General features: G+C 38.9%; 8 protein-coding genes and 1 long non-coding RNA gene across 17 annotated transcripts; 5 read left to right on the top strand and 4 right to left on the bottom strand.

Annotated features, from left to right (window-relative positions):
* Window positions 1-16,636: 16,636 nt before the first annotated feature.
* Window positions 16,637-29,035, bottom strand: LOC101746030 (snRNA-activating protein complex subunit 3). Of its 3 annotated transcripts, none has more exons than XM_038018401.2 (7): window positions 28,904-29,035; window positions 27,334-27,976; window positions 26,264-26,477; window positions 25,864-25,974; window positions 24,924-25,079; window positions 24,516-24,701; window positions 16,637-17,488 (listed from the first exon to the last, which is right to left on the bottom strand). In XM_038018401.2, exons 2-7 carry the CDS (start codon window positions 27,933-27,935, stop codon window positions 17,168-17,170), a joined length of 1,590 nt encoding a protein of 529 aa, XP_037874329.1. In that variant the 5' UTR covers window positions 27,936-27,976; window positions 28,904-29,035; the 3' UTR covers window positions 16,637-17,167. The 3 variants fall into 3 exon arrangements, with proteins under 3 accessions (XP_037874329.1, XP_062530579.1, XP_062530578.1); XM_062674595.1 differs by lacking the exon at window positions 28,904-29,035 and adding an exon at window positions 28,527-28,774; XM_062674594.1 differs by lacking the exon at window positions 28,904-29,035 and having other exon boundaries at window positions 27,334-28,708.
* A 3,121-nt stretch (window positions 29,036-32,156) lies between these two features.
* LOC101745892 (immediate early response 3-interacting protein 1) lies at window positions 32,157-34,281 on the top strand. The gene is made up of 4 exons (XM_038018402.2): window positions 32,157-32,317; window positions 32,609-32,757; window positions 33,367-33,468; window positions 34,126-34,281. The coding sequence occupies exons 2-4, from the start codon at window positions 32,670-32,672 to the stop codon at window positions 34,179-34,181; spliced, it is 246 nt and encodes an 81-aa protein (XP_037874330.1). The 5' UTR covers window positions 32,157-32,317; window positions 32,609-32,669; the 3' UTR covers window positions 34,182-34,281.
* A 4,880-nt stretch (window positions 34,282-39,161) lies between these two features.
* Window positions 39,162-56,918, top strand: LOC101746099 (zinc finger RNA-binding protein). 4 transcript variants are annotated; one of them, XM_021347506.3, is made up of 21 exons: window positions 39,162-39,344; window positions 39,541-39,680; window positions 40,850-41,031; window positions 41,598-41,736; window positions 42,532-42,585; window positions 45,883-45,976; window positions 47,320-47,437; window positions 47,587-47,854; window positions 49,525-49,871; window positions 50,114-50,233; window positions 50,548-50,643; window positions 50,982-51,161; window positions 51,683-51,762; window positions 52,337-52,559; window positions 52,632-52,755; window positions 53,335-53,429; window positions 53,903-53,998; window positions 54,090-54,242; window positions 55,000-55,095; window positions 55,206-55,314; window positions 55,800-56,918. In XM_021347506.3, exons 1-21 carry the CDS (start codon window positions 39,292-39,294, stop codon window positions 55,859-55,861), a joined length of 2,829 nt encoding a protein of 942 aa, XP_021203181.2. In that variant the 5' UTR covers window positions 39,162-39,291; the 3' UTR covers window positions 55,862-56,918. The 4 variants fall into 4 exon arrangements, with proteins under 4 accessions (XP_021203181.2, XP_004925435.2, XP_021203182.2 ...); XM_004925378.4 differs by having other exon boundaries at window positions 49,666-49,871; XM_021347507.3 differs by lacking the exon at window positions 42,532-42,585.
* A 1,232-nt stretch (window positions 56,919-58,150) lies between these two features.
* On the top strand, window positions 58,151-65,877 carry LOC134200830 (uncharacterized). Its single transcript, XR_009975892.1, has 2 exons — window positions 58,151-61,486; window positions 65,619-65,877. It is a non-coding gene; the product is annotated as an uncharacterized LOC134200830 (long non-coding RNA).
* Window positions 65,878-70,500: 4,623 nt separating this feature from the next.
* On the bottom strand, window positions 70,501-90,639 carry LOC101736706 (poly(A) RNA polymerase gld-2 homolog A). Of its 2 annotated transcripts, none has more exons than XM_012689789.4 (10): window positions 90,281-90,639; window positions 89,943-90,213; window positions 83,673-83,858; window positions 83,043-83,149; window positions 81,957-82,134; window positions 81,735-81,866; window positions 81,520-81,648; window positions 75,979-76,123; window positions 75,187-75,302; window positions 70,501-75,110 (listed from the first exon to the last, which is right to left on the bottom strand). In XM_012689789.4, the coding sequence occupies exons 2-10, from the start codon at window positions 90,202-90,204 to the stop codon at window positions 74,974-74,976; spliced, it is 1,392 nt and encodes a 463-aa protein (XP_012545243.1). In that variant the 5' UTR covers window positions 90,205-90,213; window positions 90,281-90,639; the 3' UTR covers window positions 70,501-74,973. The 2 variants fall into 2 exon arrangements, with proteins under 2 accessions (XP_012545243.1, XP_004925449.2); XM_004925392.5 differs by having other exon boundaries at window positions 83,031-83,149.
* Window positions 90,640-91,470: 831 nt separating this feature from the next.
* LOC101746332 (uncharacterized) lies at window positions 91,471-100,251 on the top strand. Of its 2 annotated transcripts, none has more exons than XM_004925380.4 (2): window positions 91,471-93,285; window positions 100,043-100,251. In XM_004925380.4, the coding sequence occupies exons 1-2, from the start codon at window positions 91,822-91,824 to the stop codon at window positions 100,166-100,168; spliced, it is 1,590 nt and encodes a 529-aa protein (XP_004925437.2). In that variant the 5' UTR covers window positions 91,471-91,821; the 3' UTR covers window positions 100,169-100,251. The 2 variants fall into 2 exon arrangements, 1 of the variants encoding a protein (XP_004925437.2); XR_009976015.1 differs by having other exon boundaries at window positions 91,550-93,888; window positions 99,380-100,251.
* Window positions 100,252-110,209: 9,958 nt separating this feature from the next.
* LOC101736840 (chondroitin sulfate synthase 1) lies at window positions 110,210-194,065 on the top strand. Its single transcript, XM_012689781.4, has 6 exons — window positions 110,210-112,668; window positions 168,852-168,992; window positions 177,673-177,853; window positions 178,324-178,481; window positions 187,522-187,723; window positions 187,856-194,065. The coding sequence occupies exons 1-6, from the start codon at window positions 111,901-111,903 to the stop codon at window positions 189,064-189,066; spliced, it is 2,661 nt and encodes an 886-aa protein (XP_012545235.1). The 5' UTR covers window positions 110,210-111,900; the 3' UTR covers window positions 189,067-194,065.
* A 3,042-nt stretch (window positions 194,066-197,107) lies between these two features.
* CPG20 (cuticular protein glycine-rich 20) lies at window positions 197,108-207,038 on the bottom strand. The gene is made up of 2 exons (NM_001173313.1): window positions 206,979-207,038; window positions 197,108-198,082 (listed from the first exon to the last, which is right to left on the bottom strand). Exons 1-2 carry the CDS (start codon window positions 206,994-206,996, stop codon window positions 197,621-197,623), a joined length of 480 nt encoding a protein of 159 aa, NP_001166784.1. The 5' UTR covers window positions 206,997-207,038; the 3' UTR covers window positions 197,108-197,620.
* Window positions 207,039-233,919: 26,881 nt separating this feature from the next.
* LOC101746471 (uncharacterized) lies at window positions 233,920-242,259 on the bottom strand. Of its 2 annotated transcripts, XR_009975893.1 has the most exons (4): window positions 242,002-242,259; window positions 240,781-240,928; window positions 235,979-240,678; window positions 233,920-234,704 (listed from the first exon to the last, which is right to left on the bottom strand). XR_009975893.1 is itself a non-coding variant. In XM_004925381.5 (3 exons), the coding sequence occupies exons 1-3, from the start codon at window positions 236,148-236,150 to the stop codon at window positions 234,081-234,083; spliced, it is 717 nt and encodes a 238-aa protein (XP_004925438.1). In that variant the 5' UTR covers window positions 236,151-236,257; the 3' UTR covers window positions 233,920-234,080. The 2 variants fall into 2 exon arrangements, 1 of the variants encoding a protein (XP_004925438.1); XM_004925381.5 differs by lacking the exons at window positions 240,781-240,928; window positions 242,002-242,259 and having other exon boundaries at window positions 233,920-234,477; window positions 234,557-234,704; window positions 235,979-236,257.
* Window positions 242,260-260,207: the final 17,948 nt, after the last annotated feature.

A 260,207-nucleotide genomic window follows, 5' to 3' on the forward strand; every position in this document is an offset into this window, starting at 1 on the left:
GTGGTAGGACCACTTGTGAGTCCGCCGACTTGCCTATTTTCTGCCGTGAAGCAGTAATGCGTTTCAGTTCGAAGAGTGGGGCAGCCATTGTAACTATACTGAGACCTTAGAACTTATATGGGGGCGGGTGGTGCGGTGGTAGATGGGTGGCGCGTTTACGTTGTAGATGTCTATGGTTTCCAGTAACCACTTTACACCAGGTGGGCTGTGAGCTCGTCCACCCATATAAGGAAAAAAAGAGCGTTTCGGTTTTCTTCCATCTAGTGTTAGAGTTGCTCATTTCCTCTACCCGTCCGACTTTGGACCGTACAGTATTGACATTAGTTATTTTGTTTGTAGTTGTACCTTCATCTGCTGATGATAACGTTCGCGACACGTACCCATAACTTTAATATAAATTACAGAGATATTCAGCTAAGGAGACTTAACGAATGAATTTTCTTGAAAAGAATAATTAGGTCAGTCGCCGTCGTAAGGAGGCTGCGGCAAACACAAAGATAAGATATCAGATAGTGTACAGCAAACACGAAATGTTGATATAGCCAGCCGCGTGCGAGATGCACCTGCTCCACGTTCTTACTATCAACAATATAATATGTTACTTCATTAATTTTATAATAAAACTATTACGTGTTACGCTCGCTCATGGGCATCACTAATGTTAGAGCCAAGTCACAGCTTAATGCAATCTCTTTTTAGGTAAAATGTAATTCATAATATCGACGTCTATTTATTTACTTAATTTTTACACTTCGTTGAAAATTTACATTGGCGGACTTATTGCCTAAGGCATTCTTTACCAGTCAACCAAAGGTAGTGCAAGGTAAATAGTGGTAGATGTAATGAAATTTATATTAAGTTACAAATACATACATGAAAAAGTATATATACACAATCACATATACATATAAATACATACATATAATAGTTTATACAGTATTAGTATTAGTATCTATTCAATGTAAATTCAAACCTTCATATTATATCACTAATATTTAAACCTCAAAGCCAATGAAAAATGATTCATTACAAAAATATTATAAAGGAACTTAATACTTAAAATTTTGCCGAATGTAGCAATTTTAAAAAGAACACTGCTATTATGAGAATTACGACTGATTATAAAAATTCAAGCGATATTAAAGCCTTATTTAGACAAGAATCAAAGAAAGAAGCGTGAACTGGAATTCTCTGTGTAAACTGTACAATTCGTATTTTAACATGAAGTCACTTCTGAAGTATTTATGTATGTGTTTTGCAATATACGACAATAGCTTTCTTCATTACCTAAAACGATCAAAATATATTTCTAGTAGGTAAACGCATCGTACTGGTGGTAGGACCTCTTGTGAGTCCGCGCGGGTGGGTACCACCACCTTGCCTATTTCTTTCGTGAAGCAGTAATGCGTTTCGGTTTGAAGGGCGGGGCAGCCGTTGTTAGTTACACTTGAGACCTTAGAACTTATATCTCAAGGTGGGTGGCGCATTTGCGCGATGTCTATGGGCTCCAGTAACCACTTAACACCAGGTGGGCTGTGACCTCGTCCACCCATCTAAGCAATAAAAAAAAGGCAATAGATCTTTTCTAAACAACCAACAAAAAAATTGGATAAAATGAAATGAAATAATCTATATAAATAATATAAGAGACTATAAAAGAATATAAGAGTATAAATATTTTAGAACCATTCTCCCTCTGTTTGTCAAACTTTTGTTTAGTAAACTAAACTACTAAAGTAGCAATTGACGAGGTTCGTATTATCAACTTAATATACGTAAAAACTATATTTTTTTGTTTCGAAATTATAATAACATAACAGTAAAAGGTTTTTTTTTATTGCCCTTGTAGGCAGACGAGCATACGGCCCACCTGATGGTGAGTGGTTACCGTCGCCCATGGACTTCAGCAATGCTAGGGGCAGAGCTAAGCCGCTGCCTAGCGAAAAATAAAATGAATCTGAATCTTAAGGAGTGGAATTTGGTCGGATTTCAACCATTGGACGAACACGCATGACATGACACTATTATATCTAGTAACTAGTACTAACTACACGATCATAAAGTTCAGATAGTGGATGCATTTCGTTTGATATTCATCATCATAGTTAAAGTTTTTTTTATTGCCCTTATAGGCAGACGAACATACGGGCCACCTGATGGTGAGTGGTTACCGTCGCCCATGGACTTCAGCAATGCCAGGGGCAGAGCCAGACCGCTGGCCAGGCTCATTTTTTTCTTTATTGCTTAGATAGGTGGACGAGCTCACAGCCCACCTGGTGTTAAGTGGAACTGGAACCCATAGACATCTTTAACTTACATGCGCTACCCACCTTGAGATCTAAGGTCTCAAGTATAGTTACAACGGCTGCCCCACCCTTCAAACCGAAACGCATTACTGTTTCACAGCAGAAATAGGCACGGTGGTGGTAACTACCCGCGCAGACTCACAAGAGGTCCTACCACCAGTAATTACGCAAATTATAATTTTGCGGGTTTGATTTTTATTACACGATGTTATTCCTTCACCGTAGAAGTCAATCAAGATATAATCAAGAAACTACTGTTTTTTTTTATTAGAAGCTTGTCAAAACTGTGCAAGATGCTCTGGCCCGTCAGGTCCCTGGTGCCATATGAAGGTGAAACTGTATATAAACACAATCTAACTGTGTCCCTGAAATTGTCGATATCCGTGAGCTAGCAATTCGCTTCTATCTAAACTTTTATTCGAATTTAATACAATCCGTGAAGTTAATTGCGTTATCTACCAACCTTGAGGAATTTAGCTATTTCTGCGCTACTTTATCTGTTTCGTTAATAGATTCATTTATCTTGTACAGAAACTATGAAACATTATTAACTGATAACTTTTTTGTGTGAATGAGCAAACGAACTACTGACAAACTTGTTTATCACAAAACTTATTATCATTTAGGTATTTCTGAGTATTTTTTCACATGATCTCGTATTCTTCGTTTTATCATTTCTCAGATCACCTTTGGAGCATAATTCGTCCCCACTACTTGTGTCCTCAGCGCGAGTTTTTTGCCTTCTCGATCGCGTAAAAGCTAACTCAAATTTGTATGGAGTTGGAAGAGCTTCCTTACGTTTGCCGCTAGGGGCGCTGTTCCAACTCCATACATACAAATTTGGATTAACTTTTACGCGATCGAGAAGTTAAAAAAGTCGCGCTAAGTACACTTGATTTTTTTTTATTGCTTAGATGGGTGGACGAACTCACAGCCCACCTGATTTTAAATGGTTACTGGAGCCCATAGAAATCTATAACGTAAATGCGCCTACCACCTTGAGATATAAGTTCTAAGGTTTTAGTTTATTTTACAGTACAACATTGATGGCATGCATTGCTATGCGGATGACAGCAGTATAGTTACAACGGCTGCCCCACCCTTCAAACCGAAACGCATTACTGCTTCACGGCAGAAATAGGAGGGACGGTGGTACCTACCCATGCGGACTCACAAGAGGTCCTACCACCAGTTAGAAATTGAATCTGTACGCTTAGTCCATAGCTCGTTGCCAGAGATCATTTTTTGTCCACAACTCGCGCTATCACATCAATTTCGCCACTAACTAGATGACAGTGACCATTCACTATCTGATGCGCCATAGATCGTTTCGGCTTATAATTAATAAGAAGCTATAAATAAAAATTCCCTACCGCATTCATTCTACTTGTGCTTTGCGTGAATGATTGCGGCGACAGTGCCCCGATCACAGCACTACCAACGCTTACAGAACAACGATACAGAAATACAAAAAAAATAAAACGAATTTATTTTTATTTAACAAAACATTCCACACTAAGATAGCTGACGTGATCGGTGAATAATGAATTCGATCTGAACAAATTTATTTTGCACGTACTGGCTACATATTGGCTACCTAATGCCGACGTTACAACAGAATGATATCACCGCCGTGCATCGGGTATGTAACGTATGATTAATACAAAACAAATATTATCTCATTATAAAACGGTTCCATATATTATAGCATGCATAATTATGTAATTCTTTTCAAGTACATACATAATATATATTTTTTATTATAAATTTTGTCAAAGGTCAAACTTAGGTACCTAATAGCTGAGTTCGTAATAAGATTAATTTAGCATTTTAGCAATTTAGATAATTCATTTTGACTTCGTTTCGCTAAATGCTGTTAACTAAAGAAGAACTGACGTAGAATATGCAAGCAAGCAATGTTCCACAAGGACTACTCTGATAAATTATTGTTCGACATGGTCACGAGTAGTTTTGTACACTTACATTCTGCCTTGTTATACCGCGAACCAGTCGTGCCTTTCAGTTATGTTCCTGAAGCAATCATGTCCAGGGTATGGTGGCCGTTGTACAAAACCTACAATTGACTTTTTTTTCTTTTACCTATGGTGATAGCCTTGAGAGGATATTCAGCTTTCACCTTAACATGTGGGGACCCACTGAGAAGATCCGGCGAGAAACTCAGTGGGTTGTGTCTATGGGTTAATTCGCTCGTAGGTCCCTTCGTCGCAAGCGACGGGTTCGACGAGGACGGTGACCGGTGCTTGTGGTACCTAAAAGAACCGTTTATGGATCGGGAGGATCCGTAATGACGTTTTTTGGGCGACGTCGACTATTTACCGTTCGGTCTACAGGATCGGGTATATAATTCCCAGCGGTCACGACAGAAGGGTTTTCATGTAGTGCCGCCTTCTCAAAGTGACGCAATGATGCCGACTGTAGATACTTATTGATGGAGTCAAGCTTCAGGTCAGCATAGAGATCACATTCCATAGGAACCATGGTGCTCCGACGGCTATCCTGCAAACACAGGATTGAATAACTTGAAGGGGTTTCAAGTTGGTGCGGGCCGCGTGAGCGAACACTACACTTGCATAGGCCATGACGAGGTGTAAGCAAGTTTTGTAGAGTGTTACCTTATTTCGAAGGGACAATTCGCTTCGCTTGCGAATTCATGGGGTAAAGACGTTCTAATATGAAGGCGACACGGTCGCGTACCGTTTTGATGTGGGGACGGAATGTCATCCCTCTGTCGAGGGTGACGCCTAGATATTTGACCTTCGAGGCCCACCGTATGGGCTGGCCAAAGAGAGTGATGGGACTAACGGTGGAGGTGTTAACACGCCTATTAAGGAGTGGGCCGCTCGAAGTGGTATTCGGAGGGCGACCTTTTTTGAAGAGCACCGATGTGCTTTTCGTGGGGTTGATGTCAATGCGCCCCTTTCGGAACCACTATCCCATGGTGGTTACTGCGATCTGGAGTTACAATTGACACTTGTGCAACAAAGACACCCACGTTGTCATGATTATATGTTCCTGTATCCAACACCAGGTTGGTTGGTCCATCGGTGACGGCGACGGGGCCGAAACATGTCTTGTCACTCTCGGTCGTTTTAGGCTTTCCAAGCAGAGGTCACCGTTCGAAGTGACCCATAGACGTAACACAGTGAGTTTCTCGTCGGATCTTCTCAGTGGGTCGTGATTCCGATCCGCTGGTAGATTCTGAGAAGCAATGCTCTTGCTAGGGCTAGTCTTAGCAAATACTTTCAGGTTGTGCCCGTGAGCCCTTAGCTTTAGCCCTTAGGTTAGGAGTGAATAGCTAAAGAAGATAATAATAATAATGAAAAAACGTTTAAGGAGTATAGAATCAAGACTAGAGTAGAAGCTTCATGGTGGAAGTCAATCATTTTTGAAAAAAATGGTACTCGCCCCGGATAGGCACTGACGTAAGACGATTCGATTTTCCAAATATTTTACTTGTTGGGTCTGAACTACAGATGTAGTATGGGATTTTGTGACACTTAGATTTAGCCGCAATAAGCAAAATGATTGCACTATTATACTATACTAATACGATGGTATAAAAGACCCTAATTGATGTCATCCCGGCAGTTTCGAACCAGTAACCTGGTCACGTCTTGTTATCCGGGTCATGTTTGATCTGGCGACGTGTGGCATAACTTTTTTATCTGCTTGCTTTATAATTACGCACCACGGGTTATCATTTTAACTATTTTTAAATCCGCTTCGGATGGCGCTATAGAAGATTGTTTTATGTAGATTACTTTTAATTAAATGTGAATTATCACTTCATTTTATTTATTAAAATAAAACAAACTGCTTCCGGCTTAATAAGTTAATTTGTGTTATTAACTTTAATATTTACCTATACGATTTTTTTATTTAAATTTTTAATTGGTTTGTACTCAGATCATCCTATCCCCTGGTCCCCATTAACCATAGTCACACAGCCTTTGGAAATATTCTAATATATCGTCGGCTTATTGCAAGAACTCATTAACTGCAAAAAATCACTAAATGCGTTTTTATCTATAATGGGCTCATTTTTGCATATTCTACAAAATGCAAAAACACGCTAATTTCTAGCTAGCCAATTTTAGCCGTTACGTCTTTGGTAGAAAATTGATAATTGCAACTTTGGAAGTCAGGCATTTACAAAGATTCACTAAGCAGCACTAGTTATTTTTATTAAATGGATAATTATTTGAAAACAGCATACATTACATTACAGAACTCATTTTCAGCATCTAATTAATTTTATCAAAACAATGTAGTATAATATAACTTAAAATTGTATTTCGATAAAATTCATTATTTACATTTAGTTAGTTTCTGTAATGAATCATTTCATCAGAAATGCACAATAAGTAATCTTAATGATTTTTATCGATATTAATATAATATAAATCATAATATTAAGATTTCCATAAAATCATTTATTCTTTTTCATTATTTTTTCCATTTTGTTGATGGCATGATTTTAATAAGTTAACATCGATTAAAAGAACATAGTAACTTCTTGCAGGCAAAGTGGTACCTCGGTTGTAGTTTAGTGAGTTATAATTTAGGGTTTGGTGAAATGCGACAAAACAGCTAGTCTAGGGAACACGGGGCATAAGACGAACCCGACGAACGCGGGTGAGGGTGGGTTTGCGCGGGACGAAAGAGTACTGCCTCGCTCGCTCAGTTTGCGGCGAGATACGTTGATTACCACGCCTGTTATAGAAGTTAATGATTTCTGACAAAATGCAACGAAATAAATGTTTCAAACAAGGACGAGGAAGCAAGATGGTGGAGCAATTGAAGTTCCGAACAACCTATTACTGGTGGTAGGACCTCTTGTGAGTCCGCACGGGTAGGTACCACCGCCCCGCCTATTTCTGCCGTGAAGCAGTAATGCGTTTCGGTTTGAAGGGTGGGGCAGCCGTTGTGACTATACTGAGACCTTAGAACTTGTATCTCAAGGTGTGTGGCGCATTTACGTTGTAGATGTCTATGGGCTCCAGTAACCACTTAACACCAGGTGGGCTGCAAGGCCATCCACACATCTAAGCAATAAATAAAAAACCTAGCAAGCAAACACCTGACCTACAATAGCATCATTCTTTCCACGAGTGTAGAAGACGTTAAATGATACACTGGAGAACGGGCAACATCGTTATCTGAGAATCATATCAGTGGACTACGATTGCCAACTTGTATTTACTGATAGGATGGTTGGTATGGCGTATGGAAAGCCCGTACAAGTTGGTACCACCATCGAAGCGAAGCAGCATACGGAACAATTTAGATTTAGATTTCGGGTCTCAATATGGGTGGTGGCATTCACGTTGAGATCTCTATGAGCTGCAGTCATCACTGTAACACCAGACAGGCTTTTTTATATTTTTTTAGGATTGAAGGATTACTGGTGGCCCGGAGGCCTTTTCAGATTCACCAGGACATGTGGGCTATCAAAGGCCCAGCCAAGAGGGGTGGGATTTGCTAACAGCTGTCCGTGCGCCTCCGAAAAAGACCTAACAACTCAAGAACAGCTGCTTCGCGAATGAATCTACTTCCGGATCGGAATCGCGACCCGCTGAGAAGATCCGGCGAGAAACTCAGCGAGCTGATGCAAAAACGTAATCAGTTTCTGTTATGCTTAATGCTATACTTAGTTCAAGTTACCCACCTTGAGGTGATTGAACATAAGTGTGATTGAACATAAGTATTTAGAATTGGGCCATACACAGAATAATAATATGGAGGTCGATAATATGCATAGTTCTATCGAGAATCAAATGCGTCTTATGCCAATTTTTTCTATGATAGACCTCTGTAATGTTTTAAGATTGACTAGATCGAACAGAAAGCTAAACAAGAAAAAAACAGCAAAGAAGCCGTATGAACCAATGAGCCACTCTGATATCTTGAACCTAAAAGAGTTGAGAAACAAATTAATGTATAATAAGTCAAATCGGCCTAACATTGTTCTATATAGGTATGACTACGTTTCCAATTTTAAGGACCTAGCCTGCAGAGCTACAGCATTGGTATAATAATATACCTGATAAAGAAGGTCCAAATTATCTTAATAAAGAAGAAACCTCTGATACAGTTTTTTTAACCTAGCTCTTTTTTTACTTGTTTTATGTTTTTGTATGGTGTTTAAGCTCAGTTCCTAATTTTCATTAAAAAATACATGATTGAATGAATACATGAGTGATTGACTAACAGGGAGAAGAAAATAATTTTTAGTTTATTATTGAAGTCATCCTGGCCTAAAAGATAAGACGTCCGATGCATTCGTATCTAGCGATGCATCGGTGTTCGAATCCAGCAGGCGGGTACCAGTTTTTCTGATGAAATACGTACTTAACAAAATATGTTTACGATCTACTTCCACGGTGAAGGAATAATATTATCGTGTAATAAAAATCAAACTCGCATAATTATAATTTGCGTAATTACTGGTGGTAACACCTCTAGTGAGTCCGTACGGGTGGGTACCACAACCCCGCCTATTTCGGCCGAGAAGCAGTAATACGTTTCGGCTTCAAGGGTGGGGCAGCCGTTGTGACCATACTGATACCTTAGAACTTATATCTCAAGGTGGGTGGCGCATTTACGTTGTAGATGTCTATGGGCTCCAGTGACCACTTAACACCAGGTGGGCTGTGAACTCGAACACCCATCTGAGCAATAAAATAAAAATATTATCATGAAAAACTTTTGAGACTGCGAAGTTGTCGTGAGTACTTGGCAATATTAGCTATTGCAAGTTCTTACGTCAACTGTTATGAAAAAGATGTTTTTGATTATTATGTTATTATTCGTTTTTGTTTATTTCAATAAGGTTTGATAAGTATTTTGTTGTTTTATTTTAATTTAAGAAATAATTAATTCACATATAAAACTGACTTACAGTAGCAAGAAGTCATTAACTTTTAGTTTTAGTTTATAAATAATATATAATGTTATATAACTACCGACTCTCACTTGTTTTAATTAATATACATATTAAGCAATCCAAAACATTCAATTTTTCTCACAGTAATTATGTATGAAGGATAATATGGGCTCATCAACATAACCACTAACTAATTCCAACTAAAATGCCGTTTTCCCAAAATATTGAATATGTCACATAATGACTTCTTGCAATAAGCCGACGATATTATTATGCTAACATAATTGATGATAAACTGTATTAACCAAAACTAGATTTTAAATAAACGTTTAGACTAGAGCAATTTTCTTATGACAGATTTGCAATTGACTGTAATAAGGCACCATTGATTATTAAAATATTACAACGCCAACGGCAGGAATGAGCAGTTTTAAAAAATCACGAAGCATTTCATAACAAAAAATATAGTTGACGCTTTAGGTTACTGATATACCTAGTATCTGCCTAGCTCCTGATATAACTAGCTCTCGTGACCTTTCTTATCAAATTTTCAATGTAACTTTACCGATATTTTTTCTCAAATGTGTGTTCTGAAAATGTCATTGCATTTTTGAATGCCACTACTGACATTTTTAATACGTGATACAAACATTTTGCCGTATTATTGCCATCCTGACGAAGTGATCAGCGCAATAAATGTGCAGGTTAATACTGCTGATGATGGACCATCAAAATTCAGCGTGATTTCGTTCCACGTTTTTTTTTTATTGCTTTGATGAGTGGACGGGCTCACAGGCAACCTGGTGTTAAGTGGTTACTGGAGCCCATAGACATCTACAACGTAAATGCGCCACTCACCTTGAGATATAAGTTCTAAGGTCTCAGTATAGTTACAACGGCTGCCCCACCCTTCAAACCGAAACGCATTACTGCTTCACGGCAAAAATAGGCAGGGTGGTGGTACCTACCCGCGCGGACTCACAAGAGGTCCTACCACCAGTGCACCTCTGAAGTATCTACAACTGCTGCTCACCACCCCACTCTAGTAAACTTATTTAATTATTGTACTAGTTAGACGTTAAGTGATTACCGGAGTTCTTGAACTTACCAACATGGTGTCGCCATGCACCTCGAGACGTGAAGCTTAATATCAATTTTTGATGCACAACGATTATTGCACTCTTCAAACTGGATCGCGATGGAAATATACAGGGGTTAGTGTTACAGCGAAGGCTGATAATACGTCGTACTATGAGTACCTAAAACCTATTTATTACTTTCGCTCATCACATACCAACCTAACCATCATACTTACAGAAGATTAAGACCCTTGCAAGCTTAGAAGATCTTTACAAGCGATAATTTGTCAACTGAACATAGGTCCCCCTAACATAGATCGCCTTCTCGCATTAAAACTGTATAATCTCAAAACTTACTAATTTTACAGGAGAATGTTTTATAGGTTTAATATGTGATATTTTTAATATTAATCATCTTTGCAAACATTTTTTTTTTTTTTACCACTTACATTATCTGTCTCAGTCTAAACTAAACTCCGCTCTTTTGACAGTATTTATGAGAAAAATACTGGTGACACCAAATGATACCGCATGTTAACTCAATTTCGAATATTTTCGGAAATTGTATACTTTTAATGCGAAAAGACGAGATATGCAGTGACTGCTTCGAAGAGACCGCGAATCCACTCGATTAAGTACCTTCACGCGTTCCTTTTTTACGGGCGGGATAAATTCTAAAATGTAATTACTTTCACCTCATATCTGAATATGGGCAGCTGTTCATGGACCCCGGTTAACATTGATCTGTAGCTCGTCCTCATCAACATTAAAATTAATCGGACACCTTCTGCAATATTCATAGCCTGTTTATCTAATAGGCAATTAAGCATTTAGCAATAGACATTTATTGGTACCACCACACTGCCTATTTCTACCGTGAAGAAGTAATGGGTTTCGGTTTGAAGGGTGGGGCAGCCGTTGTACCTACTATAAAAAAAACGGAGACCTTAGAACTCATGTCTCAAGATAGGTGGCGGCATTTACGTTGTAGATGTCTATGTGCTCCGGTAACCACATAACATCAGGTGGGCCGTGAGCTCGTCCATACAACTAAGAAGTACAAAAAAAAGGCAAGAACTATATATACCACATAACTAGGTACATATATGCGAATTTGTATGCTGCCTTTTCCCTACTGTTCGGTCACCAAAGAAATCAGCTCGTTTAAAATCGCCATTTATATCATCATCTATTCAATTCTGTAAAATGCATCCTAGACCCTAATACAGTCGGCCAGCATTAACGATGATGGAACGATTGCACCGGCCGCCGGGGTCGTGGGCGGACCGTAAATACAGGCTTGTCGATTGGCATCCTTGACCACTGGGTACTCTCACGAACGGAGACGCTGTGCCATATAAAAGAGATATAAACATGTATTCAGTACGTGAGCCATTTAAATTTACAAAAAAAAGAAAAAATAGAATATAAGTACACAATGATGAGCAGACCTGATGTTAAGCAGTTATCAAGGCCCGTGTATTCTACGATTTTGTTAAACTATATTATGCATTTTTAAATTAGAATTTCAAATTAGAGCTTATTTAAAATTACGAAAAAACCATTTTCCTTCAGCTGATTGTTCTTTTTCGCTTTTATCATAGCCGTTATGGCTTATATAGATGCTGTGGGAAGGGTCATGATCGTCACGGGAGTGCGCAACACGATGCATATCGCCAAGAGTTAGGAAGATGCGACATTATAATGAGACAACAGAAAATTCACGCAAAAATCCCATCTGTGTGCTTAGTGCGAGTTTTTTAACGTTCTCGATAACGTAAAAGTTAGCTCATATTTGTATGGAATGGGATCGTTTGCGTACGTTTGCCGCTAGGGGCGCTGTTCCAACTATATACAAAATTGGGTAAACTTTTACGCTATCGAGAACATTAAGAAACTCGCACTAAGCATACTGGTGACTGAAGACGCACTGTGGGGCCCTAAAGTTAGTCGATATACGGCACCCCAGCCAGATTAGATCGATTGCCCAGACATTCCAAATATTAGATTTAAAAAAAATTAAATTTTGAATTTAAGAACTGAAAAAAATACAATCTGTTAATAGTTCTCGCTGTAACCACATAAATATAATCGAATATATTAATGAAACAAACTTACATTAAAATCTAATCGAAAGCGTATATCATAAAGTGGCAGAATCTTCGAAACAGCAAATTTATCTCATACACAGTTCTGTAGAATGTACTCTTTATAATGTAATTGGTTATAACTAGTCCGAGAATGGCTAGTTGCCGGAGCGGTTCCAATCAACCGCAGATCAGAGATAAATGTATCAATCACGCGAGGATTGCTTCGTTAAAGCTGACATCATTGGCTTTGTTGTTCCTACTGTATCCATCGTTGGTGAAGCTGTGGTTATATTTACGGTATATTGTAACAACCCTCACGCCCGCCGTTTTCAGTGGACCAGAGTTAACCGATTAATAATACCAGATTTTTCAAACCGTATATAACACTATTTCAATTCATTTATGTAAGAAAGTACGCGCGTAACCTGCAGATAAATATAAAATTGAACTTTAGCACCTACGGTTAATCAAATGATCAGTTGTTGGTAACGAGGTCAAAACCGTAAAGATAACCTTGTTTACAATAAAAATGATATTTTATCTGCTGTTCAATGTAATGATGTGCTGCAGTAATTATGCATTTATAAAAGTTTTTCGTTTTTAGCATACCCTTCAGCCATACTCGCAGTGCGCATTCGCTCGCTCTCTGGCCCCATCTTATGGCGAGTATTAAAAAGCCATTTGTCTTAACTGTCAGGGTCAAAAGATCCAGTAATATTTTTTTTATTGCTTAGATGTATGGACGGGCTAACAGCCCACCTTGTGTTAAGTGGTTACTGTAGCCCATACACAACTACAACGTAAATGCCGCCACCCACCTTGAGATATGAGTTCTAAGGTCTCAGTATAGTTACAACGGCTACCTCACCCTTCAAACTGAAACGCATTACTGCTCCAGGGCAGAAATAGGCAGGGCGGTGGTACCTACCCCTGCGGACTCACAAGAGGTCCTACCACTACTAATTACGCAAATTATAATTTTGCGGGTTTTATTTTTATTACACGACGTTATTCCTTCACCGTGAAAGACAATCAATCGCGAACATTTGATAAATACGTATTTCATTAGAAATTTTGGTACCCGCCTGCGGGATTCGAACCGGTGCATTGCTAGATACGAATGCTCCGGACTTCTTATCCTTTAGGCCACGACGACTTCCGGCTATTGCTTAAAATCGTTCAGCTCACTACGTTCACAACTATTATTACCCCACCTTGAAAGTTTAGAAAGAACCCCCTTCGCGTACTCTATAAGCGTAACACGACTAAAATGCGCATTATGAGCTGTTTCAAATACGAGAAGTCAGTTCAGTGCTCGGCTGTGCCTCTCGTATCGCATGCGATGTACCTAACAGTTTGCTTAGTGTGAGTTTTTGACATTCTCGATATCGTAAAAGTTAACACAAATTTGAAGTTGAAAAAGTTGCCTAAGTTTTCCGCCAGGGGCGCTGTTCCAACTGCATACTAAGCATTGCACTAAGCACACTGATGCTTGTACGGATATAAGGTACGGTGAGGTCCCTGTATGGTGTCAGTCAGTTCGGAGATTACTTTTTTCAAAGATAGAATTTCAGGATGATTTCAGGAATGAAGTCGTCGTGGCCTAAAAGATAAGACGTCCGGTGCACTCGTGTTGAAGCGATGCACCGGTGTTCGAATCTCACAGGCGGGTACCAATTTTTCTATTGAAATACGTACTCAACAAATGTTCACGATTGACTTCCACGGTGAAGGAATAACATCGTGTAGTAAAAGTGAAACCCGCAAAATTATAATTTGCGTAATTACTGGTGGTAGGACCTGTTGTGAGTCCGCGCGGGTAGGTACCACCGCCCTGCCTATTTCTGCCGTGAAGCAGTAATGCGTTTCGGTTTGAAGGGTGGGGCAGCCGTTGTAACTATACTGAGACCTTAGAACTTATATCTCAAGGTGGGTGGCGCATTTACGTTGTAGATGTCTATGGGCTCCAGTAACCACTTAACACCAGGTGGGCTGTGAGCTCGTCCAACCATCTAAGCAATAAAAAAAAAAAAAAAGGATCCTTGAGTCGTAGATAACCAGTATTGCACATGTCACTACTCCGTGAAGCGGCACCGGGTGGACAATGAGCTCGTCTAACCATATAATGCACTAAATTTAAAATTAAATTGGATGATAATTTTATTTTAACAAATCTATAAACTATTGCAAGTTTTCATTATGTGTTTTGTTTGATGTGTTTATAACGATAGGCAGCGGCTTGGTTCTGCCCCTGGAATTGCAGAGGTCCATGGACGACGGTAACCTCTCACCATCAGGTGGGCTGTACGCTGGTCTGCCCACATGGGCAATAAATTTTTTTATTAATTTTACCACACACAACAGTAAAATAAATCCGTTTTTGAATCGATATTTCATATTTATTTTTTAGTTTCGTTATTACTATTCAATCATGTACATCAATTCGTTTCAGTTCAATGTATCTATTAAAAGAAACATCTGACCTGCCATTCTTTGTCCTCCCCGATACCTGCATCGCGATCTGTGACAAATAGTCGGGGGGACGGGTGTGTGTCGCCGGCCCCCGCGTCACCCTCACGTTAACCCCGCGCCACCCCCGCGGCCCCCCTGCGCCACTCCCGTCTACAACACAACACGTCCGGTGGCGAGTGTCCGAGCCTACGTGCAGGGCCTAGGCTTAATATATCCTATCCATTTTATTACATACGCTATGCTTATATGTTATTAGAAGAATTGAATTGAGAAGCTCTTTCTTTTTTACTTAATGTCGATTAATGAAAGGTGTACGGCATGTTGTACACGTTTAACCCATAGACACAGCCCACTGAGTTTCTCGCCGGATCTTCTCAGTGGGTCGCGTTTCCGATCCGGCGGTAGATTCTGCGAAGCACTGCTCTTGCTAGGGTCAGTGTTAGCATCACTCCGGCTGGAGCCCCGTGAGCTCACCTACTAGTTAAAGTTACGCTGAAATAGCTTCTGAAGGCGTATCTATCAGCTTAGGTGGGAACAAAAAAATATATGCACGAATTAATTAAAAAAACCAAAATACTCGGCCGACAATTATTTCTAAATGTCAACTCTTGTAAATCTTGATCATTATACTATTTCCATTTCTTTATTTTCTCGATGACAGTTCTAATTTGATAGTTGTAGTGTTGTGACCAAATAAATAATGATATCGATCGCATATATTTCTTATGTTTTGAACCAAGACAAATACAACAAAAACATTCAAATATATTTTTTCAAGCTGGGAACACTCAAATGCCGACGCAGGCCAGTAAAAAACAAGAGATAATTGACTGGCTCCAACGTCATGGCGGAAATGTTGATAATACTTTATTAAAATAAAGTACAATTAGTGAATAGTTAGAAATCGAAAAAAAGCCTCCCTAAAAGATATATTACCGACGAAATACCTGCAAGTACAATGCTATAGAATTAATATGGGCACAAATCAAAGGACACACCGCTAGAAACAATACCCATCCTCCCTTTACGGCAAATAAGATGTTAGATTTATTAAAAAGTGCATGTGCGGTAGTAACCGTCGAATAATTTGAAAAAATTGTGAGAAGAACCCAAAACATTATAACGTCGGATTGAGAAATTCATGTGGCATTCAATAATATAGAAGTACAGGAACTTATAGTAAATGTTAGAGAGAGCTCATCGAGTGACAGCGATGAGTCATCAGATTTTGATTAAAATAAATAAATACAGAATCAACATAATATAAAATAGTGTAAGAAAAAATGATTTAATTGTAAAAAGCGTGAGGTGCTTTTCAGGATATTATCAAAATAACCCTTCTACTCATATCTGTTTATAAAATATTTATAACTACTGATACCATGCACCCCACGCTTTTTTTACAATAAAATCATTTTATTTTATTATTAATTCAAATTTATTAAAATTTATTTTCTATTTTTTAATTGGATTTTCTATAAAAGCGTATTTTGTTAGTTTTTTTAAACTATTATATATTTTTCATTTTTAGTTGAATTTCAAATTTTTTTAAATATTGAAGTGTCATCGGTCCTTAATAAGTATACCAAATTTCGAGTTAATCCTACGTTTTGAAGGGGGTCAAAATCATGTTCAAAGATTCCGTTAGAAACATACATACGTCTGAAGCTTATAAAATCGTTTTAAAAAAAGACGCTCGTTCAAGTTTCCACAGGAGCTGTCATCGAGAATAATGAAATGGAAATAGTATAGGTGAGCACTAGTTAAAATAAACGACCAACATTTCTTCTTAAAACTACTTTATTGATAATAATAACACAAGGTTCATTTTACATGTCCGTGTACGGTGTAAGGAGACTAAAACGAAGATATTTCACAAACGCTCCCGACAAGTGTACGCTAGTAAAAAACTCAATATTCATACATTTGAAGTATATGTATTGTTTTTAAATAAAATCACGCGTGGGGTCAACGGCCTCGCACGTGCCGTTAAGCGTCTGCAGGCTGACAGGGAGGACGTTCGTCACCGTACGCTTTACATCACAAGTTTACAACACGCGGAAATACTAAACACATTCTTTCCGTCGATTTAGATTTGTAGTAAGCAACACTAAACACATTTATTCTTAAATTGGCAACACCGTAGTCATCTGGTCACGCGGGCCTCTGATGTCTCTCCCACTTACATTATTGAATACATTTTTCGGTTCTTAAATTACTCAAAGCTATAATATCAGTCACAAAATACATTAAGAAAATTGGAACTTTATGGTCACTGACTCGGTATGTTGATTGTTTTTTCACTTGACGAAATCAGCCAAAGGGCTTCAAGGGATTGAGTTCGTTCCCTATATAGGCGTACGCTTTAAACTCTCCTATCTTGGTCCCGTCCTTGTACAGGTACTGCCTGAAGCAGGTGTCGCAGAAGAAGGCGGGGTCGAAGGGCACGCGCCGACAGCCGGACACGATCCACTTGGCGCCGAACTCCGCGCACGTGGTGCAGTAGATGGTCTGGTTGTGCGTGACGGCGGAGTGGCACGGGTAGTGCCGGCGCCGCAGCGGGTCCCGCACCGTCACGCAGCGCACCTCCGAGAACGTGAACACGTGCTCGCACGCGCCCTGGTGCACGTACACCTGCCCGCACCCACCCACGTACATGTGTGGCGACCCTACTGACCTCGGGGTGACCGGGCTTAAGCGCGATCACTCCGTCCCTACGTACGTACAGCCGCGGCGCGACTTGTCTAGTGTGGTGAACCTACTGACCTCGGCGTGACCGGGCTTAAGCGCGATCACTCCGTCCCTACGTACAGCCGCGGCGCGACTTGTCTAGTGTGGTGAACCTACTGACCTCGGGGTGACCGGGCTTAAGCGCGATCACTCCGTCCCTACGTACAGCCGCGGCGCGACTTGTCTAGTGTGGTGAACCTACTGACCTCGGGGTGACCGGGCTTAAGCGCGATCACTCCGTCCCTACGTACAGCCGCGGCGCGACTTGTCTAGTGTGGTGAACCTATTGACCTCGGGGTGACCGGGCTTAAGCGCGATCACTCCGTCCCTACGTACAGCCGCGGCGCGACTTGTCTAGTGTGGTGAACCTACTGACCTCGGGGTGACCGGGCTTAAGCGCGATCACTCCGTCCCTACGTACAGCCGCGGCGCGACTTGTCTAGTGTGGTGAACCTAGTGACCTCGGGGTGACCGGGCTTAAGCGCGATCACTCCGTCCCTACGTACAGCCGCGGCGCGACTTGTCTAGTGTGGCGACCCTACTGACCTCGGGGTGACCGGGCTTAAGCGCGATCACTCCGTCCCTACGTACAGCCGCGGCGCGACTTGTCTAGTGTGGTGAACCTAGTGACCTCGGGGTGACCGGGCTTAAGCGCGATCACTCCGTCCCTACGTACAGCCGCGGCGCGACTTGTCTAGTGTGGTGAACCTACTGACCTCGGGGTGACCGGGCTTAAGAGCGATCACTCCGTCCCTACGTACAGCCGCGGCGCGACTTGTCTAGTGTGGTGAACCTAGTGACCTCGGGGTGACCGGGCTTAACACGTTAACAGTCCCTTTACAAGCGTTCCGAAACACGCCATATGTCCAAGTGTGACTATATATTTTTTGGCCACTATTCCATGTCCACTTATCGACTGATACATTAAAAGTTACAAAATATAGTCGTTGACCCCGGATATACCCGTGTACACCGGACGGTACACGGACTTATAAATTAAATTACCGTGTACCCTTAAAGTGTACCACAGACTCATGAGTGTTCCAGTAGACGTATTTACGATTAATTTATTACCATATCGATGGTTCACTTCCGCGGCAGACTACTTTTCTGCCAATACATACCCTCGAACACATAAATATAAGATGAAGATCTATAAGCTATGGTCTGCAGAAGGTTACACTTGGGGATACCAAATTTACAGTGGGCAAAGTGTGCAAGTTTTTAGTTTGGATACCTCCGGAAGTATAGTAGTAATATTGGCAGAAGGTCTACTTGATGAAGGTCGCTGCATGATAACTGACAACTACTACACGAGCGTCCCTTTGACAGAATTTATGTTTTCTCGCAATACAGACCTCTGTGGCACAGTCAATAAAAAGAGAAGAGGTTTACCGAAAGAGAGAAGGGAGAAAAAAGCTGAGCATTCTAGCAGCACATGAAACCGTTGTATAAAAACTTACAGCACGAACTTGCACACCAACCTAGTGAAATACACTTCTTCAGCACGGGAAGAACACCGCAATTATATGCAAGGTCATCAAGACCATTAGAATTATCAGGACCATCAGGATTACCCGGACCATCAGGAAGACCGTTTTCTTCTAGTTCAAGTACGCCGCTGAGAAACACACATTTTTTGGAGTTTTTGGGCAAGAAAGAATCTCGATTCATCCGAAGACGATGCGTGAGATGCTGCCAAAACCTCCTTGATGAAGGTCGACTGCCTCCACATGCACAGGCCAAAGCCAAAAGGGTATCAACGTAATGTAAAATTTGCAAAAAAGCATATTACGTTGTTTGTTTTTCAAAGCTTTTAGTTCACCAATTAAAATTTGTATCTTTTTTTTAAGTTTTTTTATGTCGTGTTGCTATACCAAGAATTAAAAAAAAATATGAAATGTTTTCGACTTTTTCGATTTATTAGATCCTTGGCCACAAGTCCACAAAGAAAACATTAACTAATTTGACGAGTCCGTGGATCTAGGACCCGTAGAGAAACACATCGGCTCGTGTACCTAATAGGGTACACGAACTCGGCGAAACCGATCACCGTGTACCACATACGTAGCACCGGACTGTTAACGTGTTAAGCGCGATCACTCCGTCCCTACGTACAGCCGCGGCGCGACTTGTCTAGTGTGGTGAACCTACTGACCTCGGGGTGACCGGGCTTAAGCGCGATCACTCCGTCCCTACGTACGTACAGCCGCGGCGCGACTTATCTAGTGTGGTGAACCTACTGACCTCGGGGTGACCGGGCTTAAGCGCGATCACTCCGTCCCTACGTACAGCCGCGGCGCGACTTGTCTAGTGTGGGAACCTACTGACCTCGGGGTGACCGGGCTTAAGCGCGATCACTCCGTCCCTACGTACAGCCGCGGCGCGACTTGTCTAGTGTGGCGACCCTACTGACCTCGGGGTGACCGGGCTTAAGCGCGATCACTCCGTCCCTACGTACAGCCGCGGCGCGACTTGTCTAGTGTGGCGACCCTACTGACCTCGGGGTGACCGGGCTTAAGCGCGATCACTCCGTCCCTACGTACAGCCGCGGCGCGACTTGTCTAGTGTGGCGACCCTACTGACCTCGGGGTGACCGGGCTTAAGCGCGATCACTCCGTCCCTACGTACAGCCGCGGCGCGACTTGTCTAGTGTGGCGACCCTACTGACCTCGGGGTGACCGGGCTTAAGCGCGATCACTCCGTCCCTACGTACGTACAGCCGCGGCGCGACTTGTCTAGTGTGGTGAACCTACTGACCTCGGCGTGACCGGGCTTAAGCGCGATCACTCCGTCCCTACGTACAGCCGCGGCGCGACTTGTCTAGTGTGGCGACCCTACTGACCTCGGGGTGACCGGGCTTAAGCGCGATCACTCCGTCCCTACGTACAGCCGCGGCGCGACTTGTCTAGTGTGGCGACCCTACTGACCTCGGGGTGACCGGGCTTAAGCGCGATCACTCCGTCCCTACGTACGTACAGCCGCGGCGCGACTTATCTAGTGTGGTGAACCTACTGACCTCGGCGTGACCGGGCTTAAGCGCGATCACTCCGTCCCTACGTACAGCCGCGGCGCGACTTGTCTAGTGTGGCGACCCTACTGACCTCGGGGTGACCGGGCTTAAGCGCGATCACTCCGTCCCTACGTACAGCCGCGGCGCGACTTGTCTAGTGTGGCGACCCTACTGACCTCGGGGTGACCGGGCTTAAGCGCGATCACTCCGTCCCTACGTACGTACAGCCGCGGCGCGACTTGTCTAGTGTGGTGAACCTACTGACCTCGGCGTGACCGGGCTTAAGCGCGATCACTCCGTCCCTACGTACAGCCGCGGCGCGACTTGTCTAGTGTGGCGACCCTACTGACCTCGGGGTGACCGGGCTTAAGCGCGATCACTCCGTCCCTACGTACAGCCGCGGCGCGACTTGTCTAGTGTGGCGACCCTACTGACCTCGGGGTGACCGGGCTTAAGCGCGATCACTCCGTCCCTACGTACGTACAGCCGCGGCGCGACTTGTCTAGTGTGGTGAACCTACTGACCTCGGCGTGACCGGGCTTAAGCGCGATCACTCCGTCCCTACGTACAGCCGCGGCGCGACTTGTCTAGTGTGGCGACCCTACTGACCTCGGGGTGACCGGGCTTAAGCGCGATCACTCCGTCCCTACGTACAGCCGCGGCGCGACTTGTCTAGTGTGGCGACCCTACTGACCTCGGGGTGACCGGGCTTAAGCGCGATCACTCCGTCCCTACGTACGTACAGCCGCGGCGCGACTTGTCTAGTGTGGTGAACCTACTGACCTCGGCGTGACCGGGCTTAAGCGCGATCACTCCGTCTCTACGTACAGCCGCGGCGCGACTTGTCTAGTGTGGCGACCCTACTGACCTCGGGGTGACCGGGCTTAAGCGCGATCACTCCGTCCCTACGTACAGCCGCGGCGCGACTTGTCTAGTGTGGCGACCCTACTGACCTCGGGGTGACCGGGCTTAAGCGCGATCACTCCGTCCCTACGTACGTACAGCCGCGGCGCGACTTGTCTAGTGTGGTGAACCTACTGACCTCGGCGTGACCGGGCTTAAGCGCGATCACTCCGTCTCTACGTACAGCCGCGGCGCGACTTGTCTAGTGTGGCGACCCTACTGACCTCGGGGTGACCGGGCTTAAGCGCGATCACTCCGTCCCTACGTACAGCCGCGGCGCGACTTGTCTAGTGTGGCGACCCTACTGACCTCGGGGTGACCGGGCTTAAGCGCGATCACTCCGTCCCTACGTACAGCCGCGGCGCGACTTGTCTAGTGTGGCGACCCTACTGACCTCGGGGTGACCGGGCTTAAGCGCGATCACTCCGTCCCTACGTACAGCCGCGGCGCGACTTGTCTAGTGTGGCGACCCTACTGACCTCGGGGTGACCGGGCTTAAGCGCGATCACTCCGTCCCTACGTACGTACAGCCGCGGCGCGACTTGTCTAGTGTGGTGAACCTACTGACCTCGGCGTGACCGGGCTTAAGCGCGATCACTCCGTCTCTACGTACAGCCGCGGCGCGACTTGTCTAGTGTGGCGACCCTACTGACCTCGGGGTGACCGGGCTTAAGCGCGATCACTCCGTCCCTACGTACAGCCGCGGCGCGACTTGTCTAGTGTGGCGACCCTACTGACCTCGGGGTGACCGGGCTTAAGCGCGATCACTCCGTCCCTACGTACGTACAGCCGCGGCGCGACTTGTCTAGTGTGGTGAACCTACTGACCTCGGCGTGACCGGGCTTAAGCGCGATCACTCCGTCTCTACGTACAGCCGCGGCGCGACTTGTCTAGTGTGGCGACCCTACTGACCTCGGGGTGACCGGGCTTAAGCGCGATCACTCCGTCCCTACGTACAGCCGCGGCGCGACTTGTCTAGTGTGGCGACCCTACTGACCTCGGGGTGACCGGGCTTAAGCGCGATCACTCCGTCCCTACGTACGTACAGCCGCGGCGCGACTTATCTAGTGTGGTGAACCTACTGACCTCGGCGTGACCGGGCTTAAGCGCGATCACTCCGTCCCTACGTACAGCCGCGGCGCGACTTGTCTAGTGTGGCGACCCTACTGACCTCGGGGTGACCGGGCTTAAGCGCGATCACTCCGTCCCTACGTACAGCCGCGGCGCGACTTGTCTAGTGTGGCGACCCTACTGACCTCGGGGTGACCGGGCTTAAGCGCGATCACTCCGTCCCTACGTACGTACAGCCGCGGCGCGACTTGTCTAGTGTGGTGAACCTACTGACCTCGGCGTGACCGGGCTTAAGCGCGATCACTCCGTCCCTACGTACAGCCGCGGCGCGACTTGTCTAGTGTGGCGACCCTACTGACCTCGGGGTGACCGGGCTTAAGCGCGATCACTCCGTCCCTACGTACAGCCGCGGCGCGACTTGTCTAGTGTGGCGACCCTACTGACCTCGGGGTGACCGGGCTTAAGCGCGATCACTCCGTCCCTACGTACGTACAGCCGCGGCGCGACTTGTCTAGTGTGGTGAACCTACTGACCTCGGCGTGACCGGGCTTAAGCGCGATCACTCCGTCCCTACGTACAGCCGCGGCGCGACTTGTCTAGTGTGGCGACCCTACTGACCTCGGGGTGACCGGGCTTAAGCGCGATCACTCCGTCCCTACGTACAGCCGCGGCGCGACTTGTCTAGTGTGGCGACCCTACTGACCTCGGGGTGACCGGGCTTAAGCGCGATCACTCCGTCCCTACGTACGTACAGCCGCGGCGCGACTTGTCTAGTGTGGTGAACCTACTGACCTCGGCGTGACCGGGCTTAAGCGCGATCACTCCGTCTCTACGTACAGCCGCGGCGCGACTTGTCTAGTGTGGCGACCCTACTGACCTCGGGGTGACCGGGCTTAAGCGCGATCACTCCGTCCCTACGTACAGCCGCGGCGCGACTTGTCTAGTGTGGCGACCCTACTGACCTCGGGGTGACCGGGCTTAAGCGCGATCACTCCGTCCCTACGTACGTACAGCCGCGGCGCGACTTGTCTAGTGTGGTGAACCTACTGACCTCGGCGTGACCGGGCTTAAGCGCGATCACTCCGTCTCTACGTACAGCCGCGGCGCGACTTGTCTAGTGTGGCGACCCTACTGACCTCGGGGTGACCGGGCTTAAGCGCGATCACTCCGTCCCTACGTACAGCCGCGGCGCGACTTGTCTAGTGTGGCGACCCTACTGACCTCGGGGTGACCGGGCTTAAGCGCGATCACTCCGTCCCTACGTACGTACAGCCGCGGCGCGACTTATCTAGTGTGGTGAACCTACTGACCTCGGCGTGACCGGGCTTAAGCGCGATCACTCCGTCCCTACGTACAGCCGCGGCGCGACTTGTCTAGTGTGGCGACCCTACTGACCTCGGGGTGACCGGGCTTAAGCGCGATCACTCCGTCCCTACGTACAGCCGCGGCGCGACTTGTCTAGTGTGGCGACCCTACTGACCTCGGGGTGACCGGGCTTAAGCCCGATCACTCCGTCCCTACGTACAGCCGCGGCGCGACTTGTCTAGTGTGGCGACCCTACTGACCTCGGGGTGACCGGGCTTAAGCCCGATCACTCCGTCCCTACGTACAGCCGCGGCGCGACTTGTCTAGTGTGACCGAGCTTAAGCGCGATCACTCCGTCCCTACGTACAGCCGCGGCGCGACTTGTCTAGTGTGGCGACCCTACTGACCTCGGGGTGACCGGGCTTAAGCCCGATCACTCCGTCCCTACGTACAGCCGCGGCGCGACTTGTCTAGTGTGGCGACCCTACTGACCTCGGGGTGACCGGGCTTAAGCCCGATCACTCCGTCCCTACGTACAGCCGCGGCGCGACTTGTCTAGTGTGACCGAGCTTAAGCGCGATCACTCCGTCCCTACGTACAGCCGCGGCGCGACTTGTCTAGTGTGGTGACCCTACTGACCTCGGGGTGACCAAGTTTGATCACGATGTCCTCTAGGTTGACGGAGCACATGTCTTGGACCGGAAAATCTCCAATCCCCTTCCGTCGCGCCCACGTGCGTATGACTGCGCTGTTGTCCACGCACCCTTCCCTTGTGTCCACGTAAAACGTGTTGTTTATGAACAAGAAACCGGATGGGAACACTTCCTGTAATGTATGATCGAATCGATTAGAGTTCACTTAGCCTTTGTTCTACAGCACGGACCTCGGACGCCACGAGCGCCGCTACAAGAAGAACACGTGTATCTGTGGACTGTTACAATGGTCATCGCGTCGTTGGCCTCATAGGTATGAACCTAAACTGCTGTACTCGGATTTCGGTGCGATCTAAATTGGATAAGTAGGTTAAGCAACCGATCGACAAGGTACCTTGGCGGCGGCGGCGGGCGGCGCGTCGGGCGCGTGCGACACGTCCACGCGCATGTCGTGGTCGTTGTTGCAGGCGATGCGGTCGCGCAGGTCGCTGAGCGGGCGGCGGCCCAGCAGCACCACGTCGCAGCTGAACACCGTGCTGCGGCTGCGCGTCTGCAACACCGCCGCATCGTCACGCCAAGCGGTACCAGACCACGATCGGTGGATTAGTGGTAAAACTTAGCCCACTGAATTTCTCGCCGGATCTTCTCAGTGGTTCGCGTTTCCGATCCGGTGGTAGATTCTGCGAAGCACTGCTCTTGCTAGGGTCAGTGTTAGCATCACTCCGGTTTGAGCCCCGTGAGCTCACCTACTAGTCAAGATTACGCTAAAATAGACTCTCAAGACTATCAGCTTAGGTAAGGAAAAAAAGGTAAAACTTTGAATCGTAAAGGCCAAAAAGCGTATGCTATTTAATCAGTTACTGCGCGATTTAAATACCGTCCAATTACAATTTACACGGGCGAAATTCGCCGGGCCAGCACATCCATTGGAGTGAGGGCCGTGCGTAGAGCTTCGACACATCGTTTGTCGCCACCCTACAACGTCATTGCAGATCCACTCAATCTACTCTAGGTTTTTATGCATTCTGCAGCGGTCGCCGTTTTCGTCAAGCCTGTCGAATACGAAGGATTCGTGGTGCAACTTAGCCCACAGAGAGCACATTGAGTTTCTCGCCGGATCTGCTCAGTAGGTCGCGATACCGATCCGGTGGTTGATTCAGTGAAGCACTGCTCTGGCTGGAGCAGATGTTCGCAAAGTCAGCAAGAGTAAGCCCTGTGAGCTTGCTGCAAGCTACACATTTGGTGAAGCTAAAATAATCCCCTGAGGTTACTAGCAATAGGTACCTAGACAAAAAAGGCTATACTACAGACATAATAAGCGACCTGACACTTACGTTTCGGTCCTTGTGTAAGTGATCTATGAAGGGCCTGTAGACTCGCACCCGGAATATGAGATCCTTCCCTGGTTCCAACTCACAAGGTAATGTAGGGTCTTCATTGCTGCCCTTGTAATTATTAATACATACAAGTTTAGAGACACGAAATAGACCTTTTATTATCTTGTGAGTGTTTGATTTAATCAATTATAATAGTAATGAAATCTATCATTATTCTTTAAAAACCACAAATAATAATACCAAACACGTGATTTGTATTTATAAATTTGTTTAAGTTAATAACCAATAGCCTATTTCAACCACAAATTAGTCATACGTTCCCATTTGACAGGTTGAAATACCACAGTACAATTTAGATTGCAACCTCATGTTCGAATTAAAAAACAATCATAATCACCTCTTGTGACAAAGGCAGCATTCTTAGGCCTCTGTACTTTAGTCTCATTAAATATGGATTCAAATTAATTTTGTTCCTCATCTTGTACTTTCTTGTTGTACACAATTTAGTGGAATTGAGGTCTATGTCTGGAATATCCGTTGATGATAGTATCGAAAGTGATGGCGTGTCCCATTTTAAATTTAGCTCTTTACCTGTTTTCAGGTGCTCTATGCTGAAACAGAATTTATTACCGTGTATGATTATAATCTTTTAAAGATTTCTTTTAAATTTATATTGTAAACTGTAACAAATAGCAGGATAGGAAAAAATACAAAAGTTAAGAAGTTCAATTTATTAAATACTTGGGTGATGTTTAAATTTAAAGCTATGTCATAGAAATCAAATTTTAAAGACGTCACAGCATCTCAGGCGTTTGGAAAAGCTCATAACCTATTAAATCCACAGTGATTGATGAATGATGCAGTGTAGTATACCAAAAATACCATTGCTTGGTCTCAAAATACTTCTATTTGAATGCACAAGAGGAAATTATCTTCACACTTTACTGGAATACTAATCCTGTTTCTTTCATAGCTGATCAGATTGGAAATAGCGGTTATGTATAGCGGAAATGCAGTCTAGGGGCGGAGGTATTCCCCAAATGTTCAAAACTAAAACTACTGCTCATCGTGAAGAAATACACACTTTCATAACAATAAAGAACATAAACAACAGATATGATTGATAAGTTCTTCATAACAACTACAGATATTATATAAATATTTTCAGTATGCTGCAATATATTTTAGAAAGCCAAAAAAAGTAAGATACATAATTTTGTGAGCAGTGGTAACAAAAAACAAGTTCTGCAAATATAATAACATTTCTGAAAAATTAGTATTCCGAGTGCGAAACAATTGAACGTTAACTAAACACCTTGCCCCTAATACACACAAAGTTTAGCTTATAATAAACATTCTGGATGATACACAAATCTGTACAAATGCATTCATCTTAAAACTTACCTTAAAAATTAACACACAGCTGTTATTAATGTATTTGTTACTGCTAATGTATTTGTTGCTTACCTGCAATATTTACCTAACTCCTTAAACTCCTCATCATCAAGATCACATCCAATAAAATTTCTTATTTCATCATCATAGAACTTATCCAGATGACCTTTAGTTTTTGGCTTACCAAATATAGGAAGAGCTTCAAAAACTCTTGGTAGATTCTTTGTTATTATTGGGGGTGTAACCATCTCATTGGCAATGCTGTACCACTTTGGACCTTTATCTACAGTGAAAAGCTCAGGCTTTGGCTTCTTGGCAGGAAATTCTACAAGCAAATCTGCATTGATTCTTTTTAATGTTTCACCAATACTAGTAGCACCAACATCTCTGTCCCCACTAGTACTTGGTGAAGGAGTCTCCTGATCGTTACTATGACTTGCTGGAATTTCTCCAATGCTTTCCATGTCATTTAAAGAATCTCCCTCATTTTGATTCCGTTTCGATGCAACTTCTTCGGCGCTAGCCTTATCACTTAGAGGTTCTTCCTCACCTTGACTGTCATTTTTGGGAAAATTTTCTTCATCAACTTCTTCAATTTCAAATAATACAGAAAACTTGTATTCTTTCTTGATTTCAGTCTCTTCTGTTTTCGATGATGTAGTTTCTTTATCCATAATGGGGTTGATTTGCAGAGTATGCTCCTTATTTATTCGTTCTGGAATATTTAGACCTGATCTTATTTTTTGTGACCCAGAGCTTTTGGTGTTGTACTTAATTTTTTTGTTTATGTTCAGAATATGGTGATCAAAGGTGATGAAATAATACTGTTGATTAACTATCAGTAATTTTCAATTCTCCATGGTTAGTAAGTGTTCTCTTTAGGTAGTTATTTTTTACATTTTGTAAAACGTATGTAATTATTAAAATATAACGGTAACTTGAATATTTTTTTTAGTCTAATTGATTATACTTTTTTTGAGAATAAATTTTCTTTCTAAATCTTAAATAAATTCCACAAGACTAAGTAGGTAGGTATCAATTGTTGACATTTTTCTGTTTTTATGGGTAATGGGCAGTGATCTCGAACGTCATAGAGCGAGATCGGTAGACTTGGCAGCTAAAATCGGCATATTTGTACTATTTTATACCCAAAATCGGTATTTGGCAAAAAATATACAATATTCAATCAAATTCGTTTCATTATTGAAAAAAAAAACTTAGACTAATTTATAACAATCATATTTAAGAATAATTATTTTTTATACCAATATTGTTTGGCCATAGCTGCAGTCATCGTCGAATTAATTTCAAAATCATAACAATTAGCTGTATTAGAGTCGTTTTGCATGTAATAGACCAGTGATTGATTCAGTAGACAGCCTGTTTCGCTGTTTTGTTTTCAAAAGATTAATATGTGAAAATATGCGTTCAACGTTAGCAGATGAATAGGGAAGTGATAAAATATTAAGGACTAGCTGACCCGGCAGACTTCGTAGTGCCTCAATCGATAAATAAAAGACCTAAACTTTTGTATAAAATAAACTTAAAACAAACAAAAGGAATCCGTCCGATGGGGGACATATCAAAGGAAAAACAAAATTGTTATTTCTATTTAATTCCGAGCATTTTCATATTTATCTACCTTTTAAACCTTCTCTGGACTTCCACAAATAATTCAAGATCAAAATTAGCCAAATCGGTCCAGCCGTTCTCGAGTTTTAGCGAGACTAACGAACAGCAATTCATTTCTATATATATAGATAGAAGATAGATAGATAGATAGATAGATGAAAAGATGAAATTAGACAACAAAGGAAACATTTGAGTTTCATCGCCACAGTTTATAGGCTTATTACACTTGGCTGAATTCAGACGACTGAATTCAGTCGCTACTGAATTCAGTCAAGTGTAATAGGATTAAGTAAGTTAATCTACTGAATTCAGTAGCAAGGATGGTTTCTGACTGACTGAACATTTAGAAGCCTAATTAGAAACGCATTTAGGAAGATGTAATCGCATTTAGTTACAGAATGGTTTCATTCAGTCGTCCCATAGCTCTCCGTGCGTAAGGAAGTTTTAGTTTGTTTTTTGCTTCCGAATAAAAAGTATTAATTTCGGTGGCCTTTATTTAATGTGCCAGACATTTATAAATAGACCGACATGTTTCAGGGATAGTTTTTGTCATCAGGGGTTGGGATATTGAAGAACTAAATTTTAAATCTTGATACGAATTTCCTGTTGCAAGAAATCTTAATGTTACAACCAATCTTTCTTTTGGACTTATACTATCATAGGATTATATATGTAATAGTTATATAATAGAAATATAATAAACTATCGTAGGATAGTATCCTGCTTTTGAATAAACGGTGTCACAAGGTTTAATATTAGGTCAAACGAGATCGAATCCATCTATAGATAATTTTTGAAATCTGCTGGTTCTAAATCACTCATAATGTTCATATTTGCACACAACAATAAGTATTTTTTCACCGATATTCTTGTTTTTATTTTTTTTTATTTTGAGAAATTGAAACAAAAAAAAAAACAAAAAAATCTTGTTGTTTAACAATACTGGGACCATCCTCTTACGCACACGACACGTCTTACTTCGTCGCGTTTAAACTGACAATTGATTCAGTAACTGAATTTAGAACAGTGTAATCAGAAGCTTCTAATTTGCTTCTGAATTCAGTCGACTAAATTCAGCCAAATGTAATAAGCCTTTTAGTAAAGTTACTTCATCCCAAAATAGTTCTACATCATTAGGAAATGTTTTGATTTGTTCACATTAAAATGCGCCACTCTATATATCAATTTCCTGGAAATCATTGCTCTGAACAATATTGGGAAAGGGCCTACTCTTAAGAAGTATCGAAGTAGTTTTGCCAATTTTAACATTTTTTGGATCATTATTGTCTAAAAGTGTCAAATCGGTAGAAAAATCAGGAGAATTTCCATGTTTACTCTGAAATCGTAGAAAAATCGTTGTTTTGGTAGAACAGACCCCATATTGGTAGAAATACCGAAAAATCGATAGGTTCGGTAATGGGTATTATGAGTAGAGTTTAGGGACTCACTGAATTTGGCCCCCCTTTTTTTGATTTTCGGATTTATTTTATTTTTAATTATTTGTCCGTTAATGATCGAATGTAAAAATTGTTTATTCGTCTTTTATTTATTTATAATTAATTAAACAAATGATCACCCTTAAGTTGGGCCTCCTTACTAGATATATCTATTTTTATCGCTCAGATTAATTAATTTTGATCAATTATCGTTTGTTCGACGACTATTGGTGATTGTTCGATCATAAAAACAATTAAATTCCCAATTATTATTATTTTTATATCTAATAAGCAAACCATCACCTCACGCCTACATTGCGCATGCGCCGGTTTTGTCAGTCAGCTGGCAATCAGTGGCGTAGCTACCTAGGGGCTAGGCGAGGCAGTTCCCCGGGGCCCTCATGCTCAGGGGGCCCTCGAATCCTTACCAGAAGTCTCGATCGAACTGAACTTTTGGAAGTTTCTCCTATTTTCAAAATAAATATGACAGGCTGCAACCCCACTTTAATCATGACAATTGATGACAACTCAGTTGAGAGAAATGCAAATGTTATGCTTAGGGAATTCCCCTAAATTATTTCTGTAGGTTGGCAGTGTTGTCAATTTGACGGATAGTGATATGTGCGTTTTATTATAAATTATTCATCGAGGTGTGTTTTAATGTGAATTCGAGTTAAGATTTTTTTTTCTAGAACGGTTAAAAAATTAATACCGTATCAGGAATAAGTAAGCTCGTAGAGGCCGCGCGACGCGCTATCAGCACTCTAGCACGCCGCCAAGGAGATACGATACACCGAGTATCGCGTCCCGACCTGGCAGGCTGGTTCTGGTCTAGCAGGGTATTCCAGGACACCAGCGGCACCGTCTGGGCGGCCTGACGGGCTGCCGTACCGAGACGGCCGACGTTTCAGAGCCTTCGATTCGCCTCGAAGGCTTCGTCAGCCGGGTGTTCTTGGGCTGAGCTGCGCCGTCTGGTTGTAGAGTTGACCGTGGTAACCCCGTTACCTCCTCCGGGTTCTGACCTCGGAGGGGATCGGACACTTGGGCGAAGAGTGCAGGGGAGTCGTTTAGTGGGTAAGGCCCTGAAAGCGTCCTTGGGCCGGCGGTCTCGCATTCGCGGACTAGTCCCACATATCGCGCGCGCCCCCTAGGCTCGAGGGCCTCGTAGGAGGTTCGGCCCCGAGCCCAAAAAAAAAGGCCCGACCATTATATAATAAACCCTTGAATCTTCTCTATTTCGTTTTATTAGCCAAACCCACACCAAGTATTAATTGTAATTAATGTGGTTACTGTTTAATATTTTTATTACCTGCCCTGCAGTGCACAAAAAAAGAGCTTAAGTAGTTTAGAATTTTTAAAGTATTGGTATTAAAAAAATGGTATTAAAAAAATATTTCATATTTTTATTAGCTAAAACCTAATCAGCTTACATAGCAGTGGGGCCCCATTTTTTAATTTGCCCCAGGGCCCTTGGTTACCCAGCTACGCCACTGGCGAGGAGTAAAGTTGTGTGATTTGTTTTATTTTGTCTTTAGTGCTTACTATTTAGTATCTGTAAAAGTGCACAAATGTGGGACAATAAAACAAAGCCGCTGGACTACCTAGCTTCTTCGGATCCTACAAAAGTCCACTGAAGAAGTCTCAGTACCTAAATGATCACCATTTTACTGTGATTATATTTCATCCCATATCAACTAATCTCATTTCATTTAATTTCACTTCATAATATCATTTTTCATAAAAATAAGAATTGTGAATTAAAATAAGACTTGACCTAAAAGTCTTAGTTACAAGGTCATAAATTCCCTTCTTAACTATTTACATTTACCTACTTTTAATTTTCCCATTTCTAAGATGCTTTAGGTATTTTAATAACCACTCAGACAAAGCTGTGTTAACTAAATACCGATCGATCAAGAGATCAAATACCGCAAATGAAGCTGGATTAGAGAAAGAACACGTGGTGAATTGCACTATTTTACCGACAGGTTATTTATTATTTCATCTCATCGAATATATGTTTGGAGTTGTTTTATTTCATGTTATTTATTTTAAATTTATTTCATCCTAAACTTTAATTTCAATTACCTATGTGGTTTGGTTAAAAAAATTAAGCTGTATAGTCTCTTTATCCGTTCTGTGGGTGATAAAAAAAAAGACTGACACCTTCCAATTTCAAGTCAACAAAGCATTGACTTGTTTGTTGGATGTGTGTTTTTCAGCAAGTTATCGTTAAGCTGTAGTATCCTTAATTAATATAGGTACTTCATATATTTAAGGTAGTAACTACACTTGTTTTTACATCAACTTGGTCAACTAAGATCATAATCGGAAAGAAATATGCTCACTTTATGGAATTTATTTGAAGCAACATTGTTATGTCTCAACGCAGTATGTGTATTACACGAAGAAAGATTCATGCAGAAAAGTGAGTTTTCGAACAGTTTTTTTTTGTATATTGTAACCATATGTCGTCTAATTAGTTACGGCCACACGTCATTTCGGATCCTCCCAATCCACTAACCGTGCTTTTAGGCTCTTCAAGCACCGGTCACCGTTCACATCGAACTTGTCGATTAAGACGAAGAGTTCGACGAGCGAACTTACACACAGATACAGGGCACTGAGTTTCTCGCCGGATCTTCTCAATGAGTCACGTTTCCGATCCGGTGGAAGGTTCTGTGAAGCACTGCTCTTGCTAGTGTTAGCCTCGTCCTCAGGTTTGGCCCCCTGAGCTCATCTACTTGTTAGGGTCACGCTGAAATGATCTCTCAAGGCTATCAGCTTAGGAAAAAAAAAAGCAGCTTAATTAATTAAAGTACATTTTTTATATTCATTTAACTAAACATGTTGAGTTAGGCACTAGAAATATTTGCTAGCTTCAGCATTTCTTTTATCAATTGCGTATTTCATAGGGCCTATAATCCATTCAACACGGCTACACTCTTAAATGTACATCGAAGCTCAAATTAAATTATATTACAAGTTTTAATGATATAACTAAGATAGACTAATAGAATTTAAATTATGCTTACAGTTGGCTGGGGAGCAAATACCCAAACCCAGGGCTTTGAAGATCAATCTTCGATGAAATTCCAAATTCTTAACTTGGTGAGGTCAATTAGAACAGTTACAAAGAGTAAGTAACTCAATGAAGTTTATTCACAGTTGAGAAATAAATTATGATTGATGTTGTAATGTTGAATCATCTTAATGGAGTAATAATATTAATAAAAAGTAATCACATTATGTGATTAGTGGTAACTATGTTGTAATAAAAATATCAATTCAAAAAACACTTATTTCAAAAATCACTGTTACTTTTTAAATATAAAAGAAATATTTTTTTAATTTTTGTCATTATAATTAATGAGAATGATATTATTGACTTTTGGCAAGTTAAATTTTATTCAAAATACATAATAATATAATTGTATCAATTGTATCGAACAACTGATAAATTTCCCATCCTAGATTAATTGGATATGACAGCCGAAAAGACATCACAATGTCAATTCTACCAGCCACCTAACATCAGATATAGCAACGCATGATTTAAAAAAAAAAACAATCACAAGTAGCCAAAAATCTATGTATGGGTTTGTGTTCATGCAGGGTTGCTCAGGTAGCATGTGGTAAACTGTCAATACACTAGTGGCTCCCAGTGTGTCATTCCTTTTATTTTTTATATGATACATAGGGCAGCAATGTAATTTAGTGCTGATAAATTAGTGCTCTTCTCGTGTTGCTTTATGTTTAATAATATTAATCTAAACTATTTGGCTTTATGTTTCAGTTCCTCTCATCATACTCAATATCCTGACAATAATGTTCAAACTGTTACTGGGATAATGAACATTGATATAGAAATATCAATAGAAAATATAAAAATCTTAATAGTGTTATTATAAGATATTTTAATTTTGTAAATCAAATAAAAGTTAAATTTGTATGTTTGTAAACTTTTTCAACCATCCATACATGCTCAGAACAATTTTTACTTATTGCCCCATTGTCTATTTTCTGCAAGACACTAAATATAACCAACCAGCATGGATTCAATAATTCTACCCAAAAGCACTTGACACAGGGTGGTTTTCGTACAGGCATTTTTGTCACATACTGTCTGGTGCTTCCTCAATTTTTTCTGAGTACTTTAATAATAAGTATAACATTCTTGAAGAGGGTTGAATATGCATCGAAGCTTAGCTTTGCTAATATCCATTCCTAAATATCCACTGTAGTAATTTTTTAAAGATTACATATTGAAAAATAACACTGAAAATCATCAGTGGCATAAATTGAAGGTGTTGCCTAAAAAATCTTAACCTGTGACATCACAGAACACTTACTTCCTTTCATCAATGTCGCCCTTACATAATTTTTTTTTTTCCCAAGAAATAGGTACGTATAATATTTCTGAAAATGTTTGGATTATTAGAAACCGCATTGGTAAATCATACTACAAGATTTCCAAGCCTTTGAGCCATGACTATATATTAGGAGTGGGTAATATCGGTTTTGCCGCGTATCGAATCGTATCTATATATCGAGGATCAATATCGGATATTGAATCTATATATTTTCTGAATCTATATATTGATGGATGCTAGTAGATTTTCTCGATTCATGATATTTGAGATTTGAAACGATACGCTGATATAATATCGTAGTAGATATAGATTTAAGTCAACGTTATACGGTTGGTTTTCTGATATCAATTTATAATATGATCTTAAAGTAATAAAAAGAACATGAAAATAAAAATATCAAAAAAACTTTTCTTCATGCTTTTACCAGGCTTAGGACTGGCTACATTATTTTCAGTTTTTAGTATTTTGTGTCTTAATTTAAAATTACAAAATATACAAAAAGAGTGTAGATTTCAAAAGTTTAATACAAACACAAGAAATAAACTCAATTATTTGGATTCAACTAAAAATAGAAAAATGTGTACTTTAAAAATCAAACACAAAAAACTTTTAAGTATTTATAAACACTTGTCCAAAAATTCTAGTTCAAGGACAAAGCGCGTGAAATTAAATTCAACGATGCAAATAGGCTATACTGCATTCAAATTAGGGTCGACAGTTGAAACTTCTTTCCTTAATTGTATCCTGCTGATACGCTAAGAATAATCTACAGACATATGGACTTAAATATAAGGTTTACAATTGTATGGATAATGCCTGTTTCTGTTTCATTCATCACATGATATCCCTATCGTGCGCTCACTCACTCTGGCCGATTCGATACAAAAAACGAATATTGCTGATATTAACGAATCGGTACGATATGCCGATGCGCATCACATCGAGCAATATCGTGTATCGGCTGATATCGAAATATAGATTTCGATTCACGAATCGGTACGATATGGCGATGCGCATCACATCGAGCAATATCGTGTATCGGCTGATATCGGTATATAGATTTCGTGCGGGGCGATATCGGATTCAACGATATTGCTGCGATATATAGATATTGAATCTATATACGATTTATATCACCCACTCCTACTAAATATAGTCCCCGGTACGTAACTTGGCAAGAGTCCTTAGATGCGCAGAAGTCGTTTTTAGGTCTCTTTGGTTGTCAAGCGGGACGCGGGGAAAGACGTAGCACCGTTCCGAGCGCGTGATTGGTGAGTCAGTCGACGCTCACCTCCCGCACCGCGTCCACGTTCCGTTTGCTCCCGGCTACACATGCGCCTACTGTGTTGTAGGATACCCTTTTTTATATTAAGTTTTTGTTAGGAGTTGTTATTATTGTTTAAATTTAGTTTTTGTTACGAGTGTTATTGTTTTAAATTTGTTTGCAATGCCAGGACCAAATACCATATATTACCAATGACCATATAGTAGATTCAGTCACTGAGCGTTTTATAATTTATGCCAGTGACGACAGCGACTCTTCGTTACGTCGACGATGAGGAGCCAACTCCTTCCACCAGCTCAGGTGCTACCATAAATTTAATCCAAGGCGTAGCACTATTAGAAAATGATAGTGACGACGGCGACGCATAATTTTTAATATTAAGTATATTTTTTAAAATAAACTTCTTAACTTTTAATTGTATTTTATTTATAACACCTAATACACTTCACGACTTCCTCTCTTTTCTTTAACTTTCTTCAAAACACAGGCTTAAAAATAAGTTATGGCAAATACACAATTAAATTAAATTAAATTATATGCGGGCAATAAAAGTAACCATTTTTTTGTTGCAATGTGGATTATGCGCGACATTACCCCCACTACACCAAAACCTTGCCAACTTACGTGCCGCTTACTATACCTACTATGAGTTTAAAATAAATTATATCTCAAGGTGGGTGGCGCGTTTACGTTGTAGATGTCCATGGGCTCCAGTAACCACTTAACAACAGGTGAGCTGTGAACTCGTCCACCCAACTATTCAATAAAAAAAATTAAAACTCTACACGCAGAAGAGCCATTTGTATTGTTAATTCCCTTATCATTCATCATTTGGAGTCTCTGGGTCTACGAAGGAGCTCCGGTTCTTCCTGTTTTGTACTTAGTTACATGAGGAGGCGTATGTACTTTGAGGATTTTTGATGAAAGTATTTTTTCCATTGCCTTACTAGTTAGACAAACATATGGTCGGCCTGACGTGGAGTAATTATGTCGGTACTTTCCTTTCGTACCTCGGAAATTATTTATTTTAATGCAAAAGATTCTCATAATTAAATATTTTACATTAGAAAATCATAAAAATAAAAATGTGTGCGTGTACTAGTGTACACACGTAAGAAGTGAAACTTGTTTATGGCCTTATTTTTCGAAAAATGATCTACATGCAACTTTCTAGAAATTGGTTAAATAAAGTTAAATTAGATAAAGTTTAAACAAAAGGATTTTATTATCATAGACATGAATACAAATAATACAATTATTTCACTTTACCTTTTTGCTACTAAGATTATTACAGCATTTTAATAATACATCTCTTTGATATCATAATACCCTGGTACTTTTCTTCCTATAAATTAATAATAATAGCACGGTCCACGTGGTGTTAAATGGGGTTCCTGAGGTTCGTGAAGTTTGACCCACCTTGAGAGATGAGGTCGATTTCTCAAATCCGAAACCATGCTTCAGAACATACCGCCGTTAATTATTAATAAATCTCTTTGCTATCATAATACCCTGGTACTTTTCTTCCTATTATTTTACGTAATAACAGTAATAAATAGCACGGTCCACGTGATATTATTAAGTGGGCTCCCTGATATTATTGGAATTACAAAATGATTTCCGTAATCCACCTGGAGACATGAGGTCAATTTCTCAAATCGGAATCCATACTTCAGAACATACAGCCGTTAATTAATAAAGAAGGCTGTACGTCAGAGTAAAGTTATAATAATACATCTCTTTGATATCATAATACCCTGGTACTTTTCTTCCTATTATTTTACGTAATAACAATAATAGCACGGTCCACGTGATATTAAGTGGGTTACCTGGGATTATTGCAATTACAAAATGTATTCCGTGACCCACCTTGAGACATGAGGTCGGTTTCTCAAATGCGCATCCATACTTCAGAACATACAGCCGTTAATTAAAAGATGGCGCGTAACGGAAAAATGTGACGCGTAACCGAAAAATGTGACGGTAAATTTTTTTCCAACGCCGATAAGGAAGTTTCACTTCAAAAAGTTGGTTGGTTTGAATGAGAATACCAAGAAACAAAGAGTATTTAATCACTACGGGAAACTGAAAGAAAATATATATATATTTTTTAAGGGATTTTATGACCTTGTAACTAAACTGGTCAAGTCTTATTATTTACATTCATATTTTTATGAAAAAATAGAGTGAAATGAAATAAAATGAAGATGATTAAATTGAGACATTAATCAACTGGGATGAAATAAAATAAGATGAGATGATATGGGATGAAATATAATCTCAGTAAAATGGTGGTCATTTACTGAGATTTTTTCAGTGGACTTTTTGGAGGATCCCAAGAAGTTGCATCCAGCGGCTTTACTTAATTTTCCCACATTTGTGCACTTTCACAGATATTAAACAGTTAATAAACCACCGTTTGCAATTGCATTATTTTGCATTTTTGCAAAAAATAAAACAAATCACACAACTTCACTCCTCGCGTTCCCGCCAAAAGTCACCAAGAATTATAATTTTTTAAGGGATTTAATGACCTGGTAACGAAGACTTTTAGGTCATGTCTTATTTTAATTTACATTCTTATTTTTATGAAAAATGATAAAATGGAGTAAAATGAAATAAAGATGATTAATTTGAGACACTAATCAACTGGGATGAAATTAAATGAAATGAATTGAGATGATATGGGATGAAATATAATATTAGTAAAATGGTGGTCATTTACTAAGATTTTTTCAGTGGACTTTTTGGAGGATCCCGGGAAGTTACGTCCAACGGCTTTGTTTCATTTTCCCACATTTGTGCACTTTCACAGATATTAAACAGTTAATAAACCACCGTTATTTCACATTTAAACCTGAAGAAAGACTAAATGCACAAAATAAAACAAATCGCACAACTTCACTCCTCGCCTTCCCGCCAAAAAGTCCCCAAAACCGGTTTAATTGTACATAGTTATGGCCATAGATTATTAAAATAGTTACTACGAAGCCAATTGTCTTACTTAAAAAAGGAGAAGTATACTATCTCCACGTCTGCGAAATTACTTTCCTGAGAATGTTTTTTTAACCATAATTATTATGATTACATACATATCACATAGTACATACCTACATGTGGGAACTGTATAATTTTTTTAAAGATTTTATGACTGTGAAGTAAATACAGTATTATCTGTGTCCTTTATAGATTATACGTGAGCTGTTTCTTATGGCGACTTTTACCTCCATCATGGGGCATAGACAAACAAAACGCCGGCCTTTCCGCTGAAGCGTCTTGTTGTTTCAACGCGGAATATTGGTAAATGATGGCTGCAAATAATTATTTTGGGTTCACTCACGGAGGAACCCAATACGGGTGAGTTGTTTTACGATGTAGATAAATCTTAAATTGAATTAGTTGTAGCTAAATCAGTGTTGGATTAGTGGGTGCTACTGCGACCACGAGACGTGTTAGTTGTTAAATCAAAATGGCGTCTGGATTGTATTGATCGCGGTAATTCAATAAACGTTCGATCATTTTAGCGTTTCAACTACGTTATGTTTCATTATAGCGCGGCTACAGCTAGTGCTGCATATGGTGGTCAAACCGGGTACGCCGTAGCGCCCGCTGCCACTGCCGCCACTTACGGCACCCAACGAGCCGCTGCCACTGGCTATGATACAGCATATCAAGCTGCGGCTGCCACACAAGGTAATTACTCACAATTAAAATAATAAAAACCTAGTTTGTTATATACTTTAAAATCATAAACATTGACTACCTACCTATTTGTTAAGTTAATTTGTTGTCGATTTTAATGATGCCACTACGAACCCAACATGAGAGAGACAGTTTTTCTTATTTTTAACAAGCACGTGACATTTACAAAAAAAATAAAACAAAATTTTGTATAACATAACATATACTAATATGATACACCAACAGCAAAATTGTACACCCCATAGAAATGACAGTCTTAATAAAAGAGACATTTAGTGCGTTATATGCAGAAGTGATACTTTTCATGTCACTGTTTCATCAATTAAATAATAACTTACTTGCTTACTTAATTCTCAAAATAATTTACTTTAGATGTTTAGATACTAGGTGTTTACTGCAGTCCCACTTGTTTCATTAGAATACAAATTTGTATGATGTAGATAATAGAAATCACAGTTAATAGCCCATTGTTAAAAGTAACAAAAATTACCAAAAATATTAAGCATCAATTAAAACATGTTTAAAGTATCACAAAACTATCAAAGAAATAATATTATATCGAAAATACTATCCTTTTATGATTATAGTCCATATTATAATCTATTGACCTTCATATATTTCCTACAACTAACAAGAAATTCAATGATATTTTTACGGTTGAATCTTCTATTTCAACTTTTATATTGTTTTACAATGAGCAAAGTGTGGTTGTGCTCCATTATGGCTAAATCTAAATGTAAGAAGTATGTATGGCTTAGGAATGCAGTGAGGATGAACAATATTTTTAAAGAAATTTAATAGTTGTTTTACTGAAATTGTTAAAAAGTTAAATCGTTGTCTCAGTGAAAATGTCTTACTCATCATTTTTTATTCTAGTGTAAGAATGACTATGTAGTCTTAGGACTTTGAGGACAAATTGAAACTTATTAACGTTTATATAATCAAGAGCAAAATAAGGTATTTTTTTAATATTTTTTATTGCTTAGATGGTTTGACGAGCTCACAGCCCACCTGGAGTTAAGTGGTTACTGGAGCCCATAGCATCTACAACGTAAATGCGCCTGATATTGAGATATAAGTTCTAAGTTCTCAGTAAAAGTTTTCAAGTTCAGGTTCAGGTTTCTACTTGTTGTTAGTGATTTCATTTTTAAACTTATCAGCTGCTGCACATGCCCACGCCCACGCAGCAGTAGCAGCGGCCTCAGCATATGACGCCAGCAAGAGTGCGTATTACCAACAGGCAGCTGCTGCCTACCCGACAGCGGCACCCCCACAACCACAACCTACATATGATGCATCTGCAGCTAAACCTGCATACTCCACACCTGCGTCATATGCACAGGTTGGTGTAACGTTGTTGTTTTCATAGCAAACACTATTGGTTGTTACCATCCCTTAAAGGTATATGTCAGCCACCATGTAACAAGAAGGTAAGGGTTTTCATGCTGAGTTTGATTGTAGTGGCTTAATAGTAAAATGGAAGTAATAAGAAAATCTCAACTAATTGTTTGGAGTACTGTATGAAATATTTACAGTAATTGCACGAAACTGGAAAAACTGAAGTCTTCTCACTTATTGGAATCTGAGTGGTTTCAAATAATTACTAATTATTGCTAATATAAACCTAGAACTCTTAAATAATGTTTTTAGACTTTCAAAGTAGGGTTATTGACAGTAAAAACCAAAGGTTTCATATATAATTGATACTGTGAAGTTAAATTTAAGTAAATTATGTAGAAGTCATTGGTTTTTCTTTATTTGATATTTATTTATCTACCATAATATAGTAAATTTTATACTTTGATATATTAAAAAAGTATTAATTCTTAAACAATGGTATGAAATGAAATTTTTATTGTAATTATTTTAGATGCTTTGTTGAAATCTCTTGTTCTATGCAATACACAGGGCACATACAGCCAGGGTGCAGCCCAAAGGGGAGCGGCTGCAGCAAAACCTGCTTACGGAGCAGTGTACAGTGCCACCACTGCCACTGCTTCCTACCCCACACAGGCATACACTGCCACCCCGGCACAGACACAGAAACGTAAGTTTATTTGTGCAACTAAATGCAAATGCAGTCAAACCTGGATAAGCGAGAGTTCAAGGGAGCACAATCTCATTCTCGCTTATAGAGGTTTCTCACTAACCTGAGTTTCTCGCTAATGCTCCCTCTGAATTTCATTTCGCGATTTTCCGGATTCAACACATTCACTATTTTAAGTTTATCACTTAATGACAGTACTTTAATTTTACGTTTTGACATGAAGCAGAACAGAACTTTCTTTCGCAATTCATTAACAATAAGCTGAGTAAGTCCCACAAACAGGATAGTACGTGTCCATCCGAATAGACTGATAAAATAACGTTATTTAGTTCCACGAAATACAATAGGTTCAATATTGACGAGAAAACAATCCAAAAACAATGGTAGGAAGTTCCAGGAAATTTAAGAATGAGTCATAAAATAGCAGATGTTAAATTTGTAATTTGTTTTGTCATTTGTTCCTCCTAAATAATATAAATAAATAAAGCTCCACTGTCGCTTATAGAAGTATAGATAAGTAGCAGTCTCACTTACGGAGGTCCATGAGGGGAAAACGACTCTCTCTTACAGAGGTCTCTGTTTCTCGCTAATAGAGGTTTTGGGTGCTTAAAATGATGGGTCCTGGCGATTACTCTCACTTATAGAGTTTTCTCACTTATCCAGTTCTCACTTACCCAGGTTTGACTGTAATTCAAATGTTGTATTGCTATAATTGATTATTATGTTATGTTTCTTGCATCGGAATAACGGCTTTCCCTGCCCTCGAAATCGGAAAACACAATTGTTTCGAGGCAGAAATAGGCAGGATGGTGTTGCCAACTCGTACGGGATCAGCACTCTCAACTGCCAGTAATTATGCAAATTTTTTGCAGTATTTATAAAGGAGAATGCCCAAATTTTAATCACTGCAAATAATCTAGATGACCTAAGATTTTTCATAATTTTTGTTAGTTAAATTGATACAAATCGCGATTTTGATAATATACTATTTACTTTTGAGAAAGTAAATAAGTTGCACCAATATCAAAGGAATTTCAATTCTCAAACAATATTTGTCTATTAAGATGTAGAGAAAATAAAACTTGCATTTTCCTAGCACTGCACCATTTAGCACCACATTTCTCTACTAATGATTTTATTCATTGAATAGTATAGAAATAATCTTTCAGTTCTCTTCAAGAAATAATTAAGAAACTAATAAATGCACCATGGTGGCATTTTGATAAAAGCATAATTTTCATTAACTTCAAATAATAAACTGGGTTAATTTTAGAAACTAAAACATCCTTCCTATATTTCATTAAAAATCCTATATTCATACAATCATAAACAAATGCAACCAACATCCATACACTTATGGGCATTCTCCTTTTGCAAGTTTAATAACTATTAAACAATGGAATCTCAACGCATAGCGTAAAGAAAATTGGTACTTGTCCTGGAATTTAAATTTAACTATTATTAAATAATAAGAATTTCATGTAGACCATAAATTATAACAGATTATAGGGAAATGTATATGTAATTTTTCCATCAAGAACTAGTCAAAATGTGTCTCAGACTTGGTACACACAACTTTCATGATATGTAGATAAAATTTGTGAACAAACAAACACAATGCTTATGAAAAACTACAACACATTAATACAGACAATGGAGTCTGAAATATCAGGCCAAATTTAAATCATGGAATGGTTTTAAAAGTGAACACAAATATGAAATGAATATGCAAAATATGTAATTAAACAGCTTCGATCAACAATAGTAACTAGATAAAGGGATACGTACAAAATTAAAGCAAAAACTGTCCGCGTGAATATATACTTATATAGCTACATTCGTTTACTAACAAACGGAGAAAAAAGTTTTGAAACACTTTTACGTTCAAACTAATAACAACTATGGCACCTAGTAATAAAGTCACAAATCTTCAAAACATTATCTAATACTTACGATCATTCGTCACATAAAACGAGCAAAGCAATAAATTACTCCTGTCACTTACCAATAAAAAGACATATTTTAAACAACTTTTAATGTTAAATCAATCTTAAATTGCAACAAATAAAGTAACTTTTCCCTTAATTGCTCTGAGAACTAACATCGTTTTGCTTTATTTATTTTTGCTTCTTGAAATGCCGATTTGTATTTACTACAGGAGGTAAGGGAGTCGCGCTTAACACTAAAATAATTTATTAATGAATTAAAGTAAAAGTTTAGTTGTTTACTTTTTATGTTTTGGAAATGTATGTTTGTTAGTATCTATACATTACTTATTATTTTATTAGCGTTACGTTTTTGTGTAATATATATTTTTAAGTTTTCGCGACCAGTGCACATAATAAAACAACGTTTAAACGGTTTCAAGCGTGGTATTTTTATTACAATGTTTCGGCCACGTTTCAGTAGCCGTGAGCACGGAAGGCAAAGATGTCCAGTGTCAGTAAGCGGAGATCTTAGCTGGCTTATAAAAGTCATCTCTTGTTTCTCTGGCGACAATCGAGATCCATTCTGCACACGTGATTGCTAGGAAAGCTAAAATAAAAATGGAAAGCTAAGTATCTAATGAGAGTCTAACAAACAGACACAAAAGCAGCATTAACCAATTTTAACCAACTAATTTTGAAGTGCTGCTAACAAATGTTAAAAAATTATTACAACACAAATCTACTCCATGCATTTACTGTTCTGTTAAGCAAAAGTTTGTCCATGTGTTGGCCGAGCCTTGGCCAACATTTGTAGCGGTGGTTAAAAATCGGTAATTTTGTTCAAAATTTAATATTATTTATAAGTTTAAAGCTTACAATATAGTTTATACTTCATGTACTTACCGAAAATAAGATATTCCGGCCGTTAAATTGCTTTTTCGGGCCTTATTTTTGCAACTTTTGAATACACACTGCGGTATTGTGAGACGGGTTGACATTGGCTGTGTTTGAAGTGAACTAAACAAAATAAGAGCTCACATTTCAAGTGCGCTGTTATTTGACGAGACGGATTTTATGCACTGACCCGAAATCTAGTTACTATTGTTGATCGAAGTTAAACAGTTATAAAATCTGTTTAATTCCCTATAACTAATAGAATGAGAAAACTTGAAAATAGATAAAATATATAAAGAACAATTGATTAGTATTAAGAAATTTACTAAACTTCTAGCCCTTATAGGATTTAGAGTGCTCCAATATCTCATTATCAGTAACGCTATCAAAAACTGACTAAAACAAGTTTAAAAAACCTAATGGATACGTTTTTGTTAAGGTTATTAATTAAACCAAAATAAGTATTCAGTTATTTTTTTAAAAGCATATATTCCACATACAAAATGTGCATACAATGGTATGTGCATAGAATGAATTACATTTAATTTCATGAACCCTTTTTCCATATTCGTTCCATATATAGTTGCTACATAGACGTCACTTATCCATTATGAGTACTCGCGTCCAGCAGTGCTTTAGAAGCAATAGGGTATGTTCAGACTTGTTCAACCTCCATATCGTGCGGAACCTAGCTCTAGGGTTCTGTGCCCTTGGAACAAGTGATGTAGTTTCTTGATATTAAATATAAAAAAAAGGCTTGTGATTTTACTGAGTATGCAGACTCCAGAAATAATATTTCAGTCACTTGAAAATGCTCTTTTTTAACTCCGAAAATTTTTGACTTAAGACTTATATTATAGTATTGTTTTGGGTTTTTGGGAGAACGTATAAGATTTACTGAAAGTACGCATGTGAAGTGTCTGGGTGAATGAATTTTGATGATACAACATTAATAGACACAATGTAACAAAATTTTGCAATGTTGTTGTGATTGACTAACCCTCTCATGTGGCTGCATCAACTAGTCTGGTATCATGGTATCATTTTGTTTTTGGTCAAGATCTTTTACTCAACTTTGATGAAATTTAAATGAAAATGGCAACGAGTCACGATTAATTAACATAGCATAAGGCTCGAACACAATAATAATAACAATTATCACATAGAAATGTTATTATGCCAAGAGAGAAGTAAATCAGCCCCAGTAAAGTGTGTTGTAGTTTTTCTGCATAATGAACAAATGAATAATGAAAACATGTAGTTGTCTATGTAAAGTTGTGAAGTTAAACAATTAATTAAATAGAAACAATGAATTAAATTGTAGAAACGACGAACAGAGGGAATACCGCCTACGACACCGCGCTCTATAACGCGGCCTCCATGTACGTCGCGCAGCAGAGCAAGGCCGCGCCCGGCACGTACGTACTGCCTTGTCCCACTCATTCACTGTGTTAAACTACACGAAGATTTATTTTAATACAAATTAATGAGACCCAGGTAGTAGGTAGATACTGCACTCAAGATTATTTTGTTTACAGTACGATTATCGAAAATATATATGTTTGAAGTCGTGGCCTAAACGATAAGGCGCCCGGTGCTTTCGTATCGAGCGATGCGTCTGTCGGTGTTCGAATCCCGCAAACAGGTACCTGCCAATTGTTCTGATGAAATATGTACTTGACAAATGTTCACGAATAACTTCCACGGTGAAGGAATAACATCGTGTAATTAAAATCATACCGACAAGAAATATTGTTTGCGTAATTATGCAATTGCATAATTGCATAATTACGCAAACAATATTCCTCCAATTGCGAATGCATGCAATATTGGAGGAAGCTAGTGCAAAAATGACCAAGGTGGTCACAACCCTCAGTAATGAAGAAGCGACAAAGAAGAAGAAGAATTATGGTGGTAGGCACCACCACCCTGCCTATTTCTGAAACAGTAATGCGTTTAGTTTGGAAGGATACTGCCTTTGTACTAGAAAACTGAGAAACTGAGACTTACACCTTATGCCTCGAGGTGGGTGGGTGGACCTTTACGTTGATGTTTATAGGCTTCTGTAACCATTTAACAACACTGGGTGCGCCGTCAGCTCGCTTATTCATATAGGTGATAATTTTTTTATTGTTAAAAAGTCTAGATAGAATATTTATTCATAATAATTTCACAAGGACTCGTAATTAGAACACTTTTATAATTGCTTGGATTCTAATTTCAGCCAATGCGTGATTTATATACAGATTTTGCCATTTAAACTATAACGAAAATGGTATGAAATCATCTGAAATTTGATTATAGCGGGATGAATTGAAAAAATAAATAACATCCTTATAATTTTATGAGGTTTCAATGATTTTTCAGAATATCTGTAAAAGTCAAGTCCAATGGTTTTTTTTTATATTTTTCACTCTTGAGTGCTCGCTTGTGCTAAACGGTCAATAAGCCACCATTACACACCCACATTTAAACCTCAAGAAACACTAAGTTAACAGAGATGTAACAGATATGATTATTCATCTTTAGTATCATAAGCCACATTATCCTTACTTTTGTTATAGTCTCCTTACACCCTGAATGACATATCATTAAGATGAGTGAAGGTCGATAATTGTAATTTAAATGAAGCTGCACTGTCTTGTGGAGTGCTTAAGCAAGATTTTAATCCCTAATTAAAATTTAATTTATATCGTGCGGGAATATAAAAATATTTCATTCTAAGAGAAAACAAAAGTAAAAAATGTAAATTTTGTCGCAGTGGCTGGAAGAACTATAAAACGCCGGGAACGGGTCAGCCTCGCCGCGCCAAGCCTCCGCCCAAAGCGCAACAGTTGCATTACTGTGACGTGTGCCGCATCTCCTGCGCCGGACCCCAGGTGGGCTGCTTTATATATGACTCACTGTCTTCACTGTCACTTTTCGCATTAACAAATACAAAAAGAAAAAGAAATTAACAACGGCTATGAAGCTATTCAAGTATCATTAGGGTAGAAAAAATAATTAAAACGACATGTTGTTGTGACAGACATACAAGGAGCACCTGGAGGGCCAGAAGCACAAGAAGAAGGAGGCGGCCGTGAAGCTGGCGGCGGCGGGCGGCGGCGCCAGCGCGGCGGGGGGCGCGCGCGGGGCGGCGGGCGGCGCGCTGCGCTGCGAGCTGTGTGACGTCACGTGCACGGGCGCCGACGCGTACGCCGCCCACGTGCGCGGCATCAAGCATCAGAAGGTCGTCAAGCTGCACACCATGCTCGGGAAACCCATCCCCTCCACGGAACCCACTAAAGTCGGCGGAGGTCGGTTTCTTTGCTCATTACACTCACTAAGAAATCGATTTATTGAACAATGTGCTTATCGATATGCAACCATAATACATTTTCAGTTAAAGATATTGTAGACAATTATTAGAGGCTTATACTTCGTAAACTAGTAAAATAAATATTTCCATAATTAATTTCATTCTAAATTTGTCTCAGTGCTGCCATACAGCTATAATATAGCATATAGCTGCTATATGATAATATGATTCGTATTAAAACTACTTTCACTGTTTTATCTTCTGTATGTCATTTTTATTTTATAGTTTTCGACTAAAGTATAATAAATAACAAACTTTAGAATTTCCTGTAAACATTACATTTATTATCAAATAAAACTTAATGATGGTCAGCACAATGGTAACTACACTACTGGGATATTCTAGGTACTTTATAGTATTTACTTATTAAATACATTGGTACCTCGACATACAAGTTTAATTAGTTTCGTAACCTTGCTCGTATGTCAAAGCAATGTTCCCCGTTGAAATTAACTGAAATACCATTAATCCTTTCCAGGTCCACAAAATCCATCTCAGTCATTATTTCTAAGTGTTTTTCAACAAGACAAATGTATTTGCACGCAGAAACATTTATTTATAAAGGACAAATTTTACTGGTGGTAGAACCTCTTGTGAGTCCGCGCGGGTAGGTACCACGCTGCCTATTTCTGCCGTGAAGCAGTAATGCGTTTCGGTTTGAAGGGTTAACACCAGGTGGGCTGTGAGCTCATCCACCCATCTAAGCAATAAAAAAAATACATAATCAATAAAAACATAATAAAAGAAAAGTGAAGGGAAGACATCATCATAGGAATGGTTATAAAAATAAACGTGTTAATGTTTTGTAAATGTACAAAAAGCAAAAAACGCGAACCTAATTTATCAAAAATGCTTCGATATCAGGCAAAAATGCTTCGAGGCAAACAAGCATACATATGAGGTGTAGTCTGAGGTGAGAGTGTGTGATTCCTTATATCTCAAAACAGTCATCTGTTAGGGCACTTTGTATATCGAGGTACCACTGTACTGCTCTTTGTCTCCAAAAAACCAAATATATTCTAGTCGAAATGTTGAAAATAAACATGAGATGAAACTGTAAAATTAACTTTATATTATAAACTGTAAAATTAGTTTCATTTACACGAGTCTTAGACCCCAAAGAAAACATTATATGATAATTAAATCTTATTATCCTAGAAACTATGAGTAACATTGAATTGAACATGATTTATCATATATTCAGATGTGACCTCTGTCCATGATGGAGATCATATTTGTAATGATGTGTAGCCCATATGGAGTCCCCCAGCCTGACACAATATCATATTTGTATCCGGACGCGATCTTGGCTAAAGCATGAAGTCAAATTTTCTCTCTGTTACATTCACTGCCACTGTTCAAATACCATGACACGTGGTACAGATTGTGAGTCTTGGTGTGTTGGGTCTTTCCCATATGAATTTGATGTTTTGTCGGGAATGACTGTACTTTCCATCTCAGTAAATGTTGAATGTATGCGCAATTGAGTAGATTTTATTGATTATTTAATTTGCAAAAGGATCTCATCAAACTTGAATCTCGTTAATGATCATAAAAGTTTTACACTAATGAATGAACAGTTGAGAAAATTTGACTTGGATGTATCAGCCAAAAAGAAAGTGGCGGGCGCGCCGAAGATCGCGTTCGTGTCGTCCGGAGGACTCCGCACTGTCGCCACCGACCCCGCCTCACCCTCCGCGCCCTCCACCGCGCCCTCCACCGCACACTCGACCCCACACTCGCCCCCAGACAAGGAAAAGGACGAGGAGAAGGAGGACGACGATGCCGAGCCCGAGGTGCAGCCCGTGGGACAGGACTACATCGAGGAGATCCGGGCAGACGACGGCAAGGCGCTCTCCTTCAACTGCAAGCTCTGCGATTGCAAGTTCAATGACCCCAATGCTAAGGAAATGCACATGAAGGGCAGAAGGCACCGACTACAGTACAAGAAGAAGGTGAGCCACCTGCTGACTTGTCTTGGGCCTTAGAGTGTTATATAGTTATAATGTTCATCCAATGATTACTTAGTAAAAGGTTTGAGATGCGCGTCGAGCCTGGTGTCTTCGGGACGCCAAGAGATCCGTGTGTCAAATGATTAATGGCATCATATGAGGAGGAACAATACTTATTTTCAATTTTTTTACTCTTTCCAATCTCATAAATTTACTCTCATACCAATTTTATTTTAATGAATCAGGTGCAACCAGATCTAGAGGTTAAGGTCAAACCCTCTATGCACCAGCGTAAGTTGGCGGAGGCTAAAGCTCAACGTATGATGGTGAGAGATGAACTCTGGGCCAGAAGACGCATGCATGATGTATGTATTTTACATTTGTAATTATTAAATTTATTTAGTGTGTTTTTATTCTTCTTTAGCCTAAGGTTGTATAATGATTACAAAAAACTATATCGATGGGCCCAAGATCTTTGCAGTGGTTTAATATGACTGCCAAAATGTTGATAGGCAATATTCAGCATATTGTAGTTACACAATGATTTTGTGAATGATTCTTGCTAATGCATATCGTAATGGTTCTGGACTGAAGTTAAAATTTTAGCTATTACTATATAATTATGCAGGTAATAATGTTGTATGTAGTAATAATTTCATGTTTTAATTTGAATATCAAGGTATATGGCCAGGGTATTGAGGAAGACGAGCGCATGTATTGGGAGGGGGGAATCGAACCGTGGTGGAGAGGTCCTCATCACCATCATCATCATCATGTAAGTACATACATCATTATTTTTAATCTACATGCACAACAATATTATAAAAGTAAATGTTTTGCTAAAATTGTGCATTTTTTGGCAAATTTAGATGAAATTTGGAAAAAATATAGTTTATTAACTTAATAACACAGGATACTTAATTAACTTAATTACATTAAAACACTAATGACTGTAGGCTTGTTTAGTTCATAGTTAAAGAGTTACTGAAACTGAAAATCCTCAATTTTTTTATTGCTGATGATCAATAATTGGCGTATGGTCTATCTGGTTTTAAGTAATTACTGAAGACTTCTGTTGAATCAGATCAACTAAAAGTTTGTCTATGGTCGCAGGGCATGGGTATGGGCTACGGTCGCCGGCCGGAGACATCTGACGACCGGCACGTGCTCACCAAGCACGCCGAGATCTATCCGGGAGACGCGCAGCTGCAGCACATCCACCGCGCCGTCGCGCACACCGAGCGCGCCCTCAAGTCGCTCTCCGACGCGCTCGCTGACTCCGCCAGGCAAAAGGTTCCTGCTCCGTACGGCCTAGCCACAAGCAACAGACTAACATTCAAATACACTCACGGACAAATTTAGAGGAACGAAAAAAGTTTCTATAAAATAATTACCTACTTAATACCTATATAATACCTGTTAGTTTTACCTACATTCTGAATATTTGGAACTTTGAAGAATAAATACTCCAAATATAAAAAAAAAACTTCCAAATTTTGTTATAACTAGGATTTACAAATGTTTGCGGTCGGTACGCACGATAATTAGAAAAGGAGAAAGTAAACGTTACTTTTAAATAACTTAAAATTTCTCCATGAGTGTATTAATGAATATGTGGGAAGACAGTTTGTTGATAAAAAAATATTAATTACATACATGCTCCCTGTGCTCTATGATATTGTTGTATCAAAGATCTGTTACATTAATAGTTCAATGAAAGTAATCAAGCTTTGCAAATGTAAGATACTAATGATTAAAAAGAAACTAATGAAAACCATTTTAATTAATAACATGTAATTTGTTGAAAATTTTAGACTGTGCCGGCTAAAACTAAAGTTGATGACAAGAAAGATGACAAGGCTGATGGCAAAGAAGATGGTCGTGATAATCAGTTGTGAGTAATATTAATTAACATATTGGTATTAAATTTAAACTCGATTTGTTACTATGATTAATACTGTTGTCACTGAAATTATTAAAAGTTTCTAAATGTTGTTAACATAAAAATGAATTGAGTTACACATTATCATGAAATTACATCCCAATTTACTAAAAACATTGCAAGACTGGGAATGAACTAGGATTCAATCACAATACGGTTTACAATCTATCTGATTTATTGCGTTGTTTTTTAAATCAATAATAATTATGTATTGACCCTGCTGAACACTCTGATAACCATTAGATTGATTTTGTGTCTTATTGAGTGGGAGCACTCATGTTGCAGTGACTTGTGATCAAACTTGTTCATAACAAGACAGATATAGAACTAACAACTATTTGCAACATTTTAGAATGATAAATGAATAATGTTTTTGTTTTTGTCTAGTAGATTTTTTCTCTTTTAGTTCAACTGTAAATGTAAATTTCTGTTTATCTGTGGATAATTTTTACTATTATACTTGCATCTAAATGTAGATCATAATGTGGGCTTGGTAACTTTTATATTGTTGTTACCTATGTTATAGGTTCTCATTCCTGGCGGAAGGCGAGCAGGCGGGTTCCACCAGCACGGCCGGCGACGCGCCCCGCGCTCTGAAGGGCGTGATGCGCGTGGGGCTGCTCGCCAAGGGCCTGCTGCTGAAGGGCGACCGCGACGTGCAGCTGGTGGTGCTGTGTCACGACCGCCCCACCGTCACCCTGCTCAAGCGCGTCGCCGCCGACCTGCCCCACCACCTCGCCAAAGTCAAGGTGGGAGTGCACGCGCTCGGGGACGTGTCGCCTGCGCCGACCCCGCGGAACTAACTGGCGGTCGCGTTGCAGGGCCCCGGCGACGAGCCCAAGTACAAGGTGGAGCTGCTGCCGGCCGAGGGCGCCGTGCAGGTGTCGGACGCGCACGTGGGCGTGCTCGTCAGCCTCACCTCCGCCGTGGTGCGCGAGCCCGCCGGTCAGTAGCCGCGCCCCGCGCTCTCTCTCGCGCTCAGAACAAACTATCTATCTATAAGATGTAACGCTGCCATTCCACAAAAAGTCTTATCATTTTATTTAATCTGATATTCTGTGTGAAAAAAAAAGATAATTTGTTCAAGTTGATCGCCCCACTGGGCCATGTGTTGGTGCTTATTTTTAGGTGTTATTAGCGTAAGGCGGCGAGAAGGAAAGGATTTTTGATCATCACAATATATCGCTCTACTGAAACGGAGCAAACATCCTGTTTAGTCACCCACTACGTTTATTTTCTCATTTACAATTTTCTTATTTTATCTGTTCCTATTATAAATTTTAATACTATTATTTACCCCAATTTTCTTTGAACATGCGTTTCAGGATTAATGTTAAGTAGAAATTGATTTAAAAAATTGTTAAGTTGAAATAAAAACGCATGGTCAAGTGAGAGCGCGTTGTCGGAATGCGATTAGCGCCAGCGCACAAAACCGCATTCCGAGTGCCCCGCCGCGGCCGGGGTCGCGTTTGCCCCGTTTTCGTCGATGTGTTGATGGTCAAACACCCTTTGTGTTGTCGCTAGACGGGGGCGACATAAAGCGAGACGACAAGGATGTTCTACCGCGGCAGAAGTGTTTGGACGCGTTGGCCGCCCTTCGGCACGCCAAGTGGTTCCAGGTACATTCGCCATATTACATACAGTGCGCGCTCCGCGGCCTCACGCTTGCACGATCTGTCCGATTACTTGTGACCTTACCTTTGTTACCTTCGCTGATATTCATTTAGTCGGAGTGCGCACGTCGTTTTAGTCACATGTTTATTTTATTTTTTTCATTTTTCTTAACAATCTTGAGTAGTTTTGCAGTAAATAAAGCTTCATGTGCCCTTTAAACTCGACTCCCGTGAACATGTGGCTACGAGTGCTATAAGACTGCGTTTCCTAGCACTGTGTCAGCCGGCAGCGGGAGAGACGGAAACGCAGTTTGTGATGTGTTCACAATTATTGCTCCGCTTATCGTTTCATTGATTTGCTTTAAATTTATAAAAAATAATAATACATAAAACAAAAAGTGGAGCAATACATTGTGCAGCGGGCGGGTCCCGCCGCGAGCGAGCCGCGCTCACGTGCCCCGTGTGTGTGTGTGTGACAGGCTAGGGCGGCCACGCTGCAGTCCTGCGTCATCATCATCCGCATCCTGCGCGACCTCTGCAGGCGCATCCCGAACTGGACGCCGCTCAACTCATACGTGAGTATAAAACTCAAATAGGCCCTGCTCGGGACCCAGACGGCAATAATAGATATTCAATCATCTACAAGCACCGTAATTACTTCTTCAGGCAATGGAACTGCTGACGGCCGGCGTGGTGCAGTCCGCGGGCGCCGCTCTGTCGCCCGGCGAGGCGCTGCGGAGGCTCATGGAGGCCGTCGCCGGCGGCCTGTTGCTCGAACACGGGCCCGGCCTGCGGGACCCCTGCGAGAAGGAACTCGTTGTAAGGACACCCCTCCGCTGGCTACGCCCCGACCACACCCAGACGGATATGTATAAAACGACACAGAAGAATGCCCTGGTCTCTCAATACGAACAACTTCTACGATCAAGTAATCTTATCTGTCCAGGCGACGGGGCAACGTAAAGCCGACGTCGGCTGGAACATATCTCGTTCCTTCTCCCAGATCCACTCTCAGTGCTTTTAGGCTCTTCAAGCACCAGTCACAGTCCTCGTCGAACTTTTCGATTACGAGCGAACTAACCCACAGGCACCCACTGAGTTTCTCGCCGGATCTTCTCAGTTGGTCACGATTCCGATCTGGTGGTAGATTCTGTGAAGCACTGCTCTTGCTAAGGCTAGTGTTAGCAAATTCTCTCAGATTGAGGTATTGAACTAACTCACTTACTCGCCCGCGCGTAGCTGGAATAGCCACCTAGAGTATCAGCGAGTAGGTAGGAAAAAAAATTTAAGTAATAAGTTATAAACTTGTTCATACTATCCAGTCCATACTGGTAAAAGGTGTCTTTGCGTTGCCTATAATAGACAGGACAGCAATTATTACAATAGAATGGTTACTCTGATGACTAGCAGCGTATCTGCTTCTATCACCATTCCATTAAGTACTGCTAGCACTGGCCGTTCGCTTCAGTGTTTCCCATCCACAACTTGCCATTCCCAAAAAATAATATAATCATTGATAAGCTACGTGCCCGCCGCGTACCGTGCGACCATGTATACAGGGCAGTTTCTGTACCAGGACGCGCTGGGCAACATGCCGCCGCAGAAACGGGAAGATCTGACGGCCTCAGCGCAACAGTTCTTAAGACAGATTGCTTTCAGGCAAATTCATAAGGTACGTGAGCACAGTGATTTACATGCAGCTAATTCTAAACTGCACTAGTTGCTTGAGTTCATGAGAAATGTTTGGTTGGTAGAGCAGATGTAATAATGTAATCTGTGCAGGTGCTCGACATGGAGCCGCTCCCCAAGGCGAAGCATGCGACGGGCGCCTGGAAGTTCCCGCGCAAGCGCAGGCGCTCCAACACTGACAACGAGCACGACGCGCCCAACGGTAACTGCTTTTATTTTTCCTACCTAAGCTGATACATAGCCTTGAGAGGCTATTTCAGCGTTACCTTAACTAGTAAGTGACGGGGCTCAAACCTGACGACGTCGCTAACACGAACCCTAGCAAGAGCCGTGCTTCGCAGAATCTACCACCGGATCAGAAACGCGACCCACTGAGAAGATCCGGCGAGAAACTCAGTGGGCTGTCGGTGGGTTAATTTACTCGTCGAGAGAACGATGATCGAATCTCCCGGACAGTGCGCGGCGCCGGACATGATGAGACCTGATGACGAGTCGTAGATTATGCAGATGACTGGTAACGCTCAGAAGCGTCGAGTTATTCGGTGCTCCGATGTGTTCCCTCTCTCTCTGTGTATTCCTTGACGACATGGCACTCTGATCCGCACCACAATACCGACATCTACCGATCTACTTCCAAAATGTTACGCACGTTTTATGGTTATATTTAAAAAAATGTTAAATTTTCAGGTGAGGGGAAAATAGTGAAGACAGAGGAAAAATCAGACTGTTCGGACACCAACAAAAAGTAATCGATATTGAGAAGACACGACCCACACGCTAGCAATAACCCTTATGTATAGATAGCCACACGGCACCGATATCGTTGGAATCTGGTCATGTATATGCCAGATATACATGTAATTTTCAATATTGAATTCATTTCCTTTTTATATTTTTTATATTATCCAAATTGATGGAACACACAAGGAGCAGACTAGAGAGCTCTGAAGTGGGAGCGCTCTAATGAGATGATTAAGACAGATTTCAATGCTATCTCTGTCGCGACAACAGTAGGAAGTATGAAAGTATTTGATTTCCTTGAGAAAGTAAAGATGTGAAGTTGCACATGCCTGCCCGAGGCAACATGTGTGAAGTTTTATTTACGTTCTCGTTGAGTTGTGTGATCTGGTTGGGCACCGGCCTTGTTGTCTCATTTACTAATGTTTCAATCCCGTTCACCAAGACGAGCTGTCCAAAAACTTCACTCAGTGTTGGGCGTCCGGTCCGTCAATGATTTGTGGTCTTAATTAAGTATTAGAATCTTATTCAATATAATATATTGTAGAATTAGTGTATGTGAATGTGAGACAGGGATACGTAGGGCGGGGCGCCGGCGAATGTAATGGAATTGTATAGTTTGGACGAGTAGGGCTCTCGAGTTAACTTTAGTACAGTATTCTGACCAAGTTTAGTTCCTCACGGCGGGGCCCGCGGGCCGCAGCAGTGATTTGTTTTTGTCTTATTTAGCTTAAGGTGTGCGAATACAGCTTGTATTCGACTATTTGAAGATTGTCCTCAATAGAAAACTTTGTCTTTGGCATGAGTGTCGTTATTGTGCAGTGCGAGCTGCAAGTTTGTACTCGCTGACAGTCGCCAGTCGCTTCTGGTGCAGCAGAAACTCAAAAAATTGATGAGACTTTAATTTCACAAATTAATTGGTTTTGTAGAAGTTTGTCGAGCGGCAAATGTTCTGCCGAGGACGGAGAGGTCGGCACATTGTCACGGAGTAATGTGAACTATTTCATGTTTCTTACGTTTTCTTTTGTATAGAATAATCTATTCAGAGATAATAAAGATAAATGACTATATTGTAGTTTTATTTGTTCAGTAGCGTAAATAGTTTGAAATGGTTTTAATGGAATAACTAACTTGACTGACGCTTATGTCATGTTTCTGGTATTCTGCAGCATTTTATAATAAGTTAACTCTTATTAAAATAAAGGTATACCTGCCTAATACTTACTACTTTATTGTTTAAGAAAGTATTTTTCTTGCACCATTTGTTTTTGCAACATTTGAATTTGATATACTATGTAAAACGTCTTTTTTTAACTCGCAACTACTGGAAACATTTTATTCATCAATGTCACCCGTCCATTTAAGTTACCGTAAAATGGGGCGATTAGGGATCGAGAGGTGATCGGGGAAAAAAACAAGAATATCTTTCGACGCGCAATACTAGTTTTTTAATCGATGCAAAATCTTCCATTTTTTGTAGTGTAGTAGTAGAATGTTGAAGGTTCACACACAAAACAACTAAATATGCATGATAATAGCTGGTAACTTATAAAAAATCGCGTTTCAAATTAACTTCTTGTGGTGGTAATTATTGGAACGAAGTTCCTTACGGCAGGCTTGGAGGGGATAGGGATTTTGCTGCGCGACCGAACTGAAAAAAATGTGATAGTAAAACCGTAAGAAAAAATCCGTGGAAAAAAGTGCGTGGAATAAAACCGTTAAATGAGACGTGCGCAGGCGCGACAGTCGCATACACAAGCGAGTAGTGTATAATACCTTTCTCTTTCTCCCACTTTCTTTTCGTTCTCTCATCCATTCTCTTTCTATTATTATTTCTATTTTTCTATTTCTATGTAATTTTATGTTGTCAAACAAAAATAAAGAGACATATTTTGTTATTTTAGTTGATAATTTGAATTACGATGTTTTTTTATTTTAAGTAATTTATTATTTCCTAAAATACTGAATCTCCTAAATACTTTCTTGTACTTAAATAAAAACTAATCAGCAAAATTTAAGAGAAAAATCAAGAAAACCTACATAAAATTGAGCACGATTTTTTTTGCAATTTGTGTCGATTCTACATTAGCCGAAGGAACTTCGTTCCTACCTGGTGTCCCACGACACCACATTTACTTTTAGTGCTAGAAACTTTGCTCTCTTTTATTTATTTTATAATAATAGAAGACGACTGTGATTTATAAACGCAATTTAGTGTTTGAACCATCATATACATTAAAGGTAAGTGTTCACCCTGTTTCTTCTAACTCCTAAAACCGTCACTAGAGCGCGCTGTAATACGCAAATCCGTTGTCATGATACCCTTGTCATAAGTGACACTGTATATCCTAGATTATTGATTTTTTATTGAATATACAAGTTTTTTCTAATCCAAGTTTATTTTCATAATCATCCCTCGGAAAGTCGAACATGGTCCAATACGAGCCGGATTGGAAAACAACTAATGATAAACAATAATTTGTTAGTGCAAAAGAACGTTACAAACCGTAATTAACACAAAACTATTTCGTTGCTAAGTACTAGTGAATGTGAAGAATGGGCCCGGACAGTTATATTAAATTACAAACCGATGTTCAAAATAAGATATTTAAGGCACAGATTAATTTCAAAAAGTCACCTGCATCTAGAATAACAAGGGAATATATCGAAACGAGATTGCAATTATTGGAACAACACTGGTTAGTTTGAAGAAAATCACCAGAATGTTATATTGGGATGCGAAAATAACGATTATAGCTATTAAACAAAAGGTACAATAACAAACGTTACATCGCGAACAGCATTCTGGCCAGGCTGGTGGGCCAAAGGGCTTTATCTTCAGAGTCATCCAACGGTGTTAAACAAATACTCGATACGACAAATGATTGCTTGCACGCTTTATCTAACCTTGGTATACCTGTATCGACATGGGACATCCTGATTATATATCTCATCACAATAAAATTGGATAATGAATCCCGGAAACAATGGGAACAAAAACTAAGCAAACAGGCTGATCGATTGCCTACACTAAGCGAGTTCCAATCATTCCTGGAATCAAGATATCGAGCACTCGAGTTTTTTGTACAAGAAGCCATCGAGAATCGCCGGGAGTTCATCCAGAAGAGAAAACTGTGTTTCAATTGCTTCGGAGCTAACCATTCGGTAACACAGTGCAAACGATGCACGGCTTGTTGGATCAGGACTCTCAAGCCTCGTTTATTAGTGAACACGCAGTTCAACTTTTGCAGCTTTGAAGGTTGCCAGTTCGAAGTACCATATCTGGTTTAGGAGGAGACAAATCTAGTATTTCAGTAAAACATATGGTTCAATTTAAAGTACAGTCCACATATAACTCTTTTAGCTATCCCGTTCAAGCTTATGTTTTAAACTGCCTAACATCCACTCTTCCTTCACAGCAAATTCAATTTCAGGATTGGCCGGAATTGTTGCAATTGCAGATGGCTGATCCAGGATATGGTACACCAAGCAATATAGATCTTCTACTAGGCGCTGATGTGTATGGTCAGGTTTTGTCAGAAGGCATATTGAGAAATCCACCTGGAACCTTGACAGCTCAAAACACACAGCTGGGATGGATCCTGTCGGGACGAGTTTAGGTTAGTGGGGATACTCCTTGCATTATTAGCGCACATACCCATGACAACTCAATCAAAGATTTGCTGCGTCAGTTCTGGGAGATTGAAACTGACCAGCCTCATCCACTTTTATCCAAGGAAGAAGAATCCTGTGAAAGATACTTTGAATCCACTACAACTAGGGACAGTTTGGGTCGTTATGTTGTAGGTCTTCCTTTTCGCGACAACAATCCACTTGCTCAAGAAGAAACTTGAAAATAATCCATTCTTGAAGCAAGAATAATCCAAGGTAATAAATGTAGCCACCTGGCTATGAATCATATAGAAGTAATTAATGACAAACAAGAAGCTGCTAAGCCAGGATGCGTTTATCTACCTCATCATGCAGTTGGTTGTTCGCGAGGACAAAAGTACAATGAAGGTCGGCGTTGTTTTCGACGCTTCGTGTAAGGGTACCAGCGGCAAGTCATTGAACAATGATTTATTGGTAGGTCCAAGGCTTCAACCAGAGTTACGACACATAATTATGAAATGGCGTACTTATCCTATATGTTTCGCAGCGGACATAGCTAAGATGTATCGAATGGTCAAGGGCGTACCAGAGCATACTGACTTCCAGCGAGTACTGTGGAGAGAGAATCCTAGTGAAGAAGTCAAGGACTGCAGGCTGTTAAGAGTTACCTTTGGTGTTTCGTCGGCCCCATATCTAGCAGTTAAGAGTTTGCAACAAGTGGCAAAGGACTGAACCCACCATCGCTCTGGTTTGGCTGAAGGGACAGCCAAATCGATGGAAGACCTTCGTCGCAAATCGAGTGACTGAAATCCTGACAGTTTTTAAACAACGACCAATGGTCGCTTGTGGAGTCATGCCAGAATCCAGCCGATTGTGCATCCCGGGGGCTGGCTCCACAAGAATTTATCCACTGTGAACTCTGGTTCCATGGCCCTACGTTTTTAAGAGAATCCACGTATGTATCGCCAACGGTAAACATATCGACTGATTTAGAAGTCAAGCCGTTGAAGTCTCATCACCTAACTATTTCCGAAGTAGCTAGGTCAGATCTCCAGACATGGACGAAGTATTTATTTTTATAAAAAATGGTTAGAGTGGTCGCGTTTTGCATTCCATTTATTAATAAATTAAGGTCAAAGCGATATCCTTCTTACTTGATGGCTTCCGAATGAGATCATGCATTAAAGATAGGAATTAAGGTTTGTCAGACTCAGGCGTTTTCTAAAGATATTGAGCAAATAAATAATACAAAAAATGACTCAGCAGTTCTGGCGTAAGTGGTTTGCCGAGTACCTCACGACTCTAAATCAGAGATATCAGCGGACTAAAACTACACCAGAACCCCAAATAGGTGACGTTGTTCTTGTTAAGGAAGGTGGTCTCCCTCCTTCAAGATGGTTATTCGGTTTGATAGAGGAGAAGCACACTGATCCAGATAATGTCACAAGGGTACTATCAAATGTAAGAAATCTAAAATTGTAAGACCAGTCTCCAAACTTTGCATTTTGCCTATCGCTTTTTAACATTACTTACCTGAATAACTGTAGATATTTCATGCAATGTATGTAACTTAAATGTATCTTTGGATGCATCAGCTATTAAGTATTTTATTATTGTTTAGTTGTAAGTAAGTACGAACTGTTTAAAAGCAACCCTTGACTGAACTTTGTCGTTATTATGGTTTCTTTAATGTGTAAGTTTATATTTAGTTCATGTTGAGCAGTTCTTTATTGATTACTATTAGGTTAAGATGTTACGGTTTCATGGAGATGTTAATTGTACATGTAAAATTTGATGGCCTCATTGTTGGCTATGAACTTTTGTAGTTCATGGTGGGCGGAATGTTCACCCTGTTTCTTCTAACTCCTAAAACCGTCACTAGAGCGCGCTGTAATACGCAAATCCGTTGTCATGATACCCTTGTCATAAGTGACACTGTATACGTAGATTATTGATTTTTATTGAATATACAAGTTTTTCTAATCCAAGTTAATTTTCATAATCATCCCTCGGAAAGTCGAACAGTAAGTCTCAGTTGTTATTGGTTTTAATGTATTGATAAAATAAAAATACATGTAAAAATCTGTTGTTTTTGGGGATATTGGGGACGTCTCAGGTACAAATAACAACGAAAAGGGGGTCATTTGGGATGAGAATACGTGAAATGGAAACGATCTAAGTATAAATAGGCACAGGTTTCTAGGGTTGTCTATGTAGCTATAACAATATTTTTTAAATTTGTTGGTAAGAATCTGGTTTATTCAAGTTGTTCAAGTTTTGTTCAAGGTTTATTCAAGTTGTAGACAAAACATCATGTTTTTGTCTACAACTTTTATTCAAAATTATCAATGCAGTGTTATTTTATTGTTTGGCAAATATTTATATTATCAGTTACGCGTTTTCTATTTTTAGATAAGCCTCGCGTGTACGTATCAAAGAGTGCAAATCCTTATAAAAGAGATGATCCCTTAATATTAAAAACAGTAATAGAAACCTATGAAATTAGGAATAAGTCTTTAGTTGAAATAGCTAAGCGATTTAACATAAGTAAGTCGGTTTTGCACAGACATATGACAAGAACAATGAAATCTCAAGGTGGACAAAAATGTCTAAGTAATACATTGTATTATTATTATATCCTCATAATAATAATAAAATGAAATGAAAATCCGGAAGCCGGCAACGATATTGTTGTTGTTGTTTTTAAATTCACCAATAAGCAGGCAAAGAGCGTAGCCTATACAGCCTAGTCTGTCGAAGTTATATATTTTTTATGTCAATAAAAAGCCGGTGTATCTCTTTTTATTGCTTTTTGGGAGTTTTGACGTCAACTCGACGAATACCACATTGACTGAGCATGAAATTACGCAGACCTTTTATACACAATATTACAAATACAAATAATACAAATTACACAAAAAAACTATTAAAAAAACATTAAAATAAAAATTTAAGTGACGCTTCGGGTTGCTGCCAAGACTCTCTGATCGTATATAATAATAATAGAGTAATGGTAGGCCATTGATATTTTTACTAATGGAATCATTAATATCTAAAAATATTAAATAATTCATGGTTTTAAGAAATAATTATTATCTAATATATAAAATTCTCGTATCACAATGTTCGTTCCCATACTCCTCCGGAACCGCTTGACCGATTCTCATGAAATTTTTTATGCTTCAGTAAGCCTGAGAATCGGCTACTATCTATTTTTCATACCCCTAAGTGATTAGGGCTGTCCACCCCTAACATTTTTTTTGTGTTATAATGAGGTATTATGTAGTTGAATGAGGTTTTGTTATTTTTATTATATATTCCCTCATCGTTCACAGCACTACATACCTCATTCACTCATTTACCACATCCTTACACACTTACAATAAGTTAGATTTTTTTCTACACTAGAAATTCCCTAGAAATCTTATATATGGCAAAACAATGTTTGCCGGGTCAGCTAGTTACAATATATAAATATTGAATTGAACAAAAATAAACTAAGAAGCCTGTGAATTATAAGCATTAGCTATTTTTTTTAATTTGTTGTTCAAGTCACAAACAACTCTTTCATTTGACAGCATATAGGTTTGCTATAAGGCTGTATGGGCTAAGCCCTTTGCCTATTGGCGAATTTAAAACTATGGCATGGATAGTTTTGGGATGATATCAAATAAGTAATTTATTTTTTTGGAAAACAATGCCAGGTTGAAAGAAATGTTGATACATAAACTAAACAACGTGAAAAAATAAGGCATAGTTTTTCAAGTACGAATAGTTTTGACATAAAGTTGGCCCACTTTTGGGCATTGTCCTTTCTCTATGAACACTAATTTCGTCCCCAATAACCGCAAAGGGGATGGCCCATTTTAGGCCCAAAGCGGACAATAGATTATAGAAAAAATACTTAGTGCATTAATTTTGTCATAAATAAATATGCATTTACTTTCTTGCAAATAAGCGCCACTATAGTTTACAATAAGTAATTTAAAAAAAGTAACTCTATTGAAAAAACAAGGATTTTTATTTTTGCGGGAAAAATATTGCCAGCTTCAAATCCTTTTACGTATGAAGTAAATATTTTGAGTATATAAATAAAACATATAAATAAATCATTTTAAGTATTATCATTAATCAAACGATTTTAATGGATTTTATGCACATAAAATAACATCGAAGACATACCCATTGGACTTTAACTTGTAACTATACTTGAGACCTTAGAACTTATATCTCAAGGTGGGTGGCGCATTTACGTTGTAGATGTATGTGGGCTCGAGTAACCACTTAGCAACACCAGGGTGGCTGTGAGCTCGCCCACCCATCTAAGCAATAAAAAAAACTTTACTAGTATTGTTATTTAAATATGTACAACTAAAACAAAAACGTAAAAAATAATGTGTACTCGTAAAAAAAAGATTAAGATATAAATCAATAATCGGTTATTTAAAAAAATAATCGATATATGAATTTCATGTAATTATTTTTCTTTATACTGACAACACTGAATTTAATCTGACTGACTGATACTTCGCTTGCTGCTTGTGGTGTTGTGCTTGCGTACAAAATGGATGTGTTTTGATTTTTCTTCGATTTATTTTGCTTTTATCAATAACGTTTCATACTACGACTAAAAACATTGTGTGAATTGTGGTTTTACCCTGACCGAGATTTAAAACCGTGTATATGCTCTCCTTTGCTATTTTTAGATGATACTAATTGTGTATGAAGATGAAGAAAATATAGATATTTAAAGAATTAAGTGTGTTTTTATACCCTATTGGATAAAAATACATTAGGAACATCTTAAACATTAAGAAAAGAAAAGTTCTTGAAGTATCTCACAATCCGACACTTATTTATATACAAAATTAACCTCAAAACGAGTTTTTATTTTTATTATATTTTTTATAATAGTGGCGTCAATTTCAATATATTTTTTAGATATCCAATACATTTAAGAATTTGAATCAGTACATTTTTATAGTAATATTTGATGTCCATCTTGGGCCTAGCACACTATGGAGAGTGGGCAATCCCCTTTCTGGGTAAATAGCGATAACACCTATTTTTGCTTTTTTTGCTTAAACTGGAATGCAGATTGCATAGCTTTAAATTGGATAACAAAGATACCCTCAAGACTCAATCATTTTGATCCTGATATAGCATTTTAATCATCAACAACTACCTTAAAATTGTTCATCAAGTTGGGATTTGTCTCTAATCGCCCCATTTTACCGGTACCTAATTAGTGTTACATTGAGCCAGTTGTGAGTCGGCAGCTTGCTGAAAAAAATTTGAAATTTTGACGTTGTGAATTGTGACATGTGAAATTTTTTGTATAACTCGACCTAGCTAAGTTTGCACCTCGCTGGAATGCGGCGGTCCGCCCGCTTCCCCGCTCACCTTCCCGCGATCGCCCTGTCGTGTCAGTACGGTTAGCATCTTTGTCGCCGACACGCGTCATACGAGTTTGCGTCTCCCTATACGTTGAATTTTAAATTTTTTAACTGTTCTTGTTAGGTTTTTGTAGAAGTTTAGTTATATTATTGGACTATTTTTGTTAAGTTTTTTTTGAACTGTTGTTACTGAACGCTTAACGTTCATTTTTTTTCATTTCGAGAGGATTGTTGTGGCAACAAAATGAAAGGAAAGGTGATACACAGTGAAGGGAGATACATAATCCTGAAAAAGAAACAAAGGAAAATTATTACTGAGAAATTGGAATACAAATTCAAAAAGTGCAAGAACGCCCGGGTGGTATTAATACAAAAACCCGATATCGCTATATTCTAATGTACCTATGTATAATATATTGTTAAAAACAATAAATGCAAAGTAAAATCTAACAAACATTTGTTTACATTTTTAAAGTCATAGCGAATCCTTTTTTCAGACCGTACCTAAGCGGCAGTGTGACGTAATCGATGCGGGGTGCAAACTTAGCTTGGTCGAGTTGTAAAATTGTTACGGTTGTTGTTACACTTACTTTATAAGTAAGTGTTTTTTGCGTTCAGATTCATAAACTATTTAAATTCTTGTAGTTTTGCATCTAAAAATCCGGTAATATATTATTATCATGTATAGTGGATTTACTAATATGAAAATAATATGTATTTTTTTGGGTTGTGAATGATGCATATTTTTGAATTTTTTTAGCTTTGCTTATTTCGCTTATTCAACATGGCGGAAAAGAAGAAAAGACGTTTAACGTATACCAGTGAAGAAAGTGACACATAGAAGCGGTGCAGATTTTGCAGCACCAAAAATTGCAAAAGAGATCAAAAATATGTTGTTCTATGTGGAAAGTGACTCTATGTGCCAAGTCATGTTTCAGACTTTTTCACACTCCGGAGGAAACTCAAGCAGAATAATAATTTACTTTTCACAATTAATAAAACTCTCTACTTATTATGAACAGGACTATATTTTATTTACTTACTAAAAATAGTCCTTACATTCATATCTACATTCGAAAAAATGTTAATACCTTTATTTTTGAAGTTATACTTTAGGCGCGTTGTGAAAAATTGATGAGAGTGAAATTTTACGATGCGCGCGCACCGTGAAACAAAATTAACAGAAATGAAGTTGCCCGCTAAATCGCTCATTACAATACGACCGACGTAACTTGACGAGTCTGAATATAGGCGCTGGTGAACTTTCGCGCATGTACACTCGTAAAAAAATGTGTTATTAGCATTCATTTTTAGTAATATTAATGACAAAATTATTATTTAATACAATTAATACTAAATATTATTAAATTATTAACGTTAAATATTTATTATTAATTATTTAATATATTAAAAAAATAAATAAATTTAATAAAAATAAACTTCTTACTAGGCTGCACTAAAAGTATCGGGAATGGAATATTTCCACTGTTCCTGTCATATTAAAATCTTTTTAATTGAAAACTCCTTGGTTTTAAAAATCGAATACCATTTATTTATTTAAAATAAGATTCTCGGTCTTGTCACGAGGTTTTGTCAAACTTGTTTAGTCGTTGAGAAAATGGAATTGACTCGAGAAAATTCAAGAGCGATGATTTATTATGACTTTCGAAGTGGTTTAACACAAAAACAGTGTGTTGACCGGATGATTTCTGCATTTGGTGATGAAGCCCCATCCAAAACCACAATTTATCGCTGGTTTGCTGAGTTTCAACGTGGACGTGTCAAGCTCAGTGATGATCCCCGTCAAGGTCGTCCAAAAACTGCAGTCACCCAAGAAAACGTTGATGCTGTGCGTAAGCTGATTGAGGAAGATCGACATGTGACATACCGCGAAATTCAGGCAACTTTAGACATTGGCATGAGTCAAATACAAATAATCTTGCATGAACAATTAGGTGTAAAAAAGTTGTTTTCCCGATGGATACCGCATTCGCTCTGTGAAGAGCAAAAAGCGGCTCGCGTTACTTGGTGCGTCAGAACTCTCGAAAGATTCCACGCAGGATCCTCAAATGCTGTATACAACATTGTATCAGGTGACGAATCCTGGATATACGCGTACGAACCCGAAACAAAAACCAGTCACGAGTTTGGGTGTTCGAAAATGAGTTAAAGCCAACAAAAATTGTTCGTTCACGGAGTGTTGCAAAAAAAATGGTGGCCACGTTTGTCTCCAAAACCGGTCATGTTACGACTATTCCTCTTGAGGGACAAAGAACGGTTAATGCAGAATGGTATGCTAGCATTTGTTTGCCACAGGTCGTTTCTGAACTCCGTAAAGAGAACTGCAACCGCCGCATCATCCTCCATCACGACAATGCGAGTTCTCACACCGCGCACAGAACAAAAATGTTTTTAGAGCAAGAAAACATAATTATTAGACCATCAGCCGTACAGCCCTGACCTAAGCCCTAATGATTTCTATACTTTCCCTAAAATAAAGAATAAATTGCGTGGACAGAGATTTTCATCACCTGAACAAGCTGTGGACGCCTACAAAACGGCCATTTTGGAGACCCCAACTTCCGAATGGAATGGTTGCTTCAATGATTGGTTCCATCGTATGGAAAAATGTGTCAAATTTCGCGGAGAATACTTCGAAAAGCAATAAATACATTTTTAAATAGTAATGTTGTGTCACTTCGTTAATTCCCGAAATTTTCAGTGCCGCCCTCGTACGCGCGTACATAAGTACACGCACCTTTTTTTTTGTATTAGGTACCTAAATTACACAAGCAAATCCAGGGAAAACAACTAGTATAGGAATATGTTCAAATAGTATTGGATAATGGTAACTATTATCCCACCATCGTAATATTTTAGAAGTTGGTAATGAATAATGTTAAGATATTTACCACCCCAAAAACCCCTCTTTCCCTCACCTTTTTTTTGTTTTTTTTCCATGAAAAATGAAATCAGCGGCCCCTAATTACCTAGAGACAAACTTAGTTTTATTCTAAATATCCACAGGGGCTCGTGTTTGTTTAAGGTTAAAAGTAATGTGCTTTCTGTCGACTCTTCTTCATTAGACTGATCCACACAGCGAGCGGTCGCGAGGCATTTGTTCGTTCGTGCAGTAGAGTAGAGAGATGAGAAATCGTGGCGCCTCACGGACGAGTTGCGGTGGCAGCCGATTGCTTTTATCCTTATAAATAGGATTACAAAAAGGGGTTTTCGAAACACTGATCTATAACATATACATATAAGCTATAACATTACGCTTGAGCGAGGCACGAAACAAAACACTTACGCGTGTGTGCACAGTGCGCGAGGCTAACGACAGTCGACGGACGCCTTTTAGCAAAACAAATAGCGGCCACTTTGATGCTCGACTGAGGCACGTCGACGTAGATTTCATTTATTACATGTCGCTTCATTGTCCGGTTGCTTCGCGTGCGCGCGTGCTAAGTTCCGAATAATAATGTGTAGATATATGTATAGGTTCGCGTGCATGAAATTTGTGATTTTATGTAGTTACTGGTGGAAGGGCCTATTGTGCAGGTTCGCCTGGGTGGTGTGTACCGCCAACGCCTGACCGCCTCCCTGGGATCTGGAGGCGGGGGATTTCATGGCCACGCGGATTACGCGTGGCCATGCGATCTCCGCTCCAAAACGGGCCGCCTTCCGACTAAGAGGAAGCTCCAATCTCGGCGGGCCGTGCTCGATTTGGGGAGATATACAACAAAGGGAAGATCTTCCACCGAGCGGGTGATATTGCTCGGTAGACCGACGGTCCGAATGTTGTTGTTCGGAACTTGTATATATGCGCTTTATCTTGAAAATGTCGTAAGCGAGATTCAGGCATCTGTCAATTATCTTGCGTTGCATGATGGCTACCCGCCACATCACTCCCCTCCGAGACTGGAGGTCGTGTCATTTTTAGTTATCGTTGTCCGTGCTGAGATTAGCTTGCAAGTGCCAGTGCTGCTCGAAGTTTGCGGTGTCGAAACTGAGCTTGAATGCTGCGTGATTGTCGCCAGTGCTGCTCGAAGTCTACGGTGAGTCGAGACTGAGCTTGAATGCTGCGTGATGAGGCAGTGTAGGTGCGTGCCGTAGGACCAGGAAGCGCGGTGAGTCGGCTGCGATGGTCCTGTTGAGGCTGCGATGCTGGCTTGCTGTGGGACGACTGTCAATGACGTGCTTTTATCTGCGAGAATGCGGGGGGATTGTGGTAGCCGGAGTTCTTGATGCGCTGAAGATGAATCAGAAGGTTGCGTGTTCACATCACGTCGGGGTCACCAGTTTGGTAGTGGTTGTTGGTGGTGGTAAGGTCACCAGTGCCGGGCGGCACAATAACGAGTCCGTAATTGGATGGACAGTTTATTTCCAATCACAGATAGTATAGCAATATTAAGAAGGAGAAATTACGGAGTACAGAAGGCACAGATAAAGCGGTAGTAAGTTCAAACACAAGAATACAAAATAGACGAAAGCAATAATTCGTAACGAAGCAAAAGAGTACGCGTAAGTCGAGGAGTGACACAGTCTTAGCGTAGCGTTGATCAAACCCGACTGGCCGCGAGCGGCGGCCGAGTCGTGGCGCAGGCGACGACCAGTACGTACGCAGTTATACATAGTCGGGGTCTTTGCCGCATACTAGCGGTTGCGCCCGACTATGCTTGTGTAAATAATATAATTATGAGTAGTGTTGTGAATGTATGATTGTTTAGCGTATTTGTGTACTGTATGAGAGTGTGTTATAGAATACGTAATTAAATATGATATAATATTAAATATTGCGTAGGTGTACAATGTAAATTAATAAATAATATGAACTAATATACATAAATATAGTAGAAACACCTACACTCGAGGCGTGGTCTCGCCTCCTGGTGGACTCCGACTACGGGCCACGGACCGTCGAGATGATCCACACGGTCCTCTCGGACTGTTTGAATCGCGACCGAGGAGGTCTCTCTTTCCGGGCGATGCGACTCCGGCCGAGACTTGTCGCGGGAGGGAGGAAGTTCCATCGACTCGATACTGAAACGAACGGCGGAAAAGTCTCGTACGATGAGCACGAGACTGTGGAACAGGGCGACCCCTTTTGCACACCAACAGCACGGCTTTTCGTGTCGTCGCCGCGCCACATGCTTATTAATTAGGACTATTACCTTATTACTATTTAGAACTTATACACGTAGTTGTTACTGTACTCGTTTTGTTTTATTCATGTGACGCATTAAATTTGTTTTATCGGGTCGAATTCGCTTTATTGGTATCTCTCAATATCTACTGGATTTTTATATCCGGTTCTAAATTGGTGTAATCTAAAATCGAGATCGAATCAGGCATTTAATGCCGCTAGGGTCTCTAATTATCGGTACTTTTTAGTATGCTTTAATTACTACACGAATTACTGGGCGTCTTATAGACCCGCACGGGTAGACACCACCATCAACCTGCATATTTGTCATGAAGCAGTAACGCGCTTGTTTGAAGGGTGGGGCAGCACCAGTACTGTAAAAATCGAGATTTTGAACTAGGCCTCAAGGCCATTCACGTTTTTGTCTATGGGCTTTGTTAACCACAACACCAGGTGGGGTGAAATCACCCATCCAGTTAATCAATTAAAAACGACAACAGTTGTGTATATTTTTATTTAATATCAGTTCCAAATATCCACTTTACAATTCATTTTGTCCAACGATAGATACAATGTGTTCATCAAAATATAATGCAACAACAAGGCGGACTTCTGGTAGAACTTGGCCACCATTCCGTTACTAATTTATGAGCGATTGAAGGAGGCGCAATTAATTTCTACGAGAGAGTTCGAAACAATTGGATTGTTATAACACAATTTAACCAGTTTTATTAACTGCAATAGGATAAGTAAACTGTAATTTAAAAAGTTCAAAATAACAGCCTGCTAGAATTGTTTTGCATTTCATTTTAATGAACTATATTAGTGGACATGTTACATAATATTTAGACAAAGCAATAGAAGTTACTTAGGTCTTCAAAAATCTAATGCTTAAAACTTATGGACACAACATTTTATTGCTTTCAGTATCTATAAACGCACTTTGAACTTTAGGCCAAAACATATTACAGTAGAATAAATACAATTAAATAGCTTCCCAATTACCATCCCCAATTTTAATTTTTTTGGCAGTGATTGTTATATGTTTGTCCCCCCAAAACAACCAACTTAATGTCACCCAGACTGCAAACTTTTTTAGTATTACATATTATAATTTATCAATTTGGGCGTATTTTTAAGCACCATTTATTTTGGAAATGTGACAGTTACACCTCTACTACAACACACACACACACACATAATGGTGCTTGCATTGTACTGTGTGCTAAGTGAGAGTTTTTTAACTTCTCTATCGCATAAAAGTTAACTCAATTTGTATCGAGCTGTAACAGCGTCCCTAGCGGCAAACGTAGTGGAGTTGTTCTAACTCAATACAAATAGCTCGCACTAAGCACACTGGTGAGCTTCAATATAACAAGTTTTGCTAGCACGCCCAAAACAACACTTTTGGTTACTGTTAAAGACTAAACTTACCAAGATATATATATTTGGTAGGTAGGTAACATTTTAATTACAAATGATTTTTTTAAATCGAAGTCATGATTCCTTTACTGAAATTATATGTATATTGAAGGATATGCACGGATCAATTTGAAACCAAATTCTACAAAACGAGAATGAATTTGACTTTGCAAACAAATATAATTATTGTATTGATTAAAATGCATTTTATATTATAGGTTTATAATTAATATTTTGGTTTCAAATCTACTTGATTTTCAAGATTAATGAACGTTTTTCAAGCTCTTGAAAATATTTGAGCCAAGTTTATGGGAAGATATTTTAGTTTTTAGATCTTATTAAAGTTTTACCACTTTATGTCTGGTTGATAAGTGCAAATATTCGAACAAGTCGCGGGTCTGGGACGCGCGGGGGCTCTGCAAGTCACCAGACCAAAATAATGGAATCATAGAAAAAATATCATCTTTTGTCCCATAAAGATTATCGCATAGATATTATATATATATATATGTTTAAGTGTCTTCAAAAATATTAATGCCTACCAATTTGAACTATACATAAGAGAACAACAGATGTTGGTGTCGCAACACTTCGATCCAGAGTCAGAGTGAGATGATATTTTTCCTATGATCTAAAATAAATACACAGCCATTAAGTTACGGGACAGATGAAAGATTAATTGAACAATTAATTCATAAGCGAATGATTTAATGAGGCATTTCAGGTATTTTTTAAAGTAAATATTGACATAATTTTTTAAAACAATTTTAAACAAATCTATAAAACTTATTTGTAGATAGCGATTTATGAACAAATTTTTATATAAAAGTGAAGAGCATGCGACTAAAATCTGACTCTGGACTGTCAATTATTTTTGTAATTTTTTTTTATATTTTTTTATTTTTTTTATATTTTTATTTTTTTTATTTTATTTTCACATTTTTATATGTTTCTTCGAATTTTATGTTTTTTATTATTTTAGAATCGTGTTTTTGAGACTTTTTTTTTCTAACCTTACCGTTTTTCTTACAAATAACACGTTTTTTAAATTAAAAATCATTATTTATTGTACTCTCGGTATTATTCGAGGGCGCGGCGCCGCTCGTGTAAAATCTTTATAAAACTTACGCAATAACATTATTATTATATAAAACAGCCGGCTTCGGACAACAACATTAGCTGCGGGACAACGTTAAGATGGTGATTTTAAATCATTCATTATAACTTCTAACATTACCATAGATTTATCTTAATTTTAACTAACTCCGATAACACATTCAAAATTAAAAACAAACAAGTACTAAACAGCTAAATAATAAAATTCCGAGTAACAATGTGAGTGCGTGTGCCGCGGCGCCCGGCGTCGCGCATCGCGGGAACATATCGGTTCGATGGCGCGCGCCGCGGGACCCCCGGGGGGAACGCCGCGGGGGGGCGCCACGGGGGGATCGCCCCGGGGGTCCCACCGCGTGGAGACCGTCCCGGGGGGACCGCCGCGGGGATCACGCGAGTTTCACTACTAGCACCCATACATTAGGAAGAATAAATAAATGCAACTTTTAAAGTTGACAATTGTTAATGACACGTGCCATTGTACGGCGTACCGATGTACTACAATTTGCATTGACGACTGCCGGTTTTCCTCTTCCCTTTCAAACATAATTTTCGTGAAGGCTCCCGCGGACCCTCCGCGCCGAGCCGTCGACGGGTACATTCCAATATAATCATATTTATATATTTATTTTTGTCATTTACTCTGTACACATATTTACAAAACGCACACGATACTAAAAATGTTTTTTTTTATCTTAACTATGTACATAAAAACATATATATATATATTAAAATAACTTATAAAGAACGAAAAAATAAATAAATATTAAACGTATTGGGACGCAACATGTCGCCACGTCTGCGGACCTCTAGTGATGGGTCGACGTCGATACTAGTGAGGCGAATATATTATGATACAATTCAGTCTTAGGTCGGAGCCGGACCCCGGCGACTACCGCGACGTTTCTAATATTTTTCTCTACCGATTTACTTGATATTATGTGACTTTTTTTTAATTGCCATATTATTCTTTTCATCTTTTTCATCTCTTAAAATATCCTATAACAATTATGTTGTTACGCTATTCGACTAGGTCGAAACTAGACTATAGTTCTCATTTATAAGTAGATAATTAAATACTATTCTGTGAACGTTAACCACACGTATGTAAGCAGGTCGGTATATTTAGTCGGTCGGAGCGCCGAGCCGACGAGAGTTTGTCCTGCATACAACACTGTAGCGTCGGTACTGATGTAAGCAGACTCTTGTGCCGATACCTAAGTGTAAGTAAATGTAGTTGACACGAGGCACGTGCCGGCGCGTATCAACATTGCGATCGTGTCGCCGAGTGCACACTGAACATTTCTTCCTTAGCTCATCGAGTTGGTATCGCCGTTAGCGAGCGGTTGGCCGGCCATTGCTAACGTCAGTTAGCTGCTAGGCCCCGCTGCGCTGAGCCTGTCTTCAGTTCCAAAGTAAGAGAGAAATGGTTCACTGTTCTCAATGTACTTAATGTGTCTATTCAAAGTTTGGATGAAACTATCTCATTTTAATTTAAGACACACTCGTACAATTGAATGCGTTTCCTGCACAGGAGCGCGCCGGCGGGACGCGCGGGGAGGGGCGGGGGCGGGGCGGGGTGCGTGTCCCCCCGGCCCGCCCCGCAGTCCCCGGCGCGCACACAATGTCGATCACGCCCCCCGTTCCTTTGTATAGTTCCGCTAGCAGCCGACCCGGCGCGGAGCACCCGGTGCTCCAGTTTCATTTAAAGAGACTAAATAACAAAACACAATCCCTCGACATCGGCCCGTCGTTATTTGACTGAACAATTAATCTCCGAGTACACGTGACTTTTCCACAACCTGAGTAAAATTCTCCGGGAGAGCGGGGCCCTCCCGCCCGCCGCACGCGGGACCTACTTACATTTCTTTAATAAACAATTCCATTTGTAATTAAATAACTTTATTTAAAAGTGAGGTACTTGATCTAGTAAATCTATTAAAGTTTAATTGGGGGTCGCGGGGATGGAGCGGCGGGGGGCGGGGGCGGGGGCGGGGTTGCCACGCGACTCTAGTTACACTAAGCTCAGAGGCGGGTCCCGGCGCCGAGCTGCACACTTGTCCCTCCGATTGGGAAACTCCATCAAGATTTTATTACCATCCTTTAAAGTACCGCACGGCAAATATAAAAAAAACGTGCACATAAAATATATACATAATAATTTAGTATTTAGTGGAGCTGTGAGTGCTAGGAGCTATGTTTGTAAGCTATTTTCTGCAATAACCTAGTACGTCGTGGCACCGGGGGGACGCATTCGGGGCGGCGCCCCCCGCTAGCCCTCCCGGGTACACTCGCAGACGGGTCGACCTCGAAGTGACGGAGTCACGGTCTAAGCCATGGATACAATCGCCGCACCTTGTTAGAATGTGCTACACGTTTAGTTATTCTTTATATGTATTGTTCATTGGCGGCTGTGCGGGCGGGGCGGGGGCCGGTATCATCGCTGCGGCCAGGCGTCGCCGAGGCGCAGGCCGGCGGACAGGCGCCTGTAGCTGTCCCGGAACGTGCTCACGATGCGCTCGAACGTGTCCGGGTCGTACACGGAGCGCGCCGCGTTGGTCAGGTCGAAGGGCTCTGCAACACGCAAGCGGCGCGGTGTAGTGGCGGGGGCGGCGGGGGGCGCGCGGGGACGCAGGGGGGCGGGGCGTACCTTCGACGCAGAGCAGCTTCCACTGGTGCGGGTCGTTCTTGCAGGCGCGGGCGGCGCGGCACTCCGACACGCACACGCGCGCGCCCGCCCGGACCGACACCGCCATGCGCGAGTACCTGCGCCAAGACACCCGCACATACATTGTTTAGTTGGGTTTCCAGTTAGTCTTAAGAATATGCTGCACTAAGGACTAGATTGTCTGGAATCTGACAGCAGCACCACCTGCCGGACCCAGTCCTGCATTTAAGTGATGAAATACTCATAAAAAAACATGTGTGCAATTCACGCGTGGTAGAAGTGAAACCTTCAAAAATTAAAATACAATTATCCTAAATGTCTAAGTAGGCATAATAATATGTAAAATTTTGTCATTAGTAAATCATCTTTTATAGTATGAGGTAGCGCCCTCTGTGAATTGATATGTTAACTTCGCGTATAATCCTTAATTAAAATTCACTATAAGAGGTTTCATACACACGTTAGTAGTATTAAAAATTCTCATAGATGGCGCTGTATTAAAAAAAACACTAAACTGAGAACGTCTAATGTGTTCTATCTCGTTCTCTCGCCGGCTGGATCCTATACATTTATATGTTTGTGTCTCTGTGGACTAATTTTTTCGTTTCATCGAGTTTGAAATCACAACGATTCTAAAGAAGTTTCACATCAACAATAAAAATCGGTTAAGTTGCTCAGGATTTTAGTTGCAAACAAACATACCAAATAATGAATTCACAAACATATACAAATCATTAGGCATTAATTAGTTAAGTTAGTTGTTATTGTACATACGGGAAGGTGGCGTAGTAGCGCAGCATGTTGAGGAACAGCTCCCCCAGCGTGGCGCGGCTGTGCGGGGGGGCCGCGGCGGGGGGCCCGCGGGGGGGCGCGCGCAGCACGTCGCAGGCGCGCGGCAGGATGGGGGGGCTCGTGCCGCCTGCAACACCGGGACACGCACTGCTCTCCAGCTGTTCAACTCAAACTATGTTGAAGTCAATGGTCGATGTTGTTATAAAATATCTGGTTTTGAGTTTACTAGTGGTCCCCGCAGTAGTCGAAATTCGACTATAATTAATTGGAATTGTAAGTTTGTACACTTACATGATTCTATTTTATACTTCTTTAATAACAAATTTCGCCAAGGTAGTACTATAAAAAAATATTAATAAAGACAAACAATATTTAATCTATTCTCAATTTGACAACAGACGTCAACAACAAAAGTTAGACAATAAATAGTATGCATGCGTGTGTGCGTCAAATACATGGTATGTAGTGTGTGTGTAACGTTTTCTTTATTGATTTAATATTACGGTTTTACATAACAATAAAACCGATATTATGTGCCGAGAAGGAAAACATACAGCATTGTATTATGAAGAAGCAGTGTGTACTTAGCTTAGATTCCTTGTCTATGTCCAACCATAGACAGTCAATTTAGTTCCATCTTTAGCCGCTAGGTGCTGCCAGCAAGTATAAAGGGAGCGCAGCCATCTTTGATCTTCATAGTCTTCACCAGGAAGAACTTCCTGCAATGCTGTATGTTTTCCTTCTCGGCACATAATATCGGTTTTATTGTTATGTAAAACCGTAATATTGATGTGCCTTTGGAAAACATACAGCATTGTATTATGAAGACGTGTTTGTTATCTGCTGGTGAAATTATTAAGCACAACGCTATGATGACATAGGTAAAGCCATAATAAAATTATGAAGCGCAATGATAATGTTCATAATTTATATAATTATTAAATCGAAAAAACAGTTGTTAACTTCCATGTTAATTCAATAATTAAAAAATATTTATAAGTTTGTAATAAACATTTTATCTTGTATGTACAAGAAAATGTATAAATTGTATAAATGATGTATATACATCATGTAGAAGTAAATGTGTTGAAAAAAAGAATCGTGAGGATCTTTACGAAGCTCTATTATTCGGCAATAATTATTGTAAACGTTTGGATGATTTGCAATTGCCTCTAGAAAGTATTTCGTCCATTGGTTCATTATCAATCCATCTCAGAGGCTACTGCTGATCTACAACTTCTTAGAGATGCGTTGATGCCATTACCTCGTAAGGTTGAACGAAGACCAGTTTCCAATTACAGTACGGGATGCCGCTTTTGTGACAACACACATAGTTAGAAAAAAGTCCTTACGAATCTTACCGGGCATGTCTTTAGTTTCATGTTTAGAAAGCACTTATGCAGATTATTGACGAAAATGGATTTCAATTTTAGACCCAAAGACTGGTATCAGAAAGATGTTTTTCTCTGTTATCAAAGAAACTGTCTTTAGAAATGTTGAGCAAAGTAAGGTAATTAACTCTGCGTCCAGTAGCCAGCAACATGGTTGTTGGTGTCCTTCAAGCTACATTGAGGCGTGATCTGGTGGCTGGGTTTGAAGAAAACCAATTTAGAACTATTCTCGGATCTCATGTGAATGGGACTACACTTAGTAAAATTGTAATAAGTAGTTGAATTTTGTTTAGCTATTCCGATGGCTTTTTTAAAATAGCAATTTTTATTAGAGAGCTTGAGAATGTTTGCTGTCCTACATGTATTTCGCCCACAGAAAGTCGACAGCGCTGCTTTATGATGCAGAAGGATTGTTTTATAGGCAAAATTTTCTTTTTGGAAAAGAAGAAAGAATTTGGCAACATCTGCAGACTTAGGATCAATTTTAAAACTGTAGCACCATATGCACCATCTTCTAGTTGCTGGTAAGTATGCTGACAAAGTGGATTGACACCAGCTAATTTTCAATAAATCTTCTCCTGTTTAGACCAGTCTATTATTTGTACAACCTCCCCCCCCCCCCTTTTCTAAGCTTTCAGGGTTAATGTTTAACCTGTGGAGGAGACAGGTTTTGGATTTCGTGCGAGTTATCTAGCGTTCGGGATCTGAGGGCTTGGAAACCCAAATTTTTTCGCTCAGTCTGGGAACACTACCAGGTAGGTTCCCTAGACACTGTTGAAGTGAGTCAGTACTTTGGGGAGAAGGTTGAGAGGAGGAATTCTCCATGCTAGTTGCATCCTCTACGGTCTGCTGAAGGTATCCAATCTTGGTCGGCGAATGGGTTTATATCCGGATGACCCCACTTTCGAAAAACTTTTGTGGTCACTTGTGGTAAAAAGTGCCATTTCGCAGGTTGATTTCCTCGTGATAGCCTGTCGGCTATGATGTTGTATCTCCCCGAGAGATAAGCTGACAGTTATCTTGAACTTATCGCTTAGGTTTAAAAATCGAAAGGTCAACGTTAGTGAAATACTTTCAGATTCATTTTGATTGTCACTACCATTGCAAATAGCTCTTTTGTGGGTGAGCCGTTTCTGTTGTTGAGCTGACCATAGACAGGACGTTAATATTTTGTCTAATTGTAACCCCTACCCATGTCCGAAGCTTCCGTTGCCAGGAAATGGTTGGTTTTGGGTCTCGGCAATGTTTGACATGTGGCTCCGCGTCAGCACTGCATTTGTAACCCCTACACATGTCCGAAGCTTCCGTTGCCAGGAAATGGTTGGTTTTGTGTATCGGCAATGTCTAACATGTGGCTCCGCGTCAGCACTGCATTTAATTGTTAACACATGCAGGATGGCCTGTTTTTTACCCCTTTTCTTGAAACTTCGCAAGAAAATTTGCAAGTTAGCATAGATTGATGTAATTCCGTCAGAGTTTGAGCTAGGATGTTGTTGAGTGGCCACTTCATTTCTCGCAATTTTCCATCGAATCCCTAGACATGTCATCTCTTGAACCAGTGTACTAATTGATTTTTTGTAAGGCTGACTTGGCAGCCCAAATAATCCAAGAGCTTTACAGCTTATGTGGCCTGAAGACTCAACTTGGACTTCTTTTGATGGACCTGGTGGGATTTGCGTAGGTGGGATAACACTCAACATCCCTTTGCACGCAATGTTTCCGCGACCGAGCATGCTATGCAAGCAAAAAAGGTGTATTTGTCTTCATGGACCAAGAAAAAGTCGCGTAGGTAGGTTAACATTTGACTTCCCTATGTACGTAAGGTCTTCGCGACCGAGCATGCTATGGGAGCAAAAACGTTTATTTGTCTTGGTGAAACAAGATCATGTCGTGTAAGTAAGCTAGCACTTCGATTTTGCACGCAATGCCTCCGCGACCGAGCATGCTGTGGAAGCAAAAAGGTGTATTTGTCTTCAAGGACCAAGAGAAAGTCGCGTAGGTACGTTAACATTTGACTTCCCTATGTACGCAAGGTCTCCGCGACCGAGCATGCTATGGGAACAAAAACGTTTATTTGTCTTGGTGAAACAAGATTAAGTCGTGTAGGTAAGCTAGCACTCGACTTTGCACGCAATATCTCCGCGACCGAGCGACCGAGCACCCTATATAATGGAAATTGACATGCCAGCCCAGATAATCCAAAACCTTCACAGCTTCTGCAGCCTGAAGTTTCAACTTGGATTTGTTTTGGTCGACCAAAAGGAAGTCGTCTAGGTAGACTAGCACTCGAGTTCCTTTTGCACGCAAGGTCTCTGCGACCTAGCATGTTATGTAAGCAAAAAAGGTTAATCCAAAAGCTTCAAAGCTTCTGCAGCCTGAAGTTTCAACTTGGATTTGTCTTGGTCGACCAAAAAGGAAGTCGTCTAGTAGACACTAGCACTCGAGTTCCCTTTGCACGCAAGGTCTCTGCGACCCGCATGTTATAGAAGCAAAAAGGTGTGGCTCTGAAGCCAGACCGAAGGGTAGGCATGTCATTTCATACTAATTCATAAGAAGGTACCGATTCCTTCCTGGAGGTACTGATACTGGTACCTTGGTACTGATCCTCAAGAAGTATCGACGAAATTTTGCGACTGATACTAGAAAAATATTCCTGAGAAATGTTCAATTCTATCATCCAGTCCCCTGGGTGGAGAAAGTTTGGTACCGAGGTGTCCGAAAACAGGTGTTTTATCTTTACGACCTTGTTCAACTCTCGAAGATCGAAAATTGGACGCATTGATCCGTCGCTTTTCTTCCGCAGAAAAAGGTATTTTTTTTTTTTTTTTTTTTTTTACGGTATTTGGTAACCATACATGGTTTACAAATTATTACAATTTTGGTGGCACTCAGTGCCTCCCGTCGGTGTCTTCAATTGCCCCCCTCTGGATTGTGCCAGATGTTACGAACTATGATTGTTTATAATGTTTGGCTTACCTTTTGTACGAGATCGTGACAAATAGGATTTTAGCCCTCCGAGGGACTGAATAGATTTCAATTTACTATTATCAAACAAAAATTCCTCAATGAGTGGTGCGTTGGCAACAGGATACTTTGTTAGAGACCACGGAAATTAAACTTTGACGTCTTATTTCTATACATACGGCCCTTTTTTCCGTATACAATTTAAAACGCTTTTTACGGGTAACTTGTACGACGGAGACGATTTGTCAAAGTTTTCAGTAATTATGTTACAAAGATTATTAGTTTAAATCTGTTGTGTTTTTGTCAAAATTTCCGTATTGACGAGATCAATTTGTTTACAACAATTTTCGTTACATTCAATTGTTACACAGTTGATGCATTATTAGATTTACAACGTCACTGACCTGGTGGGATAACGAGCCGATTCGAAGACCGACCGTTACCTTTGAATCCCGTCGTTTCTTACGCAGAGACTCCTTTTGTTCTTTTTCGCTTGACGAGCTGTTCGAACGCGAGGCGTCTCCATCGCGTCTCGCCTGGACATCTTCCCTCTCGGAAATTATGGAGCTTGACTCAACATCACCTCCAACAGATGACGCGTGATTCATGGCGTCCGATGATAGGATTGGTAAATAATACTCGTAATGATTGCAAAATAACACTCATAGAAACACAAAATAAATATTTTTTGCAATTAATAAGAAGTCGAATAAATATTTGTGGACTTGCGACTTCAGAGTACGAAAGTACACAACGCTATGAAGATCAAAGATGGCTGCGCTCCCTTTATACTTGCTGGCAGCACCTAGCGGCTAAAGATGGAACTAAATTGACTGTCTATGGTTGGACATAGACAAGGAATCTAAGCTAAGTACACACTGCTTCTTCATAATACAATGCTGTATGTTTTCCAAAGGCACATCAATGTATCTTTTATGCAGTATTTAAAAAAAAATTATTATTGTGCACTATCTTCTCTATATTATGTATAAGTGTGGAAAATTTCATACTTCTCCGTCCGCGCAATTTTCGTAAAAAGGGATACAAAGTTTTTGCTTCACGTATTAATATATAGATAGGCAATTTTAGGTAATTTTAAAGGCAATAAAGGAAAAGTACCTTTACAATAATTAGGTGGGATCATCTGTAGCACACAGATAGTACTCACACTGCAGGAAGTGGATGACCATGAGCGTGAGCGCGTAGGAGGAGAGCGTCCGCTGGCGCGCGTCGTTGATGGCGTGCGCGCGCGCCCACAGCTTGGCCAGCGCCACCAGCGGCCGCACGCGCCAGTCCACTGCACACAACGCGGCAACTCGATACGTGCACTACCTCACCACTCCCTCATCACTCCCTCATACGTAGCGTTCGCGAGTGACTCACTTCTGGAGAAGCAGTGCAGCAGGTCGGTGTTCCTGATGCCGACCACGTTGTTGCAGTTGAGGTCCACCTGGAGCCCGTTGCGGACGTCGCGGAACTTCAGGATCGGAACCTTGGCCTGGATCAGCTCCGCACCTGTCAGGGTCGTAAATAAACGGACCGGTTGAAGACCAACAACAAACTGGTTAAAACTTTTCAAATGGCATCATGAATGAAAGCTCTGACCGGGGTCGAAGCTCCGGATGTAGCCGAGGATGTAGTTGAGGTGCAGCAGCGCGTGCGGGCGCGGCTCCACGTGCTGGTGCGCGCGCACGTGCAGGCACAGGTCCATGTCCGACGACTCCAGCCCGAAGCCCGACATGGTGGAGCCCACCACGTACAGCCCGTAGCGGGGGAATATCGTCTGCGGCACACGCACCACCACTCACTGACGCGCTCCCGACAACACGTTAACAAATATTGACACTGGCAATAGGCTACTAGCTCGCTGGGCTTGAGACGGCAAAATTCAAATGAATTGGTGGACTGGTGGTAGGACCTCTTGAGAGTCCGCGCGGGTAGGTACCACCGCTCTGCCTATTTCTGTCGTGAAGCAGTAATGCGTTTCGGTCTGAAGGGTACTTAACTTATATCTCAAGGTGGGTGGCGCATTTACGTCGTAGATGTCTATGGGCTCCGGTAACCACTTAACACCAGGTGGGCTGTGAGGTCGTCCACCCATAAACAATTAAAAAAAAACGAAGCAATTCGTGTCAAATTACTAAGCCGTGCACTCGACAGTAAGGGCCAAGCCTCATTGGTGCATTGCGTTACGTCGTCCCAACGGATCAATGGGTTGTATCCCAAACTTGCGTTACGTCGACGCACGACATCGAAAAAATGTGACACACGTCTAGTTTACCCCTCAACCAATGAAACCCTCTCCGTCGTGGCGTCGTCGCACCAGAGCTCCGCCAGCGCAGCGCGTCACCCTCCCTCCCGCTTCGTCTCTTGTCCGTTAATCCGATGAAACGTCGCAACGCAACGCACTAATGGGGTTTGGCCCTAACACGACCGAATTACTCTGTTCTTTTTCGATGTCTTAAATGGACCAACCACCCCCCTCCGCCAAACTGGGGACGCAAGCGAAAGTTTAGCTTGCATCGTAACATGTTCCCAAGCACAACGAGTGCGGCCTCTGTCCCCCACCGTGGACACCTGTCCACTATTCCGGACACCTGTCCCCCACCGCGGATACAGACAGCTCGGCACAAAATTCCAATCGCACAACTTATTGTATAAAAACGTTAGAGTTGTTACTTTGATAGTGACATATAGATATCTCCAAAGGTTCATCTTCTTCCGGAACGTCTCCTCAGTCTGCTGCGACTTGACGAACTTGTCCCAGATCTCCTGCGACAGGGTGTCGTACTTGGACCCTGCAACCAGACGGTCGGAAGGATTTACGAAAGCGCTTCGTTATTGAAAACAGAGTTGCGGTAGGATTAGGGTTTACGAAAAATTCAATTTCGCAGCCTTGCAATTTAAATTGAAAACAAAGTTCTGAGGGAGTCCGCTCGAATTGGTGCTACCGGCTTAATAAGGGTAGGATAGTTTCCTTCATTGAAATTCTAGTTCACGCGACGTCTGTCTGTCGACGACTGTCTACACGTAAGTACATACATAAGTCTAATGGAACCATAATTTACCTCGGAGGAAAAAATATTATTTATTACACGTGATTAAAATAATAATTTTTTTTTTTATTAATGTACATTTTCGTTTTAATTTGAACCTATCTCTGTACATTTCAATGTGTTTCAAGAATACAAAAAATTCAAGTCTAAATTTTAAAATTACGAAACTGCAGAGTGTGGCCTCGCGGACATCAACGAACCGTTTGGACAAAGATGTTTTTCAACCTGTAAACATCTAAGAAAGCAAAACTCAAGCTCGACTCACCATTTAAAAGGTCATCCGGTGTGAACTTAACTTGAAAGGGATAGGTGGCCTTAAAGAACCGCTCCGGTGCGAGTCGGCGCTGCGGCCTCACGTCCCGCCGCCGGCCGCGCCACTCCCGCGCGTTGTACAGAACCTGGGCCGTGTTCCCCGCTGCCGTGTGATCTGGGTTGCTAGACGTACATTCCCCTGGCCAATCAAATAACACATGTGAAGCTCTGTCTAAAAGCTTCTGTCGCACACTAATCAGCAAGAAAACCCTTGTGTGAAAACGTTGTCTTTTTTTTATTGCTTAGATGGGTGGACGAGCTCACAGCCCGCCTGGTGTTAAGGGTTACTGGAGCCCATAGACATCTATAACGTAAATGCGCCACCCATCTTGAGATATAAGTTCTAGGGTCTCAGTATAGTTACAACGGCTGCCCCACTCTTCAAACCGAAACGCATTTACTGCTTCACGGGAGAAATAGGCGGGGCGGTGGTACCTACCCGCGCGGACTCTCAAGAGGTCCTACCACCAGTAAATGTGTATATGTTAGCGGTAATTATGCCTTGTGGTGCAGGGCATGATTGAGGGTACAAGACCGCGCGGCAGATCACCGTTACGATGGACCGACTAAATAAAAGCAACTCTAAACGGTCCCGTCAACGAGTGCACAAGAAGGGACGCGGTACGCGAGGAAGGCGTCGTCTGGTGAAGCGCACCACCACTCGAAATGATGACCACGACCACTCGGCCAAGAGTGCTGAGAAGAAGAAGACTGAGAAGAAGAATGAACAATTACTTTTGTAGCTTGAATTGACTTGCGCATTGTTTCTATTTATTCAGTTGAGTATTTGAACTGCACAAGTAACAAAGCATTGAGACGACGCCATCATCATTGCGGCGCAGCTCGGGACGCGTATTTCTACGTCTTTTGTTTTACAAAGAAGTTAATGAGTATTGCGAATCGTTCTAGTGCTTGTGGTCGCTGTTACACTTTCGAAAGTTTCGATCAGCAATAGTAACTATATAGTAATAAATAGTACTAATAGTACTATTGCTGATCGAAGTTCGAAAGGCAATGCGTATGGGACGGGTCCGAGAAGCAAGGCGGATATAAAAGCCCAGCAAAAACCGCGTAGCAATAATTTAACCGATTTCTTTATATACTAAATCCTAACAACAATATGTCCGATCCATCGAACGAAGCCTCCGGCTGTTCAGTGAGTGATCCCTTTTCCATTAAAAGTGATTCCAAATCGCACCGGCGCCTCACGAATATAAAAACACCAGCCATTCATAAAAAAAGATCTATCGAGCAAGAGTCGGTCAACTTCAAATCTTATCAATCGCGAAATATATTCAATAGAAGAGTAACATGAGTGAGTCATAACTTCATGACCGACTGTGATTATAAACATAAACAAAAGCTTAGTTTTCAATGTTTACTTGATGAAATTCGATACGCATTATTTATCTACACAGGTCAAACGTAGAAATGAGCAGTAAAGTGGTTGGGAAAAGGCTTCAATCAGAACTAAAAATTGATTAAATTTTAAGTTTAGTATTATAATTCAACTATTCTTTAAATTTGTTCCACATAATGGACAAATGGCATTATCTTTGTTGATTTTTTCACTTCGTCCTTATAAAAAAAACCGGCAAATGTCAGTCTGAATGAATCTAATTAATGTCTGAGAAACTGAGGATAATTGACGGTCCAGTTATTAGTCGTAAGATACCAGGGAACCAGAGTGAGAGATCACTAAGCCTTCTCTGCCACCCTTCAACTCACTGCCACGTGTATCTTCAGTATGAAGGGCATTCTCCTTGAGAGCCACACTGGGATGTTTTTAGTCACCATCTAACACCAGTGTGGTTAGTGCGAGTTTTTTAACGTTCTCGATAGCGTAAAAGTTAACTCAGTTGTTTGCAGTCGGAACGGCACCCCTAGCGACAAACAGGCAAACCTTCCAACGCCATACAAATTTGAGTTAACTTTTACGCTATCGAGAACGTTAAAAAATTCAAACTAAGCACACTGGTAGGACGTGAGCTCGTTTGCCTAAGCAACGTACCAAATAATCATATAAAATAAAAAATACGTAAAGCCAAATTTTAAACAAAATAAATAACTGGGAACAAATCATCCGGCCCCAAACTAGAATTCTCTGTGTCATAGGCACATACTGGGAGCATACTTGTAAACTTATACATACATATATAGATAATAAACATCCAGATAAAAAGCAAACAAATTTGTTCATCACACGAATGTTTGCCTGATATGGGAATCGAACCAATGACACTCAGCGCAACAGTCTGGGGCGCTAAGTACTGCAACACCAATTCAGTCAAAAATATTAAGTTTATGGTTGGTCTTTCAATAGAGACTATAATCAAGAGGATAGAGGTAGAGGAACAGGTAGACTAAGAGAATTGGATGGATTGCGTGAAAGGCGATATGTGTAAGAGGAGAGTGAGTGAAAAATGGCATATGATAAAGGAGTATGGAAGGAGAAAACATGTTGCGCCGACCCTAGGTGACTGGGAGAAGGGCAGGAGAATGATGAATGATAGTTAGTTTTCAATACCATATTTCTTAATTAAAGACACGTACGCACATTAGGCATTCATTTACAAATGTAGTTACGGTAGCAGCTGTGAGCACTTTCAACCATTACGTAAATATGTACTACATATTACCAAATGGCCGATTTCAAATTAGCAGTATGGCGTGAACTTAACACTGTTAAACTTACATGCTGGTTTACCTTATCATACAATTTCCTGAATAGTAACTGCGTAAATTGAGTGTTACGTTTAGATAAATTTTTGATTTTGAGATATACACAAGAATGCGTGATGTCATTCAAACGTGAATCAAAAAGAACTATTATGAGTGCTAGTAATGACGTATTACACTCATGTGGATTCCAAATAAAAATGTGTAATCGCGCCAAATAGGAAGTGTCCATAATAATACACAGTAGACGTGCGCTAATCATGTTCGGAACTGGATTGAACATGACATCGTTCTTTTGAGTGTCGGAACTAGTTCCAGTAAACATGTTCGCGGAACTGTTTAGTTTCACGAACATGTTAAGTCTAGTAGCTGTTTGTAGTTTGTAGCTGTTTAGTTCCGCGGACATATTAAGTCTAGTAGTAGCTGTTTGAAGCTGTTTAGTTCCGCGGACATGTTAAGTCTAGTAGCTGTTTGTAGTGTAGCGAATCACGTATTAAGTTATTATTAATTACACAATATTTTTCAAAAAAGGTATTAAAAATACAACTTTTTAAAAGCACTATATAAAAATAGATTGCTGCTTATGGCAATTATTATTGTAATTATTATTTTGTAAGGTTTTTAGTTTTAGGTTCATTGTTACAGCTGGTTGCATAATTTATTAATGTACTGTAATTACTTTGTCATAATTTCAACTACTCTACTACTTTCATTATTTTTCAATGTAGGTATTGTACGATGCACCGAAAACTATAACCTATCAGTTGTTAATTAAAATACCACGTTATTCTGATATACAACGTAAATTGAGCTCGTTGTAGCCTTACAACCTTTTTCCCATAACCGAGATACCGAATAGCGAAAGTGGTGAATGTTTTAAAATTCTCGAATTTTGAATTATGATTTTCTAAGAAATGGTCTACAAACACTTAAGATTAAGTGCTCGTAGGAATGATGCATGGTCAAGGTCAAAATCCATAGCAAAACATTTTAATTTATTCAACTATCGACTGTAACACGTAGGTCGTAGAGCATAACTTCAATATTAATAAAAATGTAATATGAAAGAGCTCCACACGCAGTTTCATGCACTCGCTCCATCTCACTCTCTCGTATTCGTGCCATATGTCGCCTTATCTCTTTACGTGGACTCGTGTCGGTTCGAGACTCGTTCGGGTGGACTCGCCGCGCCACGCCTCCGCGCCGCGCGGTACCTATGCTCTAATCATGTCCGCATGTCCGTCATGTTCAACGCGTTCGTAGTTCCTGCATAACAGTACACTTGGAATGGAAATGGAACTGTCTGAACATGTTAATTTTGACAACTCGGATTGAATGATATAGTTCCATATGAGGACATAGTTCCAGGAACTATTTAGGTCCGGAACTACGCATGTCTAATACACAGCCATTTGGGTATGAGTAGAGTGTTAGTTAGCACGCTGGGCGTCCACTCTGCTTTGGTGTGAATTTTTTAACTTGTCGATCGCGTAAAAGTTAACTCAAATTTGTATGGAGTTGGAACAGTTCCACTACGTTTGCCGCTAGGGGCGCTCGTCTAACTCCATACAAATTTGAGTTCGCTTTTACGTGATCGAGAAGTTAAAAACTCGCACTAAACACACAGAATGCTTCCTGACGCTCAGAAACAAACGAGACTAGAAGAGACGTTTGAGCTTTATTACAACAAAGTCTTGACTGATTTTTGGCTCACATAAATATACAATATTTTTATTAAAGAATGAACAGGTACTTTTTATTTTATTATCGCACAGAGGTGTGTATGAGATCAGCTACCTACCAAATTTCCTCTTTTCATACCCCATTTGAAGGGGGATATATTTTATGATAACCTTCAGATACATCCTAGTGCTAGGGCATTTATAATACTTCAACAAACAACCTTACTTCCTTCCGTTTTATCAATGAGCATAATAAAACAAGCCTGGTCTGATGTTGCCATCACACTTAATAAAAATAATGGATTGGTGGGAATCAAAGTTGAGGTCTAGATAGATTGAACCTTGCAATGTTTTATTCTCATATCAACACAATTTTAACAGTTTGAAATCATACTAAGATAAGTCATATCTTATCCTAGATTTGGCATCTCAAGCACAGTGTTGTATACAATGGTTATCTATTCAGTTGCACTTAAACCTTTAACACTAATCTTTTGTTTTATGATCACCCTTGTTACCTAGAGTTAATTAGATTTGAAATTAACTATGGTTAACAAATTGTTGTAAAAATTTAAATGCAAATAAATGTACTTACATTTACACAAAAACAGTATGTTTACTGTAATAAAAATAACTATTTTTAAGATAACAATTGTTAATTATCTTCATTATGTTAATTAAGTGCAAAGGATTCGTGACTTCTCCCTTCTCCCTAATGGATCCCCCTTCAAACCTTGACAAATATTACTTTAAGCTGATGTAAATACAAACAGTAAAGTAAATAAAATACACGTGCTGGCAGCACAAGGCACTCCCTATTCGTCGATTTTCGTTAATAAATTTTTCAACATAACAATTATATACCAAAAATAAATCAAACCAAATTATGTTCATCTATATAATTTTAAAGGTGTACAATAATAAGAGCATGTATTCATTGTTTGTCTGTTCTTTCATAGTCACTATTCTTTATCATTTTGAATTATATTTCAGAAGTTATAGTTTTATTTATTTAATACTATTATACATAAGAGAATTCAATGCATGCTGAAGGGAACTTCATAAAGGCTGCTGATGATGATGATGATGATGAATGCATGCCAGGCGTGTCTGAATAAGTTCAGTATTGTCTAGTGTAGTCTAACATTATTTGACTAATTTTGGTAAAATATTCATGCATGTCGTTAAAACTTTGATCATCTTATTTACATAAAAATTGCTTTTCAACATTCAATAAAATCTATTCACTTATCTCTGACATTTTCAGGGCCAAATTTGTTAGATAGTTACATGGTTATCTAAACCCAAGTTAACATAAGAATCCGAACATAGCCAAGTCTTTATTGCATTGTAATAAGGTTAATTTTTAGGTCTGATTTAAAGACATTCCTCTTCATGGTTGTTTTAAAATAAATAAAAATTATCAAACAATAAATATTCTTTACTATTTTTAAGAAAAACATGTATACTCTATTAAATTATAAAATGCAACCATTTCTAAGAAGAGCACACAATGTTTTAAATGGAAATATAATTAATTCTAATTGATTATTGAATTTAGAATAATTTTAAGAAATTAAATAATAATTGTATTGAAAATGTTTTTTCTATGGTTGTATTGCTACAAAATGAGGACTGCTTATTCACAGCCATAATTAAAAGCAATGGGAAATAAGTCATTTATATTTGACATTGTTTTTAGAATTGAAACAAATTAATGTAGATACATGTAATGAGGGTATATTGTATTTTTTCTAATTATATTTTGAATTGTGTATTTATAATTTCAGTACATACTTACTAACTCTTTTGAAGGAAAATTGATCTTTGAAATAATATTAAGATAATTATGAGAAATTTACCTTTTTCACCAGACTTGTTGGAGCTAGAAGCATTGCTAGACAAACTGGAGTCATCTGAATCATATCCAAATGCTGTATCCTTCTGTCGGTCGCGGCGCTGCCAGCGACGTGGAGTACTCGGGGTCGAGGGGGAAGCTGTGCCAGTCACGTTCGTAGGAACCACCTCCAGCCCATACTGCCGAGGCCGTTCCATCGGCATCACGTAAACACCCGGACCGTACCCACCGCCTGCATGGAACATTACAGGCGCACCCTCGTTCATCTTTGATATCTGAAAAATAGCCGTGACTTAAGCACTCGACCGGCGTATCATTTCAGCCCATTTAAGGCATACTAACCTGTATGAAGTGCTAATCTAAAGGCACACTTTTACAGCCTATTGCGTCATAGTAGGCGAAAAAAAATTATTTTAAGAGTCCGTAGCGTCCTATTAAAAATTGGAACGATTTTATTTATCATTAATTCACAGAAATTCGAGACGTTTGTGTTGGGTCGCTTTTTAAATCAAAGTTTCCGTTCTTTTGACTTTGGATTTCACTAATCGCTTACTTGTTGCCGTTAAGAGAATTAAAATTTTTTTCGACGCCGGTAGTAATAAATCTACCCACAAATTACGGCAAATCTATAAAAACTTGTGAAAAAAATCCGCCATGACTTTTGTAGCACTAACTAGTGACATCTGACGGTCATTTCTCAGCTGTCACACGTGATTTAATTTTAAAGATTTTCAAAAATTTGATGATTCTATTTTGAGCCAGAAATTGAAGGTCGACTTAGTTTTATTTTAATTATTAATTTGTTTTGTCAAATGTGACTCTCTATTACAAATTTAATAAAACCATTATGATTTTATAATAATTTAAATTATTAGAGCATAAAGGGAAACAGGATTTTAGGCAGGTCACATGACGTGAGCTCTTTTCTGCTAAGGCAAGAAGTATTCGATCTCATCTCAGAGTAAACACTACCTAGTAATACTATAGTACTTCCTCCACACTTCCTCTGAGGATTTGATCAGGGAGCTGAAATTGACAGATCAATTCTGTAATATATTTGAAGTAGGTAGGTATGTACCAATTGTCATTTCGGAAATTTTGGAATTCTCATTGGAGCATTTTTTGGGGAGGTACTAGTACCTACGAATAGATTTCGAATTTTTTGGCGGGAATGCCAGGAGTAAAATTGTGTAATTTGTTTTATTTTGGCTTTTGGTTTTTTAGCTGTTTAGCATCTGTGAAAGTGCACAAAGGTGGGAAAATGAAACAAAGTCAGTAGAAGTAGCTTGAGACTTTATTTCATCCCATCTAATACCGTTTCATTTAATTTCAATTTAATATATAAAAATGGATCATGTTATCTTCAATATGTGCTGAAGTATGAAACCTTCTATGCATCAAATTAATCCCAGTCTCTTTATCTCATTTCCATGACATTTTAAATTTTTTTTTAAACACGACTCTGGCTGCTATGGCATAACAAGAAGCCAATTGCCACACAAAAAAAATAAGAATAGATTGGATTTCCACTACAGATTAATATATTAATTACGGTACTACATACCCACTGAAGTAAAAGGTCTATAAAACTTCCACAAAATTAAAAAAAAAATTGTGACAGGCTTGACAAATGACAAAACAAGACTGTCAAAATCCTACAAAGTCACAAATAAATTGAGAAATTTAATAAAAACACTACAAAACCATTTTTTATTTAGAAAATATGAAAGAAGTCTTGAAATTGTGATTTATACATCATAAATTTCTGATGTGATAAGTGATGACGTCTGACGGTGGCTACTTAACCTTAAAAGTGATAGTTTTGAAAGAAACAAACATTGCACTATCATTGTTTGATTATCGCTCTGACATACAGCTTTGATATGTCACATTTTGGCGATTTCATGGACGGAGTGCCCGTTAAAATATCGGAAAAATACAAAAAACCTCCAAGTATTGAGCTACCGTACACCTTAATAGAATGCCCAATCAGAGCTCAAAATGTTGTGGACAACGTTAAATATTGTTCTAGTTTCGAGTCGAATGTCCTTATCAAGGTTAAAGAGCTGCGAAGGATTAAGGAGACGAAGAAAAACGAAAGGAAACATCGATTACAGCTGTTGGAAGAAGCAAAACAGAAGAAGTTGGATGCCATAGCTTTGGCAGAGGAAAAAGAAAGGTTGAAACAACTGAATGTGTCTGAAGTGTCTTACCCTAGTACAGACGAGATAAATCCACTGACTTCGGATGAGAAAAATGAAATTAACTGTGATAGTAACATAGGTGATACAAAAGAAACCGCTGAAGTTAGCATAACAGATATTAATATAATACCTGCAACAACTGCAAATGAGTCGCAGAACATTCTTCAACCAACACTTGTTAAGTTTAATTATGAAGGAAGTCTATTAGATGACCCTGATCCATTAGAAACATACAAATTAAATGCTAAAGTGAGCAAAATTCAGTACAATCACAATATAGACACCTTGACGTATAGAGATTTTGAAAATGATACATCCAGCCCTTTTGATAATGTTGAGTTGAAAACTATAAATGATATGGAGTTACTAGCTCAAGTATTACAAAGTCAAAAAGAATCTGTTGTCAGCTGTTCACAACAACCCCATTTAATAGAGCAAGGTTATGGGGTACCTAACTGTGCCTCTCAAGCTCAAATAGGAATTTCTTACTTACCTAATTCATATGTGGAGCAGCCAACACAAGAGCAAGGCTTGGTGTATACACATCATTATCCAAGTAATTACTATGCTCCAGAATTGGATAATGCTAATGTTCCACAGAATTACCAGTACAATGCCTCTCCTAACCTTTACACAGTACCCAATTATTATAGTAATCAAGTGATATCAGCAGATATAAAAGTTTCTAATGATGCACAGTGTTCATCCCAGCCTTACTATTATCAGTATTCACCAGCTCAGTATCAATTAGGCTATAAACCCAATGAAATTGAGGAGCACTCACCACAAAATCCTATAAAAACGGAAACTTGTAAAGTAGAGGAACTGCCCAGTTCTCAGATAGTAAAGTCAAGGTCCCGTAGTGTACCAGATATTGTCAAGGAACTAAACGAAGAGCTTGCCAAATTAAAAATGAATGATAGATCTTACAACGTAAGCCCCGCTCCAGCAAACATTCCACAGCCATCTTCCAGCAAACAGAAGAAGAGTGAAAGAAGAAGAAAGAAGTCTGAGCATTTACCCAATCCCTATGATAAGTTGCCTCCTAAACTTCAAGGCATGTGTCAGAGAATACACGGGATGGGGTTCTCTTTGGACAGGGTTGTGAGAGTATGTACATTAGTAGGTGAAAATGATAAAAAGGTGAGAACAATAAATTATAAATAGATTTAAAGTATGGATTGACAAAGTATCATTGTGTGAGTAATGTCATTTTTTAAAGCAATATTCTTTTGTTATTATTAGTGTGTGAAATACAGAATTTACGCTTATTATGAATGTGAGTAACAAAACTTAGATGAAATTGTTATAGAGGCTTTCATTTTTTCTTCATGTTAATTATTTAAGGTATTCAATCGATTTGTTTTCTGATATTTTTCAACACTGCATCTCTGGATGTGCTAGAGAGACCTGAAGCCGGCTCTAGTAGATCTTTCTTTCTACTTCGTTCTGTTTTAAATTAATTTTTCATTCTTTTCTCATGTGAAGTGTGTTTATTACTGATAACAATAGATAGTGACCGATATTATCAATCACAGTTCCGCTTGAATTTAGTTAGATAAATAAATTTCTTGTAAGCCAACAGCAATAAGCAATTAAAATTCGAGGTTTAAGGTAAAGTTGGCAGAAATTTAATAATTTTTGTGAACTATTGAACTCTATGGGTGGTTCCTTACAATCATAGACTATGTTATGATCCGAATCTTGGTACTGAATAGTATTTTTTCTGAATACATACATGAGAGGGTAGTTGGACATCTGTCAGATCACACGCATTTCGATTATTTTTAGTGTTTTTCCCGTTTTTTCTGTGTTTTTAAGAATTGTGTTGCCCTATTTTTGTTGGTGGTGGATTAGTTTAAGTTTCATTTAACTGGTAAGTGTATTTTTTATGTCAATGTCGTCCTCGGTGGGCGAAAATGTCCCGCCGGACAGAGGGAGGTCTTCTTTAGATTCAGAGATGGACGATCTTTCTCTAATACTTAATTCTCCTGTAAAAGCTTCACAAAAACGCCCTGCGGAAGACGTATTAAGCGTCCCAGAAAAAAGATCAGCTCCACATTTACCGGCAGCTGCCTCTAATCAACATACCTACACCCGGCCAGGTTTTGATAACAATTCAGTTCTTAATTACTCTGAAACTGACTCTGGCCCTTTTGTTGTCCATGTATCTCGTTCAGATGGTGACTTTGCCCCAGTTTCGAACCACACCCGTACCCTTAAAATTGCTCAAATTATTTACAATGGTAAGATCTCAGGGATAGATGAAATTAAAAACATGGGTAGAAATAGGGCTGCTATTATTTTTAAAACATATAACGAAGCGAATTCATTTTTAACAAACCCATTACTTTCATCTAACAAATTGTCAGCAATTATTCCACGCTTTCAAGTTACCAGGATGGGTGTCGTGAGACAAATTCCTGTAGAGTGGTCTCTTGAGGACCTAGTCTCATGGATTGAGTGTCGGTCTGTTTCAACCACCGTCATTAAAGCCAGAAGAATGAATAAGAAAAAGAAAATAGATGGAAAAACAGTATGGGAACCGACGGGTACAGTTGTCCTCTCTTTTCTTGGGCAAGTTCTTCCTAAACATGTATATTGTTGCAGCGTTTCCCTCCCTGTAAACATATATACTCTTCCCACTATTCAGTGTTTAAAGTGTTGTCGTTTTGGGCACATTCGTGATCAATGTCGATCGCAAGCCCGCTGCTCTCGATGCGCAGGCCCCCATGAAGGTAATTCTTGTAGTGTTTCAGAAAATAACATAACCTGCTTGTTCTGCTCTGGTTGTCATCCCGCCTCTGACCCGAAATGCCCCGAACATGCCCGTCAAAGATCAATTAAGATGGTTATGTCTGAAGAAAATATTAGTTATATTGAGGCAGCTCGCAGATTTCCTTCAGTCCGCACCTCCTATGCCGATGTTGCCAATTCTTCTCTTCCCCAAAAACCTATCTTCCTGAGCCGATCAGCTCCATCTTCGAATACCCTCCCGTCTTCCTCCCCCTCATCTTCTCGTCATACTCCGTCAACTTCATACAAAAAAACTGTTTTTATTGAAAAATCGTCTAAACCAATACTTTCCAAGTCTTATGATCGTCATGCTCACAATGATATTATTAGCCCTCCTAACTCTTGTTTACCCAATGGTTGTGCTCTTAGCACTCCCACCCCCTGTGCCCCTGCTACAAATGATAATCTCGCGGAATTAATGTCAATGCTGCTTCTAAATATTTTATCAAAATTCAATGATATACTACCGAACAACGTCTTGATTCAGATTCACGCTTTAATCTCTAGTCTCGTCAACTCTCAACCAAAGCATAATGACGAAGGTCCTACAATGGAACTGTCGTAGTATCAGAAATAAAAAACAAGAAATAATTTATCTATCTAATCAATATAACCCTGTCCTCTTTGCTGTTGCGGAGTCATGGTTGAGACCGGATACTCTGCTTAGGGTGCCCGGGTTCTCGTGTCTCCGCGATGACAGAGACGACGGCTGGGCAGGAACTGCTATCTTGGTCAGAAGAAATATATCTTTTTCTCGCATTACCCTTCCTCCTCATTCCTCAGCAATTAACATTGTGGCAGTTCGCTGCTTTAACATCACAGTGGTCTCAGTGTACATCCCTCACCCTAACAGTAACCTTATTCTAGAATTTTCGACACTCTTAACCTCTCTTCCATGTCCTCTCTTAGTCTTAGGAGATTTTAATATACGCCATACAATGTGGGGTTCTGAGTTATGTGACTCAAATTCCTCATTATTTCTTGATAAACTTGATGAATTAAATTTGTGTCTACTTAATGATGGAACTCCCACCCGTAGAGTATCCCCATCCCAAAGTCCAAGTGCCCCAGACCTGTCCTTGTCCTCTCCCTCTTTAGTTAACTCGATTTCTTGGTCTGTTCTGTCCAACTCCCATGGCAGTGATCATCTTCCAATATTACTAACTCTAGCCGATTCTTCCATCCCATCTTCAATTCCATATGAACCCCTTTTGAAATTCAGACTTAACAAGGCCGACTGGCAAAAGTATTCATCTTTAGTTCAAAATAATCTTGAATCTCTTCCTGATGCAAATGATGAAAATACTCTATTTTTGTACCTAGAATTTTGTTCCATTTTATCCTCCGCTGCCGAACTAACCATTCCCTTAAAGAATTCAGCTTCAAATAAAATTCCCTCACCAGCATGGTGGGATGCTGAATGCTCCCAAATAGTCCAAAAACGCAAGGAGGCTGAGTCTGAATTTTCTAAAATTCTCTCTTTAGAGAATTTCCTAGAATTTCAGAAAATTTCGGCCATCTCTAAAAGATTTTTGCGACAAAAGAAATCTCTTGCTTGGCGTAATTTTTGCGAGTCTCTCTCCCCAAGAACTCCTGCCTCCTTGATATGGAAAAAAATAAAAGCATTTCGTAAATCACAATCTGATAATAATATTAATTCTAATTCCTTGTCTTGGCTTCCTGATTTTATCTCCAAACTCTGCCCACCCTTTGTGCCTTTTAAACCTTGTCCCTTAATTCCCTCCTCCGCCTCTAATGACCCCATGAATTCCAGCTTCTCATTTGCAGAACTATGCTGTGTTCTTGACAACCTCCGAGATTCAGCCCCAGGTATAGATGGCTTCCCGTACTCTTTTATAAAAAAATTATCTGACTCTTCTAAAAAAATCTTTCTAAACCTTTTAAATCATATATTTCTCTCCAGTTCTATTCCAGCCTCATGGAAAACTCAATTGATAATCCCAATTCTAAAACCAGGCAAGGATCCAGCTCAATCTTGTTCATATAGACCTATTGCTCTCTCGAGTGTGCTAGCTAAAATTATGGAACATTTGATAAAAAATCGTCTAGAATGGATAGTTGAAAACAGGTCTATTCTCCCTAATAGTCAGTTTGGCTTTAGACGAGGTTACGGAACATTGGACAGCCTGAGCCTCCTCACTTCAGATATTCGTGTTGCATTCTCTCAAAATCGTCATGTTATAGCAGTTTTTCTAGATATTTCCTCTGCATACGACAATGTCGACCTTCATTTACTTAGACAAAAACTTATTAACCTGAATATGCCTCCTAGAATTGTGAATTTTATCTTCAATTTGTTTTATGACAGATCTATTATAGTTCGCATCTTAGGTGAAAATTCTTCTCATCGAACCTGGAAAGGTCTACCTCAGGGTTCTGTTCTCAGTCCTCTGCTTTATAATATTTACACTGCTATTTTAGATACTACTGTGAACCGTTTTTGCCGTATCCTCCAATATGCTGACGATATTGCCCTCTATACCATATCTAATTCTTTCTCACAAGCTTGTAATTGTCTAAATTCTGCTTTGTTTAACCTGAATTCTTGGTTGAATGATCACTGCTTATCCCTGTCCATCCCTAAATGTTCTGCGGTTGCTTTCTCCCGTAAGAGAGTTATCCCTGAAATAAATATTGAAATTTGTAACCAATCTATTCCAGTCTTGAGTAAAGTTAAGTTTTTGGGCATTCTCTTGGATTCTAAACTCTCCGGTGTTCACCATTTAAACTATATCTGCAATAAAGTTGAGAAGAGCATCAATGTTCTACGCGCACTCTCCGGTGTTAAGTGGGGTTCACATCCTTACAGCCAGAAGCTTCTTTATAATGCTTTAATTAGAAGTCACTTTGACTATGGTTGCTTTGTTTTGGAGCCTTGTAATAAAATGGCACTTACAAAACTAAATCGTATTCAATCAAAATGCCTCAGAATCATCTCTGGCGCCATGAAATCTTCCCCTATAAATGCCCTACAAGTTGAATGTTTTGAACCTCCTTTAGCCTTGCGTAGACAGTTTCTAGCTGATAGATTTTTCTACAAAGTAATTTCTCTCTCAAACCACCCCCTTTTAGCTCTACTTTCCCAACTTGCTCAACTGACCGAAACCTCTAGATACTGGCGTCATAAATCTGTACCTCCTCTTGTCAACTCGTATAAGAAACTGCAAAATTTAGCTTCTCCAATTTTTCAATATGATAAATTCCCCCTCTTTCTTTTCTCTTTTGACTGTCTTTTATTTCGTCCCACTACCTTCTTGAATATTGGGATCCATAAAGACTCCCCAGTAGCAAATTTACAATTTCAGAACATAGTACAACTACAATGGCCTAATCATTATCACCTATTCACTGATGCATCTAAACTATCCCAAAATGGTCCTGTAGGTGCTGCGGTATGGATCCCCAAGTTTAAAATCTCCCTAAAATACAAACTCCCTCAGACTTCCTCTGTGTACTCTGGTGAAGCTGTTGCTCTTTTAGAAGCAGCTCTTTTTATTAAAACCCGCGGTCTAAGTAAATCGGTAATTTTTTCGGACTCCTTAAGTTGTCTTCAAGACATAACTAAATTTCCATCGCATTCAAAAGTCAATTTTGAAATTATATTAAAAATTAAAGAAACTCTTTTTCAATGTCACTGCTCCGGACTTGATGTCACTCTCGTCTGGATCCCAAGTCATAGCAGAATTTGTGGGAATGAGCTTGCTGACTCCTGTGCCAAGGAGGCTGTTGTTATGGGCTGTAACAAGTATAACAAAATTTTTACTCGAGATTTACATTCTCTGGCAAAATCTGATATGCTTCAATCTTGGAATGAAAGCTGGCAGATTTCTCGTCAGTCAGTAGGTAAGCATTATGGTAACTTGCAACCGACCCTGCCCTCTAAGCCTTGGTTTTCCTCCCACTGCCATCTTCCTAAAAAAATTGTCTCAGCTATAATCCGTCTTAGACTTGGCCATGTTTGCTCCCCTGTTTTTCTTGCCAAAATTAGAGTCCGTGACCATTCTCTTTGTGAGTGTGGATTAGATGAGGGTACCCTGGATCACATTTTCTTCGACTGCCCCAATATCGTATCCCCTCTTTATGATATCCTTCCCAATGACATTCCCCGACCTATTAATATTAATTGTTTATTAACTTTAGTCTATTCTAAACATGTAAATATTCTGTGTAAATTTTTATCTGCTAATAATATTTATCTCTAAAGTAGTTAGTCTAACATATATTTGTTTGTGCTGTTCTTAAAACCACAGATTCGCGTATGGAAAAACCGACCAAATTTACTTGTATTTAGATTTAGTAATTTTTTCCCTCTCTAAGCACCTGTTATTTTTGTAAATACTTTGACATTGGCAAAATCAATGCCAAAGGCGTTGGAGCCAAATTATCTAAAAGAAGAAGAAGAAGAAGAATACATACATAGCTGACACATGCTCAAGTTTGGTGAACGTTTATAATTATATAACAAAAGTTTTACTTTACTTACATGACTGATTTCAGACATTTCTCTATCTGTAGGAAAACAACAAATTTTTTGATGAAAAATTATTCACAAAACCATTTTTCGTAGTTAATAAGTTCTTCATCAGCCCATTTTTTTCGTTTTTAAGTTTCAACAACTCAATTCGCCTTGGTAAACTTATAATAGTAATGCTTCTTTTATCCCACACAGCTGGTTAATTTAAACCAATTATTTAAACATTTATTTCGACATGAAGTCCCCAATTCTGTCATTCATATTCATATATAGATATCATATTTGGCTGACAAATGTGTATTGACTCATAATGGTGTGATTTATTTTCATTATCTAAATAGGTGCATGAGTTCATTGTCCTCCTGGTTTATAGCGGTTAGTCAAATTGGTTAAGTTTAAGGGCAGTTAAAACCAACTATGCTGTGTGCTAACTATATAGCCAGAAACCAAGTTTTCAACTAGCTGTTAGTGATTTTGTATATTACTAATGTTAAATAATTTTAGGATGGATCCGGTAACTAGATATCCGTAGCCTACAATCAATAAAACAAAGTTATTTAGTTATTAAACGATCACGATGAAAGTGTATGTTGTCTTTATTAATTTCAGGTGATAGAATGCCTTCTGGTCGTGGGTGAGATGATGGATCTAGGCTTTTCGGAGGCGAGTGTGTTATCAGCACTCGCTAAGCACGACTTCAACAGGGATAAAGCGATTGATGAACTAGTAACGTAAATTGTTAAGAGTGAGGTAATTTAATAATGTATGTAAATGTGAAAGAATAATCTATATTACAGAGAATATAATATTATGTAATATGTTTCTTTTATTTATTTCAATTACTGAATAGATAGGGATGCTTCGTGTCTTAGGATAATGGTTGATCTGGAACCACGCGCGTTATCCACAAAACGCTTCTTTTTTCACGTGGAATGAGTTCTCTGGTTTTTGGTATTGGACCTGAAGTTTTGGGCAGAGTCCTACATCCTTTGGGAGACACGGGGTCTGGGAGTCAGGCGCGCTCAACCGAGCATCCGACACCTGCCGAGACGGAACTCTGAAAACGACGTGTACTGCAATAGAACCATAATCATCTGGCCACTTTGGTCATGGTGGAGTTAGGATCGGAGATTCAAGAGACTAACCGCAGGGTGGATAAAAAAGGGGAAAGATACGAAAACGATTTTCTAATGAAATAATGTACTTAACAAATGTTCGCGATTAACTTCCATGGTGAAGGAATAACATCGTGTAATAAAAATCAAACCCGCAATATTATAATTTGCGTAATTACCGGTGGTAGGACGTCTTGTGAATCCACGCGGGTGGGTACCACCACCCCGCCTATTTCGGCCGTGAAGCAGTAATGCGTTTCGGTTTAAAGGGTGGGGCAGAAGTTGCAACTATACTGAGACCTTAGAACTCATATCTCAACGGCATTTACGTTGTAGATGTCTATCCAGTAACCACTTAACTTGATTGTCGTCTCACATTTTGCACTTACGTCACGAAGTACTGTGGACAAAGACAGCAAACATATTACAAGCACTAGAGATTAGATATGAAAACAAAAAGTTTCGGAGAACAAAGTAGTATTAACATACTTTAATTGAATACTGTTAACCTATTACCACAGTATTCTTCAAGAGCTCTGGCCCAAAACACGTCATTACGGATCCTCCCGATTCATTAACGGTGCTTTTATGAACCACAAGCACCGGTCACCGTCCTCGTCGTATCCGTCGCTTGCGACGAAGGGTTCGACGAGCGAATTAACCCATAGACACAGCCCACTGAGTTTCTTCTGAGTACATTCTGCGAAGCACTGCTCTTGCTAGGGTCAGTGTTAGCATCACTCCGGTGTGAGCCCGGTGAGCTCACCTCGTAGTTAAGGTTACGCTGAAATAGCCTCTCAAGGCTATCAGCTTAGGTAAGAATAAAAAAGAGCTCTGCTTAAGCAGCTTCTTTCGGCGCTCGTGCATGGGCGCATATTATCATTTTTTGGACATATAATATCTCCCCGCGAGGAAATGACTCCATAGAGCTCCTTGTCGTTCAAAGCAAAGTAGAAGGCACTAGACCGCGTGGAAGGTTGCCCATGTGATGGACCGACCGAGTCAAGTCGACAGTTGGCGGCTGTTTGCATGAGTGTACCAGGCTCACCACAAACTGGGAGAAGTGGCGATTGCTAGTGAGCCGCATAACAACTTCCCACAACAATGATACTGAATGACAATTACGACCGCTCTGACAAGAATGATACGGCAGCGGAAAGATTACTATAATACCATTATACATATATACTATATTCTATATTATATATACTATATAAATAAATACTCTCAATGTTGCTAGACTGCGTATTTTAGGTTCTTTGTATTTTAGGCTTTCAATGTCTTAGACGTGATTACGAACAGTTTTGCGGTTTCATCACGTACCTACTTATCGTATTAGTAGCCTCTGTAACCTAATTTGAAGCGTTTCCTAATAAACGAGACGGTGCATATTTTTTGGGGCTAGTAACAGTAGTAGTTGTGTATAGTAGTACCTATTTATTAATTGTGAGTTGGTTTTTATCATAATTTTTTTTTTCATTTTAATACCGAGTCTCGTAATTAGATGGTGGAAGATACAAATTTTAAATGGCCTTTACTTACGAAATTGCCGTTTAGTGAACAGAAAGATATTAATTTTTTGATAAATATTTGTTTATTAATAAACCAAAATCACCACAAAATCAACCTCCTATAAAAACGGAAACTTGTAAAGTGGAGGAACTAACTAGTTCTCATCCACCCATCGTATCGATTAATCTCTGACAGTGGTAGTGCCGCCGGGGTGAATTTTCAATGCCCTTCTTTAAGAAGTCAGGTGTTCGGGACCTAACAAACTTCAAAGGCATTTTATACTGTCTCTCGAGTATTGATTTTCCCCACAGACACAGCTCACTGAGTTTCTCGCCGGATCTTCTCAGGGGGTGGGGTTTCGGATCCGGTGGTAGATTCTGCGAAGCAATGCTCTAGCTAGGGCCAGTGTTAGCAACACTCCAGCTTGAGCCCCGTGAGCTCACCTACACGTTAGGGCGAAGCTGAAATAGCCTCTCAAGGCTATCAGCATAGGTAGGAAAAAAATGATTTTATTTCTCCCGAGAATTTGTCCAAATTATGAACTTAACACCGGATGAGCCCACTTAGCAATAAATAAAAATAACTTCCAAACTTTAGAAAGCTTCATGACGAGGTCTGGTGAGTACGGCGGATGACGGAAAAACTTCCAACCCAATCTTTTGTAGCTTAGAGACCGTCTGTTGTGCTGTATGAGGTCGAGCGTTGTCGTGTGGGAGCAGCTCCATATCCGAATCAGGCGACGTAAAGCCACCGTCGCGTCGCCGCATCGCCAGAAACACCCTCAGACACAGCCCACTGAGTTTCTCACCAGATCTTCTCAGTGGGTCGCGTTTCCGATCCGGTGGTAGATTCTGCGAAGCACGGCTCTTGCTAGGGTTCATGTTAGCAACGTCATCAGGTTTGAGCCCGTGAGCTCACCTACTAATTAAGGTTACGCTGATATAGCCTCTCAAGTCTCAGATAAGGTAGGAAAAAAAAGCCCGGAACATGTCTTATCGGATACAATCTCGGTGCTTTTAGGTTCTTAAAGTACCGGTCACCGCCTTCGTTGAACTCGACGTGTGAACTAACAACTAACTAAGCCATAAACACAACCCACTGAGTTTCTCGCCAGTTCTTCTGGGTCGCAATTTTTTGAGATAATCACTACATAGTATAAAACAAAGTCGCTTTCTATGTCCCTATATTGGTCTGTCCCTATGTATGCTTAAATCTTTAAAACTACGCAACGGATTATGATGCGGTTTTTTTTAATAGATAGAGGGATTGAAGAGGAAGGTTTATATGTATAATAACATCCATTAAATAGTGGAGAACTCAATAATAAATTACAGTTTCCGAAGCGAAGCGAGGGCGGGTCGCTAGTTATACATAAGATACATGATGCGGTATCTTCAATGCGAAGGGCGCGACGAAAGTGTTAGCAACGTATTTTCTTAGTAGGTAAAATTGATGTCTTTCTGCCGCATTTGAAGGCCGAAATAGTCGCATCTATTGATCTGAGTACACCGGGCCCCTTATCCTCTAGGCCACGACGCGACGACATGTCTATATGCCCATGTCATCAAATACCGATCCGAATTTATTGATTATCTTGCGACGAAATACGCGACACATTTTAATTGCTCAGTAAAGTTCCCCTAACTTAGATACAATCTTTAAACGAACAATTATCATTAAACAGATATAATATTTGTACCAAACAAATGCATTTACGAACATCCTTATTTGATTTAACGACAAATAAAATTTTAATTGCATGTTGTAACTATTATGTTGTATTAGATCCTGATGTATATCGCCAAGATACAATATGCGGACATAGAAAAAACATTTTATGACTGTTTAAATTGTTTTGATTATCTCAAAACAAGTTGATTAGTAATTATAGGATCTGAAGGTATTCTAATACTTAATTTTAAATTATTGATATTTGGGACTAGAAGGAAACTAAGTACGGACCAAAGTAAGTAGTCTTTCTTACTGGTGGTAGGACCTCTTGTGAGTCCGCGCGGGTAGGTACCACCACCCTGCCTATTTCTGCCGTGAAGCAGTAATGCGTTTCGGTTTGAAGGGTGGGGCAGCCGTTGTAACTATACTTGAGACCTTAGAACTTATATCTCAAGGTGGGTGGCGCATTTACTTTGTAGATGTCTATGGGCTCCAGTAACCACTTAACACCAGGTGGGCTGTGAGCTCGTCCACCCATCTAGCAATAAAAAAAAAATCGGCACGAGTCGTGAGCTTTGACCTTGACATGCGCATAAGTGCATTCTTAGGTCTATTTGGTGAAACGAGGCAGGAACCCCGTGGCGTCGGCCATATCGATTATGTGATTGGATCTTCTCGAGTCGCGTCACAAGCCGTCAGTTGCGATTGGTTCCTTGTGTTGTGCACGCGCATCACTGCAACAAACTACACTTTCGTTCATTTTTAAATATTAAATGTATTATCTATATTTACGAGGGCTGCACTAAAAGTATCGGGAATGGAATATTTCCACTGTTCCTGTCATATTAAAATCTTTTTAATTGAAAACTCCTTGGTTTTAAAAATCGAATACCATTTATTTATTTAAAAAAAGATTCTCGGCCTTGTCACGAGGTTTTGCCAAACTTGTTTAGTCGTTGAGAAAATGGAATTGACTCGAGAAAATTCAAGAGCGATGATTTATTATGACTTTCGAGGTGGTTTAACACAAAAACAGTGTGTTGACCGGATGATTTCTGCATTTGGTGATGAAGCCCCATCCAAAACCACAATTTATCGCTGGTTTGCTGAGTTTCAACGTGGACGTGTCAAGCTCAGTGATGATCCCCGTCAAGGTCGTCCAAAAACTGCAGTCACCCAAGAAAACGTTGATGCTGTGCGTAAGCTGATTGAGGAAGATCGACATGTGACATACCGCGAAATTCAGGCAACTTTAGACATTGGCATGAGTCAAATACAAATAATCTTGCATGAACAATTAGGTGTAAAAAAGTTGTTTTCCCGATGAATACCGCATTCGCTCTGTGAAGAGCAAAAAGCGGCTCGCGTTACTTGGTGCGTCAGAACTCTCGAAAGATTCCACGCAGGATCCTCAAATGCTGTATACAACATTGTATCAGGTGACGAATCCTGCATATACGCGTACGAACCCGAAACAAAAAACCAGTCACGAGTTTGGGTGTTCGAAAATGAGTTAAAGCCAACAAAAATTGTTCGTTCACGGAGTGTTGCAAAAAAAATGGTGACCACGTTTGTCTCCAAAACCGGCCATGTTACGACTATTCCTCTTGAGCTTCGATCAACAATAGTAACCTCTTGAGGGACAAAGAACGGTTAATGCAGAATGGTATGCTAGCATTTGTTTGCCACAGCTCGTTTCTGAACTCCGTAAAGAGAACTGCAACCGCCGCATCACCCTCCATCACGACAATGCGAGCTCTCACACCGCGCACAGAACAAAAGAGTTTTTAGGGCAAGAAAACATAGAATTATTAGACCATCTGCCGTACAGCCCCGACCTAAGCCCTAATGATTTCTATACTTTCCCTAAACTAAAGAATAAATTGCGTGGACAGAGATTTTCATCACCTGAAGAAGCAGTGGACGCCTACAAAACGGCCATTTTGGAGACCCCAACTTCCGAATGGAATGGTTGCTTCAATGATTGGTTCCATCGCATGGAAAAATGTGTCAAATTTCGTGGAGAATACTTCGAAAAGCAATAAATACATTTTTAAATAGTAATGTTGTGTCACTTCGCTAATTCCCGAAAGGGGAATGCCCATTTCAGGCCCAAAGCGGACAATAGATTAGAGAAAAAATACTTAGTGCATTAATTTTGTCATAAATAAATATGCATTTACTTTCTTCCAAATAAACGCCACTACAGTTTACAATAAGTAGTTTAAAAAAGTAACTCCATTGAAAAAACAAGGTTTTTGATGTTTGCGGGAAAAATATTGCCAGCATCAAAACTTTTTACGTATTAAGTAAACATTTTAAGTATATAAAACATAAAAATTAATCATTTTAAGTATTATCATTAATCAATCGATTTTAATGGATTATAAGCACATAAAATAACATCAAGGACATACCCATTGGGCTTTAACTTGTAACTATACTTGAGACGTTAGAACTTATATCTCAAGGTGGGTGGCTCATTTACCTTGTAGATGTCTGTGGGCTCCAGTAACCACTTAACACCAGGGTGGCTGTGAGCTCGTCCACCGATATAAGCAATAAAAAAAACTTTACTAGTATTGTTATTTAAATATATACAACTAAAACAAAAGCATAAAAAATAATGTGTACTCGTAAAAAAAAGATTAAGAAATAAATCAATTATCGGTTATTTAAAAAAAAATTCGATATAAGAATTTCATGTAATTATTTTTCTTTATACTGACAACACTGAATTTAATCTGACTGACTGACACTTCGCTTGCTGCTTGTGCTTGCGTTCAAAATGGATGTGTTTTGATTTTTCTTCAATTTATTTTACTTTTATCAATAACGTTTCATACTACGACTGGAAAACATTGTGTGAATTGTGTTTTTAACCTGACCGAGATTTAAAACCGTGTATATATTCATGTGCTATTTTTAGATGATTTACTAATTGTGTATGAAGAAGAAGAAAATATAGATATTTAAAGAAGTATGTGTGTTTTTTATACCCTAATAACTACAATTGGATAAAAATACATTAGGAACATCTTAAACATTAAAAAAAGAAAAGTTCTTGAAGTATTTATATACAACATGTAACATAATTAACGCACACCCTGAAAGTAATTTGTTCAGAATCGGAATCTGGATCGATTTTGATTGTTTTTTATGTACCAATTTTTTTTTCTAAAATTTAGTTAAAACTAAGTAAATTACAGTTACCCTACACAGCTAGCTAAACAGTTCATAGAAACGAAAATGGAACGTAAGTCAGGGTATTAAGACTTTTTAAAATGAAATATCAAATTAGTAAAAAAAAAAAATATTTAATTAAATAAATCTGATACTTATTTCAAGGCTAATAGTCTATTACAAAATAAAATACCTACGCACACAATACCAACAGCGACCGCCGGCACACAGCAACACTACAATACATAAAAGAAAACCACGTAATACAAAAATAATTACTATCCCTTTCTTTCGTCGGCTTAATATTCTTACAATAAACGGCAGGCTAATTCCGATGTTAGCGGCGACGCGGTTGCGTCGGCGGTGATCAAAGAAAAATCTAAACAACGAAGTCAACAAAATATTTTTGACAAGTCAGTCACGCCGCGTCCACCTTATCGATAAGAGGTCAAGTGATAGTGCAAATAAAATATCTCCCGTATTTCGCTGTCTTTTCGGTCAGTGGCCTCCTAGATCAGCTGATTTGACGCCTCTCGACTTTTTTTGGTGGGGGCGAATTAAATCGCTAGTTTATAACACACAGACAATAAGTGCCGAAGAACTAAAGAATAAGATAATAACCGCCTTTGATAAAGTGAAAAGTGACATTGCAGTATTATCTAAAATAAAACAACAAATACGAAAACGGTCATTAAAGTGCATTGAACAAGCGGCGCGGCGAGTAGGTGTCTGTGTGTGCGTGCGCAGCGGAGTGTGAATCGGTGACCATTTTATTTCCACGAAATGGGAATAACTAATTTCACAAATAATCAATGTTAACGCACATATAAATAATATTTGGTGTGTGCATAGCGTTTATACTATTAAAGTCTAATTGGGGTGTTTGAGGGTGTGCGTTAAATATGTTACATGTTGTAGAAAATTAACCTCAAAACGAGTTTTTATTTTTATTATATTTTTTATAATAGTGGCGTCAATTTCAATATATTTTTTAGATATCTAATACATTTAAGAATTTGAATCAGTCCATTTTTATAGTAATATTAGATGTCCACCTTGGGCCCAGCACACTATGGAGAGTGGGCATTCCCCTTTTCAGTGCCGCCTAGGTACCTACTAAGCACACATTTTTTCTCAACCTCATTTAATTCTTTCAGGCACCAACTTATGAATATTGGCATCTTATGAATATTGTACTGTGGATAAATTTACATTTAGTACCACAAGCTTCGATCAACGAAGACCACAAGTGTATATATTTTATGAAACATTTTAGTAAAAATCAATGTTTTGTTTTTTGTCTTAGGCATTGATCAATACTCGTAAAAAAGATTACTTAAGGAATTGTTGTAACGAAGTTCTTTACGGCAGGCTTGGAGGAGATAGGGATTTTGCTGCGCGACCGAACTAAAAAAAATGTGATAGTAAAACCGTAAGAAAAAGTCCATGGAATAAAACCGTTAAATGAGACGTGCGCAGGCGCGACAGTCGTATACACAAGCGAGTAGTGTATAATACCTTTCTCTTTCTCCTTCTTTCTTTTCGTTCTCTCATCCCTTCTCTCTCTATTTTGTGATCATTTCTATTTCTATTAATTTTATGTTGTCAAACAAAAATAAAGAGACATATTTTGTTATTTTAATTGATAATTTGAATTACGATCTTTTTTATTTTTCGTAATTTATTTTTTCCTAAAATACTGAATTTCCTAAATACTTTCCTGTACTTAAATAAAAACTAATCAGCAAAATTTAAGAGAAAAATCAAGAAAACCAACATAAAATTGAGCACGTTTTTTTTTTGCAAATTGTGTCGATTCTACATTAGCCGAAGGAACTTCGTTCCTACCTGGTGTCCCACGACACCACATCTTTTTTATAAGTCCCATAGTTCTTGTATAAAGTAGCTGTAAGATTCTCTTATAAGCTTATCAATTAGAAATAGCTTAAGGTATATTATTCAAATGGTTTCCCTGGCACTTTTGAAGTCGTTGTGGTCTAAAGGATAAGACGTCCGGTGCATTCGTGTGTAGCGATGCACCGGTGTTCGAATCCCGCAGGTGGGTACCAATTTTTCTAATGAAATACGTACTCAACAAATGTTCACGATTGACTTCCACGGTGAAGGAATAACATCGTGTAATGAAAATCAAACCCGCAAAATTATAATTTGCGTAATCACTGGTGGTAGGACCTCTTGGGAGTCCGCACGGGTAGGTACCACCACCCCGCCTATTTCCGCCGTGAAGCAGTAATGCGTTTCGGTTCGAAGGGTGGGGCAGCCGTTGTAACTATACTGAGACCTTAGAACTTATATCTCAAGGTGGGTAGCGCATTTACATTGTAGATGTCTATGGGCTCTAGTAACCACTTAACACCAGGTGGGCTGTGAGATCGTCCACACATCTAAGCAATAAAAAAAAAACCAGAGAAATCAATGAAAATCGTCTAAAACCTAAAGCTTAATAATATAAATTCGTGTATTTCTTCCATATCCGTCAACACATGGGAAAAGTCAATTAGCGGTAAAACTTCGACACTATACATGTTGAATAGAAAAAAAGGGATGAATTGGTAACCTATTGAAAGCCGGTTAAAAATAGGATTATTTCTGACTATAATTATATTCGAGCGAAACCCCGGGCACTATTATAACATTATAATACTAACACATTTCTAAATCCCAAATTGAACGAAGTTAATTTAATTATAAAAAAGGTACAAAACTAAAGAGTAATTATCTATTTAATTTTAGCTTAAGTGTACGATGCGCAGATGGTCCCCCTCTTTTTTGTCGAGAGCTCACGACTCGTGCCGATTACTATACTAGTAGGTATTGTGAGTGCTCAGGAAACACCGTTCAGGGTACAAATACCTAAGCCGCATGATAAATAAGATATCTGGAAGCGCATAGTGGATTATAGCAATGCTTTTATGTAGGTAGTATGGATGGACTCTGCAGGCGCTGCGATGGTAACAATTACACGAAGGCATCACCTTGATTCGTAAATGCACTTTACATCACTGGTTATAGGGGAGAAGGAGAGCCCACACGAGTAAGTATCTCGGTCCTGTCTATTTTTGCCGCGTGGCACATATGCGTTCTGCCGCAGATATGCGATATGCGTTTTAAAGGGTGGTGCCTACATGCAATATTATTCAATGCGATCAAGACTTGGATCTCATCTCACAAGGTTGATGTCGACATTAACATCAGGTGGTTCGTTTACCCGTGTATGCAATAAAAAAAAGTGAGGATGAAGATTAAAATTTTACATTAAATAGGCAGTGTCCGAATTGAGAATTCCTTTATTTTGAAGTTTGTTAAAATTATTTACTTTTTACTTTTGGACAATTATTATTATGAACATGAAGTCAGTTCCAAATTGAAATTGTTTACAGAAAGCAAGTTTGTTTACAATTATATAGTTATAAAATACTAATAGCATTATAATAAATATGTTTAAATATTGACATGCTAACAATACAAAACCCGTTACAAATGCAATATGAGGTCTTCTGTTTTCAATTGAAGTCGCTTAGAAATTACGTATTTTCAATTTACCGTCAGTTTGCGTGGACTGACCAGAGATTGATATAAAACCAATAAATTAATTGGACCATCGATTTATTCAATAAAATATCAATGATTTATCGCCGTAGATCTTCATTTTCAATCATTTAATAACGCATTTGTCTTTTCAGAAGCCCAGACAGGCTTGATTTATCTTACGTATCCATGTTCTTGTACACATGTATTCAATTTAAACACCCAGTCCTACTTTCAACCTTATAAACTTGAATTTAAGGGTTTCTTACATGTTGCAGGGGCTATCGTTTTGAATGTAATGTAATGGGTCAATGCCAAGAAATAATGATAAAGTATTATGTGTTTTACTCCTGTGTGATAGTACCTAATGATGATACGTCGTGAAAAATATATTTTATTTTGTTTTGTTCATTTTGTGTTATATTTAAGGAACGTAGTTTTTATAATTTTATATTTCGTATGTATACTTTATATTATAAGATTGTTGCCTAAAGTTTAAAGTACTCCAGTTTCAACTCACTTAAGCGATCGTACGATCGCACTCAGCTAGTGTCAAATGGGTCAATGAACAGACGCACATCAATTTGAGAGCAAAAAATGTAATCGATACAATGATAATGCGGTCTCTCGCTAATTGTCAACTTATCAAATGAGGCCTGCAGAGGAAAACAGTGCAAAATGACGATTTTTTTAAGCGGTCATTTCATGAGGCGTCACGCGAATCGACCTGGTTGTTCACGAGTCGAAACAGGTAAAGGAACCGTTTCCGCCGCTGTCGCGTGGTTCCTGGACCGCGCCAAATGGGTCATAAAAATTGAGTTTCCGCGAGACGGTGACCCAGCAGACAATAGGCGAATACCGCATTGTCTATTGTCGACGCCTTCAGACTGGCCGCAATGAATGGGACAAGTTCACATCGAGCGACCCACGACGCGCCCGACGAGGACGGAGATTGAGGAGCGGCGAACGAGCGAAAGGGACACATTCCGCACGGCGGACACTCACTCGCCGCACGGTTCGGTTTTGTTGTGAGGAGCAGTCCAGTTGGTTCGCGAGCGGCGCACGAGTCGAACTGCTCTCGCGCGATAACAGCTGCCCGGCTCGGTGACTCGCTGCGACGCGGAGCATGCACGAGTCGCATTACCGCAGGCGCCGCGCCTCGCCGCGCTCGCACCGATAACATCTGCAAAATCTGATATTTAGGCCGGCGATATCGCGATAGAGTTCGATTTCGAGTTGCGCGACGGTCTGCCGGCGACGTGCGCGGCCATGTGAGCGCTCCCCGCCCGACGGGAGCGACAACCGAACAAAAAAGCAGCCCGCTGATGTCTACCCCTCCCGGACGATACAAAAAAGGGATAAAAACGTTATTCCTGGAACGTACACATGTGGACGCCGGGTGATCGTGGTTGCTAGTGTTGATTCTGCAGTACCGCCATGATGCCTCGAAGAAGTAGGTGGATGCACATGGTGACTGGGCTCGTGGCCGGCGTCGTGTTCGGAGTGTTTCTCAAGCTGTGTTTGAGGACTTCCTCGCGGACGAGCATAGAGGCTTGTCCGGAGTCGGCCCGCTCGTATGCGGACCCGGAACCGCTAGCCTTAATAGGTCTCAACCCGAACGAGACTGTTCATAATTCAAACAGAACTCTAGTGTTTGTCGGTGTGATGACGGCCGAACAATATTTGACGACGAGAGCGAGGGCAGTGTACGACACCTGGGCCCAGGACCTGCCGGGGCGTATCGCGTTTTTCAGTTCAGAAGTGTCTCGGGCCCCGGGTTTGCCCCTCGTGCCGCTGCGCAACGTAGACGACAGTTATCCTCCTCAGAAAAAATCTTTCCTCATGTTGTTGCACATGTACGAAAAGTATGGGGAGAAATTCGAGTGGTTCATGAGAGCGGACGATGATGTATACGTAAGAGGTGATAAATTAGAGGAATTCCTGCGTTCGGTGGACAGCCGCAAGCCTCAGTTCATAGGGCAAGCTGGTAGGGGAACCAACGATGAAAAAGATGTGCTAGCTTTGGACTATAATGAGAACTTCTGTATGGGTGGTCCTGGTGTACTGATTTCTCGTGAGACCCTGCGGAGAGTGGCCCCTCACGTGAAGTACTGCTTGAAGCACCTGTACTCCACTCACGAGGACGTGGAGCTGGGTCGCTGTGTCGCCAAGTTTGCCGGTGTATCCTGTACTTGGAGTTATGATGTGAGTATTGATCTTTCTTAAAATGTGATTGTTATGAATTTATCCAGTTCAAGATGAAAACATTTAGAAATAAAATTTAAAAAGAAAGAAAACTATAACTGTCTATATTTAGCAAAGGATTTCTATAAACCACAAGAAACATCAAAAAACACGATTTCAATCATCAATTTACTTTGAATCATTAAAGTTATTTTCGTACTATATTGTATTCATGTAAAACTACAAACTGTCAATATCGATTCATATCACATTATCTGTGACAATCAGAGATAACCTATGTTTTTATTGCGTTCGTAAACCAAAATCCAAAAATGTAAAAGTATTGTCACAATCAAGCGGAAACGTGACTCAGGCGCACCTCTGTTGGTGCGCTGAACCTGTCGCAGCTTTATTTGCGAATAATTAGCTAAATTAGAATTAATTAGGAGCACGCGTAAATACTAACGGCTTTTTGTTGATTAGAATTCTAAGTGAAAATACGCAATTCGCGATGTTTACTGCTTGTAATAAAACTGACTTTCATTTAAATACTGGACAAAAAGGTTGATAATTATTTTTGACAAATAATATTTAAATAAAGAACATTTTCAACACAGATAATAAAACAACTAAGTAAACATAGGTTTTATTCTGTAGACTTTAAAATTTTGAGCATGTGAAAAAGTAGCCTAACTACAAATTTGCGACTTAAATTATGGTTTCTCATTTAACTGGATCACAAATAGACAATAAACAGTTGGAAAACATCACTCATAATTGATTCCTCACAACGAAGTGTGCTGCGTGACTGCCCCTCTTAAGGGATTGTTTCGTATTGACAGGTACCAATTTTTTCTAAGAAAATGTATCGTATCACGTGTAGACGAGCAGATTTTAGGCATAATTTTAAAAAATATTAGCATTGTGCACTTCTTCCCTATATTCTCTATAAGTGTGGGAAATGTCATACTCCTACGTCCGCGCAATTTTCGTAAAAAGGGATACAAAGTTTTTCCTTCACGTATTAATATATAGATTAGACAAACTCAACAAACCGTACCGCTTAAAATGAGTTAAGACAAATAAACATTCACGTTACCAGATCTCATTTTTTGTTTGTTTGTGTCACATAAAGTAGGGGTGGCTTTGGCGTCTTCAAAACTATTTTCGTTGATGTTTCAGACGCTGTTTTTGTTTAACGCGTTAACAGTTAACAATAATGAGTTATTGGTATAAGGTTGGAAAGGCCGTTGCTCTAATTTTGTATTAGAACCAGTGTCGCCGCTTCATCCCCACTATTTTAATTTCTACACATACACGTACTGTGATTACAAGTATTTCGCACACAACAAAAACACCCACACACAAATCTCAGGGCAGATATTCGTTCGCAAACTAGCACAAAACACCCGTAGACATACACACTCACACACGCAAAAAGGCAATAAAAATGTTCATACACGCTAGTGCTTGATAAAATCGATAATCTTTGTCGATAAATTATCTGATGAATGAATGGAGAAAATGAAACATGGAATAAATATTGAAAAAAAAAAACTATTTTACTTTTATTAATTACAAATATTCACTGTCCCTGGAATAAAACGTATTTGTTAAGCAGTTGGCGCTTGCTATTAATTGCGAATGAATTTTTCAAAATTAAGTGTATTCTGATTTTTTTATGGTAAAATCATTTTCAGTAAAATGTTTAGAGTAGTAGTAGTAAATAGTACTCGTCTTTGTCTCCAGTTTCCTCTACCTGTCACGTCAATCCATTGTTCGCTGGCGTTAGGTTCTTTAGGAAACCTAAAATGTTTAATTAACTGCATAAGTCAAATAGCATTTTACTTAGATTTTAATACGTCTAAGACAATATAGTAAATACCCGTAAATGAGAGGTCTACATGTCCCTTTATATTATACCTTCACATTAATTCAATAATAATAATTCAATAATAATAATACATATTTATTTTACTCAAAATACGTCTCACTAAGAATATACTAGGTATCATTAATTAAATATAAAATAATGCAAAAAATATCCATGTCAAATATAAATATAGTCGAAAATTCTGTCAATGATTTTATTTCACCACATGGTCACCTCACTATCGACAACTGCACCACGGCCAATCAGGGCAAATGCCGAAATTTCAAAGATTGAAGTGTAGAGAACGCAATGCATGTAGTACATTGAAAGCTGACTTGGTCATTGCGTTCATTGGGCGAGTACACATCGCGCAATGTATGCTATTTATAACTTGCTGCAATAATATTGTTAATGTTTGGAATTTCATAATGCTCAGTATATTTTTATGTTTTAGACAAATAATATTGTAATTAAATGGTAATTTCGACTTACCGATCGAAAGATATACCTCCTCGCTCTATACTTGAGGTCTGATTTTTTGTTTTACAAGTTATAATTGCACAACACGGCACTATAAAGCGGAGATCTGTTGGTTAAAGTAGTCCGAAGCGCACTAAACGCGGTGAATGAAAGAATCGGTCGAGTTATGTTTGTACAATCATAACTGTGGCACGCTTGCCCCGCCTACATTACCATTCCAACTTTATTTATCTATTCCGTGGTTGACACACATGACGGAAGAATGTCGTTGGGGTATCAAATAATATTGAAAAATGCGTACAGTGCCGTTTTAAACAACAAAAAATAAATACATAATAGTTTAACAAAACTAACAAAATAAGCTTTTATAGAAAATCCAACTAAAAGTAGAAAATAAATTTTAATAAATTTGAATTAAAAATAGTGTAAGAGAAAATTATTTTATTGTAAAAAAAGCATGGTTTAAGTAGTTATAAATATTTTATGAACATATAATAAGGGTTATTTTGATACTATCTTGAAAAGCACCCCACGCTTTTTACAATAAAATCATTTTTTCTTACACTATTTTTAATTCAAATTTATTAAAATTTATTTTCTATTTTTTAGTTAGAATTTCTATAAAAGCGTATTTTGTTAGTTTTTAAACTATTATTTATTTTTCATTTTTTTGTTTAATTTCAATTTTTTCAATATTTTTTTTTCAATTTTTTTTATATTGATTTGTCATCAGTCCTTAATAAGTATACCAAATTCCGAGTTAATCCGACGTTTTGAGGGGGGTCAAAATCATGTTCAAAGATTTCATTACATACATACATACGTCTGAAGCTAATAAAAGCGTATTAAAAAAACAGCGTTTTTGCTCAATATGTTGATCAGTCTCACGGTACGCCAGTCGGAAAACAAAATAAATAGTTTAATACAGGGGTGTTCGACACGTGTAGAAGAAATAAGCTGAGAAAAAAGTATTATCTATTTATGTGTGAGACATGCATTAGTAGACCGGCGTAGCAGACGACAGTTTGAACGTGTCCATGATCCATAGCTTTATTGTATGTTGAACACTTTTGAACTATTCGTTCAATGTAATTTAATATTTCAATAAGCTAGATTACTTTCCGATACATAATAGAAACGATAAACGTATAGTACTATTATTGATCGAAGGTATATAAGAATAAAACACGATCAGCTGTTGTTTTAAGCAACGTGCTATAATTATAATTTAAGCTGATTATAATACAAAAAAGGGTGCGTGTACTTATGTACGCGCGTAAGAAGCTATACTTTATTTTTATTAAAAAAATTTTTTTAATCAGCTTGTAAAAAAATCGATTAAACAACATCCTCAAACACGCATATTGGACATCCGTTTTCTTGACATCGTATAAATTCGGTAATTCTCGGTACGGTTCGGAAAGTTCACCTGTGGCTATATTCAGACTTGCCAAGTTACGTCGGTCGTATTGTAATGAGCGATTTAGTGGGCAACTTCATTTCTGTTAATTTTGTGTCACGGTGCACGTGCATCGTAAAATTTCACTCTCATCAATTTTTCATAACGCGCCTAAAGAAGTATAACTTCAAAAAGTAACGAAATAAAAAACGCTATTAACATACAAAATTATTAGTCACGTGCTGTGATGGTTCTAGTGATAATCTTGTTTCACTAAGCGTAAACAGCTCTGTTTCCTTATCATCTATTTGTGGCAATAGTACCTTCATCAGATACTTCAGGTACTTCAATAGGCTTTAAGTAGGACAATACGTACTAATGCGCACCTACCAACCAAGCCGTCTTATAATATGTTACCTCTTGACACAAAAGACTTCGTTAATTTGACATCCCTGATCTTATAGCATTTCGATTCATTAATTTTATTTATCTACATAAGAAATCTAATTTCTGTAATTTCCACGGCTGCTCTCCTTTTCATTGTAGCAACGAAAGTGGCACGATTGCGCAATGTTATTGTTATGTTATAAACTTACAATAATAAATGTGAATTTGTGGGAATTCTAAATTAACAAAGCAAAGCTCTACGTTTTGGGTTCGCTTGACTGACGACACTCGATCGTGAAGTCGGATTTTGAGAGTGTTTTGCATTGATTCGTGTTACGGTTTTGTGATGCATATCAACCTTACTAGTTATAAGCACAGTCGAATATCTTTAAACAGTTTAAAGGCACGACCGCTTAAGAATCTTATGAACATTCAGCTTTATAATAGAAACAAAAAAAAAACATGGTATGCGAGAGAGTACAACATGCTACAAAGCACGCTTCTAATACTTACAATTCACAGGTTAAATAATGAAATCTGTAAAAGTTGGATATTGTGAATTTAGTTGAAAAAACTAACCAAAAAAAATTCCTGTTCCCAGCAGGCAGTGAGTGGGTTAGCGATGTATTTCAGATTGTTATCAATGCGGTAAAGCGTGGGTGGCATTGCAAAACGCAATCATTTACAAACACTTACTCGGCTGCCAAAAACTTCATAGAGAAATCCGACACTTACCTAAATTACTTTCGGTAATAATATAAATGAAGATATCTTTCCAGTTTGTGAACAAACAGATTCAATGTTGAGAATAAGAAACGAAACCTAAATAGTCTTAATTCTATATTTCATTTTTTTATTATATGCTATTATTGAATACTAGTCACTAGGACTACTTTGCTGCACGATTTTTGATTTTACTTTAATCAGATCGTTAGCAAACTTCACAGGATCACCCGCTGGGGCAATTAGATTTACTGGTGGTAGGACCTCTTGTGAGTCCGCGCGGGTAGGTACCCTGCCTATTTCTGCTGTGAAGCAGTAATGCGTTTCGGTTTGAAGGGTGGGGCAGCCGTTGTAACTAAACTGTGACCTTAGAACTTATATCTCAAGGTGGGTGGCGCATTTACGTCGTAGATGTCTATGGGCTTCAGTAACCACTTAAAACCAGCTGGGCTTTGAGCTCGTCCACCCATCTAGCAATAAAAAAATAAATAATTAGAAAAATTCTTGAAAATCTCACCAAAATCCGTCCAATTTTGAAGTTGACAGCGAGAATGCACACAAGATGTGTATATGTATGTGATGTGTACATATACGTATATAAATTGTGTATAAGTCTATTATGTATTTTGTATTGATTAATATTGACGGTATTAAATACTATCGAAAGGGATGGAAAACGGAAAGAGCTCGTTGGATATTTAAAAAAAGCTACTAACGTAGTGGGTGGCGCATTTACGTCGTAGATGTCTATGGGCTTCAGTAACCGCTTAACACCAGGTGGGCTGTGAGCTCGTCCACCCATCAAAGCAATAAAAAATAAAATATAATAAAAACGTAAATAGATAGCTTGGCGGGATCGATTTGTATGCACCATCAAATTTCAAAGTATTTCAACAAAAAATGTAGGTCAACTTCTAAGAGCTTGTTGTACCAAACAACAATAGCTACTACTGTATTTATGAAAAAAAAAATAAAGTAATAAATAACAAACTAAAATAAAGAATCAATGTCTATTGAACAAGTGTAGGTAACCTCAAAGTCAAGGCTGAAGACTGGTTTTTAGATACGACCTAAAATTTCCGTGTAATAATCAATAGAAAAAATCTGTCAGGTGTGTGTCTGACGAACAGTGAAGGGTTCCGTAGTGAAGGTAAAAAAAAAAAAATGTGTGCGTGTACTAGTGTACACACGTAAGAAGTGAAACTTATTTATGGCCTTATTTTTCGAAAAATGATCTACATGCAACTTTCTAGAAATTGGTTAAATAAAGTTAAATTAGATAAAGTTTAAACAAAAGGATTTTATTATCATAGACATGAATACAAAAAAGTTAAATTAGATAAAGTTTAAACAAAAGGATTTTATTATCATAGACATGAATACAAAACAGATGGCGCGTAACGGAAAAATGTGACGCGTAACCGAAAAATGTGACGGTAAATTTTTTTCCAACGCCGATAAGGAAGTTTCACTTCAACAAGTTCACGATTATTCTAAATAAAAGTTACCAAAGACCACCTATTCAGTTCAAACTAATAATAATATCAGTGATCTGTTGAGTGCTGACTTCAGTGGGTTATATACTTTTTTCAGAAATATTCAACAGGTTATAAAAAAATCTTGAATTACGACTTAGGGTGGTTGTCTCCTCAACTCCTTAACACAATAGAAAACTTAATATCATTTTTATAAAACCAATGTATTTTGTAACTATACTCTATGCGCTTAAAAGCAGTCGATTTATACTTTTAAGGAAAGGATAATTATAAACTTTAACTTCAATTAATTTTTTCTGCATTTTTAAACGATGTCTTACTTACAGAATACTTACCTTCCAAGTACCAGCTGTAGGCTGTATTGGTATACTAACTTTGAAATTCCTATATCATGAGTTCTAACAATATAGTTTGCTGCAATCGCGGAACCCTATAAGACTAGCATATTACGTAGATTTTTTTTTTATTTGCCCCTTCATCGCTTAAGATTGGCTGTTTACAATTACAAACCAAGGAAACCAAACGAAAATTAAAAAAAAAAAAACTATCTGCTTTTGCGCTGGTTCCATCCTTTACTTCCTTCCTTCCACAATAAAGGAATGGTTTACACATGAATAATTTTATCTTATTTAGTTTGCTGCCGCATACGAGTCATGGACAAAAGGCAGATAATTGTGTGTACGTACTTATGTGACAGAGCTTATTATTGCCGCAAAAGAAATTCATTGTGTTTTGAAGGATATGTAAACGGTATTTAAAAGTGATTACAACTTCAAGAGTCCGTGACCATTCTCTTTGTGAGTGTGGATTAGATGAGGGAGCCCTGGATCACATTTTCTTCGACTGCCCCAATATCGTATCCCCTCTTTATGATATCCTTCCAAAAGACATTCCCCGGCCTATTAATATTAATTCTTTACTACTTTAGTCTGTTCTAAGCATGTAAATATTCTGTGTAGATTTTTATCTCCTAATAATATTTATCTCTAAAGTAGTTAGTCTAGCATATAATTGTTTGTGCTGCTCTTAAAATCACAGATGGAAAAACTGATAAAATTTATTTATATTTAGTAATTTTTTCTCTCTCTAAGCACCTGTCATTTTTGCACATACTTTAAGATTGGCAAAATCAATGCCAAAGGCGTTGGAGCCAAATTCTTATTTAAAAAAAAAAAGTTCAAGCTTCCAGGGTAAGTTGGCATTTATTCAGCTGTTTTCCGACTCCACTAACCGTTTTAAATTTACAATAAATATTAACAGAAGTTGGAATATCGTAAACACTAGGTCTTATAGATCGGCCGATATATACGAGTACATAATTATATAGTCAGTTCAGATAAATTTATTATATTTGCATGTTAAAATTTATTCACATGTTTTGTTATGTTAATACCAGCGACCCGTCGCGACCTGGCAAACTCACTTTTTATATTAAACGATTTATGAAATAGTGAAGAATACGTACAATGTATTTTGAGCTAGTGTTGTGAGATCGCGTGCATAGACTGTCCGCCTGGATTTCTACTGGATAGGATAGTATAGATATAGATAGATACACATACACTACAATTGAGACTTCCACCATAGACTCAGGTAATAACTAAACCATTACCATTAAACAGTTTTTTTACAAAAAGTTTATTTTTTCTTGACCTATTATAGACGCGAGAATACAAATATGCTATAATTTGTTGTTTTTACCCACTTGCCTTTTTTAACGTGCTGGATGTTTAACAGATGCTACTATTTACTGGTATTTATACAAATAACCGTATTTAAAATGGCGTAAGTGTTGCCATAGCAATTTTTTCTTAAGTTTTTGTATTTGATTATTTTTTACACAATATATATATACATTTACTACCTCGTATTAAGTGTGTAGGTTGAAGTGCATTCAAGTACATATAATTGGTTGCCTATTAGCACTTTGAACGCGATACTAGAAAATCGTGCGTAGCCCAGTAGGCGACGGAAAGTTAATTGGACATTCGGATTCCGCGACGGATACTGATGTCTGCTACATAAAAACCGTTCGCAAGAAGTTGGGATAGCCCCTTAGGCAACAAACGAATAGTAGGGAAAAAAAAAAGAATAAGTATGTTAGTTTTAGAAGTCGTCGTGGCCTAAAGGGTAAGACGTCCGGTGCATTTGTATGTAGCGATGAAACGGTGTTCGAATCCCGCAGGCGGGTACCAAATTTATTGAGGAAATACGTATTTAACAAACGTTCACGATTGACTTCCACGGAATAACGTCGTGTAATAAAATTTGCGTAATTAGGTACTGGTAAGACCTGTTGTGCGTCCGCACAGGTAGGTACTACAACTTCGATTATGTTACCTCATTGAAATAGTTGAAGAAGTTTTTTTGTTTCCAAATTTTTAACTTGAAATGGCCCTACTATTAAGTTGCAAAAATGTCGCTTCGACCAAATACCCTTTCACCTCTCGATAAGTATTACGTTTATTCTCATTATGCTAATTTGACCTACTAATTTTTATTATTACCGTCCCAACGAATATCTCGTGATCAATATCAGCCATACTTTATTCATAAATTCGCTTGGACGACTTTTTTCTTTGTTCGTCCATAAATTTAAATTTATAGTAGTAGCAGATTAGGTTAAGTAACATTCATATTTCATCATTTATGATCTTATCCATCAAAGATATGGCGTGCCGTGACAAGCTGAGATAGCTTATGGACTTAACCTCCAGTAGTTGGGCTGTATAGCTTTATTGAACTCCCTGATTTAATGCGGTGTCTGCATCATGGGTTTTCCCACGTTTTCTATGACCCTACCAGTTCTGTTATATTGGAGTAAACATGAAAATCGTAATGGGCTTTAGTGGCTTAATCTTTTTTTTGCTTAGATATGTGCTTAGATGTGTGGACGAGCTCACATCCTGGTGTTAAGTAGTTACTGGAGTCCATAGACATCTACAACGTAAATGCCACCACCCACCTTGAGATATGACTTCTAAAGTCACAGTTTAGTTACAACGGCTGCCCCAACCTTCAAACCGAAACGCATTACTGCTTCACGGCAGAAATATGTGAGGAGGTGGTACCTACCCGTGCGAACTCACAAGAGGTCCTACCACCAGTAATTACGCAAATTATAATTTTGCGGGTTTGATTTTTATAACACGATGTTATTCCTTCACCGTTGAAGTCAATCGTGAGCATTTGTAAAGTACGTATTCCATTAGAAAAATTGGTATCCGCCTGCGGGATTCGAACACCGGTGCATCGCTACACACGACTGCACCGGACGTCTTATCCTTTAGGCAATGACGACTTCAAATGTAATGTATCATTATTATTAAACTGACAATATATAGTATCGAAGGCTCCGACCTCTAAAATCTAAAGCTTATAGACACTTAACGTAAACTCATTTCACGAATTCTATAAAACAACTTTTTGAGCAATATTTCACTTTGTCGCCGTCTCAGCAATGAGCTTCACACTGTAAGACCAAAATCATGGACAAATTATTTAAATTTGTAAAAAATCCACCGAATTCTTTTTACTTTGAATATATACAAGTAAATACATGCAAATCCGAGGTCATTACACTTACCTGCTGCGTGTCTGAATACAGAAATCTGAGCTACATTTTTTTAAACGAGTTACAACTAAAGGAATTTTTATAATCTATGTTATTAAGTCATACTGTAACAGCTGCTCTGTGGAGTACACTCTATGGTCATGTAGCCGCGTAAGTTATTGAAAATGAAATTATGTACTTATTTTTAACATTATGCTTTATGCTTTATCATGGCTTAAAATTCGAATGATAATTTTACGTATACGCACATATTTAATATGGAATAGTTCTATTTTTATTTTGTAGTAGAGCACTAATAATAGATAGATTCTTGTCCATCTGATGGATGTTTGGAAGAGATCGCTCTTAGCGATAATACCGCCAATCGTACTTTTCTGTCTTTAATATTTCGCATTGTTTTTTTATTTCGTGTACAATAAAAAATACTCTCTCTCTCTCTCTCTCTCTCTCTATTAATTTGATAATTAAATAAACATGTTTGACAATACTAAAGTAACCTTAAACATTACGCTTTTTTTAATGGCTTTAAAAATCGCAGGCCACCCGGCAAGAAGCAATAAATGATTTTGATTTGACGACACAATAGCAAATGTTATTTCGGTAGTATGCAGTTTATTGTGGTTCGAAGGATATCGCGTCTCAAAGCGACCGGTCGCTGTAACCGGTTTCTTAACAGTTTTTGCCGCCTAGCTAGTGATGTTTCGGCACAGGTTTCGGGTAGTGCATAACGGGGGCAAGGTAAAAAATCACCGTCCTCGCCGTACCCGTCGCTTGAGACGAAGGGCTCGACGAGTAAATTAACCCATAGACACAGCCCATTCTCGCCGGATCTTCTTAGTGGGTCGCGTTTCCGATCCGGTGGTAGATTCTGCGAAGCACTGCTCTTGCTAGGGCTAGTGTTAGCAACACACCCGGTTTGAGCCCCGTGAGCTCACGTACACGTCAAGAAGAAGCTGAAATAACCTCTCAAGGCTATCAGCATAGGTAGGATAAAAAAAAAACGAAAAAAAAACCTTACACGAAGCACCGTTCTCTCATAATTACAGTTAATTACTTATGTTTGATGTTGATCGTTCTGTAGCATATAAAACTGAAAGTAACAAATCTTGTTTTGTGCCATAAAATAATACTGTAGATCAAAACATACATGATCTCAATTTATTGACGGTTTGGAGGAAAACGACAAAAGGAATCTTCTATTGTGTAATTGCTCTTTAGACCAAGATTCAAATATTGTTGTCTGCACCTTGTATACTACATACTATATTTTTATCTTAGATTATTTATCCTAAATTATATTAGCTTGTCTATTTTGAACTAGTGTTGTAAATATCGGTACCTTTTGGGCGAATTTCTTCTATACTATGATAGCTAATTTAATGAAAAAAACTTTTTTTTTATTGCTTGTATGGGTGGACGAGCTCACAGCCCGCCTGGTGTTAAGTAGTTATTGAAGCCCATACAACGTAAATGCGCCACCCACCTTGAGATATAAGTTCTAAGGTCTCAGTATAGTTACAACGGTTGCACCACACTTCAAACTGCACCTATATTATGTACCTACTACATAGAAACGGTACGAATGCAAATCACGACCTCATTTTTGCAGTTATATGGAAATCATTACACTTTAATTACTTATTTCGGAGAAGGAGATCAAGGTCCACCTGGTTTTATGAAATTAACAGAGGCCATACATTTCAACAGCGCGTGTGGCGCCCCTTACTTTGATACATGACTTCTAAGTCTCAGTTTTACAGAAAAGCGGCTGCTTCGCCGCATCACTGCTTCACGGTAGAAATAGTAGTTGGGGCCAGAAAGTTCTTGAGTGGCGACCGTGTGTAGGTAGGCCTCCTACAAGATGGGCCGACGATCTATTGAGGTTCGCGGGGATCCGCTGGATGCAGGCAGGGCAGGACCGCTGTTTGTGGCGAGGCTTGGGGGATGCCTATGTCCAGCAGTAGACGTCCATGGGCTGATAAGAAGAAGAAGAAGAAGTAACCTACCTGTGCGGTTTACAAGATGTTCCAGCTCTAACACTAGTAAACTTTTATATATTCATTCCAATTCGAGTTACAGAAGCAAAGTTTTGCAACAAAATGTTCCGAATAACAGGTACCTTTGCCTAACAGTATACAATGTTTTGCTCTGTGAATATAATTTGCTTAAAAGAGAGAAAAAAGCTTTCAGAAAAACTGAGAAAACATGCTCTATCTCTAACCTGAGTCTGAGAGGTATTCTTGATATTGAGCCGTTGGGCGATGTCAGATTAATACGCTCGTACCTTCTTTTTTTTATTGCCCGTGTAGGCAGACGAGCATACAGCTCACCTGATGGTGAGTGGTTACCGTCACCCATGGACTTCAGCAATGCCAGGGGCAGAGCCAAGCCGCTGTCTTCCTACCTAGAAGCAAAAAGTCCACGTATTACAATGATTACGATCCTAGATACTTACAATCAGCTGAGCGCTATGTAGGCAGGATCATCGTACATTTTTATCATCACCCAATTTTTACGTTATGTAAACGTCACAAATCGGCGCCAAGATAAGATAATAATAATATGGCAAGTATTTTGAGCGCGAATCGCCATGTTGGTATTCGAAAGTTTTTTTTTTTTGCTCTACCAAATCGTTGGCAGCCTAAGAGGTTATTCCAAATTAGCGCGGATCGGTAAATGAACTCACGGGCTTAACCTGAGAGAATTACTCTAGCAAGAGCAGTGCTTCACTGAATCTACCTAATACCGGATCAGAATCGCGACCCACTGAGAAGATCCGGCAAGAACCTCAATGGGTTATTCGAAAGAAACAAGCTTACTTTAGTATATAGGTACTAGTAGGGACAGACTACACTTAGTGACGTATTAACTAGTCGTACGAGTAGGTATGTATATACAATCACTAACAAATCACATTTCATATTTAAGGTTTTGTCAGTAAATTACGTGTGCGGCCTTGTAATATTAGACGCAGGATTTTATTTCTTGCTATTACAAAACGATTGTGAGAATAATCGATCGATTGTGTTATCTAAATAAAATAGTAATTTAAAAAAAAACAATCTAAATGTTACATATTTTCATACATTTTTAGTTTGATTGAAGAATGTGCGGCTTAGTTGAAATGGCTTAGAAATATTCAATATTTGTTTTATCTATTGAAATACGTTAATTTTTTAATATAAGTTATGCTGCTAGTTAAATATTTCGTAAATAATTATTCGAATTAATTATAATCAATGAAAACATGTTTGAATTTTTTGACGTCTCTCTGTAAAGTTTAGTAGTAGTATAATATAAATGATAAGCCGTAAATTAATATTTTCTTAATTTATAATACATTTAACTAAAATGTATTCAGAGTTCAACAATAATTATGAAGAATTACGTAACATTCTAGGTTGGTTAAAGACCTGTGCGACAGAGACAGCTATATTTTATTTATATAATTTATTCTTATTAGTTTCACCAAAGTTTCACTGAAACAAATAGTTTATCGTTTCTTATTCAACACTTTTTTATTAAAAACTTCAGTGCATACTTGTGAATAATTATGCTATTTTATAGAAAAATCAGAATCAGTTTGTAATGTAATGTAACAAAGAAACGTCCGTGTTCTAAATTGTAGGAAGCCATGTTTTAAGCGAAAACTCATCGAGAAGTAAATAAATTTTCAAAGATAATGAGTATTTAATACGTGTTCTGTAACTTCGATAAGAACGGATTAACCGCAATATAACCTGTAATCTTTATAAATTTGCGTATTTACTGGTGGGACAGGGCGTAATGTGATGATATCTAATGCCATCCAAACTATTTCTGATTCGAAACAGTCACTCGTAATGGTTTGAATGGAAGGGCAATATAAGCGAGTGTTCAATTTGATGTCTCAAGCTGGGTGGCGACATTCACGTTGTGTCTCTGTGAGTTCTAGTAACAATTTAACAACAGTTGGGCCCCGAGCGCGTTCGTCCATTTGCACATAGAATATTACGCAGATCCAATAGAATATTACGCAGATTGATTTCGATCATAGAGAATTTGCACGTGATAATTTACGTATCATGACTTATCGTGTGTGTCGCATTAAGCACAAAATAATCACGTCTTCTCAAACTGTTTTTTATTAATAACTAGCGAACCGCCCTCGCTTCGCTTCGGAAACTGAAATTTATTATTGATTTCTCCACTATTTAATTGATGTTATTATACATATAAACCTTCCTCTTCAATCACTCTATCTATTAAAAAAAACCGCATCAAAATCCGTTGCGTAGTTTTTAAGATTTAAGCATACATAGGGACAGACTCACTTCGATAAAGCGGCACGACATGAGAACCCTCTCATCGTGGCCGCCGGTAACTACATTCCCGATCCTGCGGACAGAATGGAAAGCATCTCAAAACACGTCATCTCGGATCCTCCCGATCCACTAACGGTGCTTCTAGGCACTTCAAGCACCGGTCACCGTTCTCGTCGAACCCGTCGCTTGCGACGAAGGGCTCGACGAGTAAATTAACTCTCAGACACAGCCCACTGAGTTTCTCGCCGGATCATCTCAGTGGGTCACGTTTCCGATCCGGTGGTAGATTCTGCGAAGCACGACTCTTGCTAGGGTTCGTGTTAGCATCGTCGTCAGGTTTGGGCCCCGTGAGCTCACCTACTAGTTACGGTTACGCTGGAATAGCCGCTCCAGGCTACCAGCTTAGGTAGGAAAAAAAAGTATTTTGTGAAATTCATAACAGTAAAACAATACGTGCGTAAGTAAAATTATGTTAATGAAATTTAGATGACTGCTTTAAATCTTTATTTTTATTTTATTTTAACATTTCTGATAACCTTTCAACACTCGACAATAGTTATGCGGAAATTGTTATTCAAGGGATGAAGATACAGTTAATGACGCTAAGTACAACTAAGTATATTAAATTTATTTTGTCCGTGCAGTTTGAGTCATAAAAAATCTGAGCGGTGAAGCGAGTATTTCGCTCTCTCTACCACTCACGAGCCTTATGGACGGGCATAGGGATGCGCTTTATTGTTGTCGATAAGCGTTATCGATAGTGTATTTAGTTTTGTCATTTTGTGGGTTAGTGATAAAAATGAAAGAAAAAATCACTAATCGAACACTTACACCACATATCGCCGCAGCAAGTTAACGAGAACGGCAGAAATTAACACTTTGTAACTTTTCGGGATTTATTCTTATTTCAGTGAAATTTTTTAACACATTGTTGATAACAACACGTGCAAATATTATTTTGAATAAATTCTGCCGTTTTGATACAAAACAAAGGAGTAGCGATTGTGTTACTAAAAAAATTCAGAGAAAAAATGCATAAAAACACATTTCTCTTCCACATAATGAACTTATAACTTACAGGTAACTACAAATTACTCATAACATAACAATGTCTCACCACCCTTCGTACACCACCCCGCCACCGTGTACCTGCTTTCGATAACTCATTTGTTTTTATCGATAATGGCGTTGCGCCCGCGCAACATGCTCACCGCCCTAGCCGGGCTATGTTGTATGACCCAAACTGCAGCGACAAAATAATTCTACTATAGGAAAAGTTCGCCATTTTTTTGTTATTTCGTGGCAATTTCGCTAACAGCATTTTGTTGTCAATGAGCTCAGGTAACAATCGGAATGTAAATCTCGGACTACCTTCTTACTCAAAATGAAATGCGAAATACTAGACAGTTTTTACTCACACGGAGCACTGAAATGATACAGATAAATGAAACTGGGAATTTGTTTCTTGACTGGTTTTTTTCGCGTAAAATACCTAAAGCATACATTCACATACTGCCAACAGCCAAATTAAATATTGTTTAGAAATAAGGAAAACGAAGCATTTTAATTTGTTAAACAAAGAGTTTATTATAATGTATAATAATACGTAATGTTATACTATGTAGAATTTTATGCATACAAAAATGGCGTTAATGTTCACACATCTGCTACGCAAGTTTTATAGCAGGACTTGTTTTCTGTGACAGGGATAGAGCATCCTCCTTTAATCTTTATATTAATACGTGAAGCAAAAACTTTGTATCCCTTTTTACGAAAATTGCGCGGACGGAGGAGTATGAAATTTTCCACACTTATGGAGAATATAGAGAAGAAGTGCACAATGCTAATATTTTTTTTAAATAATGCATAAAAGATACATTAAATCAATAAAGAAAACATTACACACACTACATACCATGATTTGACGCGCACACGCATGCATACTGTTAATGTCAAACTTTTGTTCTTGACGTCTGTTGTCAAATTGAGATTAAATATTGTTTGTCTTTGTTATTATTTTTAGTCTTGGCGAAATTTGTTATTATAGAAGTATAAAATACAATCATAATTGTGTACAAACTTACAATTCCAATTAATTATAGTCGAATTTCGACTACTGCGGGACACCTAGTCCCATTAAACACTTCAAACGCATTTATCTTTGAAATTAATTAGCCGGTTTTAGCTATTTCTCAAACTTAATATTAAACATATTGCGCACTAATCTTATCACTAACACAACATCAGCGAACTACCGAATTCCTTAAATGTAGTGTTCGTGTAGTAGTTATTTTTCTGGAATGTTTTTTCTATTTAATTCTCTAGATATTCTAACGTAAATGCCGCGTTTAACATTAAAGTCTGAATTATATAATATACTAGCTGACCCGGCAGACTTCGTAGTGCCTCAAACGATAAATAAAAGACCTAAGCTTTTGTATTAAATTAACTTAAAACAAACAAAAGGAATCCGTCCGACGTCATCAAAGGAAAAACAAAATTGTTATTTTTATTTAATTCCGTGCATTTTCATATTTATTTATCTTTTAAACCTTCTCTGGACTTCCACAAATAATTGAAGACTAAAATTATCCAAATCGGTCCAGCCGTTCTCGAGTTTTGGCGAGACTAACGAACAGCAATTCATTTTTATATAATAATATACCTAGTCAGGTCATAAATTCTGTCACATGTTTAATGTAAAATAATTGAAACAAGTTTATTCATTATGTAACCATTCATATACCAAAATGAACTTAACAAAACATAGATTCTTATGACACTAAAGTTTATTCAAAATGACCTCCGTGATTTTGAATACAGGCCTTCAATCTGCGCGGCCAGTCGTCTATCGCAGCACGAACGAGGTCCATGTCAATATCGGTGGCTGCCTTAATCAAGGATGTCTTGAGTGACTCCAAATTGGGATGAGGCTTTGAGCACGCCTTTTCGTCCAAGTGTTGCTATATCTTGTAATCTAACGGATTCAAATCTGGACTGGAGGAGGGCCAGTCTTCGTGCCGGATGAAGTCGATTTCACGCGCCGCCAGCCAGTCTTGTGTGCTCTTCGCTCTATGAGCTGGCGCCGAATCTTGTTGGAATACCCAGTGCCTGTTATTGAACATGGTATGAGAAACAGGTTCCACGAGGTTCGTCAGGACTGTATTTTGATACACAACTGCATTCGTTTTTACACCTTTCTCACAAAAATGTACCTCTGTTAAGCCTCAATAAGAAACTCCCAACCATACCATGAGCGAGGATGGAAAATGACCTCGTTGGACACGCGGAATACGGTTGCTCGCTTCTTCACTACTGTGTGCGTACACCTTATCATTTTGTTTGTTGTAGCTCTCTTCTACGGTAAAAAATTTTTCATCCGAAAAAAGAATTTCCCGATATTTTTTTCCCGCGTACCGCTTCAACAAAGCGCGGCATCTCTTCAGTCTCAGGTCCATTAGACGAGCATTCAAACGATGTCCTGTTTTTCTTCGATATGCCCGAAGCCCTAAGTCTTCATTTAACACCCTTTTCACCGTGGTTCTGCTTAACCCCATCTGAAGGGCCAATAGTTTCTGCTTACGTTTGGGATTTCTTTGAATTCGCGCCTTCACAGCTTTTATCACTGCTGGAGTCCTAACAGACCGAGGGCGACCACTTCTTGACCTGTCATCTACACTAGAGTCTTCATTGTATCGTTTGATGGTACGATAAACGAATCTTTTGGTTATATTCAAATTTTTCAGTATGTTAAAAATTTGAATTGGCGCGTAACCGCAACGATGCAACGCAATAACTGCAACACGGTCTTCTTTAAGCGTCCACTCCATATTAAAAAATGAGTAAAATTCTAAAAGTATATACATTTTTATTTTCATGAACAATTCGAAATTCGAATTCAATAAACTTTTTTGTGGCCAGCATTCTAAAAGAAAAGTTTTTACTGTGTGACAATACTTATGACCTGACTAGTTATAGATTACGACTTTAAAAGTCTTTAGAATTTGAGTACATAGCTCTAGCAATTATTTAGAAATTTTGATATTGCGATGTGATTTGTAATTTTATAACTAAGTACTTCGGGCATTTTACTTGCTTATGTTCCGACATGGTATCTAACTTTTGAATTTTCTTTTTAACTTGTTTCTTTATTACTTAATTCCCATTGTCGTCCACGCACCACGTACTCGATTGCATTCACACGAGACATCACGGGTTTAGCAAAAAGAAAATTTATTAAAACAATAAAAATTGAATTAGTAATCGCGTCACGCCGATCTCGTACCACTATACATGCAAGTCTTGACGTCAGACCCTGTAAACTGGTCTAGTCTTGTTGTTATGAATATTTATCAGTTGATGGTGAGTCAGGGTCGAGTTCGCACGTATAAGTTCACTACGGATACGGTTTCTGAAGGACGTTGTCGAGCTAAATTTGCAAAAACGCTAGTGTTCAGCATTAGTTGGTTGCATGAGAAGGAGCTTAAATGAAAAAAAAAAATATGTATGGTTTCGTGGGACATCGGATAAGAACGAAGTTCCTTACTATAAAAATATTAATTTTATGTTCTATTCGAGGTATAAAGAAAATAATTATTCGGGTATACATTTTTTATTATGATTTTTTTATTGATAAAAATAAAATAAAAACTACTTTACAAAGTTATCAACTTTATTTTATCCACAATGTTAATAAAAGATATATAATAAAAAATATGTTTTTTTTTGTACGTTATTACAAAGTTAAGTAGTACACTTATGCATTACTAATAAAAATCTTACGTTACGGACGTTTTTTCCCGGTTAGGGTACCCCTCCGCATCGTCCCATAAGGAACTTCGTTCCAAAAACAAAAAAAACCTCTTAAACTGGAAGTATTAATTGCATAAGCTAATAAAAATAGGAGTGCTATTTATAAATTGTTTAATAATAAATAGCGACACAGACATTATCTAACATTGGATTTAAAATTACGTTCAAGAGCATTTGATTCGCGACCAGATGACGTCTGTTACGGACAGTTGACGAAAATACACAACCTCACCTAGTTGACGGGTCAGTGCCCTCCGAGAGTAATTAGTTCATGATCAAACTTGAGTACAGCAACGTGGAACCAGCAGTAAGTTCAGTTTGATTCCGAGAAGAACAGGACTTTTTTATTTTAAACTTTTTTGTCAAGGGGTTACTGCAGTTTATATAAATGGCAACCCTAATGCCGCCACAACTGTCCCATATTTTGTCCCAAATTGGATTTCCAGCAGGAATAGGCAGGGTGGTGGGGTCTACCCGTGTAGGCTCACAAGACGTCTTATCACCGGTGATTACGCTAAATTATAATTTTTGCGGGTTTTGGATATTCATTACACAATGTTATTCCTTCACCATGGAAGTCATCAAACTTCAAAGCATTACCGGGAGCTAGAAATTTGAATTGAAAATTGAGAATGAAACTCTAAATTTTAAAAATAATTAAAAAATATTCCTATTTCTAAAATATTGAAAAGCTTAAATTGTTATTTTTATTCTCATTACAATCTCTTAATGTATTTTAAAGTTTATAAATTTACTTACTGTGTTTCTATTTGCTAATAGATTAAACCTAGTTGAGTCACAGACGCAGTTCGCAGAGTATCTTTATGCCTTGTTAATTATAGTATGCGGAGATTGTGCTGAATAATGTGCTCAAATTTATTCTAATATTCATGTTAAAAACTGTTGTATTTATACAGTAACCAATATTATAAATTATAATGGATAGAAAGATCGAAAGCGCTCCAATACAACAATAGTATACTAAAAAAAAAAAAGAAAAAAAAAACCTTTTTTGTACCTCATGCGGTAAATGGTCTTCAAACATCGAGGGCCAAACTATTTCTCTTGATACAATATGTAAATGTAATGGACAAGCGATAAATACTAAATGCTACTGATTGGGGTATTCCCCTCAAGCGATATGTCTGGAACTATTTTAGGCGCAATGCCCCATTCCCATATCTATGCTGATAGCCTTGAGAGGCTATTTCGGCTTCACCCTAATGTGTAGGTGAGCTCTCGAGGCTCAAATCGGAGGTGTTGCTAACACTGGCCCTAGCAAGAGCAGTGCTTCGCAGAATCTACCACCGGTTCGGAAACGCGACCCACCGGGAAGATCCGGCGAGAACCGCAGTGGGCTGTCTGTGGTTAAAAAATTCGTTGTAAAAGACGAATAGAAAATATAGTCACAACTGATCCTAAATTCCAAATTCTTCCATTGTGTGCGTTTTTGCTTCATAGAGCGACAACGGCCCAAATTGTAATGTTTGTCGGAACATGTATGTAAGATTATCATTATCATATATTATTTAAAATTGGCATATATTAAAACAGCTGCTTAAACCATTTGAATATAATTAACGCATCAATCATTGACATTAATCTGTTAAAGGAACTAAGTAATTCTAGTAAGGGATAGGTCTGGGTTACGTTGCCTCTGGGCCTTTTGTTGTTTGTTGTAAATTTAAAAAAAGATTCCAGTTTCTTTTTACATAATTGTATTCTCATAAATATATTTTTAAGTTCGTAATTTCATGCGTGGCAGAGAACGTAGAATGAAGTAAGCTTTCATAAACGCAATGGAACGTTTCTATACGAGCAGTCACGTCGTAGGAAAGGGACAAAGCGATTTTTTATTGCTTAGATGGGTGAACGAGCTCACAGCCCACCTGATGTTAAGTGGTTACCGGAGTCAATAGACATCTACAACGTAAATGCGCCACCCACCTTGAGATATAAGTTCTAAGGTCTCAGTATAGTTACAACGGCTGCCCAACCGAAACGCATTACTGCTTCACGGCAGAAATAGACAGGGTGCTGGAACCTACCCGTGCCACAAGACATCCTACCATCAGTAATTATTCAAATTATAATTTTGCGGGTTTGATTTTTATTACACGATGTTATTCCTTCACCGTAATATAATCAAAAATTTGAAACGCTTGGTTCTTAGAACTTGAAACACCATATTAACTATTAATAGAATTTATAATTTCAATGTTTACGTTGTGTTTGTTTATTATCCCACATTAAATAGATAAAGCTTGCGGTTAAATTCAAAAGCCGACTTCAATTACTTCTTCAATGCACGTTTTATATTTGTTTGAATTATTCATTAACTTTTTGATTAACCGAAGGCAATTTACAACATATCATTGTGGACATAATCTAGCGTTAATTTTGTTCACCTACGATTTGTGAAAGCTTGGGAGAATACGGACACGGGGAGTGGTATGTTCTCAATTAAGCAATGCGGTTGGATCGTGTGAAGTAATTCAGCTACTGGCAATTTATGTCCTAGAATCCGATGAAAGGAAGTTTGAGTTCTTGAAACACTAATTGAAAGGTTTTTGCAGAATGACTCTTGAAACTGTAAAGAGTCATAAGGTACTGGTGGTAGGATCTCTTGTGAGTCCGCACGGGTAGGTACCACCACTCTGCCTATTTCTGTCGTGAAGCAGTAATGCGTTTCGGTTTGAAGGGTGGGGCAGCCGTTGTAACTATACTTGAGACCTTAGAACTTATATCTCAAAGTGGGTGGCGCATTTACGCTGTAGATGTCTATGGGCTCCAGTAACCACTTAACAACTAGGTGGTGTGTGAGCTCGTCCACCAATTTAAGCAATAAAAAAAAAACTATTAAAATATAGTGCTGCTACTACCTCCATTTCTTACTCTCCTCTTTTATGTAACTCTTATCTCTTTGCTTATTTTAAAAGTATTTCTAAATTAACTTGTTTAAAATAATGTTTTTAAAAGACGTCGACAACGCTGGCTTGCTATCTTATGCGAATGCAACTGATATGAATATGATAAGAATTTAGCAGATATTTCATCTCAGTTCGCTGTACTTACTTGTAACTGAGAATTTTCATTAGCAACTAATTAATTAGATTAGATCTTTTATTTTTATTGCTTAGATGGGTGGACGAGCTCACAGCCCACCTGGTGTTAAGTGCTTACTGGAACCACCAGTAATTACGTAAATTATAATTTTGCGGGTTTGATTTTTATTACACGATGTTATTCCTTCACCGTGGAAGTCAATCGTGAACATTTGTTTAGTACGTATTTCATTACAAAAATTGGTACCCGCCTGCGGGACTCGAACACCGTTGCATCGCTTCAACACGAATGCACCGGACGTTTTATCCTTTAGGCCACGACGACTTCGATCATTTCAAAAATGAAGCTTATCTGCGCCTTCAATACTGTCATCAACATTGAGCAGTTTCCTGGCTTGTGCTGGTAGATCAAGATGGATCAAGTACTGGTTGAAATCCAGGTCTTCTGTACTTGTAGAAGGTTAAGAAACGCGTAGCTAAACAGAAAAAGAAAACTTATGACCTCTGCAATCAGAGACACGCATTACAAAGACCACTACGTAGCCAGTGCGATTATATACAATAAGCATTTTGTATCCCCAAATTTTTTTTTATTTGTTTATATTTAATATATAGTTATTAAAAAACTTCATTAACTTTATTTTCTAAATGCAACAGTGGACCGTACTTGGATTATTGTGTAAGTTTTTGTTTTCAATTTATTTTATAAAGTAAGTTGTCTTTAGACATTCAACCGTAGTTTTGAGAAAAACAATTTTATAGGCGATCCATTAACATGTCAATCAATCGACAGTGGATCTAGTAGATCTTGAGGCAGTCTTCTTCTGAGTCTTTTTGTACTCATTTGGTTGTCCATTAGACGCTTCGCAAGGTTATTTAGGTGGGTTTTCAATCTTTCAGAGTAAGCTTTAGCTCTATGGATTAATTCATCTTTGACATCTCTTATAGTAAGATCGCAATGGATTCTTTCATTTGTAACATACCATGGTGCGTTCATTATCATTCTGAGTATTTTTGATTGAAATCTTTGAAGGATTTTAATATTTGAGCTTGACGCGTCTTGTGTAAGTAGATATCTTAATAGTAGGCATTTTAGTACTTTTGTGACAAACCGTGGGTTCTTTGGTGGTGGTTTGTGCCACTGCATGCTCTTCACGGCAAAATTGATTTAAGATGGCTATACTGTTGATAATTTAGCCAATTTTTACATATCAAACTGTATTTGTACAGATGTAATGTGTCACAGTTGTTGTTCTCAGCGAAATGATTCGATCACAACATCATTACGCGCGCTGTGCCAACGTGTTGTGACTTCGTGCGTCAGTCAGAAACGCCCGTAAAATGTAGCTTACTTCCGCATTCCGTAAGACAACAAGACATTTTTAATAGTTTAAACATTTCAATAATCTGCTATACTACACACTGGTGGTAGGACCTCTTGTGAGTCCGCGCGGGTGGGTTGGTACCCACCCTGACTATTTCTGCCGTGAAGCAGTAATGCGTTTCGGTTTGAAGGGTGGGGCAGCCGTTGTAACTATGCTTGAGACTTTAGAACTTGTATCTCGGGGTGGGTGGCGCATTTACGTTGTGGATGTCTATGGGCTCCAGTAACCACTTAACACCAGGTGGGCTGTGAGCTCGTCCACTCATCTAAGCAAAAAAAAAAAACACATTCACATGTAAAATTCGCGTTTATTCGGCTAATCGCGACATTTCGCTTAATTAAATATCCGACCAAGACGACCGGGAAATACACAGTCGCCGTCGCGATAAACACATTTCGGATTACCCCGGTCCAGTCTTGGTGCTTTGAAGCATCCAAAAAACGGTCACCGTTCTCGTGGAATTCGTTAAATTCCATGAAGTGTTCCACGTGCAATCTAATCCATAGATACTTTCTTCTGAGTTTTGCGCCGAGTGTTCACAGTGGGTCTCGATTCCAATTCGGCGGTGGTTTCAACAAAGCACTGCTATTGGTACGACAGATGTTAGCAAAGTCTTCCAGACTGAGCCCTGTGAGCTTATCTAGCCACCCGGTGAAACCAGAAATGCCCCTCAAGGCTACTATTACTTAGATAGGAAAAAAAGCTAACTGAAAGAAACACTGTTCGGTACTAAACATAAATGTTATATTATTTATTATTATATAAGTTAAATCCTTAATATTCGGTATTTATAATTATTCGTGTCGAAATAAATTCACTCTCATGTCTTTTGCACTTACGCGTGGAACTGGGACATTATGTTACAAAATATAATAATTACTAGCTGGCCCAGCAAACGTGGTTTTGCCATATAGATTATTTCTAGGAAAGATGAATAACTTAGATACCGACTGCAGCGCCATTTTCCGGGCTGATTTGTAAATCTAAACCATTCTCGAATCCACCTGAAGGTACACAGAGAATTTCATTAAAATCGGTCCAGCGGTTTAAGAGGAGTTCAAAGTGACAAAAACACGCACAGAAGAAATATAATATATATAAAGATAATGTTCGCTGGTTCGTATTCGTATTAGCGTGTTTAATAGCAGAGTAATATGCTATGTTATTAAGTTGTTCTTTCTTCGCTTAGGCGCGAATTGACTATAGACAACCTTAACTATGGCCAACTATCTTAAGACATTAGTAAGTTTCAAATCTACAGTACAATGGCAATCGGTTTGAAAGGTGGCCCCATTCAAACCGAAAGGCAATACTGCATTTTTGCAGAAATATGTAGGCAGGATTGTATAAACTACCCGTGCGGGCTTCAATTAGTTTAAATGGCTAGTGTTCGCTTAAAAGAAAAAATACTACATGAATAAAGAGGATCTCGCTAGGTTTATTTCGCCGGCTCTTCTCAAAACCTAAGAAAAATAATTGAAAAGTTAAAACTTTTGTGATTTAATTAATACCTTACTTGTAGCACCGTGTCCTCAATGTAACACTTTTCTATTGATAATGAAGGTTACTTGATATTCCAAAGCGCAGATAGCCTCAAAGGTTGAAGTTTCAAGCTGGATCCGGTCAGACCAACGCACCCGTCTTCTGCATCTGAATTCTTTTCCTTACTAATTGCTACTGCTATTATTTTTATTCTAAACGACTACGTTGCTTTCTGACGACGCGGACGCAGCATTCAAGAGTCCTGTGGAGTTGTGTTGCTAAATTTTGGCTTCCGTGAAATTAGGATGCGCATCCTGAAGGTGTAGGCGATAGTTGCTGTCTCAAGGTTGCGGCGTAGACGGTGCACTGTCTACATTAACTGCCTAACGTCAGATTTGTCGTGGTGAGTTATCCACCTATTTTTTACAAGTTCGTGGGTGGTGTTCTTACGTGTAGTTTCTGTTTGCGCACGTTCAAGAACAAGATAGGCTACCATAGCCATATTGGAGCGCATGAGAGGCGCGAACATTAGCTTTTAAGTTATTGAACAGAAAATTTCGGTCGCCATGATGATGATGGTGAGTTATTAAATAAAACCAATAATAATAATCTTATTAATTCAATTGTAAAACTGCATACGCACATCTCAATTTTTCACTAAAAATACGTAAATGATATTAATTGCGAACGTCAATAATTTACAAACATGGCGTGATACAAGTGTCACGTTGCAGTTTTAGTGCGCGGACAGCGATAATACTATTTCATATTTATTGATCTATTGATTTGTAGACGTTATCTAAAAATCAATACCTTTGGCTTGAGATGGCCTTGGAATCGTCAGAATAAAAAGCAATAATTTTTTTTAAAAAAACAACAACAAAAAAACATTTGTTTTCATAATGAGTAATGGCGTGTATGACCCGATCTTAGATATGAGGTGGATTATTTTGAAAGTTGGCCTCCCAGACAGAATAGTAATTGGTTTATGGGGATACTTATTTAACAATACTATTAGAGGCGACTTCCTCTTAAGTCAAAGTCGATGGGCGGAGCCATTGACGACGAGCACTCACGTGGACTCGTGACGTCATCTGGAGGGGCAACTCGTCATCTGGAGGGGCAACCGACCGACCAGCGGGGACATCACGCCACCTCGGATCACTTTTGCTGGAAGCGCGCGCAGCGTTCACTTGTCTTAGATTTAATATTCTGTGTCGATCGTTCCAACCCACTTTTGTATTTTTTTATTTATTCAAATTATTAAGCCGTTGCTAAAATCAGAAGTGGGATAGGGCTTGTGCCCTATCCGCTTTTGGGTTATCCTGGCGTACAGTTTATTTTTAAAATTTGCATTAAATTAACAACGTAATGACCGATATACGTGTAACTGGAAGCAGGGTAGGAGGACGCTCGCATTCGCCGAATGTTCGAGACCAATATTGGAGAATAATATTGGCGCGTTTAATTGCTTAAAACTCAAATGTGAACGTTGCGCGTGAGTCGAGCCCGCTAGGGTCGCAGATAGAAGACGCTCGTCCCCCGACCGCGGACGGTGGTGGCGCCGGACCCTTGGTGGCGTTGGGAATCACATCACCGCCGCCGTCAGAGTCCCGCGCGTACGACGCTACAGACAGGATCATCGGAGCATTAAGTGCACTGTCCAAAGTAAGGTCGAACCATTTTTATATTTCTAATTTTGACCCCAGCGTTAATGATATCGATTCTTGGTGCGAAGTAGATTTTTTTTTGTCGGATACCCTCTTATGAAATGTAATAAATCACCAAGTAACTAGCTCAACGACTTTATCACAACCGACCTTACGGTCTATTTTTATTGACGCGATAGAACATGCTGGAGACTGAATACTCAGTTTCGATGGGTGGAAATAACATTCGAAGGGTTCAAAATGTTACTAGTCGGCACACTCCATCAATACGTCAATTAGACAACAGTTCGACTGTCCAGGTCGGTGATCATGCAAACGGGACGCCGTGTTGTTCCATCGCCGTGTCGATTGTACCCGCGTTTGAGAATAGATGTAAAATAGTTCCACCACGCGTTGTGACAATAAAAAGGCAACTACCACATCAGCACGGAAGTTAACTGAATCCTTTAGATTCGTAAATTCAGATCGAGCTCATGGTTACTTTATTTCTAAGTTTTACCCTGCCGTGCAATACATGGACACATTGTGTAAGGAAGTAGAATGGACTAGATCCTTAACTGGGAAGGCACTGAGTATTTGTCACGAGTTTTGGGCTGTCTTAAGAGTGATGAGCGTACTTGGTTACACGTGTGATTGTCTAGTGACCGGACGTGGGGTAACTTCGTAAAAGACTTTAAGCCGTTGTGTCCGCGAAAGTTAGAGTATGCCAATATTCTTTATAATGCTATGCAATTAGCATCAGATTGCTTTGCCTCATACGTCGAGTGCGCCAGGAGATCGTTGCTCTGTATTAAGATGGTCAGAGGTCTGACTGACAAACTCGGAACTTTAATAATGATACGGGGCATAATGGGCCCTCTGGTTGACTCGCGAACGCTAGTCTACAGATTCACGAGTTGATTTAATTTTTGGTGGAGGTCAGGTTAGGCCGAGTCCTCGTAGGGTTCAGGCACTAGTTGAGTCACCAGTGACGCGTAATGTCAAACATTCTTGGGGTTGACTGCATGCTTCCAGAGATTTACGTGGTAACATAGTTCACGTAGATGTTGTACCGTGGTAACATAGTTCACGCAGAGATTTACGTGGTAACGTAGTTCACGTAGATGTTGTAACGTGGTAACATAGTTCACGCAGAGATTTACGTGGTAACGTAGTTCACGTAGATGTTGTAACGTGGTAACATAGTTCACGCAGAGATTTACGTGTTCTACATAGTTCACGTAGATGTTGTACCGTGGTAACCTAGTTCACGTATATGTTATGACGTGGTAACAAAGTTCACGTAAAGGTGTGACGTGGTAACGCAGTTCACGTTACGAGTGTATTAGCTTGACATGTTAACTTGGCCATGTCAACCAGACTTTACTCTCACAGTATATTATACACCCGATATGGTAACAGTGCCGTGTCGTCAGTACATCTAACGTAACTCAACAAGAGCCTACTATACATGAACACACTGAAATGTGATGTAAAATGCTCACAAAAACTACTAACTTTTACTAATGGTTCATGGTACCAAAATCATGATTGTAATGCAAACAATCTATTTCTATGACGATATCATAGAACACCCCGATAGCAACGCTGTGCACACAGTGAGTCCTGCATCGTCAGAGATTGAAGACGGTCATGACGTCGAGGTGAACGTGGACGTCCACCAGTCAGGAGAGGCCGTATTAGAGGCGACTTCCTCTTAAGTCAAAGTCGATGGGCGGAGCCATTGACGACGAGCACTCACGTGGACTCGTGACGTCATCTGGAGGGGCAACTCGTCATCTGGAGGGGCAACCGACCGACCAGCGGGGACATCACGCCACCTCGGATCACTTTTGCTGGAAGCGCGCGCAGCGTTCACTTGTCTTAGATTTAATATTCTGTGTCGATCGTTCCAACCCACTTTTGTATTTTTTTATTTATTCAAATTATTAAGCCGTTGCTAAAAATACATAAAATATTTCTCAAATAATTTCTGAAGACTAATAATGACTTGCGACATTGAAGTGGCAGTGGGCAGGACACATTGCTCGCAGAACGGATGGCCGTTGGGGCCAGAAAGTTCTTGAGTGGCGACCGCGTGCTGGAAGACGTAGCGTGGGTAGGCCTCCCACAAGATGGGCCGACGATCTATTGAAGTTCGCGGGGATCCGCTGGATGCAGACAGCGCAGGTCGGTCTTTGTGGCGAGGCTTCGGGAGGCCTATGTCCAGCAGTGGACGTCCATGGGCTGATAAGAAGAAGAAAAAGAATAATTACTGAATAGAATCATGAAAAAAATTCGATTAGAAGTCAGATTTCTTAAATTATAACATTACAAATTACAAATGGAATAACTCAATTTAATTGCTTGTTTTGTAATATTATTTTCATTATCATCATCAGCCCCAGTCGTCCATTGCTGGACCAATCCAATAGAAGAAGATTTGTTTAAATTAATTATTTTATTAAGAAAAGATAAATAAAGCTACGTATCCAGAGAAAATTTATTTGTAAATACGATATTCTGCTACTTGCTATGTAGTAAATATGTCGATATATCATTATTTATACAAGTAACCATTTTTATGAGGATAATTGTAAAATTCACTGGTGGAAGGACCTCTTGTGAGTCCGCGCGGGTAGGTACCACCGCCCTGCCTATTTCTGCCGTGAAGCAGTAATGGGTTTCGGTCTGAAGGGTGGAGCAGCCGTTGTAACTATACTGAGATCTTAGAACTTATATCTCAAGATGGGTGGCGCATACTTACGTTGTAGGTTGTCTATGGGCTCCAGTAACCACTTAACACCAGGTGGACTGTGAGTTCGTCCACCCATCTAAACAATAAAATAAAAAAAATTATGATGAATGTTACAACTAAATTTCTCAACAACAAAAAACCACATCAACGCAGTTCACAGCTCGTAGTTGTCGAAATAAAACTAAAACATCGTTTGGAATAGGATGCAGATGGTCAGAGATGGTCGCAAGTTTATTTGCTTCTTGTAATTATGTCGAGGGTGTGTGTATCCATTATCAATGCTATTCAATATCTACAACAGAAGTGTGATGGTTCGTCGGTAGCCATTTTTTTCTTTGTTCTCCAATATTCTCCATAGACAATTAACAATTATGTAGTTACCTAAGCCTATATGAGACGTGAAGTTGAGTTCTCGATTGTATTTGTACTATTGAAAGCGAAACGATATATTTTCGCGGCAAAACGTGTTTCAATCATAAAACGCATCCTTAACTCGAATATTACATAATACTCGTATTTCCTATACTTTCGTTTTTCGTACGCATAAAAATATGAATATATTTGAATTTATAGCCAGAGGTCAACGGCCTGTGCTAGTGACTTGGCGTTATAAGACTGAATTGCCGGTCGAAGTTGCACTGACCGCTATTTTAACTTTAGCGTCCATTTAAAGCGAAGATTTATTTATTTACTGTTGTGGTATTACTGTGCAGTGTAGTCACAGAGTGTAGTTGAGTTGCGGACGTGGAGTTAGGAATATTGAAACTGGACAAGTATCAAGTTACTACTCCTTTTCGGACCGTAATTTGAGGAAGTTATTCGATTCAGAATTAGGCTCGACGCCAAAACATTATGTAGATATATATATATATTTTTATTGCTTAAATGGTGGACGAGCTCACGGCCCACCTGATGTTAAGTGGTTACCGGAGCCCAGAGAAACCTACAACGTAAATGCCGCCACCCACCTTGAGACATGAGTTCTAAGATCTCACTTTTAACTAGGGCTGCCCCGCCCTTCAAACCGAAACGCATTACTGCTTCACGGCAGAAATAGGCAGGGTGGTGGTACCTACCCGTGCGGACTCACAAGACGTCCTATCACCAGTATATGCTAATGCTTCAAACTAATACTATTCTACTTTCCCATTAGTCCCACTTAGTACTATTAAACATGACAAGCTGACGCTCAGTAATTGAAATTCGACTATAATTAATTGAAATTATAAGTTTGAACATTATTATGGTTCTATTGTCAAAAAATATTACACTTCTAATCACAGATTTATCCAAGACTACACTAAAGACAAATAATATTAAAGACAAACAATATTAATCTATTTTCAATTTGACCAATAAACACTACTTCTCTATATTCTCTATAAGTGTGGGAAAATTCATACTTGTACAAAGGGGTACAAAGTTTTTGTTTCACGTATTGCAAGTATAGATTTTTATTCACTACCAAAGTTTTACCTTGAGAGCATCTGCTGCGGAGTCATATTTCCAGATTAAATGATAGGATAACCTTTAAATTATATAGACTGACTTAGATATCCACCTTCTGTTGCAAGATGGCGTTAGCGAGCGTGGTATGGGGCCAGTGGACATCGCATCATTAAAGTTCTGAGAGTTTTGCGATGCTTGACAATGATCACGAGAGCGGAGGGGTCATTTAATCAATTCAATCATCAGCAAAAGTGCAAGTTCTAGCACTCAAAACAACAAAACTGCATAAAGTATAACTATTGGAATTTTTTCCTCAATAAACATTGACACAAATATTGACAAAGAAATAAATGTTTGTGGATGAAATTTTTGTGGTTAATGTTTTATTTGAATAGTAAATTATGTGTAGGACTTGGAAAACAAATGTGCACAGTTATATTAAATGTTGATTGCTACATTTAAAAAAACACTTTATTTCTCCTTGTATTTAACAATGTGTAGTATTATGCAAGAAATACTTTCAATGAATTGTGGGCTATGATTAAATTTTCAGAGGTTCCTCACATGTCTTGTAAATACTTGTAATCTTGATCTTAAGAGATCATGTGCTTTGATAACGTAAACAAAACAAAACTTTTGTATTTAAGGCATTATATTATGTCATGAAATTAGATATTAATGAACCTATGTAAATAAAACATTTTAAAATGATTTCTAAAATATTTACTGGTGGTAGAACATCTTGAGAGTCCGCGCGGGTAGGTACCACCGCTCTGCCTATTTCTGCCGTGAAGCAGTAATGCGTTACGGTTTGAAGGGTGGGGCAGCCGTTGTAACTATACTGAGATCTTAGAACTCATATCTCAAGATGGGTGGCGCATTTACGTTGAAGATGTCTATGGGCTCCAGTAAGCACTTAACACCAGGTGGGCTGTGAACTAGTCCACTCATCTAAGCAATAAAAAAAAATTGATAGAGCATTTCCGGTGTCCTTGTATTAAAAATTTGTTTTGTATTTACTGTAAAAATAGTAAAATCGCTTAATTATGATGCGTTGCAGTCAAAGCGCCTAGTTACATTCCACACTTATCTTCTCTTTGTACGGTTCTGTATTCAATAGCCTTAGTGTATCTTCCGTGAATCCTTTAACTGGATCACAGTAATGAATCATGCACGATTTTTTCGGCGCCAACGGCGGTCCGGTTCGTCTAATTTACAATAACAAAACCACTGTCTCGTTTTTTGGCGTCCGTATGTACGTTTTTAGAATATCTAATTGACTCTGATCTATTTGATTCGATTTTAATAAACGTTATTAATTAAATAGGCGACGATTTGAACCGTTTGTCTTGCAGTAGTCAGGCTGATTTTGGTTAAAATTGCGTGGTTTTGCATTGTATTTCTTAACCCCTTGATTGTGATGTAGGTCGCCACTGTCCTACGCGGCGTACTAAAGTAATTATGTCGATTTCTTATACTAAGTGCCTGGATTGCCTGGTATTGCCTTCTTTTGTTTGTTAATGTATGGTTTAGTCTTTTAGGTTTCTTAGAAATGTATTTATTCATTATCAGTTTTTTCGGATTCGCCTTTCCCAGAGTCTACTTTTATTTTTTTTATTTTTTTTGTTGCTTAGATGTGTAGACGAGCTCACAGCCCACCTGGTGTTAAGTGGTTACTGGAGCCCATAGACATCTACGACATAAATGCGCCACCCACTTTGGGATATAAGTTCTAAGGTCTCAGTATAGTTAGATATTCTGAAGCCTTAGTCTCAGAAATCGACATAATTACAGACAGAATTAGAGTCAGAGCGTAGGGCACCGGTGACCTACATCCCAATCAAACGATAAGGGACGTTCAATCGTGAATATACTGTACGTTGCGTATCTTTTTTTTATTGCCCTTGTAGGCAGACGAGCGTACGGCCTGATGGTGAGTGGTTACCGTCGTCCATGGACTTCAGCAATGCCAGGGGCAGAGCCTAGCCGCTGTCCACAAAATGTGCATTCCGAAAAATTCAGCAATTTTAAATTTCAAGTTGTGTGATTACAGAGAATTTGGCTTTATTTAGAGCAGGAATATATTTTTTTAAATTTTGTTAATAAATCGCAGACGACATCCCGAACATCGGGAATAAAGTTAATGGCCTCGCCTTGAGACATGAGGTTTCAAGTCCTATGTAATAGATATTCAACACTTAAAGCCGACACATAGATACTGTAAGGCAAAACAATGAGGATCTATGTTACCTACTTATTCTAATAAAATTTATATTTCATTATCGGTTTTATTTCAATGTTTGGGTAGTAATCGCAAAATCAATGCCGCCACTTCCGTTGATAGATGAGGTCGACATCTCAAATTGGAGAGTTTGACTATTTTGCAGCATAATAGGCTCATTATGTGCCTATTATGCCGCAAAACTTACCCATCATGTTTCAACGTAAGGTGGCGATGTTCATTTGTAAACCTAAACATATTATATAAACACATAACGTATTTATATATTATATTATTATTTATATTATATATTGTTTGTATTGATGATCACTTTGTTGGAGTAACTAAATAAATAAATAACAAAACAGTGCTCTGTATCCACACTGTAACACCTCTAAGTCCGACATCTGCACGACATTCTGATTGCCCCTAATAAGGGACCCAGTTTCTGAAGCGTCCTCAACTCATTGCAACATTCACCGAAAATTGCCATCAAATGAATTGATTCACTTTGTTGGTTATGGCGGGAGGTATTTATTTCATATTGGTGCTACTGTAGTAAGTGGTAACAATCGCTGTGACTGTTCCGATACTAAGTACTATTCAAGGGTAAAATTGTGCTGATTAAAGTTGACTCCTTTTTCCTGGTGGTATGGTGAGTCCGCACAGACAAGTGCCTTCTATCGCATAAAATTTATGAGCATTGAGCTAGTAGGCAAATAATAATTTTATTTTTATTGCTTAGATGGTTGGGCGAGCTCACAGCCCACCTGATGTTAAGTGGTTACTGGAGCCCATATACTTCTACAACGTAAATGCGCCACCCACCTTGACATATAAGTTCTAAAGGTCTCAAGTATAGTTACAACGGCGGCCTCACCCTTCAAACCAAAACGCATTACTGCTTCACGGCAGAAGTAGACAGGGTTGTGGTATCTACCTATGCGGACTCACTAGAGGGCCCTACCATCAGCAATTATGCAAATTATAATTTCGCGGGTTTGATTTTTATTACACGATCTTATTCCTTCACCGTGGAAGTTAATCGTGAACATTTGTTGAGTACGTATTTCATTAGAAAAATTGGTACCCGCCTGAGATTCGAACACCCGTGCATCGCTTTAACACGAATAATGCACCGGACGACTTCATAAATATATAAATAGTACAATGGTAAATAACACGATGTTGATTAGGACTCTCCCGTTTTCAAGAATGAAGTAATTAGGTGGAAAAGATCAACTATTGCTTTAAATATGAATTCTTCTCCAGTAAGCCCTAATGTAGTTTAACAAATTCTTCATCTTTTTTGCCGTCACTCTTGATAGAGTGGTCATCACTTCAGGTGTTGGTGGCAAGTTTCAATTACCAAATTATTACGAGTATAAAGCGTCATAGGGTCCAATTTACATTGGCACAATCGCTTAATTTCAGGCGATCCTGTGAGCTGTTAATCTGTGTAACAAATTATATGACATGTCCCAATTATAAAAAAAAATAAAAAATCTTGAATACGTTAAGTATTCTGACGTGTTCACAATCAAACGTATAATAGATATTCCTAATGAATATTTTCATCAACGATTTGTTAGATTCAGAATCGACAATGCGTTATGTCATTGAGTGTTGCCAACTCAACAGATTAATCTTGACATTTCATGATCATTTTCGGTGATAACAAAATAAATTTATATAGATATCAATTTTATCTAACCACTACTGTAGTACTACAAAATATTGTGCCTTTGTGACATTTCCTGCTTAAGTGACGTTTAGATTCGTCAAAGAATTACAAACAAATCCTTACGTTTTTAGGACACTATGATATAGCATCGGAGGATATAGCATAGCATCGAATGTAAGCTGTTTGTACGTAAAAATTACAAGTCTATCATGTTATTGCTGAAAAGGATTTCCCTATTTCTTCCAAGGTTAACTGAAGTCTTTGAATATTAATATAATGATTCACTTATAGTGGAAGCTTTTTTAAAAGCTAAATAAACTTTAACTTTTTGGGTAGGTACTATGACCAAATAGCAAACCCCGCAGAGTTTTTGCTGGATCTTCTTAGCGAGCTATGATAGATGCATTAGCGAAGTAGCTGGCATTGAGCTGGTTAGCCTCCTTCAGAGATTCCCAGGCAGATATTAACAGCCTCCTGGCCCAATCCTGTTGCATTTTTCTAAAAAGTGAGGTCTCCTCATTAAAAAAAAAGTAATGACCCGTTTTTTTTTGTTTTTCATTTGATAGTTAGTCATCCGGTTCCTGCTTAACATCAGCTAGGCCGCGAGCTCGTTTGTCGACTGTGGCCAATAAAAAACTGAGAGCCTTGAGAGGCTATATCAGCGTAAATTTAATTAGTAGGTGAGTTCACGGGCTCAAACCTGACGACGTTGCTAACACGAATCCTAGCAAGAGCCGTGTTTCACAGAATCTACCACCGCATCGGAAACGCGACCCACCGAGAAGATCCGGCGAGAAACTCAGTGGGCAATGTTATGAGATGCCTAAACGCAAACTCGGATGAACATACTTCTAATTAGTTATGTCATATTAATTTAATTTAAAAATATATACGTCGTATGAAGTTATTTCCAAGCCTAAAAGTCATTTTGCTGGTATTGGTTTCAAAATACCAAAAAAGCCTTCTAAAAAATGTTCGTCAGTCTCCTTTAATTTATTGTAAATATACAGTTATGTAACTTTAAATGGAAAAGAAACATCATTTTTATCGTTTAGGTACTTTAATCCCAGAACAAGATAAAGTTAATAGAATGTTCGTGTATTCAATCAATAATTACATTTAAGCGCCATTTACTATTGTGTTACATTTATAAGAATTTGTACAGATGTTAAAGATTAGTGGTATTCGATAATTATCATAATTACAAAGTGCTTTACGCGGAAAACAACAACTGCTTAATAGGATTTAATTTAGCGAGAACATAAAGCTTTATATAATTTGTGATATAATGCTGCGCGGAAGACTCGAATTCGTCGTGGCCTAAAGGATAAGATGTCCGGTGCATGCGTATGTAGCGATGCACCGGTGTTCGAATCCCGCGGGCGGGTACCAATTTTTTTAATGAAATACGTACTTAACGATTGTTCACGATTGACTTCCACGGTGAAGGAATAACATCGTGTAATAAAAATCAAACCCGAAAAATTAAGATTTGCGTAATTACTGGTGGTAAGACGTCCGGTGAGTCCGCACGAGTAGATACCACCGTGTCTATTTCTGAAGATCCATGAAGCAGTAATGCGTTTCGGTTTGAAGGGCGGGGCAGCCGTTGTACTGTTAAAAGTGAGACCTTACAACTCATGTCTTAACGGCATTCACGTTGTAGATGTCTATGGGTTCCGGTAACCACTTAACACCAGGGGGTCGTGAGCTCGTCCACCCATCTAAGCAATAAAAAAAACTCATTAGATTTCAACCTAAAGTTTCACATTGTATGAATGTATTTAAATCACTACATAGTATAATACAAAGTCGCTTTCTCTGTCCCTATATCCCCATGTATGCTTAAATCTTTAAAACTACGCAACGGATTTTGATACGGTTTTTTTAATAGATAGAGTGATTGAAGAGGAAGGTTCATATGTATAATAACATCCATTAAATAGTGGAGAAATTAATAATAAATTACAGTTTCCAAAGCGAAGCGAGGGCGGGTCGCTAGTGTAATCTATAAAAACAAAATCTTTTTAAACCACAGTGACCACAGAGCTATGCGTCCCGTTTAAGCTTAGCAAATTAATGGTACTTCTTCTTATTCGGTAATAGTTTGAACGCAGTCGTGTCTCTCAAAGATTTATTCGTCAATTATCTTACAACAACGAATTTGTTCGCTGTTTGTCGCGAACATATCGGAAGGGAACTCACTATAATTCCTATAACGTACCTTTTAATAAAAATGATTTTAATTAACGATACTTTGAATTGAATTCATGCAATAAAAATAAAAATCACACAGACTATTTTAAAAGTTTAGACTTTTTTTTTGTTCCTACCTAACCTGAGAGCCTTGAGAGGCTATATCAGCGTAGCCTTAACTAGTAGGTGAGCTCACGGGGCTCAAACCAGGAGTGTTGCTAACACTAGTCTTAGCAAGAGCAGTGCTTCGCAGAATCTACCACCCGATCTGAAACGCGACCCACTGAGAAGATCCGACGAGAAACCCAGTGGGCTGTGTCTATGGGTTAATTCACTCGTCGAGCCCTTCGTCGCAAGCGACGGGTTCGATGAGCACGGTGACTGGTGGTGCCTAAAAGCAACGTTAATGGATCGGGAGGATCCGTAATAACGTGAATTTTGTGCGACAGTAGTCAACCCGTATTTATAGTAGAAAGTGGGGGTAGTTTAGTCATGAATGCTCTTGAATACCGTCTCAAACAGTTGTTGACATGCGTAATATTAAGGAAACAGTTAATTTTAACTATTTTTAGTTCTAAATAGTAACGTTGCGCCGACATACATATTAACGGCCGTCTGGTGTAGTGGTAAGTGACATGGTCACTACACAAGGGGGTCGCGGGTTCGAATCCCGCCAAGGGAAGATATTTATATGATAAATATAAATGTCTTTTCCAGGGTTATGGATGTATATTAAATATATGTATGTGCATAATAAAAATCTTACATTTATTTCCGTTATCTGGTACCTGTAACACAAGTTCTTTACGAACTTATCACGGGACCAGTTAACGTGGCGTGATTGTTAGTAAATATTTATTTATTTATTATTCTTAACTAATATCGCTACTAAACGTTAATGTGCTATAAATAAAACGCCACTCCGCTGTTCTTTGGCCGGAACAATAGAACAAAAGTCAGCTTATAATTTAGGTTCACAAATCTAAGACACAGGAATAGAGGATGTCCTTAATCCCCCTCGTCGTTTGAGCACAGACCACGTCAGGGCAGGACACGTCAATCTACAAGTCGACATAAATCATATTGTTATTAACCAATTACTTTACGTCTCTTAAAGCGCTTATAAGAATGCCAAACCTATATTTATTATTGAAGTCACTGATACTTAAATAAATAACTGGGAAGTAATCACGCACGGTCATCGGACCACAAATTAGGGTACTCTATGCTTCGATCAATAAGTACTATTATTGATCGAAGACTCTATGTTATGGATAATAGATGCACATAATGATATACGTTTAAATACATATAATACATACATATTTTTACATTACATTATTTATATATAATACAATATATATAAATAATAAACACACAAACAAAGAAGAAAAAAATTCGTCAAAAATCACCACACGAATGTTTGTCTGATGTGGGAATCGAACCCACGACCCTCAGCGCGTCAATCAGGGCGCGCCAACTACTGCACCACGGAGTCAGGCGATTGTTTGAATACTCGAAGGATATTTCATGATTTTAATGTATGTCTTTAATCTAAAGAAGACGACAGCAGTTGACGATGCAAGTCACAGCTGCTAATTTTTATTTTATATCTCTTCTTATTTTTTATTGCTTAAGTGGGTGGACGAGTTCACGGCCCACCTGATGATAAGTTGTTACCGGAGCATGTAGACATCTACAGCGTAAATGCCACCTATCTTGAGATATGACTTCGAATGTCTCCGTTTGTACAGTACAACGACTGCTCCACCCTTCAAACCGAAACGCATTACTGCTTTACGGCAGATATAGGCTGGGTCGTGGTACCTACCCGTGCGGGCTTACAAGATGTCCTACTAACAGATTTCTGCTGGGAAATTTTTCATTCATTCTGTATTGAAACTTCGATCACTTCGATAATAGTAGCTCTATTCGCGTTTTTAAGTCTATGAGTTTGGCAACACGAGGTAGTTTATCAGGTCATCTACATATTAGTGATTAGACCAACGAAAAAAAAACCATTTTGGCATTTTAACGTTTTTTTAAATTCCGACTGATGAAATATATACCGGATTCTAACAAATATCGATTTGTCTTAAAGCGTAATTAATTGATAAGATATGAAAAAAGATACAATTCAGTCCTCAGTAATCTTTTCGTTAGTATTATGTTGCTTAGATTCAATTTAGATTCAGCAGAATTAGAACAATGAATAGGTCAAGAAATTCCCGATACGCATTTCTGCTGCACGGCAGATATAGTCGGCATGGAGGTGCGAGATCACGTGACGACGCCATTAGTGAAAACTCCTTTTTTTTTTCGGGCCGGGGGCCGAACCTCCTTCGAGGTCCCCGCGCCTAGTTGGCGCGTGGGGTATGTGGGACTTGACGATCTGCAAGGTGTTGGGAGCAGACCGCGGGCCCAAGGAATTTGAGGGCCCACTAGTGAAAAGTACCCTAACAATGATTTTTAGTTGGAATCTTTGTATTTGCGTAGTTGCCTCTTCAGCCGCAGAGTTTCTCGCCGGACCTTCTCAGCGGGTCGCGATTCCGATCCGGTAGTAGATTCACTCGCGAAGCAGCTGCTCTTGAGTTGTTAGGTCACCTTTGGAGACGCTCGGGTAGCTGTTAGCAAATCCCACCCCTCCTGGTTGAACATTTGCACGCCCACGTTCCTGGTGAAACTGGAAAGGCCACCGGGCCACCAGTAATCGCTAAAACAAAAAAAAAAGTTGCTTCAGTGAGCTCAAGGTCCACCTGGTACCACGAGTATACATTTACTGCAGTCTATAGATACTATAAAACTCGATATGAAAATCTCGTTTTTCTTCGTTGTTTTAGGAGTTCGTGTACATAATTACGAATTAAGCATTAAAACTAAGATTAAAGTGACTTTCACTTGAAAATTTTAGTTATGTTTTATTGTTTCTGTCTTAGTCCTTTCTAATCAATGATTTGTGTAAAATTAATATAACTAGAGGTCCCGCAGTAGTCGAAATTCGACTATAATTAACTGAAATTGTAAGTTTGTACACTATTATGATTGTATTTTATACTTCTGTAATCACAAATTTCGCCAAGACTACATTATAAAAAATATTAACAAAGACGAACAATATTTAATCTATTCTCAATTTGACAACAGACGTCAGGAACAAAAGTTTGACAATAAATAGTATGCATGCGTGTGTGCGTCAAATACATGGTATGTAGTGTGTGTAATGTTTTCTTTATTGATTTAATGTATCTTTTATGCATTATTTAAAAAAATATTAGGATTGTGCACTTCTTCTCTATATTCTCTATAAGTGTGGAAAATTTCATACTCCTCCGTCCGCACAATTTTCGTAAAAAGGGATACAAAGTTTTTGCTTCACGTATTAATATATAAATGAAGGGTAGGGTCTGTTGTATAGATGTATCGTTGCTCTGAATAAAATCATTAAGTAATTTAATTCAATTTGTATTAATATATAGATTTGTTTCGTCTCCAAATAAAAAGTAAAAAAAGTCAAATCTTAACGTAGATTAATTGATAATAGATTTTGTACACGATAATATCGACAAAGGCATTTTCCGATTAATAAAAATTCTACGTCGCTATCGTTCGTGATTGTGATAAGATATTGGTACAAGGACTTGAGCGTGCTCGTGACGTGTTCATTGTGCTTAGTGCGAGTTTTTTAACGTTCTCGATAGCGTAAAAGTTAACTCAAATTTGTATGCAGTTGGAACAGCGCCCCTAGCGGCAAGCGTAGGCAAACGTTCCAACTCCATACAGCTAAGTGTGGCAGTAATCTTGTCAAACAAGTTCCCAAATAAATATTTCCTTTTCCTGCCTATTTCTGCCGTGAAGCAGTAATGCGTTTCGGCTTGAAGGGTGGAGTAGCCGTTGTAACTATACTGAGACCTTAGAACTTATATCTCGAGGTGGGTGGCGCATTTACGTTGTAGATGTCTATGGGCTCCAGTAACCACTTAACACCAAGTGGGATGTGAGCTCGTCGACACATCTAAGCAATAAAAAAGAAGGGTGGGGCAGCCGTTGTACTGTTAAAACTGAGACCTTAGAACTCATATCATATCTCAAGGTAGAATGCGGCGCTTACGTTGTTCAAACGACGCTTGTAGAGAGTATTAAACGGTAGGCAGCGGCTTGTCTCTGCCCCTGGCATTGCTGACGTCCATCAGCGACGGTAACCACTCACCATCAGGTGGGCCGCATCGCTCGTCTGCCTATACGGCAATAAAAAAAACAAAAAGATGTCTATGGGCTCCAATAACTAATTAACATCAGCTGGGCCGTGAGCACGTCCACCCATCTAAACAATAAAAAAAGGTATATTGTCTTTTCGCATTAAAAGTGTCCAATTTACAAAAATATTCCAAATTGAGTTAATATGCGGTATCATTTGGTATCACCAGTATTTTTCTCATAAATACTGTCAAAAGAGCGTAGTTTAGTTTTAGTTTTTTTTTTAGTTTACCTATATTTTGACTACTATTAACAAAATTAATACATAATTTTATCTTACTTTGAAAGACAGATAAGTAACTGATAAAAACTAAGAAATAAATGTTGTAAAGATGATTAATATTAAAAATATCATATGTTAAACCTTTAAAAGACTCTCCTGTAAAATTTAGTAAGTTTTTAGATTATACAGTTTTAATGCGAGAAGACGATATGTATATATAATAATTTATTGTTTCAGTGTACAGTTGTAATTTGTGATTGTCGTGACCTTTGCGCGGCCTAAACGAACGTCAATGTAGCGTATCCAGTACGTTCATTTAGCGGGTTGTTGATCTCCATTCCGCGAAACGAATGACGGTCGTTGGTCTCCCTACGATCCTCGTGTCAAGGACACCTCGATACTGGGTGCAGTCGTAGTTTGAATAAAACACACCAGTGTCGACATGATTGGTAGATAGAATCCACGAATTACGCACACATCACCTTTTTTGTATTTAATTGTTACTTTATAGGCAAAGTGGCATTTTACCGAAAAGGTAAATTATGAATTAAGAATGAATAATTTTTTTCAAATACCTAATATTTATAAAAAAAATATACCGATGTTAGGGTGATTCTTGTCTGAATCAATAAACATTGTATTACAAACAATAACTTTAATTAAATTACAAACAATAACTATTTTAAAGTTTATTTTGCCATTTAACACAATTAGAAAGCAGTTGATGCGCGGATTAAGTTCACGGATTAAGTTTTTCACTCCTCCACTTACTATTCTACAGATTTATTTCTATATATTTACTATTACAGTAAAAGCTCTTTATTAACGCTTCCTTCATTCGTGCTTTCACTATTAGCGGATTAAAAAAATGCGACCAATTCTATATTCGCGGCTAAAGATTTCTTTACTTGTGGATTTAATCGGTACATACACATTAATAAAATGGATTCCAATATGTCGGTATCCAACCGAATATCCTTTGTAAAAGCGTCGTCAAATGGACTAATTAAAAACTAAAATAGACCTTATTACAACTATATCTAAGTACGTTTTCATTTTGTTACCTAGGAAATTAGCCCCTATAATCCCATAAAATTACCATTCCAGTTCTCAAAACTTTTTTCGAACCTTGGCGTCATATCCTCTAGGCCACGACGACTTCATAACAAAATATGTAGCGTTCAAGTATGATATCTTTAACGTTTGCATATTTCTCACTTTTTCAGCGCAGTAGTAACCAATTTATGTGTAATTCGAGGTTACAGCGTGTCAGTTTCCTTTATGTACATAGTTGCAGTATAAGCTGATAAAAACGGACTGTTTCAGAAATGGACCAATACTCCCGTTTCATGCAAGCTTGACCGTGTGCGGCAGCCATAGTTCCGTGTTTGAACAGATGCCCGATGTTTATAATATGAAACATGACTTCTTGACAAATTTGCCGTTATGTACTTAATTATTATTCATAGGATAATGGAATACGGCTGTGTCAACGGCCGCAGCTTTGAAGGATTTGTGGTTAATGTTTTAGCAATTTAATTCACATATCGATTAATGTAGATAGATTCCAAAGTATTCTTCTAATTCGGTAGCATCCGATATTAGGTAATGAATACGAATTTGTATAAACTCGGAGTATACGAAGCATTTTGCTCTTTTTTCCCCATCTATGCTGCTAGTCTTGGGGCTATATCAGCTTCGCCCTAACGTGTAGGTGAGCTCACGGGGCTCAAACCGGAGTGTTGCTAACACTGGCCCTAGCAAGAGCAGGGCTTCGCAGAATCTACCATCAGATCGGTAACGCGACCCACTGAGAAGATCCGGCGAGAAATTCAGTGTGTTGTGTCTTTGGGTTAATTCGCTCGTCGAGTCCTTCGTCGCAAGCAACGGGTTCGACGAGGACGGTGACCGGTGCTTGTGTTACCTAAAAGCACCGTTAATGGTTCAGGAGGATCCGTTCTGACGTGTTTTGGGCGACGTCAACGGTTTACTTATTTGGTCTTCAGGATCGGATATGCGGCCATCGCCGATAATTAGCGGTGGCCAGGATAAGAGGATTATCGTGTCGCGCTGAATTTTTTAAGTAACGTTCTGACGCTTTTATTAGTTATTAACATATCGGTTCTACATTTAAGTTCTGAAAGTTGACATTCCTCACGTACCACGATCCTGGGACGGCTATCCTGCAAAAATAGGATTGGATGACCTGCGGGAGTTTATGTGCATGCGGCCCGCGTGAACGAACACTACACTTGCATGGGTCATGACGGAACATATCGAGGAGTGAAAGGCTTAATTACTTAATTGTGTAATACGCAACATTTATTTTTGTAATTAAAGGCCCGTTTTATTTCGTATTAGTATCAATAGTTCAATGTTTTTATTTGAACTTCAATAAAATTTACCCCTTTCAAATAGCTGCAAAAGTTTTATTGTTTATGGCTCTCATGTAAAGTTGCAAAAATGTCGCTTAAACCAAACAGCCTTTCTTCTCTCGATATGCAAGTTTTGTAGAGCGTCATCTTGTTACGGAGGGATAATTAACTTCGCTTGCAGATGATGGGTTAGAGTCGACCGAATAGGAATGCAGATTGATCAAAATCTAATTCAATATCAACGACTGCGTTCTTCTTTTATTTTTATTTCAACTAATTGCGTGGTCTTTCCCCGTAATAATTTATTGTGTTACTTAATTTTTTGTTAAGTTCAATGTAGCGATAAACCAAAGGGTTTTTTCCTCATCAATTCGGTGTTAGTATTAGGACATTTTTAGGGTTCCGGTCCTCAAAAGGAAAATAAACGTAATCCTAACAGGATTACATTGTTATTTGTCTGTCCAATGCTTAAGCTCGTTTTTGGGAGCTGTTTTTGAGGGCGAAGTTTCAAGTCGAAATCAGTACATAGTAGTAGGCAGTTGGTAGTTGGTAGACAGCGGCTTGGCTCTGCCCTCGGCATTGCTCAAGTCCATGGGCGACGGTAACCACTCACCATCAGGTTTGCTCGTCTGCCTGGAAGTGCAATAAAAAAAATCATCAAAATCTCTTTATCAACGCAACTAAATGATATAGCAGAGTTTTGTCACTAATAAATACCCACAGGACACTTTCCGTTGATCTGTTGCCAATCAGGGATTCCCAAAGTGGTCGATAACAGCGCAATCGCAAAGTTTTTGAATTGGGAAGTCAAATCAAATCAAATCAAATCAAATCAAAAAAGTTTTATTCAACATAAATGAAAGTACATACTTATTGAACGTCAAAAGAATTACCGCCAATTCACAAGAACTAGCCTCCGTCCTGTGAAGAATTGGCAAGAAACTCAGCGGGCATGTTTTTTTGGAGTTTACTCCTTTAGAATCGATTTACATATATAGGCCCGGGGTATGAAAATTATGGGGACCAAAATCGTACTAGCATGTCACACGAAATGCGTTATGCGCCTGATTGGCTCCTGATTGCGTGATGCGTGCGCGCGCCAATCAGGAGCCAACGCGCGGCCGCGTTATCGCAGGTGACGCCGGGCTGCTGCGCCGGCAGTCCGCCACAAAGCCTCGTACTGATCGCGCGTTTCTCTCATTATTGTATTTTCATATATTTGTTAGTCGTTTGTTTTGTGTCTCGTTAATTTGTTAATAATCTGTAGTGTATCGTGTTGTCGTAATATAGAACTATTTCTCGTATTGTTTCGTTTAATTTTTTATATCCAGTAAACTCCAGTCGTGCGTCGGAGCGGACACACACACTTTTTTTTTTTTTTTTTTTTTAATATTAGATATTTATTTTTATTTTAAATATTTTTTTTTTTAAATATTCATATTACAATAAGTAATTATAACATAACAATTTTACAATATTGAAATTCCCGGAGCGAGCAACTCATTCCCACTTTGTGCAATCTTCTAGATAATCATTGACTTTATAGTAAGCTTTATTGCACAGATGTTCTTTAATAGTTTTCTTAAACCTATGTATATGTAGTACTTTTTATCATTAGACAAAAAAACTAGAGACAGGATTTTTAAAGTAATTTGACTACGAGGGCCTGAGGTATCAGTTTAGTTTGGAAAAGGTGTCTCTTGCCCAAAACAGTATGGGTAATATGAGTTTTATACTTTGAACCATTTATAAACATGTATTCTCTCAGTCCATACTACCTGGAGCCACTGCGATCATCCACAGTGCGTTTCCAGAGATCTTTTTTGCCACGTACCATCCGGCTATGGAATGAGCTCCCCTCCACGGTGTTTCCTGAGCGCTATGACATGTCCTTCTTCAAACGAGGCTTGTGGAGAGTATTAAGCGGTAGGCAGCGGCTTGGCTCTGCCCCTGGCATTGCTGAAGTCCATGGGCGACGGTAACCACTCACCATCAGGTGGGCCGTATGCCCGTCTGCCTACAAAGGCAATAAAAAAAAAATTTATAATACCTTTTTATTTATTAAAAATGACATTTATAACGCACTCATCCCTATTTACTCTACTCGTGGGTCTTGGAGGGGCATGCATGCGGGCGGAGCGGCAGAGACTTCGCCGGGCAACCACAAAGTTTTTCAAAAAGCTGTCAGTCGATATAGCACCAACGAAATATATTTTACATCGTTATACTTAATTATAAAATACACCTTAAACTGGGATTATTTTAATAATTCGTTATAAATTTAAATTTTAGTTGAAAAAGAACAAAGTACACTTTTCGTCTCTTTTAAATGAAGAGCATACCTCAAACTTTAAAGCAAGGCTTAAAGGCTTAAAGTATTCAAATCAAAACTGAAAAAATATAATTCTTCAATTACATTTTTGGCGTTTACCAATAAACAAGAATTTTGGATTAATTCACTTCAATTCTGAAAGTGCGATAGCTCTTGTGGCTTAAAAAATGGTAAGCAGCGGCTTGGCTCTGCCCCTGGCATTGCTGACGTCCATGGGCGACGGTAACCACTCACCATCAGGTGGGCCGTATGCTCGTCGGCCTACAAGGGCAATAAAAGAAAATCGTGCGCATCCGGAACCCCCGGAGTTTGTCTAACTCACACTTATCCTTTTGTTTCACATTCCTGCATGTTTACTGATCAATTAGAAGCGAATTGAATGTTTTTGAATCGTTTTAAAGAATGGCGGGTTCCAAAATTAATTTGGAATTTTATTATTATTGGATTTACTAAAACAAACGTAATGACAGGAAATTAATAACATTTTTGTTAAATAGCGGTTACGTTGTACATCTATACTTAACTAGAGGTCCGGCAGTAATCGAAATTCGCCTATAATTAATTGGAATTGTAAGTTTGTACACTATTATGATTGTATTTTATACTTCTATAATCACAAATTTCGCCAAGACCACACTATAAAAAATATTAACAAAGACAAACAATATTTAATCTATTCTCAATTTGACAACAGACGTCAAGAACAACAGTTTGACAATAAATAGTATGCATGCGTGTGAGCGTCAAATACATGGCATGTAGTGTGTGTAATGTTTTCTTTATTGATTTAATGTATCTTTGATGCATAATTTAAAAAAAAAATTTGCATTGTACACTTCTTCTCTATATTTTCTATAAGTATGGGAAATTTCATACTTCTCCGTCCGCGCAATTTTCGCAAAAAGGGATACAAAGTTTTTGCTTCACGTATTAATATAGATCTATACTTAATATACTTAATATTATATAATTATAAAGAGGAATAAAGAGGAAAGATTTGTTTGTTTGTTTGTATTGAATAGGCTCCGAAACAAGTGAACCGATTTGAAAAATTCTTACACTGTTTGGAACACGGAATAGATAAATAAGGTTGGAAAGGCCTTTGCTCTAATTTTGTATTAGAACCAGTGTCGCCGCTTCATCCCCACTATTTTAATTTCTACACATACACACACTGTGATTACAAGTATTTCGCACACAACTAAAACACCCACACATAAATCTCAGGACAGATATTCGTTCGCAAACTAGCACAAAACATCCGTAGGCATACACACACACACGCAAAAAGGCAATAAAAATGTTCATACACGCTAGTGCTTGATAAAATCGATATTCTTTATCGATAAATTATCTGATGAATGAATGGAGAAAATGAAACATGAAATAAATATTGAAAAAAAAAACTATTTTACTTTTATTAATTACAAATAGTCACTGTCGCTGGAATAAAACGTATTTGTTAAGCAGTTGGCGCTTGCTATTAATTGCGAATGAATTTTTCAGAACTAAGTGTATTCTGATTTTTTTTATGGTAAAATCATTTTCAGTAAATGTTTAGAGCAAATAGTACTCGTCTTTGTCTCCAGTTTCCTCTACCTGTCACGTCAATCCATTGTTCCCTGGCGTTAGGTTCTTTAGGAAACCTAAAATTTTTTATTTACTGCATAAGTCAAATGGCATTTTACTTAGATTTTAATACGTCTTAGACAATATAGTAAATACCCGTAAATGAGAGGTCTACATGTCCCTTTATATTATACCTTCACTTTAATTCAATGATAATAATTCAATAATAATAATACATATTTATTTTACTCAAAATACGTCTCACTAAGAATATACTAGGTATCATTAATTAAATATAAAATAATGCAAAAATTATCCATGTCAAATGTAAATATAGTCGAGAATTCTGTCGATGATTTTATTTCACCACATGGTCACCTCACTATCGACAAACTAGCGCCGTCCACCACGGCCAATCAGGGCAAAGGCCGAAATTTCAAAGATTGAAGTGTAGAGAACGCAATGCATGTAGTACATTGGAAGCTGACTTGGTCATTGCGTTCATTGGGCGAGTACACATCGCGCAATGTATGCTATTTATAACTTGCTGCAATAATATTGTTAATGTTTGTAATTTCATAATGCTCAGTATATTTTTATGTTTTAGACAAATAATATTGTAATTAAATGGTAATTTCGACTTACCGATCGAAAGATATACCTCCTCGCTCTATACTTGAGGTCTGATTTTTTGTTTTACAAGTTATAATTGCACAACACGGCACTATAAAGCGGAGATCTGTTCGCCCAAGTATTCCGAAGCGCACTAAACGCGGTGAATGAAAGAATCGGTCGAGTTATGTTTGTTCGATCATAACTGTGGCACGCTTGCCCCGCCTACATTACCATTCCAACCTTATTTATCTATTCCGTGGTTTGGAAGTTACACTATTCCCGAGTGACATAGGCTATATTCTTTTTTTTTTTAATTGTGGTCCTTACTAAAACTACAATAATTTTACGAAAATTAGAAAAATATTAATATCAAAATAATAAAAAAATAGATAAAACAAATATTATTTAAATGAAAATAAAAGTTCATTAAAATAATGATAATTATTCAAGGTACCTTTATAATTTATTTTTAGAAACCTGACGCAAATATAAGGGTTGATGTGTGTGTGTTATAATTTTTTATTTTGAATTTTTGTAAAGACCCGAGCGAAGCCGGAGCGGGCCGCAAGTAGTATTTACTTCTATGTGGGTCGTTTGCACCGGTGGCTTGCAGAATATATAGAGCCAATCCGACCGGTCCAGATAACTAGAAAGCTAAGCTCTTTCATAAATTATCATCTCTCCCTTGATACGTAGTTAGAGCGATTAATTCTCAAAGTACTACCGTTAATTTCCTATATCACATCTAAAGTCTCTAAAATATTCGACTTCATTAGTACACGCTGCCAGAGAACAACGGTAACCACTCACCATCAGGTGATCTGTATATTTAAAAGGGAATCAAAGAGTTCCCTATCTTGAACCCGCGACCTTTTGTAAATTAGACGCACTGCCTGATTCTGATGTGAAGCACGCGTACATTTCCTTTCATCGCAATCCACGGATGGCTATTATTTTTAAAAGCTGTTTCGTAATAAAATGTAGCTATGGTTAACAAATCCAATGAATACAAAATTAAAATTTATTATGTACTTTATGAAATATCGATAATAATGTAACATTTTTCTGTGACGTAATAGAAGATAATTATAATCCATATCAATATTATAAATACGGAAGTAACTCTGTCGGCCCATTAAGTTTTACGCAAACTGCTTAAACAATTTTGACGTAATTATGGAAGTAGTTTGACCACTGGGGAAGAATGTAGCAACTTTCTACATTCTTCCCCAGAAGAAATAGAGGAAGAGGGAGGAAGGAGGAGAAGAAGGAAGAATATAGCAATCCAAAGTGTAATTCAAGTGGGAGAAACTGCGGGAGGAAAGATAGTCTAAATATGCAGTAAGGGACTGCATGCTAATTTCACATATGAGTCGACTATTATCAAAGCCGGCAATCTGACTTTTGGACAATTATTGGTAAATCAGAAAAACGAATTATTGACTTTGTATTCCATTGGCAGTCACAAAACTCTTCGGAACGACATCTTAGATAAATAACAGGTTAACTATTAACCTTTATCTAATGCAGGTTTTGAACCGTATTCTTTGAAGGAGACGATTATATTCAAATCAATCTGTATTGACATATCAAAAACATTTTTTTGTCCCAATGCACAGATTGCCACCTTTGATAATAGACGACTCATATATAGCACACATACACACAGCAAATAGTCGTCATGATCGTCAATCGCCTTATCGTTGCTGCCACTGACTACTTCCCAGATCTTGATGACGCAGGAGCTAGTTACCGTCGACTCCCTAGACACGTCCTTACGGATCCATCAGATCTAATAACTGAGCTCTAACACTAGGAGCAGGCTTAGGGATCCCGGTAACCGTTCTCGTCGAACTCGGCAAGGAGTTCGACGTGCAACCTAACCTATGCATCAGCCTACTAAGTTTCTCACTAGGTTTTCTCCGCGGGTCGCAATTCCGATTCGGTTGTAAATTTATTTGCGAAACAGCTGCTCTTGAGCTGTTAGGTTTCTTCTGGAGGCGTTCGAGCAGCTGTTAGCAAATCCCGCCCCTCCTGGCTGAGCCTTTGCTCGCGCAACTGTCCTGATGAAACTGAAAAGGCCTCCGGGTCATCAGTAATACTTCAATCATAAAAAAGCCAATAGTGGTCGCCATTCATTCGTTTTATTAATAAAAAAATAATAGTGATAAGTTTTTTTGTTTGAAATGTGTTTCCAATCAAACCACAAAAGACAACCAAATTAAAATTGACGAATGAACGCAAAAAATACGATCTGGCGATGTTGCAAAACAAACTCGTATTGTCGCAGAGTTGTTTACAGGAACACAACGATAATGTCGTATATATTAATGTACAAGCAACGAAAATTACGTCTTATCGTCTAGATCTAAAGTTGTTTATACTACTGCGAATAATCGAACATTCAACGTTACAGCTTTGAGGGTACGCAATGCGTAAGAGCGAAGCCGCGACGTACCGTTAGCTGTATTTGCAAATTGAATTAATACTGTATAATGAGTCTAAGTTATAAGAATTAGATCTAATGATACTTTGGCCTCAAGCTTCTGCTTTCTTCAATTAAACTGAATAGATTAGCGGTATCTTGTTTTTTAATCACTATAAACTATGGTGAATGACACCTATAAATGTCAGGTGGAGGAGCATCGGCCATTGCACCCGTCAACGGAATCCACTACAACATCTATTATTGTTTAACGATAAAACCGATAAACAATATCTTTGATTTGTGACCTGATTCGTATGTAAAAAGACACGACTTCAAAATGTCAATTGAAATTAAACATAATGCAATTTTATTAACATACAATAGGCAGTTGCATCTATTGCATTGAATTAATTGGAATAATGTGGGTGATGAAACTTGATATACGTCTTTCTGGCCTAAAGGATAAGACTGTGTTGGACTGGAGTGACGTGATTGTACTGGTGTTCAAAGCCCGCAGACGGCTACTATTTTTTTAAGGAAATACGTACTGAATTCCGTTTTAAAGAAACATCTTGTTCTTCTTCTCGCTTCGGTTTCCTCAATACTGAGGGTCGTGACCACTTCCTCGCAACAAGAGCTTAGTCCGGGTCATTCCACGCTATTTGCTTTTATCTGCCGCCGAGTGTAGAGCATCGTGAACTGCGGTGTCGAGGGTAGTGCGGATCTGGTCAGCCCAACGTGTCGGGCCTCTACCTCGTGGTCTTTTTCCGTGTACCTTGCCATTAGCTTCTCCGAGCTGCCGTTATCCTTTCTTTCAATGTGGCCAAAGTATTCCAGAACTCCATGTAGGCATGAAGAAACATCATCAATGTTAGAAAAACCAGACCTGGTGGTAGAACGTCTTGAGAGTTTTCAAGGGTAGGTACCACCACCCTCCATATTTCTGCCGTGAAGCTGTAATGTGTTTCGGTTTGAAGGGCGAGGCAACCGCTGTACTATGAAAGTGAGACCTTAGAACTCATGTCTCAAGGTGGGTGGCGGTTTTTACGTTATAGATTTCTATGGGCTCCGCTAACCGCTTAACACCAGGTGGGCCGTGAGCTCGTCCACACATTTAAGCAATAAATAAATAAAAACCTGCGAAAAATTAATAAATTTGCGTTATAATTGGTATCAGGGCGTTGGTACCAGCATTATATCTATTGCGGCAGCAAATAAAAGAAAACGGAATAAATTTTTATCGGCGATTGATATAGAATTAAATCAATCGCCGATAGATTCTTAGAATTAAATTAACAGGCATGTTCCTTTGTTCTATCGTTCGTGTCTTCATTTGCGACATACCCACCTAGTCGAATCAAATAGTAGGATAGATATGACGAGAAGTCTACTAGATTCCTAACATTACGTTATAGGCAACGCCAAACGCCAAATACCATTAAAAAGTAATTTTTGCGAGTATTCATCTGAACAATCATTGAGTTTGTATTACCAGTAGTAAGTAGCAATACCAGTTTGGCATGCTAGGAAGAATCTAGACATGAGAAAATAATTGAGGAAAGTATACTGCTATCACAAATGATTCTTGGGTCGCGTAACTCGTATTTTTCATAAACAGAATATTATCAGTGTATAATAGGAGAAGGTTAGAGCTCGTGTGAGAGCGACCAGAGCATACAGATATTCGGTCATATCAATTGCTGTACAGATATAGTTACGCGATAAGAATGCGATAGCGGTTTCCTTACGGATCCATCAGATCCAATAACCTTTGCACTAGATGCCTTCAGCTCTAATACAAGGAGCAGGCTTAGGGACCCCGGTAACCGTATTCGTCGAATTCGACAAAGAGGTCGACGTGCAACCTAACCCATGCATCAGCCCGCTGAGCTTCTCGCCGGATCTTCTCAGCGGGTCGCAATTCCGATCCGGTAGTAGATTCATTCGCGAAGCAGCTGCTCTTGAGTTGTTAGGTCTTCTTCAGAGGCGCTCGGGTAGCTGTTAGCAAATCCCACCCCTCCTGGCTGAGCCTTTGCTCGCCCACCTGTCCTGGTGAAACTGTAAAGGCCTCCGGGCCACCAATAAGTAATACTTCAATCATAAAAAAAGCTACCTAGATGTATTTAATGAATATGGATTGTCATATGTATTTAAGGAAGGTAATTAAGACACTTTGTTTCGAGAATTGAACATACTGTATGCGAATTTCAGCTCAACATCACAAAAAAAAAAGACGATTGAATTAACAAATAGAAGATTTACATTTAAAAAAAAAACCATCATCGAGACGGTTTTCCTATCGGTCATCTGTCACAGATCTGATAATTAATTGATCTATCGTTAGTTTGCCTAAATTATTCTACGACAACGGATTTTTTTTTGGTTTTTTATTTAATTATTTGAATTCGATCGTGGTGATTCTCAGTCGTGAGATTGGAGATCGGGCACGCATCATTGCGACTTTAATATTATTACTTTTTTATTGCTAATAAAAGGTAAATACTCTTTAGATTCCGGAATAGAGATTCCTCCAATGAACAGAGCACTTCTTCGAACGAGAATCATAAAGATTCTAAAACGATAAGCGGCGGTGAGCGTTTATCGTCAGAAGGGCTGAAATCTCTTCCGCTTACACAGTAATAACAACAATAACTTCTACCAAATAACAGTTAACTTTTTTTGGTTACACGAGATTATTGTCATAAGTTATCTGTTGATGTTCGAGAATATATGTACTTCGGAGATTAGATACCTTCGCTGGTTTAGCTTGACGTGCCATGCCAAATAAAAAGCGTGACGTCATCAGTGTAAATGACTGACTCGGTGGTGGAATACTGGTGGTGGTGAAGTCGTATTTTCGATTCCTGTCTCGGCAAACATATGTACGTTTTTTTTAATTTTTTTATTGCCTTTATATGCAGACGAGCATACGGCCCACCTGATGGTGAGTAGTTACCGTCGCCCATGGACTTCAGCAATGCCAGGGGCAGAGCCAAACCGCTGCCTACAAACGTACGTCTGAAGAACAGGATTGTTTACTGTTTGTCTGGTTTAATATGTATTTATGTATATCGCGGCGGGTGGTATAGGACCAAGCTGGTCGTTGTCCAAGAGCATTTAGAACGATTTAATAAATAATCCAATCAAAATCAACACGCATCAATCGGGTGAAAACAGATTACTACTGGAACACGGCGAGGCGGGACCGAGGCTCGCAGGATGTCCGTTCTGACTGGATCTTCAGTCTCAATCTCAGCGGGCAGTGCTCGCGTCGCGGTCACATCGTTTGTCGGAGCCCTTCTACGGGCGACGAACTATCGAGGCGATCTGCCCGGTCCTCTCGGACTGTGTCAATCGCGTCAAAGGACGTCTCACCATCCGGGCGACGCAGGTGCTCACGGGAGGCGGTCATTACTACCGCTTTCAGCACCTCGTCGCCCGGAGGGAGTCTACGCCGGATTGTCATGACTGCAGTGGCCGCGACGAGGACAAGTGTTATTAGAACATCTTTGTACATCTGACAAAGTAAAATCACTTTAACGCACAAAAAATAAAATAAAAATCCACATCCATAATTTTATTTTAGCATCACAAAAAAAAACCACGAAGAAAAGCAACAGCAACTACTAACGTTCGAAATCATTATACGAAATTATCTGGCAAAATTCCCAGGTCATCCAATTCAGTACTAGACGAAACCCAGACATCTACATTCTTAGATGAAGTGTTTGGACTTATGAACTGTTATTAGCTCTTTTTTACTTTTATAAACAATGAGGTAAGCTTCATTCATGAATGAGCTGGATTTATCTGGTTTTTGGTTTTATCTCGACGTGAATTTTATTATTTCACACAGTCGATAGGAGAGATGTAACACATTTTGAAGTTTTGTTGTTTATCATAAAATTTTGCACCCGTATTGATTGGCCCAACAATGCCAGAGTTTGGATTGAAACAGATCCAACATGTATTGATTTTTATAAGTAAATACATGTGTAACAAACGAAGGCTCAAGATTGACTTCCGCGTTAAAAGATTTTCAAATTTACGGAGTTTGGATTACTATACTAATGGCGTAATGAAAGTCCACACGACTAGTGGTGTCCAACATTCCTCTTTTAACCACGGAGAGCTGACAATACAAAGTGGGCCGGTGTATCCATGTTGTGGTGTCTACGGGTTCGCGTAACTCAACACCAGATAGACAGTCAGCTACTGAATAACGATTCCGTATCTATCACGGTATCCATTGCTTCAGTGGTATACTATTCGTCGGTTAAAGGATCAAGGGTTTCTACTTTCACTTTTGTTCGTACTCAATTTTGTTCAGGGCCATAGGATGTTGTTGTCCGATTAAGCTTCACCTAAAGTTCAAAGGTTTATTGACTTGAAATTAAAATTTGTGTAATTCAACTAACAGCTGTGAACGAAGACACGAATGCAGAGAGCTAAGTTATAAAGACGCAAAATACACATTTTTACACGATAGTCAGCCAAATTTTAAAATAACCTTGAATCTTAGCTCGGCTGCCAAACTTTCAATTCACCTGTTTGGTTTTAACTTTCACACTATAGAGCGCCAAAATTCTATGACTAAGGTTTTTGTGGATTTCTCTGTTTCTTTCTAATGGCACAATTATATATAGTATATTATAGTTACTTTGGCATAACGCTATATTTTACCCGCCTGTTCTTTTACGTGGAAATTGAAAATATTTTTGAATTATAGAGAATGTCTCAAAAGGGAAAAACACCCCGATTTTGAAACATTTTTTATTGGTGCTCTTATCTTAGTGTGATGTTATATATAGCCTTACTCAGTAAATGGGCTATCTAACAATGAAAACATTTTTCAAATCGGACCAGTAGTTCCTGAGATTAGCGCGTTCAAACAAACAACTCTTAAGCTTAATAATATTAGTATAGATTAAATACGATTCAATATTGGACGACTTTATCTCGTGTTTTTGATTCTACTGCACCAACAGACGACAAAAAAAAAGCGGTGTGAAAAGTTGAGGAAAACTTAGAAAATGATATTTTCAAACATATGTTTGTTTACGTTAACCCGATAAAGTGCTCTAAAGGAAAACGTGAAAAACTCTTAAAAAAATGATTTATTTAAGTAACTAGCTGACCCGGCAGACTTCGTAGTGCCTCAATCGACAAATAAAAGACCTGAACTTTTGTATAAAATAAACTTAAAACAAACAAAAGGAATCCGTCCGACGGGGGACACATCAAGCGGAAAACAAAATTGTTATTTTTATTTAATTCCGAGCATTTTCATATTTATCAACCCTAAAAACCTTCTCTGGGCTTCCACAAATAATTCAAGACCAAAATTAGCTAGATCGGTCCAGCCGTTCTCGAGTTTTAGCGAGACTAACGAACAGCAATTCATTTTTATATATATAGATAGATAGATTGTCGGCGAGAATCTTTGAAATAATGTTCGAATTTCTTTCTAGATGCAAACGATTCTCCATCACAATGGCAGCGGCGAGGCTGCCTACACCGGTCGGTTGAAAGCCAGAGAGGTGCACCGAGCCATCACCTTGCATCCGGTGAAAGACCATCGCCAGATGTACAGAATACATTCATATTTCAAGGTATGTAGAACAGCAGCAACTTCGAGAGGAACTTATTTAAAATGTGTGTTCAATTTTTCAATTTAAGTTCGAATTAAGAGTTGTTACATCTTTTAGAACAGTGATCACGCTGAATTCGTATGATACAAATTAAAAAGGGTAGGCAGCGGCTTGGCTCTGCCCCCGGCATTGCTGAAGTCCATGGGCGACGGTAACCACTCATCATCAGGTGGGCCGTATGCTCGGCCGCCTACAAGGGCAACATAAAAAAAAAAACTAAGCACCTCATGCGCCATGTACCGAATTAAAAATTTGTACTTGCCTGCGAGACTTGGAACCCCGTGTAGCCGTATCGCTCGATACGAATGCATCGGGCGTCTTAACGTTAGATCACGGATGCTTTGAACCGCAACCTAATGTACTAGCATTTGTTTGTGCAATCAACAACGTAATGTCACCACCCACTTGGAGATACGAGTGCTAAGCCCTAGTTTTGCAGTACAACGGCTGCCCGATCCATCAAATCGAAACGCATTACTGTTTCACGGTAGAAATAGGCAGGGTGGTGGTACCTACCCGTGCGGACCCACTAAAACCTCCTACCAGCAGTAATTACGCAAATTGGGTTCATTTTTATTACACGATACTATTATTTCATTGCGGAAGTCATTCGTGAACATTTGTTAAGTTCGTATTTCATTCTCGAGTCGTGGTCGAGGCGATTGGCCAACCCCACGTGGGGGCTACGGACCGTCGAGGCGGTTTACCCGGTCTTTGATGACTGGGTGAATCGTGGCGAAGGACGTCTCACCTTTCGTCTGGTGCAGGTGCTGACCGGGCACGGATGCTTCGGGAAGTACCTGCGCCGGATAGGGGCTGAGCCGACGACGAGGTGTCACCATTGTGGACACGACCTGGACACGGCGGAGCATACGCTCGCTGTCTGCCCCGCTTGGGAGGTGCAGCGCCGTGTCCTGGTCGCAAAGATAGGACCTGACTTGTCGCTGCCTGGCGTCGTGGCGTCGATGCTTGGCAGCGATGAGTCATGGAAGGCTATGGTCGACTTCTGCGAGTGCACCATCTCGCAGAAGGAGGCGGCGGGGCGAGTGAGGGAAAGCTCTCCTCATTGCGCAGAAACCCGCCGCCGCCGAGCAGGGGGTCGGGACCGGGGTCGTATCCGTGACCTGGCCCCCTAAGAGCTAGGGGTCCCACCCGTTTTGTGCGGGGAGGGACCCAGACGTGGGGTGGCGTGCTCTGCACGCTCACCCGCAATAGGAAGCCGGGTGATGGTAGACCGCGTTCCCCCGACCGCTCTGGGGGAAGGTGTAACGCGGCGCCATCAAAGCGGGCTCTCGGCCCGCTGAACGAGGGAACCGGTGGTCGTGTCGCTGGCGGCCACCGGTCCGGCGTCCGTGGGACGGTGGGATGGATGTAATGTGCTCTGCGTCAACCCTGTCCCGCCGTTTCAATAGCCCCGACTAGGCTCCGGCCCGGTCCGAGGTAGGGCGCCGGTTGTGAGCGGCAGGAGTTTTTAGTGAGGTTCAACTCCCACATACCCCACCTGCCGCGCGGGTGGGGATCCGGCGATTTTCTCCTGAGGAAAAAAAAAAAAAAGTTCGTATTTCATTAGAAAAAATGGTACCCGCCTGCGGGATTCGAACACTAGTGCATCGCTCAAGACGAATGCACTGGACGTCTTTATCCTTCAGGCCACGACGACTTCATAAAATCTTTTTAATTAAGTCTCAATAAATCTAAACGAAATGAACTAAACCAACGTTTTGTTTGCCAGCTGTGAACGTGCTAAAATTAAGGTTGTTTTTTGTAGGATATTTGAAATAAACGATCTTAAATTGCTTTCGTGTCTCGACGCATATGCGTCAGATATGTCGAGACACGAACTATATTTCGTATAATATTATGGCTGGATAACATGTTAGGCAATTACCGTACCTAGATTAGTATAATGGTAGTTCTTGAACCATTTCATTATCTTTGGTGTTTTGGGTACCCGAGAACTAGCAGATCCTTAATCATTTCCTCATAGACGCTTAATGACAGTTGACGAGCTGCTAGGTTTTAGTATTGAACACATTATATTTTTGATACACGGCTAGATTTCGTCCGAGCTTCAGTTTTTTTTTCCTACCTAAGCTGATAGCCTTGAGAGGCTATATCAGCGTCGCCTTAACTAGTAGGTGAGCTCACGGGGCCTCAAACCTGATGACGTTGCTAACACGAACCCTAGCAAGAGCCGTGTTTCGCAGAATCAACCATCGGATCGGAAACGCGACCCACTGAGAAGATCCGGCGAGAAACTCAGTGGGCTGTGTTTGAGGGTTAATTTACTCGTCGAGCCCTTCGTCGCAAGCGATGGGTTCGACGAGAGTGATGACCGGTGAGCTTTAGACGCTTGGGCTGTTCTTTATATCGCGCAGACAGAGACAAAGGCAATATTTTTCCTTTTTTCTTTACCTTTTCGTTGGTAACTTAAGGGGCTATTCCAGCTACGTTCTGACTGGTAGATGAGTTCTGGAGCTCAACTCGAGAGAGCTTGCTAATACTGGCCCTAGGAATAGCAGTGCTTCGAAAAATCTATCTCTGGATCGGAATCGCGACCCACTGAGAAGATCGATCTTGACGAACACGGTGACCGTGCTTGAAGAGCCTAAAAGAACCGAGAGCGATTCTCGGGGATCCGATAAAACATGTAAAGCAGTAACCTATATCCTTCGCCAGGATCGAAACTATTTCCAAACAGAATTCAGTACAAATCAGTTCAGTGGTTTGATTGTAAAAACCTAACAAGGTGGGGTTTTTTTTTATTGCTTAGGTGGGTGGATGAGCTCACAGCCCACCTGGTGCTAAGTGGTCACTGGAGCCCATAGCCATCTACGACGTAAATGCGCCACCCACTTTGAGATATAAGTTCTAAGATCTCAGTATAGTTACAACAGCTGTCCCACCATTCAAACCGAAACGCATTACTGCTTCACGGCAGAAATAGGCAGGGTGGTGGTACCTACCCGTGCGGACTTACAAGAGGTCCTACCACCAGTAAAGTGGGGTCCTGAGCTTGTTCAAATCTAAGCAATAAAAAAAATATAGATTCTACTTTTAACTTCTTTTGTACGTAAACGCTGACCCTGTAGGCCGTTAACTGATGAAATGCCCATGTTTACGCAAGACAGGCGTTTCCGTGAACTCGGAGTTGGGCGTAAAAAATATGTTAGTACGTTCTGACATTTAGCTTCTGACGTCACACGAATTAGTCGAGTGAGCTTCTAGAAAATCAGTGCAGCTGTATTTTACCGCGAGAAGCATTTGTAATTAGCTATGTAAATAAGCCTCGAAGTCGGACGGTAAACTAATCTTGTAAATGTTGGTAGCGCGATTTAGATTTTGATTGTGTTTATTCTACGCTATGATACTATACTACGAGTTCTCTTTACGTTGACAGAACATGATCGAAAGAAAGAAAACATGATCTTGTTTACCTCAAATCCCTTGGATACATCTATGATAAATTTTTTGTGTCATTCGTTCATTTTACTGGTGGTAGGACCTCTTGTGAGTCCGTACGGGTAGGTACCACCACCTTGCGTGGGATGGGTGGCGCATTACGTTGTAGATGTCTACGGGCTCGAGTAACCACTTAACACCAGGTGGGCTGTGAGCTGGTCCATCCATCTAAGCAATAAAATAAAAAAAAACTAATTGCAAATACTTCAATTGGATGGTAAAATAATTTTGAATATGTTAGTAGCGCGATTTAGATTTTGATTGGGTTTATTCTACGCTGTAATACTAGTAGTTCTCTTTACGTTGACCGAACATGATCGAAAGAAAGAAAGCATGATCTTGTTTACGTTAAATCCATAAATAATGTGCTTGGATACATCTATGATAAGTTTTTTGTTTCATTCGTTCATTGGACAGGCAAAGGGAACGTAACCCTTACAGCTAAACTTTTTGTAATCAAGGCAGCCTATCTCTGCAAAATAAAAAGTGAAAGTGACTAAAATGAAATAGCTTCTTAGTAAATTGATGTATTTATTCAGTGCTAATGGGTTGGTGGCGACATTCGCACGTTTATCTCTATATGCTTCTGCGACCGCTTAAAGATGAATCGTAACAACATTTAACCAACATTAATGAAAGTGTATTTGGTCTTCATATAAAAACCAAAAGTATACAGAATACTTTCGCAATCAAACGTATATGTATGTAAAAGAAGTCGGGCCCCTACTTGTGCGATTCAAATTGCGAGCACACGCTTCCGCTTGTGAAGTTTATACAAGTTTATTTAAAACATAAATATCTCCCTTTGATCACGGCCGTTGTTTTGTTTAGTTCTATTCGTAACACGTACTATTTGGTCAGTTTCAGCGGTAGGTAATAATCCGGTGTCTGTTGTTATTGTTCAAAAGTAAGCGTAGGTACACAAATTATATTTGTAGGATTAGTAAGAACGGAACGTGTGAAAAGCGTGTGGATTGGAGCGTTAAGATGTGGGTGACAGAAAACGCCAAGAAAGGGAAAAAGGAATGACAGAGTAAAAGGAAGATGGCAAAGATGTTTTTTTTTTCCTATCTCTGCTGATAGCCTTGAGAGGCTATTTCAGCTTCGCCTTGACGTGTAGGCGTACCCACGGGGCTCGAACCGGGAGAGTTGCTAACACTGGCCCTAGCAAGAGCAGTTCTTCGCAGAATCTACCACTGGATTGGAAACGCGACACACTGAGAAGATCCAGCGATAATTCCAAGGTTACTCGTCGAGCCCTTCGTCGCAAGCGACGGGTTCGGCGAGGACGGTGGCCGGATCGAAGATGATTGAATGAGTACGGCGTAAAAAAGATGTCGGATAATTTTTTATGATTATAATAGAGAATATTCGAGAAGAGAACAATAAAGTGCAACAATGGTCTTATTTTATTTGCCACGATGCCAATTCTACATATTCATATTCATTGAGGGCAATACACGAATAGTGATGAGGTGGAAGTAATTGTGCGTCAGTTGCTATACAATCTGCGTGTTAACAGCTATTATTAAATAACACATAAAAAATCCAATCACCTTGCTTAGGAATAAGGAAGTTATAACAGCTCTGGGCTTTTTAATTTCGTGCAAGACAAATATACTGTATGCTTTTATTGGTCGGCAGACATACGCTTGCTGTGCAGTTGTTATCGGAACCCCTGGACATCTCAACCACCCTAGAGACATGGCGTTAAAGTATCGATTGCATTTCATGACAGCCTTCAAGCCGCTGATTGTAAGAGGCAGATGTAGGCAGGATGGTACTAGCCTGCGTTGCGGTATAACCATATACTCTACGACTAATAATGGGCGATTGTAGTATACCGGCCTAATCTTTAGAAAACGTTACTGCCCATTCCCCTGTGAATCTCTCGGTTGCTTTTTACAATACCCAAAGAAAAGATGCAGAGACGTTAGGCTAAAATTGGCCTGATTTCAACAAGGCCGCTTTGTATGATGTCGTCAATATATATTATACAGAACAAAAGCCGTCTTGTGGGAAATTGCTTGCAAATTACACACACACACATACACATAACTTCACCCGGCTTGTTTCTTGAATCGCGTTCTTTCCCGAGCGCAAGGACATGCCCTTTTTTGGATGTGCCTTGAAACGGGTCCTTAACGGAGCCCGGTGTGGTATTGGTATTAATAATGTCGATGAGTTAAAGTACCCATTCACGATTAGATGAGTTATGACGACTAGAAAAAAATCTTCTATATATCTTAGACTAGAATCAGACATTACTCTTTTTTTCAAACGAGATTTCAAGAGTTAGTCGCGCCATAACTGTCTCTCTCTTCGATCGGTCCCTCACTGCTGAGGATCGTCCGATTCCGTCAACCAACTGTGTCCATCGATCCCGTTTTGTAGCTTGGTGGAGTGCGGATAACTGTACCTCTGGTATTACGGATGGTCATCAGCGATCGACCAGTCATCACCAGGTAGCCGAAGATTCGTTTGCCTTCGAAAGCAACAATAAAATCATCATCAACCCACAGTCGTCCACTGCTGAGCATATGTCACCCCCAATACACACCACTGGCCCGGTATTCGGCTCTCTTCATCCACTTCCACCACCCAGCCAGCCAATAATAAAAACCATTCTTAAATTCAATAACAGTCGTTTTACGTATAATATGCGTTCGGCTTACTTTGGTCCGTGCATCGGTGATGAGGGCATCTGACCCGTGACAATAAAGAGCTTCTTCAAGATCAACTCAGTAGCGTCTGTGAAGGATGAGTGCTGTTTGAAAAGATTAAAACGGATGTTTACTTGATAACGTGGGTGCAACGATCTGGCTGACATTAATGTGACTCTTTTTTAATTACTAGTGGCCCCGCAGTGGTCGAAATTCGATTATAATTAATTGAAATTATAAGTTTAAGCATTATTATGGTTCCATTGTCATACAATATTATATTTCTATAATATATTCACAGATTTCGCCAAAATTACACTATAGATAAATAATATTAAAGGCAAACAATATTAATCTATTCTCAATTTGACCACAGACTATAAACAACAACAAAAGTTTGACAATTGACAACAAGAAAGAGTATACTTTAACGTATGTGCTGTGTCAAAAGTCAAAGGGAAGTGTGCGTAATGTTTTTTTTTATTGATTTAATGTATGTTTTATGCATAATTAAAAAAAAAATAGCATTCTGCACTCCTTCTCTACATTTTCTATAAGTGTAAGAAGTTTTATCCTTCTCCATTCGCGCAATTTATGTAAAAAGGGGTACAAGATTATATTTTATTGCTTGATGCTGAATTACAGAATGATTGATGAATGATTTTACCTTGAGGAAGTCGTTCGAAGTCTTATTTGTATTGCGATACCGACCATGCAAACTGAAATCCTTGATTTATGCACTGCAGTATAGATAAGACGGTTGTGTCCGCCCATGCAAGCCTGATACGTCCTACCGTTACTATGTCGTAGCTTTTGAGGGCTTTTTTTAAATACAAGTAATTTTTGAATCTATATAAAACTAGAAACATTAATGAGCTAATGGGTAAGCATGATGTCATAATACGAAAGTACCTAAGGACTCAATTTTTTCTCTATTTTTTATTGCTTTGATAGTTGGAATAGCTCACGGTCCACCTGATGTTAAGTGGTTACCGGAGCGCATATACATCTACAACGTAAATGCAGCCACTCACCTTGAGATATGAGTTCTAAGGTCTCAGTTATAGTACAACAGCTACCCCACCTTTTAAACCCAAAACGCGTTACTGCTTCACGACAGAAATAGGCAGAGTGGTTGGTCTTTACCCGTGCGGACTCACAAAAGGTCCTACCACCAGTAATTACGCAAATTATATTTTTATTGCGGGTTTGAGTTTTACGACACGATGTTATTCTATCATCGTGGAAGTCAATCCTGAACATTTGATAAGTACGTATTTCATTAGAAAAATTAGTACCCGCCTGCGGGATTCGAACACCGGTGCATCGCTAGATACAAATGCACCGAATCCGCCTTATACTTTAGGCCACGACGACTATCCAGAAAAAAAAGTATCATTACGCCTCCTCCACTTCTTACTTCCAATAACGGCTTAATACGTAATGAGCTTTCTGTCCTTTGGCAACAATAAAAAGCGTTTTGTTTTCGTTAGTAATTTTGTGGCCTTATATTAAAGTTGGTTGTTTAGTAGTCTAGTTCTCATATACTTCTCGTGGGCATGCAATATTGTTATTGGAGACCACGGTCTCTTTTTTTTTCTACCTGTGCTGATAGCCTTGAGAGGCTATTTCAGCTTCACCCTAACGTGTAGGTGAGCTCACGGGGCTCAAACCGGGAGAATTGCTAACACGCCCTAGCAAGAGTAGTGCTTCGCAGAATCTACCACCGGATCGGAAACGCGACCCACTGAGAAGATCCAGCGAGAAACTCAGTGGGTTGTGTCTATGGGTTAATTCGCTCGTCGAGCCCTTCGTCGCAAGCGACGGGTTCGACGAGGACGGTGACCGGTGCTTGTGGTACCTAAAAGCACCGTTAACGGAACCACGGTCTCAAGTAGAATTTATGTCTATGAAAATTCGGCTTAGATCGGCAATAGTTAAAATTGTTTTTGGAGTAAGTAATCATTATTATTAACAACCTGGTGCTTCCAATCATTGATTTTAAGTTTATGAAGCATCAATCAGTATCAGTGGTCTAAGCTCGTCGCAAACGGCTTGCAGAAAAAACCTTATTTTAACATATATTTATACCGATTAGGACCCATTGCTTATCAACGCTTATTTATATTATATTTGAATGTATGATAAGAGTTCAAGTGCAGATTTGTACACGACAAAATGTAATAGCGATTACATTTGTAATCCAATATCAATTTTCGGTTTAAAAACTATAAATTTACGCCTGCCTTTTATGGTTAAAAATATTATACTTGATAAATAAATAGATATACATAAAGATAATTATAATAATTGTACAGTTTTTAGTGTGGTTTCTAATCTTTAATATGTTGTTAGAATTGTATCTGTCCGCCAGTTTGTTTTCACGATCTTATTTAAGGACTACAGAGTGGAAACAATTCATAATGCGCTCCATAAATCGCCTTAGAATCTTGTTGAAATGGCAAAAAATTTATGTAAAAATCAATCTTACAATAACAAATTTATCACTTTTCCAGAACTTTCGTATCCAAGAACTTCGCGAACGTTCCCTGGATCTCCACCGGGACATCTCCTCGGCGCTTCGGGAGCTCTCTATTCCCCGGGACGAGGTCGATGACTTTGTCTTACCCGGAGACGTCCCGCTGTTCCCGGCCAAGATTGGGGAGCCAGGATACTTGGGGGATAATAAAATATTAGGTATTATAAGTTACAAAACATTTTTTAAACATAAGACTAATGTATAAATATGGAAAGTGGAATTTTCGAAAACAATATTATTAGGTTTCTAACGAACTGTGTGCTTAGTGCGAGTTTCTGAACGTTCTCGATAGCGTAAAAGTTAACCCAATTTTGTATGTAGTTGGAACAGCGCCCCCTAGCGGCAAACGTACGCAAACGATCCCATTCCATACAAATATGAGCTAACTTTTACGCTGTCGAGAACGTTAAAAAACTCACACTAAGCACACTGGCTTCTTCACGGGGGCGTATCATATAGTATCATATAGCATAGCAGTAAAGACCAGGAAGAGGCCTACATGAACTTTTAAGCTGCATCATGAGTCGGAAGCGCTATTCTCTGCATTACACCCAGCATTCTTAAGGGATCCAAATATATACCTAAGATGTTCGTCCGTAGTAGTAACAACAACATCCGGTCATTCCAGGTGCCCCGATAGACATGAATCGGTACAAGCCCTCCAATCTAGACGATATCGTCATATTCGACTTCATCAGCAAGAGCCTGTACTCCGCCTACCACTCAAACCCGAAAAGACGAGTGGAGCTACCCCTGAAAGAAGCTATGGATGATGTTATCAGAGAAGTGAGTAGTGAATAATGTATTATCTATTATTAGAGGCGATTCCCTCTTAAGTCAAAGTCGATGGGCGGAGCCATTGACGACGAGCACTCACGTGGACTCGTGACGTCATCTGGAGGGGCAACCGACCGACCAGCGGGGACATTACGCCACCTCGGATCACTTTTGCTAGAAGCGCGCGCAGCGTTCACTTGTCTTAGATTTAATATTCTGTGTCGATCGTTCCTACCCACTTTTGTATTTTTTTTATTTATTTAAATTATTAAGCCGTTGCTAAAACTATATTATAATACGTGAGGGAAAAACTTTGTATAGAAGGAGTATGAAATTTCCCACACTTATAAAGAATATAGAGAAGGAGTGCAGAATGTTAATAATTTTTTTATTATTATTATTAATATTTTAAATTATGCCTATGAAATGCATTAAATCAACAAGAAAAACATTACACACACTACCATCGTGTATTTGACGCACACACGCATGCATTCTATTTATTTATTTATTGTCAAACGTTTGTTCTTGACGTCTGTGGTCAAATTGAGAATAGATTAAATATTGTTTGTCTTTATTAATATTTTTCTATAGTGTAGTCTTGACGAAATTTGTGATTATAGAAGTATAATAGTCCTTGAAAATAGAATCATAATAGTGTACAAACTTATAATTTCAATTAATTATAGTCGAATTTCGACTACTGCGGGACCACTAGTTGCACTTATTGCGCTAGGAGGTAGAGTATATGATTAAAATAATATGTAAGGTATGCTCTTATTGAACATCTGCCATCAGAGCAGTAGTTTTTATATTCATAATATTATGAAGCGAATAAAAAATAAATTGCTATGTGTTGTGATGCTCAAGAATCTACTTGTTTTCTTCTGGTGAGTATTGTAAACGACGAAAAAGATATTACCGGAGAATAGGCAGCGGCACTATCTGAGCAATCAAACTTAGATTACACCAGCAAGCAGAAATCACCCATTCATTATACTAATTGGTGGTAGCTCACAGTATCACTACATAGTATAAAACAAAGTCGCTTTCTCTGTCCCTATATCTGTCTGTCCCTATGTATGCTTAAATCTTTAAAACTACGCAACGGATTTTGATGCGGTTTTTTTTAATAGATAGAGTGATTGAAAAGGAACGTTTATATGTATAACTAGCGGCCCGCCCCGGCTTCGCTTGGGAAATAGCGACGCGATGTAAAGAATTTTAGGTAATTTTTTTACACATTGGGTTACATTATTGGAGTTTCAGTAATGATCCCTAATTTTTTTGAAAATATAATAAATATAGCCTATGTCACCCGGGGATAGCGTAGCTTTCCAACACTGAAAGAATTTTTTAAATCAGGTCAGTAGTTTCAGAGCCTATTCAATACAAACAAACAAACAAATATTTCCTCTTTATAATATTAGTATGTATAATAACATCCATTAAATAGTGGAGAAATCAATAAAAAATTACAGTTTCCGAAACGAAGCGAGGGTGGGTCACTAGTATTGTATATACAATTTAAAGTATCTTTCTGCCGTAAAGAAATGATGCATTGCGTTTTGATAAACAGCAGAGTCTGTTTGGAATACAATATAGACTACTACCTCTGTAGATTCTGTTGGCCACTAACATGTGCGCCGTGAGATTGTCTTTGTAATACCAAGTATTTTTATTTTATTTTAAAAGAAACATTGTCGTGGTGATTATGTTTATAACAGTTAATTTTAGTCGTTTGGTATTGAACTTTGTGACCTTTTGCTTGTGTGCAGTTATCTATAGAACAGTTTATTTCTGAATCACTTTACGATTCTGGTCGTCATATTACTTTCAATAAGATAAAAAAAAAATAGCATTTTTTATCAACTTATGGAATTATAATTAGACAATGATAATTTAATATTAAAATAATAATAAAACAAGACCACGCTATATTAAACATTAATAAAAGCAAAACATTAACTGTCCCCTTCACACTCATAAGCTAGAGAGAGAGAGAGAGATGGGCAGACTTTTCATGATGCGCATGCAGTGTGACGTCACGCCAGGCGCTTATTCAAAACACTACACAAGCGCAACGTGTGAATGTGTTGAACGCGAACTACATGGTAGGCGGAGTAAGGGGTGTTAGGTTTTTTTTCGTTACGGAATTTAATGATTCGGTCGCCGCGCTCAAGGCCCGCGATAAAAGCTATGCAATAGCTTAAAAATGTTATGAATTTTCGTAGTTTAACAGAAAAAAATTAAATTTAATAACATAAGGCCAAACTAATGTTGCGTGTCATGAAGATTGTCGATACAGAATCAACAGACTCGCTAAAATGCTTGATGATCCAAATCAGACCGATGAGGAAGTCGCTTTTGAATAATTTTTCGGTTTTCAAATGAAGACATTGCGCTGAGCTATTAATGTAAAACCAAAATTAGTTAGGAATGCAGACATGCATAGGTATTGGAACTAAAACTCAAAGTATCTAAAACTAACATAGGCCATGTAAATGTTAATACATCTGGCTGAGACCTTCATAGGTTTTTGAGCACTAGATTACCACTTTTCAAATTGATGCATGACTTTAGTTGAATTAGACTGAAGGATGAATGACATTGTTTGTGCTATCTGACTTGGATAATGACGGATATTATTAGTTGGCTAAGCTGCTTAGGGGATCTTACCTCCGAACTCTGTTACGGGATAAATGTAAGCGATGTTTGGGGATGAATAGAAGTCAGGAATAAAAAAGATCTTTTAGGATTTAATTGAAGGACTCTGCCCTGCTTGCTATTCAGTAATTAAGATAGTGCGACAAGTGCAAGATTGTCACAAAAACTATGAGGCTAGGCCCAAATAATATTCCGGGTTTTTTTTTGTTAGCAAGTTGACCGATAAAGTTATGCTTATCTGATGTTACACCCACCCCTTCATTGTTACTCTTCTTGAGACTGTTGTATTAGGACTGTTTTAATAAAGAATGTCTGTTCCATTATAGGTCTTAATAGAAAATGTCGCCAAAAAGTCCTCAATTTCATTTCGGATTTAAAATTATTTTTTTTGGGTGTAAGATGATTGGCACAACGCGACAACGCTCTTGTGTTTTAGATATTTTATTTCTTATCACACAAGGTAAAGGTTAATTGAAGTACAATGCTATTGTCGTGCTATCGTTATTATTTTGACTTTTGGCCTTTTTGATTTTTAATAACCAACTAGAATAGCTTTGTTTTTATGTTTTATTCGTGAATTCAAATTGTAGTGCAATCGATACATTGGATTTATATATACATAAAAATATGTACTCAGATTTAAGAAACACAGAGTCAGCGAAACTTGTTCGATATCTGCTAGCTATTTATGACAGCATATAGCTGTGAATAGTAGACGAGGATAGATGAAGGTGGACCAATGCAAATTGATATTGACTATTTTTACACGTCGTTGCGTGTTGCGTCTATTTCTTAGATGTATCTTGAGGTGGCCAAGAAAATGAATAAATGCGTTTACTTCTTCAAATACTCATTATATTATTTTTAATTATTTTACAAATATCGAATTGAAATGCGCGTCCATCTTTTTTCTTCGTGTTATAATAATTTTAAATTTTGACAATTGGTGCCACTGTTGCGTTTCCTGTTTTGTGATTGGTTCGTGCGATATGACGTCATCGTTGGCCAATCACAGCCATCAATGTATCACGTGACGTTGATTCGTTAACATGCTCCCGGCCTTGGAAGCACCAGGTTCCAACAATTGGCGGTGATCATTCAGGAACCCAGCAGCTGCTATCGTGCGTAATCATTCTTCATGTAAGGGAAGCGGACAGATTTTGGAGAATGCCCGTCTCACTATCCCATCCTCTTTGCGAATATCAGCCACACGTGACAAGCTGTCTTTGCCTGGATATGTTTTGACAATTCGTCCCAAGCTCCATTTCAGTGGCGGTAAGTTATCATCTTTTATAAGAACCAACATGTTTTCCTTGAGCTCACCCTTATGTTGGTACCATTTGCTCCTGGTTTGCATCTCTGACACGTATTCTTTAGCCCAGCGGCTCCAGAAGTGCTGGCGGATCTGTTCAACTCTCTGGTATCTGGTAAGTCGACTAGCCGGAACATCGTGAAGGTCATCAGGTACAGGTGCAGTTAGCGGACGGCCAACCAAAAAATGAGCTGGGGTAAGTGGAAGAAAATCCTGTGGATCTGAGGACATAGGGTTTAAAGGTCGGGAGTTGAGGACAGCTTCAACCTGCGATAGTACTGTGCTCATCTCTTCAAACGTAAGGTGTGCGTTGCCAACCACACGCCGCAAATGATACTTACAGCTTTTAACACCAGCCTCCCACAAGCCCCCAAAATGACTAGCATAACACGGTATCAATCTAAAATTTATATTTTGAGAAATCGCGTATGCCTTAATGTCATCTGAACAACAATTTAAAAACTTTGCGAATTCATTCATTGCGCCTACAAAGTTGCGCCCGTTATCGGAGTATATTTCAATAGGTTTTCCTCGACGTGAAATGAACCTCTTCAGTGCCAACAAATAAGCATCTGATGAAAGGTCGGTCACAAGCTCGAGATGTACGGCGCGTGAAGCAAAACATACAAATAAACATATATACGATTTTTGTAATCTTGCTCCCCTACCCCTACGATTTAAAATGAACACTGGTCCTGCATAATCCACTCCACAGCGTAAGAAGGGAAAACCTGGCTGCAGCCGTTCTCGAGGCAGATTCCCCATTATGGGATTAAGAGTTACTGCGCGCAATCGGGCACACTTCATACAACTATGTACCACCTTCTTGGCAAGATTACGACCTCCAATAGGCTACCATGACTCTCGTAACGTATACAAAAGAAGTTGCGGCGCAGCATGCATCATTCGAGTGTGTTCGTATTTAAACAATAAAACTGTAAAATTATGTAGTTCTATACAATGACATATTGGTTCAATACACATAGCGTAGCGCGGCTTGTGAATGCTATTGAACAATGATAAGCAAGAAACAAATCGATCCCATACTTGCGCGACGTCACAAGGAACCGGTTCATGCCAATTAAGTTTCAACAGTCAACATTTTTGTAATAATATCTTAGCGAAAGTAATAACTGGACTAATTAAACCTAAGGGGTCATAAATTTGTGATGCACCCGATAAAATAATGCGTTTCGTAATAATGTCGTTGGCATCATACTTAATTTGCGTGTAAAACATTAATTCATCTAACTTATTATTCCATCCAATACCTAAAGTTTTGTTTTGAACGTTATCTCCTGCTAGGCCTAGTTTTTTTGTAACATTTTGCGCATTGTCATTATCAGCGCAGTCAAAGTTAAAAATCCATTTACGTAAAATTAAACTAGCCAATTTTAAAACCTTCGCAAATTTGATTTAATCTTGAAATACTATTTTCAATACAAATTAAGTCGTCCACGTAAAAATTATCATTAGGTTTCTTTTACGTACGGAACCTCACACTCTTGCGCTAATTGTTTTAAACACACCGTGATGAGGTAAAAAATAATGTGGTGTTTAATAACTATGTACAAGACTCATGTGGCCTAAGTTAATGTATTTGTGTATAAAGTCGATATACATTTGTTTGTAAGTAGGATTGCGTTGTAACCGTTTTTCTAAGGCATAAAAACGACGTTCAGCTTGTGTGTGCGTGTCACTTAGTAACTTCGGAGAGTGCTTGAACGGGAATCGAACCTTAAACCGCCCGTCGGCCGTCCGTGAGGTTGTTTTAATAAAGTGCTCCTCACAGGCGCGCTCCTCGTAGCTTAACTTAGGAAAATTAATTGGTAATTCTTCGATTTCCCAAAAACTGCGTAATAATTTATAATTTATCTAATGAGCATGTGTCACTGTCAACGGTTTGCGTAAAGTTACAGCTAACATGTCTTTGCGTGTAATAGATTGAAATGAGCCCGAGATTATCCAACCAAGATGCGTATTTTGGAGAAAGGGGCCATTTTTAAGTCGTATTTTATCTTCTCTAACTAATTCCCAAAACAAATCCGCGCCTATTAATAAGTCAACCGGCTGACTATCATAAAACGTCGGATCTGCAAGTAGAATGTTATCCGGTATGGTAAACAAATTAACGTTATATGTCTTCATAGGTAAGTTTGATGTTATATGAGGTAGAATTAAACACTGAATGCGTGCAGCATAACTACCAGTGCGTGATTTGATCTCAATATCACAGGATTGCGAACACTGTGTTATTGTATTACCTACGCCGTGAATTTCTTGAGTGGACTGTAATATTGGTGGATTTAATTTGTCACAAAGTGTTTGTGTGATGAATGAACGTTCGCTGCCACTATCGAGTAGAACGCGCGCTTGATGGTAAACACCCGACTGGCTACGTATTTCTACAATAGCTGTGGACAGTAAAACTGGTTGCGCTGGATGCATGTTATCAAATGTGTCAGTAGATTGCGCCTGAAAAGAGTGTGCGTTCGAGTTATCTTTCGTATTAGACGGGACGGCTGATTGTTCACAAGATGGCAACGTAACTTTAGGGAAACTATTATCATAATTTTTAATTACATCGCAAATTAATGAATTATGTTTTTTATCACATTTTCGACACGGCCCGAACACACAGGTGTCAACAGTATGTCCTGGACGCATGCAATTAGGGCACAACTGTTTAGTTTGGATAAATTTTAATCTATTTTGCACACTTAGGTCCAAAAACTTTTGACATGAATATAGCGGATGTAAATCATTACACATTATACAAGGTCTGTAATTACGTGCATTCTTTCCTTGTGATTTATTATTATTTGGTTTATTTGAAACTATATTGCAATGAAGTTTAGATGTTAACTGGTTACTGAATTGCTTTTTATTATTGTCTGTCGCGCTATATACGCCTGCTTTACTGTGTGATACTATAAGTGTTTCCAAAATATCCGCCCTATTTCTAAGAAACTGAAGTAAGTCATTTAGTTGAACTACAGTTTTGGTGTTATTGGTTGATGTAATTAAACTACACTTGTGCTGTTCCCATTCCCGTTCGGTAATGGAATCTAATTTTGTGACAATAATGTAAATGATTAACGTATCCCAATACTCTGTAGGTTCCCCTAAAAGCTTTAAAGCGCGGAGGTTTTTTAAAATATTATCAATTAATTTGCGTAATTGCACTGGTGATTCTTTGGTCAACGATTGCATGGTAAACATGGATTTGATATGGTTATGTACTAATAATTTCGTATTATCAAATCGATTTAACAGTAGTTCCCAAGCAACTTTATAATTATTAGCAGAGAATTCTATGGAATCTATGACCGATTTAGCGTTACCGGACAAAGACGATTTTAAATAATGAAATTTTTGAATTTCTGTAATTGTTTCACTATTATGTATCAATGACAAAAATGTATCGCGGAACTCTAACCAGTGCTCATATAAGCCGTCAAAGGTGGGGACAGATATAGTGGGTAATTTAATACTTTTGGAACTTGTAATCGGTGGTTCAGACATCATACCTTTTGACTTTTCATCAGCGGTGGTCAGACATTCAGCAAGGGCAAGAATATTATAATATTTTTGCTCGAAATCTTCACGCGATTCTAATTGTTTTTCTATGTCGATTTCTACACTAATGTCTTCTATTTGAGTCTGAACGAGGTTAAAATCATTCATTAAACTTTGCGATCCTGCCATCCGCAGTTTTAGCTCGGTACGTTGATGAACAGTTAATTCTACACCTTCGAATGAATTCACGTATTTTCCAAAGTTAGTCAAACGACATTTAATAGATGCGCGTTTTTTTGTAAGATCTTTCATCAATAATTCTACCTTATGATCTGATGTAGTCATTGTGGAAACAAGTAAATGGTGGTGTACTTACAGTTTTTAAATAATAAAACAAAACAGCTGCTCAATATTAGTGAAAATACGTACGCAAAATGAAAAGCAAAAAAGGTTTGAAAAAAGCACAGTACTATATACGCGAAGGGGAAAGGTTTAGCATATTTTGGTTAGCACGCCTTGCCAAAGCACTATAATCTTGCGAAGCTGGTGAGATTTTCCGAATTTTCGTTTTCAATGGCCGATGCGTCTCTCAAGTAAGCGTCTGGTTCAACTTAATTGATGATCCGGTGCTGAAGGTCCAATAGAAATGTTGCGTCTATTTCTTAGATGTATCTTGAGGTGGCCAAGAAAATGAATAAATGCGTTTACTTCTTCAAATACTCATTATATTATTTTTAATTAATTTACAAATATAGAATTGAAATGCGCGTCCATCTTTTTTCTTCGTGTTATAATAATTTTAAATTTTGACAATTGGTGCCACTGTTGCGTTTCCTGTTTTGTGATTGGTTCGTGCGATATGACGTCATCGTTGGCCAATCACAGCCATCAATGTATCACGTGACGTTGATTCGTTAACATTGCGCCATTTGAATATGTCTTATATACATTTACCGGTTAGTCTTATTGACTAACAGGCAAATACTAAGTAAACAATTACCATTCAGTTTGGGTTTGAAAAAAAATTGCCATGCAATCAGGGTACAAATAAATTCCTAATTTGATCCAAAACTAGAAGTCGTCGTGGGCTTAAGAATAAGACGTCCGGCGCATTCGTGTTGAGCGATGCACCGGGGTTCGGATCTCAGGCGGGTACCAATTTTTCTAATGAATTACGTACTCAAAACATGTTCACGATTGACTTCCACGGTGAAGGAATAACATCGTGTAATAAAAATTAAACCCGCAAAATTATAATTTGCGTAATTACTGGTGGTAGGACCTTTTGTGAGTCCGCGCGGTTGGGTACCACACCACCACCCTGCCTATTTCTGCCGTGAAAGCAGTAATGCGTTTCGGCTTGAAGGGTGGGGCAGCCGTTGTAACTATACTTGAGATCTTAGAACTTATATCTCAAGATGGGTGGCGCATTTACGTTGTGGATGTCTATGGGCTCCAGTAACCACTTAACACCAGGTGGGCTGTGAGCTCGTCCACCCATCTAAGGAATAAATAAATAAAAACTAATTGTTGTGTATTTGATTTTTCCAGGTTATGGAGATTATTAATGCACCGTCTCGTCAACGAGGACGTGTGATTGACTTCAACGAGCTTCTGTACGGATACACCAGGCTCCAGCCGGTGCACGGGGCCGATCACATCTTGGATCTGCTGTTGAAGTACAGGAGATACAGAGGAAGGAAAATGACAGCGGCAGTTAGACGACATGCTTATTTGCAGCAGTCATTTACAGGTAAGGATTTTGTGATTTAAAAAAAAGATGTGTGGTGTCGTGGAACTAAGCAATAAAAAAAAACCTTATTTATAAAAAGCTAATAAACATTATAAATAGAAATTTTAAATAAAAATAAAACAATTTTTTCAGGTATGGAGATAAGAGAGTTACCAATGGGAGATCCGCCTCCATTTGAAGATCCAGCCATACTAGAAAAGACTGAGAATGGATTATATCCGAACGACTACGAGGACTTTGACGAGTCCAGTGCTCAACAGAGCAGCTTTTTGGACTTCGGTAAATTAAAAGTCAAGGAAGCTCTCGAAACTGGTCTTCAGAAGATCCAGAACAACTTACCCAAGGTGTTGAAGTGGAATAGTGATGATTCTGAAGAGTACCCGGTGTATGACAGAAAAATACACTTCGTTCTGCCCCTATCTGGTAGACAAGAGACATTCGGTAGATTCATGAAGAACTACGAAGATATAGTTTTAAAAAGCAGTCAAGCTGCCTCTCTAATTGTCGTAGCTTATTTAGATAGCAAACATCCATTGGATTATAGAAACACAGAGTTACTAATTAATTATTATATCGAGATGTACGGGAAAGACATCCAAATAGTTAAAATGGGGTCGAATATGTTTTCACGGGGAGCCGCCTTGACCGAGGGACTCAAGCTCTGCGATAGCGACGACCTTGTCTTCTTCATTGACGTGGACATGATGTTCAACCACGAGAGCCTTCGTCGAATAAGAATCAACACAATAAAATATAACCAAGTTTATTTCCCAATAGTGTTTAGTGAGTACAATCCAGATGTAGTGAACGGTGATGATTATAATAAAGTTAAAGGCGAAACTCTGTTTGTGGACACTGAATTGGAGAAGTTTATTGATGACGAAGAAACAGTGAGAACGGACAGAGAATTGGCGAATTTGAAGTACAGCCGGGAAATAACTGATGATACGGGCTATTTCAGGCAGTACGGTTTTGGTATTTTAGCTATTTATAAACGTGACTTCGAACGGATAGGGGGATTCGATTTGAACATTAAGGGTTGGGGTCTAGAAGACGTGCAGCTGTTTGAAACGCTAATTAAATCAAATTTAACGGTATACAGGATAGCTGACGAGACTCTAGTCCATATATTCCATTCGGTTGACTGTGATAAAAATTTAGAGAAGAGCCAGTTCAAGATGTGTCTGGGAACGAAGGCATCGACTTACGGCAGTGAAAAGCACATGGCGTATTATATGCTAAACCACCCTGATGTCCTGTGGCCGCCACAAGATAAACCGGAAGCGGAAGCGGAAGTGGTGGAAGAGAAACCTAAGGAAAAGAACGAGAAAGGTGCCAGGTAGTACAGGGTCGCTTAGGTTAGGTGCAGTCAAACTTAGGTATTTATAATAGTTTTGAGGGGACTCTTTGTGTGCTATATAAATGGGATCCTAGTTTACTAGCAAATCGGATACCACATCATACGTAAGCTAGTTAGACAGGTATGCCATTCAAAACTCAAAACAAAACAAGCAATTATGTAATCAAAATCGTTTTTCAGTTGAAATAATAGCCGTAGCAGAGGCCATAAACTTTCACGTTGACTTTTTGATAATTGGATTTCTAAATACATCAAAGTTACAACTATTATTTCGTCAGGAATTCTGGACCTTTATATAACTATGTATCTTTAAGTATAGTGCTGTTAGAGTTACTGTAAAATATCCTAATTCATAATGACTCGCTAGGAATTTATTTCTCTATAAATATTTACTAAGTCACAGCGTCAATTAATTGTTATTCATGTGCCTTATTCTATGACAGCTGTTTTTTTTTCTTCATGAAATGCAAATTTGTAATATGTTTTGGTTATTTCTGGAATTCACGAATGTAAGTTTTGTTTATGAGGGCTTCTTTTTGTAATATAGACATCAAAACGAATTTTGACAAATCCTGTGAACTTTTTATAAATTCGGTTTTACAAGTAGACCTCTGAGTTTGGAGAAAATAACTGAATGAGCTAATTTAATTCACTTTGAAAATTATGTTAAAAACTTTTGGAATTTTATTACGTTTTTAATATAATCTGTTATGTCGTAGAGGGAAGGGGGTGACAAGACTCACCTCACACGTTCGATGGTATAGAATTATTTTAAAAAAAACATATTTCTAAAAAAATCTAGCAAAATTCGTGAAACAAAATGCTTTATCTAGTAAAACCAATTTCTAATTTTTTATCACTCCTATTTATTTATTATATTTTTTTATTACCGGTGGATACGTTTATTCGAACTCCTTTCAATACGAGACCGGTGGGACTTCCTGAATTAATAAAATCAAATTTCAATGGAATCTTAAAATTTTTCATCCTGTTCTTTCTGAAATTTTAACTCGCTTTGAAACACACAAATATAACTTTTATGGCCTTATTAATGAACGTCTCGTTACTGTTTATTTTGAAGTTTCAATTGTGTTGTATAAGAATTAAATTAAAGTAAATAAAAACGGATATTTTTTCCTCCAACGGGCGCTTTGCCCCCTGTGCTGTTGACACGCCTCCGCCCGGCGTCTCCGCAGTCCTAGCTTACAACGAATCATGTGTTCTTCGATGTTTCGTGAAGGCGTCAATATAAAAACAGTCCGGTCAAACGTTCAAGTTTGTTCATTAGGCTGTTTGAATTCGACAAGACGCGAATTTTCCAATACATCCCCAGCTGGTTGGTCACGGATATTGTCCGCTCCGCTTGTTGTGTAAAATATACTTCACATGTAAATATGATCAGTTGTTTACAGTTAAAATGTATATATAAGTGACGGGTTCGTAATTATCTTTTTATATGCTTTTGTATAGAAACATAAATTTAAAGCTATTTCAAATCAGCAAGGCGATTTATATAAATGCTTAGGAAATATTGAAGGCCGAAGCTATGCCTGTTGAAAATTAGCACTGTTGATATTCTTATGACGCCCTTCATGCGGCCAATGATCGGAGGCGCTGGCGGGACATCACAAGGAGTAAAATCATGTCGAATTATAATGGTCACGACCCTCAGCAGTGAGGAAACGACGCGAGGAGGAGGATATTCTTATGATACACGATGACTAATTCGATCATGCTCGACGAAGTCAATAAACAATGTATCTTTCCAGCTCATCAGTTATGATGTGATTTATTTTGTTTGATATAAAAATTGGAGATTTGATTTTTGTAATTCTCATGTAAGAGTACTGACTAATCGTTTGGAATACGGCCATGAACGCTCTGCCCGGAAAAGTTCCACTTAAACAATTTATAGACAATGCTATGCGACCTCATTACGAGAGAAAAACTATAGATCAAGCCCGAAAATTTATCGAATTCGTAATGTAAATGTATCGAGTTCTCGATACGGAAACTACTTTTCCTCTCAGGCTTTCCGACTCTCATGTATTAGTCGTCGCTGTGATGAATAACAGTAGCGGGAGAGAGTGCTACATTTTTGCATAATATAGGTCTTTTACAGGGAATGTTTTAATGAAGTCTAACCGAAAGCGAAGATGTAACTAAAAATCATGTTTCAAAATTAATGTTTCATTAATTTTTACGTCACACTGCGTTGAAAATGAACAGACAAGAATTTGCGCTCAGTGTGCTTAGTGCGAGTTTTTTAACGTTCTCGATAGCGTAAAAGTTAACCCAATTTTGTATGCAGTTGGAACAGCGCCCCTAGCGGCAAACGTACGCAAACGATCCCATTCCATACAGATTATATGAGCTAACTTCTACGCTATCGAGCACGTTAAAAAACTCTCACTATGCACACTGATCTCTGAAGGTAGCGCGAGATCCTGTAATACGAAGCTACTAAAACGTCAAGTATGATTTCAAGTCAAGCCAAGTATGTTCTGTTAAGGCTTCCAGTCATTCCTGATCCGGGAACGGTCATTCGCATCATCTATTTTCATATCCGTCTAATTGTGATGTTCTATCCAATAAATTCATTATTCCTTTCTCGGTCGCGTTAGCAATTGATGTAAGGTTTCTGATAGTACACAATCGAAAATCAAATTTGTGTTATGATAGATACGGTTTTAAATGTCTGTCTCTGGTGCATCGTTCTTTTGATCTCTTCTACACATAATAATTTAATAATTTTCTTTAAAAGCTGCGATTCGTCGATATTGTCAGTCGAATATAGATTTTATCGTATTTGAATGCGAGTTCAATTTACAATGAAGCTGTAAATCGAACTACGTTCAAGTAAAAGCATTTATAAATATAGATAGAATAATTTTACATTTTCTGTACATTGTTATTTTGTTCCTAATTAGTGAAAACAAATTTTCTTAATTTTATGTAGATTTATCGAAAATAGGTTTTGCACTTGTCTTTTGAATTTGATTTTAATTTATTCCAAATGTTAATTGCATTAAAACGTGTATAGGTATTTTATAACAAGTGCAAAATTAATGAAAAAATTGTGGTAAAACGATTGTGTTGATAAAACATTGTTTTGTTACAATTTTGTTTGTAGTGTAAGTAAATAAATAAATTAATTGTTTTTTTTTTTAATTGTAAACATAAATTAAACACATATGCATATCGAATATGCCTTAAAATTATTTTCAACAACTCACATTCTGGTTGTGAATTCTGAAGGTAAGAAAATTAAAAAAAAAAACTTAAGGCGATATTACTTATACTTACTTAAGGTATTTTAATTAAATTACAAATTACAATATGCAGATTAAATTATAATAAGATAAAACAATTTTACAGAACATTTATCACGAAAGTGCTCACTAAGTGCCAATCGTTTAGTATTAAGTAGTGAAGAAGCATTTTTATTCATTTACGTCGACCAGTTTCGGAGGTTGAATTCCATAAATATTGTCAGAATTGGCAGAATGATAGAACTGCCTATCTATATATTAATACGTGAAGCAAAAACTTTGTATCCCTTTTTACGAAAATTGCGCGGACGCAGGAGTATGAAATTTTCCACACTTATAGAGAATATAGAGAAGAAGTGCACAATGCTAATATTTTTTTAAAATAATGCATAAAAGATACATTAAATCAATAAAGAAAACATTACATACACTACATACCATGTATTTGACGCACACACGCATGCATACTATTTATTGTCAAACTTTTGTTCTTGACGTCTGTTGTCAAATTGAGAATAGATTAAATATTGTTTGTCTTTGTTAATATTTTTATAGTGTAGTCTTGGCGAAATTTGTGAGTATAGAAGTATAAAATACAATCATAATAGTGTACAAACTTACAATTCCAATTAATTATAGTCGAATTTCGACTACTGCGGGACCTCTAGTATAAGTTAAAGTTTGTCGCAGTTCACAATTGATGTACATGTTACCGCCAATATAACGTTTCAATTGAAGTGTTCTATGTGTTGAGGTGAAGCAACAATTTGAGATAAATCTTAGAGCCTATAGTAGAATTATTTTGTCCATGCAGTTTGGGTCATAAAAAGTCAGAGCGGTGAAGCGAGTATTTCGTTCTCTCTTCCACTCACGAGCCTTATGGACGGGCATAGTGATGCGCATTATTGTTGTCGATAAGTGTTATCGATAGTGTATTTAGTTTTGTCATTTTGTGTGTTAGTGATAAAAATGAAAGAAAAAATCACTAATCGAACACTTACACCACGTATCGCCGCAGCAAGTTAACGAGAACGGCAGAAATTAACACTTTGTAACTTTTCGGGATTTATTCTTATTTCAGTGAAAATTTTTAATACATTGTTCATAACAACACTTGCAAATATTATTTTGAATAAATTCTGTCGTTTTGATACAAAACAAAGGAGTAGCCATTGTGTCACTAAAGAAATTCAGAGAACGAATGCATAAAAACACATTTCTCTTCGACATAATGTACTATAATTTGCAGGTAAGTACAAATGACTCATAATATAACAATGTCTCACCACCCTTCGTATACCACCCCGCCGCCGTGTACCTGCATTCGATGACTCATTTGTTTTTATCGATAATGGCGTTGCGCTCGCGACATGCTCACCGCCCCAGCCGGGCTATGTTTTATGACCCAAACTGCACGGATAAAATAACGCTACTATAGTTAATAAGTTCGGTGCGTAACGTGCGTATTTTTTAAAAGACTTACTTATCTACGCCGTCAATACAAATGTACAATATGTTAACTATTTAATATTAAATTTCCTTCGAAACTTGTCGACTCGAAAATGTTGATGTTATTTTGAATATTTTCAGTTTCGTTTTAATTAAATTCATGTGTTATCGTCTGTATTAGAGAAATGTGATTTTTTTTTTTTGGTAATTCGATCCAAGTAATTGAAATTATTATGAAAATAAATATATTTTTGTGCATAACTGATTTTATTATTTTATTTATGAATACTAAATCAGTACTACGATACGTAGCAAAAAACTAAATTTAGAAATAACTAAAAACAACTTCGGTTTTAGTGGTTTACAATGATGTAAATGAAAAAAGACATGCCCGCTGAGTTTCTTGCCAATTCTTCTCAGGACGGAGGCTAGTTCTTGTGAATTGGCGGTAGTTCTTTTGACGTTCAACAAGTATGTACTTTCATTTATGTTGAATAAATTTTTTTTTGATTTGATTTGATTTGATGTGCTTGAGAAACTGATAGACAATGACAATATAAAAAAATAATTTAATTTTTAATAAGGTAGGTAATAATTAAAAAAAAAAACAACAAAGAATGAAGAGTACATTTTTTTTGGTGAGACTTGTGGGCTTTCGATCACCTGACCTGGAGTGGTAATCGGAGCCCATAGACATCAACAACGTAAGTGCCACCACTCACCTTTAGACACGAATTGTAGGCACAGGTCAATAATACCACGGCTACCCCGTCTTTTAAACTGGAATGCATTACTGCTTCACGGCATAGGCAGGGTACCTACCCGTGCGGACTCACAGGACACCCTACCACCAAGTAATTACGCAAAATTTGTCAATCAAGTCATTTGTGATCGTGACCTAAGTATGATTTTGGTAAGATACTTTTTTATTTTTTTTATTGCTTAGGTAGGTAAATGCGCCACCTACCTTAAGATATAAGTTCTAAGGTCCCAGTATAGTTACAACGGCTACCCCACCCTTCAAATAGGCGGAGTGGTGGTACCTACCCGTGCGGACTCACAAGAGGTCCTACCACCAGTAAATACTTGGTAAATAATTGGTACTTGCCTGTGAGATTCAAACGTCGGCACAGCCGCATCGCTCGATACGAACGCACCAGGCGTTTTATCTTTTAGGCTACGAATACTTAAAAACCAGTGATTGCTACTTGAATTTAGAATACAATAGGCTTCGCCGTTCTTGTTTTTTTTTATTGCCTAGATGTGTGAACGAGCTCACAGCCCACCTGGTGTTAAGTGGTTACTGGAGCCCATAGACATCTACAGCGTAAATGCGCCACCCACCTTAAGATATAAGTTCTGAGGTCTCAGTATAGTTAGATATAAGTTCTCTGTGACCGACGGCTCCAGTGATAATAGACTGTTAATCGTTCAATGCAAGCACTCTACAGGGCGTAAGCTTCTTAGATATTTTTTAATTAATATAGAGACCCCAAAATCTTTTTTTTTATTTTTTACCTATTCGCTGGTTGCTTAGGGAGCTATACCAGCTACGCCCGGACGGGTAGGTGAGCTCACGGGGCTCAACCTGAAAGGATTTGCTAACACTAGCCCTAGCAAGAGCAGTGCTTCGGAGAATCTTTTTATTTTTTTTTATTTTTTTTTATTGCTTAGATGGATGGACGAGCTCACAGCCCACCTGGTGTTAAGTGGTTACTGGAGCCCATAGACATCTACAACGCAAATGCGCCACCCACCTCGAGATATAAGTTCTAAGGTCTCAGTATAGTTACAACGGCTACCCCACCCTTCGAACCGAAACGCATTACTGCTTCACGGCGGAAATAGGCGGATACCACCGGATTTACCACCGGATCGGAATCGCAATCCACTGAGAGCCTCATGAACCAGAATCATACGAGAACCTATTATACCTATTAAACTCTTTCAAAATGAACAGATTAAGAACAACCAAACTTAATTCAAAAGCGCGCAATCTTTCATCTTCATTCAAAACAAAAACGGAGTGTCATATTTGGTAACAACAATTTACCCACTTTCAAAAGCATGAGCGAACGAAACTATATCATAAATTTCGCAAGACAAGCGCATGCAATTAGCAAGCAAACAATGGAGGCTACGCTCACACAAAGATGCACGGGATTCTTTCGTAATACAGATATCGGGCACGCTACGAATCGCAGGTTGAATCTCTCTCCTGGCTGAGCTTTTGCGCGACCACCTGTCCTGGTGAAACTGGAATGACGTCCGGGCCACCAGTAATCATGCATTCATAAAATAAAGTGTTCAAGCTTTCGACCACATCCATCTCACAGAACTATTTTATTTATTTATTTATTGCTTAGGTTTGTGGACGAGCTCACAGCCCACCTGGTGTTATGTAGTTACTGGAGCCCATAGACATCTATGATGTAAATGCGCCACCCACCTTGAGATATAAATTCTAACGTCTCAAGTGTAGTTACAACGGCTGCCCCAACCTTCAAACCGAAACGCATTACTGCTTCACGGCATATGCAGGGTGGTGGTACCTACCCGTGCGGATTCACCAGAGGTCCTACCACTAGTACCAAAATAAAAATTTTTATTCACCAGAAATGTTTTAATTCACCAATCTTCATAAAATTATTAATCAACCTTTTCTTTTTATTTATTTTATTTAAAGAACCTTTTGAGTATTCATTTATTAAACGATATTTTGTTCGTATTATCAAAATTAACGGTAAAACAAATTCAAAGGCTTGAATCATCGTTTTTTTTGTTTTTTTTTTTTTTTTTTCCTACCTATGCTGATAGCCTTGAGAGTCTATTTCAGCTTCACCCTAACGTGTGTAGGTGAGCTCACGGGGCTCAAACCGGAGAGTTGCTAACACTGACCCTAGCAAGAGCAGTGCTTCGCAGAATCTACCACCGGATCCGAAATTGTAAGGTTCATAGTTTGCTCTATAGAGATTCCCTCAACAACGAAACCAACATACAAATAACAAACAACAAATAATCCGATATTTTTTATATTAACCGAGAACATAAATGTACCTCCATTTTGTATTCATTCAATTTTGTTTTAATGAATTTTCATGGTTGAATTGTACAGAATGTATTTGGCTAAGTAGTTATTGAAAAGGCTTTTGTTTGACAGAAGCGCACGAGCAGACAAACCGCTATTATTGTTTTTGTTAACAACATGCTATATACGGTACTTGACTTTCTAAGCGAAGAGCTATTGATAATACAAAAGCAGAACGTAGCTATTCAAAAAGGCACGTAAATAAAATAAAATTGTAACGGTGTCAAAATGTATTTATTTTTTTGTAAATAATAACATTAAAAAACATAATATAATACAAAAATTATTCTATACTTAATGTATACTTTTTACAAGACATGAGTAACGCCCGGTGGCGAGCCACTTCACCTTTCGTTTCTGTTTTGACAAGTGCTCAAACTGTCAGGTTGACAGCTTTGACACTTGTCAAATACAAGCGACTGGCTAGCCACCGCGACGTTCCCACCCGAGTGCGTGCACAGTCGCAAGCGTTGGCCGAAGAGTTGACAAGCAGCGGCCGCCGGCATCACCTACATTGTACGTGGCTGCCGGCCCATTGGTTAAAACATTCGGCTGTCCTCGAGAATGTTGCGAATTCAACCGAATAATCGGATGCCCGAACCATTCGTGGTGACTTGGCATTTGACAATCAACGTCCTTAATCGAAGTGGTTTTTTTTTCATGTTTATCATAGTTGATTTCTTGCTTCAAATTGAATATCAAATATCGGTCCGGGCTTGAATTCCGTCTTAGTAAGGAGCGCCGTAGCTACCGGAGGGGACGCGGCCGGGGTATCCACCGGAACCACCAGATCCGTGGCCGCTTTGTTCGTATTGAGCGACCTGGATGGCCTGACGGACACCTTCAAGCTGGAGTCCTACAACACGGGCAGACGGGACACCGTAGCTAGTTGAGGGTACGCCATAGGATGATGAAGGTGCTCCGTAAGATGAGGAAGGAGCGCTGCCACCGTGAGATGAGGATGAGGCTTCTTCTTTAAGGAGGATCTGACGGATTTGTTCGAGGAGTTGAGGGTCGACGTTCTGGCCTTCTGAGGTCTGGTAGCCCGAGGAAACGGCTTGGTAGCTACCGCCGCCGCTGAGGCCGCCGCTGAATCCACCGCTGAAGCCTCCACCACCGGAGGGACGGTTGTAGTTGTAGCCACCGGGAGCTTCAGCGTAGGCGCAGGAGACCAGCGCAAGGGCTATGCACTGTTGGAAAATTACGCTATTAGAAAACCGTTTGAACTAAAAAGTGTTTTGATAATCTAAATCGTAGGTTAAATGCTTAGATATCATAACCTCTAAATTATTAGAAACTTATAAAAGAGCAATCAACAGCTTTTCAAAAGACTGACAGACGCAACTATTAATATAATGTATTCATTGATGAATACGTCGAATATGAATATGAATATGGAACTATTAATATAATGAATATCGTGAATCTCATAGATAAAATCTAAAATTGAATAGAAGGTAAAATCATCGGATGTAATTGTCACAAAGCCATGTCATGTCATCTGTTAACGCTAATAAAATAAACCTAAGAGATAGATAGATAAACAAATTTCACTTTCATTTCTAGAGATTTATTGAAAGCTAATATCGACTTTTGACGTTTGCTACTCTGTTCAAGGAACAGTCTACCTTATGATTTAGTTTTTAAGGCTTAAAATTGTATTCTCATAACTGTTTTTGGCATGTGTGAACTTATCGTAGAAAAGTGTACACAAATTGCATTGTATCATTTAACCGACTTCTAAAAAAGGAGGTGAATCGATTTTCATGATTTTTGTATGAAAGCTGGTGCCTCTCATGTGATCCAATTTAAATTTTACCAAGATCTGACCTGAGTTTTGGAGTTATTATAATGGATATTTATTTGACTTCCACTATTGATAATATTCTATATGTATAATATTTCTATATATTGATAATATTCTCATTTATTTTGAAGACGGTTATAGTTATTTTGTTTATTAAAATTTTGTATTATTACATACTACAGTTGATGGTCAAAGTTTTTTAGGTTTTCCCTGGTGCTTTACGATTGCTTGAGGGGACGGTTTTCAAGGCATGATACCCTCACTTCCCACGACAGACCCAAAATACTAACTAGGTAAGAGTCACGAAAATATGTTTTTATATTACCACTGTATGGACTTTACTGGTGGTAGGACGTCTCGTGAGCTCGCAGCGGTAGGTACCACCACCCTGTCTATATCTGCCGATCTGCCGTGAAGCAGTAATGCGTTTCGGTTTGAAGGGCGGGGCAGCCGTTGTACTGTTAAAACTGAGACCTTACAACTCATGTCTCAAGGTGGGTGGCGGCATTTACGTTGTAGATGTCTATGGGCTCCGGTAACCACTTAACATCAGGTGGGCCGTATACCAATTTAAGCAAAAATAATAATAATTGAGGAATAGGTCTCGTACTAATTACGATTCACTTAACTTTAGTCTGAACTATTACTCAACTGTACCGTACTGACATTGTTGGATTTCAAATGGCCAAAGTAAGTTAATAGCCTCACAAAACGTAATCCCAAATGATTGCATCGTTTACATTTCATTTGATGTTTAAATGTAAATAAAACGAGAATGGAAAGCAAGAACAAATATTACATAATACAATTGTTGTCGATGCGAAGGCATCACAGCATCGCGTGCTTTATAATATTTAGACGGAATAATTCGAAGTTTGTATTCATTTTAGACCAGGGTAGAGAAAAGTCTTTGAAAATAATAAAAAGTGAAAAAAATAAATAATAGGATGAAACCCATTAGAAAAGGAGGACAATATAATTTTATAATATCTAATATATAAAATTCTCGTGTCACAATGTTCGTTCCCATACTCCTCCGAAACCGCTTGACAGATTCTCATGAAATTTTTTATGCATATTCAGTAAGCCTGAGAATCGGCTACTATCTATTTTTCATACCCCTAAGTGATTAGGGTTGTCCACCCCTAACTTTTTATTTTTTTATTTGGACTTTTTTTTTTGTTATAATGAGTCGTGGTTGAATGAGGTTTTGTTATTTTTATTATATATTCCCTCATCGTTCACAGCACTACATACCTCTTTCACTCATGTACCACATCCTTACACACTTACAATAAGTTAGTTTTTTTTCTACACTAGAAATTCCCTAGAAATCTTATATATGGCAAAACAGCTAGCCGGGTCAGCTAGTTTTATTATATAAATTTCCTTTTGTAATGGGTTTCATCCTACTATTATTTTTTTTGGTTTTAAAACTTATCGACACTGGTCTATTTCTTTTGATGTGATTTTAATTATGGCCGCGTAAGTGTTGTGGGTCGTATCGATTAATCATTCTATTTCTGAGAGGCTAGGAAAGCGGTTCTAATGGTATTGAATGCCCAATCTTTTAATAAATGGTCGGGCGGTATTAAGGCTCTGATATCTATGGACTGCGGTAACTCCGTACCATAATTTCAAAGGGTTGTAACGGTTATATAAAAAAATAAATATTGAAAGGATGTCTTTATTTTTCCAAAATGCTAGAAGAAGAGATCCCACTTAAATGTAAGTGTAAAAGCGTATATTAAAATTTGAATCTTAAACGAATACACCTAAAGCATATAATTATAAGAAATGTCACAATTAAAAATTTAATCCACCAGTGAAAGTCTAAAGGGATTCGTGGAGTTATGTAAGCTCTTTAGCTTCGTGTATCCGTGGGAACGTGATCTTTGCCCGTCCTATACCCGGTCAAATAGATTACAAGAGCCCTTGTGTATCGAGTTATAGATTGCAGGATCGAATATATTAACACACACACTACGGAGGGATCGGGAAATATGAAGCGTTTCCAGATCTTGATAGTACGACTAAGTCACGAGTAGTGTGCCTCGATTTCATCTGTTACGACACATCCGGACGCGGGCGGAAGACACGGCTCCGCCATTACTTTCAACTTTGAACTGTTTATCTCAAATCGTTATTATTTCTATGAGCGCCGTGAAACTTGTTGCTTTGTTAGCTTTGTTGTCACGATTCCAGATTTTTCTAGATCTTTTTAAACTATTCATGTTATACGATTTAAAATTAATGATTCACAATTAACTGTTTAGTAGAAATGCGATTGATCTTAATAACATGTTTTATAATTATTATTTAATACTCAACCGCTTTTGGAAGTTTAGAAGTTTGGAAGTTTTGGAAGTTTGGCAGTTTTATTTTAAATATAGTTTCATTATAACTTTTTTTATTTCTTTGACGGGTGGACGAGCTCACAGCTCACCTGGTGTGAAGCGATTACTGGAGTCCATAGACATATACAACGTAAATGCGCCACCCATCTTGAGATATAAGTTATAAGTCTCAGTATAGTTACAACGGCTGCCCCACCTTTCAAACCGAAACGCATTACTGCTTCACGGCAGAAATAGGCAGGGCGGTGGTACCTACCCGTGCGGATTCACAAGAGATCCTACTACCAGTAGTATAAGTAGTAGTATAACTATCTACAAATGGCAGATTTAAATTTAAGTAAACATAGTTATTAGTCAAATTCATTATTTAGTTATCGAGAGCTATTCGTTTGCGTAGTGCGGTACCGTTCACCGTCTAGTCTGCGGTCACTTCGCATCATTAACATTTATCGTTAAAGACGTCGACTCGTTTCGAACCACAACTTTCACGATGTTGTTTGTAATGTGATTATTCTGAAGTGGCTGTTTGACCGAAAATACGTTTGCATTCAATGAGGAATAAAAAAAAGCGACTGTCATCATTATACAGCTGATTTGAAATTGGATGTTTGGAATGTAATTTTTTTTTATTGCTTACATGGGTGGATGAAATAAATGCCGCCACCCACCTTGATACTTAAGTTCTAAGGTCTCAGTTTTTACAGTACAACGGCTGCTCTACCCTTCAGACCGAAACTGCTAAACCACGGCAGAAATAGTCAGGGCGGTGGAACCTACCCCTGCGGGCTTACAAGACGTCCTACCACAGTAATTTCGCAAATTATAATTCTGCGGGTTTGATTTTTATTGCACGATGCTATTCCTTGACCGTGGAAGTCAATCGTGAACGTTTGTTGAATACGTATTTCATTAGAAAAATGGGTACCCACCCGCCTGCGGGATTCGAACACCGGCCCATTTGCATCGCTCGATACGAATGCACCGGGCGTCTTATCCTTTAAACCACGACTACACTAATAGTTTTGAGAGACTGTTCAGTTCTTCTAATTATTTATTGACTAGTATTATGGAATATTTCCTTTGATTAGCGGCCGCTAATTTATAAAATAAAACGTTTATAAAAAATTTTTATTTAATAATTGGGTTCTGAGACTGTTTACATGTACATACATGAATTTAACTTAAAGTTCAATAAATGCTTATGTTCGGTTTTCGCGATTCGTAGATACTACTACTTTTACGGCTTTTATTGTCATCATATTGCTTCTGACGTTTGGAATGCTCTACAGTTTTCGCGGACTTGGAAGACTCTTAGTCTCAGACTCTTAGACTATCTTAGTCTCAGTAAAAGTCTTAATTCAACAATATGCAACTGTTTGTTTTTTTATTTTTTAAACACAATCTCATAAAAATTCAGAATGGCGATTCCTCATAAACTTCACGTTTAGAGCTTACTATCGATTACGAAATCGAAGCGACACTAGAATTAGAATCGGATAGTCGTGATCGGAATGTAACGATTGTAATCGACTTTGAACAAATTAATGCGTTGAACTACATATTATTGTGTGATATCGATTTTTGATGTCGATTTTTGATATCGATTTTTGAAAGATACTTTAGGTATTTTGGCGTTTATTCGAGATATTTTGAACGCACCATTACTGAGACGTTACGGTGCGGTTTTTGCCCAGTGCTGAACTTGTAACCTCTTGATTGAGACACTATAAATATCACTGGCCCTCGCTAGTACATCTACAATTCCTTTTTAGATGATGCATTTTAAACAACGATCTTTGGAATTTAACCTACTTCGTAGCCAATCGATTTCCATTAATGACATAAGATGCAACTTTTATTTCTCAATGATGCAAAGGTATTTATTCATTAGTCGTCTTTCAGCCTACCTCGAAAAATTTGCCAATATGCATTTTCTACATTAAATAATATTAAAAATGAAATCAGAAAATTAATTTTTATTCTTATTTTAATAGAGTCTTTGTTTTTTTTTTAAATAAAAAATTAGAAAGTGTTATTTTCATATGAATCTGTTAAATTTATATAACGGTTTATGTTAATTTTACTAGTATTTAGACCGTGATTTCACTGTGACATAATAATAATTATAAGCTTGTGTGTATTATTGAAGAAGAGGATGTGACTACCGTTCGTGTCTCTGTAGTCTGTGGATGTCTTTAACCATGTTTTAGCAGTTAGTTTTGTTGTTACCAATGAAATCAGAGGATCCAAAGGCCCAGCAGTGTGCTTAGTGCGAGTTTTTTAACGTTCTCGATAGCGTAAAAGTTAACTCAAATTTGTATGGAGTTGACCGTTTGTCTAGGTGCAACTTTTATGTTATCGAGAACTTTAAAAAACTCGCACTAAGCACACTGATTGAAAGTGGTTTACGTCACTGCTAATTTACCCGTATTCTTAAGCCCTATTTAATAGTAATTTCTTAACGACTGGTTTTGTAACAGATTCATACGTCTTTTTAGAATTATAGTTTAGTTAATCGAGATGGCTATTAGCAGTGTTTCAAGAAGAATTGTCTTGACGTATCAATCTCTATCTTTGTCAATTTTACCTGCCTATGTCTATCTTGGTTTATTTGTTCTGGTACTGATGATCCGCCGACATTTCAATGGTATTTTATGCGGAGCTTAGAATTGGTGTGATAAAAAAAATATATACTTAATTCATTTCTTATATGTGTTATTCATTTACTTTTTATCCGACTTCAAAAAAGGAGGAGGTTCTCAACTCGACTGTATGTTTTTTTTTATGTTTGTTACCTCATAACTTTTGACTGGATGAATCGATTTTGATGATTCTTATTTTATTAGAGAGCTGACGCATCCCGTGTGGTCTTATTTCAATTTAGTCTATTTCTGATAATGGTATCCATGAGAAAACCATATAAGTCTTAAATTTGCATTAAGTACGTGCGCAACAAATAGATGAATAATTCAATAACTCAGTATCATGCCGACCGATTTCGATGATTATTGTTTTTAGTGTGTATTCATTTATTTTGGAATATCTTTTCTTTTTCTATTTGAAGTCGGTTTTTGTTAAAGCATGTTTATTTACAATTATTTAATTAAGAAACCTTTAATTTAATCATCAGGCACAGGGTTTGTGGCTTTACGACTGTATTAAGCAGATAGGGATGTGGTTGAATTTTAGATTTTACCATAGAGGATATTTTACTCGACGAAGGTTCAAGACAACAACGTGCGTTGATTTACATTTATTGCGTTGCGTTGCGCTAAGTGCATGAGGCTATAAGGTCAGAGGTCAAAGGTGAAATTGCTTTATATGAAACGTAAGGTTCTAATGACTCTTCTGATCTACTCGGTCTGATTCGGAGTGTGTGGATATTCATGATTTTTGAGAGTGCTTAATTGCTAACATTAGTAACGGGATTCGTTTTCGCATATACTGAGATGTAAATTTTTGTTTTTTGTTTTTACTTTTAACCAAAACTATATTCTAATTGTATTCTAACGATTTAATTGTAAATAATTTATTCGAAACGCGAAGCTTCTCAGAGTCACACACATGATTTTGTATTTCTAATTAAAATCCCACTGACATTAACTTTCACGTTATTACGACGTATCTTGTGTCTGCCACAGTATTTTTACCCACCAATTGGCATTGTTGTAAGCGCTGGAATATGGAATGGAATATGGAACGTATTTTTTTCCCAATAAGGCTGATTTCCCTAGACGATCTAGAGTACTTTATGTACAATACTTTTAGTTCCCGACACAAAAAAATGATGTAGCCATTATAGTTTTGCCTATGATTGCTGTTAGGTAGTGTTTCGTTCGTTTTTTTAATATTTTGTTAATAGAAATAATTTTTTTCATATTTTTTTTTCATTTAGTTAAATAGGTTTTCGCCAAATTTTTTTAATTAGTTAATTTAGACGCACACAATCCACACGATGTTCAGTCGTTATCAGAGCCCATGGAAATCAGAATTTGAATACAGATTTCCATCTTGAAACATTGGAGTTTTAACAACATTTCATTGAATTTGTTTTAAGCTTTGTTGGTTAGGTTTTAAAATCATGACATTCTGGTTGCCGTGGGAAATAGAGGTTATAAAGTTGATGTATTATTACCATTGCTCTGAGTACAATTTACTTCTTCAATGTAATTTTGAAATGTACCTATGTAATTTGTGAGGGTTTCTTGAGTTGGAAATTGTAATTAATATTTGTACTAAGTATTTCAGTTTTATGTAAGTAGAGATGTTTTTCTACATTATGGTGAGTCTAATTATGCGTATTACAAATATTGAATGTTTGCTGTTGTTGGGTCATATTGACCATGCTAATTATTTTAATACATAATGTGTTCGTGAATACAGACGTTCTCTTTTTAATATTTAATTCTCGAAATGCCTGAGCTGTTATGTTTCAAATCAAATCACTATTAATTTTATTAATAAAAATCAAATTACTATTATTATTCAAATTATTATATATTATTGCTATGGAATTGAATAGAAAATGTATTTTTAGGATTTAGGAATTTTATACCTTGAGTAAATTCATAGTAACACTACGTATGTGCTTATTGTACGTTTTTGGCATTAGACAGGATGCAATAGTGATCCAAATGTAAAAATATGACGAGAATAATAATCATTGAAAAATGAACTCATGTATTAGTATAAAATTTATTTACTTTGGATTATTAATATTTATACTAACACCTCGTTTGGCTTTTGTTTTATTTATACGCGTCTTTATTTCTAATTTTAAAGTTTACGTAATGGATTATGAAATTTTAATATGTAATTACTTATTATTTGAAAAATTGAGTTCGAGATCGGAGATTTTTGTAACATATTTGAATATTCCCGGCAATTCAATTTGACACTTTCAATTTTCTTTTTGAAGAGCGCTACCAATTCGTTTTAGTGTGTACGCGCTAAAAGGTTTTTCATAATATATCGAATGTTTTAAATTTGTTTGAAAGTTTATTCTAGAAAACATTGACAGTTGGATTCTTACTAGTGGATTAAAATAGTTTATGTAGGCTTTTAGTATTCTTTAGTAGGTCTGCTTTAAGTAGTATTTTTGAGTCGTTGGATTTTATAAAAAAAAACAGGCTGTTATAAAAGAATATTTAAAAATTAATTGCACAGTGAACGAATAATGTACACTTCTCAGTCATTTCGAAAATTATTCTAGTATTTCCCGAACAGACAAGTAATTTTTAACTTCTTCTATCTTCTATATAATAATATATAAAAATGAATTGCTGTTCGTTAGTCTCGCTAAAGTTAATTTTGGTCTTGAATTATTTGTGGAAGTCCAGAGAAGGTTTAAAAGGTAAATAAATATGAAAATGCTCGGAATTAAATAATAATAACAATTTTGTTTTTCCTTTGATGTGTCCCCCGTCGGACGGATTCCTTTTGTTTGTTTTAAGTTTATTTTATACAAAAGTTTAGATCTTTTATTTATCGATTGCGGCACTACGAAGTCTGCCGGGTCAGCTAGTTTTTAATGTATTTAGTATAGATTGCTTTGATTAAAATAAAAATTAAAACAGATATTGACTTTAAGTTTTTTCCCCTTTGGAAAATTCAAATGAGTTAATACGTAATTATCGATAGATACTGTTGATTAATTTCAATTATTTTCAAAAGAGAAATCGATTTTTTTCCAAAAGGACGTAAAACAAACGTTCGGAAATCAATGTGCATAGTGAGATAGGGATAATGAGATTTGAAAATTTACTATTATTCTTAATGCGGTTTTTACGTTATTAAATTATTTAGTTCAGAAATCAAACGCGCGCACGTTACGGAATCAATCCAGAGATCGGAACGCGAGATCACTTAGCACTTTTGATTGCAGAACTTTAAACTTTAGCACTGCACTGCACTTGCACTTACCGCGACGAAGGCTTTCATGGTGTATGGTGGTGTGTCACTTCGGTTGTTAACGAAGCAATGTGGTCTCGGTGATGGCTCAGTTGGATATATAGTGATGAGCAACGGGGTGGGGCAGCGAAAGGATTAGGTTGTGCAACCTCTGGAGATGGCATGGAATAGGAAATGCTGCTCATGAGGGTCTGCGGTTTACGTGGGTCAAGGGTTTCGGTAAGTGCTATATGAGTTTAGAGGTTCACGTAAGGAATTTTTTCGTCAAATACTCGTAAAAATAATAATAGAATGTGCATTGAATAGCTTAGTATCGGCTGAGTCGTTGGTTTAATGCGCTAAAACCATCACAGTTTTTGTTTTTTCTGTAACTTGCAGCCATGTAAGAATGTTCATGAGTGATTAGTATTTGCAGCTAGTTTGCCAATGTAATTAATCTGATTTTTTTCTGTTTACATAATAAATAAATAAAATAAAAAGCTTTTATCTCTTGCTTTTACATGGTAAATTTTCTAAAAAAAAAAACAAAAAACAGTGTGCATGCAGAATTTTTCACCAGGTAATTCAATTACCTAATATATATATATTTTTTTTTGCTTTTAAAAGGACGATAAAAAATATCATGTTTAAGTAAGTAGTTTAATTTAATATGTTTGCATTTCGAATAATAGTGTTTTTTTTAAAAAAAAATTATTGCTTAGATGGGTGGACGAGCTCACAGCCCACCTGGTATTAAGTGGTTACTGGAGCCCATAGACATCTAGAACGTAAATGCGTCACCCACCTTGAGATATAAGGTCTCAAGTATAGTTACAACGGCTGCCCCTACCCTTCAAACCGAAACGCATTACTGCTTCACGGCAGAAATAGGCAGGGTGGTGGTGGTGTGATTGAAAATGTTAACAAAGTTATAGCATAACGAGTTATAGTTAAATAAATGTTAGATTTCTGTTTACCTACATAGTAGAGAGATATAAACATTAATAGTGTTTAAGACACAGACAGATTTGCTACGATGTTGTGGTCAATGGAAAAATAGAGACACTTTATAATTTTAAGTACTTTGTCTATATTTCACAACCACAACGATTTTGAATATGTTATGTTCAGGTTTAGAGTATCTTCCTGTGTCTACAGGACTAAAAAGGAGACTTAGGTTATGCATCAGGGAATGGACTGGGATGGAATGGAAAGTCGTTTTGGCGTAAAGGATAAGACGTGCGGTGCATTCGTATCTAGCGATGCACCGGCGTTCGAATCCCGCAGGCGGGTACCAATTTTTTGAATGAAATACGTACTTAACAAATGTTCACGATTGACTTCCACGGTGAAGGAATAACATCGTGTAATAAAAATCAAAGACGCAAAATTATAATTTGCGTAATCACTGGTGGTAGGACGTGAATCCGCACGGGTGGGTACTACCACTCTCCCTATTACTGCTGTGAAGCAGTAATGCGTTTCGGTATGAAGAGCGGGACAGCCGCTGTACTGTTAAAAGTAAGACCTTACAACTCATGTCTCAAAGGTGAGTGACGGCATTTACTTTGTAGATGTCTATGGGCTCCGGTAACTACTTAATGCCAGGTGGGCTGTGAGCTCGTCCACCTATCTATGCAATAAAAAAAAAACATGTTATATCACTCAATAATGACACTAAAGTATTTTATTCTTTTTTTCTTGCATATTCCATGACGTGTTTTCTAGTAATTTCTGGAAGAGATTTCATATTGTTTATTTTGACCCCAAATGACGTCACGTTGTGAATTTACGTTCGATTTTATAACAGCTACGCAGCTATTTAAGGTTTAAATTTGAACATTCAAAATATGTTCATAAGCTGTTGTATGGACGAATTATATATTAAAATGTTATTGTTATATCATTTGCTATCATTTGTTAAATTATAGAATGATACTGAATTAGATGAAATTAAATTTAGTTTGTGAAGTAATCATTTTGGGTTCTTCCTTTGAAAAATTATTTTATTATGATCATATTAAAATGCGAAAGTGTGTTCTGTTGGTTTGACCTTCTTTCGCGTAGTGAGATAGCGACGGATCGACATGATTTTTTTTGCAGAGAGATAGTTTTGAAACGGGCTGTGTCATAGACTGTCTAAATTTCGCTACCCATCTTGAAACACGGGTCAAAGCCTCAATTCTATTTATCAATATTACAATAGATACAAGAAAGATAGAATATAGAAATAGATCAATAGGTACACCGCGTGTAATTCATTTCCAAATGATTCTTGTTGACGTGACGGTTGTCTGGAAGCGATCGCTCTTAGGGATAAGATCGCCAATTGTACTTTTTTTGTGTTTAATGTTTCTAAATGTTTTTTTTTGGTGTACAATTAAAACACTCTCTCTCTCTCTCTCTCTCTCTCTCTCTCTCTCTCTCTCTCTCTCTCTCTCTCTCTCTCTCTTTTGTTGAATGCCAACGTGTGATAGGTACCATTCGCGTAAATTCAACAATTTTGTGAATTACGAATAAAATTACGAAACACAGTGAAACTCGAAATAATTAATATATTTTTTATAAAATGCTCGAAAATTTCCCCTCGACATAATGAGGAATAAAAGTATACGATATTTAATTTTAATTATATTAACAGTAAACTGTATTCGTTTTTAGAAATCTTGTTCACATTCGAGCCTCAAATCATGATCGTAAGTAATTTTTTTTATTGCTTAGATTGGTGTACGAGCTCACAGCCCGCCTGGTGTTAAGTGGTTACTGGAGCCCATAGACATCTACAACGTAAATGCGCTACCCACTTTGAGATATAAGTTCTAAGTTTCAGTATGGTTACAACGGCTGCCCCACACTTCAAACCGAAACGCATTACTGATTCACGGCAGAAAGAGGCAGGGCGGTGGTACCTACCCGCGCGGACTCACGCGTGGTCCTACCACCAGTAACAGTAAGTCTCAAATCATGTTCGTAAGTGCTGTATCCAGTTCCCCTAAAATCTATATATTAATACGTGAAGCAAAAACTTTGTATCCCTTTTTACGAAAATTGCGCGGACAGAGGAGTATTAAATTTTCCACACTTATAGAGAATATAGAGAAGAAGTGCACAATGCTAATATTTTTTTTAAATAATGCATAGATACATTAAATCAATAAAGAAAACATTACACACACTACATACCATGTATTTGACGCACACACGCATGCATACTATTTATTGTCAAACTTTTGTTCTTGACGTCTGTTGTCAAATTGAGAGTAGATTAAATATTGTTTGTCTTTGTTAATATTTTTTATAGTGTAGTCTTGGCTAAATTTGTGATTATAAAAGTATAAAATACAATCATAATGTGTAGTGTATAAACTTACAATTCCAATTAATTATAGTCGAATTTCGACTACTGCGGGACCTCTAGTATTTGTAAATTGTCTTTAGCTGCCAGTGTGCCGCTAAGAATAGCCCGCATAATAGCCAGTTAGAAATTTTAATGGTGTTATTTAGTGATACGCCGTGATTTACGACCGCGGCGGTCTCATGGCGGCTACTGTGCAAACCGACAATTAGCACTTTGCATACATGTTTAATATATGTTTACTCACGTGCTCTGCACATGTTAAGAGTTTAAGAATAAACTTGATTTATTGTGTTTGACTATGTCTAGTGGTGTTGATAGTCTTAGCAAGTTGAAGTGGCAGCGGGAAGGCCACATAGGGCCAAAATCGGACCACCGGTGCGGCAGAAAGACCTCGAGTGGAGACCATGTACGGGGTAAATAGTCGACGTCGCCCAAAACACGTCATCTCGGATCCTCACGATCCACTAACGGTGCTTTTAGGTACCCCAAGCACCGCTCACCGTTCTCGTCGAACCCGTTGCTTGCAACGAAGTAGATTCATCCGGTAGTAGATTCATTTGCGAAGCAGTTGCTCTTGAGTTGTTAGGTCTCCTTCGGAGGCGCTCGGGCGGCTGTTAGCTATTCCCATCCCTCCTGGCTGAGCCTTTGCTCGCCCAACTGTTTTGGTGAAACTGGAAAGGCCTCCGGGCCACCAGTAATCTTATAATCATAAAAAAAGCAGAAAGAGACGCATATGACTTGAAGGACAGCTGGGCTGTGGTGCATTGAGGTGTCTCAGTTATGGGATCTTCTCGCATGGACATAGTTCGCATTGGTACCGCGTGCAGTTGACACGAAAGAAAGGAAAGTTTTCCTTTATAATTGCGTACGTAATGAGTTAATTAAACGTAGTCAGATGAATGTAAATATTGATTGAACATGATGATTTTCTAATAATAAAATTCTTGACCTCTACAACGACTGGTTTGAGATAGGCTTGACTGAGTTTTTTGAAATTGCGAAACTTTCGATTGTAGTCTTTTTTTTTTTTAATTTATAATGCAACAGACATTGTGTTCAACAGTGCATTGACAATGCAGGGTATGTGACACTGAGTTTCTCGTCGTATCTTCTCAATGGACCCCGTTTCCGTTCCGGTGGTAGATTCTGCGAAGCACTGCTCTAGCTAGGGCTAGTGTTAGCAACGTCACAAGGTTTGAGCACCGTGAGCTCACAGTACTAGCCCGGAGAATCTAGTATAAATCTTCGAGGTTACTTAGAAGTGGGAAAAAAATAGCGATCAGTCAAGAATCGGCATGTGAATGAACCACTATGCTAATGTGAACAAAAATATTATTAACGCGATGAATTTTTAACACGTTTTTTTGCTTTTATTTACCTATTCATGTAATGAGTTTTTTCAAAGTAATTTTCACCAAATTCCTGTCGTAGGATTGTTTTGAAAATTTGCACGCGTATCAAGGACTAATGACAATACATGAATTTTATTATTTTAGCTTAATGCCCTAACCAGGATCATTAAGGTAAAGAACTCACTATATTAATTTTTAGTTAGTCTTGCTATTGACGTGTGTTTTTGTCACGTCAGATTTTGAAATGTACATAACGTCATGGCCGCAAACGTCCTCACTATAAGTCCCACGCAATCACTTCAATCCGGAGCATAAGATACTTAATATAAAAAATCGATCGAGAGAATTCCACCTTCACAGGAAATATAAAAGTCTTGAGTTGACAGCGATTATGAAATATCGACGGGAAGACGAACGAGACAAATGTAAATTAATTTATATTACGTCTATTTTATAGGGGCTCATCGCAAAGTGCAATGCCAAAGCATTAACAATATTCAATGTCAAGAAAAACCAGCTACACAACGGCTTATCTTCGTCTTTGAGAATGGTTTCAATATACCCTGTAAAAATATGTCATAAAGTCGAATATCGTATTGTGTGAAGCGGCTCCGACAACGTCATCTTGTACAAATATAATCTTTTGTAATCGTTACGACAAAATTCCGGGAAGAATTTCCATTTATTCCTCACAAGTATATAGATCGGGTTGAGACGAAGGCTTAGGGAAACCAAATCAATCAATGCGTTCTCTAGTTATGCGCTCAAGAACGAATGGCATATCAAATTAATTTTTAGAATATGTATTTTAATTGTTGGTCGTAGTCGTTTTTAAAAAGCCGGCAACGGTAAAGCAAAATAATATCAATTTAAGCGTAAAAGAAGGTTTTTTAGAAGTAGCCCGCACGGGTAGGTACCAACACCCTTTTTTTTTTTTTTTTTTGTTATCGATGGGGAATCCTAGTCTTTACGGATACCCTGCCGACGGGGGTCGGACCGGGTTATGTCGGACTCCGCGCCTCCGGTGGAAGAAAGAGGAAGAAGTCGCGAACCGAGGTCCGCGCCCTCAACCAATTGGTCCACGGAGACTACGCCTTTAGAAAGGCGCGCTGGGCTAAGTTCAGCTCTCGCCAAACCCGCCCAGCTTAACGACTACCGACTAAACCCCAACGAGCTCCTCCACTCCGGCTGGGCGGGGACCCAGGTACCGCCATGTGCGCGCCATAGGCCCGCCTTCGCCGGCTCCCACCCCAATGTTACGTTGGGCGGGATCTGCCACCGGGGACTTCTTCCCCCTCTCATCTCCACGACTCGTGAGGGGCGCACCAGAGCCACAGCGCACCACCACCCCACAGGACCTCAGTGCCGAGCACCGGGCGCCCCCGCACCCAGCAATCGACGGCCCCTGCAGGAGCCGGGTGGGGGCTTTCTGCCCGCACCACCCGCTCCGCCTTCACTGCCTACGAACCGAGGTCCACGACCTCCTCCTCACGACTTCCTCCTCGGTTCATCGGCATGCCCGGTTCTTCATAAAGCCCCGGTCTTCCTTGTGCCCGACGGAGGCTGGACGTCCATCGGAGTCGTCGTCTCGCCGAGTTGACTTCGGTCTGCAGCAACGGGTGCGGCCGCGGGTGCAGCGACGTCCTCTCTCCTCGGTTTTCTCGGGGGCCTTGCACAGGCCTTGCCCCCCGAAGTGTGGTCCGCTGGTTTCCCGGCGGAGGCGCAGACGGCGCATCGCGGTGCCAGTGTGCATCCGGATGCCACGTGGCCGGTCTGTCCGCACCGGTAGCAGTCGTGGCTGCGGTCGACCGACGACGGGCACCGCGCACCCACATGGCCCAACGCGTGGCAGCGGAAGCATTGTAGCCTCCGGGCCTCCAGCAGGTGGACGCGAACAACGCTCCAACCGATGCGCAGCTTCGTCACTGTAACAATTAGGCACCACCACCCTGCCTGTTTCCGTCGTGAAGCAATAATGCGTTTTGATTTGAAGGGTGGGGCAGCCGTTGTACCACATAACTGAAATTTAGAACTTATCTTCAATGTGGGTGGCTGCATTTACATTGACTCCGGGAACACTTAAAATCAGTTGATTCATGAGTTCGTTCAGTAATCTAAGCAAATAAAAGTTGACCTCAGTACTGCTTCGAAGCAGAAGTGGATAGGAGGTACCTGGTGCGGATTCATAAGACGTCCTTTCACTAGTTCTCACTTGTTCACAAACTTTTATTACTAGTGGTAGGACGTCTTGTGAATCCGCACGGGTACCCAACACCTTGCTTATTTCTGCCGTGAAGCAGTAATGCGTTCCGGTTTGAAGGGTGGAACAACCGTTGTAACTATTCTGAGACCTAAGAACTCACATCTCAAGGTGGGTGGCGGCATTTACGTTGTAGATGTATATGGGCTCCAGTAACCAGATAATAAAATAAAATAAAAACTTCGCGACCACGAAGGAAGGAAATAGGTGTGCCACCGCTGATCTACGTTAAGATTGACGATTCATTATTATCTGTTGTTGGCATTAGAAAGGCAAGCGAAATCAATGATTATATTTTCTTAATAATCTCGACGCGAAAGGAAGCTGCAAGTTCTTATCATAAATCTAAATTTGTATTATTACCACACGATTTCATATACGCGATAACTTAACTAGGTCATAATTAGTATTTTATTAGGCATAGGCAAGCTTTCAGCCCACCTAATGTTCGGGTTAAAGATATTCTTTATTCTCAAAGAGAATTACATAAATTCACTTAAATGAGAACATTAAAATAGTTATAATTAATTCAGATCGTGCAGTACATGACAATAATTTATGGTAACAACATGCGGTGCTATGACAATTATTTAACAAAAACTATAAAGATTATTTTCTTAAAATGTATAAACAGGGTAGATTAGCACAGAAGCGAGGTAAGTACAACGATCGCCTCGACCAGCCGCCGGCCGCTCGGTGGCGAGTAGATATTGGCGCCACAAGGAGCTAGTTCGCATGGATGCGGCATTGGTAATAATGTTCAATAAATAAATAAGCCTTTATTGCTGTTAGAGTTTAACTTATTTAATTAAACATAAAATGATAACTAGGTAAGAAAATTAGTTAGGCCGTTGCAGAGGCTTAGTAATACATACAGTTTTTTTTATTGTTTAGTTGGGTGGACGAGCTCACAGCCCACCTGGTGTTAAGTGGTTACTGGAGCCCATAGACATCTATAACGTAAATGCGCCACACACCTTGAACCTTGAATGTATAGATGAGGGATTTAGTAAATTATCAGAAACCACAAATTGATAAAATTTTATCACTTTATCTATAACAAATAAAGACTTGTATGATTTGTTAATTTTTTACTTTCCGTGTTTAGGTTATACAAAAATAAATTGCCTTAACTTTGACAACATATAAGTTTAGGGGCATCCGCTACAAGATGACGCTAGTTTCCATAAAAAACAATATTTGTCTTAAAGTATCGCATTTTCAGCGCCCTGGTGGTTGTACCCGTGCGGTAGTACATTTTAAATATGTACATGCATTTTGTTCTACATGAGTCGCATTAACATGCAAGTGAATGCACTCCACTCTCATCTCAACATTGCAATAGTATTATTAAAATTAATCTAATTGCTAATAATGCCTCATTAATTCTGTTTGAGGTCGAAATGGAAAAAAAATAATGCGAGAGAGCTTCATTATTTCTGAGGTTTCGACATTTATGAATCTGTGGTTTTGTTTTGTAAGTCAGAAGCGACAAGCGATTTATTAACGTTTGATGTGTTATTGGATTGATTTAAAAATAGCATTTCTCGATAATTTTTGATGAATCTAACTGGTTAACCAAAATTGTTGGTATGTTGCTCAAGAATTAAAAATAATTCCTATTTTTACTGGTGTTAGGACCTCTTGTGAGTCCGCACGGGTAGGTACCACCACTCCGCCTATTTCTGCCGTGAAGTAGTGATGCGTTTCGGTTTGAAGGGTGGGGTAGCCGTTGTAACTATATTAAGTCCTTGGAACGTATATCTCAAGGTGAGTCGCCCATTTACGTTGTAGATGTCTATGGGTTCTTAACACCAGGTGGACTGTGAGCTCGTCCACACATCTACCATTATAATTTTGCGGGTTTGATTTTTATTACACGATGATATTTCTTCACCCTGGAAATCATGTTAAGTACGTATTTCGTTAGACAAAATTGGTATCCGCCTGCGGGATTCGAAGACAAGTGCATCGCTCGATATGAATGCACCGGACGTCTTATCCTTTAGGCCATGATGACTTCGAAACATACATAAACTGAAATATCCATAAGTAAGCCTCACTATACATAGTCAGGTCATAAATTCTGTCACATGTTTAATGTAAAATAATTGAAACAAGTTTATTCATTATGTAACCATTAATATACCAAAATTAACTTAACAAAACATAGATTCTTATGACACTAAAGTTTATTCAAAATGGCCTCCGTGATTTTGAATACAGGCCTTCAATCTGCGCGGCCAGTCGTCTATCGCAGCACGAACGAGGTCCATGTCAATATCGGCGGCTGCCTTAATCAAGGATGTCTTGAGTGACTCCAAATTGGGATGAGGCTTTGAGCACGCCTTTTCCTCTAAGTGTTGCCATATCTTGTAATCTAACGGATTCAAATCTGGACTGGAGGAGGGCCAGTCTTCGTGCCGGATGAAGTCAATTTCACGCGCCGCCAGCCAGTCTTGTGTGCTCTTCGCTCTATGAGCTGGCGCCGAATCTTGTTGGAATACCCAGTGCCTGTTATTGAACATGGTATGAGAAACAGGTACCACAAGGTTCGTCAGGACTGTATTTTGATACACAACTGCATTCGTTTTTACACCTTTCTCACAAAAATGTACCTCTGTTAAACTCCAATAAGAAACTCCCAACCATACCATGAGCGAGGATGGAAAATGACCTCGTTGGACACGCGGAATAAGGTTGCTCGCTTCTTCACTACTGTGTGCGTACACCTTATCATTTTTTTTGTTGTAGCTCTCGTCTACGGTAAAAAATTTTTCATCCGAAAAAAGAATTTCCCGATATTTTTTTCCCGCGTACCGCTTCAACAAAGCGCGGCATCTCTTCAGTCTCAGGTCCATTAGACGAGCATTCAAACGATGTCCTGTTTTTCTTCGATATGCCCGAAGCCCTAAGTCTTCATTAACACCCTTTTCACCGTGGTTCTGCTTAACTCCATCTGAAGGGCCCACAGTTTCTGCTTACGTTTGGGATTTCTTTGAATTCGCGCCTTCACAGCTTTTATCACTGCTGGAGTCCTAACAGACCGAGGGCGACCACTTCTTGACCTGTCATCTGCACTAGAGTCTTCATTGTATCGTTTGATGGTACGATAAACGAATCTTTTGGTTGTATTCAAATTTTTCTGTACGTTAAAAATTTGAATTGGCGCGTAACCGCAACGATGCAACGCAATAACTGCAACACGGTCTTTTTTAAGCGTCCCCTCCATATTTAAAAATGAGTAAAATTCTAAATGTATACTATTTTTATTTTCATGAACAATTCGAAATTCGAATTCAATAAACTTTTTTGTTGCCAGCATTCTAAAAGAAAAGTTTTTACTGTGTGACAATACTTATGACCTGACTAGGTATATTGAAGTAATTGCTATATTGAAGTACTGTGCAGTATTTACAAACGCCGACCAAAGGAAGCATCGTCTTCTAAAGACAAAGCCCGCAAATAATCTAATGTTAGAGCAAGGAACTACTTGTGTTATAGTTGTTGCAAAGTAGGACTACGCGCTGCCCTTAGGAGTGTGAGTGACCGATCTGTATACGCGTCAATGTAGTCTATATGTAGCTAAAGCTGTATACTAATCACTCCGTCGGGTACACACACTAACGAAAATGGATATTTACGATTACAACTACAAATAAAGGCCGCGCGCACTCATACTTCGCAACGTGACGCATTCAGCTCTAACACTAGGAGCAGGCTTAGGGACCCCGGTAACCGTACTCGTCGAATTCGACAAAGAGGTCGACGTACAACCTAATCCATGCATTAGCCCGCTGAGTTTCTCGCCGGATTTTCCCAGCGGGTCGCGATTCCGATCCGGTAGTAGATTCATTCGCGAAGCAGTTGCTCTTATGTTGTTAGATCTCCTTCGGAGGCGCTCAGGCAGCTGTTATCAAATCCCACCCCTTCTGGCTGAGCCTTTGCTCGCCCACCTGCCCTGGTGAAACCGGAAAGGCCTCCGGGCCACCAGTAATCCTTCAATCATAAACTTTGCAAGAAAGAAGAAGAAATAAAGAAGAAAGAAATCATATATTCGTTAAGCATAGTGAAAATGAGTTATTACATATAAGTTAAAAGCAGCGTGCATGTATGCTTTGTCATTATTTGACTTACAACTATAAGAATTTGCACCTCTACTTTGGCCTCGTATTTCGAGAGGGCAGCAGTCGCCTTGTCCTGTATTTGATCTCCGCTAACTAGTAACACGAGCGGAGCGATAAAAACTCTTTCAACTTAAGGCAAGCTACACGCTTCGTCCATCGCATAGCGCACTATTATTTTGCACTTTAGTTGCGAAACGGTTGAGTTTCATAGATTCCGCCGCAATTAACTTTTCTTTTTCGCCGGTCAGGTCAGCGGGATCTTACCTCTGTTATACAATGTGCGTGTTACGAGTTGTTTTTGGTTTTTTTTTGTTACTAGTTCATGCGTTTTAATAGCCGTGAGCATTCGTGAATACGCATATCATAATTTTTTGTTTATTAAATAATGATGTTTCGTGTTTTCTAAGCTTGCATGTTAATACTGTCTTCAATATCATATTTCTATGAAGTAAATTATTGGATTTTTTTTAGTTTTCACGAATTCCCTAATTCTACGAAACACGATCTAAATGCTTATACTCATTCTCAATGACCTCACAAATGACAATAATAGAGACTGTAATCACTGCTGTTATACGATGAATATCGCAATAGGCAAGTTCAATAAAAACGCTAATAGAATATTGATTAAAAAAACGGTTAGGTTGTTTTAAATCTTGACACAGTGCTGATACCCGATTCACTTTGAATTTTCAGTGAAATAAGTATTACAGGTTCCGATACGATATCGTACGGTATCACTAAGTGTAGTGTGCTTAGTGTGATTTTTTTAACGTTCTCGATCACGTAAAAGTGAACTCCATACAATTTTAATTTAACTTTTACGTGATCGAGAAGTTAAAAACTCACACTAAGTGCACAGGACGAATAAGGTTCTTAAAGTTGTATAAGGTTGTGCTCCGGAGTATTTGCATAAGAGAGTGGAAATTAAAAAACGAAAATAAAAAACAATTCTATTGCCCCGTAAATCGCTGGCTCAGAAGTATTGATCAAGGGTATTTTATTTATATTACAATACTTATTAATTTATTATCCTAACATAATAATACTTAGTTCATTCAATGCAAATTACTGTTTCACCGTGCTAAAATTAAAACTATGTAGTGGTTACGAAAATCGTTTCGATATCGTCATCTGTAAAATACTTTAGCCACGCAATCCGACCTTTGTTCACGGTCGCACATTTTTAGAAATAATCAAATTCAGAACACACGCCGCGTCGCAATGTGCAACACGGCACATTATCATGTCAATGTGAAATGTCAAAACCTTTCTATTACCTACCGTTGTTGATTGTTTTTGTTTTGTAAATTAATCTTATGAACATAGATTGCAGCTATCGTTTTTCACCACAAGCTAATGACCACTCAGCACAACACTGGTTGGAAACGTTAGAGATCGGTGGTTGTGTGGCTTACGACAAAGGGAAGATCTTCCACCGAGCGGGTGATATTTGCTCGGTAGACCGACGGTCCGAATGTTGTTGTTCGGAACTTGTATATATGCGCTTTATCTTGAAAATGTCGTAAGCGAGATTCAGGCATCTGTCAATTATCTTGCGTTGTATGATGGCTACCCGCCACATCACTCCCCTCCGAGATTGGAGGTCGTGTCATTTTTAGTTAGCGTTGTCCGTGCTGAGATTAGCTTACAAGGGCCAGTGCTGCTCGAAGCCTGCGGTGAGTCGAGGCTGAGCTTGAATGCTGCGTGCGTGTCGCCAGTGCTGCTCGAAGTTTTCAGTGAGTCGAAACTGAGCTGAATGCTGCGTGATTGTCGCCAATGCTGCTCGAAGTCTGCGGTGAGTCGAGACTGAGCTTGAATGTTGCGTGCGTGTCGTGCGTAGTCCATGTGATGCAGAGCTGCCACGCCGGAGATGTGTGACCCCAAGCGTTGATGATCCGGTCGTGGGCTGCGATGAACTGTAGCGGCGTGATGAGGCAGTGAAGTTGCGTGCCGTTGGACCAGGAAGCGCGGTGAGTCGGCTGCGATGGTCCTGTTGAGGCTGCGATGCTGGCTTGCTGTGGGACGACTGTCAATGACGTGCTTTTATCTGCGAGAATGCGGGGATTGTGGTAGCCGAAGTTCATGATGCGCTGATGATGAATCAGAAGGTTGCGTGTTCACATCTTGTCGCAGGTCACCAGTTTGTGGCTTACGACAAAGGGAAGATCTTCCACCGAGCGGGTGATATTTGCTCGGTAGACCGACGGTCCGAATGTTGTTGTTCGGAACTTGTATATATGCGCTTTATCTTGAAAATGTCGTAAGCGAGATTCAGGCATCTGTCAATTATCTTGCGTTGTATGATGGCTACCCGCCACAGTTGAACTTGAAATCACGGTCATCATCGTCGTACCAATTCATATAATATCATCTCCAATAGATATCCAGTGCGGTCAGTTCGCTGCCACCTGCATCCAGCATGACCCAACGGCGAAATCACGGTGACAAGATCCTATGGATGCCAGAACTGAGATGAAAGATACTTGCAAATTAACTCGATTCTCATATCGATCGAGATAACGAGACAAGAACGACTTTAGCTAGACCGCTACCGGAGTCAGCTGCCCGTAGACATCATAAGACACGTCCTTACGGATCCATCAGATCCAATAACTCTTACATTAGATACCTTCAGCTCTAGCACTAGGAGCAGGCTGAGGAACCCCGGTAACCGTACTCGTCGAACTCGACAAAGAGGTCGACGTGCAACCTAACCCATGCATCAGCTCGCTGAGTTTCTCGCCGGATCTTCTCAGCGGGTCGCGATTCTGATGCGGTAGTAGATTCATTCGCGAAGCAATTGCTCTTGAGTTGTTAGGTCTCCTTCGGAGCCGCTCGGGCAGCTGTTAGCAAATCCAACCACTTCTGGCTGAGCCTTTGCTCGCCCACCTGTTTTGGTGAAACTGGAAAGGCCCCCGGGCCACCAGTAATACTTCAATCATACAAAAAAAACCATCATAACACGAATACTGCTGACTATTTGAGATATGAGGTCGGAATCTCAGTTAGATACATTCGGTTAATAATAAGAGTTGCATTATCGGGACTAATACATTAACAGACTCCCGACTCTCATTGAACAATGTCAAGGTTTAAAGTGCAACAATGCTAAAAACTATTTTTATTTACGCGTCTCTATTCGAAGGTCTGCGGTCTAGACATTTAAACATACCGAAGTTAACTTGAAGATTCATTTTGTAATGTTCAAGATAATTTTAGATAGAGAGAGAGAGAGAGAGAGAGAGAAAAACAGCATATCACCAAAAAATAAGTCTCGCTAAAGTATAGGAGACAAAAGCCAACAATTACGCCATTGTCTGTACCGTCTGTCTTTACGTTAATTGATGTCTACGGCCAGTTTGATTAAAGGTGATCAAATTTGTTAAGCTTTATCTAGCATTAGAAAATAAATGACAAACTATAGCGTATTATGAGCAAGTGCCATAGACACAGCCCATTAAGTTTCACGTTGGATCTTTTCAGCGGGTCGCGATTTCGGGAATCGGAATCCTTAGGTACGGGAAAAAATCTGCAAACATGGCGCTAGAAAGAGCGCCAAAAAATCGAGAGCTCATGAAATATAAAACTCGTCAAATAATAAAGTGTTTAAAGAGGTTCCTATCCTTGCAAATGTTAATTTTCAAAGGCGTACTTGAAGGTTTAATTTACAGTTATTTAAATTTTTTATTTTTTTATTGCTTAGATTTGTGGACGAGCTCACAGCCCACCTGGTGTTAAGTGGTTACTGGAGCCCATAGACATCCACAACGTAAATGCGCCACCTACCTTGAGATATAAATTCTAAGGTCTCAAGTATAGTTTGTTTGTAAATCGTGTAATTGGTTACTCCAACAAGCTGTGTCAAAATACGATCTAAAATTCGAAGCGAGCGTTACTAACGATTCGACAAACAACATTCTATTTGTTTAAGATATTGTTGTATCTCGGGAATTTGTATAATGTTTTCGTACACAAAAGCGGCCTGAAGATCTCACTTGACTCGTATCGGCCATTTATTTATTGAATAATAGTATTCTCTCGTGACCCGGACAAGGATGCATAAATTAGGTAATCCGGAAGTTTTTGTCAGACTTTTTTTTTTAAACACTTATCCTCCAAAGAGTGTTACAATATCCGTAAAGTTTAAAGTAATTGCGAGCGCTGAAGAATAGTAGAGGATAGAGGAATAACATAAAATATTTTCGAAGGCCGAAGTCAGCGTCTCAAAACTCTAGGAGGTTCCATATTTTTTTTCCTATCTATGCTGATAACCTTGAGAGGGTATTTCGGCTTTACCTTAGCGTGTAGCCAGAGGTGTTGTTAACACTGGCCCTAGCAAGAGCCGTGCTTCGCAGAATCTACCACCGGATCGGAAACGCGACCCACTGAGAAGATCCGGCGAGAAACTCAGTGGGCTGTGTCTATGGGTTAATTTACTCGCCAAGCGCTTCGTTGCAAGCGACGGGCTCGGGGAGGACGGTGACCGGTGCTTAAGGTACTTAAAAGCACCGTTAATGGGTCGGGAGAATCCGTAATGACGTATTTAGGGCGATATCGACTGTTTACCATTCGGTCCACGGGATCGGCTATGGAGGTTTCATGAAGTGCTTTTCAACACGCTTTTACGGGTTAAGCTTGACCTGTGTCTACACAACCGAATCTTGCGACGTAATTTTCACTAACTTCAAGACGCATGATTGACTTGACATTTTGTATACGCGAGAAGGATTGATGATATTAAAATAATATTATTACTTTCGCCCAAAAGACAAAGATTGCCAGAATAAAACCTCATTTTAAGTGTTTGTTTGATTTAATTATACGGCGTTTTAATATATTTTATATTTTAATATTATAAAGAGGAAAGATTTGTTTGTTTGTTTGTTTCGAATAGGCTCCGAAACTACTGGACCGATTTGAAAAATTCTTTTTCCATTAGAAGCCGACATTGTCCCTGATGAACATAGGCTACTTTTTTTATTTTATTTTTTATTTTTTTTGGTTTCATGTGTGTTTTAATGTTTCCGAAGCGATTAATATTATAAAGAGGAAAGATTTGTTTGTTTGTTTCGAATAGGCTCCGAAACTACTGGACCGATTTGAAAAATTCTTTTTCCATTAGAAGCCGACATTGTCCCTGATGAACATAGGCTACTTTTTTTATTTTATTTTTTTTGGTTTCATGTGTGTTTTAATGTTTCCGAAGCGAAGCGAGGGCGGGTTGCTAGTTTTAATATATTATGAAGGGTAGGGTCTGTTGTATAGATGTATCGTTGCTCTGAATTGAATCATTCATTAATTTGATTCAGTACGATGGTAACAACACTTCTCCCGGCTTAATACCTTGATACAGGAAAATAAACCTGATACTTTTAATGTTTGTGTAATGTAATAAAAATTCATCTTTTTACTGGTCATCATCAAATTTTACTGGTGGTAGGACCTCCTGTGAGTCCGCACGGGTAGGTACCACCATCCTGCCTATTTCTGTCGTGAAGCAGTAATGCGTTTCGGTTTGAAGGGTGGGGCAGCCGTTGTAACTATATTGAGACCTTAGAACTTATATCTCAAGTTGCATTTACGTTGTAGATGTCTATGGGCTCCAGCAATCACTTAACATCAGTTGGGCTGTAAAATCGTCCACCCATCTAACCAATAAAAAAAAACTGCTGTACATTCTTGATCTAATAATATGCTAATAGCAATGATCTTTATTTAACTGAACTTTATTTAAAATTCAAATGTTTTAACCGAGAAACATTAAATAAATTAAATAAAATAAAATAAAAACAATATATTGAATTTTACGTTAAAAATTCTAAGCAAATTTATTTTAATACATTTTTGTGCAAAATAGTGCCGTTCAAAATTGAATTTTACGTAAAGCTAAATTAAGTACAAATCGGTGATGATATTGCGAAGTGTACTTTTCAAGACTGGAGCTTCGAAATATAAATAAAAGTAACAAAGTTATGTTTGTAAAATAACGTGTATGGATGCTATAATGCGCTATAAACTTCGAGAGAGCAATTAAATAAATTTAGATACGGCTCGGCTTTGTAATATATAGGGTGTTGTTTTTGTTTTCAAAGAAAATGCGTATCTGTATATACATATGTCTCCGAACACCTTTTTTTATTGCACTGGTGGTTGGATAAGCTCATAGCCCACCTGGTGTTAAGTGGTGCCCATAGACATCTACAACGTAAATGCGCCACCCACCTTGAGATATAAGTTCTAAGGTCTCAAGTATAGTTACAACGGCTGCCCCACCTTTCGAACCGAAACGCATTACTGCTTCACGGTAGAAATAGGCAGGGTGGTGGTACCTACCCGCGTGGACTTTCCATGTTCCATGGGGAGTGCTCTGAGGAATTGTTTGAGATGATACCGTCATCTCGTTTTTACCATCGCACCGCCCACAACTGCAGTAGAGTTCATCCATACTACATGGCGGCACTGCGGTCATTCATAGTGCGTTTCCAGAGATCTTTTTTGCCAAGTACTATCCGGCTATGGAATGAGCTCCCCTCCACGGTGTTTCCCGAGCGCTATGACCTGTCATTCTTCAAACGAGGTAGCCGTGGGCTCTTCTGCCTACAAGGGCAATAAAAAAAAAACACACCTCGCTCAGAAATATCAGTTATATAGTTTAAGGCAGGGGTGGGCAAAAGCCGGCCCGCGGGCCGGATCCGGCCCTTTTGCTAATTTTATCCGGCCCGTTGAAAAATTCCGCACATAAATTTTTTTAAACTCTTTTATGAGATTTTGTTGACATCAGCATTAAAAAAGCATATGCGGTAAAAAAGCATATGCGGTATAGTCCTCCGGCCCGGGAGACATTTTGAAAATTTCAATTTGGCCCGCGCTTTAAAGTATTTGCCCACCCCTGGTTTAAGGTATAGTTTTCTGAATGGTAATAGCTTAAACATTTTTTAATTTTGTAATTAATTCGTTAATTAAATTCTTCTGAGCTATGTTCGAAGTCTCATTGAATATTTAATTTAGTATTGATTTCAAAAGGAACAGGCGAAAGTACAAACGAGAAGGCGAGAAAAAGCGTTAATTATGTTTAAAGAAAACAACGCCCTGTATAATGGTGATGTAAAATAGTGAATATTCATTGATACCTCGCATTGAACACAAATACTTTCGCTAACTAAATTATTTTCCTTGTCTAGTAAAAGCCGTTGTCTAAAAGCGGTCAAGGCTTTTTTAATTGTTTTAATGGTATTTGTGAAAAAGCTCTTTCGATAGTTGGCACATCGATGCACCCAAAGAAACAGTGGTGCTTGAACTGGCGATCTAGTAATGTTAAGGTTACGATGGTGGTAAAGTCCAGGTTGTCAGAGCTTGTAGATTCCATAACGTTAATATTATGATGGTGGTATTTATTGACCTTGATACTTTTGATCGAAATTCTATTCCTTTTGCCTCGGGATATGAGGTATCCCGTCTTCTAAGAACGGCGAGCATGATTGCTTCGTGTTTGAAACCGAAAGGCGGGATAACATTACGCAGACAGCCCAATTTTGGCCTATCAGCCAGATTCCTGGTTGTGAGATAAGGGCACGAAGTAATAGAGTTAAAATTCGGTTATTTTTTTGGTGCATTTTCACAAATTCACGGTCCATCTGGTGTCACGTGGTTATTAAGACTCATAGGTATCACAATGTATCGGTATGAAAGTAGACGGTAATGCGAGGAGAGGGCATCCTAAAAAGACTTGGACGAAACCGGGTGCATCGCTCGTATAGACTAGTTGTGACGTCTTTTTTACATTACCATTAGTTCTCAGGGTTAATTAATCCACATCTGTCTTTCAGCTCAAAGAAGTCCACTAGAAGAAGAAGGATAGACGGTCCTACGCTGTTTGCATCCAGCGTATTCCCACGACCTTCAAGAGGTCATCGGTTTACCTTTAATTCCACGTTATGCTGTAAATTTTTATTGATTAATTAGATGGGAGAATGAGTTCACAGTCCATTTGCTATTAAGTTGTTACCGGAGCCTATAGGTATAAATGCTCATAAATAGCTTAAATGCCACCCATCCTTGTACATTAGCTAAGTCTCAGTATTACAGTAAAACGTCCTATTAGTCAAAGCGACAAGTAAGCTAGTACTGTTTCGTGGCAGAAATAGTGAGGGCGGTGATACCTACCCGTGCGGGCTCACAAGACGCCCTGTCAATACTGCTAAATATTATATACATAGTAATGAACATTAATGATTAATTAACGTGACTAATTAGTAAACAAAAAAAACGCACTGTTAAAACTCACGATCCACTTATAGGTCGACCTTTGCTCATGTAGATTAGTTTTAATGAAATGCACATGAAAGGTTCAATTATGTTCCAATAATGGGATGAGCGTCTCGTGTGACCGTATAAATGAAACAGTTACAAGGCTGACGTGGTACATTCACTTACAATCTCATCGATAACTTATTCTAGACCTTTGTGATGACCGAGTTCACTCGGATCCAGACGACAGCGAGGAGGTTCGCGCAAAATGTATTATTTGTGTTTTTGAAATATCAATCTGTTCAAACTCTAGCGAATTCAAGACGAATTATGATTGAAAAATAACACAAAAGAATAGCGATCGCTATCAAAAAAAAAAAGGCTTGAACTAACCTGTAATTAAAATAGGAAGGATAGTTGTACGTATTCGTTTTTTTTTATTGCCCTTGTAGGCAGACGAGCACACGGCCCACCTGATGAGTGGTTACCGTCGCCCATGAACTTCAGCAATGCCAGGGGCAGAGCCAAGCCGCTGCCTACCGCTTAATACTCTCCACAAGCCTCGTTTGAAGAAAGACATGTCATAGCGCTCGGGAAACACCGTAGAGGGGGAGCTCATTCCATAGCCGGATGGTACGTGGCAAAAAATACCTCTGGAAACGCACTGTGGATGCAGGGGCTCCAGGTAGTATAGATGAACTCTACTCCGGTGGCGGGCGGAGCGATGGTAAAAACGAGATGACGGTTTCATCTCGAACAATTCTTCAGAGCACTCCCCATGGAACATACGGTACAAAATACAGAGGGAACCGACGTCCCTCCGCAGACCCAGAGGTTCATTTGGAATGAAGAATTACTGTTTGCCCGGAGGCCTTTCTAGTTTCACCAGGACAGGTAGGCGAGCAAGGGCTTCGCCAGGCGGGATGGGATTTGCTAACAGCTGCCCGAGCGCCTCCGAAGGAGACTTAACAACTCAACAGCAGCTGCTTCGCGAGTGAATCTCCTACTGACAAGATCCGGCGAGAAACTCAGCGGGCTGATGCATGAGTTAGGTTGCACGTCGTACTCTTTGCTGAGTTCGACAAATACGGTTACCAAAGTCCCTAAGCCTGCTCCTAGTGTTAGATCTGAAGGCGTCACGTATTCGTGCGTGATCACGCTAACTAAGTACTATCACCAGCTATCACGCAATATTAACGCAATTGAAATTCTTTTTATTACACGATGTTTTTCCATTATTCATAGTTTTATTAGTTTACATTTTTACATAGTTTTATTACTTACATTTACGTTTATTAGTTTCTTCTAAGAAACGTAAATGTTAAGATTTTCTTTTCGTCATGATTTAATATAAATTTCATTGCACCTACCACATTTACTTTGCACTACCTTTGGTTGACTGGTATTAAGTCCGTCAATGTAAATTTTACATCAAGGGTAATAAATAAATAAAATAAATATACAAATGTCGACAAGCGGTAACTCAGTCGTCCCTGACCGCAAAACTATGAATTATTCAAAACGTGGGAAATAATAAACGCGAAATTAAGTCGTAAAAGTAGTTCTAATAATTACTTTCTCTCATTTGTCAGAAGAGAACGATGTACTTGTTAATGGCTTCGTTGTTTGTTAGCGATATTGTCGGTGAACAAGAATTAGGGGGGTGACGTGATTAGGGGGGTGATGTGATTAGGGGGGTGACGTGATTAAGGGGGTGACGTGTTTATGTTTTCCTGCCTAAAATTATAGAAAGCAGAAAATGGCAGTGACGACGGAGAAGTTGTAGCAATAATTTTTTTCCTCAGGACTGTTGCTGACTGTGGCTTGGAACCGGCACCAGCCTTTACGTTGACAGTCAAATACATGATATTGTAAGGACATTCAAGTTAAAACTATGAATTTGGTTCATAAAACATTAGACAGAGACTACCCTTTTCTTCGTCTTCTTCTCAAAGGTGTCATTATTGACAGAGTGGACTTGATCGTCATGGAGGGGACAGACTTGTCGCGTTTCACGATGTTCTGCAATTTCTCCCTGCTCGAGGCAATCCCACTGCATTCATTTAGGGGACCTCCCATTGAACCTTTAATTTGGTTTCAGCCAGTCTGCGGGGTCCCGTACAAACTCCACAACAATAAGATTTTAGTTCACTTTATCTATCGGCTATAATACCTAAATAAATGTATGCTGTTGATGTGCGCGTCAGATACTTTCCGAACCGAATCGTAAGTCTACGTTCACACATAGTCTCCGCGTATACGGTACCCGTTTTAACGGATATGACAAAAAATTATGCTTTGTTCACACACAGGCAATGCATTTTTTTTTCCTACCTATGCTGATAGGCTTGAGAGGCTATTTCAGCTTCACCCTAACGTTTGTAGGTGAGTTCACGGGGCTCAACCGGAGAGTTGCTAACACTGACCCTAGTAAGAGCAGTGCTTCGCAGAATCTACCACCGGATCGGAAATGCGACCCACTGAGAAGATCCGGCGAGAAACTCAGTGGGCTGTGTCTATGGGTTAGTTCGCTCGTCGAGCCCTTCGTCGCAAGCGACGGGTTCGACGAGGAAGGTGACCGGTGCTTGTGGTGCCTAAAAGCACCGTTAATGGATCAGGAGGATCCGTAATGACGTGCTTTGGGTGACGTCAACGGTTTACCATTCGGTCTACTGGGTCGGGTATGTAGTTTCCAGCGGCTACGATGAGAGGGTTCTCATGTCGAAGCACTGTATAACGTTCATCGTATCCGTCATTACTGGATACGATGTCGTATCCGTCATTACTGGATACGATGTTCATAAGCTAATTCCTAGTATACCGCCGCTATTCTGCCAGGATGAAACTTGTTTGTCTAGCCGCACCGCCCGCCGACCCCCTCACCCCCGCACAGTTTCTATCCGGTAAAATTGTACGGAAACATGACGGATACGTATTCCGTTCATCCAGTATTCGATGACAAAACAGTAATGTCATAATTTACCGGACTGTTTTTTTTTACTGTATACTGAATACTGTACCATATGTGAAGTCGCTCATACATTTCCGTGCTGCATCGATGAAAAAAAACGTCCGACAAAACGGACCAGTTAAACGGAGACCATGTGTGAACGGGCTGTAACGCGGTCGGAGTATTTCTTATCTCTGAGGCCGACAATGCGCCGGCGTGGTACACGTCCGGTGAGGTCCGGTGTGAGCAGGCGGGTGGCACGGAATGTGACGGAATGTGTGCACGCGTCCCGCAGCTGTCAGCTGGTGACGCTGGTGTGACGAGTCGTGGCGACGTTGCCGCTCCGTCGGATTTATTCCTTTCCTGCATTTAAACAATATAAACAGCAGGGAACACGCTGCGTTTTATTCAATAGGTAGACAGCGGTTTGGCTCTGCTTCTGGCATTGCTGAAGTCCATGGGCGACGGTAACCACTCACTATCAGGTGGGCCGTATGCTCGTATGCCTACAAGGGCAATAAAAAAAGGTCTACCTATGAGGGGTCATTGTAAAAAAATATGCTATTTTATCTGTTGTTTTGTGGCCGCTTGCATAAGACTTTAAACTACGAAAGAGAATTCTACTTCCCTCTGACTTCAAATAGAAGAAAAAATCGTTCGGATGTGTCGAGAACCTCGCTCTCGTGCTTGGGACATATGGGTAATGGTTTAAACGATGGTTTAAATAGTGAATTTTAGTTTCAAATGCGAAATATATCACTGGCCATAAAGCCAAAACCACAGATTATACGCAGTTTATCAGCATCACGAACACAGATTATTAAGCCAACAAAAAAAAAAATAACTTTTTTTTTTCAAAATATCCGTCCCACTTAATCACCGGTGCTTAATTTGCAAAACTGGTCCCCCAAGAAAGGTCGAGGTGAGGTACAAGGCCGTTGTCACTACTTCATCAATTTAACGAAATGTCTTCAGTTCTTTTTGACTTAATTAGATAATGTTGGCTGCTTTCGGAGGGTAGATGTGATGTTTCAAGTCGTCGTGGCCTAAAGGATAAGACGTCCGGTGCATGCATGTTGTGCGATGCACCGGTGTTCGAATCCCAGGCGGGTGCCAATTTTTCTACGTACATACTACGAAATACGTACTCAACAAATGTCCACGATTGACTTCCACGGTGAAGGATCGATTAACATCGTGTAATAAAAATCAAACCCGCAAAATTATAATTTGCGTAATTACTGGTGGTAGGACCTCTTGTGAGTCCGCGCGGGTAGGTAAAACCGCCCTGTCTGCCGTGGAGCAGTAATGCGTTTCGGTTTGAAGGGTGGGGCAGCCGTAACTATACTGAGATCTTAGAACTTATATCTCAAGGTGGGTGGCGCATTTACGTTGTAGATGTCAATGGGTTCTAGTAACCACTTAACACCAGGTGGGCTGTGAGCTCATCCATCCATCTAAGCAATAAAAAAAAGACGGTCTCACCTGGCCTTATTACCAAAAACTGAAAGCAATCATAGCTTAGCGGGAATAACATTTGGGAGCTTGACATTTAATCTCGGCTCTACATATTTGGCTCTCATTTTTTTTAATTTTATTAAATCACTGACTATAATAATAATATAAAGTGATTTGATGGAATGATTTGCCTAGCATACAGACTACTTTTTAAAAGATCAGTCTGTCATCTTGGAACAAGCATAATATTAAGTTTTTTTTTTTATTTATTTTTTATGTTTGTGGATTACCTACTGATGTCCCTGGGGCCTTTCCAGTTTTCCCAGGACAGTGGGTGAGCAAAGGCTCAGCCAGGAGGGGTGGGATTTGCTAACAGCTGCCCAAGTCCTACGAAGGAGACCTAACAACTCAAGAGCAGCTCTTTCGCGAAAGAATCTACTACCGAATCGGAATCGCGAGATCAAGATTCTACGGCGTAATGATATGGCGTAATATCCATTGAGTTTTTACTTAATAATACAATTATTGGATGTCCCGAGGATTCTTTTTGTCGTTTCACATTGAACTCAGTGATACCCATTAAATCATTCCGCAATATTGTTTGTTTAAGTTTATTAAATTATTTAAATGAGTGTAAATTAACATTATTATGTCTCTTTCGAAACTTATTAGTTCAGCGTCGCTTTATAACCGTCACGGCTTAAGGTTACATTTTAATAAATCCGTTTGGGTTTTTATTTTATAAAAAAAATACATACAAATGTTTAGTTCTCAAGCGCTCTTGGACATAGGCGAATTATATTATTAAAGTAATTACGGGTGTGTATACATGTGGACATTCAATGAAAATGACAGACTATGAAATTTTGAATTTATTTATCTTATATCTTTAGAAGTCGTCATGGCCTAAGGAATAAGACCTCCGGTGCATTAGTATATAGCGATGCACCGGTGTTCGAATCCCGCAAGCGGGTACCAATTTTACTAATGAAATACGTACATAACGAATGTTCACGATTGACTTCCACGGTGAAGGAATAACATCGTGTAACAAAAATCAAACCCGCAAAATTATAATATGCGTAATTACTGGTGGTAGAACGTCTTGTGAGTTCGCATGGGTAGGTACCACCACCCTGCTTATTTCTGCCGTGAAGCAGTAATGCGTTTCGGCTTGAAAAGTATAATTGAAAAAAATATATATGTATCAATAATATCATCGTTACGATCAGTACCTTTGCCGCTGTGGACAAATCAGTACCTAATGGAATATGCGAAAATTTGTTTTTGTTTTATTGAAGGATTACCCGATTCTGCCACCGATTCGGCCACCGATTCTTAAAAAATCCATAAAGTTGAGAAGCATTGACGATACTAAATTAGCTGTTTCTCTTTAAATTACACTCAAAGTCGATTCTAATTTATGTAAATAAATGGTTTTCAAGTATAAATAAACCAGCCAAAATACGGTGCTAAAGTTTGCCATATCGATAAAACAATCAATTACTTTGTATTTTTTGAAGTCGCAATTGTCCTTGACCACAAAAACTGTAAAGATTAGTTGAAACGTCAAAAATGATATAATGACATTAAAAAACGCGGGATTCAACCGTAAAAGGAGGTTAAATTAAAACAGTTATACTAATTTACTACACAGTAAAAAAGGGGCCTGTTAATATTTAAATCATTGCAGTAATGCAATTGTAATTCGATAAAATGTACAAAGGCTTATCTTATTACGGAGTTTAACGTCTGGTAAACCACAAAGAGTACGTCCTCACCTTTCACGTAATGATTTTTTTGCATCGTACATTATAATCTTGACCTAGCTTTAAAAGTTTTTCTGTAATGACATTTAAACTTTACTAACGAGGATCTGTAATATGGATGCTGTAGTGCGTAATCAGATAGGAGAAAAGAAACGAATCCGTTGTAGCAGGTAAGTACTTGTTGCGCGTTTCACTATTTTTTCTATTTTTTCTAGCTACCTAGCCTTGAGAGGCTGCTTCAGCTTCGCCCTAACATGTAGGTGAGCTCACGGGGCTCAAGCCGGAGTGTAGCTAAGACTGACGCTAGCATGAGCAGTGCATCGCAGAATCTACCACCGGATCGGAAACGCGACTCACTGAGAAGATCCGGCGTGAAACTCAGTGGGTTGTGTCTGTGGGTTGATTCGCTCGTCGAGCCCTTCGTCGCAAGCGACGAGTTCGACGAGGACGGTGACCGGTGCTTGTGGTACCTAAAAGCACCGTTAGTGGAACGGGAAGATCCGTAATGACGTGTTTTGGGCGACGTCGAATTATGTTACTGGTGGTAGGACCTCTTGTGAGTCCGCGCGGGTGGGTACCACCACCCTGCCTATTTCTGCCGTGAAGCAGTAATGCGTTTCGGTTTGAAGGGTGGGGCAGCCGTTGTAACTATACATGAGACCTTAGAACTTGTATCTCAAGATGAGTGGCGCATTTACGTTGTGGATGTCTATAGGCTCCAGTAACCACTTAACACCAGGTGGGCTGTGAGCTCGTCCACCCACCTAAGCAATAAAAAAAAAGCAATAAAAAAAAAAATAAAAAAAAAAAAATTTCGTGGTTAACAATCAATGTGCAGAATTCAATGACAATATCAAAATATAGTGACTATACGTAATGTAGGTAGCCGCTCCGCGTCCGCCGATTGAAACGATTGCATATATGCATTATTAAATAATCTAGGGCGATTAGAAGTAATGATTAAGTTGATTATGTTAGAGAACATCATCATTTGTCCGTTTCCTCTATTTTTTTCGTAATTAACTTATGCGGAACACATTTAGGGTTGTCAAAACTTAATTTTATTTTGCCCAAATATATTGTAACTAGGAACAAAACAAAGGGCAATAAAAATTTACTCATATATGTGTATGTTTGTGATGTGTGTGTTTGTGATGTGTGTTTGTGTGTGTTTTTGACTTAGATATGAAAACTCACGGTTCGGCAGTAAACAGTTAGGTACCAGAGTACATATATTACCTACTGATACCTGAACAATACCGCGGATTCATAAATGTTTATCGGATTAATTCATAAATGTTTATCGGTTTTATCTTTTCACTATTAACTTTTTCACACGAAATTTATTATAACAAATTAGTAAATTGTTATCTTAATATTTTACTGTGCTATCTCGCATCTATTACTAGTAATATTAAAAAATAATCACGTATTTAAAATAAAACTTAAATTTTTATAATAATTTTATTATTATTAATATACTGGAAGTTTATTTCGCCAGATACAGTCTTGTGGCCCAGTGTTTCTGAGCTACAACCAGCTTTCAAGCTGTCGAATGCAAGCCTCTGACGCTTCTTAACGTATTTTTATTAAATAAGGCACCAATTACCCTCAACACTCACTAAACGGATCGCTCACTTTTTCTTCAGTCACATGCTGTATAAGTTGAATCATGCCTAACTTAAAATTTAACTTCTGCGATCTTGTCATTCCCTTCATATAATCGCGGAAGCTCAGCAAGAACTGTGAATCCACATCTTGGTAGTTGTCTTCGTCGTCAGTTTTCTGTTTTGTAATATTTAAAATTTGATACGGTATTTCGTCATTTTCGTATTTTTGTTGAGCTTTATTCCTCCTCTCAGTAGTTCTGCATTTACGAAATGATTTAGTTTCCTCTTCTTCGTCATCCTCGTAACTGTCTTCAGTGTATGGTTTTAGTTCGATTTCAAAAGCTTCATTATCTTCGTCATTATCATCATGCGATTCTGATGGAAGGTTGCGTTCACGACTGGAAATATTTCGACGAATAAAAACATTAGAAAATGAAATAGAGAAGTACAATAAGTATTTAATTAAATTTATCTTACGATTTATTGTTTTTCAAGATGGGTAGTAAGAACTGTAGATCATCCCCGTATATGAATTTTTTTTTGGGCACCGGAGTGTTTTTATTTCTATTTAGGTACTTTCTGTAACCATCTCTTACATTGTTCCACTGTTTCTTTTTATATTCTCCTGTAAATAAAGAAATGATCACTGAATTCTTATTTCTCTTACAATATTTCTTGCAACTGGAAAGATTTTCAGTTGGATGACTTAATTTTAAGTCCAAATTAATCTTTATTTGTATATTGTTTTTATATTTATTGTATACATTATTGATATCATTACAAGTAAGTCTTAAAATAATCTATTTCGATTCTATTCCAAGACAATGCTAGGCCCTGGTGTTACCATGTGTATAACGATGACGAATACGAAGACGTAGGAGCTACTGATACGTAAAAAGTCTTTGGAAAAGTATACCATAATTGTAAGTAGCGATAACCTGTTTCCTAGGATAACAATAAAATAAATAAGGCATTTACGCTATTTGAATATTATACGTCATTGGCATATATACAAACTATAATTTATCGCGTAAATAAGGAATTGAAATATAATTATAAAACGAATGATAAAAAAATTGTAAAGCGTATATTTAACCAACAACTACGCAAAATTAAACTCAATGCGATGAACGCCGGTGTTTATACAAATGCATATTTTTTATTATTGTCATAGATGGCGATATGGCAAAAAAATGAGTGCCGTCACGAGAGGTCTGGCAGGTGTGAAACATCCGAATTATTTTGTACAAGTAATATGCATAAAAGAACAAATTACGACAGGAACTAATACGGTATAATGTAAAAATAACATCCCAGCAATCAATTTTACGTGCGTTTGTAGATACATATTTCACACCAAAATATTTTACTTTTTAAATCATCACTGTCAGAAAAAAAAAAAAAATTATTTTTATAGTAAAACACGGGTTATTTAGACTGTTGTAAACAAAACTGTATATTCTATAGGTATCCGAGCTCAGTGTGGCCAGAGAAATACAGTAACTCCAAACCAGTGGCAAGAGAATCGCACAGTCAGCTGCGAATGGCAACGCGTCGCCACGCATTCTTCATCGTCAAGTCATTCATGAACTTAGTATCAGTGTGATTAGAATACCGGCATAGCAAAGTTTCCGATAAGTGTGCATTATCTACTGAATTGTAACACTGACGCCTGACAGCCAATAAGGATGCTTCTTTGTGTGTAATCTACGGCAACGCTTAATCTATACCAACCAAAACAAATGTCACTGCATTCATTTCATTTTTAAATTATTTAATTTAATGAAAATGTAATGTAAATAAGTACTTTTATAAATTTACATATCTTATTACCATATTATGTTTATTATGACTAAAGGAATATTATTGATGAATGACTAAAATCGGCCAATTACTTACTAATTTGCTTTCTATCTTCCATGTTCAAATCATTCCAATGTGGAATGATTCTTTTGCATATATCTTCCCAGGCCAAGTCCCTTTGTGTTTTATTTTGATAATTACTACAACCGACGTTCCATAGACATGGATTTCTTTCCACCTCCGAAATTAATTCTTCTATTTCAGTCATTTTCACTATGATAACAGCGCGCGCTGCACGCGGGCGTCCGTTCGACACTGAATTTCTGACGGACGGGTTGCGCGGGGAGGCGGGACTTGCTCAAAATGTATGGGGAATGAGTCTTCCGACATTCTGACAGTATAACATTTGACATCCGGCTTACTTGTTAGTAGCATACTCGCATATCTAGAATATTCATTTTGTTACTATAATATTATTATGTTATTGTTGTGTGAGTTTGCGGCTTTGTTTATTTATTTATTTTCAACTAATTCCAATCGAATGAAGTGGTGTTTAAGACTTGTAAATATTTGATTATAATAAATTTTTTAACATTTTACTATAAATTAGTTGTATTTCAACAAAATTAACAGTAGTTAACAAATTGAGCAACTTTAGTATTGGTATGAGTATTGGAAATATTAATTTTTCATTTTGTCGTGGTTTATTATTTTTTTAATTTATCATTTTATTTTATTATGTATATAAAGCTTTGTATATCTTATACTTTTCATTTCGACGCTGTTATATTTCGTTGATAAAATATTTCTTCAGGTTACTCACTATCTTTACTCTTTAATTGGACTTTGTGGTAGTCAATCTTAATAGCTTATTAACTTAATAGCTACATAAATGAAGTGATGAAATAGTTTTGACAATACATTAAAGACATACCTTTGTTTATTGTGAAAAGCAGTTTCGATTTAACCAATACTTTCAAACAGAAACAAGTAATATGCTCGTATTTCACAATAAATCTACATTTAATCTACACCATAAATCTTTCTACAATAGCAACGTAGGATTGAATTTCCAGAATATTTTTCTTTATTATTCGTGTTAACGCGATTTTTCCATAAATTATTCTCGACCTTTATCCTACTAATGATATGAATTACTTCCTCTTAGAATAATGTTATGAAAGATGATTTTTGTTAAGCGTTTCTGTGTCATCCATAAGTTTGCAGACACAATCCGATGCTTCATTGTATCTTAGGTGTCATTAAAGGTCATATCGGAGACTCCGCGAGTGAAAAAATTACTTTGAAAACTGAACAAAGGCATAATTTAGAAAGAGGCGCGTGCGTGTGAGTTCAATTTGAATTTTATGCTTCAGATGTTACAAATAATACAACAAGATAATACAGTGTCTCTGCACATTCTAGAAAAATAAATAAAAAATAATGGGTTTATTTAAAGAATAATATTGAGAAGCAAATTGAGTTGTAATTGTAATTTTTATCGCAGTTACTTTCTGTTTGTCTGCTATTTTGTTCGCGCACATTCATCAGTGTGCTTAGTGCGAGATTCTTAACGTCCTCGATAGCGTAAAAGTAAACCCAATTTTGTATGCAGTTGGAACAGCGCCCCTAGCGGCAAACGTACGCGAACGATTCCATTCCATACAAATTAAATGACTAACTTCTACGCTATCGAGCACGTTAAAAAACTCGCACTAAGCACACCTGAGAACTAGTTAGCGGAATTTCATGTAGATTCACAGGTAGGAACAAATGAATATGGAGTGTTATCGAGCAACACTTCCGGCCTCACATAATAAATTATTTACGAACTTAGGAAATATATAGAACTTATTATTCTTATAATATAATTAGTAATTTCATAATCAAGTAAATAGTTCATTCATATTTCTTTATACTTATAATATTTTATTGGCGCCTTCCGCTTGACAGCTTCCGGCGCAATAAGCCTTAAAGTTATTTGTTACATAATTCGATATTATTAAATAATAATTGTACGTAAATAATCAGCAGAATAATTAAGATGAACAATGTTTAATATTACTCAGTTTGTATTAAAATAGGTCAAGATGATTGTATAAATACCGACGGTTAGCATATCTCTGTTGCATTCGTATTCTACCCACCGTAACGTGTACTAAAGAGAATATATTATTTCGTGTGGATGTAAATTGTCTCAATTGTCGCCGCCACCCTGAGGATCCGTTTATAGGAGCGATGATGAATTAAAATCGGAAGCTATCCTCATTTGAAGATTTGTTCTCTTACACGTTAGAAGCTATTTATCAAATAATATTGTTATATACGAAATTTTAATCAATTCTATGTATTTGTAGCTTTTTCACTCTCAAATCACTAAACATATATTTTTTTATTGCTTAAATGGGTGGACGAGCTCACAGCCCACCTGGTGTTAAGCGGTTACTGGAGCCCATAGACATCCACAACGCAAATGCGCCACCCACCTTGAGATATAAGTTCTAAGGTCTCAGTATAGTTGCAACGGCTGCCCCACCCTTCATACCGAAACGCATCACTGCTTTACGGCAGAAATAGGCAGGGCGGTGGTACCTACCCGCGCGGACTCACAAGAGGTCCTACCACTAGTAATTACGCAATTTTGACGCAATTCGGCATGTAAATAGTTTGAACCGAAGGAAATAATACAGGCTACTTCGCATTCTATTTCTGACTGCGAGTTTCCGGTCTATGCGATGTAAAGAGTAGTCTACACAGACAGAGTTGCGAGCGAAAATCTTATATTTAATAGTTAAATTAGTGTATGTGTATATTCAACCAAAAAAATTACAATCTCCATATAGATATAAAACTTAATCAATAAAATAATACGTTGGTATGTAAACGGTTTAAAAAATATTGAATTTGGATCGATTCATATTCGTAAGCTAAAAATTTTGTGTACACTTTATAATAAATGTATAAAATTTAGATTAGTACGAACAATCATTATTATTTCTTTTTCGAAATTCTTGGGTCGTTGTCGTCTGTGGCCGCTCCGACTTAAGGTAACCTTTCAATAAATACTTTTGCGTTTTTTGATTATTAATTTTTATGTTACAAATTTTTTAATCGAAGCACTTACCTAATCTCTTATTATATATGTCTTTTATGACGATGGAACAACATCGCAATGTACAGTGACGGGTTCCGTAGTAAAGATAACCATAATTTAAAGTGATTGATTAAATTGATGTATATGCAGATAGTAGGTTTTGTAGTAATTTGAATGAAAAAACTAAACTTGGTCTTATAAGTTTATTGGTATGATGCAGTGCAGGCAAATCGCGAAGTTGAGGTCAATAACCGGCAAGTGTAGAATGGAGAATGGAAGGATACACTTCGGGTCGCCGAGATAAATAAGTAAGTAAGATCAGTCATGAATCTTTAATCACAAGCATCTCTAAATTAATACGTGAAGCAAAAACTTTGTATCCCTTTTTACGAAAATTGCGGGGACGGAGGAGTATGAAATTTTCCACACTTATAGAGAATATAGAGAAGAAGTGCACAATGCTAATATTTTTTTAAATAATGCATAAAAGATAAATTAAATCAATAAAGAAAAGATTACACACACATCACTGACCATGTATTTGACGCACACACGCATGGATACTATTTATTGTCAAACTTTGGTTTTTGACGTCTGTTGTCAAATTAAGAATAGATTAAATATTGTTTGTCTTTGTTAATATTTTTATAGTGTAGTCTTGGCGAAATTTGTGATTATAGAAGTATAAAATACAATCATAATAGTGTACAAACTTACAATTCTAATTAATTATAGTCGAATTTCAACTACTGCGGGACCTCTAGTCTTAGTTATTGCATGTATACAAAACATACAACACTTAATGTCATTGACAACTCAGGCTCCCCACACCAAGCGCCTGTCAGTGTGAAAATCTCTGAATCCCAAATTGCCAACCCAAAGTGGACGTTATCAGCCTATACTAAAGTGCGATTTATAAAATTATCAAACCTGTACGCGTTACTGGCGGTAGGACGTCTTGTGAGTCCGCACGGGTAGGCGCCACCATCCTGCCTATTTCTGCCGTGAAGCAGTAATTCGGCTTGAAGGATGGAACGGCCGTTTTACTAAAAACTGAAACTTACAACTCATGTCTCAGTGGGTGGCGGCACTTACGTTGTTGATGTCTATGGGCTCCAGTTACCACCTATCTTCAAGATGAACGTGAGCTCGTCCATCCATTTTAGCAATAAAAGAATAAAAAAAGCATTAAATTGTTTTTATTAAATCCAAATTTAAACTGCGCGATATGATAGAGCCTTATATAGTGCTCTTAATTGCAGTTTTGGTAGAGTATTTGGTGTGTTTTTGCCTAATAAAGGATCGTTAGATGTCTCAACACTCACCGAAGGGGTCACTGACCCGATCTTCGGTTACGTGTTGTATTAATTGGATCATGCCTAATTTGAATTTCAGTTTCTGAGATCTCGACATCGCATTCATGTCGTCTCGGAAGCTCAGCAGGAATTGAGAATCCACATCTTGGTAGCTGACTTCATCGTCCGTATTCTGTTTTGTTATGTTTAGAATTTGATAAGGTATTTCGTCGGGCGTATATTTCTGTTGAGCTTTAGTCTGTCTTTCTGAAGTTGCGTATTTTCTGAACGGTTTCCTCTCGTCTTCGTCATCCTCGTCTTCCGTTTGTGGTCTCACTTCAATTTCAATAGTTTCGTTGTCTTCGTAACTATCTTCGTGTAATTCCGATGGCATGTTCCGTTCGCGACTGGAAACGTATCGAAAAATAATACATTCGGATATAAAAGAGAGACGAATAGTGTAGAAGAGAGAGATAAAAAATTCTAATAGTCGGCGAGTTTGAACTTACGATTTGCTGTTTTGTAAAACCGGTAACAAAAAATAAAGGTCATTCTCGTAAATGAATTTCTTCTTTGGCACGGGCGTATTTTTGTTTCTGTTCAAATATTTTCGGTAACCGTCTCTGACGTTATTCCATTGTTTCTTTTTATATTCCCCTGAAAATTACTAGTCGTTAAAGAATTCTGATTATTTTCTCTCTAACTTACAAGATGCCTAGTGTATAGTTACTTTCAACGCCCTCAATTCGATTTCTCAGAGGTGACGTGAGGGACGTTTTTTAGCGTTTGAAAACAAATAGTATACTCAAAACAGAATAATTTTTTTAAATCACTACCTAGTTCATCAAATTATTGAGTAGTCCACAGCTAAAATTGATACGTCCACAACTCAGCTATTATATTCAATTATAGAACATTCGGAAGGTATGCAGTATTTTTTAAAGTGAGGAGTTGTAGGTTGAACATGGAGAGGCTGGTGATTCGGCGCTCAGTAGGAGCAGCTGGAAGGGAGAAATGCGCTCCACACTAATTGAATTACTTTGTCTCCAGCCGGCCTCGGGTGAGTTCTGTGTCGTAGAGATGATCTTTTTCAAACGAGAAATACAATTCTTTTTTACTTTCCTCGTAGATGGGAGTACAGACACCTACATAAGAATTTAAAACAAGTATAATTGAATATGCAATTTTGAAAAGGGCACATGTTGCATATTTTATTAAATACGTTTTTTCATATACGTGTAGTTTTGAGGCTTACCTACACCCATTTTATAATAATTTCAGTAATTTTCAATTGCTAATTAACACAAAAATATATCTCAAAAGTTAATATTTAAAATTTTACACTTCTTTAGTTTTTTAATTTCCTGAACATTTTACATTTTGAGACATGTGCCCTTTTCGAAATTGCGTATTCAATTATAATCGGTATTGAAAGAAGGTACGCTTTCTGTACATAGTATGATACTCTATGATTGTTGGCTGTATGGTCTGTGTCCCTTGAACGAACCGGTGAACGAACAATAAAAAAACGTAATTTTATAAATGTCAAATACGTCCTTGTCAAACCTCAAAAGAGTATTGCTTTATCTGTGCTAGACGCCCTATTAAAAAAAATGTAAACATCTTTTATGTGTACGTTTACGAATCTACTTAGTTAACTATTTTCTGATCATTAGAGTCACATGAACGTGTACGGTATGTGAAAAAAGTAAAATCGACTAATCACTTACTAATTTGCTTTTTATCTTCCATGTTCAAATCATTCCAATGTGGGATGATTCTTTTGCATATCTCTTCCCGGGCCAAGTCCCTTTGCGTTTTATTTTGATAATTACTACAACCGACGTTCCATAGACATGGATTTTTCTCCACCTCCGAAATCAAGTCTTCTATTTCTGTCATTTTCAATGTTAACAATGCACGCGCTGCAGACGGGCGTACGCTCGATACTGAGTTTCTGACGGCGTGCGCGGGGCGGGGTCGACAGTACAAAATGTATGAGGAAAGGGAGCGCGTCTTCCGTTCCGACGACGTTTTAGCTTCGGACACAATGCTTTAACGTCCGGCCGGTTTGCACGAATATTTTAAATAGAGAAGTTCAAATTCCATTCTTGTCTGCAGTTGCATTCCGGCTTAAGTTTTAGATATTTTTTTCTTAGTTGTTATTTCTATGAGAACATTTTATAGGTACGAAGGAGCGTTTGCAGTGTATCAGAATATATCTCTAAATGTTTTGCATGACTAGAGTCGTCTATTATCAAAGGTGGCAATCTGTGCATTTGGACAAAAATTTTTTATTGATATGTCAATACAGATTGATTTGAATATAATCGTCTCCTTCAAAGAATACGGTTCAAAACCTGAATTAAATAAAGGTTAATAGTTAACCTGTTATTTATCTAAGATGTCGTTCCGAAGAGTTTTGTGACTGCCGATGGAATACAAAGTCAATAATTCGTTTTTCTGATTTACCAATCATTGTCCAAAAGTCAGATTGCCGCCTTTGATAATAGTCGACTCAGTCTAAACACCAATGTTTTTAATTATTTTCGCATTCCTGTTTACTATTCTATAAAGATGATTTTAATGTTACTTTTTAGACTTCCATAACCATGGCATAATAGTCTTTAATGATATCCTTAAATTCGTGTGTCCCAGCCATTGTACCTATTCGGTGACTTGGAAATTTCTAGATGTTCGTAAAGCAACGCACAAATTATAAATAACAAGAGGAGTAGGTACGTAACGACATCCGACTTTTCAAATTATCTAAAGTTTGATCACGGTATGTAGCATACATACATTTTGCCGGAGGCCTGTGGGTGAAATTACACTAAAATGAAAGGCGGTACGATTATTATAAGAATGCTGTGTGTGTGTCCGTGATTTCACTTTTTTCTTGCTTCGTATTCTAGAGTTCAGGGTTCGGAACTAAATTGAATGGATTGTGAGTAATTTGACGGGATCACGTCATCTCGTCAGCTCAGCTCATCCATACTCGTTGGGAGACGTTATCCTCATTCTAATTGCGTTTCAAGACACAAACAAAATCTTCTACACGATGTTTCGAAAAAATGCAATTAGTGTTTTTAAAAAAATTCTCAGTGTTTTTTTATATATACCTAAGCTGATAACTTTAGAGGGTTATGCCAGCGTAACCTAACAAGTAGGTGAGCTCATGGGGACGTTGCTAAAAATAGCCCTAGCAAGAATAATGCTTCGCAGAATCTACCACCGGATCGGAAACGCGACCCACTGAGAAAATCCGGCGAGAAACTCAGTGGGCTAAGAGGCTTGGCTAAGCATCTGGCATTTTAGATGATCAAGTGTAGCGGTGACCACCCAGCATTAGGTGGGTCGTATGCTCTTCTACCTTTGAAGGAAATACAAATAGGACATGATAACTCATCGCTCACTCAAGGTTAATTGGTAGTAGCCCATAGATTCCAGCCCATAGATACCATTCCATTGCTAACGTACAGCTCTTGACATTAAGACATTACCTACTTAAAAATGCTAGCTTTATTTAATGGAATGATATATTCTGTAATTTTTCTATTTTTTACTGGAGTGCGGGCTCTGTGTGGGCACATAAAATAAAATATAACAGTAATGAATAACGTTAAATAGAGACAACAGATTAAATTACAACTAATTACTTTTACGAAAATTAATTACTTAGCAAATAAGGTACGCTAGCTGCACGGCACTTTAAAAGTTAGTTCAATATTAATTAATTCTGATGAAAACACACACGAACTTGATTGCGAAATGGATTTTGTTGGTTTTATACTTTGCGATTTCAATACGATATTGAATCGATTGCGATAATCGTATTCTAGGCTAGACCCGTAGTTCACCGCGCCCTACAAGTGAGCATTTGGTTGGAATTATCTGCGTAACAAATTTGCATTACAAAGAACGCTCATGGTAGGTTAATTCACCTCAATATTGTTCGGTTTCCATTGCTCACTCATTGCAGACTTCTCAGCTATTATCCGTCTTAGACTCGGCCATGTTTGCTCCCCTGTTTTTCTTGCCAAAATTAGAGTCCGAGGCCGTTCTCTTTGTAAGTGTGGATTAGATGAGGGTACCCTGGATAAATTTTTCTTCGACTGCCCCGATATCGTGTCCCCTCTTTATGATATCCATCCAAAAGACATCCCCGGCCTATTAATTCTCTATCAACTGTTTTTTTTATTACTTAAATGAGTGGATGACCTCATAGCCCATCTGGTGTTAAATGGTTACTGGAGCTCATAGACATCTACAACGTAAATGCGCCACCCACCTTGAGATATAAGTTCTAAGGTTTCAAGTATAGTTACAACGGCTGCCCCACCCTTCAAACCGAAACGCATTATAGCTTCACGACAGATATAGGGAGGGCGGTGGTAACTACCCGTGCAGACTCACAAGACCTCCTAATGAAACAAATCAAATCGCGTACTTATACATAAATTTCAAAAGATTTTGTTCACCCAATTTCGCAATAAAATCTTTTAGTCTCAAGTCGAACTTTTACTATGACTTCAAATAAGCATCAATGGCACATTTCTCTCATAGAAAACACAGACGTTCGGTTTCATATTTTCTGTGGTAAACTCGTAACAGTAAATGCAGTAAAATCGTAACTTGTAAATGGAAGTTTTATTTAGCGGTTAGCTACAGTTCGTGATAGCTTCGAGTTGCAAGTAACATACTCCGCCACTCATCTTCTAATTATGGGATAAGTCATCAACTGAAAGCGTTTTATTGATAGAAATTTATTCGTCTTTTTTAAACTCTTACTTTACTCTTATTTTACTTACTCTTTTAATATATTGATGATTGAACTAAATTCTGTCATAATATTTGTCAAACCGTAATAAAGAAATGCTACTGAACTTCAAAGGTACAAATTGTAATTGTAACCGATCTAAAATATTAGTGCTGAATTAGTAAACGCTAAAATTTTAAAATGAAAATTATTATTTATTTAAATGAAAAAACATATAACAATAGAAAATAATAGAGAAATTAAGTAATATGTAAGGCAATGCTTGTTTCCTTAAGAAATATCTTCCAGTAGACTCGTGAACTTCAGAGTATTAAAATAATATTTAAAAGCGATATTATATACATATTAAGCTTGTACCACACTAAATCGTGAGCTATGTGATGTATGCGTCGATTACGAAATACGTATTTAATTTTTGGCGTTACAAGGGGAAATAATATGACACTAATTGTGGTATGAAACTTAGGGAGTATGATTTAGTTTGTTTAGCAGCATTTTAGTGTTAAAAATCAGCAATTTAGCCCTTATGAATGGTCAAGGTGCGGGTGAATTTTTGTAAGAATAAATCATAAATTCTGTTAGAATAACAAGAAATCAAATATTATAGGCCATAATAAAAATTGCAAGATATTCTTTGTAAAAAAATAAAAAGCCCATAACTTTACTGGCGATATTGAGACTTCAATTCTGAGGGTTAGTGTTAATGGCTTATCTATTTCTACCGCGATTTCGTTTATTTAAGTCTAAAGGATATTACCGCAGCATCCTAATAACAAAGCTTTTACGCAAAGCCGCCGTCACCCAAAAAATGTCGGATCCCCCGGGTTCACTTTCGGTGCTTTTAAGGCACCGGTCACCATCCTCGTCGATCCCGTCAATTACGACGAAGAGTTCGACGAGCGAACTAACCCATAGACACAACTCACTGAGTTTCTCGCCGAATCTACTTAGTTGGCCTCGATTCCCATCCGTTGGTAGATTCTCCGAAGCACTGCTTTTGTTTGGGCTAGTTTTACTAAATTCTCTCAGGTTGAGTCCGTGAGCTCACCTACCCGTGCGGATGTAGCTGGAATAGCCTCTTAGGGTACCAGCGAATAGGCAGGGAAAAAAAAACACGTGTGGCACTCGGGGACTGCCGCGGTAAAGCTATTGCATAGCATTTCTTATGCAATTATAATTAGACAATAATAATTCAATATTAAAACAATAATAATAAAATAAGACGACGCTATATTTATAAACATTAACGAAAGCAAAACATAACTCATAAGCTAGACCGCGCGGGAGAGAGATGACAGACTTTTCATGATGCGTATGCAGTGCGACGTCACGTCACGCGCTTTTCACAAACACTACACAAGCGCAACGTGTGAATGTGTTGAACGCGAGCTACATGGTAGGCGGAGTGGGGGTGTTAGGTTTTATTTGCGTTACGGTATTTCTAGATTCGGTTATCGCGCTCAAAGGCCACGATAAAAGCTATGCAATAGCTTAAAAACATCTCAGCTGGGCAGCGGCAAAGGTTTCCGCACACAATACCATGGAAACCTCAATAAAAAGGCCTTACTCCTTAATTATCATCAGGCCACAATCGCTAATATTACGTGGTTTCTATGTAGATGTAGCAATACTAACTAGTGTGGCTTCAATGGCTTTAAAACTATTTATCAATAATTTGAACCGTGTAAACGGCAAGGTGCCGTGAGAAATATTTATACTTGTTGCAGCAATACTTTAATCTTAAATGAATAATAACGTAGCTTAGATGTGTCCGAGATGTGAACATGTTCAATAGGATACATTGTGTTTTAAAACAAATAGATTAATATATAATAACGATGTGAGTAATCTTGGGTTGCATTCAGTTTTTTTCCTCCTCTGTTAAATAAGTTACAGTCGAGTTATTATTTTTATTGTCAAGCTGTAAGGTGTAGAGAATGGCACACATCTCTCATGAGTTAATTCAAGAGTTATTTCATGGCAGGAAAACAGCATGGTGATGAGTTATTTGAGCATAGAAAATTCCCTACCATTGCATGCGTAAATTTTGCCATTAGACTACGTCGACTGAACAGCTAATTTAATATTGTCTCTAAAATATTTCGCGCTAACCCTACTAATTTAAAATCACTTTGATTTTTCTCTTCAAATAAAATAACAACTTTTCGCCTTTTAGTCATTAGAGTCTCAGGTAATGGAAGGAGGACGTGTGCTAAAAAACTTGGAGGGATTGTGTAAAACAGGATATGCGAGAGAAGGGTGTGATTGCAGAGATAAGATGTGATAGACCTCAATAGAAACAGAGGATATGCTGCTCCGACCCCAAATAGTGGCAAGATAAAAACACTTTTTATTTTTTTTATTGCCTTGATGGGTGGACGATCTCACAGCCCACCTGGTGTTAAGTGGTTACTGGAGCTCATAGATATCTACAACGTAAATGCGCCACTCACCTTGAGATATAAGTTCTAAGGTCTCAGTATAGTTATCTTATTTGTGGCGATAGGTATCATAAAATTAAAATTAATTGATAGGTGCCTGAATCTCGCCAATGACCTTTTCTAGATAAGCTTGCATAAATACAAGTTCCATACAATTTATTACATCCTTCTTGATCAAACAATCGCTTCGCGGGAACCTACAAAATTTTTTTACTCTCAAACCGGAACGAACTAAAAATCTTTTTACTCGTTAAAATAATTTCCCAAACAAATAATAGAAACGTTTATCATATTGTATTGTGCTCGAGATAAATCTTTCTCATGCATTACGCACAACGATTTTATTGTTATAAAAATGTGGGTCAAAATATTTTGTGTTTTAATGGGGAAAAAAGTCGTTACTATATTATGTGACCTCGCTCGAATAGGTTTTTTTTTATTGCCTTTGTAGGCAGACGAGCATATAGCCCACCTGATGGTGAGTGGTTACCGTCGCCCATGGACTTCAGCAATGCCAGGGGCAGAGCCAAGCCGCTGCCTACCGCTGATCATATAGGTATAGATATAGGTTTAACGGCCGTCTGGTGTAGTGGTAAGTGACATGGTCACTACACAAGGGGGTCGCGGGTTCGAATCCCGCCAAGGGAAGATATTTGTATGATAAATATAAATGTATTTTCCAGGGTTATGGATGTATATTAAATATATGTATGTGTATAATAAAAATCTTACATTTATATCCGTTATCTGGTACCTGTAACACAAGTTCTTTACGAACTTATCACGGGGCCGGTTAACGTGGCGTGATTGTTAGTAAATATTTATTTATTTATTTATAGATATAGTTTATGGGGCGCAAGAGCCATGCGGCCGAAGATTGGATTTATTCAGGAAGGAAGGATGGTAGTTGATATACCTCCTACGTTCCAAGGGTTCTGATCCCGGGCGGAGATCAGACGTCGGGTGAAAGAGCGCACAGGGAGCCTTATGTCTTGACCGTCAGCCCTTTCACCAATCTATGCACAAAATGCTTCTCGAGTGCTTCTCCACAGGCCTAGCCTTTACACTGGTGGTAGGACATCTTGTGAATCCGCACTGGTAGGTACGACCGCCCCGCATATTTCTGCCGTGAAGCAGTAATGCGTTTCGGTTTGAAGAGTGGGGCAGCCGCTGTAACTATACTTGAGATTTTAGAACTTATATCTCAAGGTAGGCGACGCATTTACATCGTAGATGTCTATGGGCTCCAGTAACCACTTAACACCAGGTGGGCTGTGAGCTCGTCCACCCATCTAAGCAATAAAAAAAAAAAAAAATATATAGATAAAAAACTGTTTCGTTTTCTACTTTAGCTCACCCAGCCTTCTCACAATACTTACTCAACACATTTTGATTACGTAAAATCATTTCACCGGTTCGCATTGTTATTGTAATAGCGTAATTTACTTATAATGGCTCTTCTTGTTCGATATCTCGGTGTTGCTAATGAAAGGTCAATCTTTGCTTCCTTGTTTGGTTTAATCAGTGTACGTGGGGTCATTTAGCCAATTCTAACCGGATAATCATATAGGTCTATGTGTTTTTTAATTCATTTTCGTATATATTATACAAGATTGTATATATAATATAAGGGGGAATTTGAAAGCAGCGTCAGGGACAGGAAATAAAAGTGGAAGGATAGTTTTTATTGCTTAGATGGGTGAATAAGCTCACGGCCTACCTCGTATTAATTGGTTACCGGAGCCCACACACACCTACAAGGTTAAAGGATGGGGCAGCCGTTGTAACTATCCTTGAGACCTTAGAATTTATATCTCAAGGTGAGTGGTGTATTTACGTTGTGGATGTCTATGGGATCCTGTAACCACTTAACACCAGGTGGGCTATGAGCTCGTCCACCCTTACAAACAATAAAAAAAAATGCTGCCCACCCACCGCGAGACACGAGTTCTTAGGTCTCAGTTTTTACAGTACAACGGCTGCCCTAATTTTCAAATCAAAACGCATTACTGCTTCACGGCAGAAATAGGCAGGACACCACCTGTGCGGACTCACAAGACGTCCTACCACCAATATTATCGTGGTCAAACCACGTGGTATGCGAAGAGAAAATGATCATGTGGCCTAAACACCATAGGTATGAAAGTGAGGACGGCGCATCTTAAAATACTTGAATGGACGGTAGGCCTGAATAGGAAAAGTCAAGGCAAGGAGAAGAATAAATGCTAGACGAGCACACGGCCCACCTGATGGTGAGTGGTTACCGTCGTCCATGGACTTCAGCAATGCCAGGGGCAGAGCCAACCCGCTGCCTAACCCTTAATACTCTCTTACTTAATACTCTCTTAATACTCTAATACTTAATCTATACTAATATATAAATCGCGTTGTAATCTATATTAAAAAAAAAAAAAAAAAAAAAAAAAAAAAAAAAAAAAAAAAAAAAAAAAAAAATTACTATATAAATCTAGTGGTTTTTACGGATGTTCCGTTATAACTACTGAACCGTGCATCCGATTGACTTGAAACTTGGTATCCATATAGAAAATACATGTAATTAATGGATAGACTAATATTTATATGAGTGTTGGACTCCCTACACCAGTTGCGGGGGTGTAACGATGAGAATCTTTGTGGGGGTGAGAAATAAGAATGTTAATTTTAAATGCCCAGCGAAGCGGACGGGTACAGCTAGTAGCTTTTAAAGTTTTGCCTATTACAATAAACCAATGTAGCTAAATTAAGCAGTTTCCTAATTGGGATGAATTTAATAGCTGCTGGAGGACTATGAGTATAAGTTCCAAGATTTCAAACTCGTTTGTCAAAATGAGCGGCGGAATGAACATTGTTGTCTCTGTCAACTTCCGTAGTCGCTTCGCATCAGACGGGTCTAATATAAAACGAGCATATATAAATATATACATAGATATAAAACTGCTGACTAAAAAAAAGCTAGAAGTTAAGTACATACCTATTGATCAAGATTAAAATAACTTTTACGGTTTATTCTGGAGTTTTTTTTTTAAATCGTCATTATATTATTTCCGGCGTTGGAGACAGCTGATCATGTCATCTGCCCGAAATATCATGAAAACCGTAAATAATTCGAATTGCAATAAAACCGTAGAACTCGTTCTGATTGCGTCTAAAACTCGCGAAAATCAAGAAAATCTTAAAACATATAATAAGAAAATTTTCGTTCAGACTACAATGTAATATTTCGTAAATGAGGAAATAATGCGATCGAGTAAATCGAGCGATAAATTAATGTGACGACATAGAAGGTGCCATAACCTATGCCTCTTACTTTCCATTGACCTGCGGAGTGCACCGGCCTAGTGACGGAACTCGCATAGGCCACTACTTGTCGATGCTTTAATTACAATATTTTGTAATATAACTCATGCTGTATAGATGTACAAATATTGTGCATTTACTTCAGTTTAATGTTCTCGAAACTTCCATTCAAACCATTCGAGAACGTTCCATTTGAAAATCAAAACGAATTAAAAGAAGTAAAAACGTCTGAATGACCTCACTCTAATGAATTAAGTCAAGTCTTCAATTTGCACACATTAAATCACGTGAAGAAATTTTGTAAATGTTCTGATTTACATCCTAAATTAAAGGTAACTTATGAGTCTCTGTGCTCACATTCTCTACGGGATCTAATGCAAGGAATTATTGTCGAAATCGGGGCCTTGAATCCACATCCGCGGCTTTTTGGCGGGAACGCGGGGAGTGTAGTTGTGTGATTTGTTTTATTTTGCCTGGTTAGTGTTTCTTAAGGTTTAAATGTGTAATAACGGTGGTTTTTTAACTGTTTAGTATCTGTGAAAGTGCACAAATGTGGTAAAACGAAAGAAAGCCGCTGAACGTACTTCTCGGGAACCTCCAAAAAGTTTACTGAGAAAATCTCAGTAAATTACCATCATTTTCTTGAGATTATATTTCATTCCATATCATCTCATCTCATTTCATTTAATTTCATGCCCATTGATTAAGTTTCCTTCGTAGTCTATTAATCATAAACTGTAAATAATTAAAGCGAATTATAAAAATCTTATTAGGTACTTGACGCTGGCTAATGCGAAAACCGTGCCGGAGCCAAAAAATAAAGAAGAAGAAGAATGCACATCCCTAGACCGAGCAATGACAGACGCGTTATTATGTCAATGGTTATGTCACGACCGCCGAACATCCGTAAATAAACATATGAACATGCAATATACTGTAATTACAACGATTAGCACTTTATATCATTGTTTTGAAATCAGTTGCTGGTGAAGTTCGCAGACTAGCACGTCACAACTACGTAATAAAGATTTACAGGACTTTTTTTTACAGCGTACGGCCCACCCGATGGTGAGTGGTTACCGTCGCCCATGGACTTCAGCAATGCCACCAGGGGCAGAGCCAAGCCGCTGCCTACCGCTAGAAAGATTAAAATACGAAAGATAAACTTGAAGATGTCGATGGTGTGACTCAGATTTTGTGACAGCTACCGCTACAAGTTCCCCGGTTTATGTTGTGTTATGTTTATTATTTTCTTTTTTTTTGCTTAGATGAGTGGTCGAGGTCACAGCCCACCTGGTGTTAAGCGGTTACTGGAGCCCATAGAAATCTTCAACGTAAATGCGCCACCGACCTTGAGACATAAGTTCTAAGGTCTCAATATAGTTACAACGGCTACCCCACCCTTCAAACCGAAACGCATTACTGCTTCACGGCTGAAATAGGCAGGGTGGCGGTACCACCCGCGCGGACTCACAAGAGGTCCTAAAATCTGAAGCATTCTATCGTCTGTGATCCTCGAGAAATAAAATGTTCAGCGCCAACACACCGTTAGAAACAAATATTAATGTTATTTTTTTTAACTAATGTTTTGATTAGCACAGCGTTTGCGTATTGCGCTCGGGCTGGACCCTACTTGCGAAACACGAAAGCGGTTTCCGCGAAACGATCTCGTCGGCGCATCTCTATTCAGAGGATGACGTGTCTCCGTCATAATGCTTGTTTAGAAAACTAATTTGTATGTGTTGTGGAAATGTCGGAGGACGCGCGTGGCGGTGCGTTCGTAATGGGAAAAACTTTTCGTGACTCCTACGAGTGGATCCTTAGTGTGGCCTAAGTTATGCGTTGACAGAGTTTAAGTCGGTTGTAAAGAGAATTGTGGGTCGTGTGTGGTTAGACCTTCACTTTGCCTACAGCTGCGATCGAATCATGTATTACGGCTTCAAGCGATAGATACTCTTAAAAGCCCATAGACATCTACCACGTGAATGCCGCCACCCACCTTGAGATAGGAGTTCTTAGGTCTCAGTATAGTTACAACGGCTGCCCCACCCTTCAAACCGAAACGCATTACTGCTTCACGGCAGAAATAGGCGGGGTGGGGGTATCTGCGGACTCACAAGAGGTCCTACCACGAGTAATTACGCCAATTATAATTTTGCGGGTTTTTATTTTTGTTGTTTTAGTTTTGTTGTGTACGATGTTATTCCTTCACCGTGGAAGGCAATCGTGAACATTTGTTAAGTACCTACGTATTTCATTAGAAAAATTGATATCCCGCCTGTGGGATTCGAACACCGGTGCATCGCTCTCCACGAATGCACCGGACGTCTTATCCTTTAGGCCACGACGACACAACGATGTTGTGGAAGAGCTGTTAAAATTGGCAGCTAGTCCCACCAAAGTCCAATGCGCTGGTCGGACCAGATACGCTTCACTCTCAACATTTCAGTCCACGTTGCTATTCATAAAGCCGCGGATGGGCAGGAGTGGCGCAGGATAATTCAGGAGAAAGTTATTAGAGGAGGCCACTACGAAAGGAGGAGCCCCACCTAAAATCACCAATCCTGATTATTCTTGTAAAGGTAACGTGTCTAGCTGCTTAAAATATTGATTTGTCATATACCGAATTTCGAGTTAATCCGACCTTTTGGAAAGGTGTTAAAATTATGTTTAAAGTTTCATTACATACATACATACATACGAAGCTAATAAAAACGTGTAAAAAAATATATATCTAAATGTTTTTTTCATACAAGTAGACGTTTATAGTTGGGGGATGTTGTTTCGCCAATTTTAAGTATCGGCAAACAAATAATGTTATTTTTCTTCCATTAATACACAATTAATCAGTCTCTACGGAAGACGCACATTAATAACAAAAGCAAATTATCTTTTTTATTGCCGCCTGTGGCAAACGAGTCTGTCGATAAGTGTTCGCCATTACACATGGAAATTAATATTACTAGCGGGATAGCCATGCCGTTTAAATCATAGCGCTTACTGCGCAGGGAGCTCTTTTCAGAATCGAATGTTTCGTGACAGAAATAATTTTAGAAAAAGCATTGTTTGTATTCAAGATTTTAAAAACGCTACCCCTTGTTCTTTGGACTCTATATGAAGTCCGTAAGCCCGTCTCGTTAACTTTACGCAATTGACGCGGAAACGCTGCCAGTACGACCGACTTAATGATATTTGCATCACGACAAATAGACGAGCGCCTCCGATACCATTGATCTTATCTGCGCTACTGTGTCTCACACTTCATTTGTAATCGTAGTTAAGTAGGGCAGTGGATTTTCGTAAACCTTTCCTTTGGTAATTTGTTACAAATTCTCAGCCCACCGAGTTCGCCGGACCTTCTCAGTGGGTCGCGTTTCCGATCCGGTGGTAGCTTCTGCGAAGAACTGCTCTTGCTAGGGCCAGTGTTAGCAATACTCCGGTTTGCGCCCCGTGAGCTCACCTACACGTTAGGGTGATGCTGAAATAGCAAAACTATCAGCAAAGGTAGGAAAAAAAAAGTATTCTTTGTGTTGTGAATGTTTTTTTTTACCTATTTGCTGGTAGCCTAAAAGGCTATTCTAGTTACGCGCGGTCGGCTGAGCTCACGGACTCAACCTGAGAGAATTTGCTAACACTAGCCCTAGAAAGAGCAGTGCTTCGCTGAATCTACCACCGGATCGGAATCGCGACCAACTGAAAAGATCCGGCGAGAAACTCAGTGGACAATGAATGGTTCCAAGACGGTGATACGTCCCGAGATTACAGTCATACTATTGAGAAATCGGGAATATCTTTTGAAATACATTTGCATACCTAATTGCAACTTCACAGGAGAGCAAATTTAGAGTTTAAAATATGGAAAAAATACCATAATAACAAAACTACTTCAGTTAGATATTTGAAGTAAATTTATTACTATTACCTTATAACTATTTGGATTAAACTTAATTTTAATTCCATTAAAACATCAAACTGTTGATGCTAGTACCAAATAAAACGGACCTTTAATCTATATCTATACTAATATTATAAAGAGGAAAGATTTGTTTGTTTGTTTGTTTCGAATAGGCTCCGAAACTACTGGACCGATTTGAAAAATTCTTTTTCCATTAGAAGCCGACATTGTCCCTGATGAACATAGGCTACTTTTTTTTATTATTTTTTTTATTTTTATTTTTTGGTTTCATGTGTGTTTTAATGTTTCCGAAGCGAAGCGAGGGCGGGTCGCTAGTTATAAAGATAAATGGCGCGTATTAAGCGAAATCTTGCTTAAACCAAATAGCCTTTCATACCTCGATATAGGTAATAAATGCATATGGGTGTGTGTTAATAGAGCTTTTGTCATTATAATTAAATCTGTAGTAAACACGCCCGAGTTTTTCCTCTCCAGCCACAACTTACTATTTACTTCCAACATACAAAAGATTTTCGGCTGCGGCTTGGCTCTGCCCCTGGCATTGCTGAAGTCCATGGGCGACGGTAACCACTCACCATCAGGTAGGCCGTATGCTCGTCAGCCTACAAGGGCAATAAAAAAAAGAGATACAAGAACACACTTTTACTGGTGGTAGGACCTCTTGAGAGTCCGCACGGGTAGGTACCAACACCCCGCCTTTTTCTGCCGTGAAGCAGTAATACGTTTCGGTTTGAAGGGTGGGGCAGCCGTTGTAACTATACTTGAGACCTTTGAACTTATATCTCAAGGTGGGTGGCAGCATTTACGTTGTAAATGTCTATGGGATCCGGTAACCACTTCACACCAGGTGGGCTGTGAGCTCGTCCACCCATATAAGCAATAAAAAAAAGGATCTGGATATCACGATTCCTACTTATTTTAAACAGAAAAAGTAGATTTTTAAAAGTCATTTTTTTATTACCGAAGCCTACTTCCATTGGCGCATCCCTATACGATGCCCCAACACACAGACCTTTGAGCGTACAATGCCACATTTTTTATCGTCAAGAGCTGTAATTAAATAACGTTCAAAAATTTGGAAAGCGAAATATTATCATTACCGTAAATTACCACTGCAACAGTAATTTAACTATTATTGTAATAACGATTCTTTAAAACGTGAGAAATCGACCTCCATTTCGGTGAAGCAACATTTATTATACATATTTGTAGCTTATGAATTTTCAAACTAAATTGAACCTTATGTGTACAGGTCACAGATCATCCAGGTGACATATAGTATTGACTGGAATTGTTCCGTGATGACAATTTACTCTACGCTGCTGCAAATGAATTTATTGCAAACAATCATCACATTTACGGAATTAATGTAAAACAGCGCCATCTATTATGTATAAGAATGTCATAATGGGTAATACAAAGTAATTAGCATTTTTGTATGATCATATCGGTGGTGTAGTATCACCCCTGACAATTGTGCCAATCCTGAACACGCAGGAGCCAGTCACCGTCGACGCCCTAGACACGTCCTTACGGATCCATCAGATCCAATAACCTTTGCATTAGACGTCTTCAGCTAGAGCTCCGGGGTCCCTAAGCCTGCTCCTAGTATTAGAATACTAGGAGCAGGCTTAGGGACCCCGGTACCGGTAACCGTACCGAAACTGGAAAGGCCTCCGGGCCAGCAGTAATCCTTCAAACATAAAAAAAAACAATTGTTTTTTTTTTTTTTTTTTTTATTTTTTTTTTATGAAAGAAGGATTACTGGTGGCCCGGAGGCCTTTCCAGTTTCACCAGGACAGGTGGGCGAGCAAAGGCTCAGCCAGGAGGGGTGGGATTTGCTAACAGCTACCCGAGCGCCTCCGAAGGAGACCTAACAACTCAAGAGTAGCTGCTTCGCGAATGAATCTACTACCGGATCGGAATCGCGACCCACTGAGAAGATCCGGCGAGAAACTCAGCGGGCTGATGCATGGGTTAGGTTGCACGTCGACCTCTTTGTCGAGTTCGACGAGTACGGTTACCGGGGTCCCTAAGCCTGCCCCTAGTATTAGAGCTGAAGGCATCTAATGCAAAGGTTATTGGATCTGATGTATCCGTAAGGACGTGTCTAGGGCGTCGACGGTGACTGGCTCCTGCATGATCAGGATTCGGGGAGTAGTCAGCGGCGGCAACGATAAGGCGATTATCATGACGCATAGCCTTATCGAAGTATCGTTCCGACGCTGACTTCATGTATTTCCGAATTGATTCGAGGCCCAGGTCGTCGTGTAGGTCAACGTTCCTCACGAACCACGGAGCCCCGACAGCTAACCTGCAAAAGCGGGATTGTAGGGATTGGAGGGTGTCTATGTGTGTGCGGGCCGCGTGAGCGAACACCACACTCGCGTAAGTCATGACGGGCCTTATGCAAGTTTTGTAAAGTGTCACCTTGTTCCGAAGGGACATTTTACTCCGCTTACAGATCATGGGGTAGAGTCTACCGAGAATAAACGCGGCACGGTCACGGACTGATTTTATATGCGGGCGGAATGTCATCGATGCATCCAGGGTAACGCCCAGGTACTTGACCTTCCTGGCCCAGGGTATGGGTTGTCTAAAGAGAGTAATCGGGGGTGTGAGATTCCTCCTCCTAATCCGGGAGGAAATCCGTGAGGAGCTTCCCCTCTGAAATAGCACCGCAGTACTTTTCGATGGGTTGATGTCTATGCGCCATTTTCGGAACCACTGTCCTAGGGCTAGGGCTGCGCTCTGAAGCTTCTTCGCGATTAGGGACTTATTTCTACTAGAATAGTAAACAGTCGTGTCGTCGGCGAATAAAGCTAAATGGGTCGGCGGCGACCGGGGAATATCGTTGACGAATAAGCTAAATAGGAGGGGTGAGAGGACAGAGCCTTGTGGGACTCCAGCTGTGAGAGGTCGTGGGGAGGAGCGGGTACCCTCGACTCGATATCGAAAAGAGCGGTTCGACAAGAAGTCCCGTATGATGAGCACGAGACTATCCGGCACGCCCATGTTGAATAGTTTGAAAATCAAACCATTGTGCCAGATTTTGTCGAACGCTTTTGCGACGTCGAAGAAGAGAGCTCCCGTGTATAACGGTTTTGGTCGATTAAGCCCCACAAGAATGTGCTCCGTGAGGCGGTGCACCTGTTGAACGCATGAGTGATTTGTACGGAATCCGAATTGTTCATCGATGAGAATGCCCTTGGATGAGACGAAGTCTCTGAGGCGTTTGTAGATCAGACGCTCATACAGTTTGCCTAGAGACATGAGGAGGCTAATCGGGCGGTAGCTCGTCGGATGATTTTTTGGTTTACCGGGCTTATGTATGCCGATAACGTCCGCTTCTTTCCACACCGCGGGAAAGATACAGTTCGCCATAGCGGCATTGAAAATAGATGCCAACATCACGATGAGTTGGACGGGTAGAAGTTTAATAACGCGGTTAGATATACCGTCGGAACCGGGAGCCTTGCGAGGACGTAGGTCTTTGATCAAGTCTTTAACTTCCATCGGGGTGACGGGTGGTAACGCATCCGAGGGTGGCAAGGAGGCTCTGCGTTCTACCTCACTGTCTACTAATTCTACATGAACAGGGTCTACGGATTGAGTGCTGGGCGTGCACTGGGTTTGCAATGTATCGGCCAGTAGCTCTGCTTTTTCGTCATCATCGAACGCCGCGAGTCGGCCTGAGGGGCCTACGAGGGGGGGCATAGTTACTACCGTATCCGATTTGAGAGTACGAGCTAAGCGGTAGTAAGACCTTTGGGAGGGCGCGAGTCTTTCTAAGAAATCAGACCATCTGGCATCTCGGACTTCGGCGATGCGAGACTTTACGTCGCGTTGTAGGGCACGCATTCGAATACGATTATCCACGGTAGGATACCTATCGTAGGCGCGGATCGACGCGTTCTTAGCTCTAAGGAGTTCCCTAATATCGTCGGGCAATTTGAAGCGGTGAAGGAAGTCCTCCGCTACAACTTGTTTCGATGATCTATCTAATGTCGAGGTGATGTGTGATGTTAAGATGTCTATGGCTTCAGCGGTATCCTGAGGAGACGGGGTAGAGTCCGGGTTAAACGGGAGCGATGGTGGATCAGATTCAGCCAGGCTGATGCCCAGCGTGTGCCAATCCACCACAGTCCTCGTGACGGGAACGGAATCGGGAGCGCGACCGAGCTTCATAACGACGGGACGGTGGTCTGAATCTAACTCTGAAACTACTTCGATCGAGTGTAAGCGCAGAGTTACGTTTTTTAATAACGCTATGTCGAGTATATCCGGGCGATGCGCGATATTTAGCGGGTAGTGAGTCGGGGTTAGCGGAGCGACGATATCGAAGGCGAGATCATCGACTAACGCGTCAAGCCGCCTGCCATTCGGGGTTGTGGTGTGTGAGTTCCACCTGACGTGTTTACAATTTAGGTCGCCCGCCAGAATGACAGAGCTTCCCATGCCGAGCAGCGCCTCGATATCACTGCTTAGAACGATCTTATCCGGTGGAAGATAGACGGACGCGATAACGATCGGCGCGTGTCCAGTCAGTGAGATTCGGCATACTGATGCTTCGATGTTAGAAAGCGCGGGGGGGTCGAGAGGGACGCAGTGCAGGGCTCGTCTATAGTAAATGACGGTACCACCACCACGAGCAGTAAGCCTGTCGTTCCTAACCATGTTATAGTTCGCGATTTTAGGGTCGCGGCGCGCGGGCTTAAGCAGGGTCTCCTGCACCAAAAAGATGTCAATTTGATGGTCACGCAAAAAATCACAAACCTGATCACGTTGATTTGCGAGACCGTAAGCGTTAAAAAATCCTATCGTTACGGATAGGGGCTTTATTCTACTTATGTACGCCATTGATTACCGGCGGAGTGAGGGGAGGACGTACGTATTTAACGACGCGTATACGTCAGCGTATTCTTGCACAACGGCGATGAAGTGTTGTGCAGTGGAGGCGGCGCGAATGGCGTCACCCAAAGCATTAACACGCTCAAAGTTGATCGACTGAAAAAAGTCGATCGCTAGAGCGAGATTGTCGGACGCGGTCGGAGTGCTGGTCGCGGGGGAGGAACGAATCACGGGGGAGGGACGTATCGCGGGGGCGGGACGAATCGCGGGGGAGGGAGCTACAGCCGTGTTCGTGTACGGCAACGGTTTAGCCCAGGCCGAGCCGCTGGGCACCGGCGCCGGCACGAAGGCAGGCTTAGCCTTCGGCACAGAGGGTGCCGTGGCTTTGATGTCAGGGCCGGAAGCTCGGAGGCGGTTTTGGCGCGCGACGCGGCGATTTATTTTAGGGGCTCGGGGGCATCCACGGTAATTCGCGGGGTGACCCTGTGTTCGGCACAGGACGCAGCTAGGTGGTTCAGTCGCGGTTTTTTGATCGCGAGTGCAAAGAGTCGTGGAGTGATCGTCCAAACACTTGACGCATCGAGGGCGCGCGTGACAATTACGGGAAGAATGCCCGTACAACTGACAATTGTGGCACTGGCTCGGAGTGCC

This window comes from Bombyx mori, chromosome 21 (assembly GCF_030269925.1).
Source record: "Bombyx mori chromosome 21, ASM3026992v2".
In the NCBI taxonomy this organism is placed as follows: Eukaryota; Metazoa; Arthropoda; class Insecta; order Lepidoptera; family Bombycidae; genus Bombyx; species Bombyx mori.

Coding starts and splice junctions, on each gene's coding strand:
- LOC101746332 (XM_004925380.4), top strand. CDS start 91,822: ATGTCACATTTTGGCGATTTCATGGACGGAGTGCCCGTTAAAATATCG. Junction 93,286..100,042: donor TAGGTGAAAATGATAAAAAG/GTGAGAACAATA, acceptor TATTAATTTCAG/GTGATAGAATGCCTTCTGGT.
- LOC101746099 (XM_021347506.3), top strand. CDS start 39,292: ATGATGGCTGCAAATAATTATTTTGGGTTCACTCACGGAGGAACCCAA. Junction 50,644..50,981: donor ATCACCATCATCATCATCAT/GTAAGTACATAC, acceptor CTATGGTCGCAG/GGCATGGGTATGGGCTACGG. Junction 53,999..54,089: donor GGACGCCGCTCAACTCATAC/GTGAGTATAAAA, acceptor TTACTTCTTCAG/GCAATGGAACTGCTGACGGC.
- LOC101736840 (XM_012689781.4), top strand. CDS start 111,901: ATGATGCCTCGAAGAAGTAGGTGGATGCACATGGTGACTGGGCTCGTG. Junction 112,669..168,851: donor CCTGTACTTGGAGTTATGAT/GTGAGTATTGAT, acceptor ATTTCTTTCTAG/ATGCAAACGATTCTCCATCA. Junction 177,854..178,323: donor GGGGGATAATAAAATATTAG/GTATTATAAGTT, acceptor CGGTCATTCCAG/GTGCCCCGATAGACATGAAT.
- LOC101736706 (XM_004925392.5), bottom strand. CDS start 90,204: ATGAACGAGGGTGCGCCTGTAATGTTCCATGCAGGCGGTGGGTACGGT. Junction 83,859..89,942: donor CAACAAGTCTGGTGAAAAAG/GTAAATTTCTCA, acceptor TTGATTGGCCAG/GGGAATGTACGTCTAGCAAC. Junction 75,111..75,186: donor GAAGCTGCTCTGCGTCGAAG/GTACGCCCCGCC, acceptor TGCGTGTTGCAG/AGCCCTTCGACCTGACCAAC.
- LOC101746471 (XM_004925381.5), bottom strand. CDS start 236,150: ATGACTGAAATAGAAGAATTAATTTCGGAGGTGGAAAGAAATCCATGT. Junction 234,705..235,978: donor GGAAGATAGAAAGCAAATTA/GTAAGTAATTGG, acceptor CTTTATTTACAG/GAGAATATAAAAAGAAACAG. Junction 234,478..234,556: donor ATCTTGAAAAACAATAAATC/GTAAGATAAATT, acceptor AAATATTTCCAG/TCGTGAACGCAACCTTCCAT.
- LOC101746030 (XM_038018401.2), bottom strand. CDS start 27,935: ATGGATAAAGAAACTACATCATCGAAAACAGAAGAGACTGAAATCAAG. Junction 26,478..27,333: donor GAGTTAGGTAAATATTGCAG/GTAAGCAACAAA, acceptor ATTCTGTTTCAG/CATAGAGCACCTGAAAACAG. Junction 24,702..24,923: donor CGCCCGCCGCCGCCGCCAAG/GTACCTTGTCGA, acceptor CATACATTACAG/GAAGTGTTCCCATCCGGTTT.
- LOC101745892 (XM_038018402.2), top strand. CDS start 32,670: ATGCTCACTTTATGGAATTTATTTGAAGCAACATTGTTATGTCTCAAC. Junction 32,758..33,366: donor AGAAAGATTCATGCAGAAAA/GTGAGTTTTCGA, acceptor TTATGCTTACAG/TTGGCTGGGGAGCAAATACC. Junction 33,469..34,125: donor AATTAGAACAGTTACAAAGA/GTAAGTAACTCA, acceptor TTTATGTTTCAG/TTCCTCTCATCATACTCAAT.